The sequence below is a fragment of the Callospermophilus lateralis genome, chromosome 8 (assembly GCF_048772815.1).
Source record: "Callospermophilus lateralis isolate mCalLat2 chromosome 8, mCalLat2.hap1, whole genome shotgun sequence".
Classification (NCBI taxonomy): Eukaryota; Metazoa; Chordata; class Mammalia; order Rodentia; family Sciuridae; genus Callospermophilus; species Callospermophilus lateralis.
In genome coordinates, this window is record NC_135312.1 from 11,095,928 (window position 1) to 11,337,162 (window position 241,235).

Consider the following 241,235-nt stretch of genomic DNA (forward strand, 5'->3'; position numbering starts at 1 on the left):
TCTCAGGTGTCCTTGAAGGGTTAACTTGCCCAGAACAGTGAAAGAAAAAGCTGCTTTCATGTGAACTTCTGCAGACTGTGAACTTCTGAGTCCCTCCCCTTACATGCTCGGTATAAAATTCTAAAACTCCCTGAACTCAGGGTTCAGGGGATTGATTGATTACAGCAAAAGCTGTGCCCTCTGAACCTGCTATCTTCAGTGCCTTGACTCGTCTGTCCCTACAACACATATACTGAGAGTCAGTCATTGTTACATCTGTGTGTACACTGCACGACCACAGACCAGGGCAGGGGGTCCCTGTCTGTACTAGGAGTGAGGCCCCACCCTAAGAGGCCATGGCGTCACCCCTGGAGCCTGTGAGTACACAGCCTTATGTGGCAGCAGGGACTTTGTAGATGTAAAGTTAAACGTCTTGACATGGGGACAGTATCCTGGATTATCCAGGTGGGGCCTGTCGAACCATATTTCTTTTTCAAAGGTGGGACCCTTCCCTACTGAGGTCAGAAGGTTTCAGAGAGAAGTGACGAGAAGCGACGATGCTTGTTTTGAGGATGGGGAAGGAGCCACAGCCCAGGAATGTGGGTGGCCTTTGTGGCCTTTTAGAAAAGAGATTCTTCCCTGGAGCTTCCAGGAGGAAATGCCACTCTGCGGATACTTTGGATACTTTCGTGTCTTTGAGATCTGTGCAAGACTTCTGACTTCTGGAATGATAACATATTGTGCTGTTTTATAGCTATAAAGTGTTTGTTTTTTCTTTTCTTTTCTTTCTCTTTTTTTTTTTTTTTTTTTTTTAACAGACTATAAGGGAAGGCAGACAGGCCAAGGGAAGGAAAAGAGGATTATTTTCTGTCAGGCATCAATTCATAGGAATGATGTATTCGATCTTCGCTTTGATCAAAGCCACCGAGTTGGTGATGACCTGTCACGGCGGTGATGGGGAGCTGGGCTGTGCTGGGCAGGCCTGTGTCCACTAGTGGGAAGGCTGTGAGGCCGGACAGATGTGCTCACCAAGAGCTGGTCCCCACATTCTTTGAAAGCCCCTCTTGGGGCACTCAGGAACCCAGAATTCCTGACCCCGGCCTCCTGTGCCAGCCTGTGACCCTGGGTCCTTTCTCACAAGGACGGGCCATGCTATTGGTGTGCACATCCCTAGTCTTAGAGGGGCCCAGTGGTGAATACTGAACGGTTTGGACATAACTTGGATGTGTAGGCTAGGACGTTCACAAACATGCGTGTGAGGCCCCTCATGGTGTGGGGCACTGTGGGTGAGAAGAGGAGTCTGCTAGAGGGCTCCAGGGCTGGCCTGGACACTGCAAATGGAGCCAGAGCTGGGTGTGTGGGAGCAGCTCCCCAAGCTGACCTGCTCTGGTGCTGTAGCTCAGAGCTCTAAGGATATTTCACCTTTACCTTTCAGGTCATTAGAAAAGTGTGTTTGTTAGGGGAAGAATAGAACATGTTTTATTTAATAGTTTGTTAGTTTGATCTATAATTTCAAAGTATTTAGATGTATTGGTATTCCATTTGTACTCACCTGGGTTCTGGAAATATTGGGGTCAGGCCTAGAGTGCACTTGAGAGATTATTTTTGGCACATCAACACCTACACTGTGTATAAACCCCTTGTTTTCTGTGTAGTTCAGTCACACATCCAATACTGTGTTGTAAGATGGCATTTCACTTATGGAAGCCACCGACTTGAGTAAAGGAGTTCAGAACACAACAACCCAGGGGCAGTGGTATACACCTATAATCCCAGCAACTCGGGGAAGCTGAGGTTGGAGGATCAGGAGTTCAAGGCCAGCCTCAGCAACTTGGTGAGACCCAAAATAAAATATAGAACAGGTTGGGGATGAAGCTAAGTGGTGGCACGCCCCTGGGTTCAACCCCCAGAACTGTAGGAAGAAGACTTACCCTTCTTTTTCTTAGAAGCAGGAGGTGAAATTTCCAGTATGAAAAAGATGTCTCCCTAAACCAGAAATAAAGTGCCATACCTATCATCAAGGATGGGGAGTGGGGAGCCAAGGGAAATTTACAAACCAGCTTTGCTTAACTGACCCTTATCTTCCTAGTTACTTCTCCACCCAACTAACTATGTAAGCCCAAACCCATTTTCTCAGGTTACTACTCTTGGCACAATTCAGCAGATAAAGGATTCCACTCTGCCTGCATCTTTAGATCTTATTTCCTTACAAAAGTCCTCATACCATATAACTATGCATTAAATAAATTTTCATGGTTTTTTTTTTTCCTGTTGATCTATCTGATGTCAACTTAATTTCCAGGCCCAACTAGAAAACCTTAAGAACATAGAAGTACAATTTTAAGATGCTCCAGGGACGGAATTGGTTGGCATACGGTACTTATACAGAAGTATAATTTTGCCTGTTCTGCAGGAGACTTGTAGGTGGCTTCCAGTGCATTCTCTGTGCACTTTTAGGTGGTTTCATGAAACTTTTTTGTTAGGCATTTAGATGGTCTCACCTTTTATACTTTCAGTCCTAACAAAACTCTGACTATAGACTAAAATCAAATGAAGAACAGATAGAAAAACATTTGAATCCTTTTTCTTCAAACCTGAGAAATTCTGAAATTTGCTAACATGTATAAAAGATGATTTCAAATAATGTGCATGACATGGTACATCCATAGTATCAGCACATAGCAGAAAACTTAGGGCCTGGCACCTGGCACCTTTGACAGACCCCTGTTTTTGCCAGGTAGACTTGTCAGCTGACTGATTTTCCAACTGAATTGCTTTTGGCTAAACTCTGACATCAGGGAAAACAGAAATTCTGTTGTTTAAACTCTAAGTTGAGATCAAATTTATTTGTGTAGCGATGGCCTTGGCAGAGCCTGTGTAAGAGGAGCCAGGTAAGGAAATTGGAACTTCCTGAGCACCCTCATACCATGTCCTTCCCTAATATTTCCAACAATGCAGATTTCACCACCAGCAACGCAGAGAAGGGAAGTGGCTTGCTCCAGGTCAGAGGGTGAGGAAGGACACGGGTAGCATGCAAACCCAGCTCTGCCTGGCTCCAGATGCTACTTTCTACAACTCTGTTGGTGCCCTAATCCAAGGCCTAGCACTCAGTAGGATTTCAATGAATGATTTCTAAGTGAGTCAAATGAAATCAAGGCACAAAGTCATTAAAAGATGAGTTTGTGGCCACACATCTTGTTTGGAGAAAGGCTGGGAATGGAACCAGGATTTCTGATTCCCTAGTGAAGGAGCACAGGACACAGTTATGTGAACTCTGAACCACACTTTCCATGCCCAGGGGCACAGCTGTACCCAAAACCAATGTCTGAAAAATGCTTTGTTGAAGACAAAATGCAGAAGCAAAGACTCTCACGGCTCTAGGTCACTAAGCTTTAAAACTGAACCAAGCAGTCACTAGAGCCACTAGTTCTCACTGAGAGAAGCTCTTAATTAAGCAACTCTGGTGAAAAGTTGGTGTTCATGGCATTTGGAAAAGTAAGAAGAAACCAATAAAAAAAAAAAAGAGAGAGAGAGAAAAGAATAAAACACTTGCAGAGTAGGAGAACCTCTGCTCTAGGGAAATGGGCTCTGGAGTAAACCCTCCCCAAAGGAGCAAGGATGTGGTGTCTTGTGGCAGAAGGACGTTTGTCACACACAGAACCTACCAGCTGGAGCTGGTCTCTGCCACTCAGTAAGTTCTAGTGGCTTTTCACTTGATTCTGACAGCCACTTCCCTTCTCTGTGTTGCCGGTGGTGAAATCTGCATTACTGAGGAAGCTTACTGTAGGTGAAATTTGGTTACCTACCAATCATGCAAAAGCTAACCTGGTACAGTTAGCTGTCCAGCTAATGTCAACAGGACTTTACGGAGTGAGGCTTCAGGAACCCAGCAGATCTGGTTTCAAATCCCACTTCACCATTTTCCAGCCATACATCTTTGGGCACTTGGCTTCTCTGTTTTTCCTCACCTATAAATGAGGGTGATAAAGAACCATCGAAGCTATCCCACTCTTAATCATACTAATACAATTAGTATCATTATAACTTTCCACAAAGCTGGAAGGAAATGGGACACATGTCTCTTAAACCATCAAAATAGATCATATCCTGACACTAAAGCCCAAGGGTGCTACTGACAGATGCAGGTGTACTTTGGGCTTTCGATATGAGCTTAAGTGTTCTTACTTTGGTGGCCTGGTTTATGATCTGTCATGTCTCTTTTAATTGGAGACAAGTGTGATCTGTTTCAAATACATTCTTCAAAAGCATCCAGATTTTATGCATCAGATCCCTAGGCTCCTTGCTCCATGTTACAGGCATCTGACTTTAAGAAAGGCATAAGGAGTGGACATAGGCTTTGGATTCTGGCAAATTTCACCACAAAATCAGGGCACATGGGAAACTCCAACATGTTAACTGTCTCTATTTTAGGACTGTCAAGTTGTCAGTGACTCATCTCTCTGTCCTACCTCTGACTTTAATTCTATTAATCCCAGGAAAGCAAAAGTTTCAGGATACCAAAAGATTAAGAGTAGCTAGAGAACTTCCCTCCCTCCAAGACAAAACCAAGCAATATGCAAATATTTCCCACACCACTTCTAGCCCTCTGCAGAAGGTAGGTGTTAAAATGTAGGTTTTTTTTTTTTTTTTTTTTTTTTTTTAATTCGGGTTTGGTGAGATCAGCAGACCAGGAGATGACAAGATACTTTGTTATCACAGTTCCCCAGAGGAGGGGTTGCATGGGGAAGCACTAGGGTCAGTCACGATTGGAGTTAAGAGCCCTGTGAGACTCAGTGAAGGAGGTGCTTCGAAGTATAGTAGTCCCTCGGATCCCGGGGAGGCTGGGGAGAGGAGGATTGATTCCAGGACCCTGTCAGATACCCAAATCCTCGGATGCTCAAATCTGTTATATAAAACTGGCACAATATTTGCATATAGCCTGGCTGCATCCTCCCGTAGGCTTAAAATCATATTTAGACTACTTATAGTAGCTAATGCCATGCAAATGGTATATGAATAGTTGTGACATTGTATGATTTAGGGAATGACAATGGCCTTGATTTTTGATGGGCTCAGGGCAGTCGGAGTGCACTGCATGGCCACTTTCTGTGGCCTGGAGCAGGTGCTGCCTTGGAGGTGCGAGGTGTTCTGAGCCCTGGTACATCCTGGTTGGACCGGAGTCTATTTTCCTCCTTTACTTGCAGCTCAGAGTTGAGGAGTTGGGTTTGGGCTTCCTGCTCTGTGATAGAAACTCAGTTCTGGGCAGCACTGTGGCCTCAACAATGAGGTTTTGTGTAAGAACCTCTGCAGGTGTGCACTCTCTCCTTCCTTCTAGTTGCTTTGGTTTGTAATTTGTTCTTCTGTTTTCCAGGAAAAGTCCATGCAGAGGTTGGGGACTTGCTCCAAAGTCAGTTTTCTACAGGGAGGAGCTATCTCCAGTGCTGTCTTGGGCTCTGCTCTATAAACCACACCAACCAGCCTAACCGTGTTCTGGGCAGGCTGATTCTTTACAGTGGAGTAAGAGCTCTGACCTTAGCTGGGTTGAGAGAGGGCAGACAGAACCTACTTAGGTACACCGCTTCCACCGGAGGGGCTTTGTCCCAGGCCCTTCTCTGGGATCTGCAGAGACTTGAGCAGGCCAAGGTGAGAACTTCAGCCGCATCTCCAGGGAGTCGATGTGCAGACCTTCTCCATTCCCAGGAGGCGCTGAGGACGATGCAGGCTCCAGCCAGCAGTTTGCATCTTGGACAAATGGTATAAGATGTGTCTGAACATTATTTGGCAAATGAGCATCATTCATTAGTATGGTATGTCACTCCTTCTGCAGTTTTGTTTATATATTTGAAAACATTAGCAATATTTAACATGCTTTAACATGGCCAGAAAGAACATGTATAAATATTCATCATTTAACTTTTATTTACATTGAGTCTACCTATGTTAGTTGTGGCACAATGAGCTGAGTTTTCAGAGCATAGTGAGAAAGACAAGAGATAGAGATCAGGGAGAGGCCTCTGTCTCCTGCCCCAGCCCCACCAGGTGTGTAGAAGCAGAGAGGGCTACAAATCCCTTAGCCCCAGTTCACCAGAGCCTGCCCTGGAAAGCAGACGAACTTGCCCCTTTCCTTCATGACAGGGCAGAGCCACAGGAAGAGGGAGAGTGTCTAAGGAGGAATGAGATGGGCCCCGGCAGGAAGGCAGGGGTCTTCTGTGCCTTCTCAGGCCCCCGGGGAGCGGTCACCCATTCTCTGAACAGTGTCAGGGAAGGTGACTGCCTGAGGCAGAGAGTTCATGGTTGTTTTCTCCCTCACATCCCCTCTGCAGAGGGTGGGTTGTCAGGAGGGTTGAACATCTGCCTGGAACTGTGATGCATGCTGGATAGCAAACTCGAGCAGCTAAGAGAGAACTAAATTACCTTGCAAAAGAAAATGGAGGGTTTTAGAAAGGGTACACGTGCGTGTGTGTGCATGCATGTCCCTGGAACAGAGATTGGGGCAGCCAGTGGTCAAGGAAAAGGCAGGAGGTAGAGGACCCACCGAGTGGGACTGGCAGTGCTTCTGCTGTGCAGTGGCAATGTAGCACTGTCCCCAATCTCTACAGCTTCAGCGAAGTGTGGACCACCCATTGCTGGAGTGTTGCAGGTTTACTTTTTTGGAGATGCAAACCAGTGTTGAATATGATGCTGAGGTGGACAACAGGGTGAAATCAGAGGCTTCCTGTGGAGACCAGACCATTTGGTTCACATCTGTCTCTCTAAAGAACTGGAGGTGACTCAGAAGTAAGACTGTCATCTCTATACTCTAGTTCCCAATTCGTGGTTTTTGTTTTGTTTTTGTTTTGTTTAATCACCACCATCCTACCAGGTGGCACCTGGTATTCCAGTATGACTTCCAAGGTTCCCCAACTTTTCCAGTTCCCCCATTTCACAGGTGCCCTATGTTCTATCACTATCATCATCAATCTTCAACACCGTTTTGATGATAGTATTCATTGACTTTTTGAACTTCAGCACGTCTATACTTCCCTTTCCAGAAATCATACTTTTCCCATTGCCTAGAATTTCTTCATCCTGAGGTTTAAAATTTCACAAGTTCTAACAATGAAAAGAACTCGGGTATGTAATAAGCTCTTGCAAAACACTCAGAATGATATCACTTTTGATTAATTGTGGTGATCATTCATATTTTCCAGTTTTCTTTCATCCAGCTACGTGGCACTCGGGATTTTTCTACTCCTTTGATCTTGGTGTAGACACTGGGTTTACATTGGCCAAAGAGGTGAGAATGAGTGTGCCACAGGTGACAGTTTCAAAAGCCATTCCTGACTTTCCACACTCCTTCTCTCCGTGATTAGAGCACTCCATCCGCTGGAAGAACCCACAGGGGAATCTGTTTCTTATGGGGTCTGATCTGAGACAAGCAGACAGTAGGAGCTGCTGTTCCCATTACAGACCAGGAGCCATTACTACTCCACATTACAGAGGAGGCAAGGAGGACGAGAGCCATTTCCCCACATGGCTCAGCTACTTAGGAGTAGACTCAGGATCTCCCAAGCTCCGGGAGGAGATCTCCTGACCAACAAAGTTCCTCATGGCCCCTCTAGAAAGATACATGAGCAGAGTGAAAGGCCAAGAGTTTTGTCAGATTTGGTTCAAATATCAGATTTGCTACCTACCAAAGAGTCCCAGATGGCAACAAATGACAATGAAATTCTATCTCACAAGCTAACAGAATGGGTGAAGTGAGCTAGGATGGAAAGTCCTGGCAGACATGCAGCAGGGACTTGCTCAGGTGATCTTGTTTCTTTCTAGGATCTGGCTCTCCTCTTTGTCCCCTGGGTTGGCCACACCCACTCACACCTCTGAGCTCTTGTTCATGCCTGGGTCATATCTACAAATAGGAAGTGACCACAGGAACTGGTTGGATTTCCTAGTCACCACCTCGACCCGGATATTGTACCCATTGCTTTATATTTTCTTTAGTTATCAGAAGGACACTAGGTCAGAGGGTGTGTGCCACTGAAGAACACAAAAGAATACAGTATGAAAGGCCCCATAGCTTAATTGACAATAGTGATTGGAGAATGATTTCTTACTGATAACCAAATATTTATAGGCCAGGCATGTGCTGGGAATTTAGAGAGGTGACTAAGTCCTATTTGGTTCCCAACTTGCTTCAGGAAATTCAGAGCCTAGAGGATGTCAGGCATTCAGGGATCAATCTACCCTCCCTCTTCCTCTTGATGGCATGTTCTGCTGCCATTGGTGTCCTCCATGTCTGAGAACCACCATCCATGTTGCCATTACCTCTAATTCAGCACTTTCTCTAGGTCATCAGGTAACTCTGGTTTACTTCATAAGGGGTTCTGAAGAAGGGTGTCATTGCTCACTGAAGGTCTCCAAGTACGGGGAGCAGTGAGCAGCACACGACAGGGAGTCCCTGAATTTCAATAGAATGGATTCCCATTTTATGGTTGGAGATCATGGAGGTTTGCCCAGACAAAAGGGAAGTGTGAAGCTGGGACCTAAGGTGTGAGAACATTCCCCCCCTCCACGTTACTTCTCCAATACCAGCTTCTGGCCCTCACTCTCTTCCCCAGATTACTACGTTTCCTGTTCTGTTTTCCAGCAGCTTCTCAGGCACTTGCCACCCACGGACTTCCCTGTTGATGCAGCCAACTGCAGGTCCATGATATTCCCACTTCCAGGTAGGAGGGAGGAGTGATGGAGACCACTGTCCTGGGAGACCTTGCTCAAGCAGAACAGGAGCCCCTCCCTCCGCTCTTTATGCAAGTGGCTAAACCTGCAGTTGCTCTGAGAAAGAAATTCAACTGAAAACTTAAAGAAAACACCTTGAGAAAAAAACCTGACTCTCCCTCCCGCGAAGATAAAAAGCCAGACAGCACGACCATAGTAACCTCTTAAGCCAATTAAACGAGCTAGTAAAAATCGGTGCTATTAAAATGTCCAATTAACCTAAACACAAAGATTGTTGGTTTCCAACCGCTCTGATTCTGATCCAACCACAGAGGCCTTCGTCCAGCCTGTTGTGGTTGGAGATTTTGTTCTCGGATATGTGTAAAGTGAATCTTGATTTTCTCACCACAGGCCATTATCTTGCTAGAGACGTCTGCAGCTCTGTTGGATGCATTCATATTTTCAACCTTGGCCATCTTGTGCACGTTGCAAAATTTTTGCCAAAGATGGTTCTCTTTTGTCTGAAACTTTTTTTTTCTTCGTGCACCATGATTATACATAATAGTGGGATTCATTGTGACATATCCGTACATGCACATAACATAATTTGATTAGTTTCTTTCCCATTTCCTCCCCTTCCCCCCGCCCTGCCCTGTTCCCCTTCCCCTACTCTACTGATCTCTCTTCTGTTTTCATGTGGAATGAACATCTACCCCCACCTCTCGCTCATTGATCCACTCAGCAAGCATCGACTGAGCATGCCTCTGGCCAGGCAATCTGCTCCATGCTCCCTAGCCGATCCCCTTGTCTAAGTACTCCTTCCCCCCCCTGGAATATCTCATCTACCCTCATGGTTTTAACTAGAATATGCCTATTGATGACTTTAATATAAGAATCTCAAATCTGAATGTTAGTCATGTGCAATTTGATGTCCCGTAAATAGCTTAAGTTCAACTTGTCCCAAATAAAGTCATTGGTCACCTGTTTTTAAACCTGTTTGTTGCTCCTTCTGTGTATTTTAAAATCTCATTTACTGGCACAAAAATTTAGTTGGTCATTCAAATATGAATTCTAGACCTGCCAGTTTCTTTCTTTTAAATCAAATCTTACTCTCTTTTTCACCTTTCCGACGATGCCTTCCTTCAATCCCCTTCTGGACAAGTTCCCTCTCCTCTTCTCTATGGCCCTCCCAGCTCCTTACCAGCCCTTTCCTTGGCCCTTCACTTCCCTGGCTCATCCCTCACCACTCACGGCTCTGACCACAGAACTGTGGCCAGTAAAGTCTTTATTAAACCCATGTCTGACCACATTGGCATGGCTGCAGTCCCAGTGGGCACAGCGCCGAGAGGCTCCCCCTGAATCTGAACAAGTCCAGTCGCTCTCGGAGGCCCTGGAAGTCCCTGGCAGCCTCTGCGATGCAAAGGGCCTTGGGGAGTGGAAATAGAAGAAGCAATCAAGAGACTACCAACCAAGAAAAGCCCAGGACCGGATGGGTATACAGCGGAGTTTTACAAAACTTTTAAAGAAGAATTAATACCAATACTTTTCAAGTTATTTCAGGAAATAGAAAAAGAGAGAGCTCTTCCAAATTCATTCTATGAGGCCAACATCACCCTGATTCCTAAACCAGACAAAGACACCTCAAAGAAAGAAAACTACAGACCAATATCCCTGATGAACCTAGATGCAAAAATCCTCAATAAAATTCTGGCGAATCGGATACAAAGGCACATCAAAAAAATTGTGCACCATGATCAAGTAGGATTCATCCCTGGGATGCAAAGATGGTTCAATATACGGAAATCAATAAATGTTATTCACCACATCAATAGACTTAAAGATAAGAACCATATGATCATCTCGATAGACGCAGAAAAAGCATTTGACAAAATACAGCATCCCTTTATGTTCAAAACATTAGAAAAACTAGGGATAACAGGAAATTACCTTGACATTGTAAAAGCTATCTATGCTAAGCCTCAGGCTAGCATCATTCTGAATGGAGAAAAATTGAAGGCATTCCCTCTAAAATCTGGAACAAGACAGGGATGCCCTCTATCACCACTTCTATTCAATATAGTTCTCGAAACACTGGCCAGAGCAATTAGACAGACAAAAGAAATTAAAGGCATAAAAATTGGAAAAGAAGAACTTAAATTATCATTATTTGCGGATGACATGATTTTATACCTAGAAGACCCAAAAGGGTCTACAAAAAAACTACTAGAACTAATAAATGAATTCAGCAAAGTAGCAGGATATAAAATCAACACGCATAAATCAAAGGCATTCCTGTATATCAGCAACAAAACTTCTGAAATGGAAATGAGGAAAACCACTCCATTCACAATATCTTCAAAAAAAATAAAATACTTGGGAATCAACCTAACAAAAGAGGTGAAAGATTTATACAATGAAAACTACAGAACCCTAAAGAGAGAAGTAGAAGAAGATCTTAGAAGATGGAAAAATATACCCTGTTCATGGATAGGCAGAACTAACATCATCAAAATGGCGATATTACCAAAAGTTCTATATAGGTTTAATGCAATGCCAATCAAAATCCCAAAGGCATTGCTTGTAGAAATAGATAAAGCAATCATGAAATTCATATGGAAAAATAAAAGACCCAGAATAGCAAAAGCAATTCTAAGCAGGAAGTGCGAATCAGGCGGTATAGCGATACCAGATTTCAAACTATATTACAGAGCAATAGTAACAAAGACAGCATGGTACTGGTACCAAAACAGGCGGGTGGACCAATGGTACAGAATAGAGGACACAGAGACCAATCCACAAAGTTACAACTATCTTATATTTGATAAAGGGGCTAAAAACATGCAATGGAGGAAGGATAGCATCTTCAACAAATGGTGTTGGGAAAACTGGAAATCCATATGCAACAAAATGAAACTGAACCCCCTCCTCTCACCATGCACAAAAGTTAACTCAAAATGGATCAAAGACCTTGATATCAAATCAGAGACTCTGCGTCTGATAGAAGAAAGAGTTGGCTCCGATCTACATATAGTGGGGTCGGGCTCCAAATTCCTTAATAGGACACCCATAGCACAAGAGTTAATAGCAAGAATCAACAAATGGGACTTACTTAAACTAAAAAGTTTTTTCACAGCAAGAGAAACAATAAGAGAAGTAAATAGAGAGCCTACATCATGGGAACAAATATTTACTCCTCACACATCAGATAGAGCCCTAATATCCAGAATATACAAAGAACTCAAAAAATTAGACAATAAGATAACAAATAACCCAATCAACAAATGGGCCAAGGACCTGAACAGACACTTCTCAGAGGAGGACATACAATCAATCAACAAGTACATGAAAAAATGCTCATCATCTCTAGCAGTCAGAGAAATGCAAATCAAAACCACCCTAAGATACCATCTCACTCCAGTAAGATTGGCAGCCATTATGAAATCAAACAACAACAAGTGCTGGCGAGGATGTGGGGAAAAGGGTTCTCTTGTACATTGCTGGTGGGGCTGCAAATTGGTGCGGCCAATATGGAAAGCAGTATGGAGATTCCTGGGAAAGCTGGGAATGGAACCACCATTTGACCCAGCTATTGCCCTTCTCGGACTATTCCCTGAAGACCTTAAAAGAGCGTATTACAGGGATACTGCCACATCGATGTTCATAGCAGCACAATTTACAATAGCTAGATTGTGGAACCAACCCAGATGCCCTTCAATGGATGAATGGATTAAAAAAATGTGGCATCTATACACCATGGAGTATTACGCAGCACTAAAAAATGACAAAATCTTGGAATTTGCAGGGAAATGGATGGCACTAGAGCAGATTATGCTTAGTGAAGCTAGCCAATCCCTAAAAAACAAATACCAAATGTCATCTTTGATATAATGAGAGCAACTAAGAATAAAGCAGGGAGGAAGAGCAGGAAGAAAAGATTAACATTAAACAGAGACATGAGGTGGGAGGGAAAGGGAGAGAAAAGGGGAATTGCATGGAAACAGAGGGAGACCCTCATTGTTATACTAAATTACATATAAGAGGTTGTAAGTGGAATGGGAAAATAAACAAGGTGAGAAATGAATTACAGTAGAAGGGGTAGAGAGAGAAGATGGGAGGGGAGGGGAGGGGGGATAGTAGAGGATAGGAAAGGTAGCAGAATACAACAGTTACTATTATGGTATTATGTAAAAATGTGGATGTGTAACCCATGTGATTCTGCAATCTGTACTTGGGGTAAAAAAGGGAGTTCATAACTCACTTGAATCTAATGTATGAAATATGATATGTCAAGAGCTTTGTAGGGTTTTGAACAACCAATAAAAAAAAAAAAAGAAGCTGCCAAGACTGCTTACCTTTCTTTTCATCTCTCAGAGTGAAGAAAATTATACTTAATCTCTGCGAACAGATACGCACACAATATCCCCAAAGAATGGGGAGGGATCATTTGCTTCCTACTTCTGGTTTGTTTTGTGTGGTCAGCAGCATTGAGAACCCATGGGAAAGCACGCACAGCTGCGCTCTGCCTCCGACACTTCCTCATCTGAAGTTGCTTTAAAAGTCGCAAGGAGAATCCAGAGGGCATCCTGCGCGGAGATGCATAAGGAGGAACCGAGCTCTTAAGGAAGAACCAACTTCATCCTAGCTTCTCTGATTTCCAGATTGAGGGAACAGAGAATCATGGGTCACAGGCCAATTCCAAGCACACATTGCCAATTTCAACGTTTCTTGCTGGTCTTTTAAAAATTCACTATGTTATAATTGATAAAAGAATACTGATTTGAATCATATGATCATGCTGGTCAGGAATGATAGAACCTTAGAGACCTCATGTGATAAGCTTATTCAAAGTCCAGGGAGCAATTTTAAAAGTACTAAGAGTACAGAGGGCTCTCTCTCTCTCTCTCTCTCTCTCTCTCTCTCTCTCTCTCTCTCTTCAATCTTCTTTCTTGTCTTCCCAAAGGCAATTACTGTTGCCAGTGATTTGAGAAATAGTTACCATCTAAGAAACACTTTACATACATTTTTTTAAGAACCACATGGGAAGTGTGATGTGCACATTTTTTTACACCCTTACCTGGTTAACTGCAGCTCACTCACTTTTTTGAGTCAATACCTATGGATGTGTGAGCTGCTTCCACTCTTTTGATATTGTAAACAATGCCACAATGAACATCTTCACACACATACCTCAGTTATATATAGCATAAATCTTTGGAAGGGATTGTGATTTTAAAATTTGAGAACCATGGGCAGATTCTCCCCTAAACGATCTGTCCTAATTTGCATTTTCTAACAGCAGGTATTTTTTTTCTCCCGGGTCTACACTCAACCCTCCCTCATGACTTACAGATCCATTTTGGTTGGTCGTAGCTCAAATCAATCAACAAGGCTAGGCTAAGTCTGTGGTGCTGGGAATGTGGTCCCTTGGCCTGTTGCCTCTCAGGCCCGTTCCCCACCCTCTCCCTGCTGCTTTGTACTAGGGGGTTGAGGAGGTTAAGAAAACTCATATCCAAGCCTCTTTGTCCACTTCTGGTTAGTATTTGTGCGTGCGTGCGTGCGGTGCTGGAGATTGAACCAAGGGGTGTGATGCCACCGAGCCACATCCATTGTGGCTCATCTGAGCCCTTATCATTTTTAAAATTTTGAGAAAAGATTTTACCCACTTGCCCAGGCTGGCCTTTACCTTGCTTTGCGGTCCTCCCACCTCAGCCTCCAGAGTTACTGGGGTTACGGGGCTGTGCCTCTGTACCTGCTGCTTCTAGTTGGGTTTGGCCCATGAGGGCAGAGAGAGGGGAGGAGCCAAGATGTGGCTTATCTGCTTCTAGTGGGCATTTCCAGCAGCTACTATGACTCGGTTCCTCTCAGGTGCTTCCTCCCTCCAGGGAGTCAGTCACTGCAGCCCTGCCAGGGCTTACAGGGATGGCCAGGTGCCCTGGCCCCTGACTACCAGTTACCCCTCCTCCTTCCCTTGTCTCCCCAGCCTCGGGCTGCTTGAGTGCAGCTTCGGGCTGTTGGATTGCTGTCCTGGGCCTTGTTGCCCTTTTAACTTTTCTGTTATCTTTGTAACTGGTTCCTTTGTTTTCTGTTTTCTTCGGCTTTGCAGTTCTAGGACTGGGACCCAGGAACTTGTGCTGGCTGGACTAACACTCCTCCACTGGGCTGCGTCCCCATCCCAGGCTGCCCATTCTTGATCACCCCGTTGAGCTATCTGCTTCAGCTTTCCCTGACTGAACTGCACCCCAAACTGATAAATCTTGAGCAGTGTGAGCTGGGAGAAAGGGGCCCATTTTCATCCCCACGGTGGGAATGGAAACTCTTGCAAAATCTCCTGGCAGGCAGAGTGGCAGTGTGTACCAAGAGCTTCAAAATGAGCGTGCTCTTGCCTTATCTGAGGGATACGTGTTGAAATATTTATGAATGAATGAAATGATCTGATGTCTGGGGTTTGCTTCAACACCATCCAGCGGGTGGGGTAATGGGAAGGTATAGAGAGGCGGTGAGATTGGACACGAGGTGTTGTTTGAGCTGGGGGCAGATTCTTAGACCTTCATGACATGCCTCTCTTAGGAATGTTTGACATTTTCAATACTAAATATGTTTTCCATAAACAAACTCTTGGACATTTCATTTCAGTCTATCTTCTAGTAATTTATCCTAAAGAAGAAAAAAAATTACTGATTGCTAAACAAAACAAAAAACAGTTCTCTTTAAGGATTGCTTTTTGATGGTATTATTTATAATAAACAATTTGCCATGATCTCGTCTTCCAACAGTGGGACAATTGAGGATAATCGTTTTTGATGATACATCCACATACTGAACACAATTCAGACTTTGGGAGATATTGTAGAAGCAAGTGTATCCACAGGTGCAAGATGCTTGTAGGTGTGTGTGTGTGTGTGTGTGTGTGTGTGTGTGTGTGTGATGTTTTAAGTGAAAAATGTTACAAAAGTTTGTGACATTCTAATCTGATTACAAAGTTTTTATCTAACCTACGGAGGATCTGAGGGTACACACTGGAGTCTGACCAATGCATTCTTTCAGTGGATTATGCCCTCTCTTCCTTCCACTAACTTGTGATTTCTGGTTGATTTTTGCTCTATTATGTACCTAAGTGACTTTCAAAATCTAAAAAATAAATAGTGCATTCTTCTCCCACCCCTTTCTGCCTTCTTTCGATGTTTTTTTTTTTTAAATATTTATTTTTTAGGTGTAGATGGACAACACAATGCCTTTATTTTTTTATGTGGTGCTGAAGATCGAACCCAGGTCCCGCCCATGCTAAGTGGGGGGCACTCTACCACTGAGCCACAATCCCAGCCCCACAATGTGTTGTTTTAAATGGACACCCACCCTGGTTGCAGGTGAGCATAGGTAGACAGAGGTTCCCACCTTAGCTTCTTTTTGGCAAGTCACTTATCTTTTGAATTGTGCCAGGCAGGGGTAAGGAGAAAATGGGCACAGGCTGGGGATGGAGGGAAGGGAAATGCCAAGGGAGACAGGTGGCCATAAAACCTTCGACACTTTTCTGATGCCATGATTAGCCATGCCCAAGCCTTCAGAGTGAGGGCATGATTGACAGAGGGAGACACGGCTGTGCAAGGACCCTTCACACATCTGTGGTGTCCTGGCCTTGTCCCCTCCTGGATGTTCTCTGTCTGCTAGCGTCTGCCTTGGTGGTGCCTTTGCACTGGACTCTTGATGCCTGTCTGTGGCTGTGGGAGTGGTGTTCCTCCTCAGCCTCCGCCTTCCCACATGCACACACGTTTTTAGCGTTGTGATCTAATGACAGGGATAAATAACCACACACCATGCTGAAGACCAGAAAGGGTATAAGGAGTTCCAGGAACACCATTCACTGACTGCTCCTGGTGCTCAAAGGTGGTCCCCCACCCCCACCCCCGCTGTGTGGACAGGAAGGCTAAGAGGGTTAGGGAAACGAGATGGTTCCCAGGTTGCTCCGGGCAGAAGCAGGCAGAGTGGGTTTCAAAGCTTGCCCCTGCTCTTTTGGTTCTGCTGTGCCACTTCTCAGGCAGGTGGTCCACGAAGGTTTGAAAGCCTGGACCCTGGGGACAGGCTGCCTATTGAGATTCCAGCCTCTTCCCCTGTTAACCCTGTGAGACTGGCAGGGGTCCAAGCTCCCTCAGCTCCTTATCTGTAGGACAGACTTGATGATAGGGTGGTTGTGGGGTGCAATGAGAGGATGCAGGGGAACCCCTGGGACAGTGCCTGGCAGTGGACCTCAGCCACGGCTGCCTGCTGTCACTGGTGCTTTAAGAGTCACTGAGCTGTCCACCCCCAGGGTTCCACTATGACTGCTCTGGGTGTGCACTGGGCACTGGCATTTTCTAAAGCTCCCCAGATGATTCTGACCTGCAGCCAGGACTGGACACCATTGCCCCTTGCATGCAGGAAGCACCTGACAAAGGCCGGCTATGACCATGCTGTCCTCTGCAGCCCACGCGTCTCCTTCAGCTCTGGAAAGATGAGCATCCTCCGTCCTCAGCGTGGCCTGGTTTCCCCAAGTTCAAGGGTTTGGCATCAAGCTTTTCCAGCCACAGTGATGCTTCTGTGTCCTGGGACACCTGTTCTGGCCTACCCAGCCTGCCCCGGGGCTACAGGTACTTGGCCTAGAGCAAATCCCGTGCCAGTTCCAGGAAAGGTGATCCCGGAGCCCTGTGCTAGTAGAAGTGGGTGCAGAAGGCGGTGGCACCTTCTCACTAGGGGACCCTATGTGCTCTGGGGACCCTCCTATGGGTAGAACATCTTCCTTCTTGGTTGATGTTAGTGGGGGCCATTGCTTAACTTTGGAAGCCAGTTCTGATGGTACCTGGTAGCAAGTGTCACCACAGAGTCACAGTGTACATGGTACCCAGGGTCAGGAGGCAGTGCCTATATTTGTAAAAATCTGTTTTAATCAAACTATCTTTAATGACCTTTCTTTGGTCACTGGTTTGGTCACAGACAAGCTCACTGGTTTGCATTTAGAGTGTGTTATTTGGTGAAGATGGTTGGTTCCCTCCAAACTCATGTTGCAATTTAATTCCTATTATGAAATGTGAAGAGGAGGGATGGGGGGGGCCTTTGAGACTAGGGCTCCGTCTACATATATAGATTAATCAACCCACACAGTTAGTGGGTGAGTGGGTGAGTGGGGCATCTCAAGAGGAGATCTGTTACAAGAGCCCCTTTTGCTCCGCTTGGGCCCCTATATATCCCAACTCTTGGTTTTCCCAAACCCCCTCCCACTGAATGTTTAGCTCTGTAATCGCCTCTTGGAGATTCCTTCTCTGTCCTTCTGATGGCTGCTCCCCTGTCCTTCAAGGTCACCTGGTGCTCCTTTCTGATTACACCACATGGCTTGCAGCCCCATCCCACCATCATGCTGTAGCTCCCAACCTCTTGGAAGTGCAGTAGTGTGCAGGGCACAGGCCCTGGGCCACAGTGCTTGGACCCAACTTCCTCTCTGGAACTTACTGGTGACCTTGGACAAGATCCTTACCTTTCTCGGCTTCAGCTTCTTTATGGTGGGGGAGATTTGAGGTTTCAGTGAGGTGACAGGTGTGCATTGCCAGGTGCTGGCCTGCAGGACCTCTCCATGGACACTGCCCATTCTTGCCCATCAGATTGTCTCCTGTAGCCAGCAGGCAGCAAGCACTCAGTTATACTTGTTCAATGAACAAAGCCAAATCTCAGAGATGTTGAGGAGTGTGCCCAGGGTCACACAGACCCACGATCCAAATCCACACCTCTGTTGCTGGAGCTCATGCTCTTGTCCCATGCCACCAGTCTGCTACTACACAGCTGTGCCCACTTTCATAACTTACTTGGAGGCCATGCTAAGAGTTTGGTGGGAGCTCGGAGCCTCCTAGGCAGAGCTGGCCCAGGCCCTCAGAAGTGAGCCAGAGCCCTTTGTTTCCCATTCCCAGAGAAGAGCCTGCTCAGCCCTGGACCCCTGTCATTCAAGGCCAGTGTCCTGCCCTATGGCCCTCACTCTCTCCCAGCCTCTTTGCTGGCTGGGACTCTTTCATGACCTTGGCAAATTCCTTCAATTCTTATCTTTTCAAACCATCTTCCTAACATCAAAGCCATCTTTCTAATCAGATCAGCAGAATAGAAACAATGGAGAGAGAGGGTCCAAATAACCAAATGTAGGCAAGTTAGAAGGTGAAGATCTTGTTATCTCTGTCATGGGCCCAGAGAAAGGCAGCTCTGTGCCCTTCGCAGAGCATGACATCCAAGAATAATAACAACAACTAACAGTTTTGACCAACTGTATTCCAAGTGGAGAGTTCTGTGTAAGGAAGAATTTTTTGAATGCTACTTTCTAGATAAGGAAATGGTTCTTATTAAAGGTAAGTCATGTAACCCCAATCACACTGCTAGAGGAGAAATTGGGGTCAAAGACTGTCTGCACTGAAACAAATCTCTTGTTTTAATTCTGTTTTTTGGTTTTTTTTTTAGCAGTTAAGCAGAGATCCAGGCATTGTAGAAAAAGCTACCAGTGAGGAAGCAGAGCCTCTGCCATCGGGGAGTTTATGTTCCAGAAGGAGACAGACTATAAATAAACAAGCAAGTGACACAGAGAAATGCAGGTCATGTTCAGTGATGGCAAGTGGGTTGGGCAAAAATAAAGTAGGGTGGGAACTAAAGTGACAGTTAAGCAGAGATCAGAAAAGAGTAAAAGGACTTCCCTGGTGTAGGGAAGAGCAAGTGCAACGAGCCTGTGGTGGGAGGGTATTGGGTGAGTTTCAGGAACAAGGAACTCAGTAACCAAGGGGCTGTGGCATAGAAGTTCACATCAAAGTAGAGTCGCATGGCTTTGGAAGTCCTTGTGAGACTGCTTCAGTATTTACTCTGAGCGAAGTGATGGCCATTGAAGGATTTCTAGCAGAGAGGGGAGGTGATCAAAGTGGAAGGGGTTTCTCTGGCCGCTGTGGTAGAGAGGATAGACTGCAAGAGGCAAGGATCGAGGCAGGGAGGCCCATGGAGATGCTATTGCTACTGTCCAGGCAGCAGAGGTTGGGGCAGGGCTGGGTGTGGTGGTAAAAAGCCCTACCTCATGTCCTGGAATGTAGTTTGCAGGTGGGGATGGCAGGCCCTGCAGATGAACTGGAAAGAGGCTGTGAGGGGTCAAATGTGACCTCTGAAGGAAGGTAACCCAAGCAACTGGAAGGACATGGCCGTGAACTGAGTTGGGAGAAACATGGGAGCAGCGGGGCCCTAGGGGGCAATCTGAGGCGTGTTTGGCACAGGCAGTGTCTAGGGTGTTGGTGAGCAGCTGATAGTAAGGGGAGAGGTCTGGCTGGACATGTAAAAGTCAGAGTGGCCAGTGTGCAGCAGTGACAAGGAGCAGGTGGGGGGCAGCCCAGGGCACGCAAGCTGAAGAGGTGACGGGAGGAGGACGAAGCAGCCCTGGAGGAGCCCACGGAGGTGCCCTGGAGGTGGGTCGAGGTGTGGTGAAGCTGCTCTGCAGGGCCAGCCATGTCTGCACCTCCCTCCTCTGTCCTGGAAAGCGCTCTGTTCCTGGCAGGAGTCTGGGCTTCCTGAGGGTGGAGGGAGGTGGTGGGGAGGTGAGAGGAGCAGGCCAGCCGCACTTCACAGGCAGGCCCTTGGCCTGTCTTGAGACAGGTGTAGCTTTCCTAGGAAATGGCCTCTGGTCTCCTCTGTCAGCCTCGTTCATTCGCTCACTTCTGGCGAACTCCCTTCATGAGGATCCCTGGGTATCAGGACCCTTAGATGTCACGCAGGGTTCTTACTGGGGACATGCTGCTAGCTCCACTTTGTACCCAGGGAACTTGAGATGAACTGACTTGCCCCAAGTTGTACAACTAGAAACTCACATTCGGTTTTTACTCCGAAGCCCAAAACCTCTGCCCATGCATTGATCTCTCTATTTCTCTTCTATTTGCTCAGCCAGTGTTTGTGGGAAATGCCCCATGCCCGTGCCAGGCCAGGCACCAAATGCCAGTGGACAAGAGAGGCTCCGGTTGCCTTGTCCTCATCCACACTTCAGCTTCTTTGAAAGCTGACCCAACCCAAACTCCCAGATCCCAAGCCGGCCTGGCGGGAGTCTTCTCCCAGCCCCCATCCTGATCCTCACCTGGAGGAAGCCTAATGGACATTCTCCTGCTTGTGGTGCCCTGGGATTTTGGAGGGGGACATTTCTAGCTGAGCATGGTGCATGAGACATTGTGAAGACCAGTGCACGGAGCGGGGCTGAACCTGCCCTGTGTGTGAGCCGTCAGCCCCGAATGCTTTGCTGTCTTTTGCTTGTTCTGCTGAAGACAGTTTAGGAGGAGGTGGGGGAAGGAGGCCAGGTGAGATGTTCTGGATTCCAGCGATTCAAGTCAGCACTAGTGAGGTTGTGAGTTGCCACAAGGAGCTGGGGTGCCCGAGGGGAGAGGCCCTCCTCTGCTGAAATGAGAGTGTGTGAGGGAGGAGAGGCATTCTCCTGTCCCCTGTCTGCGAGGCTTAGGGATGCAGAGATGCTGGCCTTGAGCATCTCTTACCTGTCCACAACTTCCCGCCTCAAAGAACACAGACACACACACACACACACACACACACACACACACACACACAGTTGTACCTCTACTTCTCATTCAAGAAGTTCTTGTAGAGAAACGACGTAGTGGAAAGTTAGGTAGAAACCACTGGAAAGGTCTCTCTTCTCTGCCCCCACCCCCCGTTTCTCTCTCTCTTTCTCCTCTTAAAAAACAAACAAACAAACAAGCAAAAAATGCTGTAAAGACTGTGACATCTTCATTTATTTTTTTAATGTGATTTTAAAACATATCCTCAAACTCAAAATCTGGTTATGATAAAAGGCCAAACACAAGTGGGAGTGATCTGGAACTTTCTCTTTGTAAGGACATTCAAGGGGACGTGTGTGTAGAAGAGACCGATGGATTCTGTTCACTTTCAGTTTGACTCTTGTCTAAGGTCACATATGTCACTCTGCTCTCATCAGGTGAAGCAAATCATGAGCTTCAGAGGACAAAGTGTTTGTGAGCCTCCAGGCCAGGGCTTCTCTTTGTAGGTGCGGCCACCTATGGCTTCATGACCCTGACAAGTTCACGGCTTTTGGGAGCCTCAGTTTCCTTATCTAGCAAATGAGGATGAGAAATCCTACCAGACAAGGTTGCTGAGGAAATTAAATAATAGAGTAAGGACAATAGTCGGCAGATGGTAATGGTCGTTCCTCACCACTTTTGAGAGAGAGAGAGAGAGAGAGAGAGAGAGAGGAAAGAAAGATGGAAGGAAGGAAGGATGGAAGGAAGGAAAGGTTAGCTCCTAGAGTTTTCATTAGGAAATTCTTTACCTCCCTCCACAGTCCAGTGCTGGGGACTTCAAGTGGTCACTTGTATTGAACACTGCCACACGACTGATGGGGCAGTGATAGTTGCTTTAGACATCAACCAGTGTGTCTTCCAGCCACCCTTAAATTTGGGTCTCATTAACCCATTGTCCTGATATGCTGATTTGTGATTAGAGGGTTAATTAATTGGCCCACCTCCTGGTTAGCAAAAGACAAAGGCCAGCCTCTAGCCCAGGTTCAGCTGACTCTACCATACCAGAGGGCAGAACTCCTCCCAGTTCTGCCCATGGCTACAAGCCATGAGTGAACAGAACCAGTAGCCTCATGGGCTGGAGCAGATCTATAAGAGACTTCAGATTGGGTCTCCAACGTTACACCTACCCAGACCAGCCTGTCACTATTTAGTGACCCCTGGAAGAGTTCACAGTCTTTTCCCATCTCAGGGGTGGGTTGAACTGGGTTGTAGGAATTGAGTAGGGAGCCCCAGAGCTGAGAAAATGTAACACTTCAAAAGGAAACAGCTCTCCTTGTGGTGGCTAGAAGGTTTGGAGGGAAGCTTGGGGTTCAGTTCAACTCTCCCGGAGTTGGTGGCAAAGTTCACAGGTCAGTCCATGGGCTCCATCTGACAATGACATCATAATCTTAACGATCTGGAAATGTCATGAAGACTAATTTTTTAAATCTATTTTCTGCTTCTAGAAGAATTCCAAGCATATAGAAGATATTATAAGAGGGAATGAGTGGATTTAATTATAATTTCAGGGCATTTGCTCTAACAGCTTCCTCTGTTTCAAATATACTTATCCTGGAGAGTCACGTGGCTCAGTTATTCCAGTTAGGTCCAGTCTCAAAAGTCATCTACAGAGAGGTCACTTCTGACTAGCCCACCTAAATCTCCTGTTCTCCTTCACTTCCATCCACTCTTGCTGTGCTTTTCCTAACTCTTAGGGGATGATGAGTCTATCACCACTCTCCCCACAGCCAGTTCCATGAGAGCAAAGCACCCATCTTTTCTGCTTTGCACATGTCAAGCACCTCGCCTGGTGGGAGTCTGAGCTTCATAAATTGTGTTGAATGAGCAGGTGAGTGAGTGAGCGAGCCAGCGGACGGATGGATGGATGCCTAACACAGGGAAGAGCGTGGCGCAGAGCCCCACCTGCAGCAGGTGAGAGACACACACGTTAAAATTCATGGTGTTGGTGGTGACAGTCAATGCCTTTGTGAGGCCATTCTCTGTGGGTGCTCTAGTGGGTGGTGACTATAAGGGGCTCTTCTTGCCCGCCACCTGTCCTCCCTCCCCACTCCATCACGGATGCTAAAGAGCAGGGTTTCCTTCGTTTTTGTTTCTGAACCAACTCTGGCTCTTCCCTGTCCCTCTTGGTGGAATGGTGACAGGGCGTTGGGGAAGTCTATGCTTTCTCCTTCACTCCTAACACACTTTCAGATCCTTCCTACTAATGTGTAAATAGCGCACAGCAATCTCCTCCGTGCATCCCATCCCACTCTAACCACCCAGCTTTCCCAGCTTCTGGAATGTTCATATCTTTTTGATGTCATCCGTGCTGTCAGATGACTAAAATGCCTCCACTCTGACCCCAATTCATTCCCAAAGAAGTTCTGTCCAAAACCAGTCCTAGTATCCCCTACTCAACCCCAGATTTTCCAGCAGTTTCTATCTCTCCTCTCCAGTTTCCCACTCAGCCTTCTCCTTTTTCCATTTTAGTCCTCAACACAGGGCACCATACTTAACCAAGCCTTTCTCTCCCAACCCAGAAACAAGCTCCACATGAGGAGGAATTCTGCATATGGTGGGAAGAGGGGAGATGGGGCAGCTCTGACTTGAGTCTTCAAGTCTATGGTTTAGCTGCCAGAACTCCTGGGTTCCAGTCCTACCTCCCCTCTTACCATCTGAGAGACCTTGACAAATTACTCAATGCCCACTGAAAATGAGATCCTAGGTATTACATTTCAGAAAGCGTTAAATACCACAGACCAGTGGACAAAACTGTAAAGAGGCAACCTGGACTGGGTCATGTGAGGGGATGGCTTGGGATGGGTGGAACTGGGAGTCATCGTTAGATCTTCTTCCATTCATATAGGGAGGTCTGTTAATAACGAGCCATAAACTTGTTTGGAACCAGAGGCATAGAAACCAAACAATGGCTGAAGGTATTTCTGAGAACACCCAGATCTTTATTATCTTTGTTAATTTGGCAGAAAATGCCTCAGACTGGAATCTCTCTGAGGTTTGCTCAGTTCAAATGCAAGTCTTTGCTGCTCCTATGCACATAGCCTTGTGGACCATGGAAATACAGTGATATACACAGTCTTTGAGACTCACATTCAAAGAAATGGAAAGAAAGCAAATTCCAGAACACAAAAACAAAAGTATAAAAACTGTTTAAATATTGAACTGTGCTCCATAACACAAAAGTTCATATCTTGTGGGAAACTTGGAGAATTTTCCACCATGGGGGAGGGGCGGGTGGGCGCTTAGGATGCAACTGTCCCTTTTGACCTCGTTAACATGTTGTGCTCTGGAACATGGTGAGGAAGAAGTTGCAGAAGGAGCTCCAGGAGTCCCCGCAGAACTCCAGGGCAGTCTTCCTCTGGTTCACCACATCTGGGTCCTCCATACACTCCGGACCTTTGACGGCCACAGTCTGAGTCTCTGCTGGGCTGGACTGGATGTTCTCTTTGACCTCATTTGGCTCCAGGGCGGAAGGGCTGGTGACCTCAATATGCTCCTTGGGGGACAGCTCTGTTTTCTCCTTTCTGGGCTTCATGTTCTCATATAGAGTGGAGTTTACCAACTTGAGATTGGATTCTGGAAACTGCTTTTTGCACACCCTGGTCTTCAGGACACTCTTGGAGTTCTCACATAAGTTCTTCTGTTTGCGCAGCGTCCGGACAATTTGTTTCCAATAGGCCTTCTCATTATTGAGCTTGAGGCATTTAGTTGGCTTTCCGGCAAAGACACAAGAAAACTCCTGGTCCATTCGAGTGCACTCGACTTTCAGGGTGATGACCAGCTCCTGCTCAGTCACTGACCATCTGCAGGAAGCTTGATCTTTGGTGGCAAACTTGCCATTGGTCATGGACTTGGATGTTCTGCTTCTCTGCTTACTCTGGCCCTTGCCCAGAGGAACTGATGGATCTCCTTCTGGTATGCTGCCCCGTCTGTTCTTTGTTCCATTTCTGACCTTTGCTGAGAGCACTTGAGCAGCCAGGAGGAGAAATGAGAGGAGGGCAAGGCTGTGGATCTTCATGGCTTCAGCTAGGCAGGCACCTGTTGGATGAAAGGCAGGGACTCAGTGCTGGGCAGCAGGTGAGTGTGCAGGACTGCAGGCTGGCCTCCCTGCACCCTGATCCATGTCTGCCCACTTTAGGAGGAGACCAGAAATCTGTCTAGCTCCTGAAATCACTAGATGAGTAGCCTGTCTGCTCCCACTTCCACTTGACCTGAGTCTTTGAGTGGCAAAATGTTACCATTCTTCATCCCTCACCACTCTCAGAGCCTCCCTAACTCTCCCACTCACTCAGTTACTCCTGCACTTGCCCCACCCTTCAGTCACTCATTCAGCAAGCATTAATTGAGCACCAACAATGGGTCATGCACTATCCTAGCTGTTGATCACACCACACTGACTGAGAAAACTTCGGGTCTTAAAGAGCTCAGAGCGTGCCCCTTGGAGAGATTTAAATAGCCTTGACCATGGAGTTGGTCTCATTCTGTTCTCAACTTGATCTTAGACAAGTCACTCTCCCGCTCTGGGTCTCAGGTCCTTTACCTGGAAATCAAGGTGTTGAATGAAATAATCAAACCCTTCCTTAGTTCCAATGTGCTGACTTTCTACCTCACAAGTCTGCACAGACACAGATGACCACAAAATCAGAAAGGATGTGGCAAGAGCCATAGAAATGTCATAAAACGTGATGTTGACTCAGAGGCTGAACCTGCTCAGGGTTTGACACATGGAGCTGGGTGGTGCTCTGGGGTAGAGGGAATATTACCGAAGGAAGGAGGATCCCCAGGAAAGGCACGAAGGTGGGAGGTCACTGGACATGACAGGGCAGAGTGAACCTAGGTGGAGAGGGATGGACCTCAAGCAGAATGCTTAGACCACACTCTGAAGGCAAGTGTGGTGCCCATTGACTTCTGGAGCCCTGTGGTGGCACAGTGCTGGGCAGTCACAAAACCTTTAATCCAGGTGTTTTGAAAAAAAATTCCTTGGATCCAGAGGATGACCTTGAATGCTGGACTAAACTCCATGGATTTTATCAGGTGAACAATAAAAGAAAAGAAAAAAAAGCCACACCTGAAAGAATCCCAGGTCTATCTGACACCCACTAAGTGCTGAGCATTGTTCTAGCATTTGATTCTCCTCCTGTTTAATCCATACAAGAACCCGGCCCCATCGCTATTAGCATGTCACTCACAGTAACAGCTGTGACAGTTAGGGCTCAGGCAGGTGAAGCGGGCGGTGACAAAGCTGGTAGGGCCGGCCAGACCACATCTCACTTCGTTTCTCCCACCCCTCCTGGGTCACTTCTTGCTTTCACCTTCACTCTGATCTTCAGAAAATACTAGCAAGGAATCAGAAAACTATCAACGGTCTGGTTTGGCCATACTGACAGGATTATTCAGATAATCTGTTTTGTGGTTTTTTTTTTTTTTTTTTTCTTTTTTCACGTATTGAATTTTGTTTGAAAAAGGGAAAGCTCCAGGAAACGGCTCTGATCTCATTTGCACCTGGGGGTTTGCCCACCCACTGCGGTCAGGAAAGGAAGACCATACCCAAGTCTGGGCTAAAGCAATGAAGCTGCTCAGGGCCCTGGGACTTGGCTCTTACTTGTCCATCAAGGGATCTACACTCAAAAAAGCCAGATCCTCATGTGGGGTGAGAACTGGGGGCAATAGTGAAGTCTTAAGAGAGTCAGGCCCTTACCTTGCTCTGAGTATGCAGATCCAGGGCGACCCCGGCGTGGCAGCGGTGGCAGGCTGGCCGTCCTCTGAGACGCAGCGCAAGGCAGGGTCGGCTATTTATAGGAGCCCACGCCTGGGTTTTTACAGCACTCAGACTTGAGCAGCTTTGCTCACACTCCTCCCAGCCACGCCCCTCAGATGGAGCCAGGGAAAGTGCTGGGTGGAATCCAGTGAGCAGGGGGTTACACGTGTGCCATTAGACATGCTTCCTGCAGGCCTCTCCCCTTCCACCCAGCAGCCAGGATAGAGGCAGAGCTCAGCCTTGCAAACCTCCTTGATAAGGCGAGCACCCAACAATGATATCCCAAGGGAATAAACTAACTGTAACCACATTACAGCTGTGAAGCCCTGAGCCCATTCCTAAGAGCCCATTCCTAATCCTCCTCACCACCACCCAAGGAGGGGGCTTTCCATGCCTCGTCCCATTTTACAGAAGGAGAGAGTGGCTCTTGGAAATTTCCAAGGGCTGGCCCAAGTTCACCGAGGTAGGAAAGGGGGAGTTCCAAATTTAAACCAGGACTTTCAGCGTCTGTATTCTGTCCTCTTCCCACCTGCCAATCTCAATAAATACTTGGGGAATACTTGACAGAAGTGGCTGAAGCTTCTTAGTTTCTCAGTCGTTTTCACTGAGCCATCTGAAGTTACTGCGTGGGCAGCGGAATCTGTGGGCCCCGAGGCTGGTAAAGAGGGAGTTCTTAATACTGGAATTCCTATTGAAAATATTCCCTTCCAGGTTGCATAAGGGATCTCACTCTGGCCATCCAGGTGGAGGTACAGTTTTACACAAGAATGGCCTTGGTGGGGAATGATTTCGGTGAACTGTGTGACTTTATCCAAACTACTTGACTTAAACTCCTGTGGATGATCTCAGCACCTCATTTAGGGTTGTATACTGCTTTTTTTTTTTTTTTTTTTTTTTTTTTTTAATTACTGGAGCGGAGCTATTAACAAGTGAAACAGAACAGTTTGGGTTCATAATAATTTCTTAAGCTGCGTTCTTTGAAAACAGACATTATATTATCACCATGAGTTATTTTGAAAATGTTCTTCATTTTAAACTTTTGTGTCTTTTAATTAGATTGGAGTTATGTTGTTCTCTTTATCAGAGAGTTTTAGATGATGAATGCAACTTTTCTTTTGAGAGTCTAAATGGTATGAACACAATTGATTACCCCACCACGGTATTACACCAATTGATAACTGAATGTGTGTCTCATCCGGTGTGGTCATTGGCATGCAATTTCAAGTTCAAGACTGATTTTACTCTCAGGCTTGTTACTACATATAGTTTCTTGACCTAGAGGGTTGGCCCTGTTGGAGCAGTCACCAGGGATTATATGAATGGGTGTGCTTGGGTTCTTAGCTGGGTCCTAACCCTGCAATATCACCAGTGATGGCTGTCAAAAATCAATCCTTTCTTCAAAAGTGTCTTTGTGAACAGACTGAAAATGCTGAGTTGCTGCATTCAAGCAATATTAATTCATTGTGTAAAATATTATGCATTGAAAACTTCTCTTGTTAGAGAAAATGGAGATGTTGGCTAAAGAAATATCAGTAAAATCTAATCAGTTTGGCAAAAAAAAAAAAAAAAAAAAAACAACAAAAAACAAAAAACAACTCATCTTAGACTCACCCTAGAGAGTTTGCTTCAAATTGAAAGTGCTTATTAGTCATGAGCTTTCGGAATTTCCTGTTCAGCAAATTCAATGTGACACAGTGCTGAAGTTTTACTTCTATAGAAAATTAAGATACAGCAAAATATTGGTATTATAGCTTTGGTTATGAAAGCATAAAAATCTATTAAAATTCATTTACCTTTATAAGAATGATTTTTCAAAACACAAATATATTACTCAGAAATACATCCATAAATATGTACACAGATCAACTTTTTCACCCTTTCTGATTTTTTTGAAATTTTGTTTGTAAGGAAATCATTCTTAAACAGCAAATATCCTTTAAAGAGGTCTGACCCTTTGGATAAAATTTTCACAACACACACACACCTCTTCCTGTGTGTGCACACGGATGCCCTCATATGCTTGTGCTTGCACACTGGCATGTGTGCCTACAGGTCTATGCATATGCTATTGTGCACACATGGCACACAACTCACACACACACACACACACACACACAATTGTGCAATTGCCTTTAGGCCACCTCATGGGTCAGAAGAAGGTTCTAGAAGGCTCCCTTTTCAATTTTCAATAAGCCCATGTGTGTTACAATGAGTGCCAATTGCCCCACTGGAAATCTGGAAATGTGAGAAGACGAGCACCTTCTTTCTGGGTGGTCAGACTGGGGGTCGCCACACACTCTGACATCTGACCACGTTGCTTCCATTGCATAAACCGGTGAAAAGGTTTAGCTAAAAACCACAGAAGACATCTCTGAAAAGTCTCCTACAGGCATCCAGACAGAAGTGTATCAACCCACAGAGCCAAAGGACCCACACATCAGTGATCTGTTTAGGAGAAGACAGGGAGGCCCAGGGGATAGAACCGTGATTGGTTCCATAAGAAAAAGGACTGGACTCTAACACACGAGCTACTCAGTCATTCCTTTATTTGCTAATTCCTTCATTTGTCCAAAGAACCTTCATGAAGCACCTGCTATAACCAGACCTTCTCAGTTACTGGATGGCTGAAAATGCAGTCAGGAGTGACAGTCCTTGTCTTCAAAGAGAAGACAGACAAGGTGGAAATAATAAGTTTATAAATGACAATGCAGGGGGTGGTTGGAATGTTGGAGGGCAGCCTGGGGTGCTATGGATAGGGACATCATATCCAATCAAAGGGGCAGAGAATAATTTACACAGCTGCAGAGACAGCTTCACGGCAAGGGAAATGGATTGCTATTGATTCAGCCATTGTCCTGTGGCTACTGTATGTGCAGGGCAGTAGGCAGGCACCGGAAGGAATGCCAAGGTGAATATGGCTTGGCTTCTTTTTCACCTGGCCAGTGTAGCCTTCACCATCAGAGGGCTGCTATGGCAGCATTATCTCATCGCTCGGATGTCCTCACATCATGTTAAGGAAATCTGAGGTGACATCATACCCAATGGTGAGCTTCAGAGCCTGGGATGTGGACTTGGGTGTCCTTTCCATGGTGCCCACTGGAATTGAAGTGGGTCTTAGCATTTCCATGTTTGGCCAAAGCAATGGCTTCCTTGGAGGCCAATCTTCTGGACTGTAAACCAATGAAAGCAGCCAGACCACAAGCAACAAGATCAGTGGTTAAGAGAATGACTGGACTTGCTCTTACCAAGTTTTAGTTTTTTGTTTTTGGTGGAAGTCGAGGTTCAAATGGGTCTCCCATCAGATGGGCAGCCACTCGGCCAATGGAACAATGTATAGTTATTTGATCCCAGAAGAGTTTGGGCTCTCCATTAGCTATGCTTATAGGAGAGAAGCAAGATGGAAAATTTATAGACTAAGTCTTAATGGAAAACAGTTCTTTTAGGCATTTATTTGACGGGCTGAACTTTAAAAATTGTTTTTAATTGGTTCATTATAATTATATATATAATAGCAGATTCATTGTGACTTATTTGTATATGCACACAACATGATTTGGTCAATTCCATTCCCTAGTCCCTCCCCTTTCCCGCCCTCATCTCCTTTCTCTACTCCACTTGTCTCTTCTGTTTTTTGTGGTCCCCCCACCATTTATCCATTTTTTTCTCTTTAGCTTCCACATATGAGAGAAAACATATGACCCTTGACTTTCTGAGCTTATTTTGCTTAAGACCATGCTCTCAAGCTTTTGATGGGCTGGATTTTTTCCCCTATTTTTAAAGTTTGTTCTAATTAGTTACACATGGGCTGGACTTTGAAAGGCATCGTTTGACGAAGCCCCGACGTATCTCAGCCATGCCAGTTACCAGGGACAGGAAAGTTCTCTTGAATACCTCTTCCTTCAGCCCTTGAGCACTGTGTGTTCTGAGAACTGAAGCTTGTGTCTAGGTTACTATTACTAATGCCTGTAACTCTGAAAGGAATAAGGAGTGTCTTGGCACGGCCTTGTGTTTTGGCCTCAGTATATGCACAGACATGTGTGATTTTGATTTATATTTTGGGTATCTATGAGGCAAGAGAGCTCAGAGTATTTTACCCTGAAGGGGATGATTTTTAGGTAGTGGCCCAGCAGTTTATAATAAATGTCAAGGCAACTTGTTGGCCAGGATGTCTAGTACTAAGATGAAGGCCAAAGTTTTGGCCAAGTACATTGCTTCTTGGGCTCCATCCTATGTCCACAAGGACGTGGTGGCTAAGGGCCACGAAGCTGCAATTTTCTGCTGAGCTCCGTGGTATACGAGGGCAGCAGGGCCACCTGGACAGTCTGTAAGACCCCAGGGCTATTCAACTACTGAATTCTAAGGAGGTCCCCAGGGAGCCAGGAGGGCTCGGGGAAAGGTGCCTTCCTCCAGCGTTCTGACGTCTGACAAGATGCTGAGAACAGGCCCTCGGTAGCTGTGTTGAGGCTGTGGAGTGTGGTTTCCTTGATCCAAAGCACAGTGGATAGTCGGGGACGGGAGGGCATAGGCTCAGGGCTGAAAGAGTCTCTGTCTTCAGGACAGCCCCTTAGCTGGTCGTTGTTTTAATAGTATCTAGTAAGAGACAGTTGCCTGCATCTGAGCCCCTGGCCAACTTGCGGTCACCATAAGTGGTCTAGAAACTTCAGGAGGCTTGAGAAGCTGATGAAGCCTCTTCAGTGAAGGAATATCTATCTGCAGGCACTAGCAGCACTGCCTGTTGGCTTTACTTTGGAAAGGAAAGTTGTAAATGAAGAACATGTTGCCATCAGTATCTTTGGGGGAAAACCACTAACAGGTGTTGGACTTGTCTTCCGTGACGAGCGTGCCAATGACTGCCCTTGAGGAGCAGGTCATCAAGGTAGTGTTGCAACTGTGCTCCTGGAGAAAGGCAGAGCTGCTAAGACCTTGCCTGCAAAGGTTCTATGTGGTGGCAGGGCTGAGGACCCCTGGGCAGCCTGCAGAGCCCTATGAAGTGAAGGCAACTGTACCTCAGATGCTGCTCTAAGAGGCCCTGGACAGAGTGTGTCGGCCAAATCTTTAAAAACAAAGTATCTGTCAGTTGTTGATTGGATAGAGTCAGTGATTGTGAAGAAAAGTGGGGAAGGGGAAGAGGAAGGGCCTGTCTCTGTAGGTAGCAGCTTCTCCCCAAGACAGCCCCCCACCCCACCCTGCCCCCACCACCAGAAACATATTCAATGCTTCCTGCCCCCTCCCATTTTTCTCTTTAATTAAATGAAATATTCTAGTTGGCTAAACATTTACATTTTCCTCTCCTTTTTTTTTTCTTTTTTGTCCCTTCGCTTTACCAAAATGTTTTTTGTTTTTAGCTTTTGAATGCTCATCTCATAAGCTCCTAGTGGTCCCAAGTAGTCTCTGCTATTAGTGGTGGTCTTCCTTCCTAGGCTACCCCAGTCAACTCAAGGGGCTGGGGTCTGTATCAAAGTGGGGAAACACGCAGTATTCTTGGTTTTGAACACTTTAGTCAAAGTAGAGGCTCTTGACGTGTTGCTGACTGGTGCTGGGGTCCCCAAATGCTGGCAACCTCTTCCTTGCCAGAAAACCTCCGCAGGTTTCTCAGAGGAAGCAGAAGAAATGCTCTTCCTCTTCTCCTTTTTCATGAAGCACTGGGCCACTGGTGTCCGAGGATGTGGTCTCCTGTATCCCACGTGGTTGAGGGAGGAATGACAGTAGCAAGGCAAGCCGTGGCAGAGATTGCCCTTGAAGCCATCTGCAAGGTTTTTTGGGGAGTCACGGTTTTCCACTGCAAGGGCACCCTGCACCTAGCTGGGCCTGACCAAATATGAAATTCAATAGGTGAATGTCTTTTGAGTACAGTCATGCCCAGGGGACAAACAGTCAATGTCAACCCCTGAAGGACTTGTGAGGGGATCTCATATGCCCAGGACTTGTCCTTCCACCAGAGGAAGAGAAGATTCCTTATAAGTCAGAGCTCTCCTCTGTGGTGACCCTGGCGATGCTCTATGGTGTTGCCAGTTTGGGTCATCCAAAGATTCTTCAGGGTAGCCTCTCTCTGTGGCCACTCTCTCCAGAAAGCCTTGCTGACAGCCTTAGAAGCCTCCTTGACTTCCTATCACACAGGACACTCCCTCACCAATAAGGTGTCCATGGGCGACCTCTTGCACTCCCAATAATAAGATTCTGCTCATTCTTTTGCCACAGTTTAGACTGGAACATCATGAAAGGACATAGGGAGCAAAGTATCACAGATGCCCCAACAGCCAGCGACACACCCCAGGGACAGCTTGCTGTTTACAGAGTCAGGGAATGAAGAGCAGCCAGAGGGCTGGCCCTGCATGGATCACTGAGCCACCTGCTGGCTGCACAGTCATCTCAAAATGTACCTGTGAGATTTTTCGTTCATGAAGGCCACGGAGTGATCACACAGTGCCACTAAAGCCACTGAAAAAAGAATTTGCTACTAACACTTACAAAGAAACGGAGGCTTGCCACACCACGCAGGGTCCCATCACGGAAGCCTCAACGTTTGGCCTGGAAGCAGAAGCAAGAGTTAGGGGCGCCCATGGGCACAGCTTTTATTGCAGGCTCCAAGGGATAGCACACACTTTAGAATGAGCTAGTTCGGATAATTCCAGCGAGTTCTCTGGCTTGCAACCTAGCTTTCTGGTCCTGGCCCTGGCATGACATAGGGAGGATCAGATGACATGTTGGTTGCTTGCATGTGAGAGATGGGATTCCAAGTAAATTGCTTAATATCTTTAGAAATTAGCTGACCCTGGGAAGGATTGACTTTCTCTGGGCCTCTAAGGCCCCCCAAAACATCAAAGCATCACAAAATTAAAACACGATGTTAATACAATCATCCAGACACCTAGAACTTGGGACACAAATGTCATAGCATGCTGTTTTCCAGTTCCATCCTGTTTTCTCTTCTTATGTGTGCTTTGCTTTACAGTCTAATTTCTCCCATGGGTGCAAACATGAGAGTCAGCAACTTGGAGCTGGGCTGCAGTGTGGAAACCCAATCTTCCCACAGATGAAGATCTTTATGGCATGGATTCTGCCCAGATTCACTCCATCACACACTAACACTTGATTAACAGAGATTGAGAAACAAGTTAATGGTGAGAGTCACAGCAGATAAGGTTCGAGAGATTTGTACATGCAATTCTCATGGATCATCTCATATCTTTGCACCATACTTAGGAAATAGGCCCGTTGTTATTACAGAGAGGAGCAAAAGAAAAATCACCTGAGGCCAGACAGGTAGTGACAGGTGGATCATGGAGACTCTAAAATATCCATGCACTTAGCCTAGATTGTTGTCAAAGTGCCACAAAGCAATGGGAATTTGATAATACCCATAAATATGTTGAAAGTTATTATTATGTATGGACTTTTGAAAATGAATTGTGTATTTATTTATATTTTTAAATTAATGATCTTGTGAATTCCTACAACTCCCCCTGTGAGTCCCATGCCTTCTCTGATCTTTCCACCCCAAGCCAGGCCTTGCTCAGGTATCCTTAGGCAATACAGGTTGCAACGTTAAATGACAAGGGTGTAGAAATCCCCCTCTGGGACAAGGCACAGGTAACATCAAAACCATCACCAGCTTCATCGAGGTTAGGACCTGAGAACCCACGCACCTTTTCAAACATGGAAGAACCAAGCCCTGCAGCTTGACCATGTCCCCTGGGTGTGACAGAGGGGAGGGACAGAGAATCTGACTGCAGCCAACAGGGGGCTAGGTTTGATGGACTCACAGGCCCCCCTCTTCTTTCAAGTTCAAATGATCTAAAAGCAGAAAAGGGATAATTTTTTTTTTCAATCTTAAAAAAAAATTATCTGAATGATTTCAACAAATTAATTTGTCTTGGGTTTAAACTCATACTACCCAACTTTTATGACATGTTGCCAAAGGTAGGAACCTGCTCGTTTAGGGTTCCATCATTCCCACATTGATTGCAAGCCTCTTTTCCAGGTATCAGAAGCATTTGTGACTCCAGTGCGGCACCAGGTAACACCAGGTTCATCGTGGTTAGCTCGGATCCCAAGGCAGCCTGGTGGACGATGCTCAAGCACTCGGTCTCTACCAAGGTCCAGTAACAGGCCAAGAGCTCTCTCAAAAGGAGACCAATTATCTGTAGATGATAGCAGGGTCTTGCCCCCAAATTCTAAGGGCTTCCCCTGGGATTCCTCTATAAAACCCAAGAGCTCTAAGTAGTATCTCTATCGATCACTGAATGTTGTATCTGCTGCATCATTTAGCTCAAGTGCCAGAACAAGAAGAAGAGCAGTCTGGACCTATTTGCTGCAGATCCTACTCCTGCACTGAGCCCCCCACAAAGAACATTTTCAGGTCACTCGATAGATGGGCTGGAGTGACATGCTCAAATGAAAATGGTAATAACACTCCAAATCCAAATAGGCTAACCAAGCACGGCACCTCTTTCTTGGTTGTAGGAGGGGCCAGATGCAGTACCTTATCCTTAGTTCTTACCTTGTCTTGACTACTAGAGCCCTAGAAGTTTCTCTGAGGTAAAAGGCCCCTGAGTTTTTTTCAGACGTATTTCCCACCCTCTAACATGCCAGCGTCTTACCAGAACATCCTGGGCAGTCACTCTTGTGTGCCTGCTGGGTCAGTCAGCGTGGTGTGGCAGTGTAATGGACCAGAGGGATTTTGTGTGGAAGGAAAACAGTGATCAAAACTCCCTGTGAGTTAAGTTGTGGCACCGGGCTAGGGAGTTGATGTGCCCTGGGGTAGGACAGTGAAGGTGTATTGCAAACTGCTCTGGTGAGTCCAATGGATGGAGATGGAGAAAAAGGCATGGCCAGATCTGTAGCTGCCAGGAGATGTGGTGGTTTTCTCCAGCAATGAAACCATATCTAGCTCAGCAGCTGTGAGGAGTCACCACCTGGTTAAACGGAAGGCAATCACTATCCTCTCTGATGTATGTGTCTTCTGCACAGACCAGACACGAGAGTTGAATGGGAATGTGGTAGGAACCACCACTGGTGTACCTTTCAAGTTCTTAGTGGTGGCGTCAATCTGTGCAGTCCCTCCAGGAAGTGGTATTGCTTTTGATGTGCTGTTTTCCAAGTGGAGGCAGCTTTAGGGGTTTGCATTAGGACTTTCCTACCATAATAACTCTCACGCTGCAGGTCAGAGAACCAATGGAAGGATTCTGCCAATTAAGTATCTACATCCTAGTTATGAATTCTGGAACTGGAGACATGAACACAGGATGGTTCAGAGAACTTCAGGACTCACTGTGAGTCACACTTGAATTAAAACTCCATGGGTCACCTGACCTCTACTTCACCAGTCCCTGGTGAGCCACAGGGACATTTTGAGTCTTCTGGAATCACTGTCGATTCAGAGCCAGTGTCTGATAGTCCCTGAAAGAAATGATTATTTCCTTTTTCCAGATGCACAGTTACCCTGGGAAAAGCCTGGGTAGGTCCCTTTGGGAACGGATGAACTAAAGATAAATAATATAAATTTTCAGTAGTGTACCAGGGTTTTTCCTGGTGGTGACCCAGCATCTCCTTCATTCAAGGGGCTCTGATTTGCAGATTGGCTTAAGTCTGGGGATTGGTGGAGGAGCCACAGTTCTGTTTTACGATTCAAGTGAGACTCTTGTTCACTTGACCTGGAAGTTGTTTGCTTGTACTGATCAAGTGAGAACTTAGTAGGTTTCCCCTCTAGGAGCACTGTGATGAAGTAGTCTGTACCCTAGATCTATCTGCACAAGCCAGACGTGGGTTGCTACTCTGTCTCTGCTGGCCATTGCAGTAATCCCTCTTACCTTGCCTTTGACAGTCTGGTGTCCTTCCCTTCGTTTCCTGCTTCACTAGGATCCAATTATTCCCTCTGCGTAGCTGCTAGCTAAGGACAAGCGCTGGTGCAGCCTGGTGAGATATTTTTGAATATCCCTTAAGGATGCCCATGGAGCAAGTAGCTATCCAGATAAGATTAAGTGATTGGTCTATGCAGCCCTGGGCCAGCGTCACCACCCCCCGTCTGACAACAGCAACTCTACCACTAACACGAAGGGTTCAAAATTGGGCCTCCATTGTGTACTATATAGACTGAAATAGCCTGCCAGCACCGTAGCACCTCTCAGAGTTGATATGTCCCTCTGATGGTGAGCAAGGACCCTTAGCTCTAGGGCTAGCCCCTTTGTCTGGCAAATAGATCACGTTGGTCCATCCTCTGCTGCCATCTGGTGTCCACAGCTGGCATGGTTGGTATGTGGCCCTTACCCTTATCTACATCTGGGAACCTTGGCATGCATGGTGCTCCAGCCAGACTGTGCCCCGTCCGCAGACAAGGGCAGGTGTTCACTTGACCCACCTACAATGGTATTAGGCAGAGCATCCCTTCCAGCTGCCCTGATATGACCCATCTCTTCCAGATTCTTAAGGACTTTGATTTGTCCCTGCAGTGGGAACTTACTAGAAAAAAGCTCACTTGTGCTCTTCTCCCTCTTGCCTCTTGGAACACGGCAGGCCTGAAGGCCTCAGCACTACTACGTGTGCCCATTGCCTGACAACCTGTTTCTGCTGATTACTACCTGCCTGGTTCCTTTCTGCCTGCAACCTTCGTAGCTGAAGTTCCTGACCATCCAATGTTGAGAAGCTCTTCTGTAATTCCATCACTTCATCCTGCCTTAATCCTCTGAAAAGCAAAGACTTCTGTCCTTTTTGATTTTCCATCTTTAAGTAGGGAATGCAGGATCAGATTTGCATCATGAGATGATACAATTGCATATTAAGAAAAGACAGGCACTGGGGCAAAGCTGTACAGAGGGAGAGCAGCAGGCAAGCGAGTGCAGTCCCTGGGGAAGTAGTGCAGGTGAGCTGCTATAACAAAAGGCCCCCTTCGCTCATAAACTGATCTTTCAGGTTTGTGCCAGGCAGTTCTTCAAATTTAACTTCTGACTTCTAAGATCTGACCAGTATGGCCATTTGCAGTGGAACAAGTCCAGCATAAGCATCTTTGTTTGATACTTGATTCACTTGCCACCAACCTAACCTAATACTGAACTCACTGAATTGCAAAGGAGGCTGGGAAATGTAGTCCCCATCCAGGCACCCCCTTAAATCCAGCCAAACTCAGGGGGCTGGAAGCCTAAAGGGGAGAACGTCACACTAACCAAGAGAAACTATGAACATAGTAAGAACATAGTAAGAAGAGAGACGCTGTAGGAACAGAGAACAAACCTTGGTGACCAAGGGTGGGAGGAAGGGAGAGAGACAGCAGATTAGGTCAACTCTGGCTCAAGGGCAGTGAGGGTGTAACAAGTCAAGGAAAAGCAGGAGTCAGAAAGTGGAGGAAAGGGTAGTGGTTTAAAGCAGGGGTCAGAGGCCTGTGGCCTGTGGCCTGGCTTTGGAACACTTTTTTAGAACTCAGCCAGGTCCACTCACTCACAGATTGTTGATGGGCCATGTCTGTGTACGACAGAGCTCCATGCAGACCACGTGGCCCAGGAAGCCCAACACAGTGACTGCCTGTCCCTTCACAGGGAAAGACTGTGGACCTGTGGGTTAAGGCATATCAGGTGGAGATGTGCCGTGGACCGGTGGCTGCTCATCCTTGTGACCAAGGATGAGCATCATGAGGACTAGGAGAGGCAGGTGAACCGTGAGGGTGGATAAAATTGTCCAGGGAGACGGGGGGGGGGGGGGGCGGTGGACCAGGAGAAAATCTGGGAACATCAACTAAATTTAAGGACAGGAAAGAAGATGAGCGTATGGAGAACAGAGTAAAGCCCAGGAAGACAGAGGGTTCCTTTGGGAGCCTCAAAAGATGTTGGTATCTTTACCAGTGGTCCACAAAGTCCTCTCCAAGGAATGAATGGAGTGTGGGATAGAAGCCATTTCACAGCGGCTGAACCAATGGAGGTGAGCCGGTGATTAGAGATGCATTGGGAATTCTTTCATGAAAATTATTTGCAAAGGGGAGAAGGAGAGAGAAAACGAGAGGATGTTTCTGGGGCTGAGGAAAAGATGGGATCTTTAGGACCAGATCCCACCACTAGTGTGTTTGGCAGTAGAAGGTAATGGAAAGCACACGATGAAAGGTGCAAGACTTGAGCCGTGGTGTATTACAATCAGTTGTTTAAATAATCGAAACTTTTTAATGTGGGATATAAAAATTAGGTTTTAAGAAAACAAGGGATGATTTCCTCTAAAAGAACTCTCCACTATCCGGCCTCTTGTGCATAGTTTAACAAAAATCCCATTTGTGCACACAGATATTTAGAAGTGTATGTATAGCTGTGAGTGATCTGAATGTGGATATTGCTGCTTAGACGGTTATCTAAGAAATAGTCATTTTAGATCTGTAAAACCAAGGACCTGAAAGGCAGCTGACTTTGAGGAACTGGGGTGCTTTCTCTCTGTACTGTGGGCACTTTGGGGATGGGAAAGTAGTGGATTAAACAGAAACCACGTTTCATCACCTAGAATTTGACAGTGTCTGGGTATACTCAAGGAAGGAACACACAGACTGCAATTTCCAAGCCCCCTTTTATTGAAATAAATCAGGACAGTGATCTTTACTCAAAAGACCTGGTACAAAGCCCACATCTTGAAGGTCATGCATGACATCACTGCTACTTTGGTTTGACAGTATTTCATTGCCGATCACTTTTGAAAAAGGCAAAGACAATGTGAATAACCCCAAACAAACAGATACTGACACATGCTTTCATATATTTCTAAGGACCAAGCATGAAGGCTTTATTCATGTTGGACACCAAAAACCTAAGAACCATGACAGGGTCTTCCCCTGTTTCGCTTCAGAGTCCCCTCTCACAATAATCAGATGGCATCCAGATAATTCTCATCCTGAATCAGAAGATTAAGTGTACACTGCACTTGGCATCTGTTCAAACAGCTCCACCCTCTGCCAAACAGCATTCCTTCTCTCAAAATCTCTCTGTTTTGAACTTGTTACTACAATAGAGTGGGGGTACTCTGGGACTGCTTTTGTATTCTGTTCCCAAACATCGTGAGCAATCATTGACAAAGTGGAAGCAAATCCTAGGTGAAGGACATGCTGTAGGTTTCACATACTTTTAGCGAAAACGGATTATTTTCAACAGCACCAATAAATCAACACTGACCCGATAGTAAGCTCATTTAGAAGAAAAACCTTACAATACTCATTTGTTTATAAAAACCCTAGCTGTGGTAAAGGTGTATATACAATCTACTATACACAAAATACACATTTTTTGTAACTGTATGTGTCCAGCACACTCTACCTACGCGAGTAAATTAGAATCTCAGTATTAATATCGGATGGACTGTTTGACCCAGAAATGTGTCCAAACCCATATGGTATGATATCTAAATAGAAATTCAGTATTAAAAAAATAATAAACAGGAGGGAAGATTATCCTTGAATAGTGATGGACACATGGACTAGGAACGTGACTGTTTTCATTCCTAACAAAGCTCTACCCAGAGACCAAGAAGTCCCCTTGAGTCACTGTGTTGCCACCAGAGCTCCTCCTGAATTTGGAAAGTTCTCGCAGACCCAGATTTACCAACAGTCTCATTCCTTCCACGTTGTGTGTCTTGATGCTGAAACAAAGGTCAGACAAAATTTCAGAATCTGGCTTTTCCCTGGCCAAGAGACCACGAACACATCATCCTAAATGATTCCTACAAGACTCCAGGGACAACTGGTTCTAGAGGCCATTGTCCTGTCCAACCTTATTTGTCCTGACCCATCATTTTAGTTTCTGAATTATTTTTTTTTTAAAACCAAATGATCACAGAAATGTTTGTTGTAAAACAATATAAAATATTTTCATATTTAAAATATAAACATATCTAAAGAACAAGGTACATGGTTAGTGCATAAATACCTAGGAATTTATTTTTACTATAAGAAAAAAATTTTATTATGATAAATATACAACCATCATGTCTGTGTTTTTGTATGTATACATACATACACAGGACCATATATGACACAGTCATGTAGAGTCGTTATAATAAAGGTATACATATATATGCAAAATCAAACTGTCTAACCCAAAATTGACCTAGATTTTTCACTTAAGATGATCTATGTTTTAATAATCTAAAAAAAAAACTATAGTACTATAAATTATTTTACATGAAAGCATCAAACTTACCTCAAGCGATTTCAACCTCAGAAATAATATTGTAATGAGCTAAAAGACAAAAAAAAAAAAATACATAAATATAACACTTGCAGGCCAGGCCCTGGGCGGCGTCATCATCTGGCTGAGGAGATATAGAGAGAGACGGACCAGCAGAACTGAGGCTGGAACGGGTAAGGGTCATTGGGAACATGTGTCCAAAATACCAGACCAGCAGAAACCAGACCCCACAGCAGAAGGACCACCCACCAGGAGCAGCAGAAGCCCAGCTGCAAGGGCCAGAAGACAGGAGTTCTTCAGGGGCCCTGTTACCACGTGTGGCCAGATGTGCCCACCTGCGAGTCCAGATGGTGCACGTCCTTACCGGCTCTGGTTAACAGTCGTCCTACACTATCCTGTCTCCACAATCACGGCCTTGACAACCAGAACAGGGTGCGTGAGGGTGCGCGAGGGTGTGCGAGGGTGTGCGAGGGGAGACCACAAACTCCCTTCAGTTTGGATCCCACTCCCACCCCCCGTGACTTAGGGCATCACAGCCCTTTGGACCCTGCAGGATGTGCTAGGCACATCAGCACTCAGTGCTGCGGAGACCCCCAGGAAAGAGGGGAAGAGCAGTGGGGTGTCAAAGCCCCTGCAGGGCAGGCATTCCTCCAAAGTCATCATTTAACTTTAGAAGCCACATCCACTTACTCCTGTGTGTCTTTTCTTTTTCTTATGCATTTAATAAACATGAAGGCTCTATTGAAGGGCTCAGGGGTCCCTGTGGAAGGGTACAGGCAGGAGCCTGCTCAGGGTCCTGCTTTGGCCCACAGCATCAGGCCCTGGGCTGAACACTATGAAGGCCAGTGGGCTCTGAGATCATCTCTAAAGAGGTGCCCTCCTGAGCAGAGGGGTGCTGGGCACACAAACTGACCTACTGGGTCTTCTGCCTAGCCATGCCCTCTCTAAGGAACTCTAGACCAAACAACTCACCCTACCTTGGAAAAGAGGGTGTTCAGGAGACTTCAGAACCAGGTAACAAGCAACATGAACCAATTCAAGCAATTGGAACTAATTCTGGAAGCTTCTGATGTGAAAGGGACAATAGGTCCTTGGATGGGACAGCTGGAGGCTATGAGAATTCAGGCTGTGAACTACAACCTCTTGGGCACTCACCCTAATAAAATAATAACAGAAGCCAAGGAATGACAGCAGGGCACGAGTCTCCCAGAGCAAGCACCACGCCGAGGTGGCATGCGTCAAGTTAGTGTGGATTCACGCTCCAGATCGCAATCAACACAGGGCTCTGGGAGCCCGACCCACAGATAAGAGGCAGCCAGTAGACAGAATCCGCTTGGCCCTGTGGCCCCAAGGCCTGGAGCATCACACAGCCAAAGGGCCCCATGCACTTTCCACTAGGCCAGGGCGGTCAAAGCACGTGCAGTGAGGGGTGGCTGCTGCTCCCTCAGTGTCACTGGGGTCCCCTCTGCTCCTTCCTGCTGCAGCACTGGGCTGCAGGAAGAGCACATTCACAGCTTCAGCAAGGAGAAGGCCACAGTCCACGGGAGCGCCTCTACCTGTGCTGGGTTTTTTCTCAACATGCCTCTTTCAAACATTACAAAGTGAAACGTTCATCTGAAACCCAGATTTATCTCTTTTCCAGAGAAACTGAACTTTGAGGTACCATTTGCCTCTTTCTTATCCCTTTTTCTGTCAACTTCTCTGTGTCTTTCCACTTCTGCCTAGGGAACCTAACTACTGCCCTGGCCTTTGGGAGAACAGGAGAAAGAAGAGCTCAGACCCTAGCTGGCCTCCGACTGGCGTGGGACCTGGGGCCTAGTGTTTATATCCCCAAGTCCTCCTGAAAATGGGGGGCGGCTGTGAAAGGCTCAGAGGACTGTGCAGGATAAAGCAGGGCAGATGGCCTGACCCGAAGCCCAGGGCTGCTAGGCCAACGCATGCCGCTACCCTGGAGACATTGTGGAACAGAAAGGAGCAATTTTTTTCTCCTAATCTCTCAGGCAGAACTAGATAGAATAGATTTGTCTCCACCAAAAAAAAATAATAAAAAAAAAATATACAGAAGTCAGGGAAATAAACCCCTCAACGCCTCCCCCTGTGGGGGGCACTTGTGTGGGAGGTAGAAGCATCTCCCTGGAGGCAATGCCAGGCTTCTCCAGGCTCCCGGGGGACTTGTTGCCTCTTTCTTCAGACAGAAGCAAACGACCAGCCACAGAGCATGCAGTGAACTAATAGGAGAGAAAGGGCGTGTGTGTGTGTGTGTGTGTGTGTGAAATAACCAAGATGACAGGGGAGGGAGGGGAGGGTGAAGGCATTGAGACTAACTTGGCCACTCAGAACTGCATGGTTCCCCTTCAGGAGACTTTTCCTGGGAGGCTCCTCACAAACCAATGGTCGCGCTGCTCCTGACTTTGTATTAGCCTGACCTGCTGAAGGATTTTCCTAGAGGGCTGGGCACCTTATCCATGCACTGACTGATTGGTTCCCAAACCTGGTTTTGTCATGAGATGTGGCAGCATTTGAAATCTTTTGGTGTGAGAGTTCATGGAACCCAACAGCAATAGGAAGGTACAAGGGGCTCAGGTTAAACCGAATGGAAGACCCAGTGGGGTCTCCCATGGAATCTGAAGCCCCCTCCCCACCTGTGTAAGCCCATAAGCTAAGTGGCCCTGGCTTGATAACAGGATGGACATTTATCTTCTGAACACCTCTGGGTTCCATCAGAAATATCAGTATAACATGAAGATGAGACTGTCATGACTGTCATAAACCAGAAACCCTCAAGCAAGGGCTTCCACTGTCGAAGGCTGAATATTTTAAAGCTTGTGACCTCACAACCCTAAGTGAGCAGGGATCTTATTGTCTCCTTTTACACATAAGGACACTGAGACTCCAGGAAATGCCATAGGACTTCCATAATGACACAAGACTGTGTAACAAGAATTACCCCAACACGGACCCCAGAGCCATCAAGAAGAGTCTTGGTGGGGCAGAAATGAATCCCTATGTTCCAAGAGCTTCTGAGATGTTGCTTCCTCACATTCTGGAAATAAATCAACTCCACTAACCTGAAATTTTCTGTTCCTTTCTTTACTGCCCCTAGAAGAGCAGACTGGCCAGGAGACCTACCAGGACTCCCCTGCAGGGTGGGCTGTTCTGGATGGAAAACCAGCCCTGCTTCCACAGCTACCACAGAAGGTGCCCCAGGGAAACCTGAGGGGGGGCAGTTAGTCTGTGCTATTATTCTCTCCTTGAAACAAAGCCTGTCAACCTGCTGTGGGGCTGCACACAGAATATAGAATACAGAAACCTCAGAAGAGCCTGGGACTTCCAACACCAACACCCTCTGCTTCTGCCCTTCACAGGAGTGTGAGGGGCTAGGTCCTTCCCAAAGGCAACTCCTTCACATGTGCATTACACCCAGAATCACTACAGAATCGTCCTCAGTGGTCTTTAGTACAACTGGGTGGGAGTCACTGATTGTGAATTTCTGCCTTAACAACCCAGGATGAAACACCCACCAGCAAGTGGGAAGAGGCAGTCATTTCTGAACATCTCCTAGGGCTTTTCCTGTTTCCTATCATTATCGTTTTCCCTTTTTGTACAGTAAAAGAAATCCAAGAGTTAGCAAGTCTTCCCATGTGCAGGGACATGGGTAAAAACTGGTAAGAAGGACACTCACACACACCTCTCAAGCCCTCAGTGTTGAGTACTCATGTGGGGTGCCGCTACACATCAAATAGGGCCTCGGGTGTTGTCTTATTTATGCCAGAGGCAGGTTTTGGTTTGCCTATGTAGCAAAGGCTCAGACAAGGCCATGCATGACAGGATGGGTGATGACAGGCACCTGCCTATTTTCAGCTCTGAGACCAGGAGTTAGTGAATGTCTATGGCTTTGACAATCACTTCTAAATGGCAAAGGGTCCATGGCAATGTTAGTGTCCTGAGAGGTTTCTAGGACCTCAAAGTCTATGTTATCAACTTGCAAAATGATCCTCTTTTTTTCTTTCTTTTTATTTAATTTTGAGACAGGGTCTCACTATTTGCTTGGGGCCTTGCTGAATTGCCGAGACTGGCTGAACTTGTGATCCTCCTGCCTCAGACTCCCAAGTCACTAGGACTACAGGCATGCACCACCAAGCACAACCTGACCCTCCCTTTCAATTGCAAAGGAATCCTGAATGCAACAAACTCTCCCAAGCCTCCTACTCCTCAGGAAGCCATAATGTTGTACCTTCCACATTCCCAAGGAACTTGCCATCAGCAGTGGGGCGCATGGTCAGCAGAGGGCCTCCTGCTGCCAGAGTTCTCAGGGCCTGCTCTGCTGCCAATTGCACTGCCCAAGGGCTTTGTCTTTCCTGGACAGCCCACATCAAAGTGGCTAGAGAGTTGGGGCACAAAGTCTCCATTTTGCCCAGTGAAGGCAACTCTTGGCAGGGCATATTTGCTCCAGAGGACTGAGGCTTCAGAAGGTCCACCTGGACTTCTCTTCAAACACCTCGCATCCCAAACTCCACCTCAGCATTGCCCCCAGGAGACCCGACCCTCAGCACACTTCACTCCCAGGCTTGCCTGTCTTGCTAGAATCCTCTAAGCCAACTCAATGACACTTCCTGGTACAGAGAGGACACCTGCAGACCTCGCAAACAGGAGGCAAGACCAGAAACCAATTCTACAAATTCAGAAAGTCCTAGAAGAACTGATGTTGGGGCAAGAGAGATAGTTGAGAACTCTCCTTTGACCTTAAAATTTCAGTCCATAAGTATAAGATGCCCTCCTAGCATGCTACCCTATGAAACGGGAGATGTGTATGAGGCAGGCCACAGCCCTGTCTCTTTGCCTGGAGGAGACTGAGCTAAGTGACCCTTGAATCAATCTTCACATCTCTCACAACCTAGCACTCCAGCAACCAAATCCAACACACATCCACCTTATCCTAGAGGCAGCAAATGACATGAAGTCAATTTGACATTTTGAAACCTTTTTGTTTTATTATTATTATTATTATCACTTTTGCTTTGATCTGAAAGTTATGTCCCCCTAATATTCATAAGTTGAGATCCTAATCAACAGGAGGATGGCACTAGGAGATGGAGGCCATTGGGGACTAGTTTAGGACAAGCAACCCCAGTGAGCTGGCTCACCCTTCACCTGGGTGAGACACAGGGAGGGGCATGTCTATGAACATCACCTGGTCTAGCACTTTCCACCTCCAGAACCGTGAGGAAGAAATTTCTCATGTTTGTAAACGATCTTGTTTATAGCATTTGCCTGAATACACAAATACAATTTCCTTCCCTTTAAATGGCAAATTAAATTGAAAAGTTTGGAAATTTTTGTCATATTCAATATTGTAAACTGGGTAAACCTTTCACCATTCTGAAGAGACAAATACCTTTCTATATCTGTTCCTTTTGAGATCTGAGAAAGGTAGAGCATTAGTTGTTACTAGGCAACACTGATTAAAATAAGGATGCTAGGATTATATATTTGGTAAATATTTTTTTCTATATAAACTCTTAGTGGGAGCTCATGCTGGGGGCTCCTCTGAACATGGTGAACTTTTAATTAGATTGTCCCATGTGAAGTGTAGGCTTCCAGAGAAGGTGAATCCCCCTATACACTGAATTTAGACTCACTCCTTTGCACCTGAGGTACCTCTTATGGGGGGGGCAAAGAACACTGGTTTGGGGTCAGCTGTGTGGACTTGACCACATCCACTAAGTAGGAGGGCTCCCTGATGCCTGCTGGCCCTTCCTTATCCTGGCCCCACTTCTTCTCAGCAGACAGGGCCCCTAGTTGTCAGGTACATCTCAAGTTTTAGTGGAGTCTCAGAAGAGGACACCTGGCAGGTCAGAGTTACTCAGTGAATGTCCAGGTTCACGGAAAGTGGCTTATGTCCAGAAAATATAAGTTTGTGATCTGATTTTGGAGGAGAGGTTGGAGGTCCTTTTCTGGTTGACCATAGTTTATTAGAAAAAAGAAGAATGGATGAGAGAAGGGAAGAAGGGTAAATCTGGAAGACAGTAAGCACTTAGTTTGTTTAGAGAAATGCTAAAGTGTGCATGCATTTAAACCATAATGATCTGGAGTTACACTTAGCATTTTAGGATGACACCAAATTTTACTTGTTTCACCTTTCTGTTGCTAAGAAGTCACTGAAATTTCAAACTTATGGCATCATGAAATGCTACGTAGGTCAAGATTGGAGCTAGCCATTGACAAAATATGACTCAGAGAGAAGTGCAGGGCATCAAGAGCATGCAGAGAGTTCAGGATATCTACAGAGGGTGAGAAGGGTCACCACGGGACACACATGCACTTCCAGACTTTTTGACCTTGTCATAACAGGATTGTGAACACTACACCAATGATCTTTATGATAACCACTATTACCATTTTTCATACTGTAACAAAAATAAGTGACACCAATGACATCATGATATCTCTAATATGAAGTGTTTATATCATGGATCACAAAGACAACGTATGACTCACAAAAAGTATGTGACAATTTGTTAAATATGCAGATTCCAAATATGGAAATAACTTCTTCATGATTTTATAATTTTATTATGTGAAGTACTCATTCAGTAAATGAGTGTTTCTTGAGCTCCTTCTATGTGCCAGTCCTTTTTTAAGAGGTGTCACAATTTATTTTTACCTAGATGTATCTAATATTCCTATGTCATTTAAAGATGTTATTAATTTAGCTTTAAAGTACATCATACAATAATAAAATCCTCCTCAATCTCATGTATTAATATATATTTTTTTAAAAAAGGCTTACATTTTTTTGCTTCCAGATGCACCACTATAAAATACAAAAAGGAGAGACAATATTACTAATTTTCTTATGACTATTACGGCTCTTCAGTTACACCTCCCAATATAATGTTCTTAGTACACATTCCAGAGAGACAGGTTGAGGAGATGAGAGACATGGGCATGAAACCCAGGAGATCACCAGACACGAGCCTATGGTGGACTACGTGTGTGTGTGAGTGTGTGTGTGTGTGTGTGTGTGTGAGAGAGAGAGAGAGAGAGAGAGAGAGAGAGAGAGAGAAGTAACAAAGATGACAGGGGACGGAGGGGCAGGGGAAGGCGATGAGACTTGGCCACTCAGAAGCTGCATGGTTCCCCTTTCAGGAGACTTTTCCTGGGGGGCTCCTCAGGAACCAATGTTTGAACTGCTCCTGACTTTGTATTAGCCTGACCTGCTGAAGGATTTTCCTAGACGGCTGGGTACCTTCTGTGTGCACTGACCAATGAGATTGTACTCACGTGGAGTGCACCTGCAAATCGAATGAACCAGAAACACTCAAGCAAGCGCTTACACTGTCAAAGGGGTGAGCAGGGATCTTATTGTCTCCTTTTACACATAAGGACACTGAGGCTCCGGGAAATGCCATAGGACTTCCATAATGACACAAGAAAGCTCAACATAATTTACCCTCACTCGGACCCCAGAAGCCTTAAGGAGGGTCTCAGTGGCGCAGATATGAATCCCTACATTCCTAGAAAGTCTCAGAAGTTGCTTCCTCACCTCCGGGAAATAAATCAACTCCACTAATCTGAAACTTTCTGTTCCTTCCTTACTGTCCTCAGAAGAGCAGACTGGCCAGGACTCCTACCAGGAGTCCCTGCAAGGAGGGCTGTTCTGGACGGAAAACCAGCCCTGCTTCAAATGCTACCACAGAAGGTGCCCCAGGGAAACCTGAGGGGGGGCAGTTAGTCTGTGCCGTTTTTCACTCCTAGAAACAAATGTCAACCTGCTGTGGGGCTGCACACAGAATATAGAATACAGAAACCTCAGAAGAGCCTGGGACTTCCAAGACCAACACCCTCTGCTTCTGCCCTTCACAGGAGTGTGAGGGGCTAGGTCCTTCCCAAAGGCAACTCCTTCACATGTGTATTACACCCAGAATCACTACAGAATCGTCCTCAGTGGTCTTTAGTACAACTGGGTGGGAGTCACTGATTGTGAATTTCTGCCTTAACAAGCCAGGACGAAACGCCCACCAGCAAGTGGGAAGAGGCAGTCATTTCTGAACATCTCCTAGGGCTTTTCCTGTTTCCTATCATTATCGTTTTCCATTTTTGTACAGTAAATGAAATCCAAGAGTTAGCAAGTCTTCTCATGTGCAGGGACATGGGAAAAACTGGTAAGAAGGACACTCACACACACCTCTTAAGCTGTCAGTGTTCAGTACTCACGTGGGGTGCACCTGCAAATCGAATGGGGTTCAGGTGTTGTCTTATCTATACTGGAGGCAGGTGTTGGAAAGCATATGTAGCAAAGGACTCAGACAGGGCCATGACAGGATGGGTGATGGCACACAGGTGCCTATTCTAGCACTCAGGTCTGAGAGCAGGAGTTAGTGAATGTCTATGGCTTTCACACTCATTTCTAAATGGCAAAGGGTTTATGGCAATGTTAGTGTGCTAAGAGGTTTCTAGGACCTCAAAGCCTATGTTATCAACTTGCAAAATGACTTATTTCTTTATTTTTTCTTTCTTTTATTTAATTTTGAGACAGGGTCTCACTATTTGCTTAGGGCCTTGCTGAGTTGCTGAGACTGACTGAACTTGTGATCCTCGTGCCTCAGCCTCCAAAGTCACTAGGACTACAGGCATGCATGACCAAGTCCAACTTGACCCTCCCTTTTGATTGCAAAGAAATCCTAGATGCAACAAACTCTCCCAAGCCTCCTACTCCTCTGGAAGCCATAATGCTCTACCTTCCAGATTCCCAAGGAACTTGCCATCAGCAGTGGGGGGCATGGTCAGCAGAGGGCCTCCTGCTGCCAGAGTTCTCAGGGCCTGCTCTGCTGCCAATTGCACTGCCCAAGGGCTTTGTCTTTCCTGGGCAGCCCAGATCCAAGTAGCTAGAGAGGTGGGGCAAAAAGTCTCCATTTAGCCCAATGAAGGCAACTCTTGGCAGGGCATAATTGCTTCAGAGGACTGAGGCTTCAGAAGGTCCACCTGGACTTCTCTTCAAACACCTCGCATCCCAAACTCCACCTCAGCATTGCCACCAGAAGACCTGACCCTCAGCACACTTCTCTCCCAGGCTTGCCTGTCTTGCTAGAATTCTGTAAGCCAACTCAATGACAATTCTTGGTACATAGAGGACACCTGCAGACCTCACAAACAGAAGGCAAGACCAGAAATCAATTCTACAAATTCAGAGTCCTGGAAGAACTGATGTTGGGGCAAGAGAGATAGTTGAGAACTCTCCTTTGACCTTGAGATTTCAGTCCATAAGTACAAGATGCCCTCCTAGCATGCTACCCTATGAAACGGGAGATGTGTATGAGGCAGGCCACAGCCCTGTCTACTCTGCCTGGAGGAGACTGAGCTAAGTGACCCTTGGATCAATCTTCAAATCTCTCACAACCTAGCACTCCAGCAACCAAATCCAACACACATCCACCTTATCCTAGAGGCAGCAAATGACATGAAGTCAATTTGAAATTTGAAACCTTATTGTTCCTTTGTTGTTGTTATTATTACTTTTGCTTTGGTCTGAATGCTTGTGTCCCTCTAATATTCATAAGTTGAAATCCTAGTCACCAGGAGGATGGCACTAGGAGGTCGAAGCCTTTGGGGACGAGTTTAAGACAAGCAACCCCAATGAGCTGGCTCACTCCTTCACCTGGGTGAGACACGGGGAGGGGCAGCGTCTATGAACAACCCAGTGAACCTGACAGCACCTGGTCTAGCACTTGCCACCTCCAGAACCATGAGGAAGAAATTTCTCTTGTTTGTAAGGGATCTTGTTTAGAGTATTTTGCCTGGATACACAAATACCATTTCCTTCCCCTTAAATAGCAAATTAAATTGAAAAGTTTGGCAATGTTTGTGATATTCTATATTGTAAGTTGGGTAAAACTTCCCCCCTTCTGAAGAGACAAATACCTTTCTGGTTCTGTTCCTTTTGAGGTCTGACAAAGCTAGAGCATCAGCTGTTATAGGCCACAGTGATAAGATAAGGATGCACTTGCCAGGAGCATATATTTATCTACACATACTCTTAATGGCAGTTCATGCCAGGGGCTCCTCTGAACATGGTGACCATTTAACTGGATTGTCCCATGTGGGGTGTAGGCTTCTCAGAGAAGATGGATCCCCCTGCACATGATGTTACATTCACTCCTTTGCACCTCAGGTATCTCTTGGGGGGGGGGGTTGCCAATGAACAGCTGTGTGGACCTGAGAAAGACTGCATCCACTAACTAGGAAGGCTCCCTGCTGCCCTGCAGGACTTTGCTTTTCTTGGCCCCACTCCTCAGCAGATAGGCCCCCTGGTTGACAGGTACATGACAAGTTTTAGTGGACACCAGAAGAGGTCAATTGGCAGGTAATGCTCAGAGTTACTTAGTGAATGTCCAGGTTCTCAGAAAGTGCCTTACGTCCAGGAAATGTGAATTCTTCAAAAGATTTTGGAGAAGAGGTTGGAGGTACTTTTCTGTTTGACCATAATTTATTAGAAAAAAGAAGAATGGATGAGAGAAGGGAAGAAGGGTAAATCTGGAAGACAGTAAGCACTTAGTTTAATGCAGAGAAATGCTAAAGTGTGCATGCATTTAAACCATAATGATCTGAAGTTATACGTAGCATTTTAGGATAAAACTAAATTTCAGTTGCGTAACATTTTGAAATTTCACTGAAATTTCAAACTTATAGTATCATGAAATGCTATGTAGGTCAAGATTGGAGCTAGTCATTGCCAGAGTATAAGGCAGAGAGAAATGCAGGGCATCAAGAGCATGCAGAGAGCTCAGATGATCTACATGGGAAGACAAGGTTCACTACGGGACACACATGCACTTCTAGATTTTTCTTGACCTTGTCATAACAGGATTGTGAATACCATATGAATGTTTTCTATTACCATTTTCTATAGTGTAACAAAAATAAATGACACTGAAAACACTGTGTTATCTCTAAGATGAAATGTGTATATCATGGATCACAAAGACAATGTATGGGTCACAAAAGGTAAGTGGTAATTTGTTAAGTATGCATATTCCAAAGATGAAATGACTTATTTATGGGTTAGTAATTTTAACATGTAAAATACTCATTTGGTCAACGACTATTTCTTAATGCCTTCAATGTCCTCTTTTTAAGAGGTGTCACATTTTATTTTTATCTAGAAGTATCTATTATTTTTATGAAATATAAAGATGTTATTAATATAACTTTAAAGGCCATCATAGGATTATACAATCCTCCCCCATACCATGTATAGATACGTGTTTTTTTTAAAAAAAGGCTTACGTTTCCGTGGGTTCAGTTTCATCACTATAAAATACAAAATGGAGAGACAAAATTACTAATTGTCTTGTGAGTATTACAGCTCTACAGCCACACCCCCCACATTTGTAGTCCAACATGGATGATACAGTGCCCATTCCAGAGAGACAGGATGACCAGATGAGTGACATGGACACGAAACCCACGAGATCACCAGACACAGAGCCCATGGAGGATCCTCGTGTGTGTGTGTGTGTGTGTGTGTGAGTGTGTGTGTGTGTGTGTGTGTGTGTGTAAGAAATAACCAAGATGACAGAGGAGGGGAGGGTGAAGGACTTGAGACTGACTTGGCCACTCAGAAGCTGCATGGTTCCCCTTCAGGAGACTTTTCCTGGGAGGCTCCTCACGAACCAATGATCAAACTGTTCCTGACCTTATATTAGCCTGACCTGCAGAAGGATTTTCCTAGAGGGCTGGGTACCTTCTGTGTGCATTGACCCATGAGATTGTCATTACTGTCATGAACCAGAAACCCTCAAGCAAGGGCTTATGTTGTCAAAGGCTGAATATTTTACCCTAGGACCTCACAACCCTAAGTGAGCAGAGATCCTATTGTCTCCTTTTACACTAAAGACTGTTTATGTCAAGGTTTACTGAGAATTTTTCAAGTGACTTTGTTTGAAGTGGATTTGTTTGATAGACTTATAACTGAGAAATCAATTGAAACAATGGAGAAATATTAATAGACAATAAGACATTCCTGGTTCTGCGGGCTTCTTAACTGTGAGTGACATGTTTTCTGCAACTCTGAAAGTCTTGGGTTTCGTCAAACTTCACAGCATTTGCAATAGAGTTGGTCCTATTTACATTTTAATAGCCAAGGCTGCATATTATGTATGCACGAAAGATTTGACTACAAAATCACTTTTTAAAAATTGTTATCTATGTAAAATTAAATGTGTTTCCCATGACTCCAAGCCACCAAATCAAGTTACAGAGATACCTTGGGACCCACAGGTAACAATATAAAATAAATGGGGCTGATGTTAGTAATAGCAAGTCAATTTTAGAAAAAAGAAAAACTTGTAATAAATTAAAAATAAAAAAAAAATCTTTAGCTTTTGACTGCCATACGGCTTCTCTTAAAAAATGTAGCAGAATACAACATACACTAGTATGGCAGTATGTAAAAAAGTGGATGTGTAACTGATGTGATTCTGCAATCTGTATACGGGGTAAAAATGGGAGTTCATAATCCGCTTGAATCAAATGTATAAAATATGATATGTCAAGAGCTTTGTAATGTTTTGAACAACTAATAATAAAAAAATGTAGCTTAAAAAAAAAAAAAAGGACACTAGGATCCAGGAAACGCCACAGTCCTTGCATAATGACACAAGAGCTCAACAGGATTTACCCCAACTTGGACCCCAGAGCCCCCAATGAGGTTCTCCTTGGGGCAGAAATGAATCCATATGTTCCTAGAGCTTCTGAGATGTTGCTTCCTCACATTCTGGAAATAAATCAACTCCACTAACCTGAAACTTTCTGTTCCTTCCTTACTGCTCCCAGAAGAGCAGACTGGCCAGGACACCTACCAGGACTCCCCCTGAAAGGTGGGCTGTTCTGGATGGAAAACCAGCCCTGCTTCAAATGCTACCACAGAAGGTGCCCCAGGGAAACCTGAGGAGGGACAGTTAGTCTGTGCTATTTTTTTCTCCTTGAAACAAAGCCTGCCAACTTGCTGTGGGGCTGCACACAGAATATGGAATACAGAAACCTCAGAAGAGCCTGGGACTTCCAAGACCAACACACTCTGCTTCTGCCCTTCACAGGAGTGTGAGGGGCTAGGTCCTTCCCAAAGGCATCTCCTTCAAATGTGCATTACCCTCAGAATCACTACACAATCGTCCTCAGTGGTCTTTAGTACAAATGGGTGGGAGTCACTGATTGTGAATTTCTGCCTTAACAACCCAGGATGAAACACCCACCAGCAAGTGGGAAGAGGCAGTCATTTATGAACATCTCCTAGGGCTTTTCCTGTTTCCTATCATTATCGTTTTCCCTTTAAGTGCAGTAAATGAAATCCAAGAGTTAGCAAGTCTTCCCATGTGCAGGGACATAGGTGAAAACTGGTAAGAAGGACACTCACACACACCTCTTAAGCCCTCAGTGCTGAGTACTCACATGGGGTGCACCTGCACATCAAATAGGGCCTCGGGTGTTTTCTCATCTATGCTGGAGGCAGGTGTTGGCCCACGTATGTAGCAAAGGGCTCAGATAGGGCCATGACAGGATGTGTGATGGCAGACACCTGTGTGTTCTCAGAACTCGGCACTCAGGTCTGAGACCAGGAAGTAGTGAGAGACTACGCCTTTTACAATCACTTCTAAATCACAAAGGGTCCGTGGCAATGTTAGTGTGCTGAGAGGTTTCTAGGACCTCAAAGTCTGTGCTATCAACTTGCAAAATAATCCCATTTGTTTCTTTTTTTTTTTTTAAATTTTAAGATGGGGTCTCACTATTTGCTTAGGGCTTTGCTGAGGTGCTGAGACTGGCTGAACTACCTCAGCCTCTCAAGTCACTAGGACTACAGGCATGCACAACCAAGCCCAATCTGACCCGCCCTTTTAATTGCAGAGGACATCTGGATGCAAAAAACTCTCCCAAGCCTCCTACTCCTCAGGAAGCCATAATGCTCTACCTTCCAGATTCCCAAGGAACTTGCCATCAGCAGTGGGGAGCATGGTCAGCAGAGGGCCTCCTGCTGCCAGAGTTCTCAGGGCCTGCTCTGCTGCCAATTGCACTGCCCAAGGGCTTTGTCTTTCCTGAGCATCCCAGATCCAAGTGGCTAGAGTAGTGGGAGCACAAAGTTTCCATTTAGCCCAATGAAGGCAACTCTTGGCAGGGCATATTTACTCTAGAGGACTGAGGCTTCAGAAGGTCCACCTGGACTTCTCTTCAAACACCTCGCATCCCAAACTCCACCTCAGCATTGCCACCAGGAGACGTGACCCTCAGGCTTGTCTGTCTTGCTATGATCCTCTAAGCCAACTCAATGACACTTCCTGGTACAGAGAAGACACTTGGAGTCCTTGCAAACAGAAGGCAAGACCAGACCCCAATTTTACAATTTCAGAAAGTCCTACAAGAACTGATGTTGGGGCAAGAGAGACAGTTGAGAACTCTCATTTGACCTTGAAATTTCAGTCCATAAGTATAAGATCGCTTCCAAGCATAGTACCCTATGAAACGGGAGATGTGTATGAGGCAGGCCACAGCCCTGTCTACTCTGCCTGGAGGAGACTGAGCTAAGTGACCCTTGAATCAATCTTCACATCTCTCACAACCTAGCACTCCAGCAACCAAATCCAACACACATCACCTTATCCTAGAGGCAACAATTGACATGAAGTGAATTTGACATTTTGAAACCTTATTGTTCCTTTGTTGTTGTTGTTATTATTATAATTACTTTTGCTTTGGTCTGAATGCTTGTGTCCCCCTAATATTAATAAGTTGAAATTCTAGTCTCCAGGAGGATGGCACTAGGAGGTGAAGCCCTTTGGGGACAAGTTTAGGACAAGCAACCCCAATGAGCTGGCTCACTCCTTCACCTGGGTGAGACACAGGGAGGGGCAGCGACTATGAACAACCCAGTGAACCTGACAGCACCTGGTCTAGCACTTGCCACCTCCAGAACCATGAGGAAGAAATTTCTCTTGTTTGTAAGGGATCTTGTTTATATTATTTTGCCTGGATACACAAATACCATTTCCTGCCCCTTAAATGGCAAATTAAATTGAAAACTTTGGAAATTTTTCTGATATTCAGTATTGTAAGTTGGGTAAACCTTTCCCCTTCTTAAGAGACAAATACCTTTCTGGTTCTGTTCCTTTTGAGGTCTGACAAAGGTAGAGCATCAGCTGTTATAGGCCACAGTGATAAGATAAGGATGCACTTGCCAGGAGCATATATTTATCTACACACATTCTTAATGGCAGCTCATGCTAGGGGCTCCTCTGAACATGGTGACCATTTAACTGGATTGTCCCATGTGGGGTGTAGGCTTCTCAGAGAAGGTGGATCCCCCTGCACACTGATTTTAGACTCACTCCTTTGCACCTCAGGTGTCTCTTGGTTGGGGGTGTTGCCAAAGACCAGCTGTGTGGACCTGAGAAAGACTGCATCCCACTAACTAGGAAGGCTCCCTGCTGCCCTGCAGGACTTTGCTTTTCTTGGCCCCACTCCCTGCTGCCCTGCAGGACTTTGCTTTTCTTGGCCCCACTCCTCAGCAGATAGGCCCCCTGGTTGACAGGTACATGACAAGTTTTAGTGGACACCCAGAAGAAGACACTAGGCAGGTAATGCGCAGAGTTACTTAGTGAATATCTAGGTTCTCAGAAAGTGCCTTATGTCCAAAAAATGTGAATTCATGAAAAGATTTTGGAGAAGAGGTTGGAGGTACTTTTCTGGTTGACCATAATTTATTAGAAAAAAGAAGAATGGATGATAGAAGGGAAGAAGGGTAAATCTGGAAGACAGTAAGCACTTAGTTTGATGCAGAGAAATGCTAAAGTGTGTATGCATTTAAACCATAATGATCTGAAGTTATACGTAGCATTTTAGGATAAAACTAAATTTTAGTTGCTTCACATTTCCTTTGCTAAGCAGTCACTGAAATTTCAAACTTATGGTATCATGAAATGCTATGTAGGTCAAGATTGGAGCTAGTCATTGCCAGAGTATCAGGCAGAGAGAAGTGCAGGGCATCAAGAGCATGCAGAGAACTCAGATGATTTACTTGGGAAGACAAGGTTCACTATGGGACACACATACACTTCCAGATTTTTCTTGACCTTGTCATAACAGGATTGTGAACACCATATAAATGATTTCTATTACCATTTTCTATAGTGTAACAAAAATAAATAACACTGAAAACACTGTGTTATCTCTAAGATGAAATGTGTATATCATGGATCACAAAGACAATGTATGGGTCATGAAAGGTAAGTGATAATTTGTTAAGTATGCATATTCCAAAGATGGAAATGACTTATTTAGGAATTAGTAATTTTAACATGTAAAATACTCATTTGGTCAACGAATATTTCTTAATGCCTTCTATGTGCCAGTCTTCTTTATAACACATGTCACACTTTATTTTTACCTAAAAGTATCTATTATTTTTCTGTCATATAAAGATGTTGTTAATAAAACTTTAAAGGCCTCTATAGGATTATACAATCCTCCCCCATACCATGTATAGATATTTGTTGTTTTTTTTTAAAAGGCTTACGTTTCCGTGGGTTCAGTTTCATCACTATAAAATACAAAATGGAGAGACAAAATTACTAATTGTCTTGTGAGTATTACAGCTCTACAGCCACACCCCTCACATTTGTACTCCAACATGGATGATATAGTGCCCATTCCAGAGAGATAGGATGACCAGATGAGTGACATGGACACGAAACCCACGAGATCACCAGACACAGAGCCCATGGAGGACTCACGTATGTGTGTGTGAGTGTGTGTGTGTGTGCGCGCGTAAGAAATAACCAAGATGACAGGGGAGGGAGAGGGAGGGTGAAGGACTTGAGACTGACTTGGCCACTCAGAAGCTGCATGGTTCCCCTTCAGGAGACTTTTCCTGGGGGGGCTCCTCATGATCCAATGGTCAACCTGTTCCTGACCTTATATTAGCCTGACCTGCAGAAGGATTTTCCTAGAGGGCTGGGAACTTTATATGTGCATTGACCCATGAGAATGTCATTACTGTCATGAACCAGAAACCCTCAAGCAAGGGCTTATGTTGTCAAATGCTGAATATTTTACCCTAGGACCTCACAACCCTAAGTGAGCAGAGATCCTATTGTCTCCTTTTACACTAAGGACACTGAGGCTCCAGGAAACGCCACAGTCCTTGCATAATGACACAAGAGAGCTCAACAGGATTTACCCCAACTTGGACCCCAGAGCCCTCAATGAGGTTCTCCTTGGGGCAGAAATGAATCCATATGTTCCTAGTGCTTCTGAGATGTTGCTTCCTCGCATTCTGGAAATAAAACAACTCCACTAATGTGAAACTTTCTGCTCCTTTCTTTACTGCCCCCAGAAGAGCAGACTGGCCAGGACATCTACCAGGACTCCCCCTGAAAGGTGGGCTGTTCTAGACAGAAAACCAGCCCTGCTTCCACAGCTACCACAGAAGGTGCCCCAGGGAAACCTGTGGGGGGAGTTAGTCTGTGCTATTTTTCTCTCCTTGAAAGAAACCATGTCAACCTGCTGTGGGGCTGCACACAGAATATGGAATACAGAGACCTCAGAAGAGCCTGGGACTTCCAAGACCAACACCCTCTGCTTCTGCCCTTCACAAGAGTGTGAGGGGCTAGGTCCTTCCCAAAGGCAACTCCTTCACATGTGTATTACACCCAGAATCACTACAGAATCGTCCTCAGTGGTCTTTAGTACAACTGGGTGGGAGTCACTGATTGTGAATTTCTGCCTTAACAACCCAGGACGAAATGCCCACCAGCAAGTGGGAAGAGGCAGTCATTTCTGAACATCTCCTAGGGCTTTTCCTGTTTCCTATCATTATCGTTTTTCCTTTTTGTGCAGTAAATAAAATCCAAGAGTTAGCAAGTCTTCTCATGTGCAGGGACATAGGTGAAACTGGTTTGCGAGGACAGTCACACACACCTTTTAAGCCCTCAGTGTTGAATACTCAACAAATCAAATGGGGGCTGCAAATCAAATGGGGCCTCAGGTGTTTTCTTATCTATGCCAGAGGCAGGGCTCAGACAGGGCCATGACAGGATGGGTGATGGCACACAGCTGCCTATTCTCAGCACTCAGGTCTGAGACCAGGAGTTAGTGAATGTCTATGGCTTTGACACTCACTTCTAAATGGCAAAGGGTCCATGGCAATGTTAGTGTGCTGAGAGGTTTCTGTGACCTCAAATTATTTGTTATCAACTTGCAAAATGACTTTCTTTCTTTATTTTTCCTTTTTTTTATTTAATTTTGAGACAAGGTCTCACTATTTGCTTCAGGCCTTGACGAGGTGCTGAGACTGGCTGAACTTGTGATCCTCCCACCTCAGCCTCCCAAGTCACTAGGACTACAGGCATGCACCACCAAGCACAACCTGACCCTCCCTTTCAATTGCATAGGAATCCTGGATGCAGCAAACTCTCCCAAACCTCTTACTCCTCAGGAAGCCACAATGCTGTACCTTCCAGATTCCCAAGGAACTTGCCATCAGCAGTGGAGGGCATGGTTAGCAGAGGGCCTCCTGATGCCAGAGATCTCAGGGCCTGCTCTGCTGCCAATTGCACTGCCCAAGGGCTTTGTCTTTCCTGGACAGCCCACATCCAAGTGGCTCGAGAGGTGAGGGGCACAAAGTCTCCATTTAGCCCAATGAAGGCAACTCTTGGCAGGGTATAATTGCTTCAGAGGACTGAGGCTTCAGAAGGTCCATCTGGACTTCTCTAAACACTTCACATCCCAAACTCCACCTCCGCATTGCCACCAGGAGACCTGACCCTCAGCATACTTCTCTCCCGGGCTTGCCCGTCTTGCTACAATCCTCTAAGCCAACTCAATGACAATTCTTGGTATTATGAGGACACCTGCAGACCTTGCAAACAGAAGTCAAGACCAGAAACCAATTTTACAATTTCAGAAAGTCCTAGAAGAACTGATTTTGGGGCAAGAGAGATAGTTGAGAACTTTCATTTGACCTTGAAATATCAGTCCATAAGTATAAGATGCCCTCCTAGCATGCTACCCTATGAAACAGGAGATGTGTATGAGGCAGGCCACAGCCCTGTCTACTCTGCCTGGAGGAGACTGAGTTAAGTGACCCTTGAATCAATCTTCAAATCTCTCACAACCTAGCACTCTAGCAACCAAATCCAAAACATATCCACCTTATCCTAGAGGCAACAACTGACATGAAGTGAATTTGACATTTTGAAACCTTATTGTTCCTTTGTTGTTGTTGTTGTTGTTGTTATTACTTTTGTTTTGGTCTGAATGCTTGTGTCCCCCTAATATTCATAAGCTGAAATCCTAGTCTCCAGGAGGATGGCACTAGGAGGTGGAGCCCTCTGGGGACAAGTTTAGGATAAGCAACCCCAATGAGCTGGCTCACTCCTTCACCTGGGTGAGACACAGGGAGGGGCAGTGACTATGAACAACCCAGTGAACCTGACAGCACCTGGTTTAGCACTTGCCACCTCCAGAACCATGAGAAAGAAATTTCTCTTGTTTGTAAGGGATCTTGTTTATATTATTTTGCCTGGATACACAAATACCATTTCCTGCCCCTTAAATGGCAAATCAAATTGAAAAGTTTGGAAATTTCTCTGATATTCAGTATTGTAAGTTGGGTAAACCTTTCCCTTTCTGAAGAGACAAATACCTTTCTGGTTCTGTTCCTTTTGAGGTCTGACAAAGCTAGAGCATCAGCTGTTATAGGCCACAGTGATAAGATAAGGATTCACTTGCCAGGAGCATATATTTATCTACACATATTCTTAATGGCAGCTCATGCTAGGGGCTCTCTGAACATGGTGACCGTTTAACTGGATTGTCCCATGTGGGGTGTAGGCTTCTCAGAGAAGGTGGATCCCCTGCACACTGATGTTAAACTCACTCCTTTGCACCTCAGGTATCTCTTGGGGGGGGGGGTTGCCAATGAACAGCTGTGTGGACCTGAGAAAGACTGCATCCACTAACTAGGAAGGCTCCCTGCTGCCCTGCAGGACTTTGCTTTTCTTGGCCCCACTCCTTCTCAGCAGATAGGCCCCCTGGTTGACAGGTACATGTCAAGTTTTAGTGGACACCCAGAAAAGGACACCTGGCAGGTAATGCTCAGAGTTACTTAGTGAATGTCCAGGTTCACAGAAAGTGCCTTATATCCAGAAAATATGAATTCATGAAAAGATTTTGGAGAAGAGGTTGGAGGTACTTTTCTGGTTGACCATAATTTATTAGAAAAAAGAATGGATGAGAGAAGGAAAGAAGGGTAAATCTGGAAGACAGTAAGCACTTAGTTTGATGCAGAGAAATGCTAAAGTGTGTATGCATTTAAACCATAATGATCTGAAGTTATACGTAGCATTTTAGGATAAAACTAAATTTCAGTTGCTTCACATTTCCTTTGCTAAGCAGTCACTGAAATTTCAAACTTATGGTATCATGAAATGCTATGTAGGTCAAGATTGGAGCTAGTCATTGCCAGAGTATCAGGCAGAGAGAAATGCAGGGCATCAAGAACATGCAGAGATCTCAGATGATCTACATGGGAAGACAAGGTTCACTATGGGACACACATACACTTCCAGATTTTTCTTGACCTTGTCATAACAGGATTGTGAACACCATATGAATGTTTTCTATTACCATTTTCTATAGTGTAACAAAAATAAATGACACTGAAAACACCATGTTATCTCTAAGATGAAATGTGTGTATCATGGATCACAAACACAATGTATGGGTCACAAAAGGTAAGTGATAATTTGCTAAGTATGCATATTCCAAAGATGGAAGTGACTTATTTATGAATTAGTAATTTTAACATGTAAAATACTCAATTGATCAACAAATATTTCTTAATGCCTTCTATGTGTCAGTCTTCTTTATAAGAGGTGTCATGCTTTACTTTTATCTAAAAGTATCTATTATTTTTATGAAATATAAAGATGTTATTAATATAAATTTAAAGGCCATCATAGGATTATACAATCCTCCCCCATACCATGTATATATATGTGTTTTTTTTTTAAAAAGGCTTACGTTTCCGTGGGTTCAGTTTCATCACTATAAAATACAAAATGGAGAGACAAAATTACTAATTGTCTTGTGAGTATTACAGCTCTACAGCCACACCCCCCACATTTGTACTCCAACATGGATGATACAGTGCCCATTGCAGAGAGACAGGATGACCAGATGAGTGACATGGACAGGAAACCCACGAGATCACCAGACACAGAGCCCATGGAGGACTCACGTGTGTGTGTGCGTGTAAGAAATAACTAAGATGACAGGGGAGGGAGAGGGAGGGTGAAGGACTTGAGACTGACTTGGCCACTCAGAAGCTGCATGGTTCCCCTTCAGGAGACTTTTCCTGGGGGGGCTCCTCATGATCCAATGGTCAACCTGTTCCTGACCTTATATTAGCCTGACCTGCAGAAGGATTTTCCTAGAGGGCTGGGAACTTTATATGTGCATTGACCCATGAGAATGTCATTACTGTCATGAACCAGAAACCCTCAAGCAAGGGCTTATGTTGTCAAACGCTGAATATTTTACCCTAGGACCTCACAACCCTAAGTGAGCAGAGATCCTATTGTCTCCTTTTACACGAAGGACACTGAGGCTCCAGGAAACGCCACAGTCCTTGCATAATGACACAAGAGAGCTCAACAGGATTTACCCCAACTTGGACCTCAGAGCCCTCAATGAGGTTCTCGTTGGGGCAGAAATGAATCCCTGTGTTCCTAGAGCTTCTGAGATGTTGCTTCCTCACATTCTGAAAATAAATCAACTCCACTAACCTGAAACTTTCTGTTCCTTCCTTACTGCTCCCAGAAGAGCAGACTGGCCAGGACACCTACCAGGACTCCCCCTGAAAGGTTGGCTGTTCTGGATGGAAAACCAGCCCTGCTTCAAATGCTACCACAGAAGGTGCCCCAGGGAAACCTGAGGGAGGAGTTAGTCTGTGCTATTTCTCTCCTTGAAACAAAGCCTGCCAACCTGCTGTGGGGCTGCACACAGAATATAGAATACAGAAACCTCAGAAGAGCCTGGGACTTCCAAGACCAACACACTCTGCTTCTGCCCTTCACAGGAGTGTGAGGGGCTAGGTCCTTCCCAAAGGCAACTCCTTCACATGTGCATTACACCCAGAATCACTACACAATCGTCCTCAGTGGTCTTTAGTACAACTGGGTGGGAGTCACTGATTGTGAATTTCTGCCTTAACAACCCAGGATGAAACGCCCACCAGCAAGTGGGAATAGACAGTCATTTCTGAACATCTCCTAGGGCTTTTCCTGTTTCCTATCACTATTGTTTTCCCTTTTTGTCCAGTAAATGAAATCCAAGAGTTAGCAAGTCTTCCCATGTGCAGGGACGTGGGTAAAAACTGGTAAGAAGGACACTCACACACCTCTCAAGCCCTCAGTGCTGAGCACTCACGTGGGGTGCACCTGCACATCCAATGGTGCCTCGGGTGTTTTCTCATCTATGCTGGAGGCAGGTGTTGGCCCACGTATGTAGCAAAGGGCTCAGATAGGGCCATGACAGGATGTGTGATGGCAGACACCTGTGTGTTCTCAGAACTCGGCACTCAGGTCTGAGACCAGGAAGTAGTGAGAGACTACGCCTTTTACAATCACTTCTAAATCACAAAGGGTCCGTGGCAATGCTAGTGTGCTGAGAGGTTTCTAGGACCTCAAAGTCTGTGCTATCAACTTGCAAAATAATCCCATTTGTTTCTTTTTTTTTTTTTAATTTTAAGATGGGGTCTCACCATTTGCTTAGGGCTTTGCTGAGGTGCTGAGACTGGCTGAACTACCTCAGCCTCTCAAGTCACTAGGACTACAGGCATGCACAACCAAGTCCAACCTGACCCGCCCTTTTAATTGCAGAGGACTTCTGGATGCAAAAAACTCTCCCAAGCCTCCTACTCCTCAGGAAGCCATAATGCTGTACCTTCCACATTCCCAAAGGACTTGCCATCAGCAGTGGGGGGCATGGTCAGCAGAGGGCCTCCTGCTGCCAGAGTTCTCAGGGCCTGCTCTGCTGCCAATTGCACTGCCCAAGGGCTTTGTCTTTCCTGAGCAGCCCAGATCCAAGTGGCTACAGAAGTGGGGGCCCAAAGTCTCCATTTTGCCCAGTGAAGTCAACTCTTGGCAGGGCATATTTGCTCCAGAGGACTGAGGCTTCAGAAGGTCCACCTGGACTTCTCTTCAAACACCTCACATCCCAAACTCCACCTCAGCATTGCCACCAGGAGACGTGACCCTCAGCACACTTCCCTCCCAGGCTTGCCTGTCTTGCTAGAATCCTCTAAGCCAACTCAATGACACTTCCTGGTACAGAGAGGACACTTGGGACTTCACAAATAGAAGGCAAGACCAGAAACCAATTCTACATATTCAGAGAGTCTTAGAAGAACTGATGTTGGAGCAAGAGAGATAGTTGAGAACTCTCCTTTGACCTTGAAATTTCAGTCCACAAGTACAAGATGCCCTCCTAGCATGTTACACTATGAAACGGGAGATGTGTATGAGGCAGGCCACAGCTCTGTCTACTCTGCCTGGAGGAAACTGAGCTAAGTGACCCCTGAATCAATCTTCACATCTCTCACAACCTAGCACTCCAGCAACCAAATCCAACACATATCCACCGTATCCTAGAGGCAGCAAATGATATGAAGTGAATTTGACATTTTGAAACCTTATTGTTCTATTATTATTATTATTATTATCACTTTTTCTTTGGTCTGAAACCTGTGTCGCCCTAATATTCATAAGTTGAGATCCTAGTCACCAGGAGGATGGCACTAGGAGATTGAGGCCTTTGGGGAAGAATTTAGGACAAGCAACCCCAGTGAGCTGGCTGACTCCTTCACCTGGGTGAGACACCGGGAGGGGCACCATCTATGAACAAGCCAGTGAATCTGACTTCACCTGGTCTAGCACTTGCCACCTCCAGAACTTTATAACTTTCAAGTCTGTATTAGGATAATAAAATCCTCTCCCATCCCATTTATAAATATGATTTTTTTAGAAAAGGCTTATGTGTTTCTGGGTGCAGTTTCACCACTATAAAATATAAAAAGGAAAGACAAAATTACTAATTTCTTGTGACTCTTACAGTTCTACAGCTCTACCCCCCACAATATGTGTCAGTCCTCATTTTAAGAGGTGTCACACTTTATTTTTACTTAGAAGTATCATTATTTTTATGTCACTTAAAGATGTTATTAATATAACTTTAAAGTCCATCATAGGATAATAAAATCCTCTCCCTTCCCACTTGTAAATATATATATATATATATATATATTTTTTTTTTTTAAAAGGCTTACGTGTCCCTGGGTGCAGTTTCATCACTATAAAATACAAAAAGGAGAGACAAAATTATTTATTTTCTTGTGACTATTACAGCTCTGCAGCTATACCCCCCACATTGTACTCCAACATGGATATTAATAATGCCCATTCCAGAGAGACACGATGACGAGATGAGTGACATGGATATGAAACACAGGAGATCACCAGACTGAGAGCCCAGGGCAGCCTACGTGTGTGCGTGTGTGTGTGTGTGTGTGTGTGTGTGTGTGTGTTTCTGTGTGTAACTAATAACAAGATGACAGGGGAGGGGAGGGTGAAGGAGTTGAGACTGACTTGGCCTCTTAGAAGCTGCATGGTTCCCCTTCAGCAGACTTTCCTGGGGGGCTTCCCATGAACCAATAGTCAACTATTCCTGACCTTATATTAGCCTGACCTGCACAAGGAATTTCCTAGAGAAGCGGATACCTTCTATGTGCATTGACCCATGAGAATGTCATTACTGTCATGAACCAGAAACCCTCAAACAAGGGCTTCCGCTGTCAAAGGCTGAATATTTTACCCTTGTGACCTCACAACCCTAAGTGAGCAGGGATCCTATTGTCACCTTTTACACATAAGGACCCCGAGGCTCCAGGAAATGCCATAGTCCTTATGTAATGACACAAGAGAGCTCTATAGGATTTACCCCATCTTGGACCCCAGAGCACTCAAGGAAGTTCTTGTTGGGGCAGAAATGAATTCGTATGTTCCTAGAGCTTCTGAGATGCTGCTTCCTCACCTTCTGATAAATCACCTCCACTAACCTGAAACTTTCTGTTTCTTTCTTTACTGCCCCCAGAATGCTTGTGTCACCCTAATATTCATAAGTTGAGATCATAGTCACCAAAGAGAGTGGCACTAGGAAGTGGAGGTCTTTGGGGATGAGTTTGGGGACAAGCAACCCCAGTGATCTGGCTCACTCCTTCACCTGGGTGAGACACAGGGAGGGGCACCGTCTATGAAAAACCAGTGAACCTGACAGCACCTGGTCTAGCACTTGCCACCTCCAGAACCGTGAGGGAGAAATTTTTCTTTTTTTGTAAGTGATCTTGTTTATAGTATTTTGTCTGGATACACGAATACTATTTCTTTCCCTGAAATGGCATATTAAATTGAAAAGTTTAGAAATTGTTGTGATATTCTATATTGTAAATTAGGTAAACCTTTCACCCTTCTGAAGAGACAAATACCTTTCTACTTTATTGTTTTTGCGGTCTGGCAAAGGTAGAGCATCAGCTGTTATAGGCAACACTGCTTAAGATAAGGATGCACTTTTCAGGACTGTATATTTATCTATATAAACTCAGTGGGAGCTCATGCTGGGGGCTCCCCTGAACATGGTGACCATTTAACTGGATTATCCCATGTGGAGTTTAGGCTTCTAAGAGAAGGTGGATCCCCCTGCACACTGAAGTTAGACTCATTCCTTTGCACCTGATGTACCCCTTGCAGGTGTGCTAAAGAACACTGGTTTGGGGCCAGCTGTGTGGATTTGATAAACACCACACCCACTAAGTAAGAGAGCTCAGGGCTGCTCTGCTGGCCCTTGCTTTTCATGGCCCCACTTCTTCTCAGCAGACAGGCCCCCTGGTTGACAGGTACACCCCAAGTGTTAGTGGAGACTCAGAAGAGGCATCTGGCAGGTAATGCTCAGAGTTACTTAGTGAATGTCCAGGATCACGGAAAGCGGCTTACGTCCAGAAAATGTGAATTCGTGAAAAGATTTTGGAAGAGAGGTTGGAGGTCCTGTTCTGGTTGACCATAATTTATGAAAAGGAAGGAGAACAGAGGAGAAAAAGGAAGAAGGGTAAATCTGGAAGACAGTAAGCCCTTAGTTTGATGCAGAAAAATGCTAAAGTGTGCATGCATTTAAACCGTAATGATCTGGAGTTATATGTAGCATTTTTTGATGACACAAAATTTTAGTTGCTTCACATTTGCATTGTTAAGAAGTCACTGAAATCTCAAAGTTATGGCATCATGAAATGCTATGTAGCTCAAGGTTGGAGCTAGCCATTGACAGAGTATCACGCAGAGAGAAGTGCAGGGCATCAAGAGCATACAGAGAGCTCAGAATGTCTACCTGGGATTCGAAGGTTCACCACGGGACACACATGCACTCTCAGAGTTTCTTGACCTTGTCATAACAGGAATGACCTATGTCATTATATAAATGATCCTTATGATAACCACTATTACCGTTTTCTATACAGTAAAAAAAAAAATAAATGCCAATAAAAACACCATGTTATCTCTAGATGAAGGGTTTATATCATGGATCACAAAGACAAAGTATGGGTCACGAAAGGTAAGTGACAATTTGTTAAGTATGCAGATTCCAAATGTGGAAATGACTTATTTATGGATTAGTAATTTTAACATGTAAAATATTTATTTGGTAAATGAATATTTCTTAAGCGCCTTTTATGTGCCAGTCCTCTTTTTATGAGGTGTCAACACTTTATTTTTATCTAGAAGTATCTATTATTTTAATGTCATTTAAAGATGTTACTAATATGACTTTTAAGTCCATTATAGGGTTACACAATCCTCTCCATCCCATGTAAAAATATATATACATATTTTAAAAAGGCTTACATTTCCCTGGGTGCATTTTCATCACTATAAAATACAAAAAGGAGAGACAAAATTATTTATTTTCTTGTGATTATTATGGCTCTATAGCTACACCCCCACATTTTTACTCCAATATAGATGTTAATAATGCCCTTTCCAGAAAGACAGGTTGAGGAAATGAGTGACATGCATAGGAAACCCACAAGATCACCAGACATAGAGCCCATGGAGGACTCACGTGTGTGTGTGTGTGTGTGTGTAAGATAACCAAGATGAGAGTGGAGGGGAGAGGGAAGGAGTTGAGACTGACTTGGCCACTCAGAAGCTGCATGGTTCCCCTTCAGAAGACTTTTCCTTGGGGGTTCCTCACGATCCAGTAGTCAAACTGCTCCTGACTTAGTATTAGCCTGATCTGCAGAAGGATTTTCCTAGAGGGCTGGGTACCTTCTGTGTGCCCATGAGACTGTCCTTACTGTCATAAACCAGAAACACTCAAGCAAGGTCTTATGCTGTCAAAGACTGAATATTTTACCCTAGGACCTCACAACCCTAAGTGAGCAGAGATCCTATTGACTGCTTTTACACTAAGGACACTAGGCTCCAGGAAATACCATAGTACTTCCATAATGGCACAAGAAAGCCAATACAATTTACCCCAACTCAGACCCCAGGGACCTCGAGGAGGGTCGTGGTGGGGCAGAAATTAATCCCAACTTTCCTAGAGCTTTTCAGATGTTGCTTCCTTACCTTCTGGAAATAAATAAACTCCACTAACCTAAAACTTTCTGTTTTGTTTTGTTTTTGTTTTTTTTTACTGCCCCCAGAAGAGCAGACTGGCCAGGACACCTACCAGGACTCCCTCTGCAAGGTGGGCTGTTCTGGATGGAAAACCAGCCCTGCTTCCACAGCTACCACAGAAGGTGCCCCAGGGAAACCTGAAGGGGGGCAGTTAGTCTGTGCTTTTTTTCTCCTTGAAACAAAGCCTGCCAAACTGCTGTGGGGCTGCACACAGAATATAGAATACAGAATCCTCAGAAGAGCCTGGGACTTCCAAGACCAACACCCTCTGCTTCTGCCCTTCACAGGAGTGTGAGGGGCTAGGTCCTTCCCAAAGGCAACTCCTTCACATGTGTATTACACCCAGAATCACTACACAATCGTCCTCAGTGGTCTTTAGTACAACTGGGTGGGAGTCACTGATTGTGAATTTCTGCCTTAACAACCCAGGATGAAACACCCACCAGCAAGTGGGAAGAGACAGTCATTTCTGAACATCACCCAGGGTTTTTCCTGTTTCCTATCATGATTGTTTTCCCTTTTTGTACAGTAAATGAAATCCAAGAGTTAGCAAGTCTTCCCATGTGCAGGGACATGGGTAAAAACTGGTAAGAAGGACAGTCACACACCTCTCAAGCCCTCAGTGCTGAGGACTCACATGAGGTGCTCCTGCAAATCGAATGGGGGCTCGGTATTGTCTCATCTATGGTGGAGGCAGGTTTTGGCCTGTGTATGTAGCAAAGGGCTCAGACAAGGCCATGATGGGATGGGAGATGGCAGACAGCTGTCTATTCTAGCACTCAGGTCTGAGACCAGGAGTTAGTGAATGTCTATGGCTTTGAGAATCACTTCTAAATGGCAAAGGGTTCATGGCACTGACCGCTTTGAGGTTTCTGGGACCTCAAAGTGGGTGCTATCAACTTGTAAAATGATCCTCTTTCTTTCTTTTTTTAAAATTTTGAGACAGGGTCTCACTATTTGCTTAGGGCCTTGCTGATTTGCTGAGACTGGCTGAACTTGTGATCCTCCTGCCTCAGCCTCCCAAGTCTCTAGGACTACAGGCATGCATCACCAAGCCCAACCTGACCCTCCCTTTCAATTGAAAATGAACCCTGAATGCAGCAAAGTCTCCCAAGCCTCCTACTCCTCAGGAAGCCATAATGTTGTGCCTTCGGGATTTCCAAAGGATTTGCCATCAGCAGTGGGGGGCATGGTCAGCAGAGGGCCTCCTGCTGCCAGAGTTCTCAGGACCTGCTCTGCTGCCAATTACACTGTCCAAGGGGTTTATCTTTCCTGGGCAGCCCATATCCAAGTGGCTAGAGAGGTGGGGGCACAAAGTCTCCATTTAGCTCAATGAAGGCAACTCTTGGCACAGCATATGAGGCTTCAGAAGGTCCACCTGGACTTCTCTTCAAATACCTCATATCCCGAACTCCACCCTAGCATTGCCAACAGGAGACCTGACTCTCATTACACTTCCTGCCCAGGCTTGCCTGTCTTGCTAGAATCCTCTAAGCCAACTCAATGACACTTCCTGATAAAGAGAGGACACCTGCAGACCTCGCAAACAGGAGGCAAGACCAGAAACCAATTCTACAAATTCAGAAAGTCCTAGAAAAACACATGTTGGGGCAATAGAGATAGTTGAGAACTCTCCTTTGATCTTAAAATTTCAGTCCATAAGTATAAGATACCCTCCTAGTATGCTACCTTATGAAACAGGAGATGTGTATGAGGCAGGCCACAGCTCTGTCTACTCTGGAGGAGATTGAGCTAAGTGACCCTTGAATCAATCTTCAAATCTCTTACAACATAGCACTCTAGCAACCAAATCCAATACCTCACCTTATCCTAGAGGCAGCAAATGATGTGAAGTCAATTTGTCATTTTAAAACCTTATTGTTCCTTATTATTATTATTATAACTTTCGCTTTGTTCTGAATGCTTGTGTCCCCCCAAATATTCGTAGGTTGAGATCCTAGACACCAGGTAGATGGCACTAGGAGGTGGAGGCCTTTGGGGAAGAATATAGGACAAGAAACTCCAGTGAGCTGGCTCACTCCTTCACCTGGGTGAGACACAGGGAGGGGCACCATGTATGAACAAGCCAGTGAACCTGACTTCACCTTGTTTAGCACTTGCCACCTCCAGAACCGTGAGGAGGAATTTTCTCGTTTGTAAGGGATCTTGTTGATAGTATTTTGCCTGGATACACAAATACATCTTCCTTTCCCTTAAATGGCAAATTAAATTGAAATGTTTGAAATTAATTTCAGGTTCAATAATTTAAATTGGCTAAACCTTTCACCCATCTGAAGACACAAATACCTTTTTAGTTCTGTTCCTTTTGAGGTCTGACAGAGGTAGAGCTTCGGCTGTTACCAGGCAACACTGCTTATGATAAGGATGCACTTGCCTGGACTGTATATTTACCAATATAAACTCTTTCTGGGAGCCTATGCTGGAGGCTCCCAAGAACATGGTGACCTTTCAACTGGATTGTCCCATACGGAGTGTAGGCTTCCAAGAGAAGGTGGATCCGCCTGCACACTGATGGTAGACTCATTCTTTTGCACCTGAGGTACCTCTAGGGGGCCAATGAATACTGGTTTGGGGCCAGCTGTGTGGAGGTGATAAAGACCACACCCACTGTGTAGGAGAGCTCAGGGATGCCCTGATGTCCCTTGTTCATCCCAGCCCATGCATGCAGGCCCCTGGTTGTCAGGTACATCTCAAGTTTAGTGGAGTCTCAGAAGAGGACACCTGGCAGGTCAGAGGTACTCAGTGCATGTCCAGGTGCATGGAAAGTGCCTTACGTCTAGAAAATGTGAATTAATGAAATGATTTTGGAGGAGAGGTTGGATTTTCTTCTCTGTTGGACCCTAATTTATTAGAAGGAAGGAGCATGGATGAGAGAAGGAAAGAAGGGTAAATCTGGAAGACAATGAGCACTTAGTTCGATACAGAGAAATGCTAAAGTGTGCATGCATTTAAACCGTGATGATCTGGAGTTATAAGTAGCATTTTATGATGACACCAAATTTAGTTGTTTTCCATTTCCATTTCCAAGAAGTCACTGAAATCTCAAAGTTATGGCATCATGAAATGCTACGTAGGAGCTAGCCATTGACAGAGTATCATGCAGAGAGAAGTGCAGGGCATCAAGAGCATGAAGAGAGCTCAGAATGTCTACGTGGGTTGAGAAGGTTCACCATGTGAACCACAAGCACTTCCACACTTTTAGTTACCATGTCATAATAGACTTGACATGAAGTTTATAGTTACCAGTATTACCATTGTCCATACTTTAACAAAAATAAATGACACAAAAAATACAATGTTATCACTAAAATGAAGTGTTTACATCATGGATCACAAAGACAATGTATGGGTCATGAAAGGTATGTGACAATTTGTTAAATCTGCAGATTCCAAAAATGGAAACTACTTCTTCATGGATTAGCAATTTTAACATGTAAAATATTCATTCCTTCAAAGAATATTTCCAGAGCACCTTCTATGTTCCAGTCTTATTTTTAAGAACTTTCACAATTAATTATAACCTAGATGTATCTATTATTTCTATGTCATTTAAAGATGTTATTAATCTAACATTAAAGTCCATCATAAAATAATAAAATCCTCCCCCATCACATGAATAAATATAATTTCTTTTAAAAATATGCTTACGTTTCCGGGGGTATAGTTTGAAGACTATAAAATACAAAAAGGAGAGACAAAATTACTGATATTCTTGTGACTATTATAGCTCTATATTTACACCCCCCACATTTGTACTCCAATATAATGTTAATAGGACCCATTAAAGAAAGACAGGATGACGAGATGAGTGACATGGACACGAACCACAGGAGATCGCCAGACAGAGAGCCCAGGGGGGCCTACGTGTGTGTGTGTGTGTGTGTGTGTGTGAGAGAGAGAGAGAGAGAGAGAGAGAGAGAGAGAGAGAGAGAGAAAGAGAGAGAGAGAGAGAGAGAGAACCAAGATCACTGGGGAGGGAGAGGGAGGGTGAAGGACTTGAGACTGACTTGGCCACTCAGAACTGCATGGTTCCCCTTCAGGAGACTTTTCCTGGGAGGCTCCTCAGGAACCAATGGTGGAGCTGCTCCTGACTTTATAATAGCCTGACCTGCTAAGGACTTTCCTAGAGGGCTGGGCACCTTATCCATGCACTGTCCTCTTTGCTCCCAAACCTGGCTTTGTCATGAGATGTGGCAGCAATTGAAATCTTTTGGTGTGAGCACTCATGGAACTCACAGCAACAGAAAGGTACAAGGGGCTCAGGTTAAACCCAATGGAGGCCGACGGGTTCTCCCACAGCTTGTGAAGCCTCCTTCCCACCTGTGCAAGCCCAGAGGACAAGTGGCCCTGGCTTGTTAACAAAATAGACATGTTTTTCTTCTGAACAACTTGGGGTTCCATCAGAAACCTCAGGGTAACCAGAAGATGAGATTGTCATTACTCTCATCAACCAGAAACACTGAAGCAAGGGCTTCCACTGTCAAAGGCTGAATATTTTACCCTGGTGACCTCACAACCCTAAGTGAGCAGGGATCCTATTGTCTCCTTTCACATATAAGGACACTGAGGCTCCAGGAAATGTCACTGAACTCACATAGTGACACAAGACTGTGCAACATGATTTACCCCAACACGGACCCAAGCCCTCAAGGAAGTTCGTGGTGGAGCAGAAATGAATCCCCGTGTTCCAAGAGCTTCTGAGATGTTGCTTCCTCCCCTTCTAGAAATAAATCAACTCCACTAACCTGAAACTTTCTGCTCCTTTCTTTACTGCCCCCAGAAGAGCAGACTGGCCAGGACACCTACCAGGACTCCCCTGCAGGGTGGGCTGTTCTGGATGGAAAACCAGCCCTGCTTCCACAGCTACCACAGAAGGTGCCCCAGGGAAACCTGAGGGGGGAGTTAGTCTGTGCTATTATTCTCTCCTTGAAACAAAGCCTGCCAACCTGCTGTGGGGCTGCACACAGAATATAGTATACAGAGACCTCAGAAGAGCCTGGGACTTCCAAGACCAACACACTCTGCTTCTGCCCTTCACAGGAGTGTGAGGGGCTAGGTCCTTCCCAAAGGCAACTCCTTCACATGTGTATTACACCCAGAATCACTACAGAATCGTCCTCAGTGGTCTTTAGTACAACTGGGTGGGAGTCACTGATTGTGAATTTCTGCCTTAACAACCCAGGATGAAACGCCCACCAGCAAGTGGGAAGAGGCAGTCATTTCTGAACATCTCCTAGGGCTTTTCCTGTTTCCTATCACTATTGTTTTCCCTTTTTGTCCAGTAAATGAAATCCAAGAGTTAGCAAGTGTTCCCATGTGCAGGGACGTGGGTAAAAACTGGTAAGAAGGACACTCACACACCTCCCAAGCCCTCAGCGCTGACAACTCACATGAGGTGCTCCTGCACATCCAATGGGGGCTCGGTATTGTCTCATCTATGGTGGAGGCAGGTGTTGGAAAGTCTATGTAGCAAAGGGCTCAGACAGGGCCATGACAGGATGGGTGATGGCAGACAGTGGCCTATTCTCAACACTCAGGTCTGAGACCAGGAGTCAGTGAATGTCTATGGCTTTGACACTCCTAAATGGCAAAGTGTTCATGGCAATGTTAGTGTCCCGAGAGGTTTTCTGGGGCCTCAAAGTGTGTGTTATCAACCTGCAAAATGACCCTCTTTCTTTCTATCTTTCTTTCTGTCTTTCTTGGTTTTTATTTAATTTTGAGACCGGGTCTCACTATTTGCCTGGGTCCTTGCTGAGTTGCTGAGACTGGCTGAATTTGTGATCCTCCTGCCTCAGCCTCTCAAGTCACTAAGGCTACTGGCATGCACATGAAGCCAAGCCTGAGCATCCCTTATGATCGAAAAGGAATCCTAGATGCAAAAAACTCTCCTAAGCCTCCTACTCCTCAGGACGCCATAATGCTGTACCTTCTGCTGCCAGAGTTCTCAGGGCCTGCTCTGCTGCCAATTATACAGCCCAAGGGTTGTCCCTTTCCTGAGCATCCCAGATCCAAGTGGCTAGAGAGGTGGGGCACAAAGTCTCTATTTAGCCCAATGAAGGCAGGGCATATTTGCTCCAGAGGACTGAGGCTTCAGAAGGTCCACCTGGACTTCTCTTCAAATACCTCGCATCCCAAACTCCACCTCAGTATTGCCACCAGAAGACCGGACCCTCAGTATACTTCCCTCCCAGGCTTGCCTGTCTTGCTAGAATCCTCTAAGCCAACTCAATGACACTTCCTGGTACAGAGAGGACACCTGCAGACCTCACAAACAGGAGGCAAGACCAGAAACCAATACTACATATTCAGAGAGTCTTAGAAGAACTGATGTTGGGCCAAAAGAGATAGTTGAGAACTCTCCTTTGACCTTGAAATTTCAGTCCACAAGTATAAGATGCCCTCCTAGCATGCTACCCTATGAAACGGGAGATGTGTATGAGGCAGGCCACGGCCCTGTCTACTCTGCCCGGAGGAGACTGAGCTAAGTGACCCCTGAATCAATCTTCACATATCTCACAACACAGCACTCTAGCAACCAAATCCAACACACATCCACCTTATCCTAGAGGCAATAAATGAGATGAAGTCAATTTGTCATTTTGAAACCTTATTTTTCCATTATATTATTATCATCATCATCATCATCATCACTTTTACTTTGGTCTGAATGCTTGTGACCCTAATATTCACAATTCGAGGTCCTAGTCACCAGGTGGATGGCACTAGGAGACAGAGGCCTTTGGGGAGGAATTTAGGACAAGAAACTCCAGTGAGCTGGCTCACTCCTTCACCTGGGTGAGACACAGGGAGGGGCACCATCTATGAACAAGCCAGTGAACCTGACTTCACCTGGTCAAACACTTGCCACCTCCAGAATCGTGAGGAAGAAATTTTTCTTGTTTGTAAGCGATCTTGTTGATAGTATTTTGCCTGAATACACAAATACAATTTCTTTTCCCTTAAATGGCAAATTAAATTGAAGTTTGACATTTTTGTGATATTCAATATTTTAAATTCAGTAAACCTTTCACCCTATATATTTAGCTACATGAAATCTTACTGGGAGCCCAAGCTGCGGGCTCCTCTGAACATGGTGACCTTTGAAAAGGATTGTCCCACATGGAGTGTAGGCTTCTAACAGAAGGTGGATCCCACTGCACACTGATGGTAGAATCATTCCTTTGCACCTGATGTACCACTTGGAAGGGCCAAAGGACACTGGTTTGGCGCTAACTGTGTGGAGGTGATAAAGACCACACCCACTATGTAGGAGAGCTCAGGGATGCCCTGATGTCCCTTGTTCATCCCAGCCCATGCATGCAGGCCCCTGGTTGTCAGGTACATCTCAAGTTTAGTGGAGTCTCAGAAGAGGACACCTGGCAGGTCAGAGGTACTCAGTGCATGTCCAGGTGCATGGAAAGTGCCTTACGTCTAGAAAATGTGAATTAATGAAATGATTTTGGAGGAGAGGTTGGATTTTCTTCTCTGTTGGACCCTAATTTATTAGAAGGAAGGAGAATGGATGAGAGAAGGGTAGAGGGGTAAATCTGGAAGACAATGAGCACTTAGTTCGATACAGAGAAATGCTAAAGTGTGCATGCATTTAAACCGTGATGATTTGGAGTTATATGTAGCATTTTATGATGACACCAAATTTAGTTGCTTTCCATTTCCAAGAAGTCACTGAAATTTCAAACTCATGGCATCATGAAATGCTATGTAGGTCAAGATTGGAGTTAGTCATTATCATGCAGAGAGAAGTACAAGGCATCAAGAGCATGCAAAGAGCTCAGAAGATCCACAGTGAAAGAGAAGGTTAACCACAGGACACACATGCCCTTCCAGACTTTTCTTTACCTTGTCATGATAGCCTTGTCAAGAGCATGTGGTTGAGGTTCATCGTAACTACCATTTTCCATACTGCAACAAAAATAAATGACACCGAAAACACCATGATATCGCTAAGACGATGTGATTACAACATGGATAAAAAAGAAAATGTATGGGTCATAAAAGGTATGTGACAATTTGTTAAATCTGAAGATTCCAAAGATGGAAATGACTTCTATATGGGGGATTAGGAATTTTAAAATATAAGATATTCATTCCCTCAAAGACTATTTCTTGAGCACCCTGTATGTTCCATTTCTCTTTCAAGAGGTGTCACAATTTATTCTTATCTAGATGTATCTATTATTTCTATGTCATTTAAAGATGTTATTAACTTTACATGTTATTAACATTACATTATTATTTCTATGTCATTTAAAGATGTTATTAACTTTACATATTAAATAAAAAATCCTCCCCCATCCCATGTTTAAATATAATTTTTTTTTAAAACAAAGCTTACGTTTCCGGGGACATAGTATTAAGACTATAAAATACAAAAAGGAGAGACAAAATTATTAATTTTCTTGTGACTATTATAGCTCTATAGTTACACCCCCGACATTTGTACTCCAATATAATGTTAATAGGACCCATTAAAGACAGACAGGATGACGAGATGAGTGACATGGACACGAACCACAGAAAATCACCAGACAGAGAGCCCAGGGTGGCCTAAGTGTGTGTGTGTGTAAGTGTGTGTGTGTGTGTGTGTGTGTATGTGTGTGTGTGTGTGTGTGTGTGTGTGAGAGAGAGAGAGAGAGAGAGAGAGAGAGAGAGAGAGAGAGAGAGAGAGAGAATCAAGATGGCAGGGGAGGGAGAGGGAGGGTGAAGGCATTGAGACTGACTTGGCCACTCAGAAGCTGCATGGTTTCCCTTCAGGAGACTTTTCCTGGGGGGGCTCCTCATGATCCAATAGTCAAACTGCTCCTGACTTTGTATTAGCCTGACCTGCTGAAGGACTTTCCTAGAGGGCTGGGATCCTTATCCATGCACTGACTCCTTGGCTCCCAAACCTGGCTTTATCATGAGATGTGGCACCAACTGAAATCTATTGGTGTGAGCACTCATGGAACTTACACCAACAGGAAGGTACAAGGGGCTCAGGCTAAACTAAATAAAAGAACAATGGTGTCTCTCATGGCATCTGAAGCCCCTCTGCACCAGTGTAATCCCAGAGGGTAAGGGGCCCTGGCTTGATAAAAGTTTGGACAGACACGTTTATCTTCTGAAACATCAGGGTAACCACAAGATGAGACTGTCATTACTGTCATGAACCACTCAAGCAAGGGCTTCCGCTGTCAAAGGCTGAATATTTTACCCCTGTGACCTCACAACCCTAAGTGAGCAGGGATCCTATTGTCTCCTTTTACAATCAGGTCACTGAGGCTCCAGGAATTGCCATAGAACTTCCATAATGACACAACAATTTCAACACGATTTATTCCAACCCCAGAGCACTCAAGGAGGATGTTGTTGGGGAGAAATGAATCCCTGTGATCCTAGAGCTTCTGAGATGTTGCTTCCTCCCCTTCTAGAAATAAACCAACTCCACTAACCTGAAACTTTCTGCTCCTTTCTTTACTGCCCCCAGAAGAGCAGACTGGCCAGGACACCTACCAGGACTCTCCCTGCAGGGTGGGCCATTCTGGATGGAAAACCAGCCCTGCTTCCACAGCTACCACAGAAGGTGCCCCAGGGAAACCTGAGGGGGGCAGTTAGACTGTGCTATTTTTTTCTCCTTGAAACAAAGCCTGCCAACCTGCTGTGGGGCTGCACACAGAATATGGAATACAGAAACCTCAGAAGAGCCTGGGACTTCCAAGACCAACACCCTCTGCTTCTGCCCTTCACAGGAGTGTGAGGGGCTAGGTCCTTCCCAAAGGCAACTCCTTCACATGTGTATTACACCCAGAATCACTACAGAATCGTCCTCAGTGGTCTTTAGTACAACTGGGTGGGAGTCACTGATTGTGAATTTCTGCCTTAACAACCTAGGATGAAACACCCACCAGCAAGTGGGAAGAGGCAGTCATTTCTGAACATCACCCAGGGCTTTTCCTGTTTCCTATCACTATTGTTTTCCCTTTTTGTCCAGTAAATGAAATCCAAGAGTTAGCAAGTCTTCCCATGTGCAGGGACATGGGTAAAAACTGGTAAGAAGGACACTCACACACACACTCAGTGCTGAGGACTCACATGAGGTGCTCCTGCAAATCGAATGGGGGCTCAGGTATTGTCTCATTTATGGTGGAGGCAGGTGTTGGAAAGCATATGTAGCAAAGGGCTCAGACAAGGCCATGATAGGATGGGTGATGGCAGACAGTGGCCTATTCTCAACACTCAGGTCTGAGACCAGGAGTCAGTGAATGTCTATGGCTTTGACACTCACTCCTAAATGGCAAAGTGTTCATGGCAATGTTAGTGTCCCGAGAGGTTTTCTGGGGCCTCAAAGTGTGTGTTATCAACCTGCAAAATGACCCTCTTTCTTTCTATCTTTCTTTCTGTCTTTCTTGGTTTTTACTTAATTTTGAGATCGGGTCTCACTATTTGCCTGGGTCCTTGCTGAGTTGCTGAGACTGGCTGAATTTGTGATCCTCCTGCCTCAGCCTCTCAAGTCACTAAGGTTACTGGCATGCACATGAAGCCAAGCCTGAGCATCCCTTATGATCGAAAAGGAATCCTAGATGCAAAAAACTCTCCTAAGCCTCCTACTCCTCAGGACGCCATAATGCTGTACCTTCTGCTGCCAGAGTTCTCAGGGCCTGCTCTGCTGCCAATTATACAGCCCAAGGGTTGTCCCTTTCCTGAGCATCCCAGATCCAAGTGGCTAGAGAGGTGGGGCACAAAGTCTCTATTTAGCCCAATGAAGGCAGGGCATATTTGCTCCAGAGGACTGAGGCTTCAGAAGGTCCACCTGGACTTCTCTTCAAATACCTCGCATCCCAAACTCCACCTCAGTATTGCCACCAGAAGACCGGACCCTCAGTATACTTCCCTCCCAGGCTTGCCTGTCTTGCTAGAATCCTCTAAGCCAACTCAATGACACTTCCTGGTACAGAGAGGACACCTGCAGACCTCACAAATAGGAGGCAAGACCAGAAACCAATACTACATATTCAGAGAGTCTTAGAAGAACTGATGTTGGGCCAAAAGAGATAGTTGAGAACTCTCCTTTGACCTTGAAATTTCAGTCCACAAGTATAAGATGCCCTCCTAGCATGCTACCCTATGAAACAGGAGATGTGTATGAGGCAGGCCACGGCCCTGTCTACTCTGCCCGGAGGAGACTGAGCTAAGTGACCCTTGAATCAATCTTCACATATCTCACAACACAGCACTCTAGCAACCAAATCCAACACACATCCACCTTATCCTAGAGGCAATAAATGAGATGAAGTCAATTTGTCATTTTGAAACCTTATTTTTCCATTATATTATTATTATCATCATCATCATCATCATCACTTTTACTTTGGTCTGAATGCTTGTGACCCCTAATATTCACAATTCGAGGTCCTAGTCACCAGGTGGATGGCACTAGGGGACAGAGGCCTTTGGGGAGGAATTTAGGACAAGAAACTCCAGTGAGCTGGCTCACTCCTTCACCTGGGTGAGACACAGGGAGGGGCACCATCTATGAACAAGCCAGTGAACCTGACTTCACCTGGTCAAACACTTGCCACCTCCAGAACCATGAGGAAGAAATTTTTCTTGTTTGTAAACGATCTTATTGATAGTATTTTGCCTGAATACACAAATACAATTTATTTTCCCTTAAATGGCAAATTAAATTGAAGTTTGACATTTTTGTGATATTCAATATTTTAAATTCAGTAAACCTTTCACCCTATATATTTAGCTACATGAAATCTTACTGGGAGCCCAAGCTGTGGGCTCCTCTGAACATGGTGACCTTTGAAAAGGATTTTCCCACATGGAGTGTAGGCTTCTAACAGAAGGTGGATCCCACTGCACACTGATGGTAGAATCATTCCTTTGCACCTGATGTACCACTTGGAAGGGCCAAAGGACACTGGTTTGGCGCTAACTGTGTGGAGGTGATAAAGACCACACCCACTGTGTAGGAGAGCTCAGGGATGCCCTGATGTCCCTTGTTCATCCCAGCCCATGCATGCAGGCCCCTGGTTGTCAGGTACATCTCAAGTTTAGTGGAGTCTCAGAAGAGGACACCTGGCAGGTCAGAGGTACTCAGTGCATGTCCAGGTGCATGGAAAGTGCCTTACGTCTAGAAAATGTGAATTAATGAAATGATTTTGGAGGAGAGGTTGGATTTTCTTCTCTGTTGGACCCTAATTTATTAGAAGGAAGGAGCATGGATGAGAGAAGGAAAGAAGGGTAAATCTGGAAGACAATGAGCACTTAATTTGTTTAGAGAAATGCTAAAGGACACATGCATTTAAACCATGATGATTTGGAGTTATATGTAGCATTTTATGATGACACCAAATTTAGTTGTTTTCCATTTCCATTTCCAAGGAATCACTGAAATTTCAAACTCATGGCATCATGAAATGCTATGTAGGTCAAGATTGGAGTTAGTCATTATCATGCAGAGAGAAGTACAAGGCATCAAGAGCATGCAAAGAGCTCAGAAGATCCACAGTGAAAGAGAAGGTTAACCACAGGACACACATGCCCTTCCAGACTTTTCTTTACCTTGTCATGATAGCCTTGTCAAGAGCATGTGGTTGAGGTTCATCGTAACTACCATTTTCCATACTGCAACAAAAATAAATGACACCCAAAACACCATGATATCGCTAAGACGATGTGATTACACCATGGATAAAAAAGAAAATGTATGGGTCATAAAAGGTATGTGACAATTTGTTAAATCTGCAGATTCCAAAGATGGAAATGACTTCTATATGGGGGATTAGGAATTTTAAAATGTAAGATATTCATTCCCTCAAAGACTATTTCTTGAGCACCCTGTATGTTCCATTTCTCTTTCAAGAGGTGTCACAATTTATTTTTATCTAGGTGTATCTATTATTTCTATGTCATTTAAAGATGTTATTAATTTTACATTAAAGTCCATATTAAATAAAAAATCCTCCCCCCATCCCATGTGTAAATATAATTTTTTTTTAAAACAAAGCTTACGTTTCCGGGGATATAGTGTTAAGACTATAAAATACAAAAAGGAGAGACAAAATTATTAATTTTCTTGTGACTATTATAGCTCTATAGTTACACCCCCCACATTTGTACTCCAATATAATGTTAATAGGACCCATTAAAGACAGACAGGATGACGAGATGAGTGACATGGACACGAACCACAGAAGATCACCAGACAGAGAGCCCAGGGTGGCCTAAGTGTGTGTGTGTGTGTGTGTGTGTGTGTGTGTGTGTGAGAGAGAGAGAGAGAGAGAGAGAGAGAGAGAGAGAGAGAGAAAGAGAGAGAATCAAGATGGCAGGGGAGGGAGAGGGAGGGTGAAGGCATTGAGACTGACTTGGCCACTCAGAAGCTGCATGGTTTCCCTTCAGGAGACTTTTCCTGGGAGGCTCCTCATGAACCTGTGGTCGAGCTGCTCCTGACTTTGTATTAGCCTGACCTGCTGAAGGACTTTCCTAGAGGGCTGGGCACCTTATCCATGCACTGACTCCTTGGCTCCCAAACCTGGCTTTATCATGAGATGTGGCACCAACTGAAATCTATTGGTGTGAGCACTCATGGAACTTACACCAACAGGAAGGTACAAGGGAGTCAGGCTAAACTAAATAAAAGAACAATGGTGTCTCTCATGGCATCTGAAGCCCCTCTCCACCAGTGTAATCCCAGAGGGTAAGGGGCCCCGGCTTGATAAAAGTTTGGACAGACACATTTATCTTCTGAACATCAGGGTAACCACAAGATGAGACTGTCATTACTGTCATGAACCACTCAAGCAAGGGCTTCCGCTGTCAAAGGCTGAATGTTTTACCCCTGTGACCTCACAACCCTAAGTGAGCAGGGATCCTATTGTCTCCTTTTACAAATCAGGTCACTGAGGCTCCAGGAATTGCCATAGAACTTCCATAATGACACAACAATTTCAACACGATTTATTCCAACCCCAGAGCACTCAAGGAGGATGTTGTTGGGGAGAAATGAATCCCTGTATTCCTAGAGCTTTTCAGATGTTGCTTCCTCACCTTCTGGAAATAAATCAACTCCACTAACCTGAAACTTTCTGCTCCTTTCTTTACTGCCCCCAGAAGAGCAGACTGGCCAGGAGACCTACCAGGACTCTCCCTGCAGAGTGGGCCGTTCTGGATGGAAAACCAGCCCTGCTTCCACAGCTACCACAGAAGGTGCCCCAGGGAAACCTGAGGTGGGCAGTTAGTCTGTGCTATTTTTTTCTCCTTGAAACAAAGCCTGCCAACCTGCTGTGGGGCTGCACACAGAATATAGAATACAGAGACCTCAGAAGAGCCTGGGACTTCCAAGACCAACCACTCTGCTTCTGCCCTTCACAGGAGTGTGAGGGGCTAGGTCCTTCCCAAAGGCAACTCCTTCACATGTGTATTACACCCAGAATCACTACACAATCGTCCTCAGTGGTCTTTAGTACAACTGGGTGGGAGTCACTGATTGTGAATTTCTGCCTTAACAACCCAGGATGAAACGCCCACCAGCAAGTGGGAAGAGGCAGTCATTTCTGAACATCTCCTAGGGCTTTTCCTGTTTCCTATCATTATCGTTTTCCATTTTTGTACAGTAAAAGAAATCCAAGAGTTAGCAAGTCTTCCCATGTGCAGGAACATGGGTAAAAACTGGTAAGAAGGACAGTCACACACCTCTCAAGCCCTCAGTGCTGAGGACTCACATGAGGTGCACCTGCACATCAAATGGGGCTCGGTATTGTGTCATCTATGGTGGAGGCAGGTGTTGGAAAGCATATGTAGCAAAGGGCTCAGACAAGGCCATGACAGGATGGGAGATGGCAGACAGTGGCCTATTCTCAACACTCAGGTCTGAGACCAGGAGTCAGTGAATGTCTATGGCTTTCACACTCACTCCTAAATGGCAAAGGGTTCATGGCAATGTTAGTGTCCCGAGAGGTTTTCTGTGGCCTCAAAGTGTGTGTTATCAACCTGCAAAATGACCCTCTTTCTTTCTATCTTTCTTTCTGTCTTTCTTGGTTTTTACTTAATTTTGAGATCGGGTCTCACTATTTGCCTGGGTCCTTGCTGAGTTGCTGAGACTGGCTGAATTTGTGATCCTCCTGCCTCAGCCTCTCAAGTCACTAAGGCTACTGGCATGCACATGAAGCCAAGCCTGAGCATCCCTTATGATCGAAAAGGAATCCTAGATGCAAAAAACTCTCCTAAGCCTCCTACTCCTCAGGACGCCATAATGCTGTACCTCCTGCTGCCAGAGTTCTCAGGGCCTGCTCTGCTGCCAATTATACAGCCCAAGGGTTGTCCCTTTCCTGAGCAGCCCAGATCCAAGTGGCTAGAGAGGTGGGGCACAAAGTCTCTATTTTGCCCAGTGAAGGCAACTCTTGGCAGGGCATATTTGCTCCAGAGGACTGAGGCTTCAGAAGGTCCATCTGGACTTCTCTTCAAACACCTCGCATCCCAAACTCCACCTCAGCATTGCCCCCAGGAGACCCGACCCTCAGCACACTTCCCTCCCAGGCTTGCCTGTCTTGCTAGAATCCTCTAAGCCAACTCAATGACACTTCCTGGAAAAGAGAGGATACCTGGGGCCTCGCAAACAGGAGGCAAGACCAGAAACCAATTCTACAAATTCAGAGAGTCCTAGAAGAACTGATGCTGGGCCAATAGAGATAGTTGAGAACTCTCCTTTGACCTTGAGATTTCAGTCCACAAGTATAAGATGCCCTCCTAGCATGCTACCCTATGAAACGGGAGATGTGTATGAGACAGGCCACGGCCCTGTCTACTCTGCCCGGAGGAGACTGAGCTAAGTGACCCCTGAATCAATCTTCACATCTCTCACAACACAGCACTCCAGCAACCAAATCCAACACACATCCACCTTATCCTAGAGGCAATAAATGAGATGAAGTCAATTTGTCATTTTGAAACCTTATTTTTCCATTATATTATTATCATCATCATCATCATCATCATCACTTTTACTTTGGTCTGAATGCTTGTGACCCCTAATATTCACAATTCGAGGTCCTAGTCACCAGGTGGATGGCACTAGGAGATGGAGGCCTTTGGGGAGGAATTTAGGACAAGAAACTCCAGTGAGCTGGCTCACTCCTTCACCTGGGTGAGACACAGGGAGGGGCACCATGTATGAACAAGCCAGTGATCCTGACTTCACCTGGTCAAACACTTGCCACCTCCAGAATCGTGAGGAAGAAATTTTTCTTGTTTGTAAGCGATCTTGTTGATAGTATTTTGCCTGAATACACAAATACAATTTCTTTTCCCTTAAATGGCAAATTAAATTGAAGTTTGACATTTTTGTGATATTCAATATTTTAAATTCAGTAAACCTTTCACCCTATATATTTAGCTACATGAAATCTTACTGGGAGCCCAAGCTGCGGGCTCCTCTGAACATGGTGACCTTTGAAAAGGATTGTCCCACATGGAGTGTAGGCTTCTAACAGAAGGTGGATCCCACTGCACACTGATGGTAGAATCATTCCTTTGCACCTGATGTACCACTTGGAAGGGCCAAAGGACACTGGTTTGGCGCTAACTGTGTGGAGGTGATAAAGACCACACCCACTATGTAGGAGAGCTCAGGGATGCCCTGATGTCCCTTGTTCATCCCAGCCCATGCATGCAGGCCCCTGGTTGTCAGGTACATCTCAAGTTTAGTGGAGTCTCAGAAGAGGACACCTGGCAGGTCAGAGGTACTCAGTGCATGTCCAGGTGCATGGAAAGTGCCTTACGTCTAGAAAATGTGAATTAATGAAATGATTTTGGAGGAGAGGTTGGATTTTCTTCTCTGTTGGACCCTAATTTATTAGAAGGAAGGAGCATGGATGAGAGAAGGAAAGAAGGGTAAATCTGGAAGACAATGAGCACTTAATTTGTTTAGAGAAATGCTAAAGGACACATGCATTTAAACCATGATGATTTGGAGTTATATGTAGCATTTTATGATGACACCAAATTTAGTTGCTTTCCATTTCCAAGAAGTCACTGAAATTTCAAACTCATGGCATCATGAAATGCTATGTAGGTCAAGATTGGAGTTAGTCATTATCATGCAGAGAGAAGTACAGGGCATCAAGAGCATGCAAAGAGCTCAGAAGATCCACAGTGAAAGAGAAGGTTAACCACAGGACACACATGCCCTTCCAGACTTTTCTTTACCTTGTCATGATAGCCTTGTCAAGAGCATGTGGTTGAGGTTCATCGTAACTACCATTTTCCATACTGTAACAAAAATAAATGACACCCAAAACACCATGATATCGCTAAGACGATGTGATTACAACATGGATAAAAAAGAAAATGTATGGGTCATAAAAGGTATGTGACAATTTGTTAAATCTGAAGATTCCAAAGATGGAAATGACTTCTATATGGGGGATTAGGAATTTTAAAATGTAAGATATTCATTCCCTCAAAGACTATTTCTTGAGCACCCTGTATGTTCCATTTCTCTTTCAAGAGGTGTCACAATTTATTTTTATCTAGGTGTATCTATTATTTCTATGTCATTTAAAGATGTTATTAATTTTACATTAAAGTCCATTATAAAATAAAAATCCTCCCCCATCCCATGTATAAATATAATTTATTTTTAAAACAAAGCTTACGTTTCCGGGGATATAGAATCAAGACTATAAAATACAAAAAGGAGAGACAAAATTATTAATTTTCTTGTGACTATTATAGCTCTATAGTTACACCCCCCACATTTGTACTCCAATATAATGTTAATAGGACCCATTAAAGACAGACTGGATGACAAGAGGAGTGACATGGACACGAACCACAGGAGATTTCCAGACAGAGAGCCCAGGGTAGCCTATGTGTGTGTGTGTGTGTGTGTGTGTGTGTGTGTGTGTGTGTGTGTGAGAGAGAGAGAGAGAGAGAGAGAGAGAGAGAGAGAGAGAGAGAGAGAGAATCAAGATGGCAGGGGAGGGAGAGGGAGGGTGAAGGCATTGAGACTGACTTGGTCACTCAGAAGCTGCATGGTTTCCCTTCAGGAGACTTTTCCTGGGGGGGCTCCTCACGATCCAATAGTCAAACTGCTCCTGACATAGTATTAGCCTGACCTGCTGAAGGATTTTCCTAGAGGGCTGGGATCCTTATCCATGCACTGACTCCTTGGCTCCCAAACCTGGCTTTATCATGAGATGTGGCACCAACTGAAATCTATTGGTGTGAGCACTCATGGAACTTACACCAACAGGAAGGTACAAGGGACTCAGGTTAAATTAAATAAAAGAACAATGGTGTCTCTCATGGCATCTGAAGCCCCTCCCCACCAGTGTAATCCCAGAGGGTAAGGGGCCCTGGCTTGATAAAAGTTTGGACAGACAAGTTTATCTTCTGAAACATCAGGGTAACCACAAGATGAGACTGTCATTACTGTCATGAACCACTCAAGCAAGGGCTTCCGCTGTCAAAGGCTGAATATTTTACCCCTGTGACCTCACAACCCTAAGTGAGCAGGGATCCTATTGTCTCCTTTTACAATCAGGTCACTGAGGCTCCAGGAATTGCCATAGAACTTCCATAATGACACAACAATTTCAACACGATTTATTCCAACCCCAGAGCACTCAAGGAGGATGTTGTTGGGGAGAAATGAATCCCTGTGTTCCTAGAGCTTCTGAGATGTTGCTTCCTCACATTCTGGAAATAAATCAACTCCACTAACCTGAAACTTTCTGCTCCTTTCTTTACTGCCCCCAGAAGAGCAGACTGGCCAGGACACCTACCAGGACTCTCCCTGCAGGGTGGGCCATTCTGGACAGAAAACCAGCCCTGCTTCAACAGCTACCACAGAAGGTGCCCCAGGGAAACCTGAGGGAGGTAGTTAGTCTGTTCTTTTTCTCTCCTTGAAACAAAGCCTGCCAACCTGCTGTGGGGCTGCACACAGAATATAGAATACAGAAACCTCAGAAGAGCCTGGGACTTCCAAGACCAACACCCTCTGCTTCTGCCCTTCACAGGAGTGTGAGGGGCTAGGTCCTTCCCAAAGGCAACTCCTTCAAATGTGCATTACACCCAGAATCACTACAGAATCGTCCTCAGTGGTCTTTAGTACAACTGGGTGGGAGTCACTGATTGTGAATTTCTGCCTTAACAACCCAGGATGAAACACCCACCAGCAAGTGGGAAGAGGCATTCATTTCTGAACATCACCCAGGGCTTTTCCTGTTTCCTAATATTATCGTTTTCCATTTTTGTACAGTAAATAAAATCCAAGAGTTATCAAGTCTTCTCATGTGCAGGGACATGGATAAAAACTGGTAAGAAGGACAGTCACACACCTCCCAAGCCCTCAGTGTTGAGGACTCACGTGAGGTGCACCTGCACATCAAATGGGGCCTCGGGTGTTGTCTTATCTATGGCAGAGACAGGGCTCAGACAGGGCCATGACAGGATGGGTGATGGCAGACAGCTGCCTCTTCTCAGCACGCAGGTCTGAGACCAGGAATTAGTGAATGTCTATGGCTTTGGCAATCACTTCTAAATGACAAAGGGTCCATGGCAACATTAGTGTGCTGAGAGGTTTCTGGGACTTCAAAGTCTCTGTTATCAACTTGCAAAATGACCCTCTTTCTTTCTTTTAATTTTGAGACAATTGAAATCTATTTGCTTAGGACCTTGCTGAGGTGCTGAGACTGGTTGAAATTGTGATCCTCCTGCCTCAGCCTCCCAAGTCACTAGGACTACAGGCATGCACCACCAAGCACAACCTGACCCTCCCTTTCAATTGCAAAAGAATCCTGGCTGCAACAAACTCTCCCAAGCCTCCTACTCCTCAGGACGCCATAATGCTATACCTTCCACATTCCCAAGGAACTTGCCATCAGCAGTAGGGAGCATGGTCAGCAGAGGGCCTCCTGCTGCCAGAGTTCTCAGGGCCTGCTCTGCTGCCAATTGCACTGCCCAAGGGCTTTGTCTTTCCTGGGCAGCCCAGATCCAAGTAGCTAGAGAGGTGGGGCACAAAGTCTCCATTTTGCCCAGTGAAGGCAACTCTTGGCAGGGCATATTTGCTCCAGAGGACTGAGGCTTCAGAAGGTCCACCTGGACTTCTCTTCAAACACCTCGCATCCTAAACTCCACCAGAGCATTGCCACCAGAAGACCCTACCCTCTGTACACTTCCCGCCCCGGCTTGCCTGTCTTGCTAAAATCCTCTAAGCCAACTCAATGACACTTCCTGGTACAGAGAGGACACCTGAAGACCTCACAAACAGGAGGAAAGACCAGAAACCAATTCTACATATTCAGAAAGTCCTAGAAAAACACATGTTGGGGCAAGAGAGATAGTTGAGAACTCTCCTTTGACCTTGAAATTTCACTCCATAACTATAAGATGCCCTCCTAGCATGCTACCGTATGAAACCCGAGATATGTATGAGGCAGGCCACAGCTCTGTGTACTCCAGGAGGAGAGTGAGCTAAGTGACCCTTGAATCAATCTTCACATCTCTCACAACCTAGCAATCTAGCAACCAAATCCAACACACATCACCTTATCCTAGAGGCAGCAAATGACATGAAGTCAATTTGCCATTTTGAAACTTATTGTTTTATTATTATTATTATTACTTTTGCTTCTTCTGAATGCTTATGTCCCCCTAATATTCATAAGTTGAGATCCTAGTCACTAGGAGGATGGCACTAGGAGATGGAGGCTATTGGGGAAGAATTTAGGACAAGAAACTCCAGTGAGCTGGCTCACTCCTTCACCTGGGTGAGACACAGGGAGGGGCACCATCTATGAACAAGCCAGTGAACCTGACTTCACCTGGTCTAGCACTTGCCACCTCCAGAACCGTGAGAAAGAAATTTCTTATTTATTTATTTTTTTGCTGGATACACTATACAATTTCCTTTCCCTTAAATGCAAATTAAATTGAAATGTTTGGCAATTTTTGTGATATTCAGTATTGTAAGTTGGGTAAACCTTTCCCCCTTCTGAAGAGACAAATACCTTTCTGGTTCTGTTCCTTTTGAGGTCTGACAAAGGTAGAGCATCAGCTGTTACTAGGCAACGCTGTTCAAGATAAGGATGCACTTGCCAGGACTATATATTTTTCTATATAAACTCTTAGTGGGAGCCCAAGCTGGGGACTCCCCTGAATATGGTGACCTTTGAACTGGATTGTCCCTTGTGGAGTACAGACTTCTAAGAGAACATGGACCCCCCTGCACACTGAAGTTAGACTCATTCCTTTGCACCTGAGGTACCCCTTGCATGTGCTAAAGAACACTGGTTTAGGGTCAGCTATATGGATTTGATAAAGACCACACCCACTAAGTAAGAGATCTCAGGGCTGCCCTGCTGTCCCTTGCTTATCCTGGCCCCACTTCTTTTCAGCAGACAGGCCTCCTGGTTGACAGGTACATCTCAAGTTTTAGTAGATTCTCATAAGAGGACACCTGTCAGATAGTGCTCAGAATTACTTAGTGAATGTCCAGGTTCATGGAAAGTGACTTACATCCAGAAAACTTGAATGCATGAAAAGATTCTGGAGAAGTTGGAGTTCGTTTTTCGATTGACCATAATTTATGAGAAGGAAAGAGAATGGATGAGAGAAGGGAAGAGGGGTAAATCTGGAAGACAGTAAGCACCTAGTTTGAAGCAGAGAAATGCTAAAGTGTGCATGCATTTAAATCATTATGATCTTCAGTAATACTTAGCATTTTCTGATGACACCAAATTTTAGTTGCTTCACATTTCCGTTGCTAAGAAGTCACTGAAATCTCAAACCATGGCATCATAAAATGCTACGTAGGTCAAGATTGTAGCTAGGCGTTGACAGAGTATCATGCAGAGAGAAGTGCAAGGCACCAAGAGCATGCAGAGATCTCAGAAGATCTACAGGGAAAGAGAAAGTTCACCACAGGACACACATGCACTTCTGGACTTTTGTTTACCTTGGCATAACAGCATTGTGAATACCATATGGATGAGCTTTATGATAACCATTTTCCATACTGTAACAAAAATAAATGACACCAAAACACCACGTTATCTCTAAGATGAAGTGTTTACATCATGGATCACAAAGACAATGTATGGGTCATGAAAGGTACGTGACTATTTGTTAAATCTGAAGATTCCAAAAATGGAAACTACTTCTTCATGGATTAGTAAATTTAACATGTAAAATATTCATTCCTTCAACGAGTATTTTTGAGCACCATCTATGTTCCAGTGTTCTTTTTAAGAGGTGTCACAATTTATTTTTACCTAGATGTATCTATTATTTTTATGTCATTTAAAGATATTAATAATTTAACTTTAAAGTCTATTATAGGATAATAAAATTCTCCCCCATCCCATGTATAAATATAATTTTTTAAAAAAAGGCTTATGTTTCCAAGCGTACAGTTTTAACACTATAAAATACAAAAAGGAGAGACAAAATTACTAATTTTCTTGTGACTCTTACAGCTCTAAGGCCACACCCCACACATTTGTACTCCAACATGAATGTTAATAGTCCCATTCCAGAGAGACAGGTTGAGCAGATGAGTGACATGGACAAGAAACACAGGAGATCACCAGACAGAGAGCTCAGGACGGCCTACGTGTGTGTGTGTGTGTGTGTGTGTGTGTGTGTGTGTGTGTGTGTGAGAGAGAGAGAGAGAGAGAGAGAGAGAGAGAGAGAGAGAGAGAGGAGGGGGGAGGGAGTGAAATAACCAAGATGACAGGGGAGGGAGAGGGAGGGTGAAGGAGTTGAGATTGACTTGGCCACTCAGAACTGCATGGTTCCCCTTCAGGAGACTTTTCCTGGGAGGCTCCTCAGGAACCAATGGTCGAGCTGCTCCTGACTTTGTATTAGCCTGACCTGCTGAAGGACTTTCCTAGAGGGCTGGGCACCTTATCCATGCACTGTCCTCTTTGCTCCCAAACCTGGCTTTGTCTTGAGATGTGGCAGCAATTGAAATCTTTTGGTGTGAGCACTCATGGAACTCACAGCAACAGAAAGGTACAAGGGGCTCAGGTTAAACCGAATGGAGGCCAACAGGTTCTCCCACAGCTTGTGAAGCCTCCTTCCCACCTGTGCAAGCCCAGAGGACAAGTGGCCCTGGCTTGTTAACAAAATAGACATGTTTTTCTTCTGAACAACTTGGGGTTCCATCAGAAACCTCAGGGTAACCAGAAGATGAGATTGTCATTACTCTCATCAACCAGAAACACTGAAGCAAGGGCTTCCACTGTCAAAGGCTGAATATTTTACCCTGGTGACCTCACAACCCTAGGTGAGCAGGGATCCTATTGTCTCCTTTCACATATAAGGACACTGAGGCTCCAGGAAATGCCACTGAACTCATGTAGTGACACAAGACTGTGCAACATGATTTACCCCAACACGGACCCAAGCCCTCAAGGAAGTTCTTGGTGGAGCAGAAATGAGTCCCCGTGTTCCAAGAGCTTCTGAGATGTTGCTTCCTCCCCTTCTAGAAATAAACCAACTCCACTAACCTGAAACTGTCTGTTCCTTCCTTTACTGCCCCCAGAAGAGCAGACTGGCCAGGACTTCCCCTGCAGGGTGGGCTGTTCTGGACGGAAAACCAGCCCTGCTTCAACAGCTACCACAGAAGGTGCCCCAGGGAAACCTGAGGGGGGGCAGTTAGTCTGTGCTATTTTTCTCTCCTTGAAACAAAGCCTGCCAAACTGCTGTGGGGCTGCACACAGAATATAGAATACAGAAACCTCAGAAGAGCCTGGGATTTCCAAGACCAACACCCTCTGCTTCTGCCCTTCACAGGAGTGTGAGGGGCTAGGTCCTTCCCAAAGGCAACTCCTTCACATGTGTATTACACCCAGAACCACTACACAATCGTCCTCAGTGGTCTTTAGTACAACTGGGTGGGAGTCACTGATTGTGAATTTCTGCCTTAATAACCCAGGATGAAATGCCCACCAGCAAGTGGGAAGAGGCAGTCATTTCTGAACATCTCCTAGGGCTTTTCCTGTTTCCTATCATTATCGTTTTCCCTTTTTGTACAGTAAAAGAAATCCAAGAGTTAGCAAGTCTTCTCATGTGCAGGGACATGGGTAAAAACTGGTAAGAAGGACACTCACACACCTCTTAAGCCCTCAGTGTTGAGTACTCACGTGGGGTGCAGCTACGCATCCAGTGGGGGCTCAGGTGATGTCTCATCTATGGTGGAGCAGGTGTTGGCCTGTGTATGTAGCAAAGGACTCAGACAAGGCCATGACAGGATGGGTGATGGCACAGAGCTGCCTCTTCTCAGCACTCAGGTCTGAGACCAGGAGTTAGTGAATGTCTATGGCTTTGACACTCACTTCTAAATGGCAAAGGGTCCATGGCAACGTTAGTGTGCTGAGAGGTTTCTGGGACCTCAAAGTCTACGTTATCAACTTGTAAAATAACCCTCTTTCTTTCTTTCTTTTTATGTTTTGATTCACTATTTGTTTAAGGCCTTGCTGAGGTGCTGAGACTGGCTGAACTTGTGACCCTCCTGCCTCTGCCTCCCAAAAATGGGAATGACTTCTGTATGGATTAGTAATTTTTAACATGTAAAATATTCATTCCTTCAATGAGTATTTCTTGTACACCCTCTGTGTTCCAGTCCTCTTTTTCAGAACTGTCAGAATTTATTTTTACCTAGATATATCTATTATTTTTATGTCATTTAAAGATATTATTAATTTAAAGTCCATCATAGTATAATAAATCCTCTCCCTTCCCATGTATGAATATGATTTTTTTTAAAAAAAGCTTACATTTCCATGCATACAGTTTCAACACCATAAAATACAAAAAGTAGAGACAAAATTAGTGATTTTCGTGCGACTATTTCAGCTCTACAGCTACACTCTCCACATTTGTACTCCAATATGGATATTCATAGTGCACATTCCAGAGAGACAGGTTGAGGAGGTGAGTGACATGATATGAAACACACGAGATCACCAGGCACAGATGACAGGATGGAAAGGAAAATAGTAATAAAAGTTATCATAAAGTGAAATGCCAAGTCCCCGACCGAGAGCAACTGCAAAGGAGAAATGAGAAGACTGGTTAATGAAGTTGAGATTAATTGAGAGCGAAAAGGCAGGATTAGCATTAAAACTTAACAAAAGCAGGACAGATTTTTTTTAGAAGAGAGTCAGCTGCAGTCATCTGAGCTCAGATGCAGCAGCTCCTTGAAGCCCTGCCCGGACTTCGACCCCCACCTTCAAGGAAGCTCATGCTTACTCTTCATATACATCCTCTGATTCCATGCGGCGGTAGTGCTTGGCCAGCTTCACAGCGATGATTAGAGCCGGTAGTAAAAGAAAAGTAGCTTTCCCTAAGCCAAACCAAAACAAATTCTGGGGAGAAAAAAAATCAAAAAGTTAAATTAAAATTTAAGAAAATTAAATACTTGAAGATGGGCAATGGAAAATAATAGCTGCTTATTAGAAAATTATGTGTTTTGCAATCTTTTATAAATGAATCTTCATTTTGTTGTTTAAAATTATTTGTGAATGTAACAACCAGCCATTGTCTGAAGGGCCACATGCTACAATCCAGTTTGTTTTTCTAAAAACTTTGAGTAGATCCTATATTTATTATATTATTACATTTATTTTGCAGACGGCAAACAGAAACAGCCAGCAGTGAAGCCAGGATTTCACTTAGGACACTCCAGGAAAACTCCAAGTCTTGCCCTCCACGGCTCCCTTGGCTGCCCTAGCCGTCCAGCCTGCAGGATGGCCAGCTGTCCGGTCTGAGTCCACACCCCTTCTCTGAGCTAGACTCCTGAAACTTTCTCGCTTTGATCTGCCTCTGAGCAGTGGAGGCGCAGCAGCCTCACCCCATAACACAAGTGTGTCAACAAGACAGAAGCAAAGCTGGGCACACGCCAGGGTCTCGAGGGAAGTCCCGTGTTTCATGTTAACCACCCTGAAGGTGGGCCACAGGCTGAGTTCAACCATGTTTTACTTAAAAAGCAAAATTAAAGGTCCTTTGAAAAACAGTTGCCAATATTTATAAGTCAGATCTCACATATAAACCTGAACTTAAAGTCCTTTCTTGAAAAATTTGAGATTGCATTTCATACTCTGGACCCTTGTGCCCATGAGACAACAGCCAAAAGCAGAAGAGTCATGCTTCTCCCTGAAGAGCAGCATTCGCCCTCATTTAGGCACAGACCATATCATCCTTTGAAGAATGACACCCCAAATCCCTTAATATTATCAAACAAAGCAGCAACAGCTACGCACAGTGTGACCCTGTGGTACACACAGGCTGGTACCACTTCTCATCAGCATCCTTCTTGGTTGGCCTTGTAAGCCTGCACATTCCAGGCTCCTATGGAAGTTCAAGTCTGAGCCCTGCCTCGAGACAATGCTGCAGGACCACTAGAGCAGCTTCCCCAGCCACCATGGGGCAGAAGGCAGTTGGGACACCAGCCTCCACCTGCCTGTCCCAGCCTGGCCAGGCAGCTTTGTTGTGCTCCTGGCTGAGATGGCTGTTGTTTTTTGGTGGCATCTCCCTGGCCTCTAATTTCCAGGCTTTCCAGTCTTCTGACAGCCACATCCATTCCCTGGAAGCTTCCCAAATCCTTTGAGGAGTGATCAAGATATATAATCCTTTGAGGAGTGTCTATTTTGTTGGTGTAATGCGGTTCCCAGAGCTCTTCCTTGCTGTAAATCACCAGCAGCAAAGATCTAGCCTGTTATCCCCCTGAGCAGCCTCTAGACCTCTCCTCTATCTGCCCCAATCTTTGCAGAGAGGCATCTAGAAGCTGGGTGATTTGCCTGGTTGGTGATGGGAGGTGGAGAATGGACCTGGAAGGGGTCAATTCAGAATCAATCCAGTGAACCCAGGACTGGCCTAATGAGGACTTCCACAGAAGCTGGCAGCAAGGGCCACCAAACACAGGACAGACGGGGCAAGAAGTTGCCAGGGGAGGTCAGCAGCCAAGAAGCCATGGCCTGGGGTGCCAGAGTGGAAGTATCATTCCCCTCGGGGCCATGCAAGTTCAGCCAGCAAATGAACTTGTGAGCAGGGAAGAGGGAGATGGAGAAAGAGAGCGGGGATGCACTGAGTTCTCTGATCAGCATGCCTTAGGAATGCTCTGTGCCAGCGAAGGGCACAGCAGCGCCCTCTGTCGTGCAGTTCTGTGTAGTGTGTGTTGCAGAGGCCAGATGGTGGAGATACACACTGGTGCGTAATTCAACAGCAATTATATTTCTCAGGAAAAGCACAGAATTCTGTGGGGATGTGGAAAAGGGATCCTGTAAGTTTGGAGGATCATAAAATCCTTCCAGAGAAAAGGATACAGTTCAGAAAACTGAACAACAAAGGACTGCTAACAGCTACAGAGGGTGTTCATGTACCAGCCATGTGTCAAGGGCTTTACATGGAAGGTAGCTGAACCATCAAAACAGCCCCATTCGGGTGGTGAAGCTCAGGAAATGTCAATGGTGTTTCAAAGTCAGAGTTCAGAAAGGGTAGAAGTGGCATTTGAGTTCAGAGTCCATGTTCTCAACCACTGCTAACAGATCTGGAGAAGTTAGTCCAATGCATGGGAAGGGTGGGGAGAAGAGAGAAAGAGAGAGGGAGACTGTCTCCAGACTGGAAGTTGGGCATGTGCAAAGGCCTAGAGGTGGGGAACTTTGAAGAAGTGAAAGGAAATGAGCATGTCTGGAGCCCAGGGAGAAAGGTGGGAAGCAGCACATAATGCAACCTGGGTGGGCAGGACGCCGTCGTGTTCGGCTGGCGTGTTCTCTGAAGGGTGCTGGCCTTCATGGTGGTAGCAAGGGGAAACCACCAGGGCACTCTGAGCAGAAGAAGCAAGAGAATCTGCCCACAGACAGGGTCAGTGAAAGCTGAGGGGGAACAGAGGCGAGCAGCAAATCTGATAAACCGAAATCTGCCGTCCCAGGTGTCACATGTTAAAGGACTCTTAAAACAAAAATGAAGCCTGGATTTTAGCACTGGGCTTGTGCAGAAGGTCACATGAAGAATCTCCTGATATTAGCTATCAGCATAGCAAGGAGTCTTCCTTTCCGATTGCTCCCACCAAGAGGAGTCTCCCAACTTCCAAGTGTAATCTTAGTAAGGAACGAGTACCTGTAAACAGGACTGTGACTGTTTTGGTCTACTGGGTTTCATAACACACTGATCTAAATTTTAGGGTTTAGGATTTGGGTTCTAGACCAAAATAAACCCCAACGGAAAACTAATGTAAACAAATATTATAGTGTCTGTTTCCAGCTGGGGGAAAACAATCAAGATGATGGGTTTAATACGTCTGCTTTTGGAAGATGGAGTTCTCACCAGAGGGTCCACAATGAAGCCACACAGAATCACTTTAAAAGCAGAATCCATGGCGGTGGCCACAGGCTTGCAGGGCACCATCTTCTCAGTGACCTATGGGGGTGAGGGACATGGAAAAACTGAGTGAGCAGATCACCCAACCCCACAAGGATCAGACCCTTTTGGCCCGTCTCACATAAGGACTTCCATTCCTCGGAGGTGCAGAGCTGACTGGGGGTCTGTGCGGGTGAGTCCCACAGGTGTGGATCCAAGGACTCCAAAGCAAGAACCTTGTTCTCTCTGAGCCTCGGCTTCCGGTTTCCTCAGATGTCGTGTGAACTAGAGGACCCACCCTTCAGGGTCGCTGAGAACTAAGAGCACGTGTCCGGCAGCGATTCAGGCTGGATTTTTAGCCTGATCCCTTTGTTATATGACGAAGGAGGTGAGAAGCAAATGGAGGAACCCATGTCACAATGGTGTGCCAAGGGACCAGAGGGGATTTGGGAGGGGGAAGGGGCTCCCACCTGGTGGGCTGGTCTCAGAGGTCTTGGTCTCCACACTTCAAAGCCCTTCTTACTTGGTGTCAGTCCGATTCCCAGGAATCCAACCTCACTCCCTCCATATTTCACCCTAGACAACGACTGTCTTAGGACACCCCATTTATGTTCATAGAAGGTCAACTACTTACAGCCAGCTCCACCCACTCTAGGTAGTGTTCAAAATATCCTAAGATTTTTTTCGCAAATTTCTTCGCTTCCTAGAAAGAAACCGAAGATCAGTAATGCCACTAAAATGATGACAGCATACTCAAACACCACAGAGACTTGATTATGGAAAGCTCACAGGCCCATTGATTGATCGGCTTATTTTAAGAAAGAAAACTCACTTCCACAATAACGGAGGAAATATCATTGGTTATGAAGACCTGAACAGAATCTAAAGATTGCAGGATCTTGGACACTTTCTCCTGGAAAACAGAACAGTAATTAGAAGGGGATCAAGCAATAAAAGGAATTAAACAGACAATATGGAAATCAATTTGAGTGCAGCTGTCCCTGGGAACCCTGATTTCAAGAGCCCCTGGGATAGCAAGTTTAAAGATCTTCAAGTCCTCATGTAAAATGGCAGGTGACCAACACATCCCACACCCTCCCATATACTTTAAGTCATCTCCAAATTACTTATAATGCCTGACACGATGTAAATACTATGCAAATAATCGTCACTGTATTTTTTAGGGGACAATGAGGAGAAAAACAGTCTGTATACGTTCAGTACAGACTTAGTTATTTCCCCCAAATATTTTCCGTTCTGTGGCTGGCTGGACCTGCAGATACAGACCCCATGGATCCAGACAGTCAGTAGTACTGGGCCCCAGTCCAACGCCACCATGACCAGGCCCAGTCACCTGAGGGTAGGGGAAGGAGAAGAGCCAAGATCAGGCATTTGGGGGCCAGCACTGGAGTGGAGCCTTCATAGGATTTCCTTCTTGGAGAACTCCCAGCAAAGTGGGCAGAAGGGTGCTGCCGGCCACAGTTCCCGGAGAAGGTGGCTGACGACTTCAAGACCACCAGGCTGAGAACATACTAAGGTGTAGGAATTTGCCTGCACTGTCATTCCAAGATAGCACTGTGGCCACCCTGCATGAGAGCTTGGTGCAAAATCTGAAAAAGGGTTCCTTTGCCCAAAGTGCTGAGCAACACAGCCTGACAAGTGGGTCAGGACTGAGTCCTGGCCCTAGTGCTCCCTGGGCTGGGCCCCATGAATGCAACCCCAAACTGCATGCACTGCTGCTCCGAAGGGAGCAAAGGGCCTATGGCCAGCAGGGTGTCTCTTGGGGTCCCTTGGCAAGGGATAAAGCCTGATGAAATGGCCCCAGGGATTGGAGGTATAGGGATGGTCCTAGTGCAGAGTAAACCTGAATGTCTTCAGAGAAAGTGAGTCCTGGTATTGGTGAAGGAAGGAACACCGAGATTTTCACTGTGGGGCTCATAGCCAAAGCCTTTTGTGGGCAGCCTACCTACTCAACAAGGAAATATTTTCTTCCTTATTGAGTTGCTTGTTGGCATTTTGTGTACAAGATGAATATATATACAGCACAGCCACAGAGCTGAGTTTCTGTTGTGGGTGTGTTTGTGGCTAGGGTGCCCTTGCAGTAGAGCACAGCAACTGTTCCAGACGATTGACACCTTCTCTGGCATGACTTCCCAGGACTTAGAGCACATAGTTGGCCTTCCAAATTCACAGATTTTTGCATTTGGGGATTCAACTAATCTTTTTTGGGAAAAAGTATACAGAACACTTATTATTATCCCCTAAACATTACAGTATAATAACTATTCATATAGCATTTGCATTACTAAGTAGTCTTAGTAATCTAGAGAGAATTTAAAGTATATGAGAAGATGTGCAGAGGTTATATACAAATACTGTGTATGCCGTTTTATGCAAGGGACTTCAGCACTCATGGGTTCTGGTGTCCATGGAGGGTTCTGGAACCAAACCCTCCCCCAGTGAGGGACAACTGTACTTCTCTGCTCTGACCATGATGATCATGGGTGTGGCTATGTGACTTGCTTTGGCCGGGGGAACATGAACAAAGCGGAATGTGCTAGTTCTAAGCAGTATCTTAAAACACAACTGTGTTCCTGTCACCCCAAACTCATGTACCCACTAAGAGCATGTGAGGTGGCCATGACAGGGGCTGCTCCTTCAGGCTGCCTATCTAAAGGGGGAGATAAGTTGAGCAGCCTGTGAGCGGCCCAGCAGTGAGATAGACGCGGTTAGAGGGCACTGAGCCTTGACACTGGTTTGCTAGGCATCGATAGCTCTGTGAGATTGCCCCATGTTACCTTCTAAGTTTCCACGCATCAAAATAGATTTCAGTTCTGTAGACAACCTGCTAGGAGAGGTCAGCATTTATGGAAGCACAAGTAGAAGAGAAATGGTAGGAAAACCCAATTGGGTATTTAGATGGGTACATGCCTGAGACTTTCTTTAAAATTTAAAGTACTTGTAAAAATCAATGTCTCTGAAATTCTATGCATGGTATTTAATAACAAACCCTGTGACGGAAAAACAAAATGCATCCTTGCCTTTAGTCCCCCACTTGTGCGTTGAAGTATCTTGATATTTTTTTGTGCATCGCCCTGGTGAAAAAAGAGAAAATATTGTCAAAACTATTAAACAAGGGAGCAAGAACACATAGCATGTGTCTCTCCGCTCCCCATAATAGCCATCAATCTGATCTTACACTGCAAAGGTCTCATTCTAGAAAAACCAACAAGTAACGATGTGTACCTGGTGTAAGAAATCAGGATACTTGTTCAAAAGCTTGGAAAGGGTGCATATCACATGCAAGGTGCCCAAGAAACGCCTTCAAACTGGTTTGATCAAAGTGGAAGGCATTTAAAACACAGCCTGCCCTACAGTGTGGCACCCCTGAATGATTTTGGTTTGGGGTGGCAAACTTACGAAGGGCTGGAGAGTGAATATTTTGGGCTTTAGGGGCAATGGCCTGTTCCAACGACTCCACTTTACTTCACCCTATAGCCAAGAGGAGTCACAGACAGTTTGGAAATAATTGGGCACCACCATGTGCCAATAACTTTGTTTACAAAAGCTGGCAGGATTTGGCCTTCCGACTGCAGTTGGCTGACCCCCCTTGTCTTTCTGTGGACAAGTTGCCCTAACTCTGAAAAGGCCAAGGGGTCCTGTCTGCTTGAAGACAAGCTGCAAAATCAGCTTCCAATGTTAACAGATTTGTTCTGCTCTGAACACGGATAGCAGAACAGTGTGATGAGCACAGCACACAGGGAAGTGCGCTCCTCCACAGGAGGACGCTGCGCATCCTCCATGGAACTAGGAAGTCAGACGGCAGAAAAGGAGAGAGAGACCGAGACAGAGAAAAAAATCCATCAGGAAGGTTCAGATGTCAGAGCAGGTAGACCTAACACCCGTCTCCAGGCTTAGGCAACCGACCTAGTAACCCAGTTTCCACACAATTCCCGCCTTGACAGCTTCGAGTATGACCCACATGCAAGTCTAGCAACAACTCTTTGATTCCTGAGTCCTCTGAGGTCAGAGGTCTGACATCTCCTTGAACCAGGGAGTAGCAATGCAGGAATCTTTCCCACCCTTGTTATATCTCATTTTAATATTCTGTTTTTAGATGTGGAAACTGAGATACTATCGTTTTTGGAGATGCAGAAGCAGGCCCTGAAGCCAGATCTTCCTGGCCCCAAAGTCCTTGTTCTCACTCTGCTACAAGCCTGCCTTGATAGTCTCAAGCAATGAGACAGGTGGGGAGGGATGGGAGAGAAAAGAAAGGCAGCAATGCCAACGAGACAGTAACAGAGCAGACAGGACGCAGGAAGAAAAGCACTTACCCTCACTTTCACATATTTCTAGGCAAAGTTTGGAGAGAAAGAATTAGAGAATACATAAGAGTAAGTCCAGAGCAAAATGATCAGCACCTGATGTACTAGACACCTGGCTTTGGAGGGTGTGTTAACAGCAATGGAGACCACAGCAAGGAGCGGGGGCCAGGCACAGACCAAAGCTAACTGCTCACACTCCACTGGGAAAATGAGAAGAAAATAAGATTTAGGGATGGTGTAATTTAAGTTTTGTGCTCTTCAAAGCCCAGCTCAATTGCTGAGGCTGAGACCAGTTGGATGAGACCTCCATGAGATGTGCATGTGGCCTCAGACTAGATCTAAGTCAAGGAGGTGCAATCTATTTTGCTCAGGTCACCGTTATATCATAGGTAGCTGATGATTACCTGTGTCTTCTCCATGGGAATGACTTGATCCTGGTGAATTTTTCTAATAGTTTGCGCTTCTGACTTCATGGACTGCTTTAACTGTCCAGGGGGCTACAAAGAGAATATAAGTCAAGATCCATAGGATCCTTCCAGACTCTGGCAGCTGTAACATAAGCACATGGCTCTCCTTAGGCAATGGTGGCCACGGGTGGGCACAAGGGCTGGCAGAAAGGGGCAGCACAAAATATTCTGTTTCGGATCAGAACCATGGACTCGGCAATACCTGCACTCATGAGCCCTCTCTGAGTGCCAGAGACTGGGCTCCCTCACCACTGCCTCAGGGGGTGGAGCCACCATTGGTTTCTCTGTTTTACAGATGAGAAAACCAAAATTCAACAGACAGCTTTATATTTAACCCACACTTAAAATGGGTTTTGGCATGCCAACTCTAAGAATCCCATAAGTACTATTGCCCTCATTTGCTAGAAGGGGAAACTGAGGCACGGAGGGTTGAAATACCTTGCTCAAGCTTCTACCATTGGAAGGAAACTGAGTCAGGGTTTAAACCCGGGTTTTCCACCAAAGCCCACATTCTCATCACCATGGTCTGATGCTACAAGGGGCCAGTGAAGGCCACGCAGTCACCGACCAGCGGAGGTGATGACGAAGCAGAGTCTGTGGGCCCACTGGGGCCTCTGCCCTCCTCAGCCACTTCCTGCTGATGAGAAAGCAAAGCAACCCATGGGACTTCTCCCATGTCCTCTCTCTCTTCGCTACGCTGCAAGGAAAGTGACGTGTGTGTGCTTGCACATGCAGAAGCACATGTGCTCACACTTGGGGGTCTGAGGGTGGGGATGGAGGTGGGCCCTGGAAACTTCCAGCGACATCGGGGGCCAAACAGCCATGACCACTGAGGGCAACTTTCCACATGCACAGGGGGGGCGGTCAGCAAGGCTGGACTCACTCACAGTGAAGGGGACCTCTGCAGCAGCTTCCCTCTTGGTGGCACTGACATTAGACACCTACACTGCTACAGCACTTAACCCAATTATGTGAACTCACCAAACGGTCTGCTTTTGTATCCAGATCATATGAAAATGATAAAAGATTCACTTTTCCAGGAGATGTTTTACTCTACAAAAGAAATAAAAAATTTGTGTTATGGGAGTTTTAATCCTTAACAACATCTAATAGGCAACCGATTGAAGAAACTCCTCCATAGGTGACATCTGCATTTTAATTTATACCCATTATTTTCATTTAACCATAGAAAAGAATCAAATGCCAACACGTGCTAAGACATGGGTGAAAACATGCTATGTGAACCTCAAAATCAAGCTACACACCAAAGGCCACTTCTTGTATGATTCCATTTACATGAAGTATCCAAATAAGTCAATCCATAGAAATGGAACACACATCGATGGCTGCCAAGTTGAGGAAAATGGAGGAAGACTGTTAACGGGCACAGCTTTTCTTTTGGGGTGATAAAAATGTTTTAGAATTAGGTAGAATAGAATGGTGTGACAGTGTGAATATACTAAATGTCACTAAGCTGCACAATTTAAAATTGCAATTTATGCTCTGAATCTCTTCCCATTAAATAAAAAAACAACACTAAAAAACGAAATACACGCATTTGGTGCCCCACTTTCTCCCCCAAATCACACAGGCATATGTGGGTGATACCTGAGCCAAGAGGGTGTCATAGTCTATATTGTCTATCCCACTATTAGAGAATTCCTTGAGGTTGTTTTTTCCTTCCTCATTCAGAAGAACAATGCCACCAAGTTTTATATCCAGCCGTTCAAGTTGATTGTTTATGTTGTCAGTATGCTGATGAAACAAGACGTGGAAACCAAGCCATTACTCTCCAAGCATGTCAAGTACTTCATGCTTTAAAAGGGCAATAAAACTATGCAAGAATATACATACATACATATACACACATACATATGTCTGTGTACACATGCAGAAACAGTATATATTCATACATGGGTGTGTATTTATATCTATATTTGACTCGGATTTCTTCCTCCCCTGCCTCCATGGCTTCTTATAACCTGTGGTAAGCACTTTTCAAGTACAAAGCAAAATAGGATCTCATCTCCCTGTCAAAGGCCTCAAAAGGAAGAGGCTGTGTCATAAGAGGGGCACAAGAATTCCATTAGGGCACCAGGGAGAGAGGAGTTCCAGAAAAGAGGCTGGGAGCACAGAGGGTAGAGAGGAGGTGGCTTTGGAGCACCCAGGCTTGACCAACAGAGATGTTGAAAGGGACAGGTGGGCAGGCATTCTAGGGAAGGGACCGCCTTGCACTAGAGCTGGGCAAGAGAAAGACATGGGAGACGTCCTCTGCGAAACAGTGTTTAGTTACTTGGGCAAAGGTCACGGGAAAGCGGTGGTTGACCTGGGGCTGACTTAGTGGCCCATCAGTAGTTTCAGAAGTCAGGGAGTGCCTCAGTGTCCCGGTGACACTCTCAACTGCTACCCAGCACAGCACAAGGAAAGTGGCCCGTGGCATGATGGACAAAGGGGAAGAGGACACCTAATTAGGATTTGGTGACAAAATTACATTTTATTTATGGACAATAAGCAATATTTAGGGAAGAGAATCAAAACAAAATTCCTATACAGGTTTTGAATAAAGCTCTTCACATTTGAAAACTGTCAGGTCATCATGACCCTATGGTCTCTCTACTGGCCTGCCAGAGCTGCAGGACTTGGAGGATGCCTCTTCCTTAAGTTCTGCCTGGAATCTGCTCTCGTGCTGGAAGCCCAAAAGTAAGAGGACCACATTCTTTCCTGCACAACCAAGAAGGCCAGATGAGGCGTCCAGGCACAGGGGAGTGGAAGGGTCTGGGCTAGCAGCACTCCAGACTGGGGCAGTGGGACTCTATTCCTCTTTCTTCTGACCAGCAGGCTCTGGAATGGCGCTTTCTTTGAGTCTTAAGAGTCAAGACTGGGGCGTGCGCTAAAGCAAAATAGGAGGGAAAGTCGTTCTATCTGGCTTGCTTCCATCCTTCCCTCTTGCCATGGTTCAGCAGAGACTACCCTGCAGTCCTGGGGCCACAGTATGATCATAAGGAATAAGGATGGTGTGGACTGTTCTTCCCAATCCTAGGACCTGTCAGACAAGGGGTGATCGTCTTGGAGAACCAGCCTCCCTGGGAAGCGAGTGGGGGTTGCTTTCATAGGAATATCTACGTTGAGTGAAGTGGACTCTCTCCCTGGGACATGTCCTAAGTAAGGCCTCTTGGGAGGTTCTTGCATAAAAAAATCAAAGACCTCACACTGCAAGAAAGACAACTGGTTGGGGTGAGAAAATGTTTTGAACTGGATAAAGGTGAAGATTGCCTAACACTGAACATATTAAATGTCCCTTTAAAGTGGCTTGTTTTATCTTTTGCAGATTTCACAGCAATTTTAACAAAAAGAAGGAAAAACAACTGGATTTAGTAAAACAATGTGTCAGGTCCAGAACTGGTTTCTAAGAACTCACCTTGTGAATGTTGAGACTCTCGCTGATATTGAAGCGGTTCTCGAGTTGAAGTGTGGAATAAATTCCTCTGTTGTTTTTGCAATCGCTGTGGGAGCAAACATAGAAATCATGACCCAGAAAAGCAGCATGGTGACCTCGGTCCACATCTGAGAGTGAGGAGGGAGGTTAACGGTTTCTTGCTGTGCAATCTGTGACTGAGTGGGTTCAGGTTATCACCCACAGCCACGTGAATGGCTGGCACCTGCCACTCCTGACTTATTTTCCTCTTTTGTTAACAGTCCAAATTTTGGAACAGATACAACAGCACTGATGAATGTGTCCTTGCACCTGTCTCCTTTACACTGTTGTCTGTACTGCTGTGGACAAATTTACAAATTGGGAAGAAATAAATTCTCATGAAAAAAATAATAATACTCACTAGAAAGAGGTGCATTGCAAAGTGCATCATGGGCTTTATTAAAAGATTCTATCAAGCCCCTGTCAAGAATATTTCCCCTTCCTACTTCCAGGACTGGGTTATACTGATTGACTAAACATATGCTTTGACATCTATTCTAAGATGAGGACCCACAGACATCCAGACTTTGGGTGCGGTTTGCCCATAAAACTAATATGGCCACCTGGGTGAAATGGCCTCAGCTCTCCATGCCTCAATCCCATCTCTAAAATGGGGAAGTGCTTATCTAACTGAGCTAAGAAGGATAGAGCTGGTAGGATTCAAATTCATGCCACAAAGAGAGTCACATAATAGGGGAGTGTCTTCCTTGCCACAAGAGCCAGTGCCCTCTGCCCCTGCAGGATGCCATGAGCAGCAATTTGCCCACATTCCTAGGAAGTGTGATACCTGCTCCAACAACCAGGTGGTGCTGTTGGAACCCAGAGCTCCAATGCACCAACAAAGGTAACATTGCAGAGTTCTGCAAGAGCCGGTCACAAATTGCTGCATGCCAGCTAAGATGCTAGGCCTTGCCTCCCAGCCTGGGGATGGTGAGCAGGATGAGTTGTGCACAGAGGCTCCAATGGGTTGATAATGTCTGCTTAGAGTTTGCTATTGAGAAAGACCCTGAGACTCCCTGGGTTAAGCTGAAGAGTATACAACTGATTAACAATCTGAGTACAGGTTGAGAGGGGTGGATGCATGCACCACTTGTTTGTGACCTCAGCTGGTGGCACTGTGGAGCTGCTGACATTAAGGTGGGAAGTGATCTGTTTGGTTGGGTCACATCACATTCCCAGACACTTGCAGGATGAAATGGGAAGCTGCAAGCAAAGAGAGGAGACGGATTTAAGGAAGATTTAGAAGGTCAATTCAACTCACTCGGCTATGATGTCACTGCCAAGGAGAAGGTGTCTCCCTCTTTGGAGGTGCAAAGACGCAAATGACAAAAAGGTTGAAAAAAACAAAAAGGGCTGGGAGCAGTGGCACATGACTGTCATCTCAGCAGCTCAGGAGGCTGAGGCAGGAGAATCACAAATTCAAAGCCAGCCTCAGGACTAGGGTTGTGGCTCAGAGGTAGAGCGCCTGTCTAGCACACATGAGTCACTGGGTTTGATCCCTGGCACCATGTAAAAAAAAAAAAATAAAATAAAATAAAGGTATTGTGTCCATCCACAACTAAAAAAAAATTAATAAAAAAAAAATCAGCTAGCCTCAGCAACTTGTTGAGACCCAAAGCAACTTAGTGAGACCTTGTCTCAAAATTAGTAAATAAATAAAAAGGGCTAGGGATGTGGCTCTGTGGTTAAGCACCCCTGGGTTGAGTCTCTGGTACCCCTCCCCGCCAAAAAAGTTTTCCATTATGCAGGAGAACAATTTGTGGCACATCACCACAGCAGCAAGTAAAACCCTAAAGATTCCAGAAGGTTTTAAAGGTTTAGAGAAATCTGTGTATCAGACAGGAGCTTAAATGTGCTGATGAACAATCATAAGTAAGAACAGGTATTTTGCCATGATTTGTTCTGTTTATGTGGTGCTGGGGATTAAACCCAAGGTCTCGCATGCTAGGTAAGGGCTCTCCGGCTGAGCCACACCCACACCTGTTGTCATGTCTTTATAAATTGTCAGGTACTGTTCTAATTTCATGTATTTCACTGGACCCCAAAAGACCCAAGGTGAGATTTCTGTTGTCATGATCCCTATTGAATGGAGAGGAAGTAGAATTTCTCAAGGTCACAGGGGCCCCAGCTGCAGAGAAAGGCCTAGGTGGCCTCACTGCAGGACCAGCCCTGTACCTGCATTGTTGTTGTTGTTGTTGTTGTTATTATTTTGGTACCAGGGATCGAACTCGGGGGCCCTTGACCACTGAGCCACACCCCCCAGTCATTTTTTCTATTTTTTTTTTAGAGACAGAGTAGTCTCACTGAGTTGCTTAGTGCCTTGCTTTTTGCTGAGGCTGGCTTTGAACTCATGATCCTCCTGCCTCAGCCTCTCAACCGCACCCAGTCTTGCATTGTTATTATCACAGCTGTGATTTGGACACATTCACTGATTCTCACAGGTTCCTGTTAATGCAACATAGGGTCACCTTATCCAGGGAACCCCAAAGATACCTGGAGATAAGGGCCTTAGGCATCATCATCTCCAGGTTTCAAAGGCTTTCAGGGAAGAATTCTCTTTGGGGCCTCATTTCTACAATCTCTTTGCTAAGTCTAGAGGACAGCTTAGCTCTGAAACTGAAAAGCCTTATGAGTAAGGTAAAAAGAAACAGATTGAAAGCAAAATTCTTATCTGAAAAAAAAAATTAAATAGCAAAACATACAATGCAATTATTGGTACCTGTAAATTTGTTCAAAAGTGAGCTCAATATCTGGTTTTTTAAGAACCATGCCAGAGATGTAGTATTTCCATTCCTTGTTTAGTAAGTAGGGGGTGTCCAAAATCTAGAAAAAGTGTTAAGTTTTTTAATATTAAAATGCATACAAATATCAAAATGAATATTCTCTAAATTATTTTTAAGATTTTTTTTATATCACAATATTTCTCTAGCCTGAAACTAGAAAATAACAGTGTAACTGGAATAAATCAATTGACCACAGCCTTGATAAAAATTATGAAAATTACTTTTTTTGAGAACTCAAATTTATTTAGTAAACACATTAGAAATGAGAGTAAAATAGACCATTTGATTGAAACTAGCCAAAATAAAGTCATAAAGCGGGGACACAGCTTCTTCACCACTTCCCTCTGGACACAGTAAATGAAGACTCACATGCCTTCTGACTCTGGACCACATATATTTATGTGCATGGCCAGGTTTTTGCCTGGTAAGAGCAGGGTAAGAGGATCCCTTACCTGATATGTTTGGAACCAGAAATTGTTTCAGTTTCAGATTGTTTTTTGACTTTGGAATATCTGCGTGTACAAAATGGGGATGGAACACAAGTCTAAACACAGAATTCACTTGTTTTACATACTCCTTGTACACAGAGTCTGAGAATAATTTTTACAATATGTTCAATGACTTTGTACATGAAAAGTTTCATGGTGTAAAATTTTCCCCTTGTCAAATTTTGGAAAATTTTGGATTTTGGAGTTTTAGATTGGGGATGCTCAATCTGAATAAATGATTTTAAAATATCCTCTAATTTTAAAGAATTAAGCTAAAGGATTCAACACTGCACAGGAGATAATAAATCCTGGTTTGATGTCTTGTTATTTTTTATTAAGAAGCCAAATGGAGATAATGTGATCATCAATCAACTCAATTTAACTTCTCTTGACTAACTGAACTGCCAAAACACCAATGACAAGTGGCTGTCTTTGTAGTCATTAACTGATTTCATCTCACCTGATTTGAGATGAAAAATAGACATACAACTGAAGAAGGAAATAAAATTGCATTTTAAAAATCAGAATTGGCCCATACTTTAAAAAAAATCAGTCTGAAGAAAAACACTGGGAAGTCTAAGTTAGAAGCCAGACAAAGGCATAGACAAAACCTTATTAGTAAAAAAAAAAAAGAAGAACAAAACATAGAAGCCAGACAAAGGCATAGACAAAACCTTATTAGTAAAAAAAAAAAAAAAAACAAAACATAGAAGCCAGACAAAGGTATAGACAAAACCTTATTAGTAAAAAAAAAAACATGAAACTACCATCTGCATCCCAGAGTCAGGGGAAGCTGGTCTTAGAGAGAAAAAGTGAAAGTTGAATTCCATTCCTTGACTGCCATCATATATCCACCTGGGACGACCCTCTGCCATGGGGTGTATCTTATTAATCTCTTTCACTTTGAATTTAGGGCCATGAACCATGTGGCTGGATATCTTTGTCACTTGGGAAAATCTACAATGTCACAAACCTCAAGAAAGGTGAGGGAGGAACCTTGGAGTTTATCTCCTGATGGTCTCAGCCTCCTTTAGAAACTACTGCTAAGAAGAATTTTACTCTCTCAAAATACTACAATCCACCTCGATGTGCAAGTCTTAACTCCTGAAACTAACTTCATTTACAATCAGAAAATGAGAATACTATTATATTACTATGTATGTATCTTTCTGTATGTGTACGGGTGTGTGCTTTTTGGTCTTGCAAATAGAATCAACTTGTTGAATTAAAAGCAAACTACTCGGCAGGGTGCAGCGGCGCATGCCTGTAATCCCAGCAGCTCAGGAGGTCCAGGACGAGGATTGCAAGTTCAAAGCCAGGCTCAGCAACAGTGAGGCTCTAAGAAACTCAGTGAGATCCTGTCTCTAAATAAAATAAAAAATAGGGCTGGGGACGTGGCTTAGTGGTTGAGTGCCCCTGAGTTTAATCCTTGATACCCACGCCTGCCCCCCCCCCCCGAAAAAAGAGCAAACTCCTCATGTTTTTGGTGGTGAGATACATTCGCTACCAAAACCATGACCACTGCTCTTCAAGTAACCCACAAGACATGGAGAAACCCAAGTGTCCATTCGAGTCCTCCCAAAATGAGTAGAAAAGCATATTTACCTGGAATATCTTCCTATTTGCATAAGGTTCACAGATCAGTTTTTCCATATTCACACCAGGAACAAAAGAAAGAACCACAAGGATCATCACTATCCAGCAAAAGAGGAAACAGAATCCAACTCCACTGGGAAAAAAACCAAAAACACAGATACAGTCAGTAATTCTGCAAGGAATCAGTCTATATGACCTAGCAGTGCTTACTACCTGGTCAGTGTACAAAGTGGACCTGGTCCTCTGCACTGGGCAGGTTAACCAGATCAGCCCGCCTGGGGGTGAGGAGGGAAGGGATCAGCACTGTGGTCTTTCTGTCCTTAGCAGACCAGAACGCTGTCTAGCACTATGGGCTAGAGCTGGGCGCTGGAGTCAGTTGAGAACCAAGTAGGGTGAGAGATTCTGAGCAGGAAGTGTCCCCTTGAGAGTCTGAAAGGGACCAACATAACTCTGCATCCACAGGAAAGGTGGAGAATGGCGTCAACGGCAGCTCCAGAGGCAGGGAGGGGTGAGCTGAATAGGGCCTGGGAAGAACACAGCCTGGTTGCTCTAGTAAGGAGAGCACGCTTGGTGCAGGGAGAGGGATGGGTTGGCCAGGCCTCAGCCCAGATGGGACGCTGCTGATGGAGAGAAACCAGTGCATGAAAGGGATGCAGTCCTGCCCAGAGGCAGCAAGAAAGGATAAAGGTGGGGAGGGGCCCCAGGGCGGCGGCAGGGAACACTGAGGCACCCTGCAGGAAGAGAAGGTGACAAAGATGTCAGTGATGTTTCCTGTCGCAGTGAAGATGTCAGGTGGGAGTTCAACACGTGTGTTCAGTGCAGACTTCTGGCTACAGAACACCCCAGGAGTCAGCAGCTTAGAGAGAAACATTTACCTGGGAAGAGAGAAGCCACCACAGATTGCTCTCCTGCATAATGAAAACCTTATTTATTTATTTATTAATTACCAGGGATTGAAATCCAGGGGCACTAAACTACTGAGCCACATCCCCAGCCCTTTTTATTTATCAGTTTATTTTTGAGACAGGGTCTTGCTAAGTTGCTGAGGCTGGCTTTGAACTCATGATCCTCCGCTAGGATTACAGCTGTGCCTCACCACACCTGGCTGGGGATCTCTTGAAACACACTATCTCCAGTGCCTCATTATTATACATCGAACCACAAAAACACACCCCTGCTTAGGATGCTCCTTTCCTAGTTTGGTCTACTTCCTTGCCAGAGGTTCTCTAAAATAAGAATTACTGGGCAAAGGGCATTTTGGTCTTCCCACTGCCACCAGCCACACAGATGTGCCCCTTCCTTACGCTTGTGGTTGTCCGTAAGTCTAGGCGATGGGGACATTGTTTTCAAAGTTTTATCATGAGCTTCATTGCAGGAGATTGTCACTGCATATGTTAGGTTCCCTTGTCTCTGGGAACCCTCTCCATCGCTGCAGCACAAAGCATGTTCCCCGCAGCATCCTGCTCAACCCCTAAATGCCCTGGGGACCCTCGGCAGGCAGGACCCAGGCAGAGCCAGGTGTAAGGAAGACTCCTCCAGTCTCTCACCAGAATCTTTTGGGGAGATGGGAATTCTTGCATGCTCTTGATAGGACAGTGACATTGTTTTTAAAGAGCAGGTGGGGGCGGGGTTACAGCAGAACTAAACAGGAGTCTCCTGATTTCTGCCAGGGAGTCGACAGCTGGAAAGAAAAAAAACTTCACCTGGTGGTCAGTCTGATTAGATGGACTAGGCTGGCATCATTCCCCGCTCCCCTTTGCATCTATCCAGCTGCTTGCCAGATGTCCCAAGGGGTGGAGACTTCTGCCCAGCACAGCAAAGCCTGCCATGGCGGGGGTGGGGGGGTGCGGGGTCAACAGTGAAGCAATCACAGCCATCCTGCCTCTGGGCAGGTAATCTGTCCTGTCACCTGCCTTCTTCCTTTCCACAACCCCAAGGTTTCCACAGAGCTCTGTCTCCTTAGAAATCCCTTAATCTGCAGAAGAATTCCATCTCAACTGAAGGTGCCTGTAACCTCCACCAGTCTGTTGGCGATTTCCCTGTTCTTTTTCTTTGAAGCTAGATGTCAGATTTTGTGTTGATCCCAAAGAACTGTAAACAGAACTTATGAATGTGTCTTTTTAAAGCGAGGTCCTACTCCCCTTTCAAGCAGTTAAAAAGGTGGAATGGAAACACTCGCCACCAAAAACCCTGACCACTGCCGAACACCCGCATTACTCAACTTGCAATGCTTAACTGGTTTCCTACCTGTGTCTGTGTATATTTGACCAAAAAGGCAAGACAAATATCTTTTTTTCTTCCTTGCTGGCTTAAATTTTTAATTCTTTTCATTCCAAGTTTGGAGGTACTTGCATTGAAGCGTAATTTCTTAAATCTGGGTGTGTGAGAAACAAGCTTCCCCTGTGTGCAGTTCTTCTTCTGGCCCTAGCAGTCCCAGGCCATTAGCTTTGAGGATGTTCTTAGGAGCCCTGTGCCACATTAATGTTAGTAAGGGCTTGCACTACACTGGCGCCAATTTGGGGGAAAGCTCTGAAGAATTAATTTTATAAGAATTAATCTTATATTAATTCTATAGTGATCCCGTGTTTGACACAGCAGATGGTGGCGTGCCACCTGCTCTCCAGCCCTTGCCATTCCCATACTAGTGGCTTGAGGAGATAGACGGGAGCATGAGGCTATTCCACAAAGGGTTGCTTCAAGGCTTTACCTTCCCCCGACCCCATCCACAGCCTGCCACTCGCCCTCTGTGGAGCTCATCAGAACAGAGACACACACTGGGAGCCCACATGGCTTCTCTGCGGGGCACACAGAGCCACTACACCTGCATCCCACTGGTTGGCACTCCTGGCTCTAACTCCAGGCACACCTGCTGGCTCCTGCCCACTCTGCTTTGCTGCTGTCTGCTGGAGTAAAGGTTCCCAAATGCAGGAACCTAGATATGAAGGCCTCTGAAGCAGTGCCAGGGGCTCACCACTCTGTGGTACCTCACTTCTGTTCTTGTCCCTAATATAGGCTATGTATGTAAATCCCCAGGGTGCTGGGTTGGCACACCCTACTAAACTCAAGTTCCTCCAGTGGCAAGCTAGCAGCAGTCCTAGCCATATGGCACGGTGTCCGACGGGAGGTCCTCCCAGTTTCTGGAGAGTGAATGGATGAATGAATGAACACGAAGAAGAAACAGTGAGAGTCAAGAAACTGAACTTGGAAATGACCTCCATGAGAGCTGCTTTTAAAGGGAGCTCACCATTTGTAAACAGCTCTTTTAAGCTGCTCAATCAAAGTGGAACCCATGAAGCTTTCTTTTACTTGATGGACACACCCAAATCTGACAGTGCCATCATCCCAAGACGCCTACTCCACTGAAACCCAGAGTGTGTGGCCCAGAAGGCACAAGTCTGGTGTAATGCCACAGACAGCCCCTGCTTTCCTCCCCACGTTTCCACACCCAGGTGCCAAGAGAAGCAAACACTCACACCATGAGGAAGATGCCTCCGGTGTTGGATACGAAGCCTCTGGTGGTTGGGGTAGCGTGCTTGTCATAGCCGTAGACGCCACACAGCAAGCCCAGGTAAAAAAAAATCACGATGAGTAACAGCAGAAAGCAGGAAATCAGGCTACACAGCCACCTGGTAAGGCAAGCACAGGGTCACTGTAAGTAGGGCAAGGGAGGGCTACTCAAAGACTACTGGTAAAAGCACCCAGTAAGCTGGGCACAGTGGCACATGTCTGTGATCCAGGCAACTGAGGAAGCCCAGGCAGGAGGATCATAAATTTGAGGTGATCTCACTAAATTGAGTGAGAATGTCTCTAAATAAATAAATAGCACTGGGGATGTTGCTCAGTGGTAAAATGCCTGAGTTGAATCTCTAGTATCAAAGTCTCATGGCTTAAGACGAATTTCAAGTTCTTCCTGGGTTCCTGATGTGGAAGTACCTACCACCGTGGATAGACCATGATTAGAATACTAATAAAGAAATACCAGACTCTTTCCCACTGGACTTTCTCCAAAATATCTTGGGATCACAGTCATGTTCTAGGGCATTGTGTTCCTTACTGAACCAGAAATACTCTATGTGGTGGATGCATGGAACACTTAAAATTTTATGAGCATCCTAAATCAAAAACCTTCAGAATGGAAATCTCAATTTTGGAAGGGTCCAGTGAGACCTTTTAGGGTAATGGATCCTCAATTAGGTCTTCCTGGCACTATCCAAATGTGCACCACCCTTTCCCAGCAGCTAAGGGGCATTCAAGGGTACAGCTTCTTCCCAACACTTCAGAAACCAACAAGCAAAGAATTTGCTTCTGCTTACTGCCTCTTGACAAAAGTTGCCACTAAAGCTTTTCATTCAATTAAGAGCAGTTTTGCTAATTATAATGAGAGCTACCAGCAGCCATTCTGTGGAGGTTTTGTTCAGATATTCAGGACACAAAATTAAAGAAGTCAGGGACCTTGGCCTCAGAGAACTTTTGGAGTTACTAAATCATCCACTTGGTTAAATTTCTTTTAAAAATAAGCTTATGGGGCTGGGGATGTGGCTCAAGCGGTACCGCGCTCCCCTGGCATGCGAGGGGCGCTGGGTTCAATCTTCAGCATCACATAAAAAATAAGATAAAGATGTTGTGTCCACCGAAAAACTAAAAAATAAATATTAAAACCTCTTTCTCTCTCTCTCTAAAAAAAGAAAAAGAAAAAGAAAAAAAATAAGCTTATGATTTCAGGCAGGAAGAAGAGGAAGAGAGGAGCAGACAGACAGATAATTGCAGTCCTCTCTCTCACCTGTGAAGCTGTGATGGCTAATGAGTTTTCAAGATCATTGAGAAAGGCTCTGTCTTGTGTCCTGATAGCTGTGGAATGGCCCACAATGAAGACACAGCCAGTGTCCCAGGAAGTCATTCATCCTGGGGTCACGACTAATAGGACCTGAAAGGTCACCTCTGCCATCCGTATTCCAGCTGGCCTCCTAGTGAGTCACTTCACTTCCCTGAGCCCCAACTTCCTTGTCCCCAAAGCAGGGTAATCCATGGAGCACAAGCAGGGGACTCTGAGTGCTAAATGAGATGTCCTGTGTAAAGCACAGGGTGGGCACACTGAAACCCTTCCCTGAAATGCGAGCACCATCTTCATTATCATTTTATTATTTATCTTGTTCTCTTGCACACACACAAAAAATAACCTGCAGAGTAAGAAGCAGGCTCTGGGCTCTCCGTGGGCTTTGGCACTATGGACTACCAAGGGACACAAGGCTGAGGAGAAAATGCATTTTACATCTCAGAGGATCTGCTAAATTCACAAGCCCCTGAGCCCTTCCCCTCTCCTGCATGGCTACTCGTCCTCCCCAGGACCACATCGCACCAGCTGCACCTTGTAAACAAACACAGGTGCAGCCACTGCTCACCTGGGCTTGGAGAGATAAGTTACTGGTTTCAGGCACAGTCTCTTAAGACCACTCTTCTGGTAGAACCAACCTCGATACATTTACCTCACCAGAAAAGAAGACCTTCCAAATGTCCTCAATTACTTATTGTTTTAAACTGCCACCACATGCCTGGCTTACTAATTATAACAAAGATTCTAGAAGCCACTCATGATATCAAAACTGAAAATCATTAAATATTTGACTCAAGAACTTCCGGTCTGAAACTTAAAAAAAAAAAAAAAATATGGAGTCCATCATGAATTTGCATGCCACCCTATGAGTCATGGGCCATGCTGATCTTCTCTGTATTGTTTCAGTTTGGGTCTATGTGCTAAGTGAGCACTTCAACTTTCTGACTGAATATAAACTAGGGCTCACACATATCAGGTCCGGGCTTCTCGGTAGGACTTGCTTTCCTAAGGTTTTCTTGGCGCTAACAGGAGATTTTTTTGGGCACTGCAATACCAAGTTGCATGCTCCTGGTTTACCAGTCCAAGCAGGCACTCACCAGTAGGAGTCAACTTCTTCTGCCCGATGTAACTTCTGTTTGATTTCTTTTTCAATGTCATCCATGTGACTATTGAACTCTGACAAGGACTTCTGAATAGGAATATCTTTAGTTGCATCCTTGACGTTGGAACCCACGGTATTTAAGAGCTTTTTGATTTCTGAAATCAAAGCGACCTTGGTTATGCATTTTCCAACATGGGAAACACAGAAATGTTGTTTGGGAACCAAAGAGAAAAGCTCAAGCCACTTTCAGTTTTTCCCATGTTATGAACTGGTTTGTAATAAGATAGGATTCTACAAGAGCAAACAGCCATTGGAAGGCAACGACTTCACAAAACAGTGGCTGTGGGTGGGGACATCGATGGGCCATTAATGAAGTCAAGCTACAGGGGTTTTTTTTCTTCCACTACCTTGCTAAAAATAAACAAACCAACAAAAAAAACCAAATCAGAGCCCGGTGCAGTGGCGCTGGCCTGTAATCCTAGCAGCTCAGGAGGTTGAGGCAGGAGGATCACGAGTTCAAAGCCAGCTTTAGCAACTTAGCAAGGTCTTGTCTCTAAATAAAATACAAAAAGGGTTGGAGATGTGGCTCAGTGTCCCTGAGTTCATCCTCTGTTACCAAAAAAAAAAAAAAAAAAATCAGGTAATTCATATACAGGGTATGGCCACCACATGCCAGGCACTTTTGTAAATATCAATTTGGTTATTCCACTGAGGCAGGTATTCTAAATCCCCATTTTAATAAAACTGCCCTGAGGCTCACCGAGGTTAAGGCGAGCCACAGGCCTCTTTTTCTTTTTAAGAATATGCTGGTAATGAGGTTAAAAGCATGGTGTATCTAAGACTGAAGCCCTATTATATGATTTTTTTTTTTTTCTGGAGGGGAAAACACTAACTTCTCAGCCTAAGAAATGGCATCCAGAAACACAGTAATTCTCTAGGATTCGTTTTTTGAACAAGTGACCCTAGGTGATATATTTGTTACAATTTTACTTGACTCCTATAGTTTGGGACGTGTTAAAGAAGGACATCTGAAAGACAGGGAAGTCTCTCTGTGGCAGTGGAGACAGGATGAGCAGTTCCCAAAGGTGACACCAGAGTTCTTGGCGAGCAGTAGCTGAGTGGTGAAGGTGGCGGGTTAGTCTAAAACACAATTGATTAAAAAGTGGTGGGAAACTTTGCCAAAGTGTGTTTGTCACATCTGTGTGAAATCCAGAAACCAAAGGTACAGACAAGAGCAACCGCAGACCCGGTGCTTGGAGGTGGCTCACAAGAAGGAGAGTTGTTTCATGGTGGCTCACAGCCTCCTCCAAATGGCTCGTGTGCCAAAATACCGGAGGCTCTGGATCAGATGAATCTGTGGGCCTTTTCCCTAACACTGGGGTTTCGAGAAACAGGACACATGGACCCCATCTGATACGCACAGCTCCCGGGGGCCCTGTCTGCTTCTTGGCCTGTGTTCTCACTGTCCCCAGCCTTGTCAGCTGTGGTGACTCCATGTGTGGCAGGTGCCCTCTCTCAGCAAAGACCTCCTTCCAGACTCAGTCTGGACGCTGCTTTACCCCTTACCCACCTGGCTCCCTTGCTCATCTGTGGCCAGGTCACCCAAGTCTGATCAATGGCATCTGTACGCCTGGCTGGCTAAAGGACAGGCAGGGCCATGCCTTAGACTTCTCACAGCCCCAGCACCTGACACAGCCTTGCACGCAGTGGGTACTTCAGGCCAGGCCCAAAGGGGCAGAACGTGGAACTAAGGACACAAAAATAAACACTAGATCTCCAGGAGGACACCTCGGCCCTTGCCTGGCCCTGGGAAATGCTGGTGTGGGTCCAGGCAATGACACCGGGTGCTCCGGCCTCTGTCAGACTCACGGGGGAAGACTGAACACACGGGCACAAGAGGCCCAGAGAGGAGAAACAAGAATTAAACACAGGTTAATAAGCAGGGGGCTGCAGACAAACAGCGTGCCATCAGTCCCAAACGGACTGAGCTCTGTCTGCAACCTCTTCATGGCTCCATCACCCCAAAAGAAGCCCACAAGACATCTAAAGCTGTAATGAGATAAAATGCTCTTTATCCAGGGCTGGGTTTGTGGCTCAGTGGTAGAGCTCTTGCTTCACATGTGTAAGGCACTGGGTTCGATCCTCAGCAACACATGAAAATAAATAAATAAAGGTATTGTGTCCATCTACAGGTTAAAAAACAAAAAAAAAAAAAAAAAAAAAGGAAAGATGCTCTTTACCCAAACTCTTAATGAGCCGAAAGAACACTGCAAGGAAAAACAAAGTGAAATTATACTAACAAAATATTTTAAACCACTTGGTAACAGATACAAAGAATGGTTAAAAGGAGAGAGAGAGAGAAAATGGTCTTGCATAGATGCAGAAAGTTCTTCTCTAAGCAAATAACCATAAATTTATTCCCATTCCAGCACAAAAAAAAAATGCTTATATTGCATTCTGTCACCACCACCATCCCCAAAATACCATGTCCTGAATAGGCAGGATTCAGTCATTTAACACCTGAGAATCTCTCACACAGGTTCTGTCTCTCCAAGTCTGTAAACAACCTTAGGAGCCTAACATACCATTATATCAGTATCATGAGCAGAAAAAAAAAAAAAACAAAAAAACAACCTCCCCAAAAGACAAAAATAAGTCCTGACAGTCTTCCTAAACATTATCTAATTAATTAATTTTGGAAGTTCATTTTTAAATCCATTTAGAAAATAGAATAATGTACAGGGTCTCCTTCCTCTGGGAAAATAGTCAGAATGTGACCTTCCAAAACACAGTTGCCCTAAGGCCTGTGAGAGCCGTGGTGGGGACTCACCAGCCCAGTGCAGCTGTCAGCCCCAGCACCTGGTGGCTAGTGACCAGAACTGTGTTGCTTGGAAACATTTTGTTGTTGTTGTTCAAATCTGCGTCACTGACGGAAGATGACACAATCCAAGAGCTTTGATCTTCACCTAGTTGTCAGGGTTTTAGCGAGAGACCTTTTTTTTTTTTTTTTTAAATTAGAAAAGAACAATACAATTCACAGCCACATAGTTCTTTGAGCTGACCAACCATACAGTTCTTAACAAAAAGAGGTACCGAACGACCTCAGAAGATGACCTCACCTGCTACGATGTTCGTGGTTTGGATTTGCACCCTCTTAGGAATGTCATTAAAGGATTGGTAGCCCTAAAAAATATTTCAAAGTTAATTGATGTACAAGGTGAGCTGAAAACCAGTTGACCGACCGGTATTCATTTTTCTGCTTATTATGGAGTACAGAATTAAAACAAAAATGTAACATTCATCTTAAAGCTAAAATGACCATATTATGGTCATCAGGACTCTAAAAAAATTCCCTTTAGAGAGTGTTTTCTTCAAATTGAATAAATCAAAGATCAAGTTAATTATATATATATATAATATATATATATATATATATATATATATATATATATATGGTATCCCCTAATTTTAAAATCTCCCTTTTTGCTCACAATGATTCTAGGAATTATTATGGATATATACAATATATACATATACACACACACACACCAGTGGAGATGTTTTCTTAGGGTGCTATGGGTGCTGTGCAAGCCCAGGCCAGCAAAGCTAATAAACACCCTATGATGCACAGGACTGTCCCCACCAGCCCAAGGACAGTGCTGAGGTTAAGAAACTGTGAGCTGAACAGTCACTAGTACAGACATAACGTGAAGTTTTGAAAACAACTGTACTTTACAGTGCAATGATCCAATAAGAGACCTAATCTCATAGGAGGAGGGGGAAGAGGTCCCCAAACGCAGCCTAAAGAGAATACAATTGGCAGTGAGGCTAAAACAAGAACAGCCACGCCAAGCTGTGTGGCTCTGGGTTAACTCAGGGGAGGGCCATGGTATTTCTAAAGAGCTTCTCAACATCGGGCCTTCCCTGGAGGAGTTCAATTTGTGTTTAACTGCTTGCTGGTGCCGTCAGCCATCTGCCAGGGGTCACTGCCATGCTTCTAAGGTTCATAAGATTTAGGGGCTAGTCAATTCCCAATTCAGTCTAGCTATGTTGGATGCCAAAAGAAGAAGGGCCACAACCTCTGTTCCCTCAAAGGCAGCTAAGCTCCTGGCTTGTGTGTGTCTGCTCTCTTCACACACATCCACAGGTGGACTTGTAGATGTCACCATCATGGTATCCTGGCTCAATTCCCACTGTATAACAAGCCAAGTGACTCCAGGATGCAAAAAAGATCAATGATGTCAAATGACTTAAGGGGACACCCGCCTTGGCGGTAACTATAGACTGTATTATTCGTTTCTTGAGGTTTCTCTATAGCCATGCTTAAAGACACAGCATCGTGAACAAGCTTCCCTCCCCTTTCCTATGGGTCCAGGGCACTCTACTGAATCCCAATCCACGAAGAATCTTTATTGCATATTCAGTATCCACTGGTTGAATAAATCACAATTGTTGAGCCACCACACAAATCCTGGTGTCCCAGGCCAACGCTGCCCTTGCCTTTGTAGGGTTCACAGTCTGGTGGGGAGCAGAGTCATTAAAGGTCGTTATGGGTAATTATAGCTAGGAGGACTTTAAAGAATATTTGTCATGCTATAAAAATGTATTTTTAACGTGTTGACCTCGTCAAGATGTCAGGAAAATTCTTGCTAAGAGGGTGACATACGGGGATGTAGTTCAGAGGCAGACAATGAATTTAGCATGCATGAGGCCCTGGGTTCCATCCCCAGTACCAAAATAAACAAACAGCTGAACAGGTGGTATAAAAAGCTTTAGAAACCAAGTAGCCAGACAAAGGACGGGAAAGAAGGAGAGGAGAGAGAGCCAGGTAGAGGGAAAGCAGGTGTGAGACGGGGAGGAACAGAGAACCAGTGTGGCCAACTCCTGGGCAGAGGGCATCCTTCATATCAGGATTAATATGGGCCCTGCACCCATTGGATACTGAGCCCAGGAAAGCAGGGCCATGTTGTTCTTGATCTGCAGTGGCCTTGGAAGGGTGCTTTGCATATAACAGACACTCAACTAAAACTTCTTGAATTGGAATAAAACAAAATAGGTCTCCCTCTTCTTGTCAGTCACTCTCCAGAATGTCAATTTTTTTCTGTTTCCTAACATCTTACATTTGAGTTTATTCTTTAAAGTGATCCAAAAAAAAAAAAATTGATCTATTTTTTCTAAAAAAAAAAACAAAAACAAACAAAACATACCTTTTGGACCATGGCATCCAAATCATTTCTGAGAACATTATTAATATTTTGAAGTTCTGTGTCCATAGATGGGAGCTGAAAATTTACACAACAAAATATAAGGCAAGGTGGTTATTCCCAAATTAACCCACCAAAAATGGAATTAACTTGTATCCAAGCTCCAAAGCACTGATATTGTAGGGAACTGCTCCACTTTTCTCTCCCCCACCCACCCCTCAATAACACCAATCCATGTGGGGACTGAATCCAGTGGTGTTCTACCACTGAGCTAATCCCCAGCCCTTTTAATGTTTTATTTTGAAACAGGGTCTCACTAAAGTTGCTGAGGCTGGCCTTGAACTTCCAATCCTCTACCTCAGCACCACCCCCTCCCCAAAGTAGTTAGGATTACAGGCAAGCATCACCCATCCAACCTCGCTTTCTTTGGAAAGTTTGGGAAAACTCATTTCACTCTGCACAGCCTGGATAAGCACTTTAAAAAAAAAAAAAAAAAAAAAAAAAAGATGTTTGGAGGGCTCCTGATGCAGTCAACTAAAAATGAGGCAAAGCAATGCAAGACAGAATATATGTGACCTTCCAGTTACAAGTACTGAACGTTGGTGAATAAAGCAGTGAACAATATTGTAAAAATCACTTTTAAAAGTAATACAGGGGGCTGGGGATATAGCTCAGTTGGTAGAGTGATTGCCTTGCATGCACAAGGCCCTGGGTTCAATCTCCAGCACCAGCAAAAACAAACAAAAAGTAACACAGGGGCTGGGGTGCAGCTCAGTAGTAAAGTGCCCGATTAACATGCAAGGCCCTGGGTTTGATCCCTAGAACCAAAATATCAAATAAATAATATAAAAGTAATACAGTGAACGGGGACATTATTGAGAAACCTAGAACAAGTTTTTCATGTCCAGCACTGCAGGTGCCTCGGCAATCTCTGGTTCTTACTAACACTTGGCCCAGTGTCACATGTCTCTTGACGTTATGTGCCAAGGAGGACCCAGCATCACTCTACAATGAGTCCTTGGCAAATGCAGGTAACTTAAATCCAATACAAGAGATCACCAGACAAACCTGAGCAGATGGCCACTCCACCACGTAGGTGGCCTGCTCAAAAATGTCAGTGAGGGCTGGGGCTGGGGCTCAGTGGTAGAGCGCTCGTCTCACATGTGTGAGGCCCTGGGTTTGATCCTTAGCACCACATAAAGATAAATAAAATAAAGGTTTTGTGTCCACCTACAACTAGAAAAATATTTAAAAAGAAAAAAAAAATGTCAGTGTCACAAAAGAGAGAGCCTGAGAAACTGTTCCAGAAGAAAGAGGCATGACACTGAGAGCAACACGTAGCTCTGGCCAGGACTCTTGGCTGCAAAGTGAAAAGAGAGCTGCGAAGGGAATTTTCAGAAAAACAGACAACATCTGAATAGGAACCATGGAGATGGTGGTAGTGCTTATTGTAATATAAAACTAATACGTTAAATGCCAGAAAAACACATGCCCATTTTTTTCTACATTCCAGAACTTTATATATTCAAGTTGCCTGAAGTTCTTTTGTGGGGGGGAGGGGGGGAATCTACTCTTTGGGAAAATGGATAAATTGCTTTCCATTTGGGGGTTAATACATTAGGTATATGGTTTTAAAATATATTTTAAATTTCTACAGGAAAGTGTTCTGCTCCCCATATTATTTTTTTCAAGTTGAATTCAATCTAATGTGTTTCACCAAATGGCACTCCCCAGAAGGGGGCTCCATTGCATTCCTCTGCTCCTGCTGTAGCCACTCCCGTGTGGTGATGAGATGCCACTGTGCCCCTGACAGGTGTACCATGGCTTAGCCATGCCCACCCACCGGAGCACGGGGCCCTGATGTGGCAGGCTCTAGCAGCTCACCTTGCTCAATTCGGGGTTGCCCTCCAGCTGGCTCAGAGACGACTCAATGTTCTTGCAGATGTCACTCACTCGTGGAAGAAGGCACTCAGGGCCTTGCAGAGAATTCTGCATGTTTTGTTTCACAGCAGACAGGCTGTTGCTGAGCTGTTGGCTTCCATCCCTCAGGCTCTTAAAATTCTGGTTCATGTTCTCCAGGGCCACCTTGGTTTCTTTAATTGCTGCAGGAACACGGCCCATTTCAGAGCAGAGACACCAGGGCCCTTCCATCTATAAGACTGACCTAAAGGAACTTGTGATGAACTTGTAAAGGGCCTTAGACCACTGCAAGGGGCAGTCTGGGAGGAAGCTCAGGGCACTGCTGGGCTGCTCTGCCAGCTCCTCTGACCAGCTCAGCTCTATGGTATGGGGTCTCTTTCAACCAAGAAGCTGGGGCCAAGTACCAGCACAGGACTGTGATGGGGACACCTCAGTGCCCCCATTACTTGGCCAACAACAGCATTACTGCCCAACCTTGAAGAGGTCAGTGCAAACAAATCCATCCCAAGTGGTTTGAATCAGATTACACTTATATTTTAGTTATAAGTATTCCAAAAGCTGGAATAACCTACAGATAGTTGAGAGGAGAGTTTTAGATTCAGGCAGATTTAGGTATAGATCCGAGCTTTGTTACTACCTGTGTGACCCGAAGTAGATTCTGGAACCCCTTAAAATCAATTTATTCTTATTAAAATATTGAAACGATCACCATGTTGATCATGGGAACCTGTGGGGAAGACTAATCAGACCCAATCTCCTCAACAGCAGTGAGTCTGTCTGCATTGCTTTGGGAGTCCCACAGCCTAGGACACAGACTTATACCAGCAAGTCCCAAGTGATGATGGCTTTCCTGATTCTTCTGCGGGGTAGAATCCCCTACCAGAGACTGTGGATGTGAATTACAACTGTTTTTTACAGTGGCTCAAAGCCTCAGCGGTAGAAGTCATGACATTTAAACGGGAGGTCACTCTTTGTCTAAACAGGTAAGTCTTTGTGGTCAGGCCTTTGCTCTGTGGCTTGCAAAACAGACGGCAGAGCATTAGGCTGCAGTGCAGTGTTGCAAGGGAAGATGTGAAAGTCCTTAAAAACTGTTTGCAGTACCTTCCTGCAACCACATAAAACTCAGGTGTTAAAGACACACACACACACATACACACACACACACACACACACACACACGAACACATGCAATGGTACCATGGAATCTCTCCAAAAAGTAGCACAAGTTCTCCTTTTGGTTCTACTTCTATCTTGTATGGCATCTTTGGCAAGTTCTTTCATCTCTTGGTACCTTAGTTTCCTCATCTGTAAATGAGGGAGCTAGTTGGGCTGTCTCTTGTGATTAGGACTGTGTCCTGACAGGTTTGTGAAGCTGAGCCCTTGGATAGGTTAGTTAAAACTCATGTTAACTCGGTCTCATTTGGAGGAGCTTTGAGGATTTATCCAGAGACCTGGAGAGGCTTCCAGAATTAGGCAGCATGATCACTGATTTTACCACATGATTCTCAAATTATATCACTTCACCTGACTGAAAAAATAATTCTAAAGTCTGCTTCCATCTTTGCTCTTGATTCCAGGGTGATCGTATTTTAACAGGATTAGAGGCTACACTAGTGATGAGACCATAAAAGAGCACTCTGGGTATCAGTTTTTCATTCTTCCCACCTACCTGTAGCATTATCAACAAACGTGAAGCCTGGTACCCAGCTCCTGGTAGAGGCTCAGTGAATACGTAGCACAGCAAATGAGAAACAAAGAACTCACACTGGAGACATACACCTGAATGCACAAAAGCATGCTGAGACACTTCATGCTGCACATCTCAAGCTTCAGGTTCTGAGGTTTACCTCTCAAGGCCCTTTCCATTTTGACTTGAAGATAAATTAGTGCAAGAAACAAAATAACAACAACAAAGACGGACAGATGATAAAACAAACTGATGGCCCAGGAAATGTGTTTGTGTGGTCATTGTCTGTAGACATTCTGGGATGTGGGAAATATTCTGTTAGGTCCCAGGAAGGACTCAGAGGTAATAATAAATTTATATTTTCCAAAAGCTTCAAAGCATTTTTATGCCCATAAAACATTTCCAGGGCTATAACTCTGGGAGTCATTCCAGGCCTACTGAGATCCCATACATTATGTATCTGAAGTAACTGGGGAAGATATTTCAGATTCTTAATTTTAGTTAATAAACATTTCACCAGTCCAGAGCTCATTTCCTCTGACCTGCAGCCTAAACATGATGTACTCCAAACAACTACATGATTCTTTTCTCTCCAAAGTCCACAAAACACGTAATACTACAAAGCATTTTTAGCAAAAACTTAGCTAGAGCAGTTTAGTACGCAAGTTTTAAGAAGCTCTGGCACAGCAAAGGCTAAATAAACATTGACTTATTTAGGTTGGCTTGAAAAACAGCAGAATTTTAATAATACAGGAAACACTGAAGGGAAAAATAAAATCTGTTTTAATCACCTTTCATCTAGAAAGCACTGTGATTCGAAATGCTAAAAATCATTGGAGCTGGGCTGGGGTTGCAGCTCAGTGGTAGAGTGCTCGCCTAGCCCATGTGAGACACTGGGTTCTATCCTCAGCACCACATATAAATAAAATAAAGGTATTGTGTCCACTTACAACGAATCATTGGAACTTTGAGCAAAAAGTAAAGGGACACATCAGGCAGGCTGCATGTCCATATACTTCTATGCAGCCTTAGCCACTGTGGAATTTTGGCTGGAGGAGATCTTGGAAGACCTAAGACACTGACACCCAATGCACTGACAAGAGAGACCTGGGGTACAGAGATAAATAGCATCGTCCCACGGCCATGCCAGCTTGAGCTCCATACTCCCAACTCCTTTTCCAGAGGTTCCCCATGTGGCCTTCCCGAAGGTGGCATAGCAGCACCCTATATGAGCACTCCCCAGTATTGTGAATCCTATCTAGGGTCATCAGGGTACCAGAGGCTTTTGTCAGATGGGGTGTGAATCCCAACTCCACCCCTTCCAAGCCACCCAACTGCTATAGACTGAAGTGTCCCTCAATTGATATGTCAAAGTCCTGACAGTCCTGTATTTGGATACAGGGTCTCCAGGGAGGTAGTTAAGATGAAATAAGGTCAGAAGGGTGAGGCCCTGATAGGGTAGGACTGATGTCATTCTAAGAGAAAGGGACACTTAAAGATGGGTGTCTAAGACGGGAAGTGAGGCTGGAATGATAGGAAAGGGCCAGGGAGGGAAGAAGGAAGGAAGGAAGAAGGAAGGAAAGGAGGGGAAGTGGGATGGGAAGGCATAGATCTTTGAGGGCACATTCCTTCTCGGGCGGGCCTCTATTTCCTGGCCAGGAAAGGGAATGGTTGCGATGGAGAGGTTGGTGACGTCTGGAGGCGGTTGAGACACCCACCGCAGAGGACTCCCGGCCTATTCTGCCAGCCTTCCTAGTCCCAGAGAGTCTGCTGAGTAGCTGGACTATAAGGAATGCCAAAGGGAACAGGCATACTTGTCTTCCATATGACCCCTTCCTGATGGCCTGTTTTCTCGGGAATTGGCCAAACATTGGACAGATGAAATCGTCTGCCCCATCAAACACCCAGCAGACTTCTTTTTTTTTTCAATATTCAGAAGGACCTGAGGATTTTTTTCATGGTAGTCGAACATGTTTATTAAAATCTGTTCACTTATACACTGACCCTGGTGGGTTTTAAGATACAAAAGTATATTCCTTGTTTTCAAAAGCTGTCCCTTCATGGTAGGGGGAGTAATCGATAGAATGCAAAAGACCCAAAATTCTATAGGCTACTCATCTTCTGTAATAGGGGTTGATGAACTCTTTCAATAAAAGTCCAGATGGTAAAAATTCTAGCCTTTGTGGCCCTTAAGGTCTCTGTTACAACCACTCAACTCTGCCCTCACAGACCAGAAGCAGCCACAAAATTGCATGTTTTATAGTGTTACAATAAAACTTTATTTACAAAACCAAGTGGTGGTTCCCTATCAGATTCTGCCAGTATTATTTCAAATGACTTTTCTTCAGTACAATATCTTTGGCACCAGTTTTAAAAAAATAAAATAAAATAAAACACTAACTACGATTATACGGTGTGTTTCTGCCAGGCCTGTTTGTGTGGCCACAGATCTCAGCTCTCACTCTGGCCAATTCTCAGGGAAACTCAGTGTATCTTCAGTCACTTTTGCCACTGTGCTTACCTTTCGCCATGACCTGGATCTCATCAAGAACAGGGATCACCTTAGGCTTTAGTCTCTCGAGAATTCCACCTCCCAGCAACGAATGAATATCTGGGATTGAAGAAACAGAAGGGACAGTGAGGGCAGCTGCCCTGAAGAACAGGCTCCACCTCTACTGCTGAAAGGTCCCATTTTCCATTCTAGACCCTGTTCAGGTATTGACCCTGGCGTGCAGATTTCATCACACCGTTTGAAGTTCCCATATCGACGTCCCCAGGTGAAAACTTAGACACCACAGACTGACAATCTGTGCTAGGAACACAGAATTTTAGCTGCTTCTCCTCCTCCTCCTCCTCCTCCTCCTCCTCCTCCTCCTCCTCCTCCTCCTCCTCAACTTCTTTCCTTTTTAATTAAATGTTCTCAGTTTTATCTTTGAAGTTCACTGCTATTTGTACACTCTAAGGTAAGGAAACACAGTTGAGCACCTTGAGCTGTATGTAACCACCTCTGTCCCATCTCTTCAGCCAGGCCGGATTCTCACATCGCAGTGGTGGCCCTGTTGACAGTGTGGGCTGGGTAACTCGGGTGGGGCCTGTTCTGTGCACGGTAGGGTGTTGCAGCTTCCTCTACCAACAGATGCCAGGACCTCCACTGCCTCCACCTGGCCTCTCTGTGCCAACCACAGATGTCTCCAGGGGGCACCCCCGTCACTCCTTGGTTGAGAACGGCTAAGCCACACTGTGAGCCCCAGCACAGTCCCCATCTACTTCTGAGGGCCACTTTAACAGGGCACCCGGCAGGGATGCACATCCTCCCCCACGTGGGGGATGAAGAACAAGTGCCAGTGACCACAAGATGCCAAGTGCCCTGAAACGGATGCCAAATAAGAGAGCCAAAGGCCCCGCTGCCTGCCAGCCAGAGGCTTTCCACAGATTGCAAACTGCCGGTGACTCAATCGGATTCGTATCCTACTTTCTCCTACCTCCCCCTATTTGGTTTCTTAGTCCATGTTCTGTGGGTGGCAGCCACAGCCTCTCTTGAGCCCAAACAAGCAAATAATCACCAAGACATGCTGATTGTACTCACTGTCCAGATCTAAGAAGGCCTTCTCTTTGGTGGTGTTGAACTGGTCCACGATATAGTCAATTTGCTAGGGAAAGAAAAATTACGTGAAACCTGACCTTCTAAAGCTCAAAGCCACAATAAAAAGACATATATCATTCAAAAATTAACCCGAATCAGAGAAGCTTTAGAAAGAGATTGTCAACGAGTTCTGGAGACATTTTTATTTTCTGACAAACTTCTTAAAAACACTCCCCAGCTTATTAGTCTAAAACTGATTGATTTACTGAGTTTACTTGTTCATTGTGAATGTATTATTTGTGCTGGTTTATTATGTCCCATGATCCTACGGACTGGCTGTTGGATCTTGCGGTCAGTTCTAGCATGGCTGGGGACGGGTGGGCCCCTCACTCTTTCCACATGGCCTCGTATCTTCTGAGTGACCAGCTTAGTGATCCAAGGGTCACCAGCAATGAGAGGGAAAGAGTAGACAGTGAGTGGCCTCTGGAAGCTGAAGCTAAAAACTGGCCTGAGGTCATGTCCGCTGTGTTCCCCAAGTCATAAGCACACCACAGGGACAGCCCAGACTCCAGGGGTTGGGAGACAGATCCACTGTGTGACCTGAGGAACTGTCAAGAACTTGTGCCCTTTGTGTTCTGCCACATTAGACCCATTTTATTTAGTGACAATTACCAATTGGCCTTCAAAGGGGCTGCTTGCCCGCCTGTCTACAATGGCTCAGGAGACCCAGTCCCCACTTCCTCGGCACCACGGGGGTTTGGGGGTGTTTTACCAGTTTTCAACAATGATTGCCAATCTGCTCAATGAAAATGTGCGTCATCGTCTCAGTTTTCATTCTTCCAATTACTAGAGGAAGATCAAATGTCTTATTCTGTGCGGGGCCAGTTGTGTTTCTTTTATCCACTGCACGTTCACATTCTCTGCCCAATTTTTTTTTTTTCTTTTTTAGATTTCATATAGCTCATCATTATTCCAAATCAGATAAGTTTCCCTGAAAGTTCCAACAATTTACTGTCCATTTAAGGTGATGAGAGCCTTCCCAAACTTGAGTAGCCTGCCCTGCTGTCTGACTTTGCCAGCTGCTTAGGAAAAAGGTTTTTTCCTTGGACTCTTTACAGTATCAGGTAAAAGAATGCTGTGAACTTTACTCACAGGGTCATACAAATAAAACATTTGCATCTGTATACAGGCTATAAAACTAAAGATAGTCAATTTCTCAATATTTTAAAAATGCCTGCATTTGTTTCTCTTTCATTTCCAGCCACTTTTTGAGAAACTAGCACATACTTATATTTTAAGATAGGATAAACTGTGAGGGGGCCCCCGGGGGCCTGGTGGGCTCTTCCAGTGGCTCTGTGGGTAGGCACCTCCTCCTGATGTGGGTACCCACAGCACCACAGATGCAGGAGGGCTCCTGCCCAGACGCTTCTCCAAACAACGTTCCAAATAGCAATCCATCAGCATGCTCTTGGGACACATGCTCTTGCCCCCACCCCACTCCCCTTCTCCAGAAACAGTGCGTGAATGTGTGAGTGTGCATGTGAGGGAAAGACAGTGTGTGTGCCCTCCCCAAGGAAGGGGACACACCTGCATGGATGTTAACAAATGGGTGTTTATACAGCAAAAGGCTTTTTGTCATCAGAATAACCACGGAAATTATCAGGAGTTAACCATACTGCCAAGAAGAAAGGGTGAGGACATCCGAGACCTTTCTTTCTTAAAAATAATCATGAGAACTTTTAAATTGTAAGTAATTCTGTAATTTCATTACATTGAAATACCATTTCTGAAATTATGCTTTTGGACTCTTTTGAAAAATGCTTGCCGCACCTTGATTTCTTCATCTCCCACGTGAAAAGAAATAGCAGCCCTGTGCCCTATCACTATGTCACTGTGAACCCCAGTCCTGTGTGGAATTCTCATGCACTAATAGAAACCCATTTTTAAAAAGGCAACTCCCATCTACACAGATCCTCTGGGGTCCTGGAAGGTGCAGTGAGGTCCCAGTTCCACCCAGGAACTCCGAGAAGCCCAGAATACAAAGCTCCCGCGACGTGTAGCTTGTGGCCGTACCTGTGGCGCTTCATTCACGAGGGTTCGCAGGTCTTTCAAGTTGCTGTCTATCAGCTTCTGAGACTTTCTGATGCGGTGTCTCACGTGGTGGTTGGCCGCGAAGCCATAGATGATTCCAATGCTGCAGGAAAAGGGAAAAAGCAAGAGTAGTGACCCCCTGGTCCCCTACAGCAGGGCCCGTTTCTTCCCCTGCCTTCGGCTGCTCCAGCCTTCCCACTGAGACCCCATGGCGGACCCACCACCAAACGAGGCCACACATGACTCAGACCCTTCCCCCACCGCAAAATAGAGAGACCAATCTCCACTTAATATAAAGTACTCCATTCAGAATGACTCCCAGAAATGGAGAGTGTCCCCCCAAGTTGTGAAGGAAGCAGGAAATCTTCAAGGCAGTGTGCACGATCGGTCCCAGTCCTCTCCAGAGGGACACGTGTGTTCGTCCTCCCTGCCCACAGACTCGCTGCCGCCTCAGGCCCCCAAGAAGCCTCTAGGGAAAGGATCAAGATGACAAGCGTGACTTGGCCTTCTAGCGTGTGAAGGTTCCCTCATTTTTCTTTTAGTCTCTGTCTTGTCCAAGTTGGGGGGAAATGCTACTTTAGCATTGAAATGCTACATCAGAAGTCGGCACAAGAGGCCCTCCTGTGCTATCTCATTTCCATCAAGGAGAAAAACAAGCAGCTCCACGATGCTAGCAGGTCAGCGGCTTCACGTTGGCCAGCAGCTAAGGGCAGCCTTCTGTCCGTGGTATTGCCATCTCGGGAATTCACAGGGAAGGAAGATGAGGACACTTTTCTCCACATAAAATACACTTCATAAAAAGCTTCAAAACTCTATCTGGGACTGTTCTATAGGGTGCCTGTATGAATATGTAACAATGGATCCCTCTGTTTTGTCTAATTACAAGGCACCAATAAAAAATATGGGAAAATACTATATGAAAAGGCATCTGGCAGGAAAGACTGCACAAAAATGCACTTTTCCAAGCCATCTAAAATGCCCTTACTTAATCATTGTCAACATCCTTCATGTTGACGCGTTACTAACAATCTTTTGATTTAAACTAATTTGACAAATGGCTTCTGTCTGCAGCATTAGTGTTAAATTTGAAAGTACGAATAGCTGAGGCCCTGTTGAACTTGTCCACTGGATGACAGTGTGGCACCACATTTGCTAAGCACAGCACAGGTGTCACCTGGAGAGGCCTCAATAAAATGGTTACTTCTGGCGCTTTGGGAGTCTTGCTAAGGAAGACTAAGCTGACCTGGTGAAGATTTGGGCCTGTTTTTTCTTCTATTAGTTTCAGGGTCTCTGTTCTAGTGCCTAAGTCTTTGATCCACTTTGAGTTGATTTTTGTGCAGGGTGAAAGAGGTTTAATTTCATTTTGCTACGTTTGGATTTCCAGTTGACTTCCTTAACAAGATTCCTAAAGCACAAGAAGTAAAATCAAGAATCAATAAACAGGATGAATTCGAATTAAATAGCTTCTTCTCAGCAAAGGAAACAATTAATAACATGAGGAAAGAGCCTACAGATTGGGAGAAAATCTTTACCTCATGCACCTCCAATAAAGCATAGATCTCTAGGATATATAAAGAACTCAAAAAACTTAACACCAAAAAAACACAAATAAACCAATCAATAAATGGGCTAAGGAGCTGGACACCTCACAGAAATAGAAATACAATGATCCACAAATATATGAAAACATGTTCAACATCTCTAGCAATTAGAGAAATGCAAATCAAAACTACTTGTAAGATTTCATCTCACCCCCATCAGAATGGCAATCATCAAGAATACAGACAACAATAAATGTTGACAAGGATGTGGGGAAAAAGTACACTCATACATTGCTAGTGGGACTGCAAATTGGTGCAACCACTTTGGAAAGCAATATGGAGATTCCTCAGAAAATTGGGAATGGAACCATCATTTGACCCAGCTATGCCACTCCTTGGTTTATATCCAAAGGACTTAAAATCAGCATACTATAGTGACACAGCCACATCAATTTTTATAGCAGCTCAATTCACATTAGTTAAATTATGGAACCAAACTAGGTGTCCCTCAATAGATGAATGGATAAAGAAAATGTGGTATATATACTCAGTGGAATATTACTCAGCTTTAAAGAAGAGTGAAATTATGGCATTTGCCAGTAAATGGTGGGAGTTGGAGAATATTGTGCTAAGCGAAATAAGCCAATCCCACAAAACCAAAGGCCAAGTGTTTTCTCTAGTATGCGGATGCTAATTCACAATAAGTTGGGGTACACTAGAGAAGAATAGTGTTACCTTAGATTAGGTAGAGGGAAGTGATGGGAGGGGAGGGGAGGGGATGTGGGGATAGGAAAAAAAGTAAAATAAAGCAGACATTATTATTGTATGTATATATGTGACTGCATGACCAATATGATTCTGCAACATATATACTCAGAAAAATGAGAAATTATATCCCATCTATGTATGATATACCAAAGTACATAAATGCATTCTACTATCATGTGCAAGTAATTAAAACAAATAAAAAATTTTAAATGGTTACAACGGAAGGTGTGGATATATCTTTAAAACAAAGTTCTGCATGTATTAGGAAAACTTTGGGCAGGGGGGAATGCAGAAAACCAGTGAATTGCCTTTTCATAATATGCAATTTTGTAGACTTTACATATATTTGTAGGCAAGGTAACCAAGGGTCCTAGTTTTTGCAGCGAAAAAAGTCCATGTCCCCAGATAACTTTTGAGTCCTGGGTAAATGAGGACAGTCATTCACCCCACTTAGAGCATCAGTGGCTCCCTGCTGGTCTCCCTCAGAACCCACTCCCCATGGCAGTATTGCACCTCCTCCAATCTCTAAGTGACACACCCTGAGTGAGGTTTCTTTGGGGTAACAAGCTGCAGCAGAAGGAGTGCATGAGCAGAACAAGATGTGTGTCCTGGTCCCTCTACTGTCACCAAGTAGGAGAAAGTCACTTTTCTTCTATGTGTCTCAGTGAGTACTGCATGGCTGAAAGGCTGCGTTCAGACCCTGTCTAGCTTCAACTGGATAAACGCTCAAGAGGCAAGGGAGAGGGCTTCCGGCTGCCTCCACGTCCTCCAAGATGGTTTTTAAGTTGGGGATCTTTCTGATGGTGACATAAAACATGGATGTCAACAAAACTCTGTGCCATTTGGAATGACTGCCTAATAATCCACTATTGTCCACCCTGCATCTGCACTGGTATTGACGAGGCAGAAGCTGGACTGTGGCAATCACAGTTACGAAGTGATGCCCTCGTGCCAAATAAGGCCAAATGACCCAAAATGGGATTTCAGAGTTGTGTGCAGAGGAAAAACACAAAATCAAATGTTGAGTTATAGCAATGAGACTGGAAAGCTTCGTTCACCATGCCAAGTTCAAACGTTTTATGCCAGATGAGTCAGAATCATCCCTGAATATACCTGATACTCACAGTGGGGACCCTTGCTTTCTCCAGCATGTTCAGATTACCCTGGCTATTCCAGACCCGTTTGGTCATGCCAGGAGTCAAAGTGAACCTGGAAGTCCAATTCCCCTTGACCTCGCCGACCCTGCCACCCCTCCTCAACGAGAAGAGAACCTCCTTGCCTTAAACTCTAAGAGGGGTTCTCCCTTCAATTCTGGCAGGGGGGTGTATTTCTCACTGCTTACTCTGTCTTAATTTCTACCCCTTTAATTTCCCTAAAAGGAGCTGGAAACTGCTTCTCTCTCAGTTGTGCACAGTGCAGTCTCGCTAAAGTCATATTTAAGGACTGGACTTTGGTTTCATTGCTCTACTGAGAAGATCAACCACCTTTGGAGAGTCCAATGCACAAACATCATTCCTTTACTGAATACATGCCTTTGTTCACAAAAGCATCCGTAAGAAAAATGAGCTGCTATATATTTCAGTACAACAATGCTTACATATTAATGAAGACCCTCGTTTTTGGTAACCAGTAATGGATCCAACTGAAATAAACACACTGATAATCTTTTTCTTTAAAATAAAACACAAAACAGTAATCAACAGAAGTCTGCAACAGAATTCAGCAACTTTCAAAGCTGATTCTCAGGTCCCCACATGGTGTAAAGATGATATTTTTAAGGATGACAAGTCCAGTAGCCTGCAAGGGGCAGACTGAAGCAAGAGGGACACATGGGTCCAGGGGCTATGGAGCCAGGAGAACACAGGTGGGGTGGGGTAGTTGCACTGTAGTTCTCACATGTGCCACCATAGTGGAGGGTGTCACCAAGAGCCATCATGATGGCAGACTAGTGTGGCCAGACCTTTCCATTGTCCACAAACATCTGCAAAGGTAGATTCTTAGGTAAAATCTCCATTTTTTAAGTATTAACAACTAATCTTAAAAAACATTAAGTCCTGTGCAGACCCACTGAGGATCTCCATTTGCAGTTTCTAACTTAAACCTTTATATGCAAACAAAATAGAAAATAAAGAAGTGATGTTCTTTGTTGGGGGTAGTTTAGATACTCACTACTGTTCAATACATTTTTTTAAAAAAGTCACATATGTAATATCTTTGTATTTTTGGCAACCACTGGTCAGTTATTAGGAGATGAGGATAATGAGAGCAATATACCTAGCACCAAAAGAGAATAAAACGTCAGTGAATATCTGTCCTCTGGCACTTGACATAAACGTCTTTAAGTCATCAAAAGTATGTGCTTTTGTGAAGTACAATAAAATATCTCAAAATTTTTAGCAGAAGGTAGGAATTTTTATTTTCTTGGCATATTAGCATTATATTTTCTATATTGTGTTATGAAAAAAACAATTTACTTACAAATACACTCAGCCTAAAATACTTACAAATACTTAAAGCATTAAAATTTGTAGCAATTTTTTCCTTAACCATTTCTACTGACTTAATGGAATCAGCCAATGAAAGTCAAATACATGTGTTTAGACTGTAATTGGCCTCTTATTCTTTTAACATAATTGTTAAGAAATCAGACCTCGCCTTCTCATTATGAAAGTCTCATGGTTTTCAGGAATGCTCTAGTTCAGTTTGTTGTTGTTTTTCTGGAATCTTGTGACCTCCAAGGCAGGAATTGACAGCCAGCTTCCTGAGGATGACCGGGATTCAATTCACCGGGGTCATCGCTGGCAAAGCTGAAGTATCAGACTCAGCAATTTGGAAATACATGGAAGAAATCAAGGTATGGCTGGCTGTTCCTTCTCTTTTCTTTTATAGTCTTCTTGAAATTTTGAAAAAAATTTTGAAAAAATGCAATGATGAAAAGTTCAAAAGAAAGCAGGAGCAGACACTGGGCTCTCCGAGGAGTTGGACACATTTGCTGACCCGTCCACATGACTGGTGGAAGTTCACCCTCCAGCTAAGGGTCGGGCAGACCACAGAAGATCCACAGACGCTCCTGCTGCAACTGCCTGGGGAAGGCTCCAGCCAACAATGGGCCAGGATGGGCTCCACACTTACTGGGGAACCTTTGTTCCCCAACAAAGGTTTTCTCAAACCCATGGCTTTCTCAAAAAAAATAAATAAATAAAATGAAAATTTTTGAAATAAAAAGGGATGAATGAAAAAAATTAAGAGTAGTCAAAGCTAATTTAAAAACTACTTTCAATTAATTATCAGATTTAGAATCACTCAATGGAATTCAGCCCAATGAAAGGCAACTGGACTGCTCTGGGTTTGTGAAAGGTTTTTAAAACATCGTACCAAAGATTAGCAGGCAGTTTGTGCTGTGTAAGCCAGAGACCCAACAGTAAGAAAAAAAATCCACTAACATGTTTCATTCTCTGCTTTCTAATTTAGTTGACGTCTGTCCCCTCTTATTTTTGGTGATGTGCCTTCTTCTCCCTTTCATCTAATCAAAACAAAGAAATCTTCACTTTCCCCCAGTCTTTAATCTTCTTGGTTAGCTTTGATTACTTGCAAACATTATTTAGCTATCATGTGACTCACGGAGTTTAAGACACTTGCTAGCAAGTAGGGGTTTCTCAAGGAAGACATCAAAATAGCAACAGTAAATTGAAAAGTTCAAGGCAGAGTTTAAACTTCTTGTCTCAATGTAAAGTAAATACAAAGGAAAAAACACTTATACACTATCCTCATTGAGACCTACATATAGTTTATACATATATATATGTGTGTGTGTATATATATATATATATTTATATATATATATATATAAATTCAATGTACTACATGAAGTCAAATTAGTTTTAAATTTGTTACCACCTCAAACAGTTGATCAACTTTGGTTTAATTATGTTAAAATCTAAAATTGTTATTTTTCACATTTAGTTTTCACCTAGGTGGAGAAAAATTTTTAACTGTATGTATAGGAGGCAATAGAAGCATGGAATGTGTTTTAAAAAAAGATTTTCCCAACTTAAAAGAAAACAGTTATCTAAATTTGTTTGATTAGTCTAAATCTTAAGAATAAAAAAAAATAGTTGTAACATTCATTTTATGTAAAATGGAAGCCAACTTTATATTTAGCTTTGTAGCTTGATAGTTTATATATTTTGGTATTTTAAATATAATGTAAATAATCAGTTCAGCATGAACTAGCAATTATATGAAATGCAAATAGAAGTCCAATTTAAAAAGAAGAATTAAATACATACCACATGCTTCATTAAAAAAAATGAAAGCCCATTATTATTTGCATTATGTATTTATATATGTAAACATTTATTCAGGTAAATATAAAGTATAATACATATAATAAAAAGAATTTTCCTGAAATTATGACATGAAAACTATCAACCTGTTAAATAAGTAATGACTCTAACAAGAAACTCTAAAGGCAGCCTTTTCAAAGGACACTGAGACCTGAGCCTCATCTTAATGTCTAGGGTGAGTAAGTGGACAAGGAAAAACATGGCTGCCCAGACAAATGACCAGGTAGGTCTTCCCCTTCTGAAAAATGCACAGGGCCCCTGATGAATCTAACAGTCTTTGGGCTGTAAGTGACATTCTTCTAACACTCGAGGGAGGTCACTAACTTCTGCAGGGGGATGGTTCTGTGCATTCCTAAGAATACTTCAAAGGCACAGCAGAGAGAGAAAGAGACATCTGGAAATGCCATCAACCAGATTCTAATCTGCCCTCCAGAATCCAGTGTGAAGAAACCAATTTGAATTACTGTAAGAGAGAGACAGAAAAAGACACAGACAGACAGAGAGGCCAAGACAAAAAAGACAGACAGAAAAGGGAGATAAAGACAAGAGACAGGCACAAAAGATAAATGCCCAAAGACCTGTCAGAGCGCAAGCTCCTAGAGACACACAAAGACTCCCCGTTAGCCAATAGCACTTGAAGTAACTAACACATTCACTTGGATCCTTTTAAACACATGTATGGTAAAAGTCTATCATTCCACTTTTTTTCAGCAAAATTATGTCTTTGCTATTTAAATAATAATTGCCCTGGAACAAGTGGTAACACACTGGTTTTTGCTGGAATTTTCCGTTGCTCAAGTTTAATTGGCTCAATAGGTAGTACCCGAGCCTGGTACAACAATTCAGAAGAGTCAGGCAGCCCAGCTGCAGCAAGAACGGTTCCTTCCTTCTGCCCAATTGTCCCCCAATTTCCTTTCCAAAAGTAACTACTGGGGCTGGTCCCTCACCAGCCTTTCCTATACATTCTGTGCAAACATAACCAAGTGTTTGTGTCTCCCTCCTTTCTGTTCACAGCATAGTTGCCACATGACCATGCACACAGGGTTGCAGTTTTCCCTGCATCTCTCTTGGAGCCACCCAGTTCTTTGAATGGGTATCCTCCATTCCAAGATAGATGAACGGTCACCCCCAGAACACACATCTAACCAGACCCTTACTGATGGCCACACTTAATGATTTTTGCTCTTGGGTTTGCAGCTAGAACTTCAACTAGTAGGAATTACTGCTTTGGGCTTAAACACACAATCATCACCTACTTAATAAAACTTGAAATATCTTACCTATGGACGCTGTACAAATGTGGTGTGTGGAGAAAGACAAGAATGCCGATTGTCATGTTTTGGGACCTTCACCTCGGTTGCCATGTGAAACACTGGTTGAATAAATGAGGAAAGGCGGCACTATAACCAAAAGTCACAAGGGGACCAGTGCCATGTGCACATTCCTCAGCGGAAGAATCGATGTGGACTCAACAAAACATCCTCATCTTAGGAGCAATGTAATTCTGATCTGCCTGTCAATTGGGAAACTTGTGGTAGCAGCCAAAACTGCAGCAGAAACATCCTAAATAATGAAATGTGGTGCAGACTTCAAAAGAGGGCAGCGGAAGAACAGCAAATTCAAGAAAAGTGGGTTTAGAAATTAGTAGAAAGTTGAGTGTATTCTACGATGTTCTCGAATTTCCAAATGCGGGGACTGCCCTTGTCCAGCGAGATTCCTTTTGGAATTAACTAGAAAATCAACTAGCAAATGTGGCCTTTGCCTTTCAGCAGGCTGGCTGACCCCTGCACAGCTGTCTCAGAGGAGGAAGCTTCCAGGGCGTGGATGGTCTCTGCATTCACCAGCACAGCCACAAACGGGAAAAATGCCACAGGGCAGGCTCCTCAGTCAGGTTAGGGCAGCTTCCTCCCTGAGCTGACATCCAGGAACAGTGACACCTTTTTGAATGTCTTGGATGAGCACCTCCATTCTCCCTTTCCGGTTTTGTTTTTGCTGTCATGGTTCTGTTTTAAACTCGTGGGCTTAACAGTTAAAACAGGGGACACGGCTCATCACCCCAAAACCAATCAGCTGTCATCCACGATGCTACTTGCCTTACGAGCACGCAAATCACCAGGAGGGAGATTGCAAGGCACCTCCTCTGGAAGGGCGCATTCTCCTTCGGACGCTGGTGCATTTTACCACCACATTTGTTACAGCAACGACATATCGCAAAGATACAACCCACCACAGGTAGCAGAATAATAAATAACACTCCCAGGATAACGCACAGGATAACGCCGATCTCATAGTGGGCGATCTGCAATTCAAACAAAAGAAACAACACAAACAGTCACACAAAATAGAAAGTGGAACATCCCCGAGTGGACACAATTCATTTTTTTTTTTTTTTTTACCTATTCACTATCACGAGTTGAACCTTAATGTGTATAGTTTTCCATTTGAAACTCCCTTCTGAAACAGAATTAAGTTATTAGAATACGGGAACAAGCCATTACTATCTTCCTTTCGATTCCCAGGAAGGTGTCCAAATCAGGGTCAAGTAGTGAATGGTTTAATTTTTTTTTCACTTTTTAAAATTTTGTTCTTTTTAATTATACATGGCAGTGGAATGTATTTTCAGATAGTATACATACATGGAGTATAACTTCCCATTTTTGTGTTTGTGCGTGATGTGGGCAAATGGTCTAATTTTAATCCCAAACGTATTTTGTTTGCTTGTAAATAGTTTGATAAGTCTTGGCCAGAATACCTGCACAGTGAATCATCTATATAGGTAGGACACACAAAGTTATTAAAGATTTGAGGCGGTCTGGATTGAATCAGTTAGCGACAAATTCATGGTTTCAAAAGAATCTGGAATAGATCTAGATTTAGAACAAAGGCCCAGGCTTTCTGAGTCTGATGGTAAAATACAGTCCACTTAGTTTTCCATCCATACATTATGGTATATGACTAGAGGAAAGGTGCCTAATTGAGCAGCAGGCACAGCATGGACACTTAATGACACTTCCCATGCCAAACACATGAGGCATAGCCCAGGTGAAGTACTGGGCTTGGCAGTCCATGTCTAAGACTGTCCCAAGCTCCCAGGAACAATTACAACTTCTAGATGCAATCATAGGACATAACTATATTTTCATTATCACCACTGGCTTTATTCCAAGAAAAATGAAAACGAATGAAACTTGACCTGCTCCAATTCATGCATATCCCTACATTTCTTAAGAATGGCAGAGAATTGCAGTTGGCAGTGGGCAATCTACAGACAAGCTAGACAGCAATAGATGCTGAGGCCAAGCAAAGCTATAAAGGAAACACAGATCCTGTTCTTACAGCTGAGCGCTGAGAGCCGCTCTCCTGCCTGAGTTCCTATTCAACCTCGCCTAACCCTAGTTTCCCATAATAATCAAGCAAAGTCTATTTTCTTTTGTTGCCATGAATTGGGCAATAGGCAAGAAGGCCTGGGGGCAGCAACCCCCTCTAGGCTGTCCATCCTGTCACATGTCAGAAGCTGAACATCAGCAAACTAACCAAGAATGGCCTGAGGACCCAACGATCCTTGCTCTGGACATCTGCAGAACTAAACAGCATCCTGTGACTAGGTATTTGGGATCATATGTGCATGACCTGGCCCACTCCCTGTGAAAAGACACCTGCCAGTCTGGAAGCACCCATCAACTGCCTTTATAAGCCACTCCCAAGTCAGCTTCCTGGCAAGATAGGCTTGTGACAAGAGTCCCTCATCTCTTCCAGCTGTTTTTCAAATGAAGTTACCTTCCTTGGTTCAACACCTTGTCTCTTGACTAAATTGATCTGTGATGCAGCAAATGGCCAGACCTGGGTTGGGTCACATTCCTGGGAGCAAATATTTCCTCAGTCCCCAACCCCATCAGCATACTGTGTGGGGAGGAGAATCACATGGCCTAACATAGTGACATGCACTAATTACATGAATTCATATCAAGAAACAGTAATTCACTCTCTGGGTGAATGCTTGAGTATTAAATCAGGTGCATGTGACACTTGAATACCATCTATTTCAATATTCAGATTAAAATGCTAAAAAGAAAAACAAAGTGGCTGAATTTTGATGCATTCATGAGTTACATTTGTGTGCTTCACCTTGACCCCCTTCCCACAGCCACGAAGAGCCATGTACAGCAGATTCTTCAACACTTCCTCAAAGACTAGTATCTTTGGCCAACTAAGGAACCATCCCAGACACTCCAAACTCCTACATACTTACCTATTTTGCTATTCCAAATATTCAATATATTACTCTGAAAGGAATTTTAAACCCTTTCTGAATCGCAGGAGACACTAAACCCAAGCCCAGGAAGAAGGTATATTTAAATGTTGACAATGCACTAATTTAGCTTCAAGTACAAATTCTGTACTTTCTGTAGAACCTTCCCAATGTTGCTGGCTAAATCAGGCAGAATGGAGACTCAGAATGCATCATTTTGAAAGTCGACTCCTAGGCTAAAGGCTAGCCAAGATCTGGGAGTATGCAAATTATTTTTTGATACACCAAGATCTTAAAGCACTAGATTATGCTCAAGACAAGATTAAAGATGAATGCAAAAACAACAATGAAATGAATAATTAAAAACCATCAAAGGGAAGGGAGCAAAGAAGAACAGAAAGCTCTAAGCAAAGCAGCGCTACTTACTGCCTTCAGGCAAAGAGCAACATGCGAGCGACAGCAGACATGAGCTTTACCTTCAGGATCAAGACTATGTTTTCTGGCTGTGAAGTCAAAGCAGTTGAGGAGTTTGTGTGTAGCAGAGGCAGCGGCATCAAGAAAACAGACAGGAAAAGTCACGTGAGTGATTGACCACAACCGAGAACATTAGCATCCCGCACAGAGAAAATCAAGCAACAGAAGAACAACATAAGAAAGAAGTGTAATACCCGAGTGTGCATTTGAGGAACTGTTCTGAGTAGAGCCAAGTTCTGAAACTTACATTTCGATTACTCAAAGCTTCTTGGTTTTGTTTTGTCTTTGTACTAAGAACCCAGGGGCACTTAACCACTGAGCCACATCCCCAGCCCTTTTTATTTTTTATTTTGAGATAGGGGCTCACTAAGATGCTTAGGGCCTTGCTAATTGCTGAAGCTGGCTTTGAACTTATGATCTTCCTGCCTCGGCCTCACAAGCGGCTAGGATTTCAGGCGTGTGCCACACCTGGAGAAAGGTTTTTGATCAGTATGGGTCACTTGTGAAAAAGTGAATTAGAAAGTCACAAATGCATAGCATGCTAACCATGTGATCTTCATAAAAGAGAAAACCAGAGGCTGACTAGAGTCCCATCCTCTCTAAAATGAAATCTGCTGGTGTCCTCTGGCTTCACAGTGATCGATGGAGTTCCGCCATTTTTATTCCAAACTTTTCAATCGGTTCTGTATCATCTAATCTTGGCTTCAGGTGCCTGTTCTTCTCAACCATCCTTGACCATCTTAAGATATTTGTTGTCACCCTATAAAACGTCCCCAGAACGAGTCCTGTGTGCTGCCCTTCTTCATTCTGTTCCCTCCCGTGCTGCATCTTCACCCAGAACATTATTCTCATTTGCTCTTCTCCTGATGAAACTCAACACTTAAGTGTAGCTGTTGCCTCCTCAAGACATTTGGGTGCTCAACATCCTCTACTTACCACCATGGAGCCCTACACTTGGCCTGTGGCAGCAGAGATGCTCCGTAGAGGAACCAGCTGCCATACAGCTATCTCCACACCCTGTTCACGTCTGGGAGAGCAAGACCTATGACAGTCATGCTCACCGTGTGCTCCCAGGTGCCCAGCCCAGGACCTGGCACTAACAGTCACCCAGTCAAACTCTGATGAACTGATGAACTGAGGAACAGGAGACCCAACCGTATACTGTTCACCAACAATTCCTAAACAGTGGTGCAGAGACGGGGACTGGCAGTGTTGGGGATAGACCAACCCACAGTGAAGATGCGATGAGTTTTCCATAAAGCTAGATTTGCTCAATTTATAAAACTATCCTTTTCTGGTGATATGTGTAGGAAGGAAAACGGAAGTCATTATGGATTTTATGCTTAATTTTTTGTACGTATATGTGGCCCTGAGGATTAAACCCAGGAGCACTCTAGCCATAAGCCACATCCCTAGTCTTTTTTAATTCTATTTTTGAGACAGGGCCTTGCTAGGTTGCCCAGGCTGGCCTCAAACTTTCAATCCTTCTTCCTCAGCATCCTGAGTCGGTCCCATAGGCTTCTTAACCCTCAGGGCTCAGTATCCCAAATGTGCCAACCACAAGTACTTCACAGTGAATGTTAAAAACACTGACTTCCAGGCTCTACCCTAGAGTGTGTGAGTCAGGACCAGCAATTGTCTTTAATAAGAGACCTGGTGATTGTAGTGTTATTCTGAACTCACAGTTAGTTCAGTGTGGGAACCCTGCCCTAGTTTGGCTACAATGGCTGGCCACTCTGGGCTGTGGCCGGGGCAGAGCCACCCATAAGTTACAATAATCAGCCGATTCTTTCGTGTTCATTTCTTCCACCCAAGAGTCACCCTGCCCTGATATGCATGATGGGGTGGCAGCCCACACCTCTGGGGAGCTGGGTGCATTTCACAGTTTCTCTTTCCACGCTGGCTGTCATGCAGATCTTATCTTCTGTGTAATGTGGCAGGTGAGTCCTGGCTCTGCCACTTAGTGTCTGTGCTTCTCTACTCCAGTTGCTCATTATGGTCACTTAGGGAGCATTTAAAACATACCAGCAGCCAGCCAACCCTGAACAACTACATCAGAATGGGGTCTAGACATTGCTATCCACACTCCACTGAGCTTCAGTTTCCTGGCTAACAGAATGGGAATAAGCTGAGACCATACCTTATGCTGCTATTGCAAGAACTACATGAGAAAATGGCAGGAATGTGATTTGGGCCTTCTTCTATTCCAAGTGTCTTGATGAATGTTCAGTGAACTGATACTCTCGAATCCTTAAGACCAGTGCCTGCCAGGGTGATGCTCAAGTGCCACCTGAGCTCCAGGAGCCTTGAACCGTGATTCCTGGTGGTGCACTACCCTGCCCTGTGCTCTCCATGTGCCATGGCAAGGGAACTGAGCTTTCTTATTGGCAGAGTGTCCTCTCCCCCTGGGAGGGCTGGAAACGGGAGCTAAGTCACTTACGTCTCAGATAAGCAGGTGGCATCCAAACTCACAACCCTGCTTGTGTGAGCTCCTAACATTTACTAAATGCCAGGTGTCCAGTGATTTTTTAGGATGTTAGTGCTAGTGAGTTTGTCACAGCAACAGGGACGAGTCCCAAGCCCTGTACCTTTCCCCAGAGGAAACATAAAGAAAGGGCAAGGAAATAAGTGAGAAATGAAATAAATGAGGAAAGGATGAATCTAGTAGGGAGCTGATCAAGAAATAAGAGTAGAGGTAAAATACCACCACATGGAAACGAATCCAGTAACCATGACAAGGAAATTCGTGAGTCCCGCTGACAGAGATGCACAGAACAACCAGATGGCAAGCAGCAGCGGGTGGGGAGGGTCTGCTAGGAGAACGGACTCCGTGAAAGGTTGCCCTTGAAAACTGTGGATAATACTTACCGGTTATCAGTGGGAGGTGGTTTTAAGGAATCTACCTAGATGCCCCAAGTCAGGCATTCTATCACGGTAAGAACCATGTCCTTCCTCTTAATTGACAAGTGCTAGACTTGTCTTCTCGAGTTGCCTTCTAGGCAGACCCCAAGGGAGCATGTCACTGAGTGACACGGTGCTGTACTCCTCTTGTACCGTCAACCAGGATGTGGAAGGTCTGGGAAGTGGCTCACCCCCAAGCTCTGAACCCCAAGAGAACATGTTCCAGAGTTCTGCGAAAAGGGCTGAGCGTGGTGTGGCTCACTTCTGTATCATGAGCCCAGGCCCTGGCAATAAATGGGGTGGACACTTCAGCTGCCCGTGTCCTCTCTGGCTCAGCACCTCAGATGGACAGACTAGTCTTGTGAAAACCAGAAGAATCAGCAGATATCGGTCACATGGAGGTACGTCTGGGACCTGGCACGTGCTGAGGAGATGCTGTGACTCCGTTTGGGGGCACTCGGACCATCAGAGTCGTTTTGAGGTCATCTGTTCACTGCTCCTTTCTCATCACAGCTCCATGATCCCCCTTCAAGACTTTCTCAAAGGCAAGGAGAGCTTAGTCACCCCCCACCCAGACTTGCCTCCACCCATGCCTCATCCTGGCTGTAGAATCTCTCACAGGTTCCCTGAGAGCACCTTCAGTATTCCTTCCTCGGCAAACTGGGGATTCAGTCACACTGGAGTAACAGGTAACTTGGGATGTGACCATTTCTGCCCAGGGACAATCACCCACTCTAAAAACGTGTGGCTGAAAATGTGCAAGGGCAGCTGAGTCCGTGACACTCTCTGCACACAGCCAAAGAGCTCAGATAAGACCTGTTTCTTCCAAAGCAGTCCTGTGGCTTGGAACAAGGCTCCCATTCATTGATGCCATTTGTCCCTTCAGAGTCAGAAATGGTCGGGGTGCAAATCCCAGCTTCCTCACTTAGCCACTGGGTGACCTTAGGCAAGTTCCCTTGGCCTCTCTGAGTACAGGACTTCTTCTGCCTTTACAAGGGCGCAATTGCTTGCTCCTTAGAAGGCTGTCCTTGTGAGAGTTAGAGACAAGGCAATACTCATAACCCAGAGCCTGGCACAGACAGCCAGAGATGGCGGCTCCTACTTACACAGGGAAGATGGTGAGCTAGTGTAAGAACAGGCTTTCAGAAGCTGTTGAGTGGCCGGGTGCTTCCAGCCAAGTGTTTTTGGTGGATGTAAGACTTTACTTCTCACTCTCCTGGCCTTTCAGTAAGTCTTAAAGGCCAGCTGCACACAGAGTCCTCCCTGGTTTCCCCAGGGCAGGGTCCCTCTCTGAACACCCTGGCCCTAATCACGGGGTACACATCCTCCCTCCATCTCGCCGGTCAGTTACCCAGGGTCTCTGTCTGCACAGCTGCCATGACAGAGCACCACAGACACGGTGGCTTCCACAGTGCACACTCATGTCCCTGCAGTTCTAGAAGCTGGAGAATGCCACGTCGAGGTGCCGGCAGGGCTGGTTTCTGTGCTGCCTCGCTCTTGGATGGCTTGGGGGGCGCTCACCTTCTGGCTGGAGCATCACGTGGTTTTCTCTGCCTAACTGTGTCCTCGCTTTCCCTTCTTATAAGGACACCAGTCATAATGGATGAGGGCCACCCTATACCTCATTTCAGTAATTACTTCTTTGAAAATCCTTTGTCCAAATATAGTCACATTCCGAGCTCCTGAGTAAGACGACGTGAAAGTGAGAATTCTGGACACAAGTCAGCCATATCATCCAAGCACGTGTCTGTTTCTTGACCTTTCTTTCGCCAACTCTGAATTCTTGGGGGAAGAGCCATACTCTGGCATGTTTGTACCCCTACCACGCATTGATCCTAACTGGAACTCCATAAATATACATTAAGCAACTACACTGTAATAACTAAAAGAGAGAAAAAGCCTGGGTAAAAAAAATATCACGAAAGAGAAAGGGTCCAAGGGTCACTCACTCCTTAGAACAAAAGATCTACACTTGTGACGGTTTTTGAATCTCCTTAGGAAGAAAGTCTGCTGAAGAACCCCAAACAGAGATCACTGACTCAGCTGCCCAGGTCCTTGGCCATCAAGGGACCCAAAGATGCAGCACAGAGCCGGGAGAAAGAGACCAGGAAGGCTCGACCCCAGGACCACTCACCTGGACAGTCCTTACCTGTGTGCCTGTGCTATGTGGACACAGTGAAGTCGTCCTCGGTGCCTGCCCATGCCCTCGGGCCTCTACCATCCTGGTGTGCCTCCTCAGACTTCTAACTACTGGCATCGTTAATTCTGCTCCAGGGCTTTCTCCAGAACCACAGGAGGTCAGAAGTTCTTAGAAGTGAACACTGTCCTCCACACTTAAGCAGCCCTTAGGCAGCGCCGCTTGGTCTTGGTATATAGAAACTGCAGCTCCCAGACCCTTCCTTCCCCAGGTAACCTGGAGGCTGATGTTTTGCAGGTTCCCAGGGCTCTTCTGCAATATGCAGTTGTTACCCCCTGGGCAGGTGGCTCATTGGAACCCTTCCCCACATCCCAGTTGGTGTTCCCTGCCCCTCCCTGTTCTTCACTCCTTGACTCAGGGGGCACTGGGGACAACTTATCAAATGCAGCAGTTATCTGACTAAACCCAGCCCTCCCAAGATGCCCTGACTTCTTTGGTGTTTTTGCTTAATTAAATCCCTTCTGCCTGAATAACCGTAGAAAGTGTGATCCAATTCCACCTTAAGGGAACATTCGGTTCATTCAAGTGGGCTCGGGTCTGTATCCTCTCTCTACCCCCCTCCCCCATCGGTTTTTATTCAGTATCCCCGAGGGCAGAGCAGCTCCCAATTTAATACTAAGCTGAGCGTGAAGGAGCTGTCCAGTTAAGAATCCTGGAATGGTCAGTGCAGTGGCACTGAAGGGTAAAATGCTTTCGCAGTGAGCTGCATCCAGGAAGGAGGAAGGCTCCTCCGTCATCTTAGGCTTTCCTGCCCTCAGATCTAAATGACATTTAGAGAAGGTTTTCTCTTTGACTTCTAAATTCACTTTTCTCTTGAGTAGCATTTTGTTGCAAATTGAGAATATGATGAGGTCATTTATAACTACAGCACCTGAGGTCACTGTCCACTGGGCAAGTGTTAACTGCCCCCACTCAAACACTAGCACTGAGATTTGTGGCACTGGTCAGTAAAGAATGTCCACCAGGACCTCTGCTTACTGGAACTCAGGGACCTCGGCTACTCTAGCAGAGAACAGGGCCACATGCCTTGCTTACCTTGCTAAGGACCGAGAAAGTGACCAACAGACTCAACTGATTTTTATTGTTCTCCATACAAGGCAGCAATTATTCGTCTGTGGGTTTCCCAGAAAACCTACTCTCATAACAAACCAAGATCAAAAGAACGAACATCCTTCCGTTTAGGTGTCAGTCACAAAACCAAACCAGTGAATCCGCAGCACCGTGGGTGTCAAGCAGAGAGGTGTTTTCTGAGATTCTGTCCATTCGCCTGCTGATGGGGCGCTGACTCACCTTCCTTTCTCTCTGGTCAACCTACCTGCTTCCTTCATCCCTGACCCTTGGCTCACGTGGTTCCCAGTCTGGGATGCGACAGAGACACCTCCCACCTGCTCCTGACCTCTTATCCTTTCCACCCCAAAGTCAGTCCCTCTTGGAGGGGCTTCTGGACAGAACCAACTCTTTTCCCTCCCTGTTCTCTGAAGGTCACTTACGGAGGGGAAGCTGCTTTCTAACCGGTCGTCTTCTAAAACGAAGCACACTGTCACCGATTGTAGAGATTTTCAAACAGGTCTACTCTTATCCCTTTGCTAAAAAAATGTTAATATTTCTTTGGGGGAAATTTTAACTTTTTAACAACATACAGTTTGAAAGCTCTTCTTCAAATGCTACTTTTGAAATTTCTGCTGTCATTCAAATGGGATCAATAAGGTTGTTCAATGGTCAATAACAAAGGATACTGAAATTACTGATTAAATAATGGCTGTTTGAAGCTCTATTTGCAACTCAGCCACGATTTTTCTCATACATGTTATTTTTAATAACAAACACATCAATAAAAAATTACCTCATCATAAACAGCTGAGACTTCAAATTTGTTCCGTATAAATTTTCTGATGGAGTCTGGGGGAAAAGAGCCACAAAATAGCAAAATTATTTTTTCAGGAAAAATATAAAATGCATATTTAGAAAAAAATAGGTTTATCTCTGCTTACAAATTATTACTTCTATGTATAGTATTCTTATGGTTTTGTTCTTATTTTTTAATAAGAACATTAATTTTAATTTTTTAATAAGATTCATTAATTGAAAGCAAAGAAGCAAATATTTTTGATTCACTGTTTTGCCAGTGGCAGAATTAAAGGGTTGCTATTCTAAAGTTTTCATAATTTCTCAGGATATATCTTAATATTTATTTATCAGCAAACAAAAGGCAGCTCATTAACAATCACTAATAAAATGTTATATTCAAATTGCTAATTATTATTTGCAAAAAACTTACCTTTTAATAAGTCCACATTTGCATAATGTTTTTTAAATGAGTCTAGAAGTCAACCTAATCCAAAAGTACTTAGTATAGGAAACCCCTCTGTTTCCCATGAGCAGAGCATGAAATGTCATGCAAAATTGCATTTTGTCCTCCCGTTTCATTTTCCTACATTTTCAAATTCTCATAGGGCTGGGCCAGAAACGAATGATACAAGACAACTGAGGCCGGACAGTGAAGGACATGCTAAGGAAGCAAATAGGGATTGGTGAGCAAGCCAAGGCTCCAGCTCCCCTCTCCTATTGGGCCTCCTGCCCACCATGCTGCCCACAGTCACACCCCAGGAATGAGCTTGTGCATTGCTCGGCCTGCCTCCGTCACACCTGACCAGTACCAGGATCGGGGTAAAAGAACCCACTATGAATACTTTTTTAAAACAAGGAAGATCAGATTTACATGCTGGAAAACAAAGCAAAACACATCCCAACAGGGTTTTCTGGAAAACAACTTCCATTCGATACACAGAAGGCACCTGAGCAGTTGTTTAAAGATTAGGCTGCAGGAAAAGGGATAGGGACTGGGGAACCCAAGCAGTTTTTCCACGGCACCCACGGGCTGCACAGGGGCAGGAGGGAGCCCAAGGCAGACCTGCCCGACAGGCTGCCTTCCTCTCAACCAAGCTTTGGTCTGTCCTGTAGATTAGACTTCTATCAGAATTTCACTGGATTAAAGTGATACTGATCTTGGAAATCAAAATCGGGTCCTCTTTCCCCTGGTGTTGAAGATTAACCACCCCAGAAACACTGAGGCAAGCGTAGAAAGTGAATTTTACTTAAGAAAGAGACAGAACAGAGATAGCAAGCTTCTTCGGAGAGAAGTTAGGGCCAAAGCTGATTACCCGTGGGAGTCAGGGGGTCTTGCTTTTTTATAGAGCCCCCGCTCCTTCCTGCAACTAACTGGTGGCCCTTTCTCTCTGGTGTCTGCCAGCCCCTCCAGGCTGTGTGGAGTAAGCAGGTCCACTCTGAACCTGGGGAGCAGGGGGAGGTATCCTGGGAGCAGGAGCCAACCCTGCAGAACCCAGCTCTGGAACTGGAGCTACTCTGTCTGTCTGCCTCTCTCAGACACCAGGCCAGAGGACTGCGATTGCAGAAAGTCTCCCTGAGGCTAAGCAGGGACAGATCACATCCTTCTGAGTGAACCTGGACAAGGCTCTATCAATAGCACATACAACAGAAGACTCAAGACAGAGGAGGCAGCTTGGGCCATGGCAGCCACAGAGAAGTGGACTCCCCCAAGTTCTAGCAGGTTCTACCAGAAGTGTGTTTGAGGACCCCCCAGCCTCCTCCTGGTGGTCCTGGGAGTCCGAGGAATGGTCCTAGCTACATCTACGGCACTACCCCCTGGCAGCTGACTCCTGTTCTTTGGCTGCCAGTAAACACTGTCCTCTTGCTGTGAGGGCAAAAACCCATCTAAGCTTTTGGAGCGGAGATGTTCTCGCTTCCTGTGGGATAGAGCAGCACTCTCCTATAGAAATACAATGGGAGCCACATAAGTGATTCTATTATTTATTTGTAGTTTAATATATATTGAGGAATGACAGCTGAACATAATTTATGGGATACAAGATAACAGCATGACTTTTGAATACCAAGTCAGGGCTAAACAAAGTCAACCAACCCAGCCCCAACCCAGCCGTCGCCTCAAACATCTGATGTCCAACAGAAGAATGGATAAAGAAAATGTGGTATGTCAGCCCTACAGAAGAATGAGATCACGGCATTTGCTGGTAAATGGATGGAACCGGAGAACATCACACCTAGTGAAATAAATCAGAAAGTCAAGGGTTGAATTTTCCTCTCATATACAGAAAAATATGAGATTTTCATGGGATTTCCTCCCCTGCTTTTTCCCCTAGAGCAAAATAAGGGGGAAAAAAAAGGGAGAAGGAATCCCACGAAAATAGAAGGGAGGTCAGCAGAGCCAAGGAAGGGGAGTGAAGTGGAGGGACTGGAAAAGAAGGAAGAACTGCAGAGTGAATTTGACCAGATTATGTTATGTCCATATATGAATATACCACAGGGAATTCCACTTGGACGTGTATCTACAAAACAATGAGCAAATACAAGGAAGACCAGGAGACCAGAGGAAGGGGAATGGCGGGGAATGGAGGGAAGGGAAAGAAGTAGTACTGGGGGTCGAAATGGAGCAAATTATATTTCATGCAGGTACAATGACATCAAAATGAAGCCCACTATTACGTATAACTATCGTGCACTAATAAAACATTTAAAAATGCTTAAGAAAAAACTTGGTATGTCACATGCCATTTCAGAAGAAAGCATTCTTAAGAAATTTGCGCTTTTTGTTTGAGCTAGGTATACCAGGAGGGCAGGGTAATTCTGCAGTTTCTTACATTGTATAAAGTTTTTCTTTAGTAGTGTATTTAAGAGTTTTTTCAGGTTCAGAACTATTTATTTTCAACAAGTTGATGAAGATGTGCCAAATAAATAAATATATAAATAGTAAATAAATAAAAATTTAAACATAAAATTAAAAAAAAAAAAACAACATTTGATATCTTCCACGACAGGCATCTTTGAGATCTGTTCTTCCAGTGACATTAAAGTGTACATTATCAGCTCCTAGCCACTGTGCAAAAAATTAAAAAAAAAAAAAAGAATCAAACAACTTCATTCCTCTTATCTGAGGCATTATGTCCTTTAATTGTCATTCCCTCCTTCTCCTGCCCACCCCTCAGCCTCTGTGGCAGCCATTCTACCCTCTCCTTGTTTGAATTCATTGTTTTGATTCAACAGACAGTGGGAATATGCCGTGATTGTTTGGCTTACACCTGGCGTGACAGTCTCCAGTTCTACGTATGTTGTCACAAATGGCAAGCATCTCTTCCCTTCTTCAGGTTGAATAGTGCTTCAGTGTGTATCTGTACATTTTTTAATCCACTCATCCCTTGGTGGACACAAGGAGATGCTTTAACTTGGCTACTGTGGATAGTGCTGTGGTCAACACAGCGTGCAGGGTCCTCCTAGACACACTAAATTAAAATCTTGGTAGATATCCAGAAGTAGAATTGCTGGGTCATATAAAATTCTATTTTTAGTTTCTTGAGGAACCTCCATACAGTTTTCCATAATGGCTGCGCTGAAATTCCCACCAACAACATACAGGAGTTCCCTTTTTCTCCACACTCTCACCAACGTGTGCCATCTCAAGGCTCTTTGGTAATATTCATTCTAATAAGTGATATCTGTTAGGTACTACGTCACTGTGGTTTTAATTTGCATCTTGCTAATGATCAGTGACATTGAGCCTTTTTTTTTTCATATGTCACCTGATGATTAAGGTACCCATCAACCCCCAGGTGACACACAAGACAAGCCACAAACACAAACACCTGAACCCAGTGCTTACCAAGGATGACAACATCATGGCCAACACCAGCGCTGACGGTTTCCAAGTGAACGATTTTATACTGACATTTCCCATCCCCTTTGCCAATTTTTCAGCCTAATGTGTGCCTAGCCCAGTGAGGGTTGTAAGTCAGGTGAGCCAAGGTAACGGCAGCCCCCATTTGTTCTGAGTGTGCCGTGCACTTAAACCTGACCCAGTCTTCAGGGTCATTTAACATCATCTAACCATGTGTCAAGTGCAGCCATCTGTCAAGTGCCCACGATGAGCCACACAACGTGATACACACAGGGCAGGACGGATAGGTCCTAGGCCACTCTTGTGAAAATAGTCTTCTCTTGCCCCCCAGGAGGCTTCCATGTGGAGATGACAGTGACACCATATCCTTCCTGGGCTCCTGGGGGTGTCTTCCACCACAGGGTCGGAGGCTCTGGCCCCCTCTGCTACACAGCAATTCATCTCCCAGTATGCCAGTTCCATGGTTTTTTCAACAACGAAATATTTTCTTGACATGTCATGGTGGATGGAAGACATTTCAGCTAACAGATGAGGAGGCTATTTTCTTAGTGAAAGACTGTTTCTCCGGGTCTGGCCATGCAGAATCATGTGCAGGACTCCAGAAGAGGGGCTCTGCAGGGTCCAACAGCGGCTGCTGAAAACCTCTCCTTGTTCAACTTCTGGATCTTATGCCTTCTCACCTGGGGGTTGCTTTCAGTTTTATATGAGGATATAAAACAGGAAATCTATCAGCAGGAGGCTAATTCTGATTCCCTTGCATTACACATGCATCAACTTAGAAGGCAGCTGGGTTTGGTTCTTGGCCCTGTGTGTCAATTCTCTGTAGAAGTTGTGTGATGTCTCAAGTCACAGTGATAAGAAAAGTGCCCTGTGCGGGACCTACATATGATGGATATACCTCCCTTAGCCCATCAAAACTCATCTTTGACTGAGACATTTCTGTTCCCTCACTGACTTCTTTAATACATAAGTAGCTCAACCTCAAGCTGGGCCTAGTAGAATTTCACTCTCGAAATGTTTCCTTGGAAAGTGAATAGAGAATTCTAAAACCTCTGTTATTCGCGGTTGATTTATCAGCTGTGTCCTGAGCTTAAGTGCTCTTGGAAAGATTCTGCTGATGGTATCTGTAAGTTAGTTCTCTTGGGCTCTTGGGTTTGCTTAGAAATGTGATTAATTAAGAGAATAAACAGGGTTAAGTGTCTCTCTGTGGGGAGATGACAAAGCCCCACTTTTGCTCTCAGTGCCACTGTCTTACACCCAGTTTGGGGATCCCCCACATGGCTCTGTGCTAAGAAGGACTTAGTGTGCTAGTCTGTGTTAATGCACTATTAATCAAAGTGAAAAGGCTGTTTATATTTTTACTCTTAACAGTTTTATGAATAGAATAATATGATGCTCCAGTTCAATTCTGAGACTTGCAAGTAGGAAGTGTACAAATCATGATTTCAGTAAATTAGATACTAATTAAAACATGACAATAATTATTTCTTTCTGGGCATGAAAGATTTTCCACAGATTCTTAAAAATAAACTTGACAACTTGCTCTTGACTAGACCAAATTCCTGATGGGACCAGAGGCAGACAGGCAAACCAACTGGAATGCTTGAGAAACAGAGATAACATAAATCTAGAGAGTTCTAAAGGGTTGTGTTGGCATTGCACAGGTGAGGAAAATCAAGAAGCACTGTGCCCCGAGCAAAATGCTCAGCCCAGTCCACATGATACACCACATCAATACGTGAGTGTCTTCACCTCCACTCTGGTACCCCCCACAGCCTTTAGCACTCTGCTCCCTACTAGTCCCTCAGCAAGTGACCCAGCATGTGAGTGTTCAGCAGGATTTATGTGTTGCCTCCTCTTCTTTGCTCTGCTGCTTGATTCTACTAGCCAGCCCTCCCAGTTAGGTGGGACCATGCAGATATACACGCACTTCTAGGTCTGGCCTCTAAACCCTCCCACAAGACCACACACGTTTGCCTCCTTCTCCATCTCCCAGCCAAACATGGAGGATCCCAGGGAGAATTCTGAAGCCTAGGGACATGGCAGAACCTTTAGGCAGAGCAAGTAGAATCCTAGTTCAATGCCCTAACTCTTCCCCTCTAGAGAAGACTGAGCCTTGAAAGAGAATTTTTTTTTTCTTAACTGAAACTTGGGCTTCTTACAGCAAATGATGTTACTCAGCCTAACTAAAATAAGCTGTGGTCAATCAAGTGTCCGTTATTTCTCGGAGCACGCTTCTGCTATGGTTTGAATGGGATTTGACCCTTTCCATCTCATGTTGAGATTTAATCTCCATTACGATATAAGAAGAGGAAACTTGAAGGAGTGATTGGGGAGCTACCCTTAAGAATGTTATTCCATTTGTACAATTAATGACTTAATGGCTTACCTTGAGAATGGGTCAGCAATAAAAGCCTGTTTGGTTAGGCCTCACACACTCTCCCTGTCTCTTGCCTCCTGAGGCACAGCACCACCTCCATGCTTCGTTAGCAAGAAGGCCATCACCAGCTGAGGTCCCTTGACCATGGACCAGAGCTGTGAGCCAAAATAAACCTCTTTTCCCTATGACTTATCCAGTCTGTGATATGGCAAGAGAGAGAGCACTAAGACACCTCCTCTACCTGAAGCCTATTTGATCAAATAAAGAATAAGAAAAAGTTCATTTTTCTTAAGAGACAGAATACACAGATTAACACACATAGATGGAGACTTGGCAAAGCCAATAGATTGGCACTAATGTATACTAAGATTCCAAAAGTCAGCTTCATTTGAGATCCAAATTCCTGCATTCATAAGGAAGAATGCAAGAAAAGGCATTTAAGCCCACAAAAATCACTTAAAAAAAAAAAAAGAGCAGTGTAGCTCAGATAAAGTACTCTTCCTGTCTGCTTCTTACCCACCTGTCTCCAAGCTTTGACAGTCACCTAGAGCCTGACACTGTCCATAAGCCTTCTAAAGTTTTACCGCCCACTGGTTTTTCCTAATCAACAAAACACATGTTCATAGCCAGTTTAAACCACTGATTCAAACATGTCTCTGCCACCAAAATATTCACAGAAAATGCTCTTAGGTACCAATATTATCCTGGAAAACGTGCACCAGATGAGGGTTAAGGCACGTTTCAAGAATTTGGTACAATCTGCAAGAGTTATGTGCACAAAATGGCCCATACGATGGTTAGGAACATCAGCTGCTCTTTCTGAAGGAGAATGCAGATTGAATCAGGATGCAGAGCCTGAAGGCAGAAACATGAGCATTTATTTAATGTGGTTTATCTGGCTCAGGACACCTTTGCCAGAGCTCCCCTGAGGAAGGGGTAATTCACTGCTGCCCAGTCTTGCCATCCTTCAGTGGCCTGGCCTTGCTAGGTTTTGTTTTGATGCTTCAAACTTCCTGATTCGGAAATCTAAAATCAACATTTGTCCTTTCTTGACAGGAAGATATCTCATTACTTTAAGAAAATTCAGAATGTCTCGTTAATTGGAAAGCTTGACTCAGTTTACCTTTTACCAAGAAAAAAGGTGAAGGAACCAACGGATTGCATGAAAATGGTTAAGTTTACACTGAATCAGCACAGTTGGTATGATAGTTCTGATAGTTTATAGGTTCAATGGTAAAAAGAAGAGAACCATGCCGTAGGCATTTTATGTAAAGTTAAGGCATACAGCTACATATCACACTCCATTCGATGCCAGGGCCAAGCCCTGTTGTGAGTATGAGTTCTCTGGTTAGAATGGAGGTACAGCACCTGTGGTGAAAGGAAGCTAAGCACTGAGGTAGGCCTGTGGGCAGGGGTGTAGCTCAGTGGTAGATCCTACATGTGTGAGGCTCAGGTTCAATCCCCAGCACCACCAAAACAAGTGGCAGCCAAACTACAGGCCCAAGGTGAGAATGACCTCACTGGCCCATGTTATCGCTTGGATATGAGGTTTCCCCCAAAAGATTCTGTGTTTTTCTTCAGGGAGTGACATGATTGGATTATGACAGCCAGTGGATTAATCCATTTGACGGATCCATAATTTGAATGGATTGTTGGGTGGCAACTGTAGGCAGGTGAAGAGGGGAGCTCTGTGGGGATGCCCCTGAGGATTACATCCTGTCCTCCTGACTCTTCCTTCTCTCTCTGCTTCCTGGCTACCATGAGGTGAGCAGATTTTCTCCACCATGACGTTCTGCCTCCCCTTGAGCCCAGAGCGATGAAGCCAGCCAACCATGAAAAGAACCTTCTAAACCATGAACCAAAATAAACTTTTCCTTCTCTCAGTTGTTCTCGTCAGGTATTTTGGCCCCAGCAATGAAAACCTGACAAATACAGTTCACAAGTCGCAAGGCCTGCACGCAGTACAGGCCCTTCAGAGAATGCACTGGCTGATCAGACTCTGCCTCCGAATTTGGGAGACTCTGCTCATTTGATTCTCCAGTGCTTGCAAAGGGAGAAGGCCAGGCTTTTCCCAAACTACACACTCCTCCCAACCTCATCCCTAAATGCTAGGAAGGCTGTCTACACCTGTCAGTGATCTCCAGAAAGACAGGGGCAATAAAAGATAGAGACAGAGGTGCATGAACATAGAGAGAGACATAAAAATGTAGAGACATGTTGTGCAGCATGATGGGAGATGGCAAATCTGAAATCTACAGGGCCCACTGGCAGGCTGGGAATGAAGGCAGAAGCTGATGCTACAGTCTTGAGGCAGAACTTCTTCCTTCTCAGGAAACCTCAGTTTTTGTTCTTAAAGCTTTTCAACTGGCTGGCTGGAGCCCACCCACATTATCAAGCGCAATATCCTCCATGTGAAGTCAACTAACTAACTACAGGCTGGGGTTGGAACTCAGTGGTAGGAAAAAGTGCTCCGCATACACAGGGCTCTGGCTTCAATCCCCAGCACCTAAACAGACAGGCAGTTAATTGTGGATGTTAACCACATCTATAAAATGCCTAGTGTTTGATTAAGTTGCAGGGTAATACAGCTTGCCCAAGATGGCACAGAAAATTGGCCACCACTCTACCCGAGCCAGCTGCTAATCCCAAGAAGAATGGTTCTCACAGTAGGAGACATCACACAGCAAACTATTTCTGAGCACCCCTATTTCCAAAGAGAGAGAAAATGTTATCAATGACAGCTCTGGAGAATTCGTGAGAGCTCAAGACCCCCTCACCAAGATAAGGGCAGAACTGAGGCCCCATCCGTACAAGGGGAGGAGACCAGACCGGGTCTCCGAAGACAACTCACCTTGAATGATGACCCTTAAATTCTTTAAATGCCCCCAATGATTGATCTGTGTTTTGAGTGCACCGAATTAAAAGGCCAGCCAACAACTAGCTTCTGAAAAGATTTCCATTGAAAGTGACAAAACTAAAAGAAGTTTGTTACTTGAAAGTTTTGGCGCCACGTTTTGGAAAGGAGTACTTACCAATCCCGTCTGTCAGCAGCCCTGCCGCCATAATCTACAGAGGAATGAGCACACCGCCCACTCTGGCTCACCTCTCCCTGTGGCTGGTGCAGCTGAGCTGAGCCTGTCCCCATCGGGTGCCTGAGTGGTGCAGACGTAATCACCACCTCCTGCTGCAGCCCAGGGGGACGCTTCAGCTTCATGGAAATGAATGTTTTTGGTGAAACCATGCAAATCCTCACACCATGGAATGCATTCCTTTCTTTATGTTTATTCTTGTTTTTTTTTTTTTTTTAATAAAAAGACTGATGTTTCAGACACTTAGAAGCCACAGCAGTTGTATCAGATTTATGAGAATGCACGCCGCCACCACCACCACCTCCAAGCACATGACAAAGTATCGAGTTACAGGGAGCTTCTTTCCCTTCATCAAAGACACAATTCTTGCTGGGTATGAGGTGCACACCCATAGTCTCGTACTCAGAAGGTAAAGGCAGGAGACCCCTTGAGCCCAGGAGTTTGAAGCCAGCCTAGACGACATAGGGAGACTCCATTTCCAATAATAATAATAATAATAATAATAATAATAATAATAATAACCACCACCACAACAAACACCGTTGGTATAGTTTTTCCTTTAGGACAATGATTAGCAAGTGACTCTGTTTGGTTCCTCTCTTTCAACTGACTGAGCTTTTACTAGAATTAGTGACAGCACTAACACACCCTGACTGAATGAAAAACTAGGAAAAACTATTGCATAAGTTATTCTTAACACCTGGGATCAGTCTGGCCTTTTCGGCTTTCTGCCAGCCATAGGCTCCCAGTAATCCGGGGACTGTGATTTACGTCTGCCCATCATCATTTCCAAGTCCTTTGGAGGAAGGGTTCAGGCTGCAGAAGCCTACAGGGGGTTCTGAGGGCTCACAGAGCTAGGAATCCTTGGCAAAATCTCCTTTCGGACAGGAGCTGGGGCTATGTGGCCTCCCTAACCACGGGCTGCAGGGAATCCAGCTCCCCACAGCGGGATGATCCAGGGCCCAGTATCGAAGCCACTGGTAGACTCAAGGAGAGGGGGCAAGGACAGATGCCAAAATATTTGTGGATTCTCATGTGCATTCCCCCCGCAAAACATGCCTGGAGAGTGTGATTCCGTTTACAGATCTTGTGTCTGCTCTTCATCAGGAAAAGCTTGCCTGGAGGATCTTGGGAAGCAGTGTGCTTTGAATTACCTGTTTTGATCTGCACTGACTCTCACATGACCTCAATGACACGGCTGTGCGAACATGAATCAACTAAACCCCATTCTGTTCTACGTGACACGGGGTGGCCTCTGGGGACTGACAGTGGGGCAGGGCTGTTTTTCTCCCTGGTATATACTTTGAGTTCACTTCAATTTTTAAAACCTTTTTAGATTCTTTAAAAATAAAACAATTTTATTGACATACTTTTCAATCCCCCTCCCAACTCCAAGAAAAGAGAAACCTAAGGAAGTCATAGTTATTAACAGAGTGAAGTTAAAAATTCTGGTTCCTGTAGGCATGAATCAGATTTTACCACATCTTGTGTCGGATATGTGACCGAGAGTGATTTTTACAGTGTTTAAGCATGCATAAAAAGCCTACCAAGCGCTGGTCACAATCACGTTGCACAGGAGGGCTCTACTCTCCTTAAATTGGTCCATAGGTGAATGAATAGATAGTTAGATAAACAGATAATTCTTTAACTGTACATGAATCCTGGGGCGATTTCCTAAGTTATGAAAACTTGTCCTACTTGTTCAAGTGTCTGAACTCTGGGTTCAAGTTCTGCATCCAATTCTAACTTTCTCAGAGGGCTTCAGAGGAAAGGAGGGAAGGAGAAGGAGGAGAAGGGAAGAGAAGGGAGGATCTGCTGTGCACACAGCACCCTGGGAGCTAAGCGCTCAAGGCCAGGCGGCAGGACAGGAAGAGCCTGCAAGCTAGATTAACAGAAACCGGCTTCCAGTTCTGCCTCCAGCGCCCACAAATGAGTCAAAGTGCAGACGCTCTCTGGGCCCAGCCTCCTCATCTATAAAATGGAGAGGGAGCAATTGTTATCCTGTGAGCTTGTTTGAAAGACCATAAATGACAAATCGTGGCATCTCCCAGAATCCGCCCAGCAAACCTGCAGAGGACGCTGAGGTTGAAGGAGCTGTACGAGACCACTCTCCAGGAACTCCCACTCCGAGGGGTTTTAATGCCACTGCCCCTGCTTTTCCCCACCACATCCCCTGCGTGAATTCTGACTCCACTTCTGCCCTAGACCCCTTTGGTCATATGGAGTGACCTGGGCCATTTACTTGGATTCTCTGAGCTTCAATTTCATGCATGAAAAGGGGGATGACCCCAAGCAGCACAAATAACACATGCGAAACCCTGATGTGGAACCCTGGGAACTGTACCTGACACAAGGTAAATGCTTCTGAGATGGTGGTGGAGGATGGTGGTGGAGGATGGTGGTGGAGGCCACCGAAGCAGCTGTAGCAGGTTGTGCACAGGCAGTTCTCAGGGCATAACTGCTGGCAAAACACCTGTTCACAGCAGGCAAGAGGCGAAGAGCAGGAGGTGACAGATTGGAGGTTTAGTTCTGGTTCTCTGTTTTCTGGCTCCATTATACTGGGCAAGTCATTTACCCTCTCGGGGCCTACACCCCTCACATATATGGTGACATGATCCAGCTACATTCCCCAAATGCTTGGACACAAATAGGCCCCCAAATTCTCTAATGGGCTCCAAGGCTTAGAGATGAAAAGATACAGTTCTCCCTCAATGAGCTGCCAGAGCCCTGGGGAGGCACAGAGGGAAAAGACTGAAGCAGGTGTTGGGGGGAGATGTGCTGACGGGGCTCACACCGCCGTCCCTGATGGGGAGCTCCGGGGACAAGGGAAAGGCTCACTGCAGAGGAGGACACATGAAAGCAGCAGAAATGTCTCAAACATTAAGCGAAGGGAAGGAACTCCAGGTCATGGGGCAGCAGATTCAAGGTTACAGAGCCACGAGTTGACATAAGGTCCCAGCGACTGCAAAGAACTGGCCCCGCTTCAGCCCAAGACCAAGATGGGAGATGAGGAAAGCCAGCCCTCGGCATCCTGGGTCAGAGCGGAGGATCCCAGCTCTGCTGTACAGTGGCCGGGTGGTCCTGGCCGATAACTCAACCACCAGAAGCCTTGGGTTCCTCTCTGCAAATGTCAAGCTATGATTATCACCAATATCCTGTGAGGCACCAGGGACCGTTAACTAACGGTCAGCTGTGAGCTTCCTCAGGCTCTAACTAACCATCACTCTGTGATGCAAAGGATGCTCCTACTGTGTGCCAGGGCCTGCTGCACACAGGAGGAGCTGACTTCATGTCCTAAGACGCTGAGGAGAGGCTTTGACCACAGGGGGCGTGGGACGTTTGTGACCAAAGATGGAGTCACTGTGGCTGACCGGTCAGTCGTCAAGACCCGGGCCATCTCTGGACATGAAATGATTTCTTCCCAGACAGGAAAGCAGGCCTCAGGCGATCTGGCACTTAAAAAGGTCTTCTCAGTATTCCTGGCAGCCATACCGAGCGCCCCAGTAGGTATACTCAGAATGAGAAGGGGATCCGTGAGAGCCTGGTGGTCCCCACGACAACTTCCCAGAACCCAACATGAACGCGATGTCTTCTTGTTGGCTTTGAACCCCTCCTACAGGAAGTCCTTAACATATACAGCCCAAAGACAGGGGGCTGAAATGCCCAGTGGCTGCCTTCTTTCATTTCAACAAACAACAATCCAGCTCCTGCAGGATTCTCTCTAGGCCTGTACCCTGGCTCCGGGGATGGAAACCCAGAAGCCAGTAGAGATGAGAAGGAATGCTTAATGATTCGTGAGCTCCCACTGAGAATGCCTGGGCTAAAGTTAGCCTCTTCAACACCCAAAGGCCTTTCCTCCCCTGCTGTTTCCACATCTCCACACCTCCAGCCTTATTTGCTGCACTCTTATGGAATCCAGAGCTCTGAGCTATGCTTGGACCACTGACTAAACTATCATCAAGTCCTTGGGAAACACTGAGATAGGCAGGTTTTCCCATCCCTGTAATGCAGTACCAACAGAAAGCCCACTAATAAATGGAAACGAAATGACAGAATGCCACCATTTTACAACCACAATAGTGATTGTGTTAGTCAGCTTTCCATCACTGTAACAAGATGTCTGAGATGATAAACTTATCAGAGAAAAGGTTTATTTTGGCTCATGGTTTTGGAGGTTCCAGTCAATGGTTGGTTGGCCCCCCAGCTTTGTGCCTATGATGAGACAGCACATCACAGCAGGAGTAGGTAGTAAATGAAGGGGCCGGGGTTCCACAATCCTCTTCACAAACCCAGTGACCTAAAGACCTCCCACTGGGCTCCACCTCCTGTTGGCACTACCCTGGGGACCAAGCTTTTACCACATGGGCCTTTAGGGGAATATTCAAGATCCAAAATACAGCAGTGAAGACCCATTAAAGAGAGAATACTGCGTGGATCTTAAAGCAGGAGGGATTGTTGAGGCTAAGGAGAGGCCAAGGAAAAATCTGGAAGACATCACCTTAGCAAATAGTCAAACTTAACATTAGCAATGGTGGGACGAACTGACAGAGGTTGTGAGACACACTGGGCGGCAGGGGGGACCTACCTCACATATGTAGTGTCCCTGACAAAATGTGAAATTTGAATAGAAGCTATAAAGAATACTGATGGGGAAATCTGAGAAATGCCAGTGGGAACGGTACAGTAGACGAAAGTGTTCAACAGTGTTGCGAGTCCTGAGGGTCTTCTCTGCATGTGGTTAAGCACAGCGACTTGGGAGACGCCTTTAACGTGTTTACTGATGGGACAGGGCTTCCCTCAGGAGGTGAGGATCTGGCAAAGGACAAACAGGTGCTCACCAGCACCATTCTAGCCACGCTGCTCAAGGTCTGAAGTCATTCAAGATAGAAATTTGGAAGGAAAGACATGCTTGGACCTCGTTCCATCTTTCTCTGCAATCCCTTTGCCTTTCCAAACTCTCCCTTTAATACCCAGCTAGCCAGGGTTCCTGGATCATCAGGCTCAAAGCTTTTCGACTCAGTCTTGGGAGTCAGTGTTTTATGGTTTCTTCCTTCCTTCTTGGGACGCTGATTCAAGGGAAGGAAGGAAACTGTAAAAAGGTAATTGAGAAAATATGGGTTATTAAGCTTAATAGTAAAAAAAATTGGCATTCTTATTGATTGTAGCCGGATGGTAAGTAAGGACATTGAGGAAGAGATGCCCGTCATCTCTAGAAATGGATGCTGTCGCGGAAGGGAACGGGATGCTGGGTCCGGGTTTGCTTCAAATGTTTCAGTGAAGAACAAATGCAACAAAACCAGGTCATTTTTCCATCTGGGCACCTGGCAGGGGAGGACTCATTGTGCGCTTCCTTCCCATTCTGAGGAGGTTTGAATCTCCCCTTATAAAGGAGCTCGAGGAAATCTCCCCGCCCTCGCCCTCCATGGTCCCGATCAGACCCTCATCACCTCTAATCCAGTTTTCCTGGAGTCACCCACTAACACTCCCTCTGGCATCTCGTCTCTGCTCCACCCCATCCTGGTCCACACAGGGCTGCCAGTTCCATCCATCTGCACCCTCTGGCACACGGACCCCACTAACTGTCCCGAAGGCTATTCGTATGTGAAGCCACCCTTCCTATTCCAATTGAAGTGCCTATAGACTTTGGAGGACAGTGACCAAGCACACTCCTTGTGGTCCTGGTATGATCATTACCAACCCTCTCTTTGAATATCTTAAATGTCCCAGTTTGTATGAAGAATAACAAGATGACCAGAAATCAGGTGGTTCTGAGATCAAATTTCAGGTCTGACACTTAATGCTGTGCAACCTTGGCACATTAGTTAACTTCCTGGGGCCTCAATTTTCTCTGTAAAATGAAGGCAATGACACCCACTGTTAAAAATTAATATGTGAAAATCCCTTAAGATGATGCCCTGGTGGCCGGGTGCACACCTTTAATCCCAGTGGCTCAGGAGGCTGAGCAGGAGGATAGAGAGTTCAAAGCGAGTCTCAGCAAAAGAGAAGCACTAACTCAGTGAGACCCTGTCTCTAAATAAAATACGAAATAAGGCTGGGGACATGGCTCAGTGGTCGAGTGCCCCTGAATTTAATATCTGGTACCTCCCCAACCCCGCACCTCAAAAAAAAAAAAAAAAAAGAAAGAAAAGGAATTAACAGCTAGGCATGGTTGTAAACGCCTAAAATCCCCACTACCTGGGAGGATGAGGCAAGAGGATCATAAATTCCGAGGCCAGTTTCAGACGCTGTCTCAAAATAAAAGATAAAAAGGGCTAAGGATGTGACTCAATGATAGAGCATCCCTAGATTCAATCCCCAGCACCACAAAAAGTAGAAAGAAATTAATACAGTTGCTATAATTATGTCCACTTCATACAACATCCTTTTAATCCAGCCAGATCCCTGGCTCCCACAACATGCCTAGTTCATAAGCTCTCAGAGGCTTGCTGATGCTGTTCTCCACCCAGCAAAACCCTCCCTGTATCCTTGAACGTTAAAATCTAAGGTCCTCAGCTGACTTTCCTCATTATTAAGTACATACAGCTCATCACTCCCTTGTGACATTTAGCAATCCACTGGCTATGTGCTCCCTGAACTATTTATTCTATATAAATGCATTCTGTCTCCTCTGCTAGTGAGACTGTTTGTTCCTTAAAGAAGGAAATAGTCTCTCTCCCACATAAATGCCACAACTCTGACCCAGGGCTATTCACCTGTGGCAAGCACTCAGTACAAGGTACATGCTGTAAGCAAGACACGCAAATGAGATCTAAGAAACTAACATTCTGGGCAGGAATTGCCTTGGGGGAAGAATATGGTAAAACAAAAATGGTACTACTCTTAAGTTCTGGTTAAGTACTGTAGGACTTCCACCTCTACTTCTTTACTACCCCAAAGATGGGCAAGGTGGGGTGGGAAACAAGAGTTTCTTACAAACTACACTGCAATCCTAAATCCTTGCTTAACTTTAAAACCCCACTGTCCCAGAACAAAACCTGATTTCCTCGCAGCTCTAAGTTTTGAAGCTGGCTGGAACCTCTTTTTTTCCAGCCTCATTTACTACAATAAAAATCATCCAGCCCTTGAGTGCAGTTAGTTCTAGATAATCTGCATACACAGGAGACCCACAAGGAAATGGCTCAGAACCAGATGACCTAAAAATCTGTTTTCTTCTAGGACCTATCCTTGTGCCTTCGTACCACAGGGGGATGCAATGTGATTTTAGCTTTGTAAATCGACAGTATAAAAAATATGAAAAACAACAGACCAAAATGTAAACCGAGTTATCTGCAGGTCTTTTCTTATTTATGTGTATTTTATATGAACACATACTTGTAAAATGGAAATGAATCAAGGTGTCTCTGTTGTGCCTGCAAAGGTTAATATTACAAAAATAATTCAGTGGCTGGTGTCCTTGGTTAAAGCATATGGACACAACAAGAGTTCCTGCTAGCTTCCAAGTGCCAGAAACTCAACCGCGAAGATCAGGGAGACCCTCGCGCCCTGTGTGCTGGAGAACATCCCATCCTCCTCCGTGCGCACCCGTCCTGTGGGCTCTCTGTGCTGCCTGTCTCTGGTGGGCGAGCCTCCCCTCCTTGGGTATTCTCCTCTATAACTTCTGACCAGCTGATCTCCCCTCAATGACAAGTTCCCTAAAATCAAGTGGCCTAATTTATGCCAATTTAGACTAAATGCGAGACAGAGGGATCCATAATGAAGAACTGCAGTCAAGGATCAATAATAATAATAATAATAATAATAATAATAATAATAATAACATTAAATAAACACTCTCCTGTATACCCAGGCAAAGTCATTTCATATATAAACCCTGCAAAAATAGAAACACATAGATGGGAAAATGGTCAACCTCACTAGCAATCAGAACCATGTCTCAGCAACTTAGCGAGGCCCTAAGCAACTCAGTGAGACCCTGTCTCTAAATAAAATACAAAAACTAGGGATGTGGCTCAGTGGTTGAGTGCCCCTGGGTTCTATCCCCGGTACCAAAAAAAGAAAGAAAGAAACGGGTGTTGTGGCTCAGTGGGAGAGTGCTCACCCAGCATGCACGAGGCACTGGGTTCGATCCTCAGCACCACATAAATGTAAAATGAAGATACTGTGTCCATCTAAAACTTAAGAATGGTTTTTTTTTAAAGTAAGAAAGTATACTAAAATCATGTGATTATCCTTCACAATTCAATTTTTTAAATGCCCAGCACATTACAGGGAGTGGTATAAACCTTCTGATCCATAGTAATTCTTTCAAAAATTTTGAAAATGATCTTATATTTTGACTAAAACCCTAATGGAAGAAAAGAATCCTAAGTTCAAACAAACAAACAAAAAAGTGTTTTACATATACAACCCCAGTAAAAATGAAATAGCAGGGGTGAGCTGGTTTTTATGTGATTCCGTCTATTTTCTCCATGGAGAATGAGGTTACTAGTTGGTAGAGAGGGGTTCCCAAGAGACTCAGGAAGAGGAGAGGAAGAATGAAAGCAGAAGGCGGGAATGAGGATTTTCTCAGTGCAGCCAGGAGTCCAGTTGGCACAGATGCAATTTTTTCTAGGCGCAATCAGCTGCCAGGTTACAGGGGAGAAAACAATGACCAGGAACTGCGGAAACCAGGTCAGCCAAAAGAGGGTCATGGTGGGAAAGCAGGGCAGCGGGGCACAGTGACTGGGGCTGAGGGTGCCACAGGGTGAGGAGGAGAGAGTGCCAAGAGCAAGGCCAGAACAGACCCACCTGGGTAGGCAGCACGGGCGGAGACCTGGACGACGCCAAGCAAGCACCCACTGGCCACAGGGGAGTAAGACACTTAGATGGAGCTCCACATGTGCACAGAGGCCGGTGTCCGGAGGACCTCCCAGAGTCCTGGGGACTAAGAGGCCAGCGTGATGCAGCACAGTGAGCAAGGACAGGCGGCCCAGATGGGCTTCCTGGAGCAGACCCCAGCCCTGGGGCAGGGCGGGGCACAAGAGCGTGTGGCTCCCGCCACCTTTTAGGTACGGTGTGGGCTCTGGGAATACAGCAACGAAGAAGTGAACAAACCAACAGAGCCCCACCCCTCCAGATGTTCAGTCTCATTCTGCCAAGAGACGCCCAGATATCTACCAGACAGTCCTCTTCCCTATTCTTGGAGGATATGTTCCAAGATCCCTAGTGGATGCCTGGGACTGCCAAAAGTACCGAACCCCTACACAGTGTTTTTCCTACACATACACACCTATGACGAAGTTTAATTCACAAATTAGGCAGAGTAATAGGTTTAAAAAGATCACGAATAAAATAGAACAACTGTAACACAGAGTACTAAAATTGCCAGCATTGCTACTGTTGTGCTTTGGGGTCATTATTAAGTAAAATAAAAGGTTGTTTGAATACAAGCCCTATGATACCGTGCCAGTCAGTCTGATAACAGAGGTAGCTACTAAGTGACTAAAAGGAAGATAGTGTACGCAGCGTGATATACTGGACAAAGGAATGACCCACTGGGATTTTTATCACATTACACAGAACAGCACACAATTTAGAAATTATGAATAGTCTATTTCTGGAATTTTCCACTTAATATTTTCAGACCTCAGGTTACTAAAACCAGAGAAAAAGAAAAAGCAGATAATAATTGACCACTGTAATTTCAGGACACATGAGATACTTAAAAAAAATGAAGCAAGGTAAGGAAGTGGGGGTCTAGGATAGACGGTCTGGGTCTAGGCAGATGGTCTGTCTGAGGAGATGAATTGTGTGTAGGGTGTGGGTGTGTTTGGGGCGGGGTGGGAAGGTGCTGGGGTTTAAACCCAGAGCCTTTTGCACGAGGGGCAAGCACTCTACCAACTGAGCTATACCCCCAGCCCTGAGGAGATGAAATTTGAGCAAAGACAGGAAGTATTGAGAAAGAAGACCCCAGGGGAGGGTACAGGCAAAGGGAGAGTCAGGTGCAAAGGGCCTGGGGCAAAGCAGTGCTTGGCATGTCTAGATGGGATTGGGAAGACGGCTGGTACAGGAATGACAGTCTCTTGGAGGCTGCTATTGTACCCTCTTCCCCATTCTCCACATATGAAAGAAGGTCCTGGCTGTGGTCCAGCTGTCTGGGAGCCTCAGCTGGGGAAGGGCATTACTGCAGAGAGCAGGGGACAGATCTGAAGTGCATCGTCCCATTCGGTTTCCATGTGAGCAAAGTGGTCTTCGGGAAGACTGGCCTGCACCATATTGCTGCCATCCATGCTTGGGAGCCCTCACTTCCAAAGTGGGTGAGTTGTCTGCCTAAATGTCAGAGGCAGTCGAATCATTTCTGCTCAGTTTTATTTCTGTGCACAAATTCTATGTGGGACGGCTCTTGAGAGAAATGCGATTCATTGCAGGGAGGCATGCACAACAGGTAGTGGGGTCATTAACACGCAGTAGATGTGGTGCATCAAACGCAGCATGTCTGGCTGGCTCCTCTAGAGGCTGCTGTCCGCGTGTCTCATTAGGCCGAGCTTCCCGGTCAGCCACTTACAAGGGGATATGAAACACACCCAACTCCTGTCCCCCAGGCACAAGGCCGTAAGTTACAATGCAGTTGAAAGAGAACCTTCAATTACATTTAATTTAAAGTCATGATTCAGGAACTTAGAGATTCCTGCAGGAGGCAATAATTGATAAAGAAATTCCAAGTTGGAAGGAACGGTCACATAACCACCTTTCAGCTCCCAGATTTCCACAGGATTATGAAACAGAAGCCCTGTCAGTGCTCAAGCTGCGTACTGTGAACCAATCACCCCTCCCTCCCCTGGCCTGTGTGCCGTAGGTGGGGGGATCTCCTTCCTCCTCCTCTACTTCTTCAATTACCTGGTCCTTTTTTAATTTTAATTCCATTTGATCTGAGTTTTTGGATTCTTTTTATTTTGTTGATTTTTAGGATTTTAAAATTTTAAAAGAAAGAAGGAAAGAACAGGAACAAGCCCAGGGACCCTGGAGAAACTCAGGAACCCCCACCAGGAGAGATGCGCTGACCAGCCCTTTCTCCAAGGCTGCGAAAGGGACTGAAGAAGCACAGGCGACTCAAGCCCCCAAGCTTCTGCCCCAGCCCGAGACACTCTTCAAAAACTCCCCAGTAACAGGCCAATTGTCTGGGGAAAAGCTAAGACTAGAAAGAAGTTTGCCCTTCCATCCCCATGAGGCACTACAGTGGACCTCACCAGAGCACTAAGAGGCCAAGGTCATCTGGCAGTGAGATTCCAGAACAGAGGAGGGACAGTGCAGGAGGACCTGACACCAGGTCCTCTGGGCACAGGCCAGCTGGACTTGTGAACACATAGCAGACGACTTCAGTGTTGTCAAGTAAAGGACTACACCAGCTCATGCTCAGTCTTCATCGCTGCCTTCCAAAAAAGGGAGGGCTTGGAGCTCATGCAGCCGATGTTGGTCAAGCCAGGTGGAAGGAGCAACGAAAACTGAAAATGATAAATGTTCATTTTTAAAACACGAGAACACCACATGGCCGAAAGGAAAAAACCAGCAATTCAACTGAAAAATAAGCAAGAGCAGGCAGTTTTTTGAAAACAAAGAACAAATGGATCAAAGGACATGAGTCACTCATGATTAAAGATGTACAATTCTAAACGTCATTGTTTTCTGGAACCTGTCAGATTGACAGTGATTAAAAAAAAAAATCTTAATTATCATGGTTAAAAAAAAAAAAACAAAACAACAACAGGGTGGGGAAACCGGCATTTCTGTGCATTAACACAGGGAGCACAGATCACTGAACAAACCAGAGAACAACTCGGCGGCTGCCATCCCAAGTCCAAGTGCGTACATCATTTGCTACACTCCTCCTTTTCCTAAGGACGCCTCACATTAGTTTTACTTGCTGAAGCATGCAAAGGAAGACATTCAAATGGGTCTTTCCAACAGCATTTGAAATAGTAAAACACTGAAAACAACCCAAATATCCATCAATAAAAAAACCAACTGGTGATCAAGGAGCACTAAGGAGCAGTGAGAGGAGGGAAACCCTGAGACCACCACTACAGGGCCAACAGCCTTCCTAGTCGTGCAGGGGGACATCCGAGCACAGCTCAGAGGAATGGACCGGGACCCTGGGTTCCAAAGTGGCTAGAAACGTAACGGGCGGGGGCGGTGGGGGGGGCAGATACAAAACATATATGTGGTGAGCACCAAATAAGATGCATTCAGAGGATGAGAGTTTCTGCAGGAAGGGGAGCAAGGAAGTCCAGAGAGTGGGGTTGGAGACAGTGGATAAAGGGATCCCAAAGCTGTCAATCATGTTTTCTTTCTTTGATTCCAAACAATATGACAGATTCATGAGTAGATGGTTACACTATGGGCTTTTTGTTGTTGTTGGAGGGGGGTGATTTTTCTCCATACTTCTCTGCATTATCTCAAATAAAAAAGAAATGGAATGTGAGTGTAGAATTATGTACCAGATATATTAGGTCTTAAAAACAAGGGCAGGAAGGCATGTCAAAAGTTCCTCTTGGGGAAAAAAAGAAGTTATAAAACGTTTTATGGATAGAGGTTTATCCTCCACAGCCTGGAAAAGAATAGAGCCTGGCACATGTAAGTACTCACTAAGCACCCACTGGGTGGGTGGACGGGGTGGGGGGGTGGATGGGTGGGTGGATGAATGGATGATGATGAGTTCATAAAATCTTGTCAGCAATCATTACCTCTGGAGAGTGGAGTGGGTTACTCTGCTTTTCCTCCTTCACTCTTTAAGTGCTATTTGCTTTTGTTTTTTTTTTCCCCAATATGTATGTATATGTGTGTGTATTGCTTTTATATTATAAAATAACCTTAGTTTTCTATTTTAATGATTTGGGAAGGAAAGCAATATATAAAAAGTCCATAGTGTAATCATCTACTCACTGAGCTCACTTGATTTTAATTCCATTTGATATTTATCCCTCCTCATTTCAGGTATTCCCGGGAGCCCTTTGTCACCCTTGGTCTCCATCACACAAGGTGTTCTCCACATCACAGTTTTTCACAGATATTTAATCATCATAAAGTTTGGGAATCCTATTGGCTAAAAAAATTATAAACTTGAATTTTCCCATGGAAGAAAAAACAGTAGTCTTTTAAATAAATTTCAAGGTCTCTGAATTATAAATAGCCACCAAAAAATCCATGCACTTTGAATTCTATGAAAAAAAATGGAGGCACCCACTGGAACTCCTCCAGAAAGTTGTAAAAAATGCAGCCTTAAGATTTGAAGACAGGAGATGCATTAACAGATGAGGAGGAATGCAAAAAAAAAAACCACCAACTCTGAAAGCAAGGGGAGTAGAAAGTTTACCCGCAGCGCAGCGAGCTCCGGAACAGCTCAGGGTCCTACGGGGATAAGATGTGCCTGATATAGAAGATAACACCCGCACTGTCCTGACCCCGCGCTGCTCCTATCTCAAGGAAGCACACAGGAAATTCTTGACCTATGCTGAGTGGATGCAGAAAGAAAGGGTGGTGGGGAAAGATGGAGTAGGTCTAATTTCTTAACAACCTAAAACTTTCTGAAACAACAGGGAGCGATGAGGAAGCAGGCACTTCTGGCTTACCCTGTTCCTAACCCAGGACCGCGGAAGGAGAGGGACACTCCCTGAAATGCCACAATGAAAGGGTGCGCGGGACCCAGAAGTGGCAGTCAAGACCTGAACACCAGAGGGAGTGGATTTCAAGAGTCAGCAGAGCTCCAGGGGAGCTTTAAAGAAAGCAGCGTGTCAGTGGGCGAGTGGAGGGAGGGCGACAGGCAGGCTCCCATCTCCAGGTGAGGTCTTCCAGCCCGACACCCAGTGCGGAGCCAAAAGCAGGGCCAGAAGAATCGGCCAGGAAAACTGAACATCACTAGACTCACACAAGCAGGGCAGTTTTCCATTTAAGCTAAGTTGAGGCTAAAATGGGCCTCCTTGAGGTGAGAACTGCACAAGGTAGCTGCAGAAAGCTGGGCAGAGTCACATGCACTTCTGATCTCTCTCTCTTTTCGGCCCACAGAAGGAAGTCTTCATGAACTAAAGGCATGGGTGATGTGACCAGTGTTGGCATCCATGCAGAGACCCTAATAGCTAAATCCCACTTTCTCAGCCATCTACGTGACCTGTCATTTGTTCCTCCCCCAGAACACATGGTCCCAATGGGGCATGGTGGTGCATATCTGCAAAGCCAGCTGCTCAGGAGGCTGAGGCAGGAGGATCCCAAGTCCGGAGTCAGCTTGGGCAACTCAGCAGGACCCTGTCTCAGAATTCAAAAAAGAAATGAATCCTTTGAAAAGAGCTGGGGGTGTGGCTTGGTGGTAGAGTGCTTGTCTAGCAAGTGTGAGGCCCTGGGTTCCATCCCCAGCACTGGGAGGAATAAAAAAGACAGCAGCTCACTGTCCCTCACCTCCAGGTGGCCACTCCTTCAGTTGTCCTTGACTCTCTACAAACTCCAGTCCCTGGTTCGCTTACCAGCTGAAATAGTTTGCTGTTTTAACAAAGTACCACGAGCTGGGTGGCTTTTTAAAAAACATAAATCTGTTGTCAAAGCTCTAGAGGCTGGAAGTTTGAGTTCAGGGCGTTGCCTGAGTGTGCTCCTTCTGAAGGCTCTGGGGCAGGATCGTGGCAGTGCAATCTTGACCTTCACATGTGTTCTTCCTATGTGTGTCTGTGCTCCAACTTTCCCTGTTTAAAAGGGTACCTTGGGGCCTGGGGATGTGGCTCAAGTGGTAGCGCGCTTGCCTGCCATGCGTGCGGCCCGGGTTCGATCCTCAGCACCACATACAAACAAAGATGTTGTGTCCGCCGAAAACTAAAAAAAATAAATATTAAAAATCTCTAAAAAAAAAAAATTAAAAGGTACCTTGGGGCTGGGGTGTGGCTCAGCAGTAGAGCACTTGCCTAGCACATGTGAGACACTGGGTTCAATCCTCAGCACCACAGAAAAATAAATAAACAAAATAAAGGTATTGTGTCCATCTACAACTAAAAAAAAAACTTTTAAATAAATAAATAAAAGGACACCTGCATGTTGAAGTAAGGGCCCACCCTACTGTAGTGTGACCTCATCTTAACTAAGGGCATCCACAATGGCCCTGTTTCTGAATATCACATTCTGAGACACTAGGGGTTAGGACTTCAACACAAGAACCTGGTCAGGGGCACAGGACTCAAGCCACAAATGCCAGGTTTGCTCCCAAGCCTCTTTCTACCTTTTTCTATATAAGAAATACAACTGTTGATGTAAAATAATGAACATGCCAATATTACATAAACTGAAGAAATATAACATAGAGAGTGAGCATTAAAAACTAAGTCAAATGCTTTCTAAAGACTTAATCAAGGCCTGACATTTGGATGAAATTGTGTGTGAGTAAATTGTAAGAGTCTGGAGGAAAATAAAAGATGGAAAAATCTAGAACCTATGAACTCCAAATGTGTTTTACTTTTTTACTATACTTCAAAGAAACCAAAACAAAAAAACTAAAAAGTATAAAGGATGCATTTTGAGTGTGATTTATATCAGAAATACTAATTTTGGAACTTCAAACAATTAACTTGTAATAAAAACAAATTTTAAGTGTTGGCCGTACATCAAAAGATTGGTGAATGAAAGTTTTAAAATCCTTACTTAAAAGAACCTTCTTAATTTAGGCGACACTATAATAAGAACAGACATGGAAAGGTCCCATGATACGTTAAGTGAAAAATTCAAGTTACAAAATATGCAAAGTCTCAAAGTTTCAATATATTTGAAAGCATGTTCCTGAACAGTTTTAAAAGACTGGGCCCTTTAGGAATGAATAAATCTAGACAGTGACCATCAAGCACTGCTAACATCTGAAACAGACACAGCCAGATCATCATCTTCTGATGCAAATGTACAACACCATCTGTAAGCTGTTTTTTCCTCAAATATGAACCCAAATTTGATCTTTATAAGTATAAAGATCATATGCATAGAAAGTATTTACAAGTATAAAGATCATATGCATAATGCATCTCTGGGTTCAACCAACTGTGGATAGAAAATACTTGGAAAAAAACTACATCTGGGGTTGGGGATGTGGCTCAAGTGGTAGTGCGCTCGCTTGGCATGCGTGAGGCCCAGGTTCTATCCTCAGCACCACATACAAACAAAGATGTTGTGTCCGCCGAAAACTAAAAATTAAATATTAAAAAAAAAAATTCTCTTTCTCTCTCTCTCTCTCTTAAAAAAAAAAAAAATTACATCTGTACTGAACTGAACGTGTCCAGACGTTTTTCCTTCTTATTATTACCTAAGTAATATAACAACTATTACAGAGACTTCACGTGGTATCAGGTATTGTAAGTAATCTAAGGATGTTTTAAAATGTAGGGGGAAATGCATATAAGTTATATGCAAACACAATGTCACCTTATATAAAGAACTGGAGCATCCTGAGATTTGGGTATCCACGGAGGGTCTGGAAACCAATCCCTCCTGGAGGACGGTGAGGAGTGACTGCGCTACTTCACAGGAAATGCAAAGGACAGAGGAGCATGATAAGGAACACCACAAAGACGCAATCAGCACAGTGCAGGCTGTGGGAAACACTGCAGGAAAAGCAACTTGGTTTTTCGACAAATAAATTGCAAGGAAGAAAAGACATGGAAGGCCACCACAAGAGGGTCCTGCTGGAACTGAGCGACACGGAATCGAAGGCTCGTCAGACTCTGCTCTTTCTTTTGCACATGTTTGAAGTTCTCCCTAATTTTTTAAGGACTTGACTGGCACATTCTCTTGGGAAAACTGGTCATATTACTAAGGGTGAAAACCATGCAATACTCACGCCTAGGTAAGCACCTAACAGAAGCGTATACACAGGCTCACCAAAAGGCACCAAAGCACCGGGCATTACGGCCCCAACCAGAAACTCTCACACAGCAGCCCAGTAGGGTGGATACCATCAATTTAGGTACATTCACATAGTAGGATGATATGTAAAAAGAACATTGACAAATACATGTAATAATATAGATGAATCTCATCAATAAAATATTGGTGAAAGAAGCCAGAGCCAAAGAGTGCACATATGCAGGTCCCCAGGAGCAGCTGGGCCATGCCATGCAAGCCAGGGGCTGTTACTTTTGACATGAGACAGGGGACAGTGACCAGGAAACAAGAGGCGCTCTCCTGGGTGACAGCCTTTCCCTTGATCTGAATGTGATTCACTTGCACAGTGTCAGCTTACCTGCACCATTCTATACTTCAAAAAATTTAAATATTTTTTAGCTGAAACAAAACAAGAGACTGATTCAGTGAGGGATAAAGGGCCCAAGCATCTGGGAGCTGAAAGGGTCCAGGGGATGCAGATGCTATGGGCCCGAAGGCCACACCTGGAGTGACACTGAGCTAGACCCTGGCAGCAGATGGACAGGAAAATTTCCAGCAGCAGGTCAGTAAACGCATGCATGCCCCGTGGCTGCTCCAGGTGGCTTTGGTCAGGCTTTTTCAGGAATGCTTGCCTTGCTCTCTGCAGAACCCCATGTGATGTGCCCCACTGCCCACAAACCACCCCTTGGCTCACACCCTTGACAACCTCCTGGCCACACAGGGCTCCATCCAGGTGGCCACTCAGCCTGCTTCACATGGGCCGTGCCCTCTGCCCAGAATGCTGTCTGCTTCCGGAGCTCTCCCACCCGCTTCCCAGCTCAACTAAGATGCCGCTTCCTCTCCCCATGTGGCCTCCTCTGACTCCCCACCATTCATCCCTCAGGTGTGCGTGGACCAGCTTGCCCAGGGTCAGAGCCAACTGTGCGTGCCGCCTTCTGAGAGCCAGGACACCGCCAACGCCATCAGCCACAAGGCACCAGACTCGCAGCAGGAGCAGCTCACCAGTTATCCACAGAACTGAAGTCAGACAGGTTTCAACTTGGTTTCAGTCCTTTTCTGGAAATGTGACCTGGGACACGTGGTTTAAAATCTGTGAGCTGTGTAGGGTTACTGAGAGAACTAAGGAAGAACATCACGTGTTGGGGGCTGAGTGGTGGCCCTGAAATGATATATGCTTATATGAAGGAAGGAACCTGTGAACTGGCCTTATTTAGAGAAGGGGGGTCTTTGTAGATGTAAGTGAGTTGAGTCTTGAGATGACATCATCCTGGACTTGGTGGGGCCCCAAATCCCACAGCAGATGTCCTTGGAAAGGAAACGATGGATTTGGGCCAGAGACCCAGAAGACAGCCATGTGAAGCCAGACAGATGGCAGTGAGCCTGCCACAGGCCAAGGGACAGTTCGAGCCATCAGAGTCTGGAGGACACGGGAACCATTCTTCAGAGGGTATGACACCCTGCCCGCACCTTGATTTTAGACTTCTGGCTTCCCACCTGGGAGAGAATGTACTTGTGCTGGTTTAAGCTACCCAGTTTGTGATAACGTGTCACTGCTCTAATACAAAATCAATGAAAGTCAGGGTCAAATAAACCATCTCCCCTCCGTGTTCACCAAAGCCTGATATTTAAAATCTTTTAATAAGCATGGGTTTATATATTCACATTTTATTTGAAAACACACAGCATTTCTATCAAGCACTATTGTGCCTTGTGAATATCAATTACTTACATATTACAATGACCTGAAAAGTAGGTATAATTATTAATAATTTCAATCTTAAAGAGGGAGAACTCAGGAACAGAAAGATTAAGTAATTTGCCCAACATCACAGAGCTAGTAAAAGAAGCAAGGATCCAAACCCAGGCAGTGGTTCCAGGGCACAAGTTCTTCACCATCACAAAGCACCTGGGGCTCTTTCCTGTATCTGGACCCCAGTCCAGCAGGGGGTATATGGCAGGCCTATCGTGGCCATTTCCCCTGGTGATGTCCATCCTACTGGGCAGCTATGAGCTGGTGCCACGCTGTAGACACCACATTTCCCAGCCACTTCTCCAAGCACAGATTTGAAGATGTGAATTCTGCCCAGTCCCCGGGAAAGGTGAGGTGCCCACCACTCTGGCTTCACCCCGCAGCTGCTGGGGGGACCCCGCTTTATTGGTGCTTCATCTCCAATTTCTTGCGCCCATGGGAAGGCCTCTTGAAAGGACATCATCGTGGGGACAGCAGGGTAGGAAGCTGTCTTTCTAGAGGCATTCCCGGCTGTGCCCAGCCGGCCTGTTATTTACTTAAGGAAAGACAGGACCACACGTCAGGGCTTCTTTGTAGACAAGGAAGTAAAACAATAGTTGTCAGGGCAAATTTTTCAGTTGCGCTTCAAAGGCCGTCCTATGAAACTGGAGACGCTCACAGAGGAGGGTTGAGCGCCTGCTATAATCCCTGTCCACCCCCCTCCCCGACACTCACAGGTCCCCGGCAACAGACAAGACACAATCTGGACAGCAGGCCTTCCCCTCTGTGGAGCCAACAGGACAGCACTCAGGGAAAAGCCCAAGCTTGGGGGTTCCAGGACCCTGGGTTCAAATCTGGGCACCATCTCTTGGCTATCAGCATGAGTGACCTTGGGACACTCCCTCAACCTCTGTGAGTCTCACTTTATCAGCAAAATAAATCAGCAGAAATTATGAGTCTAGACCTTACAGTCGGCTCAGCCCTGACTACCTCACTTGAAGTACCTGGGCAGGTCTTAGCCTTAGCTTCCCTTTCTGTAAATGGGTACAAACAGGACCTTGTCCACAGAGAGGATGACTTGTCTAAATTCCTTGAAGTGTCCCAGTGATAAGATAGGAGGACTGATAGGGAAGATAGGTGGACTGAAGGCTGCCCATCATAGTGACCGAGATGGGGAGGGAACAGTAGTGCCTATGAGTCTTTCCCTCTATGACCTTATTTATGGCAAGGTCCAATGCCAACACAAGTCTCATGGTCTCAAGGGAACAATGCTGGCTTTGTGTGACTTAAGTAAGAACACACAGGTGTGGGGGCCCAGGGCTGCATGAACATTGGCACCGACACTCTATTGGGCTGTCCACCAAGGTTTGCCTTTACTGCAGGTTGTTCCTTTGCCACTGATGCCATGGTGGCATGGTGCCATGGTGGCAGGTGGCAAGTGGCAGGTGAGCCAGGCCCACACAACACCATCCTGGCCACAGCCACTCAATGGGCTCACAGTTGGCAATTGGTCCCGGGGTCCAGAGGCCATCCTGGGGAATGAAGAATTGGGACAAGAAGAGAAAGAACTCTTGGCCACTCTCTACAATGCTGGCAGCATGGCTGTCCACCACAAGGAACTGAGGGAGAGGGGGAACCAGATGGGAAGGGGTGGGGAGGAGGTGCCAAGCGTGGACATGCACAGAGGAGCCAAGATGGACAGCGGAAGGATCCTGAGAGCAAGGCGCAGTCCTGTGGCTCCTACCTCACTGAGCACCAGGAGACACCTGGAGTTCTGAAGATAAACTCCCTGTTTTGGTCAACCTAATGAGTAAGTTTCCCCACCTGCAACCGAGCAGCTACCACAACACCCTGGCAGCAGCCCCAACTCCCCAAGAACCCCGACTTCCCCACCGGTACCTCTATCCCAAGCCTATTCTCTGGGCAAATCAGATCAGCCGAAAATGCTTTTAGAAATAGGTCAACCATCCAAAGAGCTCGTTTAAAAAATATACCGAAGCAATGTAGAGAACCATTTTAGACAATTTATAAAACTAAAAGCAGATGAGTGGTTTTCCTTTGCTTGCTTCACTAGAGCAGCTCAGATCTGGTTTTTAACTTAGGCCAAATTCATCCCAGCCACATAAAACCAAAAGAGGTACTTAACGACCCCATCAGGTAATTTTTAATGCCATAATTGTACATTCTTTTTAATGTGCAAAATTTACTATTTTCCCTACTAACTAATGGTTATTTTGGTTCTTTCTTTTTTCTAAACTTTTTCTTTACTTGCTTTCTTGTTCTCTTCTTTAACTCGTGGGGGTTTTGTTGCTGCTCTACCATTTAGCCACATCCCCGGTCCTGCCCGTGGTTAGTTTTAAAAGCATCACAGTAAAATGGAAGGAAAACAAGGGAGATATGGGTTATGGGAAGGATAACTGGTCCTGGGGGCTAGGGTTTCTCCAGCTGCCACTTGCTACTGCACACCATGAATGTGTTCTCAGTTTTCACATCGGTGAAGGGGAGGATAATAAGTAGAAATAGCAGCAGCACCGACCGCCATCACCCACCCCCAAGCTGTGGGGAATCCAGGGAGCTGACGCGAGGCAAAGCCAGCCTTGATGGGAGGCTTGGGACAGCAAAAAAGAAAAAAGAAATGGACAAACCAAGAGCCTGCTGGACAGCCAGCGCAGCGCAGGGCACGGCATCGCACTGGCCTCTCTGCCTCGTTCTGCTCCTGTAGGGGCGCTCAGGGGACCCTCCACCCAGAAGTAACAAAAGTGCATCCAATGGGGCCATTCCGTGAAGAATGTTCCTGGGACAGCGATGAGGTTGGTTTCGGGATCCTTCCCGGGAGACACCTTCTCATTCCTATACACGGCTCTCAACCAGTCCTGCTATCTGGCCAACCCTCCCTCTCAAATATTGAAGTCAATAGCAACTATAATTATTGAGCATATTTCTCTGTGCCTTTCCGGCAAGGTTTTAAACACAGGCTACACATACGGCAGGCATCTCATTTAAGCCTCGCAAACAAAGCCAAAGTGGGCTATGATGACAGTCATACTCCATCCCAGGGAAAAGAGCGTCTGGGGGTGGGAGAACTTGACCAAGATCTCCCAGAAGGCAACAGTAAGAGCCAAGATTCATGCTACAGTTCTTTGGCCATAGATACGTACTGTATCCACTTCCCTGGGACGCTCTGCTTCGCTGTAAGTTCATCATCAACCCTCTGAACCATGGCAGGAGCCTCCACCCCCAGTGACCTACCCTAGCAGCTGTCCTCAAGTACCATTCCCAACTTACAGCAAGGACACTGTAGAAAGCAGGACTTCCCTCCTCTTCCTTCCCTCCAGCGCTGGCTGGAGACTGAACCCAGAAGAGCTTTACTTTATATTTCACAACAGGGGCTCAGTAAGTTGCCCAGGCTGACCTGGAACTGGAGATCCCACCACCTGGGCTTCCCCAGCAGTTAGGATGACAGGTGTGTGCCCCTGGCCAGGCTCCCCAATTTTTTTGCCCCCGGACAGGGGAGTTTTTCATATTTATATCCTATAGCCAACAAAAACTGTTCACAAAGTTTTGAACATAAAATCTTAAGAGAAATCCATGCTGAATTCTTAAGAATTATAAGATGGGGGGCTAAGGTGGTGGCTCAGTGGTAGAGCACTCGCCTGGCACTTACAAGGCCCTGGGTTCAATCCTCAGCACCACATAAAAAAAGAAAGAAAGAAAATAGCAAATTGAAAAATGTATAGAAAAAAATTATGAGATGGGGCCAGGCACAGTGGTGCCCACTTGTAATCCCACCCACTCAGGAGGCAGAGGCAGGAGGATTTCAACTTCAAGACCTCAGAGAGACCCTTTCTCAAAATAAAAAGGACTGGGGTTGTAGCTCAGTGTCTGAGGTCCTGGATTCAGTCCCCAGTACTGGGGGGGAAAAGCCCAGATCCAGGCTTGTCCCTTCCTTTCCCAGTCCTCAAGCCACAGTGGAATCTTGCATTCAAAGTACTTTTGTTCTTTCAAATAAAAAAATATATATACCCATGGGATAGTATCTTCTGTGAAAATATTATATTTACCCCATAGTTTTATTTTGGTTAATAAACTAATTAATTAAACTGATGAATAAGAAATAAGAATTCCTCTTTTTTCTTTTTATGGGCGGGGGGGATGCTTTTGCATCTTTGCTTTTGAAGATATCTATAATGCCCATGAAATGCATTTGCCCCAAATGGAAAAATTGTGATTGTCTAATATGTGTCCTTTACAACACTGTAAAGCCCCTAGTGAACACTTTGAGACCGTTATGAAATCCATTAGCTGAGTGAAAGAATATAAAAAGCAAGATGGTAGAGAAAAACCAACATTGCAAGGTGTCATTCATTATATTCAATGTTAGATTTTCCCCCAAAAGGTTGTAAGGATGGTCTACTCTGCTCTTCTGCTGAAACTTCTGGTAATATCTTGCTCCAAGCTACGAAGTACTGATGAAGGTCAAGGAACAAACCAGGCTAACACCTCAGATTACCTCTGGATTTAAATTCTTCAGTTATTTTCTAGACTAACAATGTTGCTGGAGTTCAGAATCTTCAAATGCATTGCTAATTTTGTTTAAGACTAAAAGAGGGCCTCTGCTCGGGTCATCTGAAGGAAGATTTTAAATACTGCTTTTCATTGTAAAACATGAGGAAACCTTCCTCTGAAGTTCAGAAGAAGCAAAATAGAACAACATATGGAAAGAGATTAAGGGATTAGACAAGTACACGAGGAGCTTTAGACTAAGACGTGGGAAGCCTTCTCATCTTTCTGAAGAATCCACTGCAAATTCACATTAAACAACTGAATTCTACACTTGGTAATATATTTTAAAAAGAAGTAAAGCTGGGCATGGTGGCACATACCTGGTAATCCCAGTGACTTGGAGGCAGAGGCAAAAGGATTGCAAGTTCAAGGCCAATCTCAGCAATTTAGTGAGGCCCTAAGCAACTTAGTAAGACTCTGTCTCAAGATAAAAAACCAAAAAGGGCTGGGGATGTGACTCAGTGGTTAAGTGGCCTTGGATTTAATTCCCAGTACCATAAAAAAAGAAGTAGAGATGAGAAGCACTCCTAGTTATTTTGTTTATTTGTTCAATGTGACTTGTATTAAGCCTACAAATAAACTAAGGGGTGCATTCAAAACGGTGAATTCTGTAATCAACAGTAATAAGTTCAACTTATTTCCTACTTTTATCTTTTGAATTACCAAATTTATAGTCTTTCAAGCAATGAAACGTAAGCAGCATTAGTTTGGGATACTCTTCTATGACAGTAAGAGCTTAAGTAAGACTCATTTCTTTGAATTGAAATTTAAACTAACCAAAATACTTCAAGTTCTTTCAAGCTGAAAAAAGACAAACAAGTTAAAAAAAAAAAAAAACTCAATCAACATGTATTTTAGTGAAACTCCTTATACTATTCCCATGATATAAATAAGTGATGAGACATACCAAAATAAATTCATTCTCCTTCTCTCTCTCTCTCTCTCTCTCTCTCTCTCTCTCTCTCACACACACACACACACACACACACACACACACAGTAACTGACCAGTTGAGGAACATAATAAAGGTTACTATAAATTTAATAATCAATAACAATATTCAAGTCTAGAAGCATGGGATAGACCTAACATGAAGGCAATCACAACTTCCAAGTTCTGATGCGTAGGATACAGCAGAAAGAGAAGGCCAAAGTGGACATCGGCACTGTGTACAAAGAATAGCACACTGGGCATCGAGTTCCACCCCCTCTCTCACACCCAAACTTAGATCTGAAGCAAACTGTTAATAAGATAAATAGGTTTGGACAGGTCTGCCCTTTCCCTAAGCAGTGTCAAAATTGCATTTCGCAGTGGGCAGAATTAAATTTGTAAGCACTGACATCGCCAAGAGGAGCCAGGTAGCTATTAACCTCTCAGTTCATGACAGAAATTGCATTTTTACCTTGATTTTTACCTTCGGTATGTGCTTTAGAGAAATTCATTGCTCTAAGCAAAGCAAAACAAAATGTAAAAAAGGTAAGGACTTGGAAAACCAACATAGCAATAGAGTTGAATTTCATTTATCCTAATCACATTGCTGCCAACTTAATTAACTGAAGTTCTGTCTCAAAGTTTTTTGCACCTATGCAAATCAGCCTTTTTTGAAACTCATAGTTTAAAATACTAAATATATTTGATGTGAATTTCACTGTCATTAAGAACAATACCATGGTGCATGTGGAGACAAATCCCACCTTTCCTTGAAGTCGGCACTTACCTTCAGGGAACTCTCCGGGCTGCACTATGTAGATGAATATGCGCACCATTTGGAAGAGAACACTAATGGGCCCGGGACTGTAGGTGTCTTCGGTCTCATATTTGGATGTAGGCAATTCATAATCCAATGCCTCAGAAGTGTTTTCTGAGGTGATATTCCCACAAAGCCCCAGCAGCAGCAGTACACCAAACAGGAGGGCCATAGCTAGCAAGATTCCCTGAGCATGAGGTAGCTTCTGGAAGCCTTAGGGAAGACAGGTCCTTCCTGTGCAGAAGTGGTCTAGTGGGTCCTGGACCTGCTGAGTCTTCTTCCTGGCAGGGCTGGCTTGCAGCAAGGGACGCAGAAGAGCTTCCTTCAATGGAGTCATTCACTCAAGGCAACATCTCTGGCAAAGAAAGAGACAGTAGTAGAGTCACCGACACAGGCCGCCTGCCTGCACCAGGAGCTGCTCTGGAGACTGCAAAGCTTTAGAGCAAACCCTTCAGCCTAATCCCGGAGGGTGGAAATCAAACACACAGCTGCTCCAGAGCAGCAGGGGAGGGGCTGGCAGGAACAAGAACTCAGAGAAGGTCCTTCCTTGGGGGTGGGGCAGACTCAGAATACAGACAGGCAGGCACTGGGGGCTGGGCAATGGTGGAAACTAACATTTACCAAACACTTACTAGATTCCAAATGCTGTTGTGCATGCTTAAGGCATTAGCCCACTTCATGATGAGGATTTTCATAACTCACCCAAAGTCACAGGTGATGATCGCGGGAGCCAGAACTCAAACTCAGCAGTCTGCCTTCAGAGCCCAAGCTCTAGCCAGGACACCAAGACACAGATCCTACAGAGCTCATTGTCCTAGGCTCCAATCAAGGCTCCACAGAGGACCCAGCAATGCACTATATGCTCACTTTTTCCCTCCAAGTCTGTGTTTTTCTCCCTGCCTGGAGGTAACTCACTCAGCCTTAAATTCTGCTTATTAATAGACTGATCTTATTTCCAAAGGCCTCTTCTCCATCTTACCCGAAATCCAAACCAAAAGGGGATGATCCCAAGGTCAGGGACCAAACTGTTGGAGATCCTATTGTTTGCCTTCCTAAGAAGCTCACTGAGTCATCCTGATGGAAACCTCTCTCCCAGGTAACCATCTCCATGGCTAGGCACAGGAAGGTGAGAGACAGGGCAGAGGCTCCTTGCCCTTGTCCTGGTGGACCTTAGGTTCTTTCTGGCCCCAGAATCTAACAGAGCAGGGTACACAGCTGGTGTCCGTATTCAGCATCTGCTGAATATAAGAAATAGACAAATCAACGTAACTGCTTTCCCGTGCCAGGTCACAGGGTGAGGTGAACAGCCAAGAACTCAGAAGTGGAATCTGGCTCACACGTGTGTCTGTGTCTCCCCCCCACCCCCACCCAGGTGTTCTGCAAAATGTTGCTGCCATTTTGTAAGCTACATACACATCATACTCGTTAACTTTCAAGATAAGTAAAAGGTACCCATAAAATGCACATTGTGAAAAAGGGAAAGGGGGACAATCAAAAGAGAGAGACACATTTTACAAGAAGCCAGAGGACCCACTACCTAGATTCCAAGTCAAAGTAAGCTCCAGATGACAGGTGGATTTCATGAGTTATTTGAATGAAGATACTAATGCATATCTAATACCCTTTGATGCTGCCACAACTCCAATTACTTCTGCACAGTGCAACCAACAGCATGACCCTACAGCAAATCGTGGGCTGCTCTGATGCCAAGTGGCTACCAGGAACAAAGGCACTCACCCCACACTTTGCTTTTGACTCTCCATGACACTCACGGTGTGCACAGGACCCAAGTGACATCTCTCGAAGGGTCCCCTCTGACCGTCTCTCACACACACACCACCAGACCTTAGCTGGAGTTTTGCTAAAGAAGAACTTTAATCCTAGCAGCTACAAGGATTATAGGTTCAGCTGCTGAAAAAGGCTCACTTCCTGGTAATGCCACTAACTTATAGCCAGAGTCAGAACTGACTAGGGAGAGCTGTGGTTAAGCTCACTGCCAAAGCCTTCCTTGGTGGAAAGGCAGAAAGGAAATTCCAGGTGGAGGGAAACACTACTGCTCACCCCTGCAAAGACAGGCAGCGAGCGATCTACAGGCAACTGGAGCTGCAAGTCCAGATTTCTCTACATCCTGCTCCGAAGTATAGATCCCTCATTAATTTTAAACTAAATTATAAGAAAATATTAAAATCTCACAAGCGAAATGCTAGACAATTGAAGAAATTGTCAGGTCAAATGGAGACATTTTTTCCACCTTGGTTCTAACGGCTGTGCCAAAATAGAAGGTCTGGGTGCTTCCTGATAAACTCCACCTGGTCCCAAGAGCTGCTGAGCTTCTGTATCAGCAACTTCTGTATCAGCATGCAAAGGTATTCGCTTAAAATGCAAATGCCACACCTAATTTCTGCATGAGGCCCATTAACCTGATTTTCCATAAAATCTCCTCAGGACTGATTCTTAAGACAACTGAAGTTTGAGAACGATTATGCTCTTGGTTGGATATCACCCATTCCGCTTTCTACAGATACCATGGGCTTCTCAGATACAACCGTAGGACACGGATGTGAAGTATGCTCTCCCAAAGGCCCTTGTCATGTTGCTTTGAATTGATCTGTCCCAGCTGCTGTGCAGGGATCCTGACTTGCTCGCGCCTATAATCTGAGGACCTGGCACACAGTAGGTATTCAGTAAAGGACTGTAAAAATAAAATGGCAGCGGGGAAAACTGACACAAAATGGTCATTTTTACCTTTTTTTAAAAAGTGGTACCAAACATTTACCTATTTGCTGCTTTCTAGCCTCTGAAAGGATGGTCCTATCCTACCCATAGGATTCCCCATGGCCATTTCCTCCAACCCAATCCTCACTGGAGCTCCTCAGGCAGAACATTTGGTCTACCATGATGGGAGAGACACCTTTGTTTGGACTCTCAATTTTGCAAGCTTTGGAAATTTCTGCCTTAGGGGCTATCATCTTAAACAGGTACTAATCAACAAGGCCCTCTTACCATTTTCCTGGTTTATAGGGTACAGATTCCTGGTTTCTACCCCAAACACAACGAATTCATATGAGGAGAAGGGGTCCAAAAAGGTTGGTTTTAAACAAATACCTCGCTTGATTCTGAGTCTGGAGTCCGAGAACCACATTTCAGCAAACACTGGTTTAAAGGCAAACAGGGTGAATGAGCAGCTTCATTTTCTTTTCTTCATTTGATGGGAACTTCTCAAAATTGTTCTTTTTTTTTTAAAGGGTCCCTGTTTAGGTGTTCATCATGTGGGACGCTCTGGGCAGGATGTGAGGGCTCCCTAACTTCTGGGCCCACCTTTGTGTGTCCTGAGGGAGGAAGCCCTGCCTTTCATTATGAGGCCAACTGAGGTCCCCAAATTGGTCCTGGAGGGATAAGCCAAGCCGGGCCAATCAGGTGTCTGTTCCTGAGCCTGTGCTTGCAGCATACACTGAAGTCACATAGTTTCTAATTAATTCTAGCACCAAAGATGGCAGTGCCAACAGCCATATCCAGCACCATAGCCATACACCAGTCTGGGTGCCTGCCAAATCCTGGGCTCCTAGGAGAGCCTAGCCAGCCTTCCTGTCCCTCCCTCAAGCCACCCAGTAATCACCATTCCCAGAAGCCCTCTTCTGCAACAATTTCCCAGAGTTCACTTGTATTGGCTTTTGTTGGTGTGTTGGTGGTTCTAGGGACTGAACCCAGAGGCACTTTACCACTTTAGGACATGCCCAGTCCTTTTTATTTCTATTTTGAAATAGGATCTCATTAAGTTGCTTAGGGGCCTCACTAAATTGCTGAGGCTGATCTTGAACTTGCAATCCTCCTGCCTGAGCCTCAGAACTAGCTGGAATTCCAAGTGGGCACCAACATGTCAGGCTGCTTACATTGTTTTTAACAAAGCATCCTGATCCTTAACAAAACTCCAGAGCCAGCTCCCACCCCGCTGAAAAACCTAGTTCCTTCATATTTTAAAACAATACCAACAACATAATACTTGGCTTAAAGTTCTGTTATTTTCAACCTGTGGTTTGATGTACTTATTTACTTCACTGAACTAGAACACAGAGAAATAGTACAGCATGGAAATTATACGGAAGTTCATAAAAAATTTATAGGGCATATCAAGAAAACAAAACTAAAGGGTGCTGCTAAATAGAAAATAGCCGCAAGCTTTTGAGAAAGGGCTGGGTCTCTGGTATCACTCATTAACTGTGACAACGACAGCTGTTTATAGTCTCCAACCAGCTTTATAGTCTTGCAACCAGCTTGGGTTGCAAGGAACAGTAAAGTCCTGGCCCACAGCCAGCGGTCCACAAAGCGCTGGTGGGGCTCTGCCATCGATGCTCTGAGCAAAACTCCACCATGACCCCCAGGCTCATCTTGCCAGAGAAGGCAGCTCCGTGGATACAGAAAGTTTCTCACAAATGAGAAAAGAAAAATATACATCATCATCCAAGTTGAATCGTAGAGAGTTGATTTTCAAATATTCAATCCCCCAACTTCATTTGTTTCCACCTTACTCGTTGCCTAAGTTGTTTGGAGTCAAGAGTGAGTGAGGGTGGAGGAAGCCGCGAAGGACCACAATCATGCACTTGCTTATCTTAACAAAAGTCGGTAGTTGCCTCAGCAATTTAGTGAGGCCCCTAAGCAACTTAATGAGATCCTATCTCCAGCCGGGACCAGACCAGAGGAAGGTCGGTCGGGCTCGCGGAGCAACCTGTAGCTGCAGGAGGCACCGGGCGCGGGTTTTCCGGCCTTCCCTCTAACCCCACTCCAGGCCGGCCTCCCTCCAGCCTCCGCTCCCCCCTAGACAGGAGCCTCTCCTAAGCTGCGGGACACAAAAGAATGGGCGGCCACGCGGGCGCGGGAAGTCAGGAGCCTCCAGGAACCGGCCGCCGCGCCGCTCGGGGGAGGGGGTTGCCGGAGTAACTTGGCTGCCCCCAGCGCGTCGGCGCCAGTTCCGTTCTGCGGCCTCGCGTGGGCATGGATTGGGGGCGCTCTCGCCAGAGAGCAGGGGATCTGGACCCGTGCCCCTCCGCCCTCGGGCCTGCTCTCAGGGAAACTGAACCTGAACCCCGACTCTCCTGCAGCGGCGGAGCTCTTCGTCTGTCCTCGTTCCCCTTTGTTGTCGCGGTCGGCGCGTTCAGGCAGGGTGCATCCGGAGCACTCCGCTTCTCCATCCCAGGAAAGCCCAAGCTCTCGGAGCTGAGCAACCAGCGGGTCGTGGAGGGTGGAGAGGCGGTGGAGGGCGCGTGCGCTCTCCTGTGGCCCCCCGGGAACCGGTTCCCTTTGCAACCCCCCAGATCCCCCTCCTACTGCGGTCAGTTGCACAGCGCACTCCGCTTGGCAAAACCGAGGAAGGTTGGCCCTTTCCAGGCTCCGCCGGGGAGGCTCGGCACCCTGCGTCCCCTGGGCCACCAGCGCTCCCCTAAGCGCGGAAAAGTTCCTAAACCCCTGGCGAGCCTCCCCTCGCTCACCACCTCCCCAAGGGCGAGCCTGCGGGCTTCGGGGGCGGGGGCCTCCCTCGCCATCTCATGCCCTGACACCTGGAGACCCACAGTCGCCGGCTCCACTCCAAAGAATAGGAGGAAGACCCCAGCGGCGCCGTGCGACGCCGGCCACCACGCAGCCGGAAAAGTTTGCGCTCCCTACCCGGTTCTCCCAGAACATCTCGGAACCTCGGGTTGGCCTGGTTCCCAAGGCCACCTCCGGTTCCCGGGCCACCTCCGGTTCCCCGCTGCCCCTCCAGTTCCCTGGTGGCTACCGGGGCTCCAGCCACCTGCTACCGGGGCAGGGAGATGCCCAGAGAGATTCTCCACTCGCCATGGCCTGTCCTGAGTACTCGGAAAAGGGGACCCCTCAGTCCCCCTGCCAGTCCGCAGACACCTCTCCGGCTCGGGAGGGAGGTCGTAGCTACTCACCACGCGCCGGGGTCCTGCTCCATCTCCGGCTTTCGTCACCGCTGCCGCAGACCTCTCCCTTCACTGCCCCGCTCGCGGGGCCCAGCTCATGAATTATTTAAAACCTGGCTCCGGAGACCACCGGGGTGGATTCCCGAGAGTCCGCCCCGCTGGCCAGCCTGTGGGTCGGGAACGGGGGCAGACCGCCGGGCAGCCGCACCCACGCACGCTGCGGAATGCGGGTGAGGGAAGCCGAGGGTGTCCGCGAGGACCTGTTGCCGCTTCCCCTGTGCCCGGGCCAAGAACTGAGCATGGAACCGCCGGGATAGGAATGATTACTTAAACGTACCCAACCGTCGCGGGAGAGCTGAGCGCGTGGCTGAGTGCTGTCGGGACCTGGCTCAGTAACTTAAAGATCACTAAGCCTAGGTTTCTGGCCGCACTCTGATTGGACAGTCTGAGCAGCGGGCCACGATGCCCTGGGGAAATCCACCCAGACCTGGCCAGCGTTTATTTCCTGCTATGGGAGCGGTGCTCAGACCCTCTATGCCCTCCTTTACGCAGTCAGAGCCCTCTACATGGAGTGCAGCTATCCCTTAAAAATTCCTTGTCTCTCAGATGCCTCTGCTGACTCTGCGGACTGCCTGTCCCGGACTCCCAGGGACACACATCCACCACTTTAGACATCGCTGCCTGCTCCAAATGCATTAAAACAAACAAACAAAAAGCATTAGAGAAAAATACTAAACAAAACCTAGCTCTGGGACTGGAGGTGTAGCTCAATGCTTGCCTAGCATGAGGGAGGCCCCAGGGTTGAACCCCTGCGCAAGCCCACCCCCGGCCCCAGAATCTTTTGGTTCTTATGGTGTAAAATCACAATGGTTACTTACTGGAATCATTAAAAAAAAAAAAAAAAAAAAAAAAAAAAAAAGGCCATTAAGCAGAACTTGTTTGCATTTATGCACACAGGCATCCACTATAGCAGGAAGCACACTACCTCCTAATCACTCTTTGCATGTAGGCCTTCCTGGGCTGAGTTGCCTGGCATTCCCAGAATCTTCACAGTTCTAACAGAAGTAACCACCCCTTCTTTTAACTTCCCTCACTGATAGGCACCACACCCTCACTTACCATTGACTATCTGGAATGGAAAATACAGTGGCCCTTTTATCCATTTACTTCTGTGAACTCAACCAAGGGCAATGGAAAATATTCACCATCAAAATTGCATCTACACCAATTATGTACAGATTTTTCTTGTGGTCCTTCCCTGCACTATACAATGCAATGGCTATTTGCCTAGCATTTACATTATATTAGGCACTATAAGAAATCTAGAGATGATTTAAAACACAGGAGGGAATATTCATAGGGTTTATGTGAATACTATGCCATTTTATATAGGGGAGTTGAGCATCTGCACATTTTGGTATCTGCCAGGATCCTGGAACTAATTTATCCTCCCCTCAGACACCAAGGGATGACTGTACTGTCTGGTAGGAAAAATAGGACTTGGGGGAGAAAAGCACTCTCCAGCCAGTGTCTAGCATCCTGCAGGTGTTTAATAAATGTTTGTGATATGGATGCCTGGATGGATGGTCTGATGGAAGGACAGAAGAATGGTTGTACAGACGTACAGACAAAAGATGTGCAGGACTGCTAACTCGGTAGCTCTTTTATTTACTTCAGCATAAAACAGGTACTGGGAGGGGAGAAAAGTCTTATTTTTTAAGAGTTTACATTGATCTCCAATGTGCGTATTTCCAGGACCAGAAAATGGTTGCTCAGAAAACTTCTGAAAAGTACAGGAGGACATGGCAAAGTTAATGGTACCCTCAGCTTCTATTCAGTTCTGCTCCAAGCCCTTTTGCAGCCCTCCTGCTCTGGGGCCCACCCCACTAGTTCAGAGGCAGCTAGCTGGAAGAAGCTGGGGAGAAGGCCAGGTAGGTGGAAGGTGAGTACCCTCTCTAGAGAACAGCTCGATTCAGTCTTCCTCAAAGTCTGGTCCTGTCACATTTTATCCCTGTGATTTTGCTGTTTAATCTGAGCCTCAGCTTCCTTGCCTGCGAAATGGTGACAACTCTGATATACGCACTGGTTCCAGTCCTAATAATAACAGCAGTTGCAGTAGTGCTGAGCAGCAGCGTTCAATGAGCATTTTCTATGAATGAGGCTCTAGGCCAAGTGTTTCAAATGAATTTTTACATAATCTTAGCAACAACAGTTTGAGATCATATTACTATTATTTCCATCTTAAAGGTAAAGCTAAAACAGGTTGAAAAATTTGTCCATGGTCACACAACTAGTAAGAGAAGATCTGAATTTGAACCCAGACCAGGCCTGTTCACCAGAGAATGGGTCACACTCTCTAGAGACATTGTTACATCTGATTGAAATGGCCACTGACCACCTGTCTTTTCGTAGGCACGGAATGCTTTGACTGTCTTAATGCACCTTCTCATCTGGACCATTGTGGATACTGAATAAGCAAAGAAAAATATACAGAACCTAATGTTAAAGCAATGTTAAGGCTGATGTTCTGGGCATCCTTCAACAGAGAGTAGTAAGACCTAATAGTTAGATCTGTTACACTTAGCATGGAGCCCTAATCCTACACTCCTGCTATTTAGTTCAACTGCATTTCTGTTATTTGCTGTCTGCAAGGCCAGCAGAAGTGAAGTTTATTGCCACACATACTCAGAGTCATTTGATACAAAAAAATATCCCTGTGATTTTGCTGCTTAATCTGAGCCTGAAATCACTCCTCATTTTCCCTGTTGGCTGAAATCTAAACGTGAGATGGCATGTCATTCTGGGAAGAATACTTTGCTAAGAAGTAAAAGATTTGATCAGGTTCTGCCAAAACTGCAAGTGTGGCCCTTGCAAGTCGCGGCACCTCCCATGACTTCATACTCCTCATGTTTGGTGCAGTGGCCATGCTCAATGGGGCTAGTGGCTGCCATTTTGGATGTCACAGATACAGGATATATCCATTATTGCAGGTCTATTTGACTGCATTAGGCTAAATCACAGTGGCTAACTATAATAAAGGGAATATTAAAACTGAGATAAGAAAATTAAGTTTCAACGAACATTATGAAGATCATATGGCTTTAGAAATGAAGCACTAAGCTCAGGTTATAGATAAGTGGTAGAGTACATGCCTAGCATGTCCAAGATCCTGAGTTCCATCCCCAGCACAAAAAAGAAAAAAGAGGAAGGAAGGAAGGAAGAGAGGGAGGGAGGGAGGGAGGGAAGAAAGAGAGAGGGAGGAAGGGAGAGGGGGAAGGAAATAATGAAAGAGAGAAAGAAAATTCATTGAAATTAATTATTGTCAGACTACATAAAAGTTGGTAACTCAATAACCTTCTCTTCCCTGGACAAGATGTTTGTAATGGTGGTTTTAGATATTTTTTTTCTGGGTCTTTAAGACTAAAAGAAAATAGGCTTGCCAGTACAAGCTCACCTCTCAATTTCTACCATGAATAACTGTGATTCAAAATAAACAATTTCACTTTTCAGATTTCCCAGCAGTCACTGCTCTAGGGGTCCTCCCTCTTATGCCGCCCACCGTCTCCATGGGGAAGCAGAGCAAAAGGTCCAGCTGAGGCTGCAGCAGCTCTTCTAGGGCAGCCAGGCCCACTGCTAGGGCTGTATATCCCTCTTGGTTTCCTTGGAATTTAAGATCTTGGAATGTCTGGATCAACTGTTTTGAGACTACTCTGGGGATAAAGGACTATTTGGGACTGGGCGTGGTGATGCACACCTGTAACCCCAGCTGCTCAGAAGGCTGAGGCAGGAGATTCGCAAGTTAAAAGCCAGCCTCAGCAACTTATCGAGGCCCTAAGCAACTTAGCAAGATCCTGTCTCAAAATTTTAAAAAAAGGGCTGGTGATGTGGTCTGGTGGTTAAGTCACTATGGGTTCAATCCCTGGTACCAAAAGCAAAAGGAATATTTGGTTAACTGGATTTGAAGGCATTCCCCAAACAGGGACAGCGCGGAAAGCATGTGCTCTGGCTGAGATAAGAAATGGCTCATCCTTCAGAAGGTCACCCGTTGGGTGGTACAGGGCTCTTCTCAGATGCATCTGTGGCAGACTAGGGATTTATTTATGATAGACTGTAGCAAGATAAATACGTTTAACAATAATAATTATGCTAATGTCTTTTTGTGACCAGCAGAAATAGCAGTGTATGACCCTTTAGAGAAAGAATTGTACCATCTCAGCACTGCGGTGCCATAGCCAGGGAGAGGGGGAGAAGGAAGGAGTGGGGGGAGAGAGAGAGAGTGACAGGGAGTAACTTCCAGCAGACCAGTTCTCCTGTAAATGTTTTACCTCCTGAGTTCCCCGTTCCTCTTGCTTTTTTTCTCCCTTGCCTCTGGGCTTAGATGCCAAAAATAACATCGATGATGTTTAATAACCAAAAGCCAATAAAACATTCTTTTTGTACTTTGAGCACCTTCAGGTAGGATTTGTGATTCATCTGTCTATCCCTTTGCATATTAATTCAAAGGCAAAGGAAGAAAACTTCCATCCAGTTTAAATAAAGAGAAGGAAAGAGCTGGATGGGACCAGGCAATGACAGCACGTCAGAAACAGGATTCAGGATGCGAAAGCTGGAGAGAAGTTGGACACTCAGTTGCAGTTTGACGGGGCCAGGCATGGGATACTTTGGGGTTTCATGCATTGGAATCTGCTTTCTGGTCAATTACCATTTCAAATGAATCCCTCATCCTAGGCATTTTTCATTTCAGCACTCTTGACATTGGCTTCCATCTGTGTGTTTCCCTCTGACATCATTTTAAACATGCACTAACTCAAATGAGGTTTTATAATATGCCGGTAGCAACCATGTGAACCACATAGAAAGTCGGAGAATTGTAAAGCATTAGGGTACCCATCCCACTTTCTCAAGAAAGATGAGGTTCCTTCCAATACAAGTGAGAGATTACTACTGGAGGTAGGCTGAAGAATTTCATCATTTCTGAAACCTACTAGTTTTTATCATAACCCGTAAAATGTTCAGCCAGGAACTTGTAATTTATACAACAGCAAAATTTCATCTTTCTGGAAATAATTACTATTATTATCTTGCTCTAAAGAATTATTCATTTGTACATCTCTTCATCATTTGAAAATATTGACAAGTTTTGCATCTATTAAAAATATTCATTTCGGATTCCTGATTATCTATATAAATGTCTGTTCTTCAAATCACTCTGAACTAATCAAGTAGAAAGGTCTTATGGTTCCATTGTTAATTAACAAGTTGAGCAGAAGCTTTTATGTATGTTCACTATATATTTGTATGGGAGTCAAGTTTTTGTTTGTTTGCTGTTTTGTTTTTTGACAGACACCTTTGATGTGAGGATTTAGGGCACCCCAGGGCCTCACACACAATAGGAAAGTGCTCTACCACGGAGCTAAGCCCCAGCAGAGTCATGTTTTGAATTCCCTGATAATTATAGCTTAGAAGACCTAACAGGGCTTATCATCTCCTGGGAAACTAATAGCACATTTTAAACATTATGCAATTAATTTTTTAATTAAAATTTGAGTCAACGCCAGAAAGGTGGAATCCACAGTTACTTCTAAACCTTTTAAGAGCTTAAACTTTTCAAGAGTTTCAAGGTTTAACCCAGAATTTCAGTAACAGCCCTTTTCCTGGGAGAGAGATGCTTCAGGCCTCACACCAAAAGCTTCTGTCAACGCTTCTTTTAATTTTTCCTAACAGGAGCCCCATTCGGAGCAATATTTCACTTAATGTTCCAAGCAACTGCTAGAGACAGAGGGAGATACTAAAAGAGCTAGATTCCAGTGGACTCCTTTTGACTGCTGAACAAATGATTTGACTTTTTTTTTTTTTTTGTACGGGGGATTGAACTCAGGAGTGCTTAACCACTGAGCCACATCCCCAAGTCCTTTTTAATTTTTTATTTAGAGACAGAGTCTCAGTAATGTGCTTAGGGCCTCATTAAGTTGCTGAGGCTGACTTTGAACTTGTGATCCTCCTGCCTCAGCCTCCCGAGCCACTGAGATCACAGGTGTGCACCATAGTACCTGGCTGATGTTTTTGAATTAACCAGATTGAGGTTTTGCTTTCATCATGTACATGGGCGTGCACACCTGTATAGTTCTGGGGATTGAAGCAGGGCCTTGCAGCACATACTAAGCACATGCTCTACCACTGAGTTACATCCTAAGCCCAAGCTTGAGGTCCTTAAAGGTCTAGGCAAGTGCCGGAGAAGCAAGTTCAAATGTTGACAACACATCCATCATTAGAATTTAAATACAGTTACCTTGCCTCAAAGTTCAGGGAGCATCAGGACAGGGCTGCATGAATGGAGTGTTTTTGCAGAAACCATGTTGGAGATGGGATAAAATAGCTGGGCTGCCTAGTAGTTTCCAATAATGTGGGAAAATTTTGAGTGATATTTCTAGAATTGTTATTACAGAAGGAAGAAAAATTATAGGTTAAATGGGCAAATCGTTTTAAATCAGGATTTTAAAATTTCAGCACTCTTGACGTTGAGGGCTTTTAAGTCACAAGTGAAATTACTATTTATTTGGGGGAATAATCTTATCAGATATATTAAAATTGGGTTGCTGGTAGCAATTTGGCACAGGCTAAGGATTATGGTCATGAGCTGAAGCATCCTCACTTGCACTCTTGACCAATTGCATACCTGGCCCTGTAGGCAGGTGAATCTTCTTCTCCTGGTTACCAGATTTTTGTAGTCAATGCTTATTTCCTCTTTCAATACAACAAACCTGGTGGGTAGGTATTAGTTGCCACGCTGGACAGATGGGAAAGTCTAGGAGTAGAGAACAAGTGATTTGCCTCAAGTTACAGGTGGGACCGAGCAGATCTTCTGACTCCTTATCAGGACTCTTCTCATGTAGAACAGCACAGAAGGGTTTACACTGCCCAGGTACGAGACAAGCCCTAGATTCTGGTTGCAGTCCATTTTCTGCTGCTTTAACAGAATACCCAGACTGGGTCCATTATAAACAGTATTCACAGTTCTGAAGGCTGGGAAGAGAAGCCCAAGACGGGGATTGCTTCTGATGAGGGTCTTCATGCCGTGTCAAAACGTGGCGAAGGGCAAGCAGACGCATGAGAGTCGGAGGGTGGAGTGTGAATGCATAACGAACCCATTCCTGAGACGACACCATTTGACCATCTAAGAGTAGAACTCTTGTGACCTAGCCACCTCTGAAAGGTCCCATCTTCCATTACTGTCACAATGGCACTTATAGTTCAATGTGAGTTTGGGAGGGGACATTTGGACCATGACAACCCCTGTGGGAATCTGTACTTCATGTGAGTGGGTAACTCAGCCTCTAATCAGAGACACTTTGCAGGTAAAATTCTCCAACAACCAAGGGAGCAGGAGAAAAGATGGCCATAAATAAGGACGGCACTGGGGAGGTCGCCCTTGCATTTATACCACATCACCTCAATGACAGCCAGCTGTGCAATAATTATGCAGTAAATTATTCCAGGGGAGGTAGCATGTCTCCCTGGGCTCCTCATGGATGGGCAGGTGCACGGGCAGCACACAGAGCTTGTTCTGCATATAGCCCAGCACGTGTTAAAATCCCAAACCCTACTTAAGTTTGAGCATCAAAGCACTTAGAAAACAGGAATTACTGAATTTTTCCTTGCACTAAATGAGAAATTGCTTAGCACAGAATAGGTTTCCAATGAATCTCAGAGAAAAATAAGGAACAATGAAGAGAAGGGGAAAGTGCTTTAAGAATACAAATAAATGTAGCCACAGCAAATGCATTCTAGAAGATTGACAACGTATTTCCACAGGATAGTTCTATGCACCTGTTGCTACTATCTCTTGAGTTACTATTTGCCGGGCCCCAAGTGAGGTGCTTCCCACATATTTCTCTAATTTAACTAAAGCCTCATAAGGATCTTGTTATTTCCATTTCTCAGAGCAAGACATGGAGGCTGACAAATTCAGGCTCTACTTTCTCACTTCTACAATAAGAATAACACTAATGGGGTCAACCACGATTTTAAGCACCTTGCATACATATTTCATTTAATTTTTAAGATAATCTCAGGAAGTCAGGAAGTATCTACTAGGTGGCAAGACAGAGCTGCTGGTGGAGAGGCTGCAGCACCAGTGGTCCTGCCCTCATGCAACTTACAGTCCAGGAAGTGAAGCTGACATCAACCAACACCTCCAGGTAAAGTGGAATGCTACAGAAGAGGGTGTGCTATGGTCTGGATCTGGAATATTCCCCCCAAGCTCAGGTGTTAGGCAATACTGCAGTGTTCAGAGATGGAAAGACTGGATTATGAAAGCCATAACATCATCATTCATTCAATAATTGGGTGGTGACTGTAGGCAGGTGGGGTGTGACTGGAGGAAGTAGGACATTGGGCGCATGGCCCTGGGAACTGTATCTGTTCCTGATCCTTTCCCTGACTCCATCCCACCCCTCCCCTGATGCCACCATCTAAGCAGCTATCTGCCTCCTTGCCCTGCCGCCATGATGTTTCTGCCTGGAAGCTGGTCAGCCATACACAGAATTCTCTGAAACCATGAGCCAAAATAAATATTTCCTCCTCTAATTTGTTCTTGTCAGGTATTTTGATCATCATGACAAAAAGCTGAGACTGACATAGGCTGTACCCACATGGGTTATAGAACCATATAATGAGGGTGTCTGTATGAGTTTCCTGGGGCTGCTGTAACAAATAATCACAGACAGAATGGCGTAAACAGCAGAAATGCACTGTCCCACATTGAGAGCTAAAATCAAGTACCGGGAGAGTTGGCTGCTGGTGAAGGTTGTGAGGAAGGATCTGTTCCAGGCCACTCTCTTAGCTTCTGGTGGCTTCTGTTCTTTGCTTTGTAGATGGGATTCTCCCCAAGTATTTACATCATCTTCTCTCCACACAGACATATCTGTCTCTGCGTCCACATTTCTTCCTTTTTAAAAGGACTCCAGCTATTTTGGATCAGGGTTCAACAGGATGACCTCTCTCCACTGGATCCTCTGCAAAGACCCTATTTCTAAATAAGATCACATTTACGGGCACTGGAACCTTAACATCTTTTAAGGGCACAAACAAAATTCAACCCACGGTGGCATCATTTTACAGGTGGGGGACTGATACTCGAGAAATCGAGCAGGTAGTAAGCAGTCAAAGTGGAATTCTGATTGAGTATGGCTGACTCTGGAGGCGAGAACTTTAACCATGGTGCTAAAATAGCTCTCAAGGAAAAAGGCCTCAATAGAACACTTCAGAAAATGCTTTGTCAGTGATCATCTTCATAAGACAGATAATCACTCATTTATTCATCCAACAAATAGTTAACTGAGCATCTACAGCATGCCCATGCCAGCCTGGTGTTAGCACTTGAGACAAGTTCATGAACAAAACAGTGATCCCTGCCTTCATGGAGCCATCGTTCTGGATAGAAAAATGGACAATAAACAATAAATATTAACACATTTACACACAGTATATTGGAAGTTGATCAGAGCTCTAAAAATAGAGCAAGAAGGAGAAAGCAGAGAGTCTTGGAAGTAGAGGCCTCTGGAAGTCTCATGAAGAAAGTTTTCAAACCAAGATCTGCAAAAGGTGAAGAGGAGCCCGGCAGTCAGGGGAGAAGGAGACTTCAGAGGCCACGAGGCAGGAGCAGGCTTGTCCTGTCCAAAGAGTGCCCAGCAGGTCACATGAGCAGCTGAACTCTGAAGACCCGGCAGAAAAGAACCGCTTGCTCAGAGTCAAAGCCAAGAAATGGCCATTCGTTTCCAAATCCCATCTCCCACTTCCAAGTAGGAGACTCTTACCACAAGAATACAGAGGGCAAGATTCAGACCCAGGGCTGAAGAAAAGAGTGAGCTTTAGAGGAGCATTTGGGCTGCACCAGGTGGTCCCTGTCCTTGGCACTTAGGGACAGGGGACCCCAATCCAATGAGAAACTCATTGGCTGTATACTGTAGTTGGAAAATGAAACTCTATGAAATAGCAGATGATGATGGTGGGTGAAAATAATAATAATTTAAGAGGAAAATATAAGAGGAACAATAGCAACAAACCCTTGAAACTGTCTGTTTTTGCAGTACTGGGGATTGAGCCCAGGTTCTCTACAACTGAGCTGTCCCCGGTCCTTTTTATTTTAATTTTCAATATTGATACTATGCAAATTTTATGTAAATAGTAGTCACACTATAATGTTCAGAGAATAATGACCAAAAGAAACGTCTTTGTTCTGTGTGGGTGCAGCCATCAGGACACAGCAGCACAACACAAGGCTTCTTTTCTCAAACATTTTCTATCTGTGATTGGTTGGATCTGAGGATGCAGAGCCCATGGGTAGAACGCGCTGATGGTGCTAACTTGATTTCACACTGAGGAATGTGTCTTGCCCCATGTGCACCTGTCGAGGCCACAGGACACATCTGGATTGATTTCCACGGTGAGGATGAGCTGTGGAGAGGAGGTGGCCCTCTTATTCTGCCCAGTGTTACCTGAGGGCTGCCCCTCCTGGGGGTGGGGTCAGAGCTACCCTGGGGCTCTAGCATCTTCACAGCTTGCCCAACCAGCCCCAGACTTGGGATGGGAGACTGAGGCAGGAGCCTAGAGAAAATCATTGTCCTGGCCTGAATACAGTCCGAGAGGGAGAGAGAGGTCAGGAGGGCACGAATAGGTTATATGCAAACACTACACCATTTTACATAAGGCACTTGAACAGCTACGGATTTTGGTATCCAAGGGGGCTCCTGGGACCAATCCTCTGTGTGTGGACACAAGAGATGACTTTATTTCTACCATATTTAAAAAGGTATTCTGGAGAACTTGTTCTAGAGTATTCCTTTCAGAGTTCCTTCTCTAGAGTTCCCCTGTCCCCCCTCTCTGGGCTGGAAATCCCACCCAGGTCTCACTCAAGTTAGCCAAGCACTCTACTATCAAGCACATCCCAGCCCTGCGGAGTTGTCTGACTTATTTAATGGGGTCAAGTGGTCTCACTTTCAACTCTCCCAGCCTTATTTGCTAGTGTTTAGTAGTCCACCATGCACCCCGTCTTCTGGCTGGGAAAAGCTTCCTTATATGGAGCAATAGTGGGATCCAGCTCTGCCCAACCACATGACTGTCCACCCATGAATGTTCACCTGTCACACATGCAAGTGTGACCCTACCCTACCATGGATGGGACAGTAACCACTCCTGCACAGAGCTCTAATCTTGGAGTGGCACATAACACGTGGGACCAACCCCATCAGCAGCGTCGGTGGTCTGGGTGTAGGTGGTGCTGGGTGCCCACGCTAAATCAGGTTGTGATCACCCTCGGTTTCCATCCTGTTCTCCAGCCTCCTGGCAAGGCCCAAGGTCATCCAACACCCTTACTGTATGTTATTTTTCCAAGGAAGTTTAGCCACAAGTTGCTTCTGTTGCTCTTTAATGGTTAAACTAAACACACTACTTCAACATCTCCCTTTACTTTCTAATCTGTCTCCTCCTCTCCCGTCTCGTGGTGGCACTGCTGATTCAGCCACTGAATGTGTCCTGTTTTCTCTGAGCCAGTGCACAGGGACAGGATCAGGGGGAGGCAAGGGAGAGGTCATGTAAGTGCAGGGTCAGATCCTATCTTTATTTTGCATTTTGAGATGGATTCACTATGGAGTTTTTTTGCATACATATCAATATGGATTTTTTAAATATTGCATTATATATTATTCATCTTAATTGGTGAGCTGTTTGGGTATCTCATTAAATTTTGTGCACCCTTGAACAACTCTACACAAAACCAGAGGTCATTCACATACTTCTTTCATTCACTGAACAAATTCTTCAGAGCTTTGCTCTGTACCCATCTGTTCTAGGACCTAAAGAGATGGAGATAATTCACAGTGGCCAAGTTCTCAGAATCAAAATGGAGTCAGGGAAGGCCACAAAGGGTGTGTGTCCTCAGGCATGATCTCTTAATAGCAGGAACTATCACAGAAGGCTTTGTCAAAACCATAACTGCACAAAGGCCACCATGACCTTGCACAAAAATACTTGCACAAGGACCTCTGCTTTGCAACTTAGTAACTGTGTGACCAAGGACTGGCGCCACCTTGTTATTAATCCTTGTAGCCAAGGGTAATCGTTGCAAAATGACTTACATAATCCTCCTCTTTTATTTTTTTATTTTTTTATTTTTTTGGTACCAGGGTTAGAACTCAGGGGCACTCTGCCAATGAGCCACATTCCCATCCCTATTTTGAATTTACAGGCAGGGTCTCATGGAGTTGCTTAGCACCTCGCCATTGTTGAGGCTGGCTTTGAATTCGTGATCCTCCTATCTCAGCCTCCCAAGCTGCTGGTATAATCTTCCTCATTTTACCTTTAAAATCTTTGTCTCCCCTTTGCCACACTGTACACACCTGGGGCTCACGGTGGCACCCAAATTCTCAATGCAATTCTCTGCTGTCCCCGTTAAACCCACCATCTTTAATAAACCTCTTTCTGATTGTCGTTTAGGTTGTCTGATACTAAAAAATGTCACTGTCTTGTAGGGGAAACAGATGCCACTCTGAATTCTAACTGCACCAAGAGAGGGTGAGGACATGGTAAGCACAGGGAGGAGGCAGGAGGGCTCGGTAAACCTAGGGTGGGTTTCCTGGTGGCTGGAGTGCTGAGGTAACTCAGTGGAATGAGAAACTCGCCAGGTGAGATGAGGCGAAGGACACCTTGGGTGGAGGAGTCTGCACACAGGCTACTCAGATGCAGTGTGGGATCTGGGCAGAGGCTGGGTGGCACCATGCTTGAACATAATCCAGGATGGTAAGGATGGGCAGGTGGGAGGGGTCAGGCTATGGAGGGCTTGAATGCCATGCCGAGGAATTCAGACCATCGATGGCATTGAGGAGCCCTCAGGGGTTACAGCGTAGAAGAGTAATTCCTTTGCATTAGTCTTAGGAGGATCATTCTAGAAGGAGGCTGAGGAGTAGAAAGTATGGGGGGAGTGGTAGGATCCGGGCAGAAGGCCATCCATGTGGTTCCTCAGCACTGGTTCAAGAGGGTGGTGGCATCCTATGGCCTTTCCTGGGGGCTTTGGGCTTTGGAATAATCTTAGACCTAACCTCTCCTCTTCCCGACTGCTGTCAAAAAAAGTGCAATCGTTGCACACAGTGAATACCTGAGGCTGAAGACCCTAGAGAAGCTCTCATTCATTCTCACTAGAAACAGTTTGTGCCTGCCCACCTCCAACCACTCGGCTCCCGCCTTGACACGCACGGCCCACCACGCATGCTGGAAGCCCCCTGCAGCCCCTGCTGATAAGAGTCCAGCCCAAGATACCAGCAGCCATGCTGCTGCCACCTCCAGATTCTTCTGGAGTCCTCAAAGCTGGGGACCCAGGGGCTCTCACACAGATGTGGGAACAATGGCCCTGTCCCCAGATCTGACCCATAATTCAGAACCAAGATGGCTCTGGCTGCTCCAAGAGACTCGTGAGCATCTTGAGATCTGGCTCCTCAGCTTCAGAATCTACACCTGTGATCAGAAAGGCTGAAGTGCTCCAACCTCCCTTGGGGGAGGGCAGGGAGGACCTGTCCATTGCTCACCCCGGCCCCCCTGTCCTCCCCACAAAGCTCAGCCTGAGGCCTAGCGCCTTCCCTCAGTGGTCAGAGCCTATTTGCTTCCCGGAGCCGTGGCCTTAAACACTTCCATCTCAGATCACCTTTAGTTGTTGCATAGCTAGAGGCCCACTGGGGTGAGTAGTAGTTACATTGAAAAAAAGAAGAAGACAAAGAAAAAGAACCATTTGGATATAATCCCAGTGTCCACTTCTTTCCAGAGAATGGCTCAGCTTTGAATTGCCAGCGACACTGGATGAGTAAGAGCCAAGGCCCAGCGTGGGTAAAGGCTGCCAGCCACCTGGTTCCCTGAGCATTCTCTGCCACTGACAGAGCAGATGAGGCACTCCACCCTGGGGTGGCCTCCAAGGGTCCACCTCCCTTGGACTTTGCTTCTAGGCCCCTGGTCATTTCCTCTGTTCCACCTCATTGAAGTTTTAGATTCCCATGAAATATCCAGTTCTGCAACAGCAGGGGCTTGGTCTGTTTTGTTCATGAAATATCCCACGAGCTCAGAACAGTGCCTGGCGTAGAGTTGGAGCTCAATAAACACACACGCTGAATGAACGATGCTGGTTCTGTGCAAGCGGGTTGCCTTCAGAAGGATCGCGCTTGGTATACATTTGCGTAGCAGATTCAAATCCTGCTCAGTCCCTTCGCCTCCTGCACCTGTTTCCTCATTGGAAATGGGCCTCACAATACTTATGTTTTAGAAATAAAGCAAGGTATGTATCAACTCACAAAGAAAAGGAAATGGGGCCTTATAGAGGACACCGGACACCCAGTAGGTGCCGGGAGATGTCTCCTTTGCTTCTCTCCTCGCTCCCTTCCCCTTCCCAACCTGTCGCTTTTTCTACCAACAGTTATGGAACCCCTTTGTGGGCCAGGTATCTCTCCAAGTTTGGGACACAGCAAGATCCAGATCCAGACGGAAGAGGGGAACCCTGATCTTCTAGGGGAGGCCTTATCTTCTAGCTTGGGAAAAGCGTGGAATGACCTATAAACCAAAAAACCAAGCAGATCCTTTCAGATGGTGCTAAGAACCACGGAGACGATCACATAAAGAAAACAACCAGGGGAGTGAGGGCAGAGGTCTTTTCAAAGCCATAGGCGGGTGGGGACCTAAGTGGGAACCTCTTTTGTGGTGGACTGTGGCCCAATGCTGGCCACTGACTGGGATCAGGGCCAGAGGGTCCAGTGCTGCCTGGGCCCTGATGGGGGAGGGATTGAGAGGGCACGCCTACCTCCAGGTCTCAGCTTCCTTATCCGAGGGTGGTATCTCTGATGGCCTGGGATTTCTTTTTTCCCCCAAGGTCAGCACTAAATCGGAACAAGCTGTGATTCACAGGGAGCTTACTGCTTCAATTTAGACCATTAAATGGCTTGCGACAGACACTGCTGTGACCCTCAGCAGCTTCGCCAGTGCATGGATCCCAAGTTTTAAGTGAAAGTCAGGAAACCTCATGGTGTCACCCAGTGTTAGGGGCTGGATGTCGTGAAGAGACTCATGAGAGCCATCATCCAGCCTCCCGGCCACTCTCCCTCCTGAGGCAGCTTCCCTGTGGCCCCAGCTTTATGAATCACTCAGAGAAACCAGCTTGTCCCTGGCCTTAGGTCTGTAAGGGAGCGCTCCGGAGGCATCGCTCTGCAGTGGCAGGTCTGGAAGCCTATTTGACGTGACAAGTATGTCCTCTGTGGGGGTCACCTCTGGAAAAATATGAAATAGGCATGGGAGGGGGAACATGGACTTTGGGATCACTCATGTGGGTTCAAAGCCTATGTCTACAACATGCTATGATCTTGGACATGTTATCTTGTGGCTCAGGATTTCGGTTTTAGCATCAAGAGTGAGAAGAGCCCCTTACTTTCCTGGGTTAATGTGAAGACTTCATGACAGCGCACAGTAGTGCTCAGGAAATATTCCCTCCACACCCGCCTGCTCACCGGGGTCTCTGCCCCTCGAGCCTCCTCCATTCCTGCTGGGCTCATGATTCTGCCTCTTCCTCGATTTCTTTTGTCCATCTCAGACTTGGGGACAATCTCTCTCTCCTTGGTCTCAGTCTGAGCCCTGGGAAGGATGTGACCCAAGCTGTGCCCATCCACCAGCCAAGATGCTCAAGAGAAAAAGAGGCTCCGGGGAGTTTTATGTTTTGATTATTTTATACCAGGGGTGGGGATTTGGGATGGGGGGGCGCGGTAAGGTGTAAAAGCAGTGGCTCTGGAGGAAGAGTGGCTGTTGTTTAAAATCTATGTCCCCATGATGAGTTATTTAGCCTCTCTGTATTTAGGTCCCTGGTCTATGGGCTTCTGGCTATCACATGAAGAGCTTTTCACGGTGTCTGTTTTCTTTCTTTCTTCTTCTTTTTTGTTTGTTTTTAGTTGTAGATGGACACAACACCTTGATATAAATTTATTTTTTATGGGGTGCTGAGGATCAAATCCAGGGCTTCACACGTGCTAGGCAGGCGCTCTACCACTGAGCCACCTATTGTTTTTAACAAGTCTTCACTGAGCATTTGTCCCAGGCTGGCTGGTGTCTGTTCTAAAGTCACTGCCATGGTCTGTATGTGGTTTGAGCTCCTATAAACAGCCCTGTGTTAAAGGTGTGCTCCCAGGTGGCACTACGGGGAAGTGTGATCTTGAAAAGAACGAGGATAACTCCTGTGCTACCCCTGGGTAGTTCTTACGGGAAGGTGATTATAAAAGGAGCAAGGCTGCCCCCACCCTTGACTTCCTGTCTGAGGGGTGACAGCTTGCTCCTAAGATGGCAAAACCAGACCTGGTTGTGAAATGAAATTACAGAAGCGTTATGGTAAGAAACCCACGCCTAGGAAAGGGGTCCATTCCGCTCCCCTCTCTTGGCCTTGCTCCAGGAAGCCTAATTAACCCTGGGTCCCTCCCTTCTGGATGGTAAATAGCTGCCCCAGGAATCTGACTGCTCCCTCTGGAAATGTATCAGATGCCTGTAAAAAGAGCTGTTTCCTCTGGTCAGTTTCTGTGGGCATGCTTTAGGTTAGAGCCCCTGCACAGGCCTTCTGCCGCATAGACCAGGAACTTTTTTAAAAAGAGGAAAATGCCCCAATGATAGGATGGGTCTAAGATGACGTCAAATAGCCTATAAATATTGGGAGAAACTGTGGATCGGGGCTCAGAATTTGGAGTTTCTGTTTCCCTCTGGGCCTGTCACTGTGAAAGACACTCTGGATCTCTCGTCCTCTCTGAGTGCTGCTTGCTGCTTCTCGGCCAGCCTGTTTCCCGCAGCACTCCTCACCTGCTCCTGCCATGCTCTGATGCTGTCCATCTCCCTCTCCAGAGGCAGAACCACAACCAAGGGGCTGCCTGATCTTGATCTGAGCCTCCAAACCTGAATCCCGTGAACTTCTTTTCTTCGTACGTAGCCTGCCTCAAGTTTTTCATCATAGTAATGAAAAGCTGACTAATACGTCACTGTGTGGGTCAGTAGGGGATGAGCAAAACCCTGGGTCTCTCTCACTTCAATCTGCCACTCTGTCCAGCACATGACCTCCCCATTTTTCAAGTTAAGGGAAAAAAAAAGAACATTTAAATATGTCAATCATGCCCCCCTTTTCTCTGGGGCCCACACTGCCCTTGTTCCTGGCTATAATGTGAAGCCACTGCCTCGGGCTTCAGAAGCCTACGGGGCCCTGATGGGGCCCATGATAGCCACGTTGCCAGAACCATCTGTGTTGATAAAGAGAACTCCCAGGCTGTTGATAAAGAGGACTCCCAGGCTGCTCCTCCACTCCGTCTCTAGTTCCTGGCGCCAGCATCTCAGGAGAGAGCGAGGCAAGACTGCAAGGATCCCCGAGAGTGTCCAGCCCAGTGGTTCTCAAACTCTTGTGCACCCTTGCAGACAGCTGGGCTGATGGAGTCCCCCACGAACATTGTCTCCCCCTGTGGGGCCCACTCTGTATGCTGTGGCCTTCAAACACAGCCCACGCATTCCTCCCTCCCAAATGCCCTGAACGGTGACCACTCAGAGCTGCCCAGCTTGGGCCAGGAGCATCTTGTGCACCCCGCCATCTCTCCAGAGCTGCTCGGGTCTTGCTCCGCATAGCTCTTCTCTGCACAGCTTCCCTGGCACTTGGTCCTTGACGTAGGTGGAGAAGCAGCAGAATTCAGTAGACCATAGAGGACTATGGACAATGGGTACCCAGGGCCCTGGATTCCTCAGCTCAGGTATCTCTCCTTCAATCCCACAGTAGAGGAAGCCATAACAGGAATGGAGGCCCAAAGGAACATCCTCCTGGAAGGAGAGGCATGGTGGGGGGTGGAGGGGCAGGAGTGGGGGTAAGCTGACCGCGTGACCTTGGATGAGCCCTTTGCTCTCTCTGGGCCTCTCTCTTGAAAAGCAAAGCGCACAGCAGGAAGTTGCATCTAGCCAAGCTGGCCCCGGCGCACAGCCTGCCAGCTCCTTCCTCGGCAGAAGGCGTGCTATTATGAGAGACACTTTGAATTTTCATGCATAGTACTTGGCTCATAGCTCCTTCCCCAAGGCAGGCCATAGAACCAGGATTTCTCTTCCAAGGCGGGTCATAAAAATTCCCTCACTGTTCAGTCTTGGAGCTGAAGATAAAGAAATTCTCTGATCTACCTTATCTGACAGTAGATCATAAGGTCCCCACGTCAGAGGGTCCTGTCCCCTAGCCAGGAGGAAGAATGCCACACGGCAAGGCCAGGAGGAATCAGAGTGAGCAGCCTTGCTGGGCTCCCCGCTCTCTGTTCGCATAGATGCGACCCTTTGTGTCCAATCACACTTCCACACAGCTGTCCACGTGTCCATCATGGCTAGGCAGTGAAGCACCCCTCTACCCCCAAAGGACAGGGTTTGGAGAATTTCCTAACCCAAACACACAGAGGTTCCTGGAGGGTGGGGCGCTGGCAAAGGGCAGGGGAGCTCCGTACCCTTCCCCATGCCTCAGCGTGTCCACCTCTGGATCCTCTGGAATGTCCCTTATAATAAGGGAACAAGTACCTTTCTCTAGTCCTGGGAGCTACTCTGTGCCAGGTACTGTGTGGTGTCTCACTTAATCCTCACCAGCCACACACAGATGGGGCACCACCCCCATTTTCCAGGTGAGGAAACCGAGCTTCTGAGAGGTGAGGACGTGAGAGCAGCTGCCTCCTCCTGCCCGACATTGCATCCAACATGTGTCCACCGCACTAGTGGAAAACTAGCTGAGCTGCTCCATGAATTTAATCCAACAAGGCAGAGAATAAAACAGTCTGAAAAGTGGCTGTTGTCAGACCAGGGTGATAAGAGGGTGGGGCCAGTCAATCCGAGAACCACTCTCTGACAGTGCCTGTGACATGCCTCTGCTCTTGGACAGGTCATCACTGATGTGGTGTTTATGGAGCACCTGAGGCTCCAACGTGCGAGCTCTGCAGTTCTCTGGGCAGATCCAATATTGCCCCAATATGGACTTATGGTTCAGAAGAAAAAACACCAGTCAGGAACACGGAGCTGGATCTGGTTCCAGCTCTCCCACCTAACAGTTGTGTGCCTACAGGCAAGTTAATTAACCTCTCTGGGCCTCTTGTCTTCTTTCAGAGCCTTTGAGAATCTCCCTGCCTTTGCTGTGCTCCTTCCACAAGTTTTTTTTTTTTTTTTTTTTTTTTTAATTCAAACTTGGTCCAAGCTTGTCAGGGCAATGTTATTTAGAGTTTTCCAAGAAATCACACTCTCAGTGGAGATTCGGGAACCTTCCAGCAGGCCCCCTAAATAAATAGCAGGCATCAGTTGCAGAGTTTCTTTTTATAAAAGAGAGAAGACATTTGAGAAGGAACTGTTGTCATGGCTGTCATAGTCACTGCAATCTTGTTTTTCCTCCTCTTTGATCTTTCTCTCTGGGGAAACTTCCTTGAAAAGAAGTCCTGTAGAAATACATGTTGAAAACTTGCTTGGTGAGAAGTTTTGTGAGCCTCTTTATTAAACAGACAAAGCAACAGAATCGGAGTCCAGAGGCCACATTCTGGAGCTGTAGTTCTGCAGGTTGGGGTGAGGCCAGAAGGATTCTTAAGGAACATCCCAGAGCTGGGGGTTCTTGTGGTCAGGAGCTTGGGGGAGCCTCTGCAGAACATGTGGCTCCAGAACTTTCCCTTACACCTGAGGAAACTGAGTCCCAGAAACATTAGATCTCTTGCTACAAGGCTCAGCAAGACTTGGGTTTGAGCCCAGGGTCCATGGAGCTATTAGAAGTTAGACCTCTTCTCTTCCAGTTGTTATCAGTGTGGACTTAGGCAAGCACATGGGCTTTCCTCATAGAGTGTCCCAAGACAGTAGCAGTGCCGCCGGATTCTTGAGATTCTGCTCCTGGTGGAAGTGCTGATGGGTGAGCTAGAGAGACACTGACATTGGTGATTGAAGAAAAGGTGGGAGACCCACAAAGAGCAAAGACCTGCAGAGGTGCTGAGCTTGCCAGCCTGCTCTTCAGGGGATGTGGGTGGCTTCCTTGAGAAAAGGATGTTTGGGGATGTGAAAGGCTACTAGGACTGGACCAGGTGAAGTCTCTCCCAGAGGAGAGTGTCATAGGCATGGGAGAGATGCACAAGGGCCAGGTAAGTAGCAGGAACACCGGCCTCGAGCCCAGAGGGACATCCCATAGGCCACAGGTGTTCAGGAGATGGGGAGGGCAGCTGGAGACAATCATGCTGATCCCTTAGGTGCACATGTGTGCTCTATCCGCAAAGATTCATCAGATGTTGGAGGCCTACTCATGAGGTTCAGAATCTTTGTCTGAAAATGAGGAATCCAAATTTGCCCCCTGATTTCTGTCTTTCCCATTCCTGGTCCAATTGCCCACCAGTGGCCAGAGTGACGCTTTCAAAGTGGAAGACAGGTTGCCTCTTTGCTCAATACCCTTGACCATTTGTTCCCATCTCACCCCTCACTCACACAATGTCCAAATATCCAGCATGGCCGGTAATAGCCTCCCATTGTCCCCAACTCCCACGTCCTCCCCTTTCTTTTCTTTTCTTTTCTTTTATTTTATTTTAATTTTTATTTGTAACCAATGCGATTCTGCAATCTGTATATGGGGTAAAATGGGAGTTCATAACGTCCTCCCCTTTCTAACAGGACACCAGCTGCTCCTCTTCCCTGCCTTCCCCTGACACCCTGCCCCTCCCTGCTGCCTGTGCTCGGTGCTCCCCCTGCCTGGGTGGAGGGTCTGCCCCAGACACCCACTCAGCTCTCGTGCCCAGGCCTTCCCCGAGCAGCCTGAAGCCATCTCAGTCTTTCTCCTCCATCCCTCACTCCAACTCCCCACCAGAAGCTCTTCCCAGGACCCATTTACCCCAGGACCCCAACCAACCAGCTAGACCCTAGCACCCAACTCTGTACCTAGTTGGAGTGGATGTTGTCCTGGAGCTAGTCATTGTCCTGGTTTCTTTGGACTCTGTGTGGTCAGGTCCTGGGTGTGGCCATCACCCCAGGTGGCATCAGATATGCCAAGGCTTGTAATGAACCAGGACCATTTGAATGGACAGAAAAACAAACGCTTCCTTGAACTTTGGTGACTGAGCTTTGTTCCCCTGACCCGGACACAAATAGGCCGTGCTAATCTAAATGTCCCTGGCAGTGTGGGCTTGGCACCGTGCACAGGAAGGCTGCCAACTTCCCTTTCGTACAGCATGGCTCTGTGATTCCCAGGAATGGCGGCCCTCTCTGCGGGGGAGAGTCTGCCCTCTCTGTGGGGGAGAATCCAGGCAAACCTCCAGAGGGGTCCTCCTCCTTTCTTCCTTAGGACTCAAGGTGACTTCAGTCCTAATTGGAAGTAGCGCAAGCTTCTCTGGGAAGGCAGAGCTGTAAACTCAAAGGGACTTTAAAAATCTCCTGGTTCAATGTGGAAGGGCTGTTTTACCTTGGGCTTCTGGACCACTAAGGGCTAAGGGTTTGGACTCAGGCTCTGAACTACACAAAGTGCAGGTGCCTATGTGTTGCTGTGGATAGAACCTTCTCTGCTCTCTTCCGTTTCTTGGAACCGACCTGTGTAAACCTCTAGCCCAGAGCTAACATTCACTCACCTAGGATCGCAGCCTCCCTCTGACTCAGCCTCTGTCTCCAGATCCTTCTGGGGCCTCAACCTCCATCCTCAAGGCCATGGGTGCTGTTTAGAACACAATGATGAGCAAATAAATAACAGCAAACACAAAGGCTGTGAAAAGCAAGATTAGGGCAGAGAAAACAGAAAGAACATACACTGACAACTAGAATTTTCTCCGTGTACAACAGGGCAACGTTCTTTTCTTTTTTATTTCTTTGTAGCTTCCAGATTTTCTATGGAAAAAAAAAATTTGACTTAATCATCATTAAAATAAAAAAGAAATCTTTCTTTAGGAAAAAGAAATCATTGTGATCTAAAAGTTTCTCCAACTCAGCCCTTTGGATATTTTTTCTAGGGTTTTAATAGTGCTACTCTGTTCAGGTTTATAGGTGAGACATTTGGGGAGCCAACTTTTTGCCGGTGGGTAAAGAAAGCATGAAAGTTTTAAAACACATGCATTTTCACTTAGTAAGTGTTGAGTGGAAAAGGAATTATTGGAAGTGCTTTAGAGTATAATTTTCTTGCTTTTTTACGCTCCATTCTACGGCAGACTGCATTTTTGGTCAGGTGACTTCGCGTGGCTGGCCTTGATGTGGCAAAGACTTCAGTTCAGTTGAACTATCGTAAAGGTTTCTTTCTTCAGGGTTCAAGCTAGACTCACTGAACTAAATCTGCCCTGAGACGCCCCTCCGTGGAAACCCTCTCTTTTTCTATTCGTATCTTCACTGAGGGAATTAAGAAATATTAATTTTAAAGTATTACTTCAGCTGATGATAGCTATGAAGCTCAGTATTTATAAGATTTCCTAGAATAAATTCTTTTCCTAGAAAAGAATTAATTGGCTCACAAATAATTGACACCAGCTGGGATTGTGGCCATGCACCTCTCGCTTGCCCAGGAGTCCCGGGTGTTCCTCACCAGTCCTGCCTTAAGAACACGGCTAGCTGGGGCTGGGGCTCAGTGTAGAGCACTCACCTGGCATGTGTGAGGCACTGGGTTCCATCTGCAGCACCACATATAAATCCATTAAATAAAGTATTGTGTCCATCTACAACTAAAAAAAAAAAAAAATGCTAACCAAGCATCACTAATGTCTGGAACCTCACGGTAGCCAATTGTTTTGATTCATCTGAGGTCAATATCCATGTGCCTCCTCACCCAAAAAGAAGACTGTAAAATAATTTTAATCCTTCTGGGAAAAGGGCACACTCTTTGCATTTGCTCTCTGGCACAATAAGATCAGTCTTGCCAGTCTACAACTGTTCATGTGTAGCTAAGCTGTTTTCTAGAATTCCATGCTGAATTTGTAGCAGTAAAAATGATTTAAAATGAATACAGCCCATTTTGTCTTTAAATGTGTGTCTGACTTCAAATCCAGGTTCTGCCACCCCTTACCCATCATGCATTGGGCTGAGGAGTCTTAGCCAGTTTACAAGACAGATAACAATCAAGTAAATGGTACAGGGCTGTTGTCCATTCAAATGGGACACGAAGCCCTGGAGCCTGGAGGAACTGCCAGGAGGGTAGAGAGGCCCCCCACGGAGCATAGCCCATCTACTGTGACCCAGAGATAAAGTATGCAATTAACTCTGACTTCCAAGGTGAAGAGACTTGGCAAAGTGCCCTCCAGAGGAGAGAGGGGCCTGCTCAAAAGCGGGATGACATGAACTGGCATCAGGAGACGGGGAGACCCACCAGCCAAGGAGCGAGGCAGCCCTGCCCCACACTGTGGTCTCCCCTTCCAGCACCCAGGACTGCTGGGCGATGCCGTTCTGTTATCCAAGCCTCTGAGTCTGGGGGACTTTTAAGTCAGCCCTAAGAAATGAATCCGCCCCTGTGAGAAAGAGATCATTATCTTTATTTACTGATGAGGACCCCCGAGGCCCAAGGCTTGGAAAGCCTGGGTGTCCGCTGCAGGGTCCTTGCATCCAGGAAGAGGTAGAGATTTAAGTTCCCTGTTGGAGGCCGCAGGGGTTGGAGCTCTGGGGGCCCCACGCCTGCCCTAGAAGGAGCTGCACCCTGGCATGTAAACACAGGCTCTGCCATGACAGCCATTGGTGCCCTTGTGTGTTAGGTAGCAACATTGCCAATTATCTCCCTTGGTGCCCACAGGACAGAGCATCTGCGTCTCCGAAGGGGCAGAGAATCTTGATTTACACTGGCAGCAGTTTCCTTATTTACACTGCAAAACATTGTGTGAGGCCCCAGCTCTCAAACCCCGGCTCAACCTCAAGAACACACACAAGACAGCTGGCAGCAGGAAGTGGCTGAAAGCGCAGTGTCTGTGGCCCCCTCCCCCCTCGCTGCCAGTCACAGCTGTGTCCAATGACCCTCAGAGGCGGGCCAGCCTGCACCTCCACCACCAGGGCTCCCTGTGCCTCCAGGAGGTACAGGCTGGGCTCCAGTTCCCCGTCTCTCTGCCAAGGAAACCCAAGCTCAAGGAAGCAGAGAAGCAAACAGACCCAAAGTCACCCCACTAGTGGTGGCAGAGCCGAGAGCCATATGCACCCTTCTGTTGGGTCTCCACAGAACTACCCTGAAACGGTCCCTGAGTACTTGCTGTTGTGCTCCAGAGGATGTTCAGAGTGACACGGGCCACCTTCCCACCCTGGCTGCAGCTGGCTGCTCTGAACTCTCGCTGAGGGCTGGCTGCCCTGCTAACTTGGTTTCCCAAGAGCGCAGTTGAAATTAGGAATCAGGGGGATCCTACTACCCAGGCCCCAAGTTCTGAAGACCTGGGGCCACAAAGCAGGCCCAAGGTGACCCCTGCATGTGGCTAACCTTTGTGGAACAGGCTTTTCCTGAGAGGTCATCGTGCGCCGAGAAAATTCCGGATTGTGAGGATCCTCTGACCTCTACCACCCAGAGTCCTTGTGTTGATGCCTGTGCTCAGCAAGACACAGGGTAGCAGCTTCAAAAGAGGAAGGGGGCCTAGGAGGAGGGGGATGAGTCCTCTGCAATGTCCCATCACAGGCAGAGAACCATGATGAAGCTCAGAAAAAGTCACTGGGTTTACTCATTCTCCTCCTGCTAGCCACCTGGGGGGACTGTTACCAGGCTGGAGACAAGGGCTCCGCACTGTAGGGCTACGAGTGAAGTCAGGGGCAGGGGTGGGGAGCAGGCAGCTCATGAATGGCCTCCTCCACCACCAACAGTGCTGGCCTCTCCCTGAGGGCTCAGGCAAGCCCATGAGCATAGGGACACCAGAACAGAGGAAGGTCTTCAGGCCACCAAGCAAGCATTAGCTATGGGTAGGACCCCCTCCTCTCTCTGGCTCGCTCTCTCTAAATTTTTTATTACATTGAGGGTAAATTCACATAACAACAACACCAAAATTAGCCACTGAAAAGTGATCAGTGGCATCTAGCACATTCCTAACATGAACAACTGCCACCTCTGTCTACTTGCAACATATTTTCATGAACGCCCGGAAAAACTTGATTCACATAAAGCAACTGCTCCTCACCGCACCTCGCAGCCCAGCAAACAGCAAGCGGCTGTCTGTCTCTGTGGATTTGCCTATTCTCGGCATTTCACATAAACAGAATTATACAACCACCTCTCCTAATGGCCCGCAGAGCATCAGGCAGAGGAAGGCTGAGCTGTGGTTTTCGTGTTTGTTTATTTTAACCTTTGTTGAGCCTATTTTGTGTGTGATAATGAAAGTCACACATTTCATGGAAGAAAGCTTGGAAGCAGCAAAAAGACTAAAGGGAAAAATGAAAATGGCTTAAGTGGATCCCTCAGAATCACCATGCTAATATGCTATGCCTTTCTCCCTGTGCAAATGTGGATGAGAATATAGGTGCTGTGTGCCCTGGGCGGGTTTAATTGCTCTGTTGTTGGTCCTAACTTGTTAAAATGGAAATGATAATAGTACCCACTTTATTGGGAGGATGAATTAGTAAAAAAAAAAAAAAAAAAATGACATGAGGCACAGAGTTGTGCTCAGTCAATACTATATATAAAGCTATTGCTATGTTTTCCCCTCCAATTCAATGAAGTGAATGTTCTTTTATCTACAGAGGAAGAAACTAAGGGTCAAGGAAACAAACATTCTCTTTTGAGTACCTCTATGTGCTAGCTCATTATCATTGCCCCATTTTACAGAGAGGGAAACTGAGGTGCTGAGTGGTCAAGAATATCCAAATTCACCCAGCTAGTTCATCGCCATGTGATGGAGGCCCCTAATCTGGGATTTAGATCAGGTGTCCAGGGGGCCTCACCTCTGTGTGGTTCTGAGCATCTCGTTCTGCCTTCCTGGTCTCACAGGGCTGCCATTTGCCTCCTCTCCGGCCTCTTGCTCTGATGTCTCCTGGTAGTTACTGGAGAAGCTCCCATAGTGCTTCCAAGATAGGTTTGCTGGCCCCAGAGCTACTCAGGCACAGCTCTGACCATGCACAGGGCCCCTGGGCAATGCCACGCCAAGAGACAGAGAGGGCTGTCCGCACTGCGTCAGACCCTGGGCCAGCCTTGCAGGGTGGCCTCTCACTTACGCCTCCCAGCTCTGCCTAGGAGGAGCGTCACAATCCCCAAATTGAGGGCAGATGCCTCAGGGTCACGTTAAGCCAGGAAGACACAACTCGGGTCTGACTCCTCGTCCAAAGGTGCCCTGCTCACTGAGCTTGGTATTTGTTCCTGTTACCAAAACAATTCCATGGGCCTGCAGAGCTTTCCTGTGGGTCCACAGGAGGCCATGAGACAGCAGCCTTTTCCCAGGATGCTAATTAAAAACACTGCTAGACCTATATGCATCATAAATAATTCCATCGGAGGCACATGAGGACCCAGGGTTCACCCTGCTGCCCACACCCCTCTGGAGCCTGGGTTCCTGCAGTTCTGTCTCTGGAGAGCTCTCGGGGAGATGGGAGTACTCGCAGGAGGCAGCTCTCCCCAGTCTCCAGGAACCCTGGGACCAGAGGCCCACATAGCTGCCAGGTTGGCCTGTTGGTGAGGCCGCCCAGCCTGTCCAGTGGGACTTGAGCCTGGAAGCAGGATCCTTCTCCTGAGTGGAATGTGAGAGCATCGGCCCACTTGCCGTGGGCTCAGATCAGTGGTCTGCTTTCTGAGTTCCCCGGTGAATGTGAGATGCCAGCCTCCTGTTGTCACTGTCTCTTTTTGGCAGGGTCCCAGGAGCCTGGCTGGCATTCCTGGTGGGCTGCACCTACTGAGTTGCCCTTGCTTTGTGCAGATCCTGGGTCTTGAGAGGTGGTGGAGGGAGGAGTGAGAAACACCATCATCATCCTCAGTGACCCCTAGGTAGACATTCCCTGGGAGCTCACTAAACACCAAGCACACCTCTGGGCCACTTGCGTTGTGTCCTTCTCAGAAACAACTGGGGTTCACAGATATGCACTGCCCAAGGTCATGCGTGGTTGGTCCATGATGGGTCAGGGGTCAAGTTCAGGGAGCTGGCCCCAGAATCAACTGGCAAAGGCCAAGGATGTCCCAGATCTGTCTACATGGGATGGTTTATAGCATCCATGTGCTCTTCTGGGCTCCCTCTCCAGCTGTTTCCTCTCCCTAGTCAGAGACTGCATAGCATATTTCCCTGGATTTTGTAGATTTAACAATCCAGGCGTTAAATCGCCATCTTCCTGAGCTGAGAATTTTGAGTTGTTGGCAGTAATGAGAGAAATCAGCCTCCCTATCCAAACAATTTTATACCACATAACCTCAATGTTAGACAGGGAACAAATACCATGACTCCTCATTTATTTAGAGGTGTGTCTAAACCTCCTTTCTTTCCCTTACTGTGTCTTTATCTCTTCTTGACCCAGCTCATATGTTCGAATCTCCATTCAGGTACGTGTTTTACCTTGTTTACTATCATGCCATCCTTTTTCAAAACTTATACTTACAATGCTTGCCAAGTGTGCACTATAAACTTCTTGTTTGTAAATACCGGAACCTACTTCCTGATATATTCCCAAACATAATGTAACAAGGAATTTTCTGGGAAGGTGCGTAAATTGGGAGTTTGTGTGTGTGTGTGTGGGGGGGGAGGGGGTTGATAAGATCTTGGGCGGCATTCCCGTGTAAAACAGAACGCATAAGCTTCAGGGGCAGTTGTTAATTGGTTTCTGGCTGCCAGATAAATTGGTCTCTTCCTCCTGGATGCAGAATTTTTAGGACACAGCTGAAGTGTTTTGTCAAGCCATTTTGCATCTGTGGTCTTATTTCTGTAGCTCCAGGGGCTCTTGTGCAGAAGGTCATGGGCTAACAAGTGAGCCAATCTGCCTGCCCAGCACCTGCCCACCGACCTAAGTGATCATTTCTCCTCTCACATACTGTCACTTACATGAAGTATACTTGCTGCATTTCACAGGGGATCTTACCTGCATTTCACAGGGGATCTTATGTGCCATGGTGGTGTTCATGCATTCAGAAATACAAATGCCTTGGAATTTATTTCTTGAGAATGCCAGGTACCCATTAGGTACCTCAGTTGTGCTACCTGAGCACACATAGAACTATCATGCTGTGCAGAACTGCAAAGGAAACACTGTTGATGTTATGGGTGTGGCCTTGGCATTGGGGAAGGGTTGATAATCCATTCTGCATAGAACTTCCGGGAACTATGGGGCATGTGATGCCTCAGGCAGCTTCTGAGAAGTCTGGGCCCCTGTCTACCCAATCTCTTTTTCTTGGCCTTTCCCAGCTAACACAAATCTCACCTGGCCAAGCCGGATGGCCCGCACCAATCCCAGCTACTAGGGGGATTGAGGCAAGACAATTGCAACTTAGCATGACCCTGTCTCAAAATAAAGTAAAAAGGGCTGAGGTTGTAGCTCAGTGATAGAATGCTTTTCTAGTATGTGCGAAGCCCAGGATTCCATCCCCAGGACCAGTAAACAAACAAACGAACAAACAAAACTGACCTGATAGGCCTTGAATTATCTCCATCATCCATGCCCGTGGAGTGACCAAGACACAGAGAAGGCTCCCAGAACTTTGATTTCACTAGACTGATGAAGGGGTCAGGGTGACAGGCAGCACGACTGGCATCCCATAGCCCAGGCTGCAGTGCTGGGATGCGTGTGGCAGCCCCTCCTGCTTGGCTCCTTCTCACCTTGCTGGCAATGCCCTGGCCAGGCCTGGCACTCTCTCCCATGTGCTCCAGGGCTGGCCTCTTCTTGGATACAGGGAAAGGGGATGAGTGCTGTCTAATCTAAGCTGGTTGTGGTCACTTCATTGTCACCTACACGTCTGCTGAGGCACAGGTGTGTGGGTCAAACCTCAGCGTCCTCTGGAGATTTCTGGGAATGGCTTTCCTCCCTGGTGAAAAGGACTTGTGAGGAGAAATGGCCCTTCCTATTGTTGGACATAATTCTATGAAACTTAACTATTGAGAGCTGAGGCCACCATCTTACACCCATGGGACAAACTGAGAACACCCATGGGTGAACACCAGAGGTGCTGAGCCCTGGACAGTGTTAAATGAGCAACCTGAACTACACCATCTGCTCCCCCTTGCCTTTGGATTATTATTTATACCAGATAATGAATCCTTTGTTCCCTAATTCACTCATTTCCAAATATTAGTGTGCATGCGAATCACTTAGGGAACCTCTTAGAACACAGCACTCTGGATTCGGTGGGGCTGGAGGAAGGCCCAAGAGTTTGAATTTGCAACAAGGTCCCAGATGATGATGATGATGATGATGTTGATGCTGATGCTGGTCCAGGGACCACACTCTGAGTAGCTGTGGCTTACACTACATTTAGTTGCACGCTATGGTACATGCATCCCAAATCATCTTATCCAATAAGTGCTTTTGGAGGGTATGTGACCAAGATTAATTTTACTTTATACTTAAAAAGTTCTGACAAAAACATTGGTTTGCTTGGTTCTCACTATAGGCCTTAGAAAGTTTATTTTGCAGAAGAGGAAACAAGGGCTTAGAAAATTACAATTGCCAGAGTGCTTTTGTTTGAAAGTGGCATAAACTTAACTCTAAAGGAGTTTAAGCATAGAAAGGAAATTGTCTTCGGTATCTAGAAAGAGTGGGGCAGGCTTTAGAAACAGCTGAATCCAGGGACTCAACGTATGTTGCCAGGGCTTTGCTGATTTTACTTTTCCACACCACTGACCAGTTCTTTAAAGGTAATCTGTGGACTGACAACCCGAGGCTCCCGTCCTACTACTGGATGAAGACTCCAGAAAGTGGGCTTCACTTGCTCAGTGTCCATCCATAAAACCTCTCGAGCTACCTGCAGAGGTATGACGGGACACAGTCACCAGCATTGGGAAACAACCCCATTCTCCAGGACTGAGATAGTGTGGTTTACATACGGGCAGGAGAAGTGGAGGTGGTGAAGATCAATTGCATGAGTTTAGAGTATCTTTTGTAAGATTTTCATTAAATTTCATAAAAATCTTTTTTCTGGATTCTTGTTGTAAAATTTGAACCAGAAAATGTGAGTCCCCCAACCCCTGGTTGTAGTACTTACTTGGTCCTACAGCTTGTAAATGTTAATTATTACTTCCTCCAATAGATTAGAGGGACCCTGACAACAGGATCTTTTATGCATTCATTTATTCAACAAATATTTTTTGATCTTCCTGAATAGCCAGTGCAAAGGATGTCACTGATAATGCTGAGTCTATTCTAGGCTCACATTCTGACCAGTGCCTCCCTGTGTGCCAGGCATCCTGGGAGAGGCAGCAGTGTGGCAGAAAGAAGTGGCTTATGACAAAAGAAATTTATGTGCTTACAGATTTGCTAAATATAGGTGTGCATGCATGCATGCATGCACACACACACACACACACACACACACACACACACACACACAGGTTAAGAAAGTGTTTGACAGCAAATACCAGAAATCACACTAGCATAGTGCTTAAAACAGGAAGGAAAGAAGAAGGAAGAGAAGATGCTGAAAAAGACATTAGTAGGGTCTTCTAGCATGTGTATTTGTGATAAGGTATTCTGATATTGAACCTAATATTTTCAAAACTTCAGTACATAGGAGTGGGAACATACCACTATTTTTTATGTTCAAGAGGATACATTCTTATTGCACTAGGACAGACTTTTTGTAAAGATGGAACTGCAAGTTGATTTTTTGAGGATATTGTAGTAAGGCTCCTATATTTAAAAAAAGTCAGAATCTCTTCTGAATGGGAGAAATTTTGAATAAGGAATTGCTGAACATGGGTTGCAAAAGGATGTAGGTGGATATGTTCATTGAAGGCAGAGTTGCATGTCTTTGGAGATGAGGTTAGATTCTTTTCCTTGGATCTAGAACTCAAGATTCTCATATCTACAGGAACAAATGGTAAGAGGCTGCCATCTTATTTTGGAGACCAAGCTGGTAAGAGGTAGGTGTGGGGTCAAGCAGAAACCACTGAGGAGTCAGGCTCCCTCAAAGTGGGACTTCACCTTAGGACCTGGGAGCACAACCTTGTTTTCTATTTTTAATTATCTTCTTAGGATGCTGTCTACAGGAATGTTGTATCAACTGTTTCAGCCCTGTCTGAGAAGTGGTCTGGGGATTAGGGAGGAAGGAGCCCTCTGGGCCTGAGAGACAGCAGTTGTGAAGTGGTATGAAAGCATCTACAGAGATCCAGCATGATCTGGAAAAAAGGGCTATTGTTGAGGTGACAAATAACAGATAGTACATATTTTGGGATATGCTTATATCCCTCTGCAATCCTGGGAGAGAACATTTTAAAATCCTTTCTTTTATGCCAATCAAGAAGATGGTTTAGACTTTAGGCCTATATTGGCTATTAAGGGGAAGGGTTTCCAGTAGGTTGGAGAACTTGGGAATATCCAGATAAATGCTAGGGGGTTCACAGAAGTTTCATTTTGGTTTGAGTGCTTGTCCACATATGATTAAAATTAAGTTGTCATATCTGGCAACTCTGGGCTGATATGAACATTCCTCTTACCTTTTTCCAGAAAAAGATTGAAATTTGTGTGCATACCATGAAAACTGAAATGCCATAGAAACTCAGGTGTGATTTTACTGCTTTTAAAGCCAATTACTATATTCTATTACCAAAGTTCTAGACCCAAAATTTGAAGACATGTTATTCCAAAGATAATACAAAGCATCAAGTCAATGCAAAAATACAGGAAACACAAACTGCAAAAAAGGGTAACAATTTAGAGTACTTTTGGAAATGTTTGGGAATATCTTCTCTTTCCAATCTGTAGTGCCTGTCATTCTTTTTCTTGTCATAGTGCATAGCAAAATGTTGAATAGGAGTGGTGAGAGAGGACATCTTTGCCTCGTTTCCAATCTTATGGGAAACTATTCAATCTTTAGCAATTAGTGTGATGTTAGCTGTGGGATTTTGTATATTACTTTCATTATATTGAGGGAGTTCCCTTCTAATCCTAGAGTTCTAAACATTTCCATCATGACACAACTCCATGGGTTTTCTTATTTTGACTGCTTTATGAATGTTGAATTGGTCTTACATTCCTACTAGGTCATGGCATAATATCCTTTTTTTTTTTTTTTTTTTTGTATTTCTCTTTTCAATTTTGCCCATATCTCTTAAGGGTTTTTCTATATTCATAAAAGATAATTGTCTTGTAGTTTTTCATTTCTTGTAATGTTTTTATTTGTTTTTTTGTATTACGGTAATATTACCCTGTTAAAATGAGTAGGAAAGTGTACTATCTGCTTTTATATTCTGGGGAAAAAATTATAAAGAAATAATATTACTTCTTTAAATGTTTGGCAGAATTTGCCAAAGAAATTCTAGTGCTTTGTTTTCTTAGAGGGTTTTAATTATCAATTCCACTTCTATAATAGACCAAAGGCTTTCATGGTTATCTGTTTTTCCTGTGTGAGTTTTTATAATTTCAGTTTATTATGTTTTGAGTCTTTAATGACCTCAAAAAACTCATGTTAGACAATGTAACCATGTTCAGAGGTGAAAAGATTGGATCATAAGGACTATAATTTCACCCATGGATTAATTCATTTGATGGATTAATAATTTGAATGGACTACTGCCTTGCAACTGCAGGCAAATTGGTCATGACTTTAAGTCACTGGGGTATGACGTTGGACTATCTCTTGTCCTTGCACCCACCACCCTGCCTCCCGCCGCCCCTCCTTCCCGGATGCCATGAGCTGAGCAGCTTTCCTCTGCTTCACCCTTTTCCCTTGATATTCTGCCTCATCTCAGGCCTGGAGCAATGGAGTCAGCCAATCATGAACTGACCTCTGAAACTGTGAGCTCAAAATAAACTTTCCCTCCTCTAAGTTGTAGTTGTTCTTGTCAGGCATTTTGGTCATAGTGCTCCAAGCTTCAGTATGTGAAATTGCTTCAGTGAAATTCCATTAGGATCATGAACCAAATTCTCTATTCAAGCATGAAGAGAGGTGGTAAGTCTCAATGCCAACTGCTTTACTATGAGTGAAAGAACAGCTAAAAGTGTAGCTCAGTGGTAGAGCAGTTGCCCAGCATGTGTGAGGCCCTGGGTTCCATCCCCAGCATTGCAAAAAATAAATAAAAGAGAAAGGCGCGTGAGTAAAACCTGATAGTTTATTGGCAATATCACCATCAGCCACACCTTATCCTTGCTGACAGAGCTGGCTAACCGGATCTTCTATGGATAATGGAAAGTAGGCATCTATTTAGTATTAACAGAGGGCAGAAAAATGACTTAGGGGCAGTATAGCCACTGCTGAGGAAGTGTATGGTTCCTACACTCTAATTCCAAGCTTTAGGATAACCACTAAGTTGTTTTAATAAGAAAAATTTAAAATTAATGTATTTCATGTAAAATTTATTATTTATTACATAATTTAATTCTATGATTACAATATTCAACTTTTGCCTTGGATTTGACCCAAAGATTAACTGTGCCATTTGCCAGTTTGGAATTTGGCCAAATGCATATTCAGTCTAGAATGTACACACACACACACACACACACACACACACACACACACTTCATTATCTCACTGTCTCCAGAATTTATCAATAATCCCTGTGGTTTTCAAGTAGTTCTTTTGTTTATATATGGGAAATTTTCCATCGAAATGTGCTTATTATTTGGGTCAATATGGATTTGCAAATATGAGCTTCCAAAATATTTTCAGATCCCCAGTATTGTCCTGTGGTCTCTAAATCTTGAATCTGGCTTGTTTTTTGCTAGAATCTCACTTCTCTAGTTATCTTGCAGGAATCTCAAAGCATTTTGGGGCAAATTCATCCATTTCTTAGATGGATAGAGATATATTCATAACGTGAAAAGACAGAAAAATCATCACAACTGGAGTTTTCCCACAGAGTCTGTGCTCACTCCACATCCTTTGGGCCTTAGGATTTGCTTTTGTGTGTAACTAAACACTAAATGGTGGCTTAAATAAGACAGAGCTTCCTCTCTCTCTCTCTCTCTCTCTCTCTCTCTCTCTCTCATACATGATGACAGGATGACCAATGTGGCCTAGGCACCTTCTGTGTTTTTCATATCCCCAAGGTCACTACTTGACCCAAGAAAGCTCTTGAGCCCTGGTACATGACGTCTGCATTGGAGACCATGCCACCGTCTGCATGTTCTTGTCCCACACATTTGTAGGTTGAAATACTAATCCATAAAGTGATGGTATTAGGAGGTCGGGCCCTAAGAGGTAATGAGGTCATAGGGCAGAACTTTGGGGAATGGGATTAGTGCCTTATAAAAGAAGTTGAGACCCCCTCCCCTTCCTGTCCCTTCCTGGAAGTTCCACACAAGACGTTTGTTGGAGTTGCTGGGACAGAACCTGCTGGTGTCCACTAACACCCATTCTCTCCCTCTTCAGAAAAGAATACCTCACCTTTAGCTGAGGCCACAGCTGAGAGGAGCTGAGGGTGAACAGGAGCAGCAGGGAGTACCCAGGAGGACCCACCTGTCCTGGGCCTTTCATTCTCCAAGTCAAGTTCAAGGGGGGAGTGCATCCCTGAGACCACCCTCAGTTTCAATGATTCACCAGAAAGATCACAGAATTCAGCAAAGCTGTCTGGTGCAAAGTTATGATTTATTGCAGTGAAAATGATGCCGCTGATGGTGAGAATCAATCAGGGCAGTGTTCTATGCCCAGATGTGAAGATTGAACACTAAGAAATGCCAAGGCAAGCGTAAAAAGTAAGTTTTATTTAAAGGATAGAACAGAGATAGACTTCTGCAGCAAAATAACCGGGGGTGACAAATAACTTGTGTAGATCGATACAGCAGGAGTAGGAGCCCTTTATTGCAGGACAGGAGGGGTATTTATACATTCCACACACCTTATCTAATTAACATAAACTAGATACAGCAGTCAACCAATCAGGAATCTCCATACTTAATGGCTCGCTGGCGTTACTTCACAAACCACTCCCTCTGGCATTTTGCCAGGCGCCATCCAGACTTGTTTACAGACTCTAACATTAATACCCCCACCCCACCTCACACCCAGAACAGTGTGTGGCCCCGGGAGAAGGAAGGGAGAGAGAAGACAAAACTTTGATCCTTCCAATAAATAATTTCTCAGTGACAAAACAAACCCTGGAAAGAAGAACTGCACATCAATCTTATTCCTGTGACAATACAATGACCCTTGGAGGTCAAGATGAGCACTGGACCCTGAACTCTGAACCCTCCATCCCTGCCCTGTAAAAATACTGCCTAATATAAACCTTGGCCAGTAAAAGCAAGTTTCAGAAGTTAGCAACCTTGGGCTCATGTCCTATTAAAGTCTGCAAGGATGAAGTCACCTCCCATTGCAATCTATATAGACCCATACCTCTCCTGTAATTGGGGCCATTTTCTTCCCAGAAAGTGAGAACCTCTGATGACTAACTTTGCTGCTGAATAAAAGGCATAGATGATCCACGAAGTCTGGTCCTGTCCCAGTTATTTGTACTTTCATTATGATGCCAAAACCATTTCGGTGGTTATTTTTTATTACACTCCTGGCCTCTCCTCCCCACATCCTGTCTACATTACCTAAGTGATGGGTGACCAAAAGGTGGGCCAAAGGTGAAGTGATCCAAGGGCAGGAATGAAGCCACCCCGGGGTCCAGGCAGGAAGGGTGCACTTATTAACAGCCTCTCTAGGGAGGAACAATTCTCTGGGGGCAGGTCACCTTGACACAGGTGGGGGAACAGCAGGAAAGACTCTGGGATATTAGCATTTGATTTCCTTTCCTTTGGGACTAGTCCCTTCTTCCCCATCTAACCCAATTATCTACACTGACTGTCTTTTTGCCCCTCGGCCTCAAAAAAGCACAGATAGAAATCAGCAATGGTTGAAACATATAGGAAGTGCAGGGGGTCAGGCATGAGCCTCCAGGTGCCCTCTCCCAGTAGAACCATGTAGACAGGGATTACTTGTCCCAGTAAGGATGAGCAGCAACCTGGATGGAGTATTGCTAACTGGGAAAAATCCCCAGTGTTGGGGTCCAGAGTTTAAAACTGAGGGCCAGCCATGTGGACACAGCAGACTTGCCTACATGGACGACTTTAGTATGCAGTCTGTCCCCAAACTGAGTCCAGACGGCTTGGCCCCAGAGCCCCACCATAAGTCACAGTGTTAATATAGCTTGTCTAACACAGTCCAGACCCTAAGGCAAAGACATTCCAATCAGGCAGAACATTCCAAAGGCTGAGGAGTGACCTCCCAGCCACACCAAGTGGGGGCAAGGTTAATCTTTGGCACACCCCACCCCTTCTCCAGCTCTACAGCCATTCTTCCAGGCCACCTGGATCCTCTTGATACCTCCTGAGGTGGGCACTGGAGCTACTGTGGTCTGTGTATTCCCAATGAGTCAGCTGAGGCCCAGAGAAATCTAGAAACTGCCCCCAATGTTATATAGATTGTTTTCATGCTTGTGTGTCTGCACTTAACTCAGGGTCCTTTTGGTTCCACTCAACTGCCAGGGGCACAATTGCTCTAAGGGACCAGCAGCTGACCAGAAATAGTCATTGGAAAGGTCAGAAAACCAAGGTCAGCTGGACCTCACTACAAATATTTGGGGACCTGAATATTTTCAAACTTCATATCTGCCTGATGAGATGGAACTAGAATTGGCTCTTCAACGGTACTCCCAGGAGAACACAGAGGCAACTTTTGTAGATAAATAGAGCTTTCTGTAGATTTTTACAAGTGTCCAAAAATGCTCTCCCTTTTCTATGTTGGGGAACTAGCCAGCCTTGCTAGGAGATGTGGTATTACCAGGGGGATCCCTGCATCCCATGAAGTGGAAATAAGCCTTTAGCACTGACAGGTGACATCCCTAAGCAACTGTCTTCCACTCTGACCTAAAAGTAAAAGTCCTTTGTGATGCCCAAGCCTTGTCTCCTAGCCAGGAAACAGCTCACCCCTGGTCTCTCTGCCAGCTGGTTCCATCTGCTGCCAATAGCTCTGGAGAGATGATTGCCAAGGTAACCATGAGGCCCCGTGGGTTGGGCAGACACTGACACACAGCAGCTGCCACTGCTGGGCACACAGCCTGGGCCCTGCTCTGGAGGGATCATGGGGGCCCTCTGCCAGCTGAGGCCTCAGAGCTGGGGCATCCAGGGCTGCCTGGAGAGAGCTGCCTGGAGAAAGCCTTCTTGATCTCTGTTGTATTTTGGTTGGATCATGGATCCATCTCGTCCAACTGGGGAAACTGAGCCAGAAGAGCTTAAAAACCTAAACTAATTGGTCCTGAAATCAACTCCAGTTCTCCCTCCTTTGGAAGTGACTTCTTGATGCAATGGGACTCTCTCAGATTCCATAGGAAGGGGCTGGATACTACTATAGGGGATGATGTAGAAATGCCAATCATTCAGCAACCACTTACTGCATGTCTACTGTATTAGTCTACTAGTCGCTGCCATAACAAATTACCACAAATGTGGTGATTTAAAACAACAAACATTCATTCTCATGCAGTTCTAGAACCCAGAAATTCTTTTTTTTCCCCTTTATCTTTTTATTAGAGCTTTATAGTTTCACATAGCAGTTGGGTTCATCCCAACAAACTTATACATGCATGGAAATCCACTTCAGCTTATGATCCCCACTTTTACCTCTTGTCCTCCCCCTCTCCTTCTCTGTCCTCTACTACATTTCCTTTCACTTGTCTACTAATTTATGTTTGAGTAGTTCTTTATATTATTGTCTCCTCCCTCCCCTTTTCCTTTATTTTACTCTAGATTCCACATGTGAGAGAAAACATTCAATCTTTGAGTTTCTGAGTTTGGCTTATTTCACTTAGAGTGCTATTCCCCATTTCATTCATTTATCTGCAAATGCCACAATCATCCATTTATCTATTGATGGGCATCTGGGTTGATTCCATGATTTAGCTATTGTGAATCGTGCTACTGTAAACACTGAGTGGCTGTATCGCTGTAATATGTCACTTTTAGATCTTTTGGGAAAATATCAAGGAGTGGGACAGCTGATTCCTATGGTTGGAGACCAGAAGTTCTTAATCAACCTGTTCACAAGGTTGTGCTCCCTTGGAAGGATCAAGGGGAGAATTCATTCTTGCCTTTTCTAGCTTCTGGTGGCTCCAAGTAGCCCATGACTGTAGTTGCCTTGCTCCCAACTCTGCCTCCATCTAACATGGCATGTCCTCGGGTCCCCTCCTGTTCCCTTCCCTTAGAAGACATTCGTATTAGATTTAGGGCCCATCTGAATCCAGGATGATCTCAATTCAAGATCCTTAATTATGTCTGCAAAGATTCTTTCCCCAAATAAGGCATGCTCACAGGCTCTGACAGACTTCACTTGGCAGAGGTGGGGAGCACCACTCACCCTGCTACATCCACCACGTGCCCACTCTGCTTAAACCCCAGATGCAGGAGGAAACAGGCAGACAGGCTCAGCTCTCATGAAGTTTCTATGCCAGTGAGAAAGAAACAAACCAACAAACTATAATTTAATATGCTTTCATGTACTGAAAATGGCTCTGAAGAAGAATTAAGAAGGATAAAAGAAGGCCATCCGAGGGGAAAATGGTTCCCTTTTGGGTAAGGTGTTCAGTGAAGCCCTCTTGGTACAAGCAATTGAACATGAGGGGGTCTTGGTTGGCACATGTCACTCCCACATGCACAAATTTCTATCTATCCAAGTTCAGGGGCCTGGGAGGCAACCGTATGGAACCCTGAAAAGAAACTTGGCAAGTGGTCTTCTACGCAGGATGCAGTGGCTTGGTGCAATGTCTTGCAGCCCTGTGGCTGCCAGGGGCTGCCAGCAGGGTGTGTGCCAAGAGTGGGTTGGGTCATGAGAACTGCAGTCACTGGAACTCACTTTCAATACTGTCACTTGTGGAGTGTTTGCTATGAGCTAGGCCTTTATCACACATCAAGCATGCTGAATAATACTCCACTGTGTATGTATACCACAGTTTCTTTATCCATTCACCTATTGAAGGGTATATACACAATAGAATATTACTCAGCATTAAAAGAGAATAAAATTATGGCATTTGCAGGTAAATGGATGAAGTTGGAGAATATCATGCTAAGTGAAATAAGCCAATCCCCCAAAACTAAAGGTCAAATGTTCTCTCTGATAAGTGAATGCTGATCCATAATGGGGGACGGGGGCATGGGAAAAATGGAGGAATTTTGGAGTGGGCAAAGAAGAGGGAGGAGGGGGGAGAGAGAGACATGGGGACAGGAAAGGTGGTGGAATGAGATAGACATCATTACTTTAAGTACATGTGTGACTGCACAAATGGTGCGACTCTGCATCGTGTACAACCAGAGAAATGAAAAGTTGTGCTCCATTTGTGTAAAATGAAATAAAATATATTCTGCTGTCATGGATTTGTAACTAATGAGAGAGAGAGAGAGAGAGAGAGAGAGAGAGAGAGAGAGAGAGAGAGAATGCTGAGTGAAAAAAAACAAGAGTGGGCTTACCTTGTATGTTGTGATTTCCTGAGCTCCCCATACCAAAGACAATGTTCTCGCACATATTCTAAAAAAAGGGTGTTGGACACATTCCCCGGGAATGCCCAGATCTGCAAACATCTGTGCTCCTGGCTCACTGCCCCCTTCACCCTCCACCAGAGAAGAGGAGAAATTCAGAAGATCAAGGGTGGAACACGTTATGGAGTTTCTCCTCCTCTTCTGAAGGGGAAGAGAAGAGGCTGACCACCTCATCCTAACTGAGGGGAAGGGGTTGGAGAAAAAACCCTGAGAAAGAGAGTTGGGGGGGTGGGTGCCAGCAGACCAGGGCTCACATTCAACTTGGCATTGAAAGTCTACTGGGCCAGCTGAAATGCAGAACCAGGACCACCACAAGACCCGAGCAGAGTTCAGTGACCACTCTGCATGACAGCTCAGGCTTGTGAACTTTGCAGGCCATAAGTGAGTACAGCCCCTGTTCCCAGGGCTCTCAGGGTGCATGATCGGGAGTGATGGGGGCAGCCAGGGGGCAGCCAGGGGGCAGCATGCATTCTCACATGCTGGCCAGACCAGAGGCTTGTGAGTTTTCCTGTGGGCTAGGGAAATACCAGGAAGGAACCAGACTAGAGCCAGCCTGGAAAAAATCCTGTCCAAGACGGCTAATGCCAGGCTTGGGGACTCCAGAGTGAGCCACTTGTGAGGCAGGGGTTGGGGGGGGGGGCACAAAGGACAGTCAGTGTAAATAATAAATGATTGGGTCAGATCAGATCAGGAAGAACTGGGCTGGTTTGAAAGGAAAGGAAATCAAATGCTATTACCTCCAGAGCCCTTCCCACTCCTCCTCCACCTGTTGCCAAGGTGACCTACAGTTCCTGCAGGGAACTGTTCCCCTGGAGAAGTCCTTAATGAAGTACCTCCTGGGCAGCTCCTTTCCTGTCCATTTGGGCAGACCTGAAAGGCACCCCTGGAAGACTTTCTTCCCCACCTTTTGGCTCACTTTTGGTCACTAGTCACGTAGGCAAGATAAGAGGGGGGAGGAGGGCATGAGAACAAAGGAAATCTAAAATGTACAAAAGGGGCAGAAACACCCGCCCCCCCCCCCCACCAGCCCCGCTTCCTTGGACACCCTGCTCTGGGACCCCTTCTCTGCGGAGAAGTCTGTGTTCTATCCTTTGAATCAAATTTGCTTACTACGCCCGCCTTGGCGTTTCTCAGATGTTCAATCTCCACGTCTGGGAACAGGACTCGGCCCTGGCTGGTTCTCATCACTGGCATCACGAGGAGGAGAAGGAGCCTGAGAAGCCAGAGAGAGATTGTGTCCCCCAAGCCAGCAGTGCCAGGTGGGGGCAAGGACGACTCGGGGTCGTGAGATATCTCAGAAGAATCCGCAGAAGCACCTCACGGGAGAGAGAGTACAAAGAGCTGCTAGGACCAGACTGGATTATGTCCCCTGAAGAGATATGTTGGATTCCTAATCCCTCAGTACCTGCGATGGTGACTTCATTGTGGGTGAAGACGTGCCTGGTGCCATTAGTGAAATGAGGTCATACCCATGTAGGGTAGGCCCTTAAGAGAAGTGGTCTTAGATCTCCACCATCCCTTGGGATTTTTAATGTGCTTAATGTCCTCAGAAAAAGGAAGAAATCTGGACCCAGACACAGGGAGGAGGGGACAGTGTGAATAGCAGTGGCACTCCACAAGCCAAGGAACATTAGCATCTGCCAGGAACTGGGAGAGGCAAGGGGAGATGGCCAGACCGTGCACGGTACCTCTCACTTCCAAAAAATGTAAGAAAAAAAATTTCTTTTGCTGGAAGCCACCTGATTTGGGGTGCTTTGTTATGTCAAGCCAAGAAAAATTAACAAAGGAACCAAGCTTCAGGCATCTGCCAACCAGCAGGAACCCATTTGCTCCCCAAAATTGTTAGTTCAATCTGGAAGGGGCAGTCAGTCCCCCAGGGACAGTGGCCCTGAGATGAGCCTTCACACCTGGCCTCCTGGGCCACCCTCCCTCAACTCTCAGAAGGAGCTATACTGGGTGGGAAGGGTGCACAGTGTCCCATCTCTGCTGTGTCCTGTCTGAGCTGGGAGAGAGAACTCCTTTGAAATGGATGTGACAGGAAAAAAAGGAAGAGGAACAAAGAAAGATAGAGATGACTTAGCTGGACGTGAATCTTTTGACTCTCTGAAAATGGCCAGAAAAAGCTATGAAGCTTGGGAAATTACAGCGTGGGAAATTCTCTTGAACGGCCAAGAACTGGAACAAATTCACAAGAAACACAAAGGTAGAACCATTTGATGGGCCCTGAGCCATGATCCTCCCCTTGGCCTTAGAGAGAGCCAGATCACCTCTGTAGAAACCAGAGGCAGGAGAAGTGGTCTTAGATTTCCACCATCCCTTGGGATTTTCAATCAGTGGAAAGAACACCCCATTCCAGGGTTCCCATTGTCTAGGGACTGAAACCTAACCTGGAACCCAGTCACCAGGGGAAGAGATCCAGGCCTCAAGGAAATGCAAAACAACTGCTCTGGCAACAGCTCTACTTGGCAGCTGGCCAATGAAGGTCACCTCTTTCAGGAAGGCAGCCCTTTGGGATGCAAAATGTGGTGCAAACACCAGTGTCAACAGGGTGAGTTTCCTTGGCTGATGACTTGGTGTTCCAGGCATCCTGTGGGCTTTGTCCCTGGCCAGAGGGGGCTACCAGGAAGCAGACCCCTGCCCCCTATGATTTTGTTTGTTTGTTTGCGGTGATGGGGATTGAACCTAGGTCCTCGTGAATGTCAGGAAAGAGCTCCACCAGTGAGCCACATTTGCAGTCCTCTGCTCTAGTTTTGGGTAACAAGGAATTGGGTATTTTTGAAAATTATCTGTTGGGGAGTGCGGAGCCCTAGTCTGGGTCTCTAGGAGTGTTTAAAGGACACTTGGTATTTGTTTTTGCCATAGAAATGACTGTCATGAAGCACGAACTTTGTTATACCCATAGATCCCTAGAAACACAAGTGGGGAGTGCAGGGTGGGTCACGAGGCCGAGGGAGGGGGCTGAAGAAGACAGCCTTTGAGTGGTTTCCACTGGAAGGAAGAGGCAAGGCAGGGAACCAGGTTTAGGATTGGGCTCTGGAGTATGAGACTGTCCCTAGTTGTCTGGTACCTGGCCTTGGGGCCATTAGGACAGGAGACAGTGGCCCAGAGTGTGAGAGAGGTAGAGGAGAGGATTGGGGGATGGGTCTGGGTTCTGTAAATGAAAGGCCGCAGGCCAGACATTTGCTCCCCAAAATTGTTAGCTCAATCTGGAAGGGGCAGTCAGTCCCCCAGGGACAGTGGCCCTGAGATGTCAAAACTCCTGGGCAACTTAACGAGACCCTGTCTGAAAATAAAATGAAAAGGGCTGGGGTGCAGCTCAGTGGTAGAGCGCCTGCCTAGCACGCCCGAGGCCCCGGCTTCGATCCCCAGTACAGAAGAAAGAAAGAGGGGAAAAAACCCAACAGAACAAAAATACATTGTGAATGCCAAAAGGAGCCATCTCTTACCCCTGTGGAACCCACACATTAGGTGGGTGTGGAGGGGTTTTACAGCACTCAGGATGGTGAGGAAGCTTCTGGGCTCCGGAGGGCCAGGCGACACACACGGACAGCTTGCAGGGTTAAAGTCTGGACGTCTTCAGTGTTCACTGATGGTGGCTTCTGCTTTGGGGAGTTTTCAAGCCTGTAGCTTGGTACACATACAACGGTCACATTATTAGGTTTGCACTTAAAAAGAAAGAAGCCTGAGTCACTTGACGGTCTGAGACATCTGGAGTTTGGGAGCATCCATAGAATACTCCCCAGAAACAGAGGACTGATGGCACACGGCTGCCCTGAGGGGCTGAGTTCAACTGGGCTGCTGGGATGCAGTTGGGATAAGGAAGCCAGGCTGCGCCTCTCTCTTCTTAAGAGCTTGGGCTTTGCTTAGAGTTGATATTCTCAGGGAGGGGGAAAAAAAAACAACCATCTAGCTTCACTTGCTTTTAGTTGACTTAAAAATCACTAATTTGGGAGGTCGCACAGCTGGGCAATACATTATTAGGCCCTGGCTTTGCTGTAGATCACACCTCGGTCACGGAGGTTAGGACAATACAGCTGCCCAGGTCTCTCTTTCTTTTGCTGAAAACACTGACACCCCCCGTGGTCCTGAAGATGACTGCTGGGTGACTGGGACAGGATGAAGAGACTCGGCACCTTCAGTTCGGATTCGGCCCACCTCTGCACATAGTGGACATGCTGATCACAAAGCCCCTGTGTCTCCCACAGACCCCACTAACTTCCGCAGACGGAACTGTGTTTTAATGCACTTTGGCTCATAGAAATCCCACCCAGGGGGGCTTTTGGCTTGTAATGTGTTTCGGTGACACACCTTTCACAATTTCTAAAGTGCGGCACTTCCATTAGGAACAGTCAGTGTATAAAACCCACCACCCCAGCCCTGAGGATGTCAGCCATAACAGGGAGCTCATGGCAGGCGTGCAGAGGATGTGGAGAGAGTGGAGCCCAAACGTACCCACAGCGGAGGGTGTGGCTGCTTTGCAACACAGCTGGTCAGGTCCTCAGAAGGCTGAACAGTTACCAGAGGGCTTGGCAAGTCCGCTCCTAGGGATGCAACCAGGAGAATGAGAATGGATGTCCTCTCTCCAAGAGGCTGTGCCTCGATGTTCATGGCACCACTACCCATAACAGCCAACAAGTGCAACCACCCAAAGTCCCATAGAAAAAGTGCCATATCCATTTGGCAAATAGTATTCAGAAAGAAAAAAGAAAAAAAGGATGATGTACTGATACAAGCTACAACGTGGATAAAACCTTGAAAATACTATGCTAAGTGAAGGCGGTCAGTCACAAGACCATGTGCTGTGTGATTTCACTGGGAGGAAATATCTAGAACAGGCAATGGATAGCCAGAGGGCAGAAGAGAGGTGGCCAAAGGCTGGGGCAGATGGGCTGAAGAGGGACTGCTAATGGGTACAGGGCTCCTTCTGGGGTTATTAAAGCGTTCTAATACTGAATATGGCAATGGTAACAAACTCTGTGAGTACTCTAGAAAACACTGAATTGCATAATTTAAATGGGTTTCTTGTACACCATGTGAGTTATATACCAACAAAAATGTTTAAAAAATCATCAAAGTTCATCATGTGGATACTTATAAAGGTTTTATCAATAATTGTTAAAACACAGAAACAACCAAGAAGACCTTTTTAGTGGATGAATGGATAAACTGGCCCATCCATCTTATGGAATATTGTTCAGTGCTACAAAGAAATCAGCCATGGAATCATGAAAAGGCACCATGAGCTTATATGGGAAAGAAATCATTGAAAGACTGTGTGGTGTACAACTCCAACTATGTGACATTCTGGAAAAGGCAAAAGTACGGAGATAGTAAAAAGATCAGAGTTGCCAGGAGTCAGGAGGGTAGGAAGGATGAGTAGCTGGAATAGAAGATTTTTAGACAGTAAAAGTATTCCTTACAATGTTAGAATGGCATTATATACATAAATGTCAAAATTCAAAGAATGGACACCACCAAGAGTGGACCGATTGGAAATCATGGCTCTGTGATGCAACAGTGCAGTCTCATGGACTGTGGTAAGTGGTCCACTCCGGTAGAGATGTGGCTGGTGTGGGAGGTGGTGTGTGTTCAGGGCAGGACATGTGAGAACTCTTAGTACTCTATGCTTGATTTTGATGTTAGCCTATAGACTAAAATATAAAGTCTGTTTTTTAAAAATCACATGATCACGTGTGGTTCAACAGTTTGACTGATGTTCTTGGTATCTTGGTAAAGATTTTCTTTTCACATAAGTAGTTTCACATTATAGTCTCTTAGCCTGTTTTTTTCTTCACTTAACACATTGTGAACATTTCTCTATATCAATAAAGATTTTACTATATTTTAAAATATCTGCATGGAAATCATCATGTGGCTGAACTATAATTTAAATACTCAGCATGTTTTAGACATCATCATCATTTGATTTGTTACAAAGAGGATTGTCAAAACAAGCCCTCTACGTTCTTAGACTAAATTCTTAGAAACAATAAAAGAGTGATATTTATTGAGTGCTTAACTACATGTGGGAAATGGAACCAAGTGCCTCATTCACTGCTCAGAGAACCTTAGGAAGCAGGTACTGTGATTAATCCCATTTTATAGATAAAGCAGCTGAGACCGGCGATGGCAAATGACTTGCCTCAGGTTAAATAGGTATTGACAGTAGAGGCTGTAACCAAATTTAGGTTTATCTGATTCTAAAACTTGAGCTGTTAATCATTTTGGACCCCTAAATGTAATGAAGTAGTTTATGTTTCTTTTATTTATTTTTTGGTACTTTCTTTCAAATAACTCTCCAGAAAAGACATATTAATTTATCCTCCCTAGTAAAAATGCAGAGAAGTGCTGATTTGATACACAAAAGAAGTCTCAATTTCAATTTGTGCCTTTTAGTTTGTGTGAGATATTGCATATTTTGTTTATTGACTGGTGAACTGGCCCTGTACCACAGAAAGGCTCAGATGGAGGGTACAGGGTAATAGGGTTGAGGGTCTACAGCCAGGTTCTATCCTTCCTCTGCTATTTACCAGTTACTTTAGACTTGCAGCTTCTCTCTGATTCAGTCTTATCTATAAAAGAGGGTAGATTATAACAGTACCCAGCTAAAGAAGCATGTGTGCATAATAAGTGCCCAATGCACCCAGAGGTTTTCAGCAGACTCTGGTCACTGTAAGCCACTCCCCAAACACACAAACTCATATCATGTGCTATATAACTCCCCAGCTGCCCAAACACAATGAGATCATGGGATTCAGGCTCTCTGTGAACCGTAAATGGCTATTTAAAAATAAGCCATTTATCATTTGATCTTAATAGCAGAAAGGAAAAATGGCCCAAGCTGGGGTGAACCTCAGGGTTGGGATCTAGGCCGAGGTCATCAATGCATAGAAGGTTCTACTTCTCAGTTAGGATGCCACTTCCACATTGAGATAGAGCCTTGACTTTCAAATGGGGTCGGTTGGCAGCTTGCTAGGGGGTTATCCTGTGGCCTAATGAGATAGTGGGAAGTAAAAGGACTTTTGCAAAGTAGAGGAAAAGACTGTGTTGCCAGCAGTCATCTTTGTCAGAGTGACAGAGCTAATTATTGCTATTTTAATTGGGAAATCACAGGATCTTAATTCCCAGTGGCCGAGAGGTCTTTTCTCATGGGCATCCCACGAGATAGATGCTTCATGAACAGGGTTTCTGGCTCCTCGGGGGTGGTGGGACCAACCTGGAGCCCTGGGCCAAAGACCTGCATTTGGGTGAGTCTGGCCTTGGTCACTGGTGTGGGAGGTGTGACCAGGGCAGGTCACCTCACCTTTCCAGGTCTTTTTCTCCTGATCTGAGAAACGAAAATAAGTAAACCCATTTTACCTGTTAAGTAGCATAATCGATAAGAACAACATCCAGAAAGTATTAGGCCCTAACAAAAACGCACAGATTTATCAGCCTCATCGTCACATTTTGATCATTTCTCTCGACTACTGGTCCAGGGGAGCCCTACCTTAGCAGACAGTGGAGATTTGCTTCTTTGCTTGTGAATTATTGACCACTGTTTTCCAACAGGAGAGAGCATAGAGGAATAAATAGTACATCCTTATTTCCATAAATACCACAGTGAGTTTTAGACGGTGAATTTCGTAAAATGGCCCAAACATGAGACCATTTGTCCCTTCGACTGGAGAAGGAGAGAGGAAGGGTACCTGCTAAGACACTTATTCCTGATTCCCTGTAACCATGCCGCAATCCTGGGAGGGTTGTGTACTCACAGAGGAGAGAGCTTCAGAGAGGTGGCACTGCTCGACCAAGGTTCCATGTTAGAGTGGAGGTGACGCCTCCCTCCAGACTCTTCTGATTCCAAAGTCCACGCTTGTCCCACTACCTCCTGTGGTCTTCCAGTATAGAGCCCATTTTGGAGAAAAGGAGATCGAGTCACCCAACATCTGTTCCTTAAAAAGTCGATCCCCAAGAGTTCTGAAATCTCCCAATAAAATGTAAATCAGGGAACAAGTCTTCCTCAGGTTCACACACTCAGTGACCCCAGGCAGAGTGACCATGGTTCACAGGATCCTGGGCTGTAGGAGGCAGCTGAGAGACCACCTGGCCTCCTCTCTGCTTCAGGAAGGTGCTGCTCAGGCCTGTGGCTGTCTCCCATCTTTATACCTTATTCCTTTGTTATTGTTCTTCTTCTTCTGAAATAACTGCTGGGGAAGGGCTTGGTCTTTCGCACTTACTAGCCTGACACCTAAAAACAAAGACTGCAGTAGAGTCCTCTGAAGTCCCAAGTCTAGCATGGATTCAACGGACAAGAGAATGGAAGAAAAGAGAGCACTGAAATTTACATTACTCAGGACCACAGGACGGGAGATGTGTCAGTCACTAATTGGTGAATGTGTCCAAGCATCTATTCTCAGGATAGAAGCAGAGAAGGCAAAGGCCAAAAATAGTTGAGGAGCCTCTGATGCTCTATAGTTTTGCTCTACAGGAATTCAATTTTTCTGAGACCTAATCCAGAGTCCTCGAATATAATCTGTTATTTCTCCATCCACAGCAGTCTTTTCTCATGGGCATTCCACGTGAGAGATGCTTATGAATCGGGTTTCTGGCTTCTTATCAAAGACCTTGTAAGTACTTAACATGCTAAAATTTTCTTTCTTCTTTCCTTCTTTGTAAATAGCATATTGCAATTGATTTCTGAGTCCCACTGAGGACCTGGCCTAATCTAGGTACAGCCAAGAATTTCTATTATTTTATGAACTCATTTGGATGCCCTAAAAGATTGATTGAATTCCTTAAATTTTTTCAGTCATCAAGAAAAATACCAACATCAGAAAGGATACTTAGAGATATAAACATCACTAAATGATGTGAAAGAAATAAAAATTGCTAATATATAATAGCAAAAATATTTATTCATATTCTTAAAACTAGGTACCTCTTTGCAAATTTCTGTCAAGTTGGCAAAACAAGGCAGGCACTCATCCAACCCGGGGCTGGCAAGAGTGTGGGGCTTGGGGCACATTCAGATGCTAGTTGCCTCTGAAAGTCAATTAGCTAACATCCAGCAAAAGCTGCTGGTCCAAGGAATTTCTGCTCTGGGAATTTATCCTAAGAAAATAATCAGAAAAGTGCCCAATGCAAAGGAATTGGTTAAACAAATTATGGTCTGGTCATACATGAAATTCTATGCAGAAAATATTTTAAATGATTGTCAGGGAAGAATGCCCACCATGTGTAAAAGAAATGGAAGATGTTATAAGATGTCTTACCAGATGTCTGTGTCTTCTAATCAGCATGCATGATAGAGTCTCTCTGAAATACATTTGCACATGGATGCCTACGTCTGTGTATATAGTATCAAAAACTATTTGAAGGAAAATGCACCAAATTAGATGGTGCATGAACGGGTATTCCTCTCATAGCTGCCACCTTTTTCTTAACTATCCTCTGCCTTTTCTATAGCAAATGTGTATTACTTGGGGATCTAAAGTGATAATTGCTTTTAAAATATGTGATACTTGCCATTGCTCTGCCCACCCTTCCCTCCTTAGCATGCACACTGCCATGCTGGGCATATTCTGCATGCCTACTGAGACCTCTTTTTATTAAGTACTTGCTGACCTATGGTGACCCCCCTTTTTTTTGGTACCAGAGATTGAACCCAGGGACACCTAACTACCAGTCCTTTTTACTTTTTGGAGACAGGCTCTTGCTAAGTTGCTGAGGCTGGCTTAGAACTCACAATGTTCCTATCTCAATCAGCCTCCCAAGCCACTGGGATTACAGGGTGTCCCACCATGCCCATGGGGGCCCTCCATTTTGGCCCTAGCACTGCACCTGAACTATTGCAAAACCAGTTTGCAAAATTATTGTTTTTGTGGTAGGCACATGGGCATCACCAGTCCTATTATGCCCACCTTTCAATCTTGAGTCAGGAGTCAAGGAGAGACTATTTGGAAAGTGCCAGCCATCATAGAAGTCCTTGTTGTTCTGCCTCTTGCTTCATGGTTCCTTAAGAAGAAAGAAGATGGCTCAATGATATAAACAGGATAAACAGAGTAATCCGTTCATAATCCAATTCTAAAAATAACTCTCAGCAAATCCCATCTATAGAGAATTAGAATCGTATGAGAGTCTGGAAAATGTGAACTGAAAGGAAGGCAGAAAGAATGGAAAATCTGTTAACTGTGCATGCTTTTGTTAGAACACATTTTAAGGGGAAAAAAGTCTTATGGGTGTTGGTCGCAGCTCTCGTGCAGGGCGGTGCTGAGATCTGTAGGCATATGGTGCTTAAGAAGCAGGGCTCTGTGATCAGATAGACCAGGGTTGAAATCTTGGCACTGTCACTGCCCATCTGGGTGACTTAGTTGAGAAAAGAGCCTCCTGAGTCTTAGTTTCCACATCTGTAAAACAGGGACTTTAAAGGGACACTGTGCAGATTAAGTGACACAATGAATTAAAAGGGCCTTTGTTATGGTTGGATCTGGAGTGTCCTCTAAAGGCTCATGTGCTGAAGACTAGGTCCCCAGCTGGGGATGTTGATGGGAGCTGGCGGGAACCTTAGAAGTGGGGCCTGGTCGGAGGAAGTAGGCAGTGTGCCCCTCAGGGGCATCCTGAGATCCCTGCCCTTCTCTCTCTCTCTTTCCAGCCACCACTAGGTGAGCAGTTTTGCTCTGCCAAGTCCTCTCCTCCACGGTGTTCTTGCTTCAGGCCCAGGAAAAAAAAAAAAAAAAAGATCAGAGACTATGGATTAAAATCTCTGAAACTGTGAACCAAGATAAACCTTTCCTCCTTTAAGTTGATTTATCTTTGGTGTTTTGTGGCAGAGCTGGAAAACGATGAACACGGCCTTGTAGGATGGATTGTGGTCAATGTTTAATAAGTACTGATTTAAACATTAATAACACTACATCTTTTATTTCAAGACAAAGCTAGATGACAACTGGTTAGGGGTGCAGGAGAAATGAAGCTTGCCCTAGGAGAGAGGGTAGATGCCTTTGTTGGAGCCCTTGGATACCCAGATTCCATCATCCTAGGACCTGCGCCAACTTTGAACCTCTCTTTGAAGGAGAAATGAGAATTGCATTCATGCCCATTGTATTTGCAAGGGAAGGTCATGTTCCTTCCTGCTGTGACTTTTAACTGGAGAATGGTGCTAAAATTCAGATCCTAGATGTCTCTTAAAAGCCCTTCAAAGGCCAGGGTGGCACTTCTGGACCAACCTTCAGGAGGCAGGAGCCCTTTGGGTCATTAGGCTGTGCACTTGAAGGGGATCTTGGGGCTCCAGTCTCTCCTCTTCCTCTCATTTTTTGTCCCCTGGCCATAGTTTTGCCCCTCCATGTGCTCCTATCATGATGTGCTGCCTCAGGACAGGCCCAAATGAACAGGGACTGAGACCTCCAAAACTATGAGCCAAAGAACCCTTTTCTCTTCATTGTCTCAGGTATTTGTTACAGTGACAGAAAGCTAACAGATGTAGAATCCAAACTCGCTTGGCATTAGTTCACCTCACCAACAGCTTCTCTTCCAGTCCCCAATTCTCTGTCCAGCCCTCCTTGACAGGTGAGCTCAGCCCAGTCTCCTGCTACTCAGCCCAGGGCTCACAGATGTGGCCCTTCCACTTTCCCTTAGGGAAATGTAGTTTTCATTCTGCCCCCACCCCCAGCAGGGGCCAGCCTGACTCTAGGAATCATTCTGGAAGAATGACAGAGTTGAGGGGTGTTGGTCACCATGGTTATCCAGCAAGAAGCAAAATCCAACGAAAATCAGCTTTGCCTGCTAGGCAGCATCAGTATGGAAGAAGCAGGAGGAGGCTGGGTTCCGAGGCTCTGTTCCGGGTCTGGGTGGCTGAAGTATGCTGTGGCAAAGTGTCTGCAGAGGCTGGGCAGCTATGCCCCCGGCCGGGTGGTTCCTGACACTGCCCTGGTGTGACTTCAGGTCCACTGAGCCAGTTCACTTCTCACAAGCAGCCCCTCGCTGGCCTCCTGCATCCCAGAACGGCTGCCTGCCTCCACTTGTCACTAGTCCCTGTACTCTTGGAGCTCCACTTCTCACTGCTACACTTCATATTGAGGCACATCACACCCAGGTCCCCAACTGCCTTGCATTTCTGTCTGCTGACTACAGTCCTGGGCAGCTGTGTGCTTGCAGGTCCTGTGTTTCCACCTGAATAAGTTTCCTTCTCTTTGTGAAGTTCTTAGCTCCTACGTCACCTTGAGAGGCTTTCTCTCATCACCCAGTGCCAAGGAAGCCTCAAGTCCTAATCACAGATCACCGGAAATAACAGCTCACTCATGTCATCTGTGAGCTTCATTGGAATCCAAGCTTCTGGGACCCTGCCCACTGGACGGTCTACTCCCAGA

The 241,235-nt window shown here is 45.4% G+C and overlaps 2 protein-coding genes and 1 non-coding gene across 6 annotated transcripts; all 3 read right to left on the reverse strand.

Annotated features, from left to right (window-relative positions):
* Positions 1–24,516: 24,516 nt before the first annotated feature.
* Positions 24,517–26,996, reverse strand: LOC143406328 (fibroblast growth factor-binding protein 1-like). Its single transcript, XM_076865054.2, has 2 exons — positions 26,944–26,996; positions 24,517–25,283 (listed from the first exon to the last, which is right to left on the reverse strand). The coding sequence occupies exon 2, from the start codon at positions 25,261–25,263 to the stop codon at positions 24,517–24,519; it is 747 nt and encodes a 248-aa protein (XP_076721169.1). The 5' UTR covers positions 25,264–25,283; positions 26,944–26,996.
* A 12,545-nt stretch (positions 26,997–39,541) lies between these two features.
* Positions 39,542–189,579, reverse strand: Prom1 (prominin 1). Of its 4 annotated transcripts, XM_076864396.2 has the most exons (29): positions 189,319–189,579; positions 183,362–183,746; positions 149,184–149,239; positions 139,613–139,818; positions 130,847–130,967; positions 128,777–128,840; positions 127,712–127,801; positions 123,468–123,685; positions 121,587–121,661; positions 119,499–119,562; positions 116,375–116,534; positions 113,920–114,072; positions 110,456–110,579; positions 108,299–108,402; positions 105,523–105,607; positions 103,713–103,859; positions 103,086–103,157; positions 102,042–102,134; positions 100,354–100,407; positions 98,145–98,225; positions 97,947–98,015; positions 97,280–97,372; positions 94,208–94,323; positions 90,909–90,968; positions 86,605–86,628; positions 86,156–86,218; positions 81,965–81,988; positions 81,515–81,577; positions 77,253–77,321 (listed from the first exon to the last, which is right to left on the reverse strand). In XM_076864396.2, the coding sequence occupies exons 2-29, from the start codon at positions 183,561–183,563 to the stop codon at positions 77,294–77,296; spliced, it is 2,709 nt and encodes a 902-aa protein (XP_076720511.2). In that variant the 5' UTR covers positions 183,564–183,746; positions 189,319–189,579; the 3' UTR covers positions 77,253–77,293. The 4 variants fall into 4 exon arrangements, 3 of the variants coding, with proteins under 3 accessions (XP_076720514.2, XP_076720515.2, XP_076720511.2); XM_076864399.2 differs by lacking the exons at positions 77,253–77,321; positions 81,515–81,577; positions 81,965–81,988; positions 86,156–86,218; positions 86,605–86,628 and adding exons at positions 39,542–40,599; positions 41,160–41,198; XR_013092142.2 differs by lacking the exons at positions 77,253–77,321; positions 81,515–81,577; positions 81,965–81,988; ... (1 more) ...; positions 86,605–86,628; positions 90,909–90,968 and adding exons at positions 39,542–40,599; positions 41,160–41,198 and having other exon boundaries at positions 94,186–94,323.
* Positions 116,105–116,209, reverse strand: LOC143406647 (U6 spliceosomal RNA). The gene has a single exon (XR_013092280.2). It is a non-coding gene; the product is annotated as a U6 spliceosomal RNA (small nuclear RNA).
* Positions 189,580–241,235: the final 51,656 nt, after the last annotated feature.

Bases quoted from the DNA above. Each gene is read 5' to 3' on its own strand.
- Prom1 (XM_076864396.2), bottom strand. From the start codon at position 183,563: ATGGCCCTCCTGTTTGGTGTACTGCTGCTGCTGGGGCTTTGTGGGAAT. The intron at 127,802-128,776 runs GTGAGTACAATC...CTTCAATCCCAG, and splicing joins GGCCTTCTTAGATCTGGACA to ATATTCATTCGTTGCTGGGA. The intron at 119,563-121,586 runs GTATGTTTTGTT...AATATTTTTTAG, and splicing joins TGGATGCCATGGTCCAAAAG to GGCTACCAATCCTTTAATGA.
- LOC143406328 (XM_076865054.2), bottom strand. From the start codon at position 25,263: ATGAAGATCCACAGCCTTGCCCTCCTCTCATTTCTCCTCCTGGCTGCT.